The following is a 288358-nucleotide window of genomic DNA, read 5'->3' as shown; positions in this document are numbered from 1 at the left end:
GTGCTTTTATCCACCCTACATTGCCACTCACTGCCTATCCTAATTCAGGCCCTCCGATTCACACCACCTCCTTGATGTTGTTCTCACTCCTACTAGTGGAAGGCCTTTTAGAAACCCTTACAATGAGCACCAACCCGCAATGATTTTAAGAAACCTATCCTACATTGCCACTGCATGTTTCCTGACCTCCACATCCTGACCATCCTGTGGTGCTTTTCTCTATCCTACTCTGCCACTCACTGCCTATCCTGATTCAGGCCCTCCGATTCACACCACCCCGTGATGATTTTGTCACTCCTACTAGTGAATGGCCTGCTACAAACCCTTACAATGCGCACAACCCCAAAATGCTTTTCAGAAACCTATCGACATTGCCATTGCATGTTTTCTGACCTCCCCATGCTCACCAACCCATGGTGCTTTTCTCCATCCTACATTGCCACTCACTGTCTAACTTGATTCAGGCCCTCCGATTCACACCACACCATGATGTATTTCTCACTCCTACTAGTGAATGGCCTGGTAGAAACCTTTGCAATGCTCCCAACCCCGCGATGTTTTTCAGAAACCGATCCTGCAGTGCCACTGCATGTTTCCTGACCTCAACATGCTGACCACACCGTGGTGCTTTTCTCCATGTTATGTTGCCACTCACTGCCTATCCTAATTCATGCCCACCGATTCACAGCAGCACGTGATTTTTTCTCACTCCTACTAATGAATGGCCTGTTAGAAAACTTTACAATGCGCACCACCCAGAGATGTTTATCAGAAACCTATCCTACATTGCCACTGAATGTTTCCTGACCTCCTCATGCTGACCACCCCGTGGTGCTTTTCTCCATCCTTCACTGCCACTCACTGCCTATCCTGATTCAGTCCCTCCGATTCACACCTCCCCGTGATGTTTTTCTCACTCCTACTAGTTAATGGCCTCTTAGAAACGCTTACAATGCGCACCACCCCGATGTTTTTTTTCAGAAACCTATCCTACATTGCCAATGCATGTTTCCTGACCTCCCCATGCTGACCACCCCGTGGTGCTTTTCTGCATCCTACATTGCCACTCACTGCTTCTCATAATTCAGGCCATGTGATTCACACCACCCCGTGATGTTTTTCTCACTCCTACTAGTGAATGGCCTGTTAGAAACCCTTACAAAGCGCACCACCCCGTGATGTTTTTCAGAAAACTATCTTACATTGCCACTGCATGTTTCCTACCTCCCCATGCTGACCACCCTGTGGTGCTTTTCTCCATCCTACATTGCCACTCACTGCTTATCCTAATTCAGTCCCTCCGATTCACACCACCCCGTGATGTTTTTCTAACTTCTACTAGTGAATGGCCTGTTAGAAACACTTACAATGTGCAACATCCTGTTTTTTTTTTTTTTTTCGGAAACCTATCCTACATTGCCACGGCATGTTTTCTGACCTCCCCATGCTGACCACCCTGTGGTGATTTTCTCCATCCTACATTGCCACTCACTGCCTAACCTAATTCAGGCCCTCCGATTCACACAACCCCGTGATGTTTTTTTCAATCCTACTTGTGAATGGCTTGTTAGAAACCCTTACAATGCGCACCACGCCGCGATGTTTTTCAGAAACCTATCCTACATTGCCATTGCATGTTTCCTGACCTCCCCATGTTGACCACCCCATGGTGCTTTTCTCCATTGTTCATTGCCCCTCAATGAATATCCTAATTCAGGCCCTCCCATTCACACCACCCCGTGATGATTTTCTCACTCCTACTAGTGAATGGCCTGCTAAAAACACTTACAATGCGCACCACCCCGTGATGTTTTTCAGAAAACTATCCTACATTGCTACTGTATGTTTCCTGTCCTCCCCATGCTGACCACCCCGTGGTGCTTTTCTCCATTCTACATTGCCACTCACTGCCTATCATAATTCAGGCCCTCCGATTCACACCACCCTGTGATGTTTTTCTCACTCCTACTAATGAATGGCCTGTTAGAAACAGTTACAATGCGCACCAACCCATAATGTTTTTCAGAAAGCTATCCCACATTGCCACTGCATGTTTCCTGATCTCCCCATGCTGACCACCCCGTGGTGCTTTTCTAAATCCTACATTGCCACTCACTGCCTATCATAATTCAGGCCCTCCGATTCACACCACCCCGTGATGTTTTTCTCACTCCTACTAGTGAATGGCCTTACAATTCGCAACAACACGTAATGTTTTACAGAAAGCTATACCACATTGCCACTGCATGTTTCCTGATCTCCCCATGCTGACCACACCGTGGTGCTTTTCTCCATCATACATTGCCACTCACTGCCTAACCTAAATCAGGCCCTACCATTCACAAAACCCCGTGATGTTTTTCTCACTCCAACTAGTAAATGGCCTGTTAGAAACCCTTACAATGCGCACCACTCCGATGTTTTTTTTCAGAAACCTATCCTACATTGCCACTGCTTGTTTCCTGACCTCACCATGCAGACCACCCCGTGGTGCTTTTCTCCATACTACATTGCCACTCACTGCTTATCATAATTCAGGCCCTCTGATTCACACCACCCCATGATGTTTTTCTCAGTCCTACTAGTGAATGGCCTGTTAGAAAGCCTTACAATTTTCACCACCCGCGATGTTTTTCAGAAACCAATCCTACATTGCCACTGCATGTGTCCTGACCTCCCCATGATGACCACCCTGTGGTGCTTTTCTCCATCCTACATTGCCACTCACTGCTTATCCTAATTCAGGCCCTCCGATTCACACCACCCTGTGATGTTTTTCTAACTTCTACTAGTGAATGGCCTGTTAGAAACACTTACAATGTGCAACATCCTGTTTTTTTTTTTTTTTTTTCGGAAACCTATCCTACATTGCCACGGCATGTTTTCTGACCTCCCCATGCTGACCACCCTGTGGTGATTTTCTCCATCCTACATTGCCACTCACTGCCTAACCTAATTCAGGCCCTCCGATTCACACAACCCCGTGATGTTTTTTTCAATCCTACTTGTGAATGGCTTGTTAGAAACCCTTACAATGCGCACCACGCCGCGATGTTTTTTAGAAACCTATCCTACATTGCCATTGCATGTTTCCTGACCTCCCCATGTTGACCACCCCATGGTGCTTTTCTCCATTGTTCATTGCCCCTCAATGAATATCCTAATTCAGGCCCTCCCATTCACACCACCCCGTGATGATTTTCTCACTCCTACTAGTGAATGGCCTGCTAAAAACACTTACAATGCGCACCACCCCGTGATGTTTTTCAGAAAACTATCCTACATTGCTACTGTATGTTTCCTGTCCTCCACATGCTGACCACCCCGTGGTGCTTTTCTCCATTCTACATTGCCACTCACTGCCTATCATAATTCAGGCCCTCCGATTCACACCACCCCGTGATGTTTTTCTCACTCCTACTAATGAATGGCCTGTTAGAAACACTTACAATGCGCACCAACCCATAATGTTTTTCAGAAAGCTATCCCACATTGCCACTGCATGTTTCCTGATCTCCCCATGCTGACCACCCCGTGGTGCTTTTCTAAATCCTACATTGCCACTCACTGCCTATCATAATTCAGGCCCTCCGATTCACACCACCCCGTGATGTTTTTCTCACTCCTACTAGTGAATGGCCTTACAATTCGCAACAACACGTAATGTTTTTCAGAAAGCTATCCCACATTGCCACTGCATGTTTCCTGATCTCCCCATGCTGACCACACCGTGGTGCTTTTCTCCATCCTACATTGCCACTCACTGCCTAACCTAAATCAGGCCCTACCATTCACAAAACCCCGTGATGTTTTTCTCACTCCAACTAGTAAATGGCCTGTTAGAAACCCTTACAATGCGCACCACTCCGATGTTTTTTTTCAGAAACCTATCCTACATTGCCACTGCTTGTTTCCTGACCTCCCCATGCAGACCACCCCGTGGTGCTTTTCTCCATACTACATTGCCACTCACTGCTTATCATAATTCAGGCCCTCTGATTCACACCACCCCATGATGTTTTTCTCAGTCCTACTAGTGAATGGCCTGTTAGAAAGCCTTACAATTTTCACCACCCGCGATGTTTTTCAGAAACCAATCCTACATTGCCACTGCATGTGTCCTGACATCCCCATGATGACCACCCTTTGGTGCTTTTCTCCATCCTACATTGCCACTCAATGCCTATCCTGATTCAGGCCCTCCAATTCATACCACGCCGTGATGTATTTCTCGCTCCTACTAGTGAATGGCCTGTAAAAAACACTTACAATGCGCACCACCCCGCGATGTTTTTCAGAAAGCTATCCCACATTGCCACTGCATGTTTCCTGACTTCCCCATCCTGACGTTGCCGTGGTGCTTTTCTTCATCCTACATTGCCACTCACTGCCTATCCTAATTCAGGCCTTCCGATTAACACCCTCCCGTGATGTATTTCTCACGCCTACCAGGGAATGGTCAGTTAGAAACCCTTACAATGCGCACCATCCCGTGATGTTTTTCAGAAACCTATCCTATATTGCCAATCCATGTTTCCTGACCTCCCCATTCTGACCACACCGTGGTGCTTTTCTCCATTTTATATTGCCCCTCACTGCATATCCTCATTCAGGCCCTCCGATTCACACCACCCGTGATGTTTTTCTCACTCCTACTAGTGAATGGCCTGTTAGAAAGCCTTATAATGCGCACCACCAGCGATGTTTTACAGAAACCTATCCTACATTGCCAATGCATGTTTACCGACCTCCCCATGCTGACCACACCGTGGTCCTGTTCTCCAGCCTACATTGCCACTCACTGTATATCCTAATTCAGAACATCTGATTCAAACCACCCCGTGATGTTTTTCTCAATCCTACTAGTGAATGGCCTGCTACAAATCCTTACAATGCGCACAACCCCGCGATGTTTTTCAGAAACCTATCCTACATTGCCATTGTAGGATTCCTGACCTCCCCGTGCTCACCAAACCATGGTGCTTTTCTCCATCCTACATTGGCACTCACTGTCTAAGTTGATTGAGGACCTCCGATTCACAACACCCCGTGATGTTTTTCTCACTCCTACTAGTGAATGGCCTGTTAGAAAGCCATACAATGGGCACCACCCCGTGATGGTTTTCAGAAAACTATCCTACTTTGCCACTGCATGTTTCCTGACCTCCTCATGCTGACCACCCCGTGGTGCTTTCCTCCATCCTACATTGCCACTCACTGCCTATCCTAAATCAGGCCCTCCAATTCACACCACCCCGTGATGTTTTTCTCACTCCTACTAGTTAATGGCCTGTTAGAAACACTTACAATGCGCACCACCCCAAAGTTTTTTTCAGAAACCTATCCTAAATTGCCTCTGCATGTTTCCTGACCTCCCCATGCTGACCACTCCGTGGTGCTTTTCTCCATCGTACATTGCCACTCACTGCTTATCATAATTCAGGCCCTCTGATTCACACTACCCCGTGATGTTTTTCTCAGTCCTAGTACTGAATGGCCTGTTAGATAGCCTTACAATACTCACCACTCGCGATTTTTTTCAGAAACCTATCCTACATTGCCACTGCATTTGTCCAGACCTCCCCATGATGACCACCCTTTCGTGCTTTTCTCCATCGTACATTGCCACTCACTGCCTATCCTGATTCAGGCCCTCCAATTCACACCATGCCATGATGTTTTTCTGACTCCTACTAGTGAATGGCCTGTTAGAAAACCTTACAATTCGCAACAACACGTAATGTTTTTCAGAAAGCTATCCCACATTGCCACTGCATGTTTCCTGATCTCCCCATGCTGACCACACCGTGGTGCTTTTCTCCATCCTACATTGCCACTCACTGCCTATCCTAAATCAGGCCCTACCATTCACAAAACCCCGTGATGTTTTTCTCACTCCAACTAGTAAATGGCCTGTTAGAAACCCTTACAATGCGCACCACTCCGATGTTTTTTTTTCAGAAACCTATCCTACATTGCCACTGCTTGTTTCCTGACCTCCCCATGCAGACCACCCCTTGGTGCTTTTCTCCATACTACATTGCCACTCACTGCTTTTCATAATTCAGGCCCTCTGATTCACACCACCCCATGATGTTTTTCTCAGTCCTACTAGTGAATGGCCTGTTAGAAAGCCTTACAATTTTCACCACCCGCGATGTTTTTCAGAAACCAATCCTACATTGCCACTGCATGTGCCCTGACATCCCGATGATGACCACCCTTTGGTGCTTTTCTCCATCCTACATTGCCACTCAATGCCTATCCTGATTCAGGCCCTCCAATTCATACCACGCCGTGATGTTTTTCTCGCTCCTACTAGTGAATGGCCTGTAAAAAACACTTACAATGCGCACCACCCCGCGAGGTTTTTCAGAAAGCTATCCCACATTGCCACTGCATGTTTCCTGACTTCCCCATCCTGACGTTGCCGTGGTGCTTTTCTTCATCCTACATTGCCACTCACTGCCTATCCTAATTCAGGCCTTCCGATTAACACCCTCCCGTGATGTATTTCTCACGCCTACCAGGGAATGGTCAGTTAGAAACCCTTACAATGCGCACCATCCCGTGATGTTTTTCAGAAACCTATCCTATATTGCCAATCCATGTTTCCTGACCTCCCCATTCTGACCACACCGTGGTGCTTTTCTCCATTTTATATTGCCCCTCACTGCATATCCTCATTCAGGCCCTCCGATTCACACCACCCGTGATGTTTTTCTCACTCCTACTAGTGAATGGCCTGTTAGAAAGCCTTACAATGCGCACCACCAGCGATGTTTTACAGAAACCTATCCTACATTGCCAATGCATGTTTACCGACCTCCCCATGCTGACCACCCCGTGGTCCTGTTCTCCAGCCTACATTGCCACTCACTGTATATCCTAATTCACAACATCTGATTCAAACCACCCCGTGATGTTTTTCTCAATCCTACTAGTGAATGGCCTGCTACAAATCCTTACAATGCGCACAACCCCGCGATGTTTTTCAGAAACCTATCCTACATTGCCATTGTAGGATTCCTGACCTCCCCGTGCTCACCAAACCATGGTGCTTTTCTCCATCCTACATTGGCACTCACTGTCTAAGTTGATTGAGGACCTCCGATTCACAACACCCCGTGATGTTTTTCTCACTCCTACTAGTGAATGGCCTGTTAGAAAGCCATACAATGGGCACCACCCCGTGATGGTTTTCAGAAAACTATCCTACTTTGCCACTGCATGTTTCCTGACCTCCTCATGCTGACCACCCCGTGGTGCTTTCCTCCATCCTACATTGCCACTCACTGCCTATCCTAAATCAGGCCCTCCAATTCACACCACCCCGTGATGTTTTTCTCACTCCTACTAGTTAATGGCCTGTTAGAAACACTTACAATGCGCACCACCCCAAAGTTTTTTTCAGAAACCTATCCTAAATTGCCTCTGCATGTTTCCTGACCTCCCCATGCTGACCACTCCGTGGTGCTTTTCTCCATCGTACATTGCCACTCACTGCTTATCATAATTCAGGCCCTCTGATTCACACTACCCCGTGATGTTTTTCTCAGTCCTACTACTGAATGGCCTGTTAGATAGCCTTACAATACTCACCACTCGCGATGTTTTTCAGAAACCTATCCTACATTGCCACTGCATTTGTCCAGACCTCCCCATGATGACCACCCTTTCGTGCTTTTCTCCATCGTACATTGCCACTCACTGCCTATCCTGATTCAGGCCCTCCAATACACACCATGCCATGATGTTTTTCTGACTCCTACTAGTGAATGGCCTGTTAGAAAAACTTACAATTCGCAACAACACGTAATGTTTTTCAGAAAGCTATCCCACATTGCCACTGCATGTTTCCTGATCTCCCCATGCTGACCACACCGTGGTGCTTTTCTCCATCCTACATTGCCACTCACTGCTTTTCATAATTCAGGCCCTCTGATTCACACCACCCCATGATGTTTTTCTCAGTCCTACTAGTGAATGGCCTGTTAGAAAGCCTTACAATTTTCACCACCCGCGATGTTTTTCAGAAACCAATCCTACATTGCCACTGCATGTGTCCTGACCTCCCCATGATGACCCCCCTTTGGTGTTTTTCTCCATCCTACATTGCCACTCACTGCCTATCCAAATTCAGGCCTTCCGATTCACACCCTCCCGTGATGTATTTCTCTCGCCTACCAGGGAATGGTCAGTTAGAAACCCTTACAATGCGCACCATCCCGTGATGTTTTTCAGAAACCTATCCTATATTGCCAATCCATGTTTCCTGACCTCCCCATTCTGACCACACCGTGGTGCTTTTCTCCATTTTATATTGCCCCTCACTGCCTATCCTCATTCAGGCCCTCCGATTCACACCACCCGTGATGTTTTTCTCACTCCTACTAGTGAATGGCCTTTTAGAAACCCTTATAATGCGCACCACCCCGTGATGTTTTTCAGAAAAGTATCCTACATTGCCAATGCATGTTTCCTGACCTCCCCGTGCTGACCACCCTGTGGTGCTTTTATCCACCCTACATTGCCACTCACTGCCTATCCTAATTCAGGCCCTCCGATTCACACCACCTCCTTGATGTTGTTCTCACTCCTACTAGTGGAAGGCCTTTTAGAAACCCTTACAATGAGCACCAACCCGCAATGATTTTAAGAAACATATCCTACATTGCCACTGCATGTTTCCTGACCTCCACATCCTGACCACCCTGTGGTGCTTTTCTCTATCCTACTCTGCCACTCACTGCCTATCCTGATTCAGGCCCTCCGATTCACACCACCCCGTGATGATTTTGTCACTCCTACTAGTGAATGGCCTGCTACAAACCCTTACAATGCGCACAACCCCAAAATGCTTTTCAGAAACCTATCGACATTGCCATTGCATGTTTTCTGACCTCCCCATGCTCACCAACCCATGGTGCTTTTCTCCATCCTACATTGCTACTCACTGTCTAACTTGATTCAGGCCCTCCGATTCACACCACACCATGATGTATTTCTCACTCCTACTAGTGAATGGCCTGGTAGAAACCTTTGCAATGCTCCCAACCCCGCGATGTTTTTCAGAAACCGATCCTGCAGTGCCACTGCATGTTTCCTGACCTCAACATGCTGACCACACCGTGGTGCTTTTCTCCATGTTATGTTGCCACTCACTGCCTATCCTAATTCATGCCCACCGATTCACAGCAGCACGTGATGATTTTGTCACTCCTACTAATGAATGGCCTGTTAGAAACCTTTACAATGCGCACCACCCAGAGATGTTTATCAGAAACCTATCCTACATTGCCACTGAATGTTTCCTGACCTCCTAATGCTGACCACCCCGTGGTGCTTTTCTCCATCCTTCACTGCCACTCACTGCCTATCCTGATTCAGTCCCTCCGATTCACACCCCCCCGTGATGTTTTTCTCACTCCTACTAGTTAATGGCCTCTTAGAAACGCTTACAATGCGCACCACCCCGATGTTTTTTTTCAGAAACCTATCCTACATTGCCAATGCATGTTTCCTGACCTCCCCATGCTGACCACCCCGTGGTGCTTTTCTGCATCCTACATTGCCACTCACTGCTTCTCATAATTCAGGCCATGTGATTCACACCACCCCGTGATGTTTTTCTCACTCCTACTAGTGAATGGCCTGTTAGAAACCCTTACAAAGCGCACCACCCCGTGATGTTTTTCAGAAAACTATCTTACATTGCCACTGCATGTTTCCTACCTCCCCATGCTGACCACCCTGTGGTGCTTTTCTCCATCCTACATTGCCACTCACTGCTTATCCTAATTCAGGCCCTCCGATTCACACCACCCCGTGATGTTTTTCTAACTTCTACTAGTGAATGGCCTGTTAGAAACACTTACAATGTGCAACATCCTGTTTTTTTTTTTTTTTTTTTTTTTTTTTTTTTTTTTTTTTCGGAAACCTATCCTACATTGCCACGGCATGTTTTCTGACCTCCCCATGCTGACCACCCTGTGGTGATTTTCTCCATCCTACATTGCCACTCACTGCCTAACCCAATTCAGGCCCTCCGATTCACACAACCCCGTGATGTTTTTTTCAATCCTACTTGTGAATGGCTTGTTAGAAACCCTTACAATGCGCACCACGCCGCGATGTTTTTCAGAAACCTATCCTACATTGCCATTGCATGTTTCCTGACCTCCCCATGTTGACCACCCCATGGTGCTTTTCTCCATTGTTCATTGCCCCTCAATGAATATCCTAATTCAGGCCCTCCCATTCACACCACCCGGTGATGATTTTCTCACTCCTACTAGTGAATGGCCTGCTAAAAACACTTACAATGCGCAGCACCCCGTGATGTTTTTCAGAAAACTATCCTACATTGCTACTGTATGTTTCCTGTCCTCCCCATGCTGACCACCCCGTGGTGCTTTTCTCCATTCTACATTGCCACTCACTGCCTATCATAATTCAGGCCCTCCGATTCACACCACCCCGTGATGTTTTTCTCAGTCCTACTACTGAATGGCCTGTTAGATAGCCTTACAATTCTCACCACTCGCGATGTTTTTCAGAAACCTATCCTACATTGCCACTGCATTTGTCCTGACCTCCCCATGATGACCACCCTTTCATGCTTTTCTCCATCCTACATTGCCACTCACTGCCTATCCTGATTCAGGCCCTCCAATTCACACCATGCCGTGATGTTTTTCTGACTCCTACTAGTGAATGGCCTGTTAGAAAACCTTACAATTCGCAACAACACGTAATGTTTTTCAGAAAGCTATCCCACATTGCCACTGCATGTTTCCTGATCTCCCCATGCTGACCACACCGTGGTGCTTTTCTCCATCCTACATTGCCACTCACTGCCTATCCTAAATCATGCCCTACCATTCACAAAACCCCGTGATGTTTTTCTCACTCCAACTAGTAAATGGCCTGTTAGAAACCCTTACAATGCGCACCACTCCGATGTTTTTTTTTCAGAAACCTAACCTACATTGCCACTGCTTGTTTCCTGACCTCCCCATGCAGACCACCCCGTGGTTCTTTTCTCCATACTACATTGCCACTCACTGCTTATCATAATTCAGGCCCTCTGATTCACACCACCCCATGATGTTTTTCTCAGTCCTACTAGTGAATGGCCTGTTAGAAAGCCTTACAATTTTCACCACCCGCGATGTTTTTCAGAAAGCAATCCTACATTGCCACTGCATGTGTCCTGACCTCCCCATGATGACCCCCCTTTGGTGTTTTTCTCCATCCTACATTGCCACTCACTGCCTATCCTGATTCAGGCCCTCCAATTCATACCACGCCGTGATGTTTTTCTCACTCCTACTAGTGAATGGCCTGTTAAAAACACTTACAATGTGCACCACCCCGCGATGTTTTTCAGAAAGCTATCCCACATGGCCACTGCATGTATCCTCACTTCCCCATCCTGACGTTGCCGTGGTGCTTTTCTTCATCCTACATTGCCACTCACTGCCTATCATAATTCAGGCCCTCCGATTCACACCACCCCGTGATGTTTTTCTCACTCCTACTAGTGAATGGCCTTACAATTCGCAACAACACGTAATGTTTTTTAGAAAGCTATCCCACATTGCCACTGCATGTTTCCTGATCTCCCCATGCTGACCACACCGTGGTGCTTTTCTCCATCCTACATTGCCACTCACTGCCTAACCTAAATCAGGCCCTACCATTCACAAAACCCCGTGATGTTTTTCTCACTCCAACTAGAAAATGGCCTGTTAGGAACCCTTACAATGCGCACCACTCCGATGTTTTTTTTCAGAAACCTATCCTACATTGCCACTGCTTGTTTCCTGACCTCCCCATGCAGACCACCCCGTGGTGCTTTTCTCCATACTACATTGCCACTCACTGCTTATCATAATTCAGGCCCTCTGATTCACACCACCCCATGATGTTTTTCTCAGTCCTACTAGTGAATGGCCTGTTAGAAAGCCTTACAATTTTCACCACCCGCGATGTTTTTCAGAAACCAATCCTACATTGCCACTGCATGTGTCCTGACCTCCCCATGATGACCACCCTTTGGTGCTTTTCTCCATCCTACATTGCCACTCACTGCCTATCCTGATTCAGGCCCTCCAATTCACACCATGCCGTGATGTTTTTCTGACTCCTACTAGTGAATGGCCTGTTAGAAAACCTTACAATTCGCAACAACACGTAATGTTTTTCAGAAAGCTATCCCACATTGCCACTGCATGTTTCCTGATCTCCCCATGCTGACCACACCGTGGTGCTTTTCTCCATCCTACATTGCCACTCACTGCCTATCCTAAATCATGCCCTACCATTCACAAAACCCCGTGATGTTTTTCTCACTCCAACTAGTAAATGGCCTGTTAGAAACCCTTACAATGCGCACCACTCCGATGTTTTTTTTTCAGAAACCTAACCTACATTGCCAATGCTTGTTTCCTGACCTCCCCATGCAGACCACCCCGTGGTTCTTTTCTCCATACTACATTGCCACTCACTGCTTATCATAATTCAGGCCCTCTGATTCACACCACCCCATGATGTTTTTCTCAGTCCTACTAGTGAATGGCCTGTTAGAAAGCCTTACAATTTTCACCACCCGCGATGTTTTTCAGAAAGCAATCCTACATTGCCACTGCATGTGTCCTGACCTCCCCATGATGACCCCCCTTTGGTGTTTTTCTCCATCCTACATTGCCACTCACTGCCTATCCTGATTCAGGCCCTCCAATTCATACCACGCCGTGATGTTTTTCTCACTCCTACTAGTGAATGGCCTGTTAAAAACACTTACAATGTGCACCACCCCGCGATGTTTTTCAGAAAGCTATCCCACATGGCCACTGCATGTTTCCTCACTTCCCCATCCTGACGTTGCCGTGGTGCTTTTCTTCATCCTACATTGCCACTCACTGCCTATCATAATTCAGGCCCTCCGATTCACACCACCCCGTGATGTTTTTCTCACTCCTACTAGTGAATGGCCTTACAATTCGCAACAACACGTAATGTTTTTTAGAAAGCTATCCCACATTGCCACTGCATGTTTCCTGATCTCCCCATGCTGACCACACCGTGGTGCTTTTCTCCATCCTACATTGCCACTCACTGCCTAACCTAAATCAGGCCCTACCATTCACAAAACCCCGTGATGTTTTTCTCACTCCAACTAGAAAATGGCCTGTTAGAAACCCTTACAATGCGCACCACTCCGATGTTTTTTTTCAGAAACCTATCCTACATTGCCACTGCTTGTTTCCTGACCTCCCCATGCAGACCACCCCGTGGTGCTTTTCTCCATACTACATTGCCACTCACTGCTTATCATAATTCAGGCCCTCTGATTCACACCACCCCATGATGTTTTTCTCAGTCCTACTAGTGAATGGCCTGTTAGAAAGCCTTACAATTTTCACCACCCGCGATGTTTTTCAGAAACCAATCCTACATTGCCACTGCATGTGTCCTGACCTCCCCATGATGACCACCCTTTGGTGCTTTTCTCCATCCTACATTGCCACTCAATGCCTATCCTTATTCAGGCCCTCCAATTCATACCACGCCGTGATGTTTTTCTCGCTCCTACTAGTGAATGGCCTGTTAAAAACACTTACAATGCGCACCACCACGCGATGTTTTTCAGAAAGCTATCCCACAATGCCACTGCATGTTTCCTGACTTCCCCATCCTGACGTTGCCGTGGTGCTTTTCTTCATCCTACATTGCCACTCACTGCCTATCCTAATTCAGGCCTTCAGATTAACACCCTCCCGTGATGTATTTCTCACGCCTACCAGGGAATGGTCAGTTAGAAACCCTTACAATGCGCACCATCCCGTGATGTTTTTCAGAAACCTATCCTATATTGCCAATGCATGCTGACCTCCCCATTCTGACCACACCGTGGTGCTTTTCTCCATTTTATATTGCCCCTCACTGCCTATCCTCATTCAGGCCCTCCGATTCACACCACCCGTGATGTTTTTCTCACTCCTACTAGTGAATGGCCTGTTAGAAAGCCTTACAATGCGCACCACCAGCGATGTTTTACAGAAACCTATCCTACATTGCCAATGCATGTTTACCGACCTCCCCATGCTGACCACCCCGTGGTCCTTTTCTCCAGCCTACATTGCCACTCACTGTATATCCTAATTCAGAACATCTGATTCAAACCACCCCGTGATGTTTTTCTCAATCCTACTAGTGAATGGCCTGCTACAAATCCTTACAATGCGCACAACCCCGCGATGTTTTTCAGAAACCTATCCTACATTGCCATTGTATGATTCCTGACCTCCCCGTGCTCACCAAACCATGGTGCTTTTCTCCATCCTACATTGGCACTCACTGTCTAAGTTGATTGAGGACCTCCGATTCACAACACCCCGTGATGTTTTTCTCACTCCTACTAGTGAATGGCCTGTTAGAAAGCCATACAATGGGCACCACCCCGTGATGGTTTTCAGAAAACTATCCTACTTTGCCACTGCATGTTTCCTGACCTCCTCATGCTGACCACCCCGTGGTGCTTTTCTCCATCCTACATTGCCACTCACTGCCAATCCTAATTCAAAACATCTGATTCACACCACCCCGTGATGTTTTTCTCACTCCTACTAGTGAATGGCCTGTTAGAAACCCTTACATACGCACCACCCCATGATGTTTATCAGAAAACTATTCTACATTGCCACTGCATGTTTCATGTCCTCCCATTGCTGAGCACCCCATGGTTCTTTTCTCCATCCTACATTGCCACTCACTTCCTATCCTAAATCAGGTCCTCGGATTCAAACCACCCCGTGATGTTTTTCTCACTCCTCCTAGTGAATGGCCTGTTAGAAATCATTACAATCCTCAGCACCCGCGATGTTTTTTAGAAACCTATCCTACATTGCCACTGCATGTGTCCTGACCTCCCCAAGATGACCACCTCGTGGTGCTTTTCTCCATCCTACATTGCCACTCACTGCCTATCCTGATTCAGGCCGTCCGATTCACACCACGCCGTGATGTTTTTCTCACTCCTACTAATGAATGGCCTTTTAGAAACCCTTACAATGCGCACCACCCAGTGATTTTTTTCAGAGAACTATCCTACATTGCCACTGCATGTTTCCTGAACTCCCCATGCTGACCACCCTGTGGTGCTTTTTTGTATCCTATATTGCCACTCACTGCCTATCCTAATTCACTCCCTCCGATTCACACCACCCCGTGATGTTTTTCTCAATCCTACTAGTGAATGGCCTGTTAGATACCCTTACAATGCGCACCAACCCGCATTTTTTTTTTCAGAAACCTATCGTACATTACCAGTGCATGTTTCCTGACCTCCGCACGCTGACCACCCCGTGGTGCTTTTCTCCATCCTACATTGCACTTACTGCCTATCATAATTCAGAACATCTGATTCACAAGACCCCGTTATGTTTTTCTCACTCTTACTAGTGAATGGCCTGTTAGAAACCCTTAAAATCCGCACCACCCCGTGATGTTTTTCAAAAAATATCCTACATTGCCATTGCATGTTTCCTGACCTCCCCAGGATGACCACCCCGTGGTGCTTTTCTCCATCGTACATTGCCACTCACTGCTTATCCTAATTCAAGCCCTCCGATTCACACCACCCCGTGATGTTTTCCTCACTCCTACTAGTGAATGGCCTGTTAGCAACCCTTACAATGCGAACCAACCCACTTTTTTTTTCAGAAACCTATCCTACATTGCCACTGCATGTTTCCTCACCTCCCCATGCTGACTACCCTGATTTGCTTTTCTCCATCCAACATTGCCACTCAATGCTTAACTTAATTCAGGCCCTCCTATTCACACAACCCCATGATGTTTTTCTCACTCCTGCTAGTGAATGGCCTGTTAGAAACCCTTACAATGTGCACCACCCGGCGATGTTTTTCAGAAACCTATCCTTCATTGCCAATGCATGTTTCCTGACCTCCCCATACTGACCACCCCGTGGTGCTTTTCTCCATCATACATTGCCACTCACTGCCTATCGTAATTCAGGAACTCCCATTCACAACACCCCGTGATGTTTTTCTCAATCCTACTAGAGAATGGCCTGTTAGAAACCCTTACAATGCACACCACCCCGATGTTTTTTTCAGAAACCTACCCTACCTTGCCACTACATTTTTCCTGACCTCCCCATGCAGACCACCCCGTGGTGCTTTTCTCCATCCTACACTGCCACTCACTGCTTATCATAATTCAGCCCCTCTGATTCACACCACCCCGTGATGTTTTTCTCACTCCTTCTAGTGAATGGCCTGTTAGAAAGCCTTACAATTCTCACCAACCGATATGTTTTTCAGAAACCTATCCTACATTGCCACTGCATGTGTCGTGACCTCCCCATGTTGACCATCATTTGGTGCTTCTCTCCATCCTAAAGGGCCACTCACTGCCTATCTTGATTCAGGCCCTCCAATTCACACCACGCTGTGAGGTTTTTCTCACTCCTACTAGTGAATGGCCTGTTAGACACCCTTACAATGCTCACCAACCCATAATATTTTTCAGAAAGCTATCCCACATTGCCACTGCATGTTTCCTGATCTCCCCATGCTGACCACCCCGTGGTGCTTTTCTACATTCTACATTGCAACTCACTGCCTATCATAATTCAGGCCCTCCGATTCACACCACCCCGTGATGTTTTTCTCACTCCTACTAGTGAATGGCCTGTTAGAAACCCTTACAATTCGCAACAACACGTAATGTTTTTAAGAAAGCTATCCCACATTGCCACTGCATGTTTCCTGATCTCCCCATGCTGACCACACCGTGGTGCTTTTCTCCATCCTACATTGCCACTCACTGCCTATCCTAAATCAGGCCCTACCATTCACAAAACCCCGTGATGTTTTTCTCACTCCAACTAGTAAATGGCCTGTTAGAAACCCTTACAATGCGCACCACTCCGATGTTTTTTTCAGAAACCTATCCTACATTGCCACTGCTTGTTTCCTGACCTCCCCATGCAGACCACCCCGTGGTGCTTTTCTCCATCCTACATTGCCACTCACTGCTTATCATAATTCAGGCCCTCTGATTCACACCACCGCATGATGTTTTTCTCAGTCCTACTAGTGAATGGCCTGTTAGAAAGCCTTACAATTTTCACCACCCGCGATGTTTTTCACAAACCAATCCTACATTGCCACAGCATGTGTCCTGACCTCCCCATGATGACCCCCCTTTGGTGCTTTTCTCCATCCTACATTGCCACTCACTGCCTATCCTGATTCAGGCCCTCCAATTCATACCACGCCATGATGTTTTTCTCGCTCCTACTAGTGAATGGCCTGTTAGAAACACTTACAATGCGCACCACCCCGCGATGTTTTTCAGAAAGCTATCCCAAATTGCCACTGCATGTTTCCTGACTTCCCCATCCTGACGTTGCCGTGGTGCTTTTCTTCCTCCCACATTGCCACTCACTGCCTATCCTAATTCAGGCCTTCCGATTAACACCCTCCCGTGATGTATTTCTCACTCCTACCAGGGAATGGTCGGTTAGAAACCCTTACAAAGCGCACCATCCCGTGATGTTTTTCAGAAACCTATCCCACATTGCCACTGCATGTTTCCTGACCTCCCCATTCTAACCACACCGTGGTGCTTTTCTCCATTTTATATTGCCCCTCACTGCCTATTCTAATTCAGGCCCTCCGATTCACACCACCCATGATGTTTTCCTCACTCCTACTAGTGAATGGCTTGTTAGAAAGCCTTACAATTCTCACCACCTGCGATGTTTTTCAGAAACCTATCCTACATTGCCACTGCATTTGTCCTGACCTCCCCATGATGACCACCCTTTCGTGCTTTTCTCCATCCTACATTGCCACTCACTGCCTATCCTGATTCAGGCCCTCCAATTCACACCATACTGTGATGTTTTTCTGACTCCTACTAGTGAATGGCCTGTTAGAAACTTTTACAATGCACAGCAACCCATAATGTTTTTCAGAAAGCTATCCCACATTGCCACTGCATGTTTACTGACCTCCCCATGCTGACCACCCATTGGTGCTTTTCTACATCCTACATTGCCACTCACTGCCTATTCTTATTCAGGCCCTCCGATTCACACCACCCCGTTAGGTTTTTCTCACTCCTACTAGTGAATGGCCTGTTTGAAACCCTTACCATGTGCAACACCCCGCGATGTTTTTCAGAAACCTATACCACATTGCCACTGAATGTATCCTGACCTCCCCATGCTGACCATGCCGTGGTGCTTTTCTCCATCCTACATTGCCAGTCACTGCCTGTCCTTATTCAGGCCTTCCGATTCACACCCTCCCGTGATATATCTCTCACTCCTACCAGGGATTGGCTGCTTAGAAACCCTTACAATGCGCACCACCCCGTTATGTTTTTCAGAAACCTATCCTACATTGCCAATAAATGTTTCTGGACCTCCCCATGCTGACCACACCGTGGTGCTTTTCTCCATTTTATATTGCCACTCACTGCCTATCCTAATTCAGGCCCTCCGATTCACACCACCCCGTGATGTTTTTTTCACTCCTACTTGTGAATGGCTTCTTAGAAACCCTTACAATGCGCACCACCCAGCGATGTATTTCAGAAAACTATCCTACAATGCCACTGCATGTTTCTTGACTTCCCCATGCTGACCACCCTGCTGTGCTTTTCTCCATCCTACTTTGCCTCTCACTGCCTATCCTAATTCAGACCCTCCGATTCACACCACCCCGTGATGTTTTTCTCACTCCTACTAGTGAATGGCCTGTTAGAAACTATTACAATGCGCACCACCCTGCTTTTTTTTTTCAGAAACCTATCCTACATTGCCAGGGCATGTTTTCTAACCTCTCCATGCTGACCACCCTGTGGTGATTTTCTCCATCCTACATTGCCACTCACTGCCTAACCTAATTCAGGCTCTCCGATTCACACCACCACTTGATGTTTTTTTCACTCCTACTTGTGAATGGCTTGTTAGAAACCCTTGCAAGGCGCACCACCCCGTGATGTTTTTCAGAAACATATCCTGCATTGCCATTGCATGTTTCCTGACCTCCCCATGTTGACCAACCCATGGTGCTTTTCTCCATTCTTCATTGCCACTCACTGCCTATTCTTATTCAGGCACTCCTATTCACACCACCCCGTGATGATTTTCTCACTCCTACTAGTGAATGGCCTGCTACAAACACTTACAATGCGCACCACCCCGCGATGTTTTTCAGAAACATTTCCTACATTGCCACTGCATGTTTCCTGACCTCCCCATGCTGACCACAACGTGTTGATTTTCTCCATTTTATGTTGCCAGTCAATGCCTATCCTAATTCAGGCCCACCGATTCACACCACCACGTGATGTTTTTCTCACTCCTACTAGTGAATGGCATGTTAGAAAACCATACAATGCACAACACCCCAGGATGTTTTTCAGAAACCTATCCTACACTGCCACTGCATGTTTCCTGACCTCCCAATCTTGACCACCCCGTGGTGCTTTTCTCCATCCTACATTGCCACTCACGGCCTATACTGATTCAGGCCCTGCGATTCTCACCGCCTCGTGATGTTTTTCTCACTCCTACTAGTGAAAGGCCTTTTAGAAACCCTTACAATGAGCACCAACCCCCAATGTTTTTAAGAAACCTATCTTTTTGGTGCTTTTCTCCATCCTAGACTGCCACTCACTGCCTATCCTAAATCAGGCCCTACCATTCACAAAACCCCGTGATGTTTTTCTCAATCCTACAAGTGAATGGCCTGCTACAAACCCTTACAATGCTCACAACCCCAAAATGTTTTTCAGGAACCTATCCTACATTGCCATTGCATGTTTCCTGAGCTCCCCATGCTCACCAACCCATGGTGCTTTTCTCCATCCTACATTGCCACTCACTGTCTAACTTGATTCACGCCCTCCAATTCACACCACACCATGATGTATTTCTCACTCCTACTAGTGATTGGCCTGTTAGATACCTTTGCAATGCGCCCAACACCGCGATGTTTTTCAGAAACCGATCCTGCATTGCCACTGCATGTTTCCTGACCTCACCATGCTGACCACACCGTGGTGCTTTTCTCCATGTTATGTTGCCACTCACTGCAAATCCTAATTCATACCCACCGATTCACAGCACCATGAGATGTTTTTCTCACTCCTACTAATGAATGGCCTGTTAGAAACCCTTACAATCCTCACCACCCGCGATGTTTTTTAGAAACCTGTAATACATTGCCACTGCATGTGTCCTGACCTCCCCATGATGACCACCCCGTGGTGCTTTTCTCCATCCTACATTGCCACTCACTGCCTATCCTGATTCAGGCCCTCCAATTCACACCACCTCGTGAGGTTTTTCTCACTCCTACTAGTGAATGGCCTGTTAGAAACCCTTACAATGCGCACCAACCCGTAATGTTTTTCAGAGAGCTATCCCACATTGCCACTGCATGTTTCCTGATCTCCCCATGCTGACCACCCCGTGGAGCTTTTCTCCATCCTACAATGCCACTCACTGCCTATCCTTATTCAGGCCCTCTGATTCACACCACCCCGTTATATTTTTCTCACTCCTACTAGTGAATGTCCTGCTAGAAAGCCTTACAATGCGCACCACTGGGCGATGTTTTGCAGAAACCTATCCTACATTGCCAATACGTGTTTCCTGACCTCCGCATGCTGACCACCCCATGGTGCTTTTCTCCATCCTACATTGCCACTCACTGCCTATCCTAATTCAAGGCCTCCGTTTGACACCACCTCGTGATGTTTTTCTCACTCCTACGAGTGAATGGCCTGTTAGAAACCCTAACAATGAGCACCACCCCACTTTTTTTTTTCAGAAACCTATCCTACCTTACCACTGCATGTTTTCTGACCTCCCGATGCACACCACCCTGTGGTGTTTTCTACATTCTACGTTGCCACTCACTGACTATCCTAATTCAGGGCCTCCGATTCACACCACCGCCTTGATGTTGTTCTCACTCCTACTAGTGAATGGGCTTTTAGAAAATCTTACAATTCCTATCACCCAACAATGATTATCAGAAACCTATTCTACATTGCCACTGCATGTTTCCATGCCTCCCCATGCTGACAAACCAGTGGTGCTTTTCTCCATCCTACATTGCCACTAACTGCCTTTCCTAATTCAGCCCTTCTGGTTCACACCACCACGTGATGTTTTTCTCACTCCTACTTGTGAATGGCCTGCTACAAAGCCTTATAATGCGCACAACCCCGAGACGTTTTTCAGAAACCTATTGTAAATTGACAATTCATGTTTCCTGACCTCCCCATGCTCACCAACCCGTGGGGCTTTTCTCCATCCTACATTGCCACTCACTGTCTAACTTGATTCAGACCCTCCAATTCACACCACACCATGATGTATTTCTCACTCCTACTAGTAAATGTCCTGTTAGAAATCCTTACCATGCGAACTACGCTGCGATGTTTTTCACAAACCTATCCTACATTGCCACTGCATGTTTCCTGACTTCCCAATCCTGACCACCCCGTGGTGCTTTTCTCCATCCTACATTGCCACTCACGGCCTATACTGATTCAGGCCTTGCGATACACACCGCTTCGTGATCTTTTTCTCCCTCCTACTAGTGGAAGGACTTTTAGAAACCCTTACAATGAGCACCAACCTGCAATGTTTTTAAGAAACCTATCCTTTTGGTGCTATTCTCCATCCTACACTGCCACTCACTGCCTATTCTTTTTCAGGCCCTTCGATTCACACCACCCCATGATGATTTTGTCACTCCTACTAGTGAATGGCCTGCTACAAACCCTTACAATGCGCACAACCCCAAAATGTTTTTCAGAAACCTATCCTACATTGCCATTGCATGTTTCCTGACCTCCCCATGCTCACAAACACATGGTGCTTTTCTCCATCCTACATTGCCACTCACTGTCTAACTTGATTCACGCCCTCGGATTCAAACCACACCATGATGTATTTCTCACTCCTACTAGTGAATGGCCTGTTAGATACCTTTGCAATGCGCCCAACCCCGCGATGTTTTTCAGAAACCGATCGTGCAGTGCCACTGCATGTTTCCTGACCTCACCATGCTGACCACACGTGGTGCTTTTCTCCATGTTATGTTGCCACTCACTGCCTATACTAATTCATACCCACCGATTCACAGCACCACGTGATGTTTTTCTCACTCCTACTAATGAATGGCCTCTTAGAAACCCTTACAATGCGCACCACGCCGATGTTTTTTTTCAGAAACCTATCCTACATTGCCAATGCATGTTTCCTGACCTCCCCATGCTGACCACCCAGTGGTGCTTTTCTCCATCCTACATTGCCACTCACTGCTTATCATAATTCAGGCCTTCTGATTCACACCACCCCGTGATGTTTTTCTCACTCCTACTAGTGAATGGCCTGTTAGAAAGCCTTACAATTCTCACCACCCACGATGTTTTTCAGAAACCTATCCTACATTTCCACTGCATGTGTCCTGACCTCCCCGTGATGACCACCCTTTGGTGCTTTTCTCCTTCCTACATTGCCACTCACTGCCAATCCTGATTCAGGCCCTCCAATTCACACCATGCCGTGATGTTTTTCTCACTCCTACTAGTGAATGGCCTGTTAGAAACCCTTACATTGCGCACCTACCCGGAATGTATTTCAGAAAGCTATCCCACATTGCCACTGCATATTTCCTGACCTCCCCATGCTGACCACCCTGTGGTGCTTTTCTACATCCTACATTGCGACTCACTGCCTATCCTGATTCAGACCCTCCAATTCACACCACTCTGTGATGTTTTTCTCACTCCTACTAGTGAATGGCCTGGTAGACAACCTTACAATGCTCACCAACCCATAATATTTTTCAGAAAGCTATCCCACATTGCCACTGCATGTTTCCTGACCTCCCCATGCTGACCATGCCGTGGTGCTTTTCTCCATTCTACATTGCCACTCACTGCCTATCCTAATTCAGGCCTCCCGATTCACACCCTTCCGTGATGTATTTCTCACTCCTACCAGGGAATGGCCGGTTAGAATCCCTTACAATGCGCACCACCACATGATGTTTTTCAGAAACCTATCTTATATTGCCACTCCATGTTTCCTGACCTCCCCATGCTGACCACACCGTGGTGCTTTTCTGCATTTTATATTGCCACTCACTGCCTATCCTATTTCAGGCCCTCCAATTCACACCACCCCGTGATGTTTTTTTCACTCGTACTAGTGAATGACCTGTTAGAAAGCCTTACAATGCGCACCACCAGCGATGTTTTTCAGAAACCTATCCTACATTGCCAATGCATGTTTCCGGACCTCTCCATGCTGACCACCCCGTGGTCCTTTTCTCCACCCTACATTGCCACTCACTGTATATCCTAATTCAGAACATCTGATTCACACCACCAAGTGATGTTTTTATCACTCCTACTAGTTAATGGCCTGTTAGAAACCATTACAATGCGCATCACTCCAAAGTATTTTTCAGTAACCTATCCTAACTTGTCTCTGCATGTTTCCTGACCTCCACATGCTGACCACCACGTGGTGCTTTTCCCATTCTACATTGCCACGCATTGCCAATCCTAATTCAAAACATCTGATTCACACCACACCGTGATGTTTTTCTCACTCCTACTAGTGAATGGCCTGTTAGAAACCTTACATACGCACCACCCCGTGATGTTTATCAGAAAACTATTCTACATTGCCACTGCATGTTTCATGTCCTCCCATTGCTGAGCACCCCATGGTGCTTTTCTCCACCCTACATTGCCACTCACTTCCTATCCTAAATCAGGTCCTACGATTCACACCACCCCGTGATGTTTTTCTCACTCCTCCTAGTGAATGGCCTTTTAGAAACCCTTACAATCCTCACCACCCGCGATGTTTTTTAGAAACCTATCCTACATTGCCACTGCATGTGTCCTGACCTCCCCATGATGACAACCCCGTGGTGCTTTTCTCCATCCTACATTGCCACTCACTGCCTATCCTGATTCAGGCCGTCCGATTCACACCATGCCGTGATGTTTTTCTCACTCCTACTAGTGAATGGCCTGTTAGATACCCTTACAATGCGCACCACACCGCTTTTTTTTCAGAAACCTATCGTACATTACCAGTGCATGTTTCCTGACCTCCACATGATGACCACCCCATGGTGCTTTTCTCCATCCTACATTGCCACTCACTGCCTATACTAATTCAGGCCCTCCGATTCACACCACCCCGTGATGTTTTTCTCACTCCTAGTATTGAATGGCCTGTTAGAATGCCTTACAATGCACACCAGTCCGCGATGTTTTTCAGAAACCTATCCTACATTGCCACTGCATTGTCCTGAATTACATTGTCCTGACCTCCCCATAATGACCACCCCGTGGTGCATTTCTCCATCCTACATTGCCACTCACTGCCTATCCTGATTCAGGCCGTCCGATTCAAACCACGCCTTGATGTTATTCTCAGTCCTACTATTGAATGGCCTTTTAGAAACGCTTACAATGCTCACCACCCCGTTGTTTTTTTCAGAAAACTATCCTACATTGCCACTGCATGTTTCCTGACCTCCCAATGCTGACCACCCTGTGGTGCTTTTTTGCATCCTACATTGCCACTCACTGCCTATACTAATTCCATTTTATGTTGCCACTCACTGCCTATCCTGATTCAGGCTCTCCTATTCACACCACCCCGTGATGTTTTTCTCACTCCTACTAGTGAATGGCCTGTTAGAAACCCTTAAAATGCGCACCACACCGCTTTTTTTTTTCAGAAACCTATCCTACATTACCAGTGCATGTTTCCTGACCTCCCCATGCTGACCACCACGTGTTGCTTTTCTCCATCCTACATTGCACTCACTGCCTATCATAATTCAGAACATCTGATTCACATGACCCCGTGATGTTTTTCTTGCTCCTACTACTGAATTGCCTGTTAGAAACCCTTACAAGGAACACCACCCGCGATGTTTTTTAGAAACCTATCCTTCATTGCCACTGCATGTGTCCTGACCTCCCCATGATGACCACCCCGTCGTGCTTTTCTCCATTTTACATTGCCATTCACTGCCTATCCTAATTCAGCCTCTCCGATTCACACAACCACGTGATGTTTTTCTCACTCCCACTGGTGAATGGCCTTCTACAAACCCTTACAATGCGAACAACCCCGCGACGTTTTTCAGAAACCTATCGTACATTGCCAATGCATGTTTCCTGACCTCCCCATGCTGACCACCCTGTGGTGCTTTTTTGTATCCTACATTGCCACTCACTGCCTATACTAATTCCATTTTATGTTGCCACTCACTGCCTATCCTGATTCAGGCTCTCCTATTCACACCACCCCGTGATGTTTTTCTCACTCCTACTAGTGAATGGCCTGTTAGATACCCTTACAATGCGCACCACCCCGCTTTTTTTTCAGAAACCTATCGTACATTACCAGTGCATGTTTCCTGACCTCCCCATGCTGACCAGCCCGTGGTGCTATTCTCCATCCTACATTGCACTCACTGCCTATCATAATTCAGAACATCTGATTCACACGACCCCGTTATGTTTTTCTCACTCCTACTAGTGAATGGCCTGTTAGAAACCCATAAAATCCGCACCACCCCATGATGTTTTTCAAAAAATATCCTACATTGCCATTGCATGTTTCCTGACCTCCCCATGATGACCACCACATGGTGCTTTTCTCCATCCTACATTGCCACTCACTGCCTATCCTAATTCAGGCCCTCCGATTCACACACCCCGTGATGTTTTTCTCACTGCTACCAGTGAATGGCCTGTTAGGAACCCTTACAATGCGAACCACCCCACTTTTTTTTTTTAAAAACCTATGCTACATTGCCACTGCATGTTTCCTCACCTCCCCATGCTGACCACCCTGTTTTGCTTTTCTCCATCCAACATTGCCACTCAATGCTTAACCTAATTCAGGCCCTCTGATTCACACCACCCCATGATGTTTTTCTCACTCCTGCTAGTGAATGGCCTGTTAGAAACCCTTACAATGCGCACCACCCCGTGATGTTTATCAGAAAACTATCCTACATTGCCACTGCATGTTTCATGTCCTCCCCATGCTGAGCACCCCGTGGTGCTTTTCTCCATCCTACATTGCCACTCACTGCCTATCGTAATTGAGGCCCTCTGATTCACACCACCCCGTGATGTTTTTCTCATTCCTACTAGTGAATGGCCTGTTAGAATGCCTTACAATGCACACCAGTCCGCGATGTTTTTCAAAAACCTATCCTACATTGCCAATGCATGTTTCCTGACTTCCCCATGCTGACCACCCCGTGGGGCTTTTCTCCATCCTACATTTCCACTCACTGCCTATCGTAATTCAGGCCCTCCGATTCACACCACCCCGTGATGTTTTTCTCACTCCTACTAGTGAATGGCCTTTTAGAAACCATTACAATGCGCACCACCCCGTGATGTTTATCAGAAAACTATCCTACATTGCCACTGCATGTTTCATGTCCTCCCCATGCTGAGCACCCCATGGTGCTTTTCTCCATCCTACATTGCCACTCACTGCCTATACTAATTCCATTTTATGTTGCCACTCACTGCCTATCCTGATTCAGGCCCTCCTATTCACACCACCCCGTGATGTTTTTCTCACTCCTACTAGTGAATGGCCTGTTAGAAACCCTTACAATGCGCACCACCCCGCTTTTTTTTTCAGAAACCTATCCTACATTACCAGTGCATGTTTCCTGACCTCCCCATGCTGACCACCACGTGGTGCTTTTCTCCATCCTACATTGCTACTCACTGCCTATCCTGATTCAGGCCGTCCGATTCAAACCACGCCGTGATGTTATTCTCAGTCCTACTAGTGAATGGCCTTTTAGAAACCCTTACAATGCGCACCACCCGCGATGTTTTTTAGAAACCTATCCTACATTTCCACTGCATTGTCCTGAACTACATTGTCCTGACCTCCCCATGATGACCACCCCGTGGTGCATTTCTCCATCCTACATTGCACTCACTGCCTATCATAATTCAGAACATCTGATTCACACGACCCCGTGATGTTTTTCTCACTCCTACTAGTGAATGGCCTGTTAGAAACCCTTAAAATCCGCACCACCCGGCGATGTTTTTCAGAAACCTATCCTACATTGCCATTGTATGATTTCTGACCTCCGCATGCTCACCAACCCGTGGTGCTTTTCTCCATCCTACATTGCCACTCACTGCCTATCCTAAATCAGGCCCTCTGATTCACACCACCAAGTGATGTTTTTCTCACTCATACTAGTTAATGGCCTGTTAGAAACCTTTACAATGCGCATCACCCCAAAGTTTTTTTCAGTAACCTATCCTAACTTGTCTCTGCATGTTTCCTGACCTCCACATGCTGACCACCCCGTGGTGCTTTTCTCCATCCTACATTGAAACTCACTGCCTATCCTGATTCAGGCCGTCTGATTCAAACCACGCCGCGATGTTTTTCTCACTCCTACTAGTGAATGGCCTAAACCCTTACAATGCGCATCACCCCGCTTTTTTTTTCAGAAACCTATCTTACATTACCAGTGCATGTTTCCTGACCTCCCCATGCTGACCACCACGTGGTGCTATTCTCCATCCTACATTGCACTCACTGCCTATCATAATTCAGAACATCTGATTCACACGACCCCGTGATGTTTTTCTCACTCCTACTAGTGAATGGCCTGTTAGAAGCCCTTAAAATCCGCACCACCCCGTGATATTTTTCAAAAAATATCCTACATTGCCATTGCATGTTTCCTGACCTCCTCATGATGACCACCCCGTGGTGCATCTCTCCATCCTACATTGCCACTCACGGACTATCCTAATTCAGGCCCTCCGATTCACACCACCCCGTGATGTTTTTCTCACTCCTGCTAGTGAATGGCCTATTAGAAACCATTACAATGCGCACCACCCCACTTTTTTTTCAGAAACCTATCCTACATTGCCAATGCATGTTTCCTCTCCTCCCCATGCTGACCACCCTGTTTTGCTTTTCTCCATCCAACATTGCCACTCAATGCTTATCCTAATTCAGGCCCTCCGATTCACACCACCCCGTGATGTTTTTCTCACTCCTACTAGTGAATGGCCTGTTAGAAACCCTTACAATGCGTACCACCCGGCGATGTTTTTCAGAAACTTATGCTACATCGCCACTGCATGTTGCCTGTCCTCCCAATGCTGACCACCCCGTGGTTCTTTTCTCCATTCTACATTGCCACTCACTGTCTATTGTAATTCAGGCCCTACGATTCACACCACCCCGTGATGTTTTTCTCACTCCTACTAGTGAATGGCCCCTTAGATTGCCTTACAATGCACACCAGCCCGTCATGTTTTTCAGAAACCTATCCTACATTGCCAATGCATGTTTCATGACCTCCCAATCCTGACCACTCCATGGTGCTTTTCTCCATCCTACATTTCCACTCACTGCCTATCCTAATTCAGCCTCTCCGATTCACACCACCCCGTGATGTTTTTCTCACTCCTACTAGAGAATGGCTTCTTAGATTGCCTTACAATTCACACCACCCCGTGATGTTTTTCAGAAAACTATCATACATTGCCACTGCATGTTTCCTGTCCTCCCCATGATGACCACCCCGTCGTGCTTTCCTCCATTTTACATTGCCACTCACTGCCTATCCTAATTCAGCCTCTCCGATTCACACAACCACGTGATGTTTTTCTCACTCCCACTGGTGAATGGCCTTCTACAAACCCTTACAATGCGAACAACCCCGCGAGTTTTTCAGAAACCTATCGTACATTGCCAATGCATGTTTCCTGACCTCCCCATGCTCACCAACCCGTGGTGCTTTTCTCCATCCTACATTGACACTCACTGTCTAACTTGATTCAGGCCCTCCAATTCACACCACCCAGTGATGTTTTTCTCACTCCTACTAGTGAATGGCCTGTTAGAAACCCTTACAATGCGCAGCACCCCATTTTTTTCAGAAACCTATCCTACATTGCCACAGCATGTTATCTCACCTCCCCATGCTGACCACCCTGTGTTACTTTTCTCCAAACAACATTGCCACTCAATGCTTAACCTAATTCAGGCCCTGCGATTCACACCACCACATGATGTTTTTGTCACTCCTAGTAGTGAATGGCCTGATAGAAACCCTTACAATCCTCACCACCCTCGATGTTTTTCAGAAACCTATCCTACATTGCCACTGCATGTTTCCTGACCTCCCCATCCTGACCACCCCGTGGTGCTTTTCTCCATCCTACATTGCCACTCACAGCCTATCCTGATTCAGGCCCTCTGATTCACACCAGCCCATTATATTTTTCTCACTCCTACTAGTGAATGGCCTGTTAGAAACCCTTACAATGCGCACCACCCGGTGATGTTTTTCAGAAACCTATGCTACATTGCCACTGCATATTTCCTGATGTCCCAATGCTGACCACACCGTGGTGCTTTTCTACACTTTACGTTGCCACTCACTGCCTATCCTAATTCAGACACTCCTACTCACACCACCCCGTGATATTTTTCTCACTCCTACTAGTGAATGGCCTGTTAGAAAGCCTTACAATGCGCAACACCCGGTGATGTTTTTCAGAAACCTATCCTACTTTGCCAATGCATGTTTCCTGGCCTCCCCATGCTGACCACCCCATGGGCTTTTCTCCATCCTACATTGCACTCACTGCCTATCCTAATTCAGAACATCTGATTCACACGACCCCGTGATGTTTTCTCACTGCTACTAGTGAATGGCCTTTTAGAAAACCTTAACATCCGCAGCACCGCATGATGTTTTTCAAAAAATATCCTACATGGCGACTGCATGTTTCCTGACCTCTCCATCATGACCACCCCGTGGTGCTTTTCTCCATCCTACATTGCCACTCACTGCCTATCCTAATTCAGGCCCTCCGATTCACACCACCGCGTGATGTTGTTCTCACCCCTACTATTGAATGGCCTGTTAGAAACCCTTACAATGCGCACCACCCAGCGATGTTTTTCAGAAACCTATCCTACTTTGCCATTACATGTTTCCTGACCTCCCCATGATGACCACCCCATGGTGCTTTTCTACATCCTACATTACCACTCACTGCCTATCCTAATTCAGTCTGTGTGATTCACACCACCCCTTGATGTTTTTCTCACTCCTACTAGTGAATGGCCTGTTAGAAACCCTTACAATGCGCACCACCGCGTTTTTTTATCAAAAACCTATTCTACATTGCCACTGCATGTTTCCTTGCCTCCCCATGCTGACAAACCCGTGGTGCTTTTCTCCATCCTACATAGCCAATCACAGACTATCCTAATTCAGAGCCTCCAATTCACACCACCCTGTGATGTTTTTTTCACTCCTACTTGTGAATGGCTTGTTAGAAACCTTAAAATGTGCACCACCCTGTGATGTTTTTCAGAAACCTATCCTGCATTGCCATTGCATGTTTCCTGACCTCCCCATGTTGACCAACCCATGGTGCTTTTCTCCATCCTACATTGCCACACACTGCCTATCCTGATTCAGGCCCTCAAATTCACACCACGTCGTGAGGTTTGTCTCACTCCTACTAGTGAATGGCCTGTTAGAAACCCTTACAATGCGCACCAACCCGTAATGTTTTTCAGAGAGCTATCCCACATTGCCACTGCATGTTTCCTGATCTCCCCATGCTGACCACCCGGTGGTGCTTTTCTCCATCCTACATTGCCACTCACTGACTATCGTAATTGAGGCCCTCTGATTCACACCACCCCGTGGTGTTTTTCTCACTCCTACTAGTGAATGGCCTGTTAGAATGCCTTACAAAGCACACCAGTCCGCGATGTTTTTCAGAAACCTATCCTACATTGCCAATGCATGTTTCCTGACTTCCCCATGCTGACCACCCCGTGGTGCTTTTCTCCATCCTACATTTCCACTCACTGCCTATCGTAATTCAGGCCCTCCGATTCACACCACCCCGTGATGTTTTTCTCACTCCTACTAGTGAATGGCCTGTTAGAAACCCTTACAATGCGCACCACCCCGTGATGTTTATCAGAAAACTATCCTACATTGCCACTGCATGTTTCATGTCCTCCCCATGCTGAGCACCCCGTGGCGCTTTTCTCCATCCTACATTGCCACTCACTTCCTATCCTAAATCAGGCCCTCCGATTTAAACCACCCCTTGATGTTTTTCTCACTCCTAATTGTGAATGGCCTGTTAGAAACACTTACAATCCTCACCACCCATGATGTTTTTTAGAAACCTATCCTACATTGCCACTGCATTGTCCTGAATTACATTGTCCTTACCTCCCCATGATGACCACCCCGTGGTGCATTTCTCCATCCTACATTGCACTCACTACCTATCCTGATTCAGGCCATCCGATTCAAACCACGCCGTGATGTTATTCTCAGTCCTACTAGTGAATGGCCTTTTAGAAACCCTTACAATGCGCACCACCCCGTTGTTTTTTTCAGAAACCTATCCTACATTATCACTGCATGTTTCCTGACCTCCCCATGCTGACCACCCTGTGGTGCTTTTTTGCATCCTACATTGCCACTCACTGCCTATACTAATTCCATTTTATGTTGCCACTCACTGCCTATCCTGATTCAGTCCCTCCTATTCACACCACCCCGTGATGTTTTTCTCACTCCTACTAGTGAATGGCCTAAACCCTTACAATGCGCACCACCCCGCTTTTTTTTTTCAGAAACTTATCTTACATTACAATTGCATGTTTCCTGACCTCCCCATGCTGACCACCACGTGGTGCTATTCTCCATCCTACATTGCACTCACTGCCTATCATAATTCAGAACATCTGATTCACACGACCCCGTGATGTTTTTCTCACTCCTACTAGTGAATGGCCTGTTAGAAACCCTTAAAATCCGCACCACCCGGCGATGTTTTTCAGAAACCTATCCTACATTGCCATTGTATGATTCCTGACCTCCGCATTCTCACCAACCCGTGGTGCTTTTCTCCATCCTACATTGCCACTCACTGCCTATCCTAAATCAGGCCCTCTGATTCACACCACCAAGTGATGTTTTTCTCACTCATACTAGTTAATGGCCTGTTAGAAACCTTTACAATGCGCATCACCCCAAAATTTTTTTCAGTAACCTATCCTAACTTGTCTCTGCATGTTTCCTGTCCTCCACATGCTGACCACCCCGTGGTGCTTTTCTCCATCCTACATTGCCACTCACTGCCAATCCTAATTCAAAACATCTGATTCACACCACCCCGTGCTGTTTTTCTCACTCCTACTAGTGAATGGCCTGTTAGAAACCCTTACATATGCACCACCCCGTGATGTTTATCAGAAAACTATTCTACATTGCCACTGCATGTTTCATGTCCTCCCATTGCTGAGCACCCCATGGTGCTTTTCTCCATCCTACATTGCCACTCACTTCCTATACTAAATCAGGTCCTCCGATTCAAACCACCCCGTGATGTTTTTCTCACTCCTCCTAGTGAATGGCCTGTTAGAAACCCTTACAATCCTCAACACCCGCGATGCTTTTTAGAAACCTATCCTACATTGCCACTGCATGTGTCCTGACCTCCCCATGATGACCACCCCGTGGTGCTTTTCTCCATCCTACATTGCCACTCACTGCCTATCCTGATTCAGGCCGTCCAATTCACACCACGCCGTGATCTTTTTCTCACTCCTACTAGTGAATGGCCTTCTAGAAACCCTTACAATGCGCACCACCCCGTGATTTTTTTCAGAAAACTATCCTACATTGCCACTGCATGTTTCCTGACCTCCCCATGCTAACCACCCTGTGGTGCTTTTTTGTATCCTACTTTGCCACTCACTGCCTATCCTAATTCAGTCCCTCCGATTCACACCACCCTGTGATGTTTTTCTCACTCCTACTAGTGAATGACCTGTTAGATACCCTTACAATGCGCACCACCCCGCTTTTTTTTTCAGAAACCTATCGTACATTACCAGTGCATTTTTCCTGACCTCCCCATGCTGACCACCCCGTGGTGCTATTCTCCATCCTACATTGCACTTACTGCCTATCATAATTCAGAACATCTGATTCACAGGACCCCGTTATGTTTTTCTCACTCCTACTAGTGAATGGCCTGTTATAAACCCTTAAAATCCGCACCACCCCATGATGTTTTTCAAAAAATATCCTACATTGCCATTGCATGTTTCCTGACCTCCCCATGATGACCACCACATTGTGCTTTTCTCCATCCTACATTGCCACTCACTGCCTATCCTAATTCAGGCCCTCCGATTCACACACCCCGTGATGTTTTTCTCACTGCTACTAGTGAATGGCCTGTTAGGAACCCTTACAATGCGAACCACCCCACTTTTTTTTTCACAAACCTATCCTACATTGCCACTGCATGTTTCCTCACCTCCCCATGCTGACCACCCTGTTTTGCTTTTCTCCATCCAACATTGCCACTCAATGTTTAACCTAATTCAGGCCCACTGATTCACACCACCCCATGATGTTTTTCTCACTCCTGCTAGTGAATGGCCTGTTAGAAACCCTTACAATGCGCTACCACCCGTGATGTTTATCAGAAAACTATCCTACATTGCCACTGCATGTTTCATGTCCTCCCCATGCTGAGCACCCCGTGGTGCTTTTCTCCATCCTACATTGCCACTCACTGCCTATTGTAATCGAGGCCCTCTGATTCACACCACCCCGTGATGTTTTTCTCACTCCTACTAGTGAATGGCCTTTTAGAATGCCTTACAATCCACACCAGTCCGCGATATTTTGCAGAAACCTATCCTACATTGGCAATTCATGTTTCCTGACCTCCCCATGCGAACCACCCCGTGGTGCTTTTCCCCATCCTACATTGCCACTCACTGCCTATCGTAATTCAGGCCCTCCGATTCACACCACCCCGTGATGTTTTTCTCACTCCTACTAGTGAATGGACTGTTATAAACCCTTACAATGCGCACCACCCCGTGATGTTTATCAGAAAACTATCCAACATTGCCACTGCATGTTTCATGTCCTCCCCATGCTGAGCACCCAGTGGTGCTTTTCTCCATCCTACATTGCCACTCACTTCCTATCCTAAATCAGGCCCTCCGATTTAAACCACCCCGTGATGTTTTTCTCACTCCTACTAGTGAATGGCCTGTTAGAAACACTTACAATCCTCACCACCCGCGATTTTTTTTAGAAACCTATCCTACATTGCCACTGCATTGTCCTGAACTACATTGTCCTGACCTCCCCATGATGACCACCCCGTGGTGCATTTCTCCATCCTACATTGCAACTCACTGCCTATCCTGATTCAGATCGTCCGATTCAAACCACGCCGTGATGTTATTCTCAGTCCTACTAGTGAATGGCCTTTTAGAAACCCTTACAATGCGCACCACCCCGTTGTTTTTTTCAGAAAACTATCCTACATTGCCACTGCATGTTTCCTGACCTCCCCATTCTGACCACCCTGTGGTGCTTTTTTGCATCCTACATTGCCACTCACTGCCTATACTAATTCCATTTTATGTTGCCACTCACTGCCTATCCTGATTCAGACCCTCCTATTTACACCACCCCGTGATGTTTTTCTCACTCCTACTAGTGAATGGCCTAAACCCTTACAATGCGCACCACCCTGCTTTTTTTTTTCAGAAACCTATCTTACATTACCAGTGCATGTTTCCTGACCTCCACATGCTGACCACCACGTGGTGCTATTCTCCATGTTACATTGCACTCACTGCCTATCATAATTTAGAACATCTGATTCACACGACCCCGTGATGTTTTTCTCACTCCTACTAGTGAATGGCCTGTTAGAAACCCTTAAAATCCGCACCACCCCGTGATATTTTTCAAAAAATATCCTACATTGCCATTGCATGTTTCCTGACCTCCACATGCTGAACACCCCGTGGTGCTTTTCTCCATTCTACATTGCCACTCACTGCCTATTGTAATTCAGGCCCTACGATTCACACCACCCCGTGATGTTTTTCTCACTCCTACTAGTGAATGGCCTCTTAGATTGCCTTACAATGCACACCAGCCCGTCATGTTTTTCAGAAACCTATCCTACATTGCCAATGCATGTTTCATGACCTCCCCATCCTGACCACTCCGTGGTGCTTTTCTCCATCCTACATTGCCACTCACTGCCTATCCTAATTCAGAACATCTGATTCACACCACCCCATGATGTTTTTCTCACTCCTACTAGTGAATGGCCTGTTAGAAACACTTACAATTCACACCACCCCATGATGTTTTTCAGAAAACTATTCTACATTGCCACTGCACGTTTCCTGTCCTCCCCATGATGACCACCCTGTCGTGCTTTTCTCCATTTTACATTGCCACTCACTGCCTATCCTAATTCAGCCTCTCCGATTCACACAACCACGTGATGTTTTTCTCACTCCCACTGGTGAATGGCCTTCTACAAACCCTTACAATGCGAACAACCCCGCGACATTTTTCAGAAACCTATCGTACATTGCCAATGCATGTTTCCTGACCTCCCCATGCTCACCAACCCGTGGTGCTTTTCTCCATCCTACATTGACACTCACTGTCTAACTTGATTCAGGCCCTCCAATTCTCACCACCCAGTGATGTTTTTCTCACTCCTACTAGTGAATGGCATGTTAGAAACCCTTACAATGCGCACCACCCCATTTTTTTCAGAAACCTATCCTACATTGCCACAGCATGTTATCTCACCTCCCCATGCTGACCACCCTGTTTTGCTTTTCTCCAAACAACATTGCCACTCAATGCTTAACCTAATTCAGGCCCTCCGATTCACACCACCACGTGATGTTTTTGTCACTCCTAGTAGTGAATGGCCTGATAGAAACCCTTACAATCCTCACCACCCGCGATGTTTTTCAGAAACCTATCCTACATTGCCACTGCATGTTTCCTGACCTCCCCATCCTGACCACCCCGTGGTGCTTTTCTCCATCCTACATTGACACTCACTGCCTATCCTGATTCAGGCCCTCCTATTCACACCAGCCCATTATATTTTTCTCACTCCTACTAGTGAATGGCCTGTTAGAAACCCTTACAATGCGCACCACCCCGCGATGTTTTTCAGAAACCTATCCTACATTGCCACTGCATGTTTCCTGATGTCCCAATGCTGAAAACACCATGGTGCTTTTCTACACTTTACGTTGCCACTCACTGCCTATCCTAATTCAGGCACTCCTACGCACACCACCCCGTGATATTTTTCTCACTCCTACTAGTGAATGGCCTGTTAGAAAGCCTTACAATGCGCAACACCCGGTGATGTTTTTCAGAAACCTATCCTACTTTGCCAATGCATGTTTCCTGACCTCCCCATGCTGACCACCCCATGGGCTTTTCTCCATCCTACATTGCACTCACTGCCTATCATAATTCAGAACATCTGATTCACACGACCCCGTGATGTTTTCTCACTCCTACTAGTGAATGGCCTGTTAGAAAACCTTAAAATCCGCAGCACCCCGTGATGTTTTTCAAAAAATATCCTACATGGCGACTGCATGTTTCCTGACCTCCCCATCATGACCACCCCGTGGTGCTTTTCTCCATCCTACATTGCCACTCACTGCCTATCCTAATTCAGGCCCTCCGATTCACACCACCGCGTGATGTTGTTCTCACTCCTACTATTGAATGCCCTGTTAGAAACCCTTACAATGCGCACCACCCAGCGATGTTTTTCAGAAACCTATCCTACTTTGCCATTACATGTTTCCTGACCTCCCCATGATGACCACCCCGTGGTGCTTTTCTACATCCTACATTGCCACTCCCTGCCTATCCTAATTCAGTCCGTCCGATTCACACCACCCCTTGATGGTTTTCTCACTCCTACTAGTGAATGGCCTGTTGGAAACCCTTACAATGCGCACCACCGCGTTTTTTTATCAGAAACCTATTCTACCTTGCCACTGCATGTTTCCTTGCCTCCCCATGCTGACAAACCCGTGGTGCTTTTCTCCATCCTACATTGCCACTCACAGACTATCCTAATTCGGACCCTCCGATTCACACCACCCTGTGATGTTTTTTTCACTCCTACTTGTGAATGGCTTGTTAGAAACCTTAAAATGTGCACCACCCTGTGATGTTTTTCAGAAACCTATCCTGCATTGCCATTGCATGTTTCCTGACCTCCCCATGTTGACCAACCCATGGTGCTTTTCTCCATTCTTCATTGCCACTCACTGCCTATTCTTATTCAGGCACTCCCATTCACACCACCCCGTGATGATTTTCTCACTCCTACTAGTGAATGGCCTTCTACAAACACTTACAATGCGCACCACCCCGCGATGTTTTTCAGAAACATTTCCTACATTGCCACTGCATGTTTCCTGACCTCCCTATGCTGACCACACCGTGTTGATTTTCTCCATTTTATGTTGCCACTCAATGCCTATCCTAATTCAGGCCCACCGATTCACACCACCACGTGATGTTTTTCTCACTCCTACTAGTGAATGGCATGTTAGAAAACCATACAATGCACAACACCCCAGGATGTTTTTCAGAAACCTATCCTACACTGCCACTGCATGTTTCCTGACCTCCCAATCTTGACCACCCCGTGGTGCTTTTCTCCATCCTACATTGCCACTCACGGCCTATACTGATTCAGGCCCTGCGCTTCTCACCGCCTCGTGATGTTTTTCTCACTCCTACTAGTGGAAGGCCTTTTAGAAACCCTTACAATGAGCACCAACTCCCAATGTTTTTAAGAAACCTATTTTTTGGTGCTTTTCTCCATCCTTGACTGCCACTCGCTGCCTATCCTGATTCAGGCCCTCCAATTCACACCACCCCATGATGATTTTGTCACTCCTACCAGTGAAAGGCCTGCTACAAACCCTTACAATGCGCACAACCCCAAAATGTTTTTCAGGAACCTATCCTACATTGCCATTGCATGTTTCCTGACCTCCCCTGCTCACCAACCCATGGTGCTTTTCTCCATCGTACATTGCCACTCACTGTCTAACTTGATTCACGCCCTCCAATTCACACCACACCATGATGTATTTCTCACTCCTACTAGTGATTGGCCTGTTAGATACCTTTGCAATGCGCCCAACACCGCGATGGTTTTCAGAAACCGATCCCGCATTGCCACTGCATGTTTCCTGACCTCACCATGCTGACCACACCGTGGTGCTTTTCTCCATGTTATGTTGCCACTCACTGCAAATCCTAATTCATGCCCACCGATTCACAGCACCATGTGATGTTTTTCTCACTCCTACTAATGAATGGCCTGTTAGAAAGCCTTACAATTCTCAACACTCGCGATGTTTTTTAGAAACCTATACTACATTGCCACTGAATGTATCCTAACCTCCCAATGCTGACCATGCCGTGGTGCATTTCTCCATCCTACATTGCCACTCACTGCCTATCGTAATTCAGGCCCTCCGATTCACACCACCCCGTGATGTTTTTTTCCCTCCTACTTCTGAATGGCTTGTTAAAAACCCTTACAATGCGCACCACCCAGTGATGTTTTTCAGAAAACTATCCTACATTGCCACTGCATGTTTCCTGACCTCCCCATGCTTACCACCCTGTGGTGCTTTTCTCCATCCTACATTGCCACACACTGCCTATCCTAATTCAGAACATCTGATTCACACCACCCCGTGATGTTTTTCTCACTACTACTAGTGAATGGCCTGTTAGAAACCCTTACAATGCGCACCACCCCGTGATGTTTTTCAGAAAACTATCCTACATTGCCACTGCATGTTTCCTGACCTCCCCATGCTGAGCACCCCATGGTGCTTTTCTGCATCCTACATTGCCACTCACTGCCTATCATAATTCAGGCCCTCCGGTTCAAACCACGCAGTGATGTTTTTCTCACTCCTACTGGTGGATGGCCTGTTAGAAACACTTACAATCCTCAACACCCGCAATGTTTTTTATAAACCTGTAATACATTGCCACTGCATGTGTCCTGACCTCCCCATGATGACCACCCCGTGGTGCTTTTCTCCATCCTACATTGCCACTCACTGCCTATCCTGATTCAGGCCCTCCAATTCACACCAGGTCGTGAGGTTTTTCTCACTCCTACTAGTGAATGGCCTGTTAGAAACCCTTACAATGCGCACCAACCCGTAATGTTTTTCAGAGAGCTATCCCACATTGCCACTGCATGTTTCCTGATCTCCCCATGCTGACCACCCCGTGGTGCTTTTCTCCATCCTACATTGCCACTCACTGCCTATCCTTATTCAGGCCCTCAGATTCACACCACCCTGTTACATTTTTCTCACTCCTACTAGTGAATATCCTGCTAGAAAGCCTTACAATGGGCACCACCCGGCGATGTTTTGTAGAAAACTATCCTACATTGCCAATGCATGTTTCCTGACCTCCCCATGCTGACCACCCCATGGTGCTTTTCTCCATCCTACATTGCACTCACTGCCTATCACAATTCAGAACATCTGATTCACACGACCGCGTGATGTTTTCTCACTCCTACTAGTGAATGCCCTGTTAGAAACCCTAACAATGCGCATCACCCCGTTTTTTTTTTCAGAAACCTATCCTACATTATCACTGCATGTTTCCTGACCTCCCGATGCTGACCACCCTGTGGTGTTTTCTCCATCCTACATTGCCACTCACTGCCTATCCTAATTCAGGGCCTCCGATTCATACCACCGCCTTGATGTTGTTCTCACTCCTACTAGTGAATGGCCTTTTAGAAAATCTTACAATTCCTATCACCCAACAATGATTATCAGAAACCTATTCTACATTGCCACTGCATGTTTCCTTGCCTCCCCATGCTGACAAACCCGTGGTGCTTTTCTCCATCCTACATTGCCACTCACAGCCTATCCTAATTCAGACCCTCCGATTCACACCACCCTGTGATGTTTTTTTCACTACTACATGTGAATGGTTTGTTAGAAAGCCTTACAATGTGCACCACCACGCGATTTTTTTCATAACTTATCCTACATTGCCATTACATGTTTCCTGACCTCCCCAGGTTGACCACCCCATGGTGCTTTTCTCCCTTCTTCATTGCCACTAACTGCCTTTCCTAATTCAGCCCCTCCGATTCACACCACCACGTGATGTTTTTCTCACTCCTACTAGTGAATGGCCTGCTACAAACCCTTATAATGCGCACAACCCCGAGACGTTTTTCAGAAACCTATCGTAAATTGACAATGCATGTTTCCTGACCTCCCCATGCTCACCAACCCGTGGGGCTTTTCTCCATCCTACATTGCCACTCACTGTCTAACTTGATTCAGACCCTCCAATTCACACCACACCATGATGTATTTCTCACTCCTACTAGTAAATGTCCTGTTAGAAACCCTTACCATGCGAACTACGCTGCGATGTTTTTCACAAACCTATCCTACATTGCCACTGCATGTTTCCTGACTTCCCAATCCTGACCACCCCGTGGTGCTTTTCTCCATCCTACATTGCCACTCACGGCCTATACTGATTCAGGCCTTACGATACACACCGCTTCGTGATCTTTTTCTCCCTCCTACTAGTGGAAGGCCTTTTAGAAACCCTTACAATGAGCACCAACCTGCAATGTTTTTAAGAAACCTATCCTTTTGGTGCTTTTCTCCATCCTACACTGCCACTCACTGCGTATCCTGTTTCAGGCCCTTCGATTCACACCACCCCATGATGATTTTGTCACTCCTACTAGTGAATGGCCTGCTACAAACCCTTACAATGCGCACAACCCCAAAATGTTTTTCAGGAACCTATCCTACATTGCCATTGCATGTTTCCTGACCTCCCCATGCTCACAAACACATGGTGCTTTTCTCCATCCTACATTGGCACTCACTGTCTAACTTGATTCAAGCCCTCCGATTCACACCACACCATGATGTATTTCTCACTCCTACTAGTGAATGGCCTGTTAGATACCTTTGCAATGCGCCGAACCCCGCGATGTTTTTCAGAAACCGATCCTGCATTGCCATTGCATGTTTCCTGACCTCACCATGCTGACCACACGTGGTGCTTTTCTCCATGTTATGTTGCCACTCACTGCCTATACTAATTCATACCCACCGATTCACAGCACCACGTCATGTTTTTCTCACTCCTACTAATGAATGGCCTCTTAGAAACCCTTACAACGCGCACCACGCCGATGTTTTTTTTCAGAAACCTATCCTACATTGCCAATGCATGTTTCCTGACCTCCCCATGCTGACCACCCCGTGGTGCTTTTCTCCATCCTACATTGCCACTCACTGCTTATCATAATTCAGGCCTTCTGATTCACACCACCCCGTGATGTTTTTCTCACTCCTACTAGTGAATGGCCTGTTAGAAAGCCTTACAATTCTCACCACCCACGATGTTTTTCAGAAACCTATCCTACATTGCCACTGCCTGTGTCCTGACCTCCCCATGATGACCACCCTTTGGTGCTTTTCTCCATCCTACATTGCCACTCACTGCCTATCCTGATTCAGGCCCTCCAAAACACACCACGCCGTGCTGTTTTTCTCACTCCTACTAGTGAATGGCCTGTTAGAAAACCTTACATTGCGCACCTACCCGGAATGTATTTCAGAAAGCTATCCCACATTGCCACTGCATATTTCCTGACCTCCCCATGCTGACCACCCTGTGGTGCTTTTCTACATCCTACATTGCCACTCACTGCCCATCCTGATTCAGGCCCTCCAATTCACACCACGCTGTGATGTTTTTCTCACTCCTACTAGTGAATGGCCTGTTGGACAACCTTACAATGCTCACCAACCCATAATATTTTTCAGAAAGCTATCCCACATTGCCACTGCATGTTTCCTGACCTCCCCATGCTGACCATGCCGTGGTGCTTTTCTCCATTCTACATTGCCACTCACTGCCTATCCTAATTCAGGCCTCCCGATTCACACCCTCCCGTGATGTATTTCTCACTCCTACCAGGGATTGGCCGGTTAGAATCCCTTACAATGCGCACCACCACATGATGTTTTTCAGAAACCTATCTTATATTGCCACTCCATGTTTCCTGACCTCCCCATGCTGACCACACCGTGGTACTTTTCTGCATTTTATATTGCCACTCACTGCCTATCCTATTTCAGGCCCTCCGATTCACACCACCCCGTGATGTTTTTCTCACTCGTACTAGTGAATGACCTGTTAGAAAGCCTTACAATGCGCACCACCAGCGATGTTTTTCAGAAACCTATCCTACATTGCCAATGCATGTTTCCGGACCTCTCCATGCTGACCACCCCGTGGTCCTTTTCTCCATCCTACATTGCCACTCACTGTATATCCTAATTCAGAACATCTGATTCAAACCACCCCGTGATGTTTTTCTCAATCCTACAAGTGAATGGCCTGCTACAAATACTTACAATGCGCACAACCCCGCGATGTTTTTCAGAAACCTATCCTACATTGCCATTGTATGATTCCTGACCTCCCCATGCTCACCAACCCGTGGTGCTTTTCTCCATCCTACATTGCCACTCACTGCCTATCCTAAATCAGGCCCTCTGATTCACACCACCAAGTGATGTTTTTCTCACTCCTACTAGTTAATGGCCTGTTAGAAACCATTACAATGCGCATCACCCCAAAGTTTTTTTCAGTAACCTATCCTAACTTGTCTCTGCATGTTTCCTGACCTCCACATGCTGACCACCCCGTGGTGCTTTTCTCCATTCTACATTGCCACGCATTGCCAATCCTAATTCAAAACATCTGATTCACACCACCCCGTGATGTTTTTCTCACTCCTACTAGTGAATGGCCTGTTAGAAACCCTTACATATGCACCACCCCGTGATGTTTATCCGAAAACTATTCTACATTGCCACTGCATGTTTCATGTCCTCCAATTGCTGAGCACCCCATGGTGCTTTTCTCCATCCTACATTGCCATTCACTTCCTATCCTAAATCAGGTCCTCCGATTCAAACCACCCCGTGATGTTTTTCTCACTCCTCCTAGTGAATGACCTTTTAGAAACCCTTACAATCCTCACTACCGGCGATGTTTTTTAGAAACCTATCCTCCATTGCCACTGCATGTGTCCTGACCTCCCCATGATGACCACCCCTTGGTGCTTTTCTCCATCCTACATTGCCACTCACTGCCTATCCTGATTCAGGCCGTCCGATTCACACCACGCTGTGATGTTTTTCTCACTCCTACTAGTGAATGGCCTGTTAGATACCCTTACAATGCGCACCACCCCGCTTTTTTTTTTCAGAAACCTATCGTACATTACCAGTGCATGTTTCCTGACCTCCCCATGATGACCACCCCGTGGTGCTTTTCTCCAGCCTACATTGCCACTCACTGCCTATCCTAATTCAGCCCCTCCGATTCACACCACCCCGTGATGTTTTTCTCACTCCTGCTAGTGAATGGCCTGTTAGAATGCCTTACAATGCACACCAGTCCGCGATGTTTTTCAAAAACCTATCCTACATTGCCAATGCATGTTTCCTGACCTCCCCATGCTGACCACCCCGTGGTGCTTTTCTCCATCCTACATTTCCACTCACTGGCTATTGTAATTCAGGCCCTCCGATTCACACCACCCCGTGATGTTTTTCTCACTCCTACTAGTGAATGGCCTGTTAGAAACCCTTACAATGCGCACCACCCCGTGATGTTTATCAGAAAACTATCCAACATTGCCACTGCATGTTTCATGTCCTCCCCATGCTGAGCACCCCGTGGTGCCTTTCTCCATCCTACATTGCCACTCACTTCCTCTCCTAAATCAGGCCCTCCTATTTAAACCACCCCGTGATGTTTTTCTCACTCCTACTAGTGAATGGCCTGTTAGAAACACTTACAATCCTCACCACCCATGATGTTTTTTAGAAACCTATCCTACATTGCCACTGCATTGTCCTGAACTACATTGTCCTGACCTCCCCATGATGACCACCCCGTGGTGCATTTCTCCATCCTATATTGCCACTCACTGCCTATCCTGATTCAGGCCGTCCGATTCAAACCACGCCGTGATGTTATTCTCAGTCCTACTAGTGAATGGCCTTTTAGAAACCCGTACAATGCGCACCACCCCGTTGTTTTTTTCAGAAAACTATCCTACATTGCCACTGCATGTTTCCTGACCTCCCCATGCGGACCACCACGTGGTGATTTTTGCATCCTACATTGCCACTCACTGCCTATACTAATTCCATTTTATGTTGCCACTCACTGCCTATCCTGATTCAGGCCCTCCTATTCACACCACCCCGTGATGTTTTTCTCACTCCTACTAGTGAATGGCCTGTTAGAAACCCTTACAATGCGCACCACCCCGCTTTTTTTTTTCAGAAACCTATCCTACATTACCAGTGCATGTTTCCTGACCTCCCCATGCTGACCACCACGTGGTGCTTTTCTCCATCCTACATTGCACTCACTGCCTATCATAATTCAGAACATCTGATTCACACGACCCCGTGATGTTTTTCTCACTCCTACTAGTGAATGGCCTGTTAGAAACCCTTAAAATCCGCACCACCCCGTGATATTTTTCAAAAAATATCCTACATTGCCATTGTATGTTTCCTGACCTCCCCATGATGACCACCCCGTGGTGCATTTCTCCATCCTACATTGCCACTCACGGCCTATCCTAATTCAGGCCCTCCGATTCACACCACCCCGTGTTGTTTTTCTCACTCCTGCTAGTGAATGGCCTGTTAGAAACCCTTACAAGGCACACCACCCCGAGATGTTTTTCAGAAAACTATCCTACATTGCCACTGCACGTTTCCTGTCCTCCCCATGATGACCACCCCGTCGTGCTTTTCTCCATTTTACATTGCCACTCACTGCCTATCCTAATTCAGCCTCTCCGATTCACACAACCACGTGATGTTTTTCTGACTCCCACTGGTGAATGGACTTCTACAAACCCTTACAATGCGAACAACCCCGCGACGTTTTTCAGAAACCTATCGTACATTGCCAATGCATGTTTCCTGACCTCCCCATGCTCACCAACCCGTGGTGCTTTTCTCCATCCTACATTGACACTCACTGTCTAACTTGATTCAGGCCCTCCAACTCACACCACCCAGAGATGTTTTTCTCACTCCTACTAGTGAATGGCCTGTTAGAAACCCTTACAATGCGCACCACCCCATTTTTTTTCAAAAACCTATCCTACTTTGCCAGTGCATGTTATCTCACCTCCCCATGCTGACCACCCTGTTTCGCTTTTCTCCAACCAACATTGCCACTCAATGCTTATCCTAATTCAGGCCCTCCGATTCACATCACCCCGTGATGTTTTTGTCACTCCTAGTAGTGAATGGCCTGATAGAAACCCTTTCCATCCTCACCACCCGCGATGTTTTTCAGAAACCTATCCTACATTTCCACTGCATGTTTCCTGACCTCCCCATCCTGACCACCCCGTGGTGCTTTTCTCCATCCTACATTGACACTCACTGCCTATCCTGATTCAGGCCCTCCGATTCACACCAGACCATTATATTTTTCTCACTCCTACTAGTGAATGGCCTGTTAGAAACCCTTACAATGCGCACCACCCCGCGATGTTTTTCAGAAACCTATCTTACATTGCCACTGCATGCTTTCTGATGTCCCCATGCTGACCACACCGTGGTGCTTTTCTACACTTTACGTTGCCACTCACTGCCTATCCTAATTCAGGCCCTCCTACTCACACAACCCCGTGATATTTTTCTCACTCCTAATAGTGAATGGCCTGTTAGAAAGCCTTACAATGCGCAACACCCCGTGATGTTTTTCAGAAAATTATCCTACATTGCCAATGCATGTTTCCTGACCTCCCCATGCTGACCACCCCATGGTGCTTTTCTCCATCCTACATTGCACTCACTGCCTATCATAATTCAGAACATCTGATTCACACGACCGCGTGATGTTTTCTCACTCCTACTAGTGAATGCCCTGTTAGAAACCCTAACAATGCGCATCACCCCGTTTTTTTTTTCAGAAACCTATCCTACATTATCACTGCATGTTTCCTGACCTCCCGATGCTGACCACCCTGTGGTGTTTTCTCCATCCTACATTGCCACTCACTGCCTATCCTAATTCAGGGCCTCCGATTCATACCACCGCCTTGATGTTGTTCTCACTCCTACTAGTGAATGGCCTTTTAGAAAATCTTACAATTCCTATCACCCAACAATGATTATCAGAAACCTATTCTACATTGCCACTGCATGTTTCCTTGCCTCCCCATGCTGACAAACCCGTGGTGCTTTTCTCCATCCTACATTGCCACTCACAGCCTATCCTAATTCAGACCCTCTGATTCACACCACCCTGTGATGTTTTTTTCACTACTACATGTGAATGGTTTGTTAGAAAGCCTTACAATGTGCACCACCACGCGATTTTTTTCAGAACTTATCCTACATTGCCATTACATGTTTCCTGACCTCCCCAGGTTGACCACCCCATGGTGCTTTTCTCCTTCTTCATTGCCACTAACTGCCTTTCCTAATTCAGCCCCTCCGATTCACACCACCACGTGATGTTTTTCTCACTCCTACTAGTGAATGGCCTGCTACAAACCCTTATAATGCGCACAACCCCGAGACGTTTTTCACAAACCTATCGTAAATTGACAATGCATGTTTCCTGACCTCCCCATGCTCACCAACCCGTGGGGCTTTTCTCCATCCTACATTGCCACTCACTGTCTAACTTGATTCAGACCCTCCAATTCACACCACACCATGATGTATTTCTCACTCCTACTAGTAAATGTCCTGTTAGAAACCCTTACCATGCGAACTATGCTGCGATGTTTTTCACAAACCTATCCTACATTGCCACTGCATGTTTCCTGACTTCCCAATCCTGACCACCCCGTGGTGCTTTTCTCCATCCTACATTGCCACTCACGGCCTATACTGATTCAGGCCTTGCGATACACACCGCTTCGTGATCTTTTTCTCCCTCCTACTAGTGGAAGGCCTTTTAGAAACCCTTACAATGAGCACCAACCTGCAATGTTTTTAAGAAACCTATCCTTTTGGTGCTTTTCTCCATCCTACACTGCCACTCACTGCGTATCCTGTTTCAGGCCCTTCGATTCACACCACCCCATGATGATTTTGTCACTCCTACTAGTGAATGGCCTGCTACAAACCCTTACAATGCGCACAACCCCAAAATGTTTTTCAGGAACCTATCCTACATTGCCATTGCATGTTTCCTGACCTCCCCATGCTCACAAACACATGGTGCTTTTCTCCATCCTACATTGGCACTCACTGTCTAACTTGATTCAAGCCCTCCGATTCACACCACACCATGATGTATTTCTCACTCCTACTAGTGAATGGCCTGTTAGATACCTTTGCAATGCGCCCAACACCGCGATGTTTTTCAGAAATCGATCCTGCATTGCCATTGCATGTTTCCTGACCTCACCATGCTGACCACACGTGGTGCTTTTCACCATGTTATGTTGCCACTCACTGCCTATACTAATTCATACCCACCGATTCACAGCACCACGTCATGTTTTTCTCACTCCTACTAATGAATGGCCTCTTAGAAACTGTTACAACGCGCACCACGCCGATGTTTTTTTTCAGAAACCTATCCTACATTGCCAATGCATGTTTCCTGACCTCCCCATGCTGACCACCCCGTGGTGCTTTTCTCCATCCTACATTGCCACTCACTGCTTATCATAATTCAGGCCTTCTGATTCACACCACCCCGTGATGTTTTTCTCACTCCTACTAGTGAATGGTCTGTTAGATACCCTTACAATTCTCACCACCCACGATGTTTTTCAGAAACCTATCCTACATTGCCACTGCCTGTGTCCTGACCTCCCCATGATGACCACCCTTTGGTGCTTTTCTCCATCCTACATTGCCACTCACTGCCTATCCTGATTCAGGCCCTCCAAAACACACCACGCCGTGCTGTTTTTCTCACTCCTACTAGTGAATGGCCTGTTAGAAACCCTTACATTGCGCACCTACCCGGAATGTATTTCAGAAAGCTATCCCACATTGCCACTGCATATTTCCTGACCTCCCCATGCTGACCACCCTGTGGTGCTTTTCTACATCCTACATTGCCACTCACTGCCCATCCTGATTCAGGCCCTCCAATTCACACAACGCTGTGATGTTTTTCTCACTCCTACTAGTGAATGGCCTGTTGGACAACCTTACAATACTCACCAACCCATAATATTTTTCAGAAAGCTATCCCACATTGCCACTGCATGTTTCCTGACCTCCCCATGCTGACCATGCCGTGGTGCTTTTCTCCATTCTACATTGCCACTCACTGCCTATCCTAATTCAGGCCTCCCGATTCACACCCTCCCGTGATGTATTTCTCACTCCTACCAGGGATTGGCCGGTTAGAATCCCTTACAATGCGCACCACCACATGATGTTTTTCAGAAACCTATCTTATATTGCCAATGCATGTTTCCGGACCTTTCCATGCTGACCACCCCGTGGTCCTTTTCTCCATCCTACATTGCCACTCACTGTATATCCTAATTCAGAACATCTGATTCAAACCACCCCGTGATGTTTTTCTCAATCCTACAAGTGAATGGCCTGCTACAAATCCTTACAATGCGCACAACCCCGCGATGTTTTTCAGAAACCTATCCTACATTGCCATTGTATGATTCCTGACCTCCCCATGCTCACCAACCCGTGGTGCTTTTCTCCATCCTACATTGCCACTCACTGCCTATCCTAAATCAGGCCCTCTGATTCACACCACCAAGTGATGTTTTTCTCACTCCTACTAGTTAATGGCCTGTTAGAAACCATTACAATGCGCATCACCCCAAAGTTTTTTTCAGTAACCTATCCTAACTTGTCTCTGCATGTTTCCTGACCTCCACATGCTGACCAGCCCGTGGTGCTTTTCTCCATCCTACATTGCCACGCATTGCCAATCCTAATTCAAAACATCTGATTCACACCACCCCGTGATGTTTTTCTCACTCCTACTAGTGAATGGCCTGTTAGAAACCCTTACATACGCACCACCCCGTGATGTTTATCCAAAAACTATTCTACATTGCCACTGCATGTTTCATGTCCTCCAATTGCTGAGCACCCCATGGTGCTTTTCTCCATCCTACATTGCCATTCACTTCCTATCCTAAATCAGGTCCTCCGATTCAAACCACCCCGTGATGTTTTTCTCACTCCTCCTAGTGAATGACCTTTTAGAAACCCTTACAATCCTCACTACCCGCGATGTTTTTTAGAAACCTATCCTCCATTGCCTCTGCATGTGTCCTGACCTCCCCATGATGACCACCCCTTGGTGCTTTTCTCCATCCTACATTGCCACTCACTGCCTATCCTGATTCAGGCCGTCCGATTCACACCACGCTGTGATGTTTTTCTCACTCCTACTAGTGAATGGCCTGTTAGATACCCTTACAATGCGCACCACCCCGCTTTTTTTTTCAGAAACCTATCGTACATTACCAGTGCATGTTTCCTGACCTCCCCATGATGACCACCCCGTGGTGCTTTTCTCCAGCCTACATTGCCACTCACTGCCTATCCTAATTCAGCCCCTCCGATTCACACCACCCCGTGATGTTTTTCTCACTCCTACTAGTGAATGGCCTGTTAGAATGCCTTACAATGCACACCAGTCCGCGATGTTTTTCAAAAACCTATCCTACATTGCCAATGCATGTTTCCTGACCTCCCCATGCTGACCACCCCGTGGTGCTTTTCTCCATCCTACATTTCCACTCACTGCCTATCGTAATTCAGGCCCTCCGATTCACACCACCCCGTGATGTTTTTCTCACTCCTACTAGTGAATGGCCTGTTAGAAACCCTTACAATGCGCACCACCCCGTGATGTTTATCAGAAAACTATCCAACATTGCCACTGCATGTTTCATGTCCTCCCCATGCTGAGCACCCCGTGGTGCCTTTCTCCATCCTACATTGCCACTCACTTCCTATCCTAAATCAGGCCCTCCTATTTAAACCACCCCGTGATGTTTTTCTCACTCCTACTAGTGAATGGCCTGTTAGAAACACTTACAATCCTCACCACCCATGATGTTTTTTAGAAACCTATCCTACATTGCCACTGCATTGTCCTGAACTACATTGTCCTGACCTCCCCATGATGACCACCCCGTGGTGCATTTCTCCATCCTATATTGCCACTCACTGCCTATCCTGATTCAGGCCGTCCGATTCAAACCACGCCGTGATGTTATTCTCAGTCCTACTAGTGAATGGCCTTTTAGAAACCCGTACAATGCGCACCACCCCGTTGTTTTTTTCAGAAAACTATCCTACATTGCCACTGCATGTTTCCTGACCTCCCCATGCTGACCACCACGTGGTGCTTTTTTGCATCCTACATTGCGACTCACTGCCTATACTAATTCCATTTTATGTTGCCACTCACTGCCTATCCTGATTCAGGCCCTCCTATTCACACCACCCCGTGATGTTTTTTTCACTCCTACTAGTGAATGGCCTGTTAGAAACCCTTACAATGCGCACCACCCCGCTTTTTTTTTCAGAAACCTATCCTACATTACCAGTGCATGTTTCCTGACCTCACCATGCTGACCACCACGTGGTGCTTTTCTCCATCCTACATTGCACTCACTGCCTATCATAATTCAGAACATCTGATTCACACGACCCCGTGATGTTTTTCTCACTCCTACTAGTGAATGGCCTGTTAGAAACCTTTAAAATCCGCACCACCCCGTGATATTTTTCAAAAAATATCCTACATTGCCATTGCATGTTTCCTGACCTCCCCATGATGACCACCCCGTGGTGCATTTCTCCATCCTACATTGCCACTCACGGCCGATCCTAATTCAGGCCCTCCGATTCACACCACCCCGTGTTGTTTTTCTCACTCCTGCTAGTGAATGGCCTGTTAGAAACCCTTACAAGGCACACCACCCCGAGATGTTTTTCAGAAAACTATCCTACATTGCCACTGCACGTTTCCTGTCCTCCCCATGATGACCACCCCGTCGTGCTTTTCTCCATTTTACATTGCCACTCACTGCCTATCCTAATTCAGCCTCTCCGATTCACACAACCACGTGATGTTTTTCTGACTCCCACTGGTGAATGGACTTCTACAAACCCTTACAATGCGAACAACCCCGCGACGTTTTTTAGAAACCTATCGTACATTGCCAATGCATGTTTCCTGACCTCCCCATGCTCACCAACCGGTGGTGCTTTTCTCCATCCTACATTGACACTCACTGTCTAACTTGATTCAGGCCCTCCAACTCACACCACCCAGAGATGTTTTTCTCACTCCTACTAGTGAATGGCCTGTTAGAAACCCTTACAATGCGCACCACCCCATTTTTTTGTCAGAAACCTATCCTACTTTGCCAGTGCATGTTATCTCACCTCCCCATGCTGACCACCCTGTTTCGCTTTTCTCCAACCAACATTGCCACTCAATGCTTATCCTAATTCAGGCCCTCCGATTCACACCACACCGTGATGTTTTTGTCACTCCTAGCAGTGAATGGCCTGATAGAAACCCTTTCCATCCTCACCACCCGCGATGTTTTTCAGAAACCTATCCTACATTTCCACTGCATGTTTCTGACCTCCCCATCCTGACCACCCCGTGGTGCTTTTCTCCATCCTACATTGACACTCACTGCCTATCCTGATTCAGGCCCTCCGATTCACACCAGACCATTATATTTTTCTCACTCCTACTAGTGAATGGCCTGTTAGAAACCCTTACAATGCGCACCACCCCGCGATGTTTTTCAGAAACCTATCCTACATTGCCACTGCATGTTTTCTGATGTCCCCATGCTGACCACACCGTGGTGCTTTTCTATACTTTACGTTGCCACTCACTGCCTATCCTAATTCAGGCCCTCCTACTCACACAACCCCGTGATATTTTTCTCACTCCTACTAGTGAATGGCCTGTTAGAAATCCTTACAATGCGCAACACCCGGTGATGTTTTTCAGAAAAATATCCTACATTGCCAATGCATGTTTCCTGACCTCCCCATGCTGACCACCCCATGGTGCTTTTCTCCATCCTACATTGCACTCACTGCCTATCATAATTCAGAACATCTGATTCACACGACCGCGTGATGTTTTCTCACTCCTACTAGTGAATGCCCTGTTAGAAACCCTAACAATGCGCATCACCCCGTTTTTTTTTTCAGAAACCTATCCTACATTATCACTGCATGTTTCCTGACCTCCCGATGCTGACCACCCTGTGGTGTTTTCTCCATCCTACATTGCCACTCACTGCCTATCCTAATTCAGGGCCTCCGATTCATACCACCGCCTTGATGTTGTTCTCACTCCTACTAGTGAATGGCCTTTTAGAAAATCTTACAATTCCTATCACCCAACAATGATTATCAGAAACCTATTCTACATTGCCACTGCATGTTTCCTTGCCTCCCCATGCTGACAAACCCGTGGTGCTTTTCTCCATCCTACATTGCCACTCACAGCCTATCCTAATTCAGACCCTCCGATTCACACCACCCTGTGATGTTTTTTTCACTACTACATGTGAATGGTTTGTTAGAAAGCCTTACAATGTGCACCACCACGCGATTTTTTTCATAACTTATCCTACATTGCCATTACATGTTTCCTGACCTCCCCAGGTTGACCACCCCATGGTGCTTTTCTCCCTTCTTCATTGCCACTAACTGCCTTTCCTAATTCAGCCCCTCCGATTCACACCACCACGTGATGTTTTTCTCACTCCTACTAGTGAATGGCCTGCTACAAACCCTTATAATGCGCACAACCCCGAGACGTTTTTCAGAAACCTATCGTAAATTGACAATGCATGTTTCCTGACCTCCCCATGCTCACCAACCCGTGGGGCTTTTCTCCATCCTACATTGCCACTCACTGTCTAACTTGATTCAGACCCTCCAATTCACACCACACCATGATGTATTTCTCACTCCTACTAGTAAATGTCCTGTTAGAAACCCTTACCATGCGAACTACGCTGCGATGTTTTTCACAAACCTATCCTACATTGCCACTGCATGTTTCCTGACTTCCCAATCCTGACCACCCCGTGGTGCTTTTCTCCATCCTACATTGCCACTCACGGCCTATACTGATTCAGGCCTTACGATACACACCGCTTCGTGATCTTTTTCTCCCTCCTACTAGTGGAAGGCCTTTTAGAAACCCTTACAATGAGCACCAACCTGCAATGTTTTTAAGAAACCTATCCTTTTGGTGCTTTTCTCCATCCTACACTGCCACTCACTGCGTATCCTGTTTCAGGCCCTTCGATTCACACCACCCCATGATGATTTTGTCACTCCTACTAGTGAATGGCCTGCTACAAACCCTTACAATGCGCACAACCCCAAAATGTTTTTCAGGAACCTATCCTACATTGCCATTGCATGTTTCCTGACCTCCCCATGCTCACAAACACATGGTGCTTTTCTCCATCCTACATTGGCACTCACTGTCTAACTTGATTCAAGCCCTCCGATTCACACCACACCATGATGTATTTCTCACTCCTACTAGTGAATGGCCTGTTAGATACCTTTGCAATGCGCCGAACCCCGCGATGTTTTTCAGAAACCGATCCTGCATTGCCATTGCATGTTTCCTGACCTCACCATGCTGACCACACGTGGTGCTTTTCTCCATGTTATGTTGCCACTCACTGCCTATACTAATTCATACCCACCGATTCACAGCACCACGTCATGTTTTTCTCACTCCTACTAATGAATGGCCTCTTAGAAACCCTTACAACGCGCACCACGCCGATGTTTTTTTTCAGAAACCTATCCTACATTGCCAATGCATGTTTCCTGACCTCCCCATGCTGACCACCCCGTGGTGCTTTTCTCCATCCTACATTGCCACTCACTGCTTATCATAATTCAGGCCTTCTGATTCACACCACCCCGTGATGTTTTTCTCACTCCTACTAGTGAATGGCCTGTTAGAAAGCCTTACAATTCTCACCACCCACGATGTTTTTCAGAAACCTATCCTACATTGCCACTGCCTGTGTCCTGACCTCCCCATGATGACCACCCTTTGGTGCTTTTCTCCATCCTACATTGCCACTCACTGCCTATCCTGATTCAGGCCCTCCAAAACACACCACGCCGTGCTGTTTTTCTCACTCCTACTAGTGAATGGCCTGTTAGAAACCCTTACATTGCGCACCTACCCGGAATGTATTTCAGAAAGCTATCCCACATTGCCACTGCATATTTCCTGACCTCCCCATGCTGACCACCCTGTGGTGCTTTTCTACATCCTACATTGCCACTCACTGCCCATCCTGATTCAGGCCCTCCAATTCACACCACGCTGTGATGTTTTTCTCACTCCTACTAGTGAATGGCCTGTTGGACAACCTTACAATGCTCACCAACCCATAATATTTTTCAGAAAGCTATCCCACATTGCCACTGCATGTTTCCTGACCTCCCCATGCTGACCATGCCGTGGTGCTTTTCTCCATTCTACATTGCCACTCACTGCCTATCCTAATTCAGGCCTCCCGATTCACACCCTCCCGTGATGTATTTCTCACTCCTACCAGGGATTGGCCGGTTAGAATCCCTTACAATGCGCACCACCACATGATGTTTTTCAGAAACCTATCTTATATTGCCACTCCATGTTTCCTGACCTCCCCATGCTGACCACACCGTGGTACTTTTCTGCATTTTATATTGCCACTCACTGCCTATCCTATTTCAGGCCCTCCGATTCACACCACCCCGTGATGTTTTTCTCACTCGTACTAGTGAATGACCTGTTAGAAAGCCTTACAATGCGCACCACCAGCGATGTTTTTCAGAAACCTATCCTACATTGCCAATGCATGTTTCCGGACCTCTCCATGCTGACCACCCCGTGGTCCTTTTCTCCATCCTACATTGCCACTCACTGTATATCCTAATTCAGAACATCTGATTCAAACCACCCCGTGATGTTTTTCTCAATCCTACAAGTGAATGGCCTGCTACAAATACTTACAATGCGCACAACCCCGCGATGTTTTTCAGAAACCTATCCTACATTGCCATTGTATGATTCCTGACCTCCCCATGCTCACCAACCCGTGGTGCTTTTCTCCATCCTACATTGCCACTCACTGCCTATCCTAAATCAGGCCCTCTGATTCACACCACCAAGTGATGTTTTTCTCACTCCTACTAGTTAATGGCCTGTTAGAAACCATTACAATGCGCATCACCCCAAAGTTTTTTTCAGTAACCTATCCTAACTTGTCTCTGCATGTTTCCTGACCTCCACATGCTGACCACCCCGTGGTGCTTTTCTCCATTCTACATTGCCACGCATTGCCAATCCTAATTCAAAACATCTGATTCACACCACCCCGTGATGTTTTTCTCACTCCTACTAGTGAATGGCCTGTTAGAAACCCTTACATATGCACCACCCCGTGATGTTTATCCGAAAACTATTCTACATTGCCACTGCATGTTTCATGTCCTCCAATTGCTGAGCACCCCATGGTGCTTTTCTCCATCCTACATTGCCATTCACTTCCTATCCTAAATCAGGTCCTCCGATTCAAACCACCCCGTGATGTTTTTCTCACTCCTCCTAGTGAATGACCTTTTAGAAACCCTTACAATCCTCACTACCCGCGATGTTTTTTAGAAACCTATCCTCCATTGCCACTGCATGTGTCCTGACCTCCCCATGATGACCACCCCTTGGTGCTTTTCTCCATCCTACATTGCCACTCACTGCCTATCCTGATTCAGGCCGTCCGATTCACACCACGCTGTGATGTTTTTCTCACTCCTACTAGTGAATGGCCTGTTAGATACCCTTACAATGCGCACCACCCCGCTTTTTTTTTTCAGAAACCTATCGTACATTACCAGTGCATGTTTCCTGACCTCCCCATGATGACCACCCCGTGGTGCTTTTCTCCAGCCTACATTGCCACTCACTGCCTATCCTAATTCAGCCCCTCCGATTCACACCACCCCGTGATGTTTTTCTCACTCCTGCTAGTGAATGGCCTGTTAGAATGCCTTACAATGCACACCAGTCCGCGATGTTTTTCAAAAACCTATCCTACATTGCCAATGCATGTTTCCTGACCTCCCCATGCTGACCACCCCGTGGTGCTTTTCTCCATCCTACATTTCCACTCACTGGCTATTGTAATTCAGGCCCTCCGATTCACACCACCCCGTGATGTTTTTCTCACTCCTACTAGTGAATGGCCTGTTAGAAACCCTTACAATGCGCACCACCCCGTGATGTTTATCAGAAAACTATCCAACATTGCCACTGCATGTTTCATGTCCTCCCCATGCTGAGCACCCCGTGGTGCCTTTCTCCATCCTACATTGCCACTCACTTCCTCTCCTAAATCAGGCCCTCCTATTTAAACCACCCCGTGATGTTTTTCTCACTCCTACTAGTGAATGGCCTGTTAGAAACACTTACAATCCTCACCACCCATGATGTTTTTTAGAAACCTATCCTACATTGCCACTGCATTGTCCTGAACTACATTGTCCTGACCTCCCCATGATGACCACCCCGTGGTGCATTTCTCCATCCTATATTGCCACTCACTGCCTATCCTGATTCAGGCCGTCCGATTCAAACCACGCCGTGATGTTATTCTCAGTCCTACTAGTGAATGGCCTTTTAGAAACCCGTACAATGCGCACCACCCCGTTGTTTTTTTCAGAAAACTATCCTACATTGCCACTGCATGTTTCCTGACCTCCCCATGCGGACCACCACGTGGTGATTTTTGCATCCTACATTGCCACTCACTGCCTATACTAATTCCATTTTATGTTGCCACTCACTGCCTATCCTGATTCAGGCCCTCCTATTCACACCACCCCGTGATGTTTTTCTCACTCCTACTAGTGAATGGCCTGTTAGAAACCCTTACAATGCGCACCACCCCGCTTTTTTTTTTCAGAAACCTATCCTACATTACCAGTGCATGTTTCCTGACCTCCCCATGCTGACCACCACGTGGTGCTTTTCTCCATCCTACATTGCACTCACTGCCTATCATAATTCAGAACATCTGATTCACACGACCCCGTGATGTTTTTCTCACTCCTACTAGTGAATGGCCTGTTAGAAACCCTTAAAATCCGCACCACCCCGTGATATTTTTCAAAAAATATCCTACATTGCCATTGCATGTTTCCTGACCTCCCCATGATGACCACCCCGTGGTGCATTTCTCCATCCTACATTGCCACTCACGGCCTATCCTAATTCAGGCCCTCCGATTCACACCACCCCGTGTTGTTTTTCTCACTCCTGCTAGTGAATGGCCTGTTAGAAACCCTTACAAGGCACACCACCCCGAGATGTTTTTCAGAAAACTATCCTACATTGCCACTGCACGTTTCCTGTCCTCCCCATGATGACCACCCCGTCGTGCTTTTCTCCATTTTACATTGCCACTCACTGCCTATCCTAATTCAGCCTCTCCGATTCACACAACCACGTGATGTTTTTCTGACTCCCACTGGTGAATGGACTTCTACAAACCCTTACAATGCGAACAACCCCGCGACGTTTTTCAGAAACCTATCGTACATTGCCAATGCATGTTTCCTGACCTCCCCATGCTCACCAACCCGTGGTGCTTTTCTCCATCCTACATTGACACTCACTGTCTAACTTGATTCAGGCCCTCCAACTCACACCACCCAGAGATGTTTTTCTCACTCCTACTAGTGAATGGCCTGTTAGAAACCCTTACAATGCGCACCACCCCATTTTTTTTCAAAAACCTATCCTACTTTGCCAGTGCATGTTATCTCACCTCCCCATGCTGACCACCCTGTTTCGCTTTTCTCCAACCAACATTGCCACTCAATGCTTATCCTAATTCAGGCCCTCCGATTCACATCACCCCGTGATGTTTTTGTCACTCCTAGTAGTGAATGGCCTGATAGAAACCCTTTCCATCCTCACCACCCGCGATGTTTTTCAGAAACCTATCCTACATTTCCACTGCATGTTTCCTGACCTCCCCATCCTGACCACCCCGTGGTGCTTTTCTCCATCCTACATTGACACTCACTGCCTATCCTGATTCAGGCCCTCCGATTCACACCAGACCATTATATTTTTCTCACTCCTACTAGTGAATGGCCTGTTAGAAACCCTTACAATGCGCACCACCCCGCGATGTTTTTCAGAAACCTATCTTACATTGCCACTGCATGCTTTCTGATGTCCCCATGCTGACCACACCGTGGTGCTTTTCTACACTTTACGTTGCCACTCACTGCCTATCCTAATTCAGGCCCTCCTACTCACACAACCCCGTGATATTTTTCTCACTCCTAATAGTGAATGGCCTGTTAGAAAGCCTTACAATGCGCAACACCCCGTGATGTTTTTCAGAAAATTATCCTACATTGCCAATGCATGTTTCCTGACCTCCCCATGCTGACCACCCCATGGTGCTTTTCTCCATCCTACATTGCACTCACTGCCTATCATAATTCAGAACATCTGATTCACACGACCGCGTGATGTTTTCTCACTCCTACTAGTGAATGCCCTGTTAGAAACCCTAACAATGCGCATCACCCCGTTTTTTTTTTCAGAAACCTATCCTACATTATCACTGCATGTTTCCTGACCTCCCGATGCTGACCACCCTGTGGTGTTTTCTCCATCCTACATTGCCACTCACTGCCTATCCTAATTCAGGGCCTCCGATTCATACCACCGCCTTGATGTTGTTCTCACTCCTACTAGTGAATGGCCTTTTAGAAAATCTTACAATTCCTATCACCCAACAATGATTATCAGAAACCTATTCTACATTGCCACTGCATGTTTCCTTGCCTCCCCATGCTGACAAACCCGTGGTGCTTTTCTCCATCCTACATTGACACTCACAGCCTATCCTAATTCAGACCCTCCGATTCACACCACCCTGTGATGCTTTTTTCACTACTACATGTTAATGGTTTGTTAGAAAGCCTTACAATGTGCACGACCACGCGATTTTTTTCATAACTTATCCTACATTGCCATTACATGTTTCCTGACCTCCCCAGGTTGACCACCCCGTGGTGCTTTTCTCCCTTCTTCATTGCCACTAACTGCCTTTCCTAATTCAGCCCCTCCGATTCACACCACCACGTGATGTTTTTCTCACTCCTACTAGTGAATGGCCTGCTACAAACCCTTATAATGCGCACAACCCCGAGACGTTTTTCAGAAACCTATCGTAAATTGACAATGCATGTTTCCTGACCTCCCCATGCTCACCAACCCGTGGGGCTTTTCTCCCTCCTACATTGCCACTCACTGTCTAACTTGATTCAGACCCTCCAATTCACACCACACCATGATGTATTTCTCACTCCTACTAGTAAATGTCCTGTTAGAAACCCTTACCATGCGAACTATGCTGCGATGTTTTTCACAAACCTATCCTACATTGCCACTGCATGTTTCCTGACTTCCCAATCCTGACCACCCCGTGGTGCTTTTCTCCATCCTACATTGCCACTCACAGCCTATACTGATTCAGGCCTTGCGATACACACCGCTTCGTGATCTTTTTCTCCCTCCTACTAGTGGAAGGCCTTTTAGAAACCCTTACAATGAGCACCAACCTGCAATGTTTTTAAGAAACCTATCCTTGTGGAGCTTTTCTCCATGCTACACTGCCACTCACTGCGTATCCTGTTTCAGGCCCTTCGATTCACACCACCCCATGATGATTTTGTCACTCCTACTAGTGAATGGCCTGCTACAAACCCTTACAATGCGCACAACCCCAAAATGTTTTTCAGGAACCTATCCTACATTGCCATTGCATGTTTCCTGACCTCCCCATGCTCACAAACACATGGTGCTTTTCTCCATCCTACATTGGCACTCACTGTCTAACTTGATTCAAGCCCTCCGATTCACACCACACCATGATGTATTTCTCACTCCTACTAGTGAATGGCCTGTTAGATACCTTTGCAATGCGCCGAACCCCGCGATGTTTTTCAGAAACCGATCCTGCATTGCCATTGCATGTTTCCTGACCTCACCATGCTGACCACACGTGGTGCTTTTCTCCATGTTATGTTGCCACTCACTGCCTATACTAATTCATACCCACCGATTCACAGCACCACCTCATGTTTTTCTCACTCCTACTAATGAATGGCCTCTTAGAAACCCTTACAACGCGCACCACGCCGATGTTTTTTTTCAGAAACCTATCCTACATTGCCAATGCATGTTTCCTGACCTCCCCATGCTGACCACCCCGTGGTGCTTTTCTCCATCCTACATTGCCACTCACTGCTTATCATAATTCAGGCCTTCTGATTCACACCACCCCGTGATGTTTTTCTCACTCCTACTAGTGAATGGCCTGTTAGAAAGCCTTACAATTCTCACCACCCACGATGTTTTTCAGAAACCTATCCTACATTGCCACTGCCTGTGTCCTGACCTCCCCATGATGACCACCCTTTGGTGCTTTTCTCCATCCTACATTGCCACTCACTGCCTATCCTGATTCAGGCCCTCCAAAACACACCACGCCGTGCTGTTTTTCTCACTCCTACTAGTGAATGGCCTGTTAGAAACCCTTACATTGCGCACCTACCCGGAATGTATTTCAGAAAGCTATCCCACATTGCCACTGCATATTTCCTGACCTCCCCATGCTGACCACCCTGTGGTACTTTTCTACATCCTACATTGCCACTCACTGCCCATCCTGATTCAGGCCCTCCAATTCACACCACGCTGTGATGTTTTTCTCACTCCTACTAGTGAATGGCCTGTTGGACAACCTTACAATGCTCACCAACCCATAATATTTTTCAGAAAGCTATCCCACATTGCCACTGCATGTTTCCTGACCTCCCCATGCTGACCATGCCGTGGTGCTTTTCTCCATTCTACATTGCCACTCACTGCCTATCCTAATTCAGGCCTCCCGATTCACACCCTCCCGTGATGTATTTCTCACTCCTACCAGGGATTGGCCGGTTAGAATCCCTTACAATGCGCACCACCACATGATGTTTTTCAGAAACCTATCTTATATTGCCACTCCATGTTTCCTGACCTCCCCATGCTGACCACACCGTGGTACTTTTCTGCATTTTATATTGCCACTCACTGCCTATCCTATTTCAGGCCCTCCGATTCACACCACCCCGTGATGTTTTTCTCACTCGTACTAGTGAATGACCTGTTAGAAAGCCTTACAATGCGCACCACCAGCGATGTTTTTCAGAAACCTATCCTACATTGCCAATTCATGTTTCCGGACCTCTCCATGCTGACCACCCCGTGGTCCTTTTCTCCATCCTACATTGCCACTCACTGTATATCCTAATTCAGAACATCTGATTCAAACCACCCCGTGATGTTTTTCTCAATCCTACAAGTGAATGGCCTGCTACAAATCCTTACAATGCGCACAACCCCGCGATGTTTTTCAGAAACCTATCCTACATTGCCATTGTATGATTCCTGACCTCCCCATGCTCACCAACCCGTGGTGGTTTCTCCATCCTACATTGCCACTCACTGCCTATCCTAAATCAGGCCCTCTGATTCACACCACCAAGTGATGTTTTTCTCACTCCTACTAGTTAATGGCCTGTTAGAAACCATTACAATGCGCATCACCCCAAAGTTTTTTTCAGTAACCTATCCTAACTTGTCTCTGCATGTTTCCTGACCTCCACATGCTGACCACCCCGTGGTGCTTTTCTCCATTCTACATTGCCACGCATTGCCAATCCTAATTCAAAACATCTGATTCACACCACCCCGTGATGTTTTTCTCACTCCTACTAGTGAATGGCCTGTTAGAAACCCTTACATACGCACCACCCCGTGATGTTTATCTGAAAACTATTCTACATTGCCACTGCATGTTTCATGTCCTCCAATTGCTGAGCACCCCATGGTGCTTTTCTCCATCCTACATTGCCATTTACTTCCTATACTAAATCAGGTCCTCCGATTCAAACCACCCCGTGATGTTTTTCTCACTCCTCCTAGTGAATGACCTTTTAGAAACCCTTACAATCCTCACTACCCGCGATGTTTTTTAGAAACCTCTCCTCCATTGCCACTGCATGTGTCCTGACCTCCCCATGATGACCACCCCTTGGTGCTTTTCTCCATCCTACATTGCCACTCACTGCCTATCCTGATTCAGGCCGTCCGATTCACACCACGCTGTGATGTTTTTCTCACTCCTACTAGTGAATGGCCTGTTAGATACCCTTACAATGCGCACCACCCCGCTTTTTTTTTCAGAAACCTATCGTACATTACCAGTGCATGTTTCCTGACCTCCCCATGATGACCACCCCGTGGTGCTTTTCTCCAGCCTACATTGCCATTCACTGCCTATCCTAATTCAGCCCCTCCGATTCACACCACCCCGTGATGTTTTTCTCACTCCTACTAGTGAATGGCCTGTTAGAATGCCTTACAATGCACACCAGTCCGCGATGTTTTTCAAAAACCTATCCTACATTGCCAATGCATGTTTCCTGACCTCCCCATGCTGACCACCCCGTGGTGCTTTTCTCCATCCTACATTTCCACTCACTGCCTATTGTAATTCAGGCCCTCCGATTCACACCACCCCGTGATGTTTTTCTCACTCCTACTAGTGAATGGCCTGTTAGAAACCCTTACAATGCGCACCACCCCGTGATGTTTATCAGAAAACTATCCAACATTGCCACTGCATGTTTCATGTCCTCCCCATGCTGAGCACCCCGTGGTGCCTTTCTCCATCCTACATTGCCACTCACTTCCTATCCTAAATCAGGCCCTCCTATTTAAACCACCCCGTGATGTTTTTCTCACTCCTACTAGTGAATGGCCTGTTAGAAACACTTACAATCCTCACCACCCATGATGTTTTTTAGAAACCTATCCTACATTGCCACTGCATTGTCCTGAACTACATTGTCCTGACCTCCCCATGATGACCACCCCGTGGTGCATTTCTCCATCCTATATTGCCACTCACTGCCTATCCTGATTCAGGCCGTCCGATTCAAACCACGCCGTGATGTTATTCTCAGTCCTACTAGTGAATGGCCTTTTAGAAACCCGTACAATGCGCACCACCCCGTTGTTTTTTTCAGAAAACTATCCTACATTGCCACTGCATGTTTCCTGACCTCCCCATGCTGACCACCACGTGGTGATTTTTGCATCCTACATTGCCACTCACTGCCTATACTAATTCCATTTTATGTTGCCACTCACTGCCTATCCTGATTCAGGCCCTCCTATTCACACCACCCCGTGATGTTTTTCTCACTCCTACTAGTGAATGGCCTGTTAGAAACCCTTACAATGCGCACCACCCCGCTTTTTTTTTTCAGAAACCTATCCTACATTACCAGTGCATGTTTCCTGACCTCCCCATGCTGACCACCACGTGGTGCTTTTCTCCATCCTACATTGCACTCACTGCCTATCATAATTCAGAACATCTGATTCACACGACCCCGTGATGTTTTTCTCACTCCTACTAGTGAATGGCCTGTTAGAAACCCTTAAAATCCGCACCACCCCGTGATATTTTTCAAAAAATATCCTACATTGCCATTGCATGTTTCCTGACCTCCCCATGATGACCACCCCGTGGTGCATTTCTCCATCCTACATTGCCACTCACGGCCTATCCTAATTCAGGCCTTCCGATTCACACCACCCCGTGTTGTTTTTCTCACTCCTGCTAGTGAATGGCCTGTTAGAAACCCTTACAAGGCACACCACCCCGAGATGTTTTTCAGAAAACTATCCTACATTGCCACTGCACGTTTCCTGTCCTCCCCATGATGACCACCCCGTCGTGCTTTTCTCCATTTTACATTGCCACTCACTGCCTATCCTAATTCAGCCTCTCCGATTCACACAACCACGTGATGTTTTTCTGACTCCCACTGGTGAATGGACTTCTACAAACCCTTACAATGCGAACAACCCCGCGACGTTTTTCAGAAACCTATCGTACATTGCCAATGCATGTTTCCTGACCTCCCCATGCTCACCAACCCGTGGTGCTTTTCTCCATCCTACATTGACACTCACTGTCTAACTTGATTCAGGCCCTCCAACTCACACCACCCAGAGATGTTTTTCTCACTCCTACTAGTGAATGGCCTGTTAGAAACCCTTACAATGCGCACCACCCCATTTTTTTTTCAGAAACCTATCCTACTTTGCCAGTGCATGTTATCTCACCTCCCCATGCTGACCACCCTGTTTCGCTTTTCTCCAACCAACATTGCCACTCAATGCTTATCCTAATTCAGGCCCTCCGATTCACACCACCCCGTGATGTTTTTGTCACTCCTAGTAGTGAATGGCCTGATAGAAACCCTTTCCATCCTCACCACCCGCGATGTTTTTCAGAAACCTATCCTACATTTCCACTGCATGTTTCCTGACCTCCCCATCCTGACCACCCCGTGGTGCTTTTCTCCATCCTACATTGACACTCACTGCCTATCCTGATTCAGGCCCTCCGATTCACACCAGACCATTATATTTTTCTCACTCCTACTAGTGAATGGCCTGTTAGAAACCCTTACAATGCGCACCACCCCGCGATGTTTTTCAGAAACCTATCCTACATTGCCACTGCATGTTTTCTGATGTCCCCATGCTGACCACACCGTGGTGCTTTTCTACACTTTACGTTGCCACTCACTGCCTAACCTAATTCAGGCCCTCCTACTCACACAACCCCGTGATATTTTTCTCACTCCTACTAGTGAATGGCTTGTTAGAAAGCCTTACAATGCGCAACACCCGGTGATGTTTTTCAGAAAAATATCCTACATTGCCAATGCATGTTTCCTGACCTCCCCATGCTGACCACCCCATGGTGCTTTTCTCCATCCTACATTGCACTCACTGCCTATCATAATTCAGAACATCTGATTCACACGACCGCGTGATGTTTTCTCACTCCTACTAGTGAAGGCCCTGTTAGAAACCCTAACAATGCGCATCACCCCGTTTTTTTTTTTTTTTCAGAAACCTATCCTACATTATCACTGCATGTTTCCTGACCTCCCGATGCTGAACACCCTGTGGTGTTTTCTCCATCCTACATTGCCACTCGCTGCCTATCCTAATTCAGGGCCTCCGATTCATACCACCGCCTTGATGTTGTTCTCACTCCTACTAGTGAATGGCCTTTTAGAAAATCTTACAATTCCTATCACCCAACAATGATTATCAGAAACCTATTCTACATTGCCACTGCATGTTTCCTTGCCTCCCCATGCTGACAAACCCGTGGTGCTTTTCTCCATCCTACATTGCCACTCACAGCCTATCCTAATTCAGACCCTCCGATTCACACCACCCTGTGATGTTTTTTTCACTACTACATGTGAATGATTTGTTAGAAAGCCTTACAATGTCCACCACCACGCGATTTTTTTCAGAACTTATCCTACATTGCCATTACATGTTTCCTGACCTCCCCAGGTTGACCACCCCATGGTGCTTTTCTCCCTTCTTCATTGCCACTAACTGCCTTTCCTAATTCAGCCCCTCCGATTCACACCACCACGTGATGTTTTTCTCACTCCTACTAGTGAATGGCCTGCTACAAACCCTTATAATGCGCACAACCCCGAGACGTTTTTCAGAAACCTATCGTAAATTGACAATGCATGTTTCCTGACCTCCCCATGCTCACCAACCCGTGGGGCTTTTCTCCATCCTACATTGCCACTCACTGTCTAACTTGATTCAGACCCTCCAATTCACACCACACCATGATGTATTTCTCACTCCTACTAGTAAATGTCCTGTTAGAAACCCTTACCATGCGAACTACGCTGCGATGTTTTTCACAAACCTATCCTACATTGCCACTGCATGTTTCCTGACTTCCCAATCCTGACCACCACGTGGTGCTTTTCTCCATCCTACATTGCCACTCACGGCCTATACTGATTCAGGCCTTAAGATACACACCGCTTCGTGATCTTTTTCTCCCTCCTACTAGTGGAAGGCCTTTTAGAAACCCTTACAATGAGCACCAACCTGCAATGTTTTTAAGAAACCTATCCTTTTGGTGCTTTTCTCCATCCTACACTGCCACTCACTGCATATCCTGTTTCAGGCCCTTCGATTCACACCACCCCATGATGATTTTGTCACTCCTACTAGTGAATGGCCTGCTACAAACCCTTACAATGCGCACAACCCCAAAATGTTTTTCAGGAACCTATCCTACATTACCATTGCATGTTTCCTGACCTCCCCATGCTCACAAACACATGGTGCTTTTCTCCATCCTACATTGGCACTCACTGTCTAACTTGATTCAAGCCCTCCGATTCACACCACACCATGATGTATTTCTCACTCCTACTAGTGAATGGCCTGTTAGATACCTTTGCAATGCGCCGAACCCCGCGATGTTTTTCAGAAACCGATCCTGCATTGCCATTGCATGTTTCCTGACCTCACCATGCTGACCACACGTGGTGCTTTTCTCCATGTTATGTTGCCACTCACTGCCTATACTAATTCATACCCACCGATTCACAGCACCACGTCATGTTTTTCTCACTCCTACTAATGAATGGCCTCTTAGAAACCCTTACAACGCGCACCACGCCGATGTTTTTTTTCAGAAACCTATCCTACATTGCCAATGCATGTTTCCTGACCTCCCCATGCTGACCACCCCGTGGTGCTTTTCTCCATCCTACATTGCCACTCACTGCTTATCATAATTCAGGCCTTCTGATTCACACCACCCCGTGATGTTTTTCTCACTCCTACTAGTGAATGGCCTGTTAGAAAGCCTTACAATTCTCACCACCCACGATGTTTTTCAGAAACCTATCCTACATTGCCACTGCCTGTGTCCTGACCTCCCCATGATGACCACCCTTTGGTGCTTTTCTCCATCCTACATTGCCACTCACTGCCTATCCTGATTCAGGCCCTCCAAAACACACCACGCCGTGCTGTTTTTCTCACTCCTACTAGTGAATGGCCTGTTAGAAACCCTTACATTGCGCACCTACCCGGAATGTATTTCAGAAAGCTATCCCACATTGCCACTGCATATTTCCTGACCTCCCCATGCTGACCACCCTGTGGTGCTTTTCTACATCCTACATTGCCACTCACTGCCCATCCTGATTCAGGCCCTCCAATTCACACCACGCTGTGATGTTTTTCTCACTCCTACTAGTGAATGGCCTGTTGGACAACCTTACAATGCTCACCAACCCATAATATTTTTCAGAAAGCTATCCCACATTGCTACTGCATGTTTCCTGACCTCCCCATGCTGACCATGCCGTGGTGCTTTTCTCCATTCTCCATTGCCACTCACTGCCTATCCTAATTCAGGCCTCCCGATTCACACCCTCCCGTGATGTATTTCTCACTCCTACCAGGGATTGGCCGGTTAGAATCCCTTACAATGCGCACCACCACATGATGTTTTTCAGAAACCTATCTTATATTGCCACTCCATGTTTCCTGACCTCCCCATGCTGACCACACCGTGGTACTTTTCTGCATTTTATATTGCCACTCACTGCCTATCCTATTTCAGGCCCTCCGATTCACACCACCCCGTGATGTTTTTCTCACTCGTACTAGTGAATGACCTGTTAGAAAGCCTTACAATGCGCACCACCAGCGATGTTTTTCAGAAACCTATCCTACATTGCCAATGCATGTTTCCGGACCTCTCCATGCTGACCACCCCGTGGTCCTTTTCTCCATCCTACATTGCCACTCACTGTATATCCTAATTCAGAACATCTGATTCAAACCACCCCGTGATGTTTTTCTCAATCCTACAAGTGAATGGCCTGCTACAAATCCTTACAATGCGCACAACCCCGCGATGTTTTTCAGAAACCTATCCTACATTGCCATTGTATGATTCCTGACCTCCCCATGCTCAACAACCCGTGGTGCTTTTCTCCATCCTACATTGCCACTCACTGCCTATCCTAAATCAGGCCCTCTGATTCACACCACCAAGTGATGTTTTTCTCACTCCTACTAGTTAATGGCCTGTTAGAAACCATTACAATGCGCATCTCCCCAAAGTTTTTTTCAGTAACCTATCCTAACTTGTCTCTGCATGTTTCCTGACCTCCACATGCTGACCACCCCGTGGTGCTTTTCTCCATTCTACATTGCCACGCATTGCCAATCCTAATTCAAAACATCTGATTCACACCACCCCGTGATGTTTTTCTCACTCCTACTAGTGAATGGCCTGTTAGAAACCCTTACATGCGCACCACCCCGTGATGTTTATCCGAAAACTATTCTACATTGCCACTGCATGTTTCATGTCCTCCAATTGCTGAGCACCCCATGGTGCTTTTCTCCATCCTACATTGCCATTCACTTCCTATCCTAAATCAGGTCCTCCGATTCAAACCAGCCCGTGATGTTTTTCTCACTCCTCCTAGTGAATGACCTTTTAGAAACCCTTACAATCCTCACTACCCGCGATGTTTTTTAGAAACCTCTCCTCCATTGCCACTGCATGTGTCCTGACCTCCACATGATGACCACCCCTTGGTGCTTTTCTCCATCCTACATTGCCACTCACTGCCTATCCTGATTCAGGCCGTCCGATTCACACCACGCTGTGATGTTTTTCTCACTCCTACTAGTGAATGGCCTGTTAGATACCCTTACAATGCGCACCACCCCGCTTTTTTTTTCAGAAACCTATCGTACATTACCAGTGCATGTTTCCTGACCTCCCCATGATGACCACACCGTGGTGCTTTTCTCCAGCCTACATTTCCACTCACTGCCTATCGTAATTCAGGCCCTCCGATTCACACCACCCCGTGATGTTTTTCTCACTCCTACTAGTGAATGGCCTGTTAGAAACCCTTACAATGCGCACCACCCCGTGATGTTTATCAGAAAACTATCCAACATTGCCACTGCATGTTTCATGTCCTCCCCATGCTGAGCACCCTGTGGTGCCTTTCTCCATCCTACATTGCCACTCACTTCCTATCCTAAATCAGGCCCTCCTATTTAAACCACCCCGTGATGTTTTTCTCACTCCTACTAGTGAATGGCCTGTTAGAAACACTTACAATCCTCACCACCCATGATGTTTTTTAGAAACCTATCCTACATTGCCACTGCATTGTCCTGAACTACATTGTCCTGACCTCCCCATGATGACCACCCCGTGGTGCATTTCTCCATCCTATATTGCCACTCACTGCCTATCCTGATTCAGGCCGTCCGATTCAAACCACGCCGTGATGTTATTCTCAGTCCTACTAGTGAATGGCCTTTTAGAAACCCGTACAATGCGCACCACCCCGTTGTTTTTTTCAGAAAACTATCCTACATTGCCACTGCATGTTTCCTGACCTCCCCATGCTGACCACCACGTGGTGCTTTTTTGCATCCTACATTGCCACTCACTGCCTATACTAATTCCATTTTATGTTGCCACTCACTGCCTATCCTGATTCAGGCCCTCCTATTCACACCACCCCGTGATGTTTTTCTCACTCCTACTAGTGAATGGCCTGTTAGAAACCCTTACAATGCGCACCACCCCGCTTTTTTTTTTCAGAAACCTATCCTACATTACCAGTGCATGTTTCCTGACCTCCCCATGCTGACCACCACGTGGTGCTTTTCTCCATCCTACATTGCACTCACTGCCTATCATAATTCAGAACATCTGATTCACACGACCCCGTGATGTTTTTCTCACTCCTACTAGTGAATGGCCTGTTAGAAACCCTTAAAATCCGCACCACCCCGTGATATTTTTCAAAAAATATCCTACATTGCCATTGCATGTTTCCTGAACTCCCCATGATGACCACCCCATGGTGCATTTCTCCATCCTACATTGCCACTCACGGCCTATCCTAATTCAGGCCCTCCGATTCACACCACCCCGTGTTGTTTTTCTCACTCCTGCTAGTGAATGGCCTGTTAGAAACCCTTACAAGGCACACCACCCCGAGATGTTTTGCAGAAAACTATCCTACATTGCCACTGCACGTTTCCTGTCCTCCCCATGATGACCACCCCGTCGTGCTTTTCTCCATTTTACATTGCCACTCACTGCCTATACTAATTCAGCCTCTCCAATTCACACAACCACGTGATGTTTTTCTGACTCCCACTGGTGAATGGACTTCTACAAACCCTTACAATGCGAACAACCCCGTGACGTTTTTCAGAAACCTATCGTACATTGCCAATGCATGTTTCCTGACCTCCCCATGCTCACCAACCGGTGGTGCTTTTCTCCATCCTACATTGACACTCACTGTCTAACTTGATTCAGGCCCTCCAACTCACACCACCCAGAGTTGTTTTTCTCACTCCTACTAGTGAATGGCCTGTTAGAAACCCTTACAATGCGCACCACCCCATTTTTTTTCAGAAACCTATCCTACTTTGCCAGTGCATGTTATCTCACCTCCCCATGCTGACCACCCTGTTTCGCTTTTCTCCAACCAACATTGCCACTCAATGCTTATGCTAATTCAGGCCCTCCGATTCACACCACCCCGTGATGTTTTTGTCACTCCTAGTAGTGAATGGCCTGATAGAAACCCTTTCCATCCTCACCACCCGCGATGTTTTTCAGAAACCTATCCTACATTTCCACTGCATGTTTCCTGACCTCCCCATCCTGACCACCCCGTGGTGCTTTTCTCCATCCTACATTGACACTCACTGCCTATCCTGATTCAGGCCCTCCGATTCACACCAGACCATTATATTTTTCTCACTCCTACTAGTGAATGGCCTGTTAGAAACCCTTACGATGCGCACCACCCCGCGATGTTTTTTAGAAACCTATCCTACATTGCCACTGCATGTTTTCTGATGTCCCCATGCTGACCACACCGTGGTCCTTTTCTACACTTTACGTTGCCACTCACTGCCTATCCTAACTCAGGCCCTCCTACTCACACAACCCCGTGATATTTTTCTCACTCCTACTAGTGAATGGACTGTTAGAAAGCCTTACAATGCGCAACACCCGGTGATGTTTTTCAGAAAAATATCCTACATTGCCAATGCATGTTTCCTGACCTCCCCATGCTGACCACCCCATGGTGCTTTTCTCCATCCTACATTGCACTCACTGCCTATCATAATTCAGAACATCTGATTCACACGACCGCGTGATGTTTTCTCACTCCTACTAGTGAATGCCCTGTTAGAAACCCTAACAATGCGCATCACCCCGTTTTTTTTTTTTCAGAAACCTATCCTACATTATCACTGCATGTTTCCTGACCTCCCGATGCTGACCACCCTGTGGTGTTTTCTCCATCCTACATTGCCACTCACTGCCTATCCTAATTCAGGGCCTCCGATTCATACCACTGCCTTGATGTTGTTCTCACTCCTACTAGTGAATGGCCTTTTAGAAAATCTTACAATTCCTATCACCCAACAATGATTATCAGAAACCTATTCTACATTGCCACTGCATGTTTCCTTGCCTCCCCATGCTGACAAACCCGTGGTGCTTTTCTCCATCCTACATTGCCACTCACAGCCTATCCTAATTCAGACCCTCCGATTCACACCACCCTGTGATGTTTTTTTCACTACTACATGTGAATGGTTTGTTAGAAAGCCTTACAATGTGCACCACCACGCGATTTTTTTCAGAACTTATCCTACATTGCCATTACATGTTTCCTGACCTCCCCAGGTTGACCACCCCGTGGTGCTTTTCTCCCTTCTTCATTGCCACTAACTGCCTTTCCTAATTCAGCCCCTCCGATTCACACCACCACGTGATGTTTTTCTCACTCCTACTAGTGAATGGCCTGCTACAAACCCTTATAATGCGCACAACCCCGAGACGCTTTTCAGAAACCTATCGTAAATTGACAATGCATGTTTCCTGACCTCCCCATGCTCACCAACCCGTGGGGCTTTTCTCCATCCTACATTGCCACTCACTGTCTAACTTGATTCAGACCCTCCAATTCACACCACACCATGATGTATTTCTCACTCCTACTAGTAAATGTCCTGTTAGAAACCCTTACCATGCGAACTACGCTGCGATGTTTTTCACAAACCTATCCTACATTGCCACTGCATGTTTCCTGACTTCCCAATCCTGACCACCCCGTGGTGCTTTTCTCCATCCTACATTGCCACTCACGGCCTATACTGATTCAGGCCTTACGATACACACCGCTTCGTGATCTTTTTCTCCCTCCTACTAGTGGAAGGCCTTTTAGAAACCCTTACAATGAGCACCAACCTGCAATGTTTTTAAGAAACCTATCCTTTTGGTGCTTTTCTCCATCCTACACTGCCACTCACTGCGTATCCTGTTTCAGGCCCTTCGATTCACACCACCCCATGATGATTTTGTCACTCCTACTAGTGAATGGCCTGCTACAAACCCTTACAATGCGCACAACCCCAAAATGTTTTTCAGGAACCTATCCTACATTGCCATTGCATGTTTCCTGACCTCCCCATGCTCACAAACACATGGTGCTTTTCTCCATCCTACATTGGCACTCACTGTCTAACTTGATTCAAGCCCTCCGATTCACACCACACCATGATGTATTTCTCACTCCTACTAGTGAATGGCCTGTTAGATACCTTTGCAATGCGCCGAACCCCGCGATGTTTTTCAGAAACCGATCCTGCATTGCCATTGCATGTTTCCTGACCTCACCATGCTGACCACACGTGGTGCTTTTCTCCATGTTATGTTGCCACTCACTGCCTATACTAATTCATACCCACCGATTCACAGCACCACGTCATGTTTTTCTCACTCCTACTAATGAATGGCCTCTTAGAAACCCTTACAACGCGCACCACGCCGATGTTTTTTTTCAGAAACCTATCCTACATTGCCAATGCATGTTTCCTGACCTCCCCATGCTGACCACCCCGTGGTGCTTTTCTCCATCCTACATTGCCACTCACTGCTTATCATAATTCAGGCCTTCTGATTCACACCACCCCGTGATGTTTTTCTCACTCCTACTAGTGAATGGCCTGTTAGAAAGCCTTACAATTCTCACCACCCACGATGTTTTTCAGAAACCTATCCTACATTGCCACTGCCTGTGTCCTGACCTCCCCATGATGACCACCCTTTGGTGCTTTTCTCCATCCTACATTGCCACTCACTGCCTATCCTGATTCAGGCCCTCCAAAACACACCACGCCGTGCTGTTTTTCTCACTCCTACTAGTGAATGGCCTGTTAGAAACCCTTACATTGCGCACCTACCCGGAATGTATTTCAGAAAGCTATCCCACATTGCCACTGCATATTTCCTGACCTCCCCATGCTGACCACCCTGTGGTGCTTTTCTACATCCTACATTGCCACTCACTGCCCATCCTGATTCAGGCCCTCCAATTCACACCACGCTGTGATGTTTTTCTCACTCCTACTAGTGAATGGCCTGTTGGACAACCTTACAATGCTCACCAACCCATAATATTTTTCAGAAAGCTATCCCACATTGCCACTGCATGTTTCCTGACCTCCCCATGCTGACCATGCCGTGGTGCTTTTCTCCATTCTACATTGCCACTCACTGCCTATCCTAATTCAGGCCTCCCGATTCACACCCTCCCGTGATGTATTTCTCACTCCTACCAGGGATTGGCCGGTTAGAATCCCTTACAATGCGCACCACCACATGATGTTTTTCAGAAACCTATCTTATATTGCCACTCCATGTTTCCTGACCTCCCCATGCTGACCACACCGTGGTACTTTTCTGCATTTTATATTGCCACTCACTGCCTATCCTATTTCAGGCCCTCCGATTCACACCACCCCGTGATGTTTTTCTCACTCGTACTAGTGAATGACCTGTTAGAAAGCCTTACAATGCGCACCACCAGCGATGTTTTTCAGAAACCTATCCTACATTGCCAATGCATGTTTCCGGACCTCTCCATGCTGACCACCCCGTGGTCCTTTTCTCCATCCTACATTGCCACTCACTGTATATCCTAATTCAGAACATCTGATTCAAACCACCCCGTGATGTTTTTCTCAATCCTACAAGTGAATGGCCTGCTACAAATCCTTACAATGCGCACAACCCCGCGATGTTTTTCAGAAACCTATCCTACATTGCCATTGTATGATTCCTGACCTCCCCATGCTCACCAACCCGTGGTGCTTTTCTCCATCCTACATTGCCACTCACTGCCTATCCTAAATCAGGCCCTCTGATTCACACCACCAAGTGATGTTTTTCTCACTCCTACTAGTTAATGGCCTGTTAGAAACCATTACAATGCGCATCTCCCCAAAGTTTTTTTCAGTAACCTATCCTAACTTGTCTCTGCATGTTTCCTGACCTCCACATGCTGACCACCCCGTGGTGCTTTTCTCCATTCTACATTGCCACGCATTGCCAATCCTAATTCAAAACATCTGATTCACACCACCCCGTGATGTTTTTCTCACTCCTACTAGTGAATGGCCTGTTAGAAACCCTTACATGCGCACCACCCCGTGATGTTTATCCGAAAACTATTCTACATTGCCACTGCATGTTTCATGTCCTCCAATTGCTGAGCACCCCATGGTGCTTTTCTCCATCCTACATTGCCATTCACTTCCTATCCTAAATCAGGTCCTCCGATTCAAACCACCCCGTGATGTTTTTCTCACTCCTCCTAGTGAATGACCTTTTAGAAACCCTTACAATCCTCACTACCCGCGATGTTTTTTAGAAACCTATCCTCCATTGCCACTGCATGTGTCCTGACCTCCCCATGATGACCACCCCTTGGTGCTTTTCTCCATCCTACATTGCCACTCACTGCCTATCCTGATTCAGGCCGTCCGATTCACACCACGCTGTGATGTTTTTCTCACTCCTACTAGTGAATGGCCTGTTAGATACCCTTACAATGCGCACCACCCCGCTTTTTTTTTCAGAAACCTATCGTACATTATCAGTGCATGTTTCCTGACCTCCCCATGATGACCACCCCGTGGTGCTTTTCTCCAGCCTACATTGCCACTCACTGCCTATCCTAATTCAGCCCCTCCGATTCACACCACCCCGTGATGTTTTTCTCACTCCTACTAGTGAATGGCCTGTTAGAATGCCTTACAATGCACACCAGTCCGCGATGTTTTTCAAAAACCTATCCTACATTGCCAATGCATGTTTCCTGACCTCCCCATTCTGACCACCCCGTGGTGCTTTTCTCCATCCTACATTTCCACTCACTGCCTATCGTAATTCAGGCCCTCCGATTCACACCACCCTGTGATGTTTTTCTCACTCCTACTAGTGAATGGCCTGTTAGAAACCCTTACAATGCGCACCACCCCGTGATGTTTATCAGAAAACTATCCAACATTGCCACTGCATGTTTCATGTCCTCCCCATGCTGAGCACCCTGTGGTGCCTTTCTCCATCCTACATTGCCACTCACTTCCTATCCTAAATCAGGCCCTCCTATTTAAACCACCCCGTGATGTTTTTCTCACTCCTACTAGTGAATGGCCTGTTAGAAACACTTACAATCCTCACCACCCATGATGTTTTTTAGAAACCTATCCTACATTGCCACTGCATTGTCCTGAACTACATTGTCCTGACCTCCCCATGATGACCACCCCGTGGTGCATTTCTCCATCCTATATTGCCACTCACTGCCTATCCTGATTCAGGCCGTCCGATTCAAACCACGCCGTGATGTTATTCTCAGTCCTACTAGTGAATGGCCTTTTAGAAACCCGTACAATGCGCACCACCCCGTTGTTTTTTTCAGAAAACTATCCTACATTGCCACTGCATGTTTCCTGACCTCCCCATGCTGACCACCACGTGGTGCTTTTTTTGCATCCTACATTGCCACTCACTGCCTATACTAATTCCATTTTATGTTGCCACTCACTGCCTATCCTGATTCAGGCCCTCCTATTCACACCACCCCGTGATGTTTTTCTCACTCCTACTAGTGAATGGCCTGTTAGAAACCCTTACAATGCGCACCACCCCGCTTTTTTTTTTCAGAAACCTATCCTACATTACCAGTGCATGTTTCCTGACCTCCCCATGCTGACCACCACGTGGTGCTTTTCTCCATCCTACATTGCACTCACTGCCTAACATAATTCAGAACATCTGATTCACACGATCCCATGATGTTTTTCTCACTCCTACTAGTGAATGGCCTGTTAGAAACCCTTAAAATCCGCACCACCCCGTGATATTTTTCAAAAAATATCCTACATTGCCATTGCATGTTTCCTGACCTCCCCATGATGACCACCCCGTGGTGCATTTCTCCATCCTACATTGCCACTCACGGCCTATCCTAATTCAGGCCCTCCGATTCACACCACCCCGTGTTGTTTTTCTCACTCCTGCTAGTGAATGGCCTGTTAGAAACCCTTACAAGGCACACCACCCCGAGATGTTTTGCAGAAAACTATCCTACATTGCCACTGCACGTTTCCTGTCCTCCCCATGATGACCACCCCGTCGTGCTTTTCTCCATTTTACATTGCCACTCACTGCCTATCCTAATTCAGCCTCTCCGATTCACACAACCACGTGATGTTTTTCTGACTCCCACTGGTGAATGGACTTCTACAAACCCTTACAATGCGAACAACCCCGTGACGTTTTTCAGAAACCTATCGTACATTGCCAATGCATGTTTCCTGACCTCCCCATGCTCACCAACCGGTGGTGCTTTTCTCCATCCTACATTGACACTCACTGTCTAACTTGATTCAGGCCCTCCAACTCACACCACCCAGAGTTGTTTTTCTCACTCCTACTAGTGAATGGCCTGTTAGAAACCCTTACAATGCGCACCACCCCATTTTTTTTCAGAAACCTATCCTACTTTGCCAGTGCATGTTATCTCACCTCCCCATGCTGACCACCCTGTTTCGCTTTTCTCCAACCAACATTGCCACTCAATGCTTATGCTAATTCAGGCCCTCCGATTCACACCACCCCGTGATGTTTTTGTCACTCCTAGTAGTGAATGGCCTGATAGAAACCCTTTCCATCCTCACCACCCGCGATGTTTTTCAGAAACCTATCCTACATTTCCACTGCATGTTTCCTGACCTCCCCATCCTGACCACCCCGTGGTGCTTTTCTCCATCCTACATTGACACTCACTGCCTATCCTGATTCAGGCCCTCCGATTCACACCAGACCATTATATTTTTCTCACTCCTACTAGTGAATGGCCTGTTAGAAACCCTTACGATGCGCACCACCCCGCGATGTTTTTTAGAAACCTATCCTACATTGCCACTGCATGTTTTCTGATGTCCCCATGCTGACCACACCGTGGTCCTTTTCTACACTTTACGTTGCCACTCACTGCCTATCCTAACTCAGGCCCTCCTACTCACACAACCCCGTGATATTTTTCTCACTCCTACTAGTGAATGGACTGTTAGAAAGCCTTACAATGCGCAACACCCGGTGATGTTTTTCAGAAAAATATCCTACATTGCCAATGCATGTTTCCTGACCTCCCCATGCTGACCACCCCATGGTGCTTTTCTCCATCCTACATTGCACTCACTGCCTATCATAATTCAGAACATCTGATTCACACGACCGCGTGATGTTTTCTCACTCCTACTAGTGAATGCCCTGTTAGAAACCCTAACAATGCGCATCACCCCGTTTTTTTTTTTTCAGAAACCTATCCTACATTATCACTGCATGTTTCCTGACCTCCCGATGCTGACCACCCTGTGGTGTTTTCTCCATCCTACATTGCCACTCACTGCCTATCCTAATTCAGGGCCTCCGATTCATACCACTGCCTTGATGTTGTTCTCACTCCTACTAGTGAATGGCCTTTTAGAAAATCTTACAATTCCTATCACCCAACAATGATTATCAGAAACCTATTCTACATTGCCACTGCATGTTTCCTTGCCTCCCCATGCTGACAAACCCGTGGTGCTTTTCTCCATCCTACATTGCCACTCACAGCCTATCCTAATTCAGACCCTCCGATTCACACCACCCTGTGATGTTTTTTTCACTACTACATGTGAATGGTTTGTTAGAAAGCCTTACAATGTGCACCACCACGCGATTTTTTTCAGAACTTATCCTACATTGCCATTACATGTTTCCTGACCTCCCCAGGTTGACCACCCCGTGGTGCTTTTCTCCCTTCTTCATTGCCACTAACTGCCTTTCCTAATTCAGCCCCTCCGATTCACACCACCACGTGATGTTTTTCTCACTCCTACTAGTGAATGGCCTGCTACAAACCCTTATAATGCGCACAACCCCGAGACGCTTTTCAGAAACCTATCGTAAATTGACAATGCATGTTTCCTGACCTCCCCATGCTCACCAACCCGTGGGGCTTTTCTCCATCCTACATTGCCACTCACTGTCTAACTTGATTCAGACCCTCCAATTCACACCACACCATGATGTATTTCTCACTCCTACTAGTAAATGTCCTGTTAGAAACCCTTACCATGCGAACTACGCTGCGATGTTTTTCACAAACCTATCCTACATTGCCACTGCATGTTTCCTGACTTCCCAATCCTGACCACCCCGTGGTGCTTTTCTCCATCCTACATTGCCACTCACGGCCTATACTGATTCAGGCCTTACGATACACACCGCTTCGTGATCTTTTTCTCCCTCCTACTAGTGGAAGGCCTTTTAGAAACCCTTACAATGAGCACCAACCTGCAATGTTTTTAAGAAACCTATCCTTTTGGTGCTTTTCTCCATCCTACACTGCCACTCACTGCGTATCCTGTTTCAGGCCCTTCGATTCACACCACCCCATGATGATTTTGTCACTCCTACTAGTGAATGGCCTGCTACAAACCCTTACAATGCGCACAACCCCAAAATGTTTTTCAGGAACCTATCCTACATTGCCATTGCATGTTTCCTGACCTCCCCATGCTCACAAACACATGGTGCTTTTCTCCATCCTACATTGGCACTCACTGTCTAACTTGATTCAAGCCCTCCGATTCACACCACACCATGATGTATTTCTCAATCCTACTAGTGAATGGCCTGTTAGATACCTTTGCAATGCGCCGAACCCCGCGATGTTTTTCAGAAACCGATCCTGCATTGCCATTGCATGTTTCCTGACCTCACCATGCTGACCACACGTGGTGCTTTTCTCCGTGTTATGTTGCCACTCACTGCCTATACTAATTCATACCCACCGATTCACAGCACCACGTCATGTTTTTCTCACTCCTACTAATGAATGGCCTCTTAGAAACCCTTACAACGCGCACCACGCCGATGTTTTTTTTCAGAAACCTATCCTACATTGCCAATGCATGTTTCCTGACCTCCCCATGCTGACCACCCCGTGGTGCTTTTCTCCATCCTACATTGCCACTCACTGCTTATCATAATTCAGGCCTTCTGATTCACACCACCCCGTGATGTTTTTCTCACTCCTACTAGTGAATGGCCTGTTAGAAAGCTTTACAATTCTCACCACCCACGATGTTTTTCAGAAACCTATCCTACATTGCCACTGCCTGTGTCCTGACCTCCCCATGATGACCACCCTTTGGTGCTTTTCTCCATCCTACATTGCCACTCACTGCCTATCCTGATTCAGGCCCTCCAAAACACACCACGCCGTGCTGTTTTTCTCACTCCTACTAGTGAATGGCCTGTTAGAAACCCTTACATTGCGCACCTACCCGGAATGTATTTCAGAAAGCTATCCCACATTGCCACTGCATATTTCCTGACCTCCCCATGCTGACCACCCTGTGGTGCTTTTCTACATCCTACATTGCCACTCACTGCCCATCCTGATTCAGGCCCTCCAATTCACACCACGCTGTGATGTTTTTCTCACTCCTACTAGTGAATGGCCTGTTGGACAACCTTACAATGCTCACCAACCCATAATATTTTTCAGAAAGCTATCCCACATTGCCACTGCATGTTTCCTGACCTCCCCATGCTGACCATGCCGTGGTGCTTTTCTCCATTCTACATTGCCACTCACTGCCTATCCTAATTCAGGCCTCCCGATTCACACCCTCCTGTGATGTATTTCTCACTCCTACCAGGGATTGGCCGGTTAGAATCCCTTACAATGCGCACCACCACATGATGTTTTTCAGAAACCTATCTTATATTGCCACTCCATGTTTCCTGACCTCCCCATGCTGACCACACCGTGGTACTTTTCTGCATTTTATATTGCCACTCACTGCCTATCCTATTTCAGGCCCTCCGATTCACACCACCCCGTGATGTTTTTCTCACTCGTACTAGTGAATGACCTGTTAGAAAGCCTTACAATGCGCACCACCAGCGATGTTTTTCAGAAACCTATCCTACATTGCCAATGCATGTTTCCGGACCTCTCCATGCTGACCACCCCGTGGTCCTTTTCTCCATCCTACATTGCCACTCACTGTATATCCTAATTCAGAACATCTGATTCAAACCACCCCGTGATGTTTTTCTCAATCCTACAAGTGAATGGCCTGCTACAAATCCTTACAATGCGCACAACCCCGCGATGTTTTTCAGAAACCTATCCTACATTGCCATTGTATGATTCCTGACCTCCCCATGCTCAACAACCCGTGGTGCTTTTCTCCATCCTACATTGCCACTCACTGCCTATCCTAAATCAGGCCCTCTGATTCACACCACCAAGTGATGTTTTTCTCACTCCTACTAGTTAATGGCCTGTTAGAAACCATTACAATGCGCATCTCCCCAAAGTTTTTTTCAGTAACCTATCCTAACTTGTCTCTGCATGTTTCCTGACCTCCACATGCTGACCACCCCGTGGTGCTTTTCTCCATTCTACATTGCCACGCATTGCCAATCCTAATTCAAAACATCTGATTCACACCACCCCGTGATGTTTTTCTCACTCCTACTAGTGAATGGCCTGTTAGAAACCCTTACATGCGCACCACCCCGTGATGTTTATCCGAAAACTATTCTACATTGCCACTGCATGTTTCATGTCCTCCAATTGCTGAGCACCCCATGGTGCTTTTCTCCATCCTACATTGCCATTCACTTCCTATCCTAAATCAGGTCCTCCGATTCAAACCACCCCGTGATGTTTTTCTCACTCCTCCTAGTGAATGACCTTTTAGAAACCCTTACAATCCTCACTACCCGCGATGTTTTTTAGAAACCTATCCTCCATTGCCACTGCATGTGTCCTGACCTCCCCATGATGACCACCCCTTGGTGCTTTTCTCCATCCTACATTGCCACTCACTGCCTATCCTGATTCAGGCCGTCCGATTCACACCACGCTGTGATGTTTTTCTCACTCCTACTAGTGAATGGCCTGTTAGATACCCTTACAATGCGCACCACCCCGCTTTTTTTTTCAGAAACCTATCGTACATTACCAGTGCATGTTTCCTGACCTCCCCATGATGACCACACCGTGGTGCTTTTCTCCAGCCTACATTGCCACTCACTGCCTATCCTAATTCAGCCCCTCCGATTCACACCACCCCGTGATGTTTTTCTCACTCCTACTAGTGAATGGCCTGTTAGAATGCCTTACAATGCACACCAGTCCGCGATGTTTTTCAAAAACCTATCCTACATTGCGAATGCATGTTTCCTGACCTCCCCATTCTGACCACCCCGTGGTGCTTTTCTCCATCCTACATTTCCACTCACTGCCTATCGTAATTCAGGCCCTCCGATTCACACCACCCTGTGATGTTTTTCTCACTCCTACTAGTGAATGGCCTGTTAGAAACCCTTACAATGCGCACCACCCCGTGATGTTTATCAGAAAACTATCCAACATTGCCACTGCATGTTTCATGTCCTCCCCATGCTGAGCACCCTGTGGTGCCTTTCTCCATCCTACATTGCCACTCACTTCCTATCCTAAATCAGGCCCTCCTATTTAAACCACCCCGTGATGTTTTTCTCACTCCTACTAGTGAATGGCCTGTTAGAAACACTTACAATCCTCACCACCCATGATGTTTTTTAGAAACCTATCCTACATTGCCACTGCATTGTCCTGAACTACATTGTCCTGACCTCCCCATGATGACCACCCCGTGGTGCATTTCTCCATCCTATATTGCCACTCACTGCCTATCCTGATTCAGGCCGTCCGATTCAAACCACGCCGTGATGTTATTCTCAGTCCTACTAGTGAATGGCCTTTTAGAAACCCGTACAATGCGCACCACCCCGTTGTTTTTTTCAGAAAACTATCCTACATTGCCACTGCATGTTTCCTGACCTCCCCATGCTGACCACCACGTGGTGCTTTTTTTGCATCCTACATTGCCACTCACTGCCTATACTAATTCCATTTTATGTTGCCACTCACTGCCTATCCTGATTCAGGCCCTCCTATTCACACCACCCCGTGATGTTTTTCTCACTCCTACTAGTGAATGGCCTGTTAGAAACCCTTACAATGCGCACCACCCCGCTTTTTTTTTTTCAGAAACCTATCCTACATTACCAGTGCATGTTTCCTGACCTCCCCATGCTGACCACCACGTGGTGCTTTTCTCCATCCTACATTGCACTCACTGCCTAACATAATTCAGAACATCTGATTCACACGATCCCGTGATGTTTTTCTCACTCCTACTAGTGAATGGCCTGTTAGAAACCCTTAAAATCCGCACACCCCGTGATATTTTTCAAAAAATATCCTACATTGCCATTGCATGTTTCCTGAACTCCCCATGATGACCACCCCGTGGTGCATTTCTCCATCCTACATTGCCACTCACGGCCTATCCTAATTCAGGCCCTCCGATTCACACCACCCCGTGTTGTTTTTCTCACTCCTGCTAGTGAATGGCCTGTTAGAAACCCTTACAAGGCACACCACCCCGAGATGTTTTTCAGAAAACTATCCTACATTGCCACTGCACGTTTCCTGTCCTCCCCATGATGACCACCCCGTCGTGCTTTTCTCCATTTTACATTGCCACTCACTGCCTATCCTAATTCAGCCTCTCCGATTCACACAACCACGTGATGTTTTTCTGACTCCCACTGGTGAATGGACTTCTACAAACCCTTACAATGCGAACAACCCCGCGACGTTTTTCAGAAACCTATCGTACATTGCCAATGCATGTTTCCTGACCTCCCCATGCTCACCAACCCGTGGTGCTTTTCTCCATCCTACATTGACACTCACTGTCTAACTTGATTCAGGCCCTCCAACTCACACCACCCAGAGTTGTTTTTCTCACTCCTACTAGTGAATGGCCTGTTAGAAACCCTTACAATGCGCACCACCCCATTTTTTTTCAGAAACCTATCCTACTTTGCCAGTGCATGTTATCTCACCTCCCCATGCTGACCACCCTGTTTCGCTTTTCTCCAACCAACATTGCCACTCAATGCTTATCCTAATTCAGGCCCTCCGATTCACACCACCCCGTGATGTTTTTGTCACTCCTAGTAGTGAATGGCCTGATAGAAACCCTTTCCATCCTCACCACCCGCGATGTTTTTCAGAAACCTATCCTACATTTCCACTGCATGTTTCCTGACCTCCCCATCCTGACCACCCCGTGGTGCTTTTCTCCATCCTACATTGACACTCACTGCCTATCCTGATTCAGGCCCTCCGATTCACACCAGACCATTATATTTTTCTCACTCCTACTAGTGAATGGCCTGTTAGAAACCCTTACAATGCGCACCACCCCGCGATGTTTTTCAGAAACCTATCCTACATTGCCACTGCATGTTTTCTGATGTCCCCATGCTGACCACACCGTGGTCCTTTTCTACACTTTACGTTGCCACTCACTGCCTATCCTAATTCAGGCCCTCCTACTCACACAACCCCGTGATATTTTTCTCACTCCTACTAGTGAATGGCCTGTTAGAAAGCCTTACAATGCGCAACACCCGGTGATGTTTTTCAGAAAAATATCCTACATTGCCAATGCATGTTTCCTGACCTCCCCATGCTGACCACCCCATGGTGCTTTTCTCCATCCTACATTGCACTCACTGCCTATCATAATTCAGAACATCTGATTCACACGACCGCGTGATGTTTTCTCACTCCTACTAGTGAATGCCCTGTTAGAAACCCTAACAATGCGCATCACCCCGTTTTTTTTTTTTTCAGAAACCTATCCTACATTATCACTGCATGTTTCCTGACCTCCCGATGCTGACCACCCTGTGGTGTTTTCTCCATCCTACATTGCCACTCACTGCCTATCCTAATTCAGGGCCTCCGATTCATACCACTGCCTTGATGTTGTTCTCACTCCTACTAGTGAATGGCCTTTTAGAAAATCTTACAATTCCTATCACCCAACAATGATTATCAGAAACCTATTCTACATTGCCACTGCATGTTTCCTTGCCTCCCCATGCTGACAAACCCATGGTGCTTTTCTCCATCCTACATTGCCACTCACAGCCTATCCTAATTCAGACCCTCCGATTCACACCACCCTGTGATGTTTTTTTCACTACTACATGTGAATGGTTTGTTAGAAAGCCTTACAATGTGCACCACCACGCGATTTTTTTCAGAACTTATCCTACATTGCCATTACATGTTTCCTGATCTCCCCAGGTTGACCACCCCGTGGTGCTTTTCTCCCTTCTTCATTGCCACTAACTGCCTTTCCTAATTCAGCCCCTCCGATTCACACCACCACGTGATGTTTTTCTCACTCCTACTAGTGAATGGCCTGCTACAAACCCTTATAATGCGCACAACCCCGAGACGCTTTTCAGAAACCTATCGTAAATTGACAATGCATGTTTCCTGACCTCCCCATGCTCACCAACCCGTGGGGCTTTTCTCCATCCTACATTGCCACTCACTGTCTAACTTGATTCAGACCCTCCAATTCACACCACACCATGATGTATTTCTCACTCCTACTAGTAAATGTCCTGTTAGAAACCCTTACCATGCGAACTACGCTGCGATGTTTTTCACAAACCTATCCTACATTGCCACTGCATGTTTCCTGTCTTCCCAATCCTGACCACCCCGTGGTGCTTTTCTCCATCCTACATTGCCACTCACGGCCTATACTGATTCAGGCCTTGCGATACACACCGCTTCGTGATCTTTTTCTCCCTCCTACTATTGGAAGGCCTTTTAGAAACCCTTACAATGAGCACCAACCTGCAATGTTTTTAAGAAACCTATCCTTTTGGTGCTTTTCTCCATCCTACACTGCCACTCACTGCGTATCCTGTTTCAGGCCCTTCGATTCACACCACCCCATGATGATTTTGTCACTCCTACTAGTGAATGGCCTGCTACAAACCCTTACAATGCGCACAACCCCAAAATGTTTTTCAGGAACCTATCCTACATTGCCATTGCATGTTTCCTGACCTCCCCATGCTCACAAACACATGGTGCTTTTCTCCATCCTACATTGGCACTCACTGTCTAACTTGATTCAAGCCCTCCGATTCACACCACACCATGATGTATTTCTCACTCCTACTAGTGAATGGCCTGTTAGATACCTTTGCAATGCGCCGAACCCCGCGATGTTTTTCAGAAACCGATCCTGCATTGCCATTGCATGTTTCCTGACCTCACCATGCTGACCACACGTGGTGCTTTTCTCCATGTTATGTTGCCACTCACTGCCTATACTAATTCATACCCACCGATTCACAGCACCACGTCATGTTTTTCTCACTCCTACTAATGAATGGCCTCTTAGAAACCGTTACAACGCGCACCACGCCGATGTTTTTTTTCAGAAACCTATCCTACATTGCCAATGCATGTTTCCTGACCTCCCCATGCTGACCACCCCGTGGTGCTTTTCTCCATCCTACATTGCCACTCACTGCTTATCATAATTCAGGCCTTCTGATTCACACCACCCCGTGATGTTTTTCTCACTCCTACTAGTGAATGGCCTGTTAGAAAGCCTTACAATTCTCACCACCCACGATGTTTTTCAGAAACCTATCCTACATTGCCACTGCCTGTGTCCTGACCTCCCCATGATGACCACCCTTTGGTGCTTTTCTCCATCCTACATTGCCACTCACTGCCTATCCTGATTCAGGCCCTCCAAAACACACCACGCCGTGCTGTTTTTCTCACTCCTACTAGTGAATGGCCTGTTAGAAACCCTTACATTGCGCACCTACCCGGAATGTATTTCAGAAAGCTATCCCACATTGCCACTGCATATTTCCTGACCTCCCCATGCTGACCACCCTGTGGTGCTTTTCTACATCCTACATTGCCACTCACTGCCCATCCTGATTCAGGCCCTCCAATTCACACCACGCTGTGATGTTTTTCTCACTCCTACTAGTGAATGGCCTGTTGGACAACCTTACAATGCTCACCAACCCATAATATTTTTCAGAAAGCTATCCCACATTGCCACTGCATGTTTCCTGACCTCCCCATGCTGACCATGCCGTGGTGCTTTTCTCCATTCTACATTGCCACTCACTGCCTATCCTAATTCAGGCCTCCCGATTCACACCCTCCCGTGATGTATTTCTCACTCCTACCAGGGATTGGCCGGTTAGAATCCCTTACAATGCGCACCACCACATGATGTTTTTCAGAAACCTATCTTATATTGCCACTCCATGTTTCCTGACCTCCCCATGCTGACCACACCGTGGTACTTTTCTGCATTTTATATTGCCACTCACTGCCTATCCTATTTCAGGCCCTCCGATTCACACCACCCCGTGATGTTTTTCTCACTCGTACTAGTGAATGACCTGTTAGAAAGCCTTACAATGCGCACCACCAGCGATGTTTTTCAGAAACCTATCCTACATTGCCAATGCATGTTTCCGGACCTCTCCATGCTGACCACCCCGTGGTCCTTTTCTCCATCCTACATTGCCACTCACTGTATATCCTAATTCAGAACATCTGATTCAAACCACCCCGTGATGTTTTTCTCAATCCTACAAGTGAATGGCCTGCTACAAATCCTTACAATGCGCACAACCCCGCGATGTTTTTCAGAAACCTATCCTACATTGCCATTGTATGATTCCTGACCTCCCCATGCTCAACAACCCGTGGTGCTTTTCTCCATCCTACATTGCCACTCACTGCCTATCCTAAATCAGGCCCTCTGATTCACACCACCAAGTGATGTTTTTCTCACTCCTACTAGTTAATGGCCTGTTAGAAACCATTACAATGCGCATCTCCCCAAAGTTTTTTTCAGTAACCTATCCTAACTTGTCTCTGCATGTTTCCTGACCTCCACATGCTGACCACCCCGTGGTGCTTTTCTCCATTCTACATTGCCACGCATTGCCAATCCTAATTCAAAACATCAGATTCACACCACCCCGTGATGTTTTTCTCACTCCTACTAGTGAATGGCCTGTTAGAAACCCTTACATGCGCACCACCCCGTGATGTTTATCCGAAAACTATTCTACATTGCCACTGCATGTTTCATGTCCTCCAATTGCTGAGCACCCCATGGTGCTTTTCTCCATCCTACATTGCCATTCACTTCCTATCCTAAATCAGGTCCTCCGATTCAAACCAGCCCGTGATGTTTTTCTCACTCCTCCTAGTGAATGACCTTTTAGAAACCCTTACAATCCTCACTACCCGCGATGTTTTTTAGAAACCTATCCTCCATTGCCACTGCATGTGTCCTGACCTCCCCATGATGACCACCCCTTGGTGCTTTTCTCCATCCTACATTGCCACTCACTGCCTATCCTGATTCAGGCCGTCCGATTCACACCACGCTGTGATGTTTTTCTCACTCCTACTAGTGAATGGCCTGTTAGATACCCTTACAATGCGCACCACCCCGCTTTTTTTTTCAGAAACCTATCGTACATTACCAGTGCATGTTTCCTGACCTCCCCATGATGACCACACCGTGGTGCTTTTCTCCAGCCTACATTGCCACTCACTGCCTATCCTAATTCAGCCCCTCCGATTCACACCACCCCGTGATGTTTTTCTCACTCCTACTAGTGAATGGCCTGTTAGAATGCCTTACAATGCACACCAGTCCGCGATGTTTTTCAAAAACCTATCCTACATTGCGAATGCATGTTTCCTGACCTCCCCATGCTGAACACCCCGTGGTGCTTTTCTCCATCCTACATTTCCACTCACTGCCTATCGTAATTCAGGCCCTCCGAATCACACCACCCCGTGATGTTTTTCTCACTCCTACTAGTGAATGGCCTGTTAGAAATCCTTACAATGCGCACCACCCCGTGATGTTTATCAGAAAACTATCCAACATTGCCACTGCATGTTTCATGTCCTCCCCATGCTGAGCACCCCGTGGTGCCTTTCTCCATCCTACATTGCCACTCACTTCCTATCCTAAATCAGGCCCTCCTATTTAAACCACCCCGTGATGTTTTTCTCACTCCTACTAGTGAATGGCCTGTTAGAAACACTTACAATCCTCACCACCCATTATGTTTTTTAGAAACCTATCCTACATTGCCACTGCATTGTCCTGAACTACATTGTCCTGACCTCCCCATGATGACCACCCCGTGGTGCATTTCTCCATCCTATATTGCCACTCACTGCCTATCCTGATTCAGGCCGTCCGATTCAAACCACGCCGTGATGTTATTCTCAGTCCTACTAGTGAATGGCCTTTTAGAAACCCGTACAATGCGCACCACCCCGTTGTTTTTTTCAGAAAACTATCCTACATTGCCACTGCATGTTTCCTGACCTCCCCATGCTGACCACCACGTGGTGCTTTTTTGCATCCTACATTGCCACTCACTGCCTATACTAATTCCATTTTATGTTGCCACTCACTGCCTATCCTGATTCAGGCCCTCCTATTCACACCACCCCGTGATGTTTTTCTCACTCCTACTAGTGAATGGCCTGTTAGAAACCCTTACAATGCGCACCACCCCGCTTTTTTTTTTCAGAAACCTATCCTACATTACCAGTGCATGTTTCCTGACCTCCCCATGCTGACCACCACGTGGTGCTTTTCTCCATCCTACATTGCACTCACTGCCTATCATAATTCAGAACATCTGATTCACACGACCCCGTGATGTTTTTCTCACTCCTACTAGTGAATGGCCTGTTAGAAACCCTTAAAATCCGCACCACCCCGTGATATTTTTCAAAAAATATCCTACATTGCCATTGCATGTTTCCTGAACTCCCCATGATGACCACCCCGTGGTGCATTTCTCCATCCTACATTGCCACTCACGGCCTATCCTAATTCAGGCCCTCCGATTCACACCACCCCGTGTTGTTTTTCTCACTCCTGCTAGTGAATGGCCTGTTAGAAACCCTTACAAGGCACACCACCCCGAGATGTTTTTCAGAAAACTATCCTACATTGCCACTGCACGTTTCCTGTCCTCCCCATGATGACCACCCCGTCGTGCTTTTCTCCATTTTACATTGCCACTCACTGCCTATCCTAATTCAGCCTCTCCGATTCACACAACCACGTGATGTTTTTCTGACTCCCACTGGTGAATGGACTTCTACAAACCCTTACAATGCGAACAACCCCGTGACGTTTTTCAGAAACCTATCGTACATTGCCAATGCATGTTTCCTGACCTCCCCATGCTCACCAACCCGTGGTGCTTTTCTCCATCCTACATTGACACTCACTGTCTAACTTGATTCAGGCCCTCCAACTCACACCACCCAGAGTTGTTTTTCTCACTCCTACTAGTGAATGGCCTGTTAGAAACCCTTACAATGCGCACCACCCCATTTTTTTTCAGAAACCTATCCTACTTTGCCAGTGCATGTTATCTCACCTCCCCATGCTGACCACCCTGTTTCGCTTTTCTCCAACCAACATTGCCACTCAATGCTTATGCTAATTCAGGCCCTCCGATTCACACCACCCCGTGATGTTTTTGTCACTCCTAGTAGTGAATGGCCTGATAGAAACCCTTTCCATCCTCACCACCCGCGATGTTTTTCAGAAACCTATCCTACATTTCCACTGCATGTTTCCTGACCTCCCCATCCTGACCACCCTGTGGTGCTTTTCTCCATCCTACATTGACACTCACTGCCTATCCTGATTCAGGCCCTCCGATTCACACCAGACCATTATATTTTTCTCACTCCTACTAGTGAATGGCCTGTTAGAAACCCTTACAATGCGCACCACCCCGCGATGTTTTTTAGAAACCTATCCTACATTGCCACTGCATGTTTTCTGATGTCCCCATGCTGACCACACCGTGGTCCTTTTCTACACTTTACGTTGCCACTCACTGCCTATCCTAACTCAGGCCCTCCTACTCACACAACCCCGTGATATTTTTCTCACTCCTACTAGTGAATGGACTGTTAGAAAGCCTTACAATGCGCAACACCCGGTGATGTTTTTCAGAAAAATATCCTACATTGCCAATGCATGTTTCCTGACCTCCCCATGCTGACCACCCCATGGTGCTTTTCTCCATCCTACATTGCACTCACTGCCTATCATAATTCAGAACATCTGATTCACACGACCGCGTGATGTTTTCTCACTCCTACTAGTGAATGCCCTGTTAGAAACCCTAACAATGCGCATCACCCCGTTTTTTTTTTTCAGAAACCTATCCTACATTATCACTGCATGTTTCCTGACCTCCCGATGCTGACCACCCTGTGGTTTTTTCTCCATCCTACATTGCCACTCACTGCCTATCCTAATTCAGGGCCTCCGATTCATACCACTGCCTTGATGTTGTTCTCACTCCTACTAGTGAATGGCCTTTTAGAAAATCTTACAATTCCTATCACCCAACAATGATTATCAGAAACCTATTCTACATTGCCACTGCATGTTTCCTTGCCTCCCCATGCTGACAAACCCATGGTGCTTTTCTCCATCCTACATTGCCACTCACAGCCTATCCTAATTCAGACCCTCCGATTCACACCACCCTGTGATGTTTTTTTCACTACTACATGTGAATGGTTTGTTAGAAAGCCTTACAATGTGCACCACCACGCGATTTTTTTCAGAACTTATCCTACATTGCCATTACATGTTTCCTGATCTCCCCAGGTTGACCACCCCGTGGTGCTTTTCTCCCTTCTTCATTGCCACTAACTGCCTTTCCTAATTCAGCCCCTCCGATTCACACCACCACGTGATGTTTTTCTCACTCCTACTAGTGAATGGCCTGCTACAAACCCTTATAATGCGCACAACCCCGAGACGCTTTTCAGAAACCTATCGTAAATTGACAATGCATGTTTCCTGACCTCCCCATGCTCACCAACCCGTGGGGCTTTTCTCCATCCTACATTGCCACTCACTGTCTAACTTGATTCAGACCCTCCAATTCACACCACACCATGATGTATTTCTCACTCCTACTAGTAAATGTCCTGTTAGAAACCCTTACCATGCGAACTACGCTGCGATGTTTTTCACAAACCTATCCTACATTGCCACTGCATGTTTCCTGTCTTCCCAATCCTGACCACCCCGTGGTGCTTTTCTCCATCCTACATTGCCACTCACGGCCTATACTGATTCAGGCCTTGCGATACACACCGCTTCGTGATCTTTTTCTCCCTCCTACTATTGGAAGGCCTTTTAGAAACCCTTACAATGAGCACCAACCTGCAATGTTTTTAAGAAACCTATCCTTTTGGTGCTTTTCTCCATCCTACACTGCCACTCACTGCGTATCCTGTTTCAGGCCCTTCGATTCACACCACCCCATGATGATTTTGTCACTCCTACTAGTGAATGGCCTGCTACAAACCCTTACAATGCGCACAACCCCAAAATGTTTTTCAGGAACCTATCCTACATTGCCATTGCATGTTTCCTGACCTCCCCATGCTCACAAACACATGGTGCTTTTCTCCATCCTACATTGGCACTCACTGTCTAACTTGATTCAAGCCCTCCGATTCACACCACACCATGATGTATTTCTCACTCCTACTAGTGAATGGCCTGTTAGATACCTTTGCAATGCGCCGAACCCCGCGATGTTTTTCAGAAACCGATCCTGCATTGCCATTGCATGTTTCCTGACCTCCCCATGCTGACCACCCCGTGGTGCTTTTCTCCATCCTACATTGCCACTCACTGCTTATCATAATTCAGGCCTTCTGATTCACACCACCCCGTGATGTTTTTCTCACTCCTACTAGTGAATGGCCTGTTAGAAAGCCTTACAATTCTCACCACCCACGATGTTTTTCAGAAACCTATCCTACATTGCCACTGCCTGTGTCCTGACCTCCCCATGATGACCACCCTTTGGTGCTTTTCTCCATCCTACATTGCCACTCACTGCCTATCCTGATTCAGGCCCTCCAAAACACACCACGCCGTGCTGTTTTTCTCACTCCTACTAGTGAATGGCCTGTTAGAAACCCTTACATTGCGCACCTACCCGGAATGTATTTCAGAAAGCTATCCCACATTGCCACTGCATATTTCCTGACCTCCCCATGCTGACCACCCTGTGGTGCTTTTCTACATCCTACATTGCCACTCACTGCCCATCCTGATTCAGGCCCTCCAATTCACACCACGCTGTGATGTTTTTCTCACTCCTACTAGTGAATGGCCTGTTGGACAACCTTACAATGCTCACCAACCCATAATATTTTTCAGAAAGCTATCCCACATTGCCACTGCATGTTTCCTGACCTCCCCATGCTGACCATGCCGTGGTGCTTTTCTCCATTCTACATTGCCACTCACTGCCTATCCTAATTCAGGCCTCCCGATTCACACCCTCCCGTGATGTATTTCTCACTCCTACCAGGGATTGGCCGGTTAGAATCCCTTACAATGCGCACCACCACATGATGTTTTTCAGAAACCTATCTTATATTGCCACTCCATGTTTCCTGACCTCCCCATGCTGACCACACCGTGGTACTTTTCTGCATTTTATATTGCCACTCACTGCCTATCCTATTTCAGGCCCTCCGATTCACACCACCCCGTGATGTTTTTCTCACTCGTACTAGTGAATGACCTGTTAGAAAGCCTTACAATGCGCACCACCAGCGATGTTTTTCAGAAACCTATCCTACATTGCCAATGCATGTTTCCGGACCTCTCCATGCTGACCACCCCGTGGTCCTTTTCTCCATCCTACATTGCCACTCACTGTATATCCTAATTCAGAACATCTGATTCAAACCACCCCGTGATGTTTTTCTCAATCCTACAAGTGAATGGCCTGCTACAAATCCTTACAATGCGCACAACCCCGCGATGTTTTTCAGAAACCTATCCTACATTGCCATTGTATGATTCCTGACCTCCCCATGCTCAACAACCCGTGGTGCTTTTCTCCATCCTACATTGCCACTCACTGCCTATCCTAAATCAGGCCCTCTGATTCACACCACCAAGTGATGTTTTTCTCACTCCTACTAGTTAATGGCCTGTTAGAAACCATTACAATGCGCATCTCCCCAAAGTTTTTTTCAGTAACCTATCCTAACTTGTCTCTGCATGTTTCCTGACCTCCACATGCTGACCACCCCGTGGTGCTTTTCTCCATTCTACATTGCCACGCATTGCCAATCCTAATTCAAAACATCAGATTCACACCACCCCGTGATGTTTTTCTCACTCCTACTAGTGAATGGCCTGTTAGAAACCCTTACATGCGCACCACCCCGTGATGTTTATCCGAAAACTATTCTACATTGCCACTGCATGTTTCATGTCCTCCAATTGCTGAGCACCCCATGGTGCTTTTCTCCATCCTACATTGCCATTCACTTCCTATCCTAAATCAGGTCCTCCGATTCAAACCAGCCCGTGATGTTTTTCTCACTCCTCCTAGTGAATGACCTTTTAGAAACCCTTACAATCCTCACTACCCGCGATGTTTTTTAGAAACCTATCCTCCATTGCCACTGCATGTGTCCTGACCTCCCCATGATGACCACCCCTTGGTGCTTTTCTCCATCCTACATTGCCACTCACTGCCTATCCTGATTCAGGCCGTCCGATTCACACCACGCTGTGATGTTTTTCTCACTCCTACTAGTGAATGGCCTGTTAGATACCCTTACAATGCGCACCACCCCGCTTTTTTTTTCAGAAACCTATCGTACATTACCAGTGCATGTTTCCTGACCTCCCCATGATGACCACACCGTGGTGCTTTTCTCCAGCCTACATTGCCACTCACTGCCTATCCTAATTCAGCCCCTCCGATTCACACCACCCCGTGATGTTTTTCTCACTCCTACTAGTGAATGGCCTGTTAGAATGCCTTACAATGCACACCAGTCCGCGATGTTTTTCAAAAACCTATCCTACATTGCGAATGCATGTTTCCTGACCTCCCCATGCTGAACACCCCGTGGTGCTTTTCTCCATCCTACATTTCCACTCACTGCCTATCGTAATTCAGGCCCTCCGATTCACACCACCCCGTGATGTTTTTCTCACTCCTACTAGTGAATGGCCTGTTAGAAACCCTTACAATGCGCACCACCCCGTGATGTTTATCAGAAAACTATCCAACATTGCCACTGCATGTTTCATGTCCTCCCCATGCTGAGCACCCCGTGGTGCCTTTCTCCATCCTACATTGCCACTCACTTCCTATCCTAAATCAGGCCCTCCTATTTAAACCACCCCGTGATGTTTTTCTCACTCCTACTAGTGAATGGCCTGTTAGAAACACTTACAATCCTCACCACCCATTATGTTTTTTAGAAACCTATCCTACATTGCCACTGCATTGTCCTGAACTACATTGTCCTGACCTCCCCATGATGACCACCCCGTGGTGCATTTCTCCATCCTATATTGCCACTCACTGCCTATCCTGATTCAGGCCGTCCGATTCAAACCACGCCGTGATGTTATTCTCAGTCCTACTAGTGAATGGCCTTTTAGAAACCCGTACAATGCGCACCACCCCGTTGTTTTTTTCAGAAAACTATCCTACATTGCCACTGCATGTTTCCTGACCTCCCCATGCTGACCACCACGTGGTGCTTTTTTGCATCCTACATTGCCACTCACTGCCTATACTAATTCCATTTTATGTTGCCACTCACTGCCTATCCTGATTCAGGCCCTCCTATTCACACCACCCCGTGATGTTTTTCTCACTCCTACTAGTGAATGGCCTGTTAGAAACCCTTACAATGCGCACCACCCCGCTTTTTTTTTTTCAGAAACCTATCCTACATTACCAGTGCATGTTTCCTGACCTCCCCATGCTGACCACCACGTGGTGCTTTTCTCCATCCTACATTGCACTCACTGCCTATCATAATTCAGAACATCTGATTCACACGACCCCGTGATGTTTTTCTCACTCCTACTAGTGAATGGCCTGTTAGAAACCCTTAAAATCCGCACCACCCCGTGATATTTTTCAAAAAATATCCTACATTGCCATTGCATGTTTCCTGAACTCCCCATGATGACCACCCCGTGGTGCATTTCTCCATCCTACATTGCCACTCACGGCCTATCCTAATTCAGGCCCTCCGATTCACACCACCCCGTGTTGTTTTTCTCACTCCTGCTAGTGAATGGCCTGTTAGAAACCCTTACAAGGCACACCACCCCGAGATGTTTTTCAGAAAACTATCCTACATTGCCACTGCACGTTTCCTGTCCTCCCCATGATGACCACCCCGTCGTGCTTTTCTCCATTTTACATTGCCACTCACTGCCTATCCTAATTCAGCCTCTCCGATTCACACAACCACGTGATGTTTTTCTGACTCCCACTGGTGAATGGACTTCTACAAACCCTTACAATGCGAACAACCCCGTGACGTTTTTCAGAAACCTATCGTACATTGCCAATGCATGTTTCCTGACCTCCCCATGCTCACCAACCCGTGGTGCTTTTCTCCATCCTACATTGACACTCACTGTCTAACTTGATTCAGGCCCTCCAACTCACACCACCCAGAGTTGTTTTTCTCACTCCTACTAGTGAATGGCCTGTTAGAAACCCTTACAATGCGCACCACCCCATTTTTTTTCAGAAACCTATCCTACTTTGCCAGTGCATGTTATCTCACCTCCCCATGCTGACCACCCTGTTTCGCTTTTCTCCAACCAACATTGCCACTCAATGCTTATGCTAATTCAGGCCCTCCGATTCACACCACCCCGTGATGTTTTTGTCACTCCTAGTAGTGAATGGCCTGATAGAAACCCTTTCCATCCTCACCACCCGCGATGTTTTTCAGAAACCTATCCTACATTTCCACTGCATGTTTCCTGACCTCCCCATCCTGACCACCCTGTGGTGCTTTTCTCCATCCTACATTGACACTCACTGCCTATCCTGATTCAGGCCCTCCGATTCACACCAGACCATTATATTTTTCTCACTCCTACTAGTGAATGGCCTGTTAGAAACCCTTACAATGCGCACCACCCCGCGATGTTTTTTAGAAACCTATCCTACATTGCCACTGCATGTTTTCTGATGTCCCCATGCTGACCACACCGTGGTCCTTTTCTACACTTTACGTTGCCACTCACTGCCTATCCTAACTCAGGCCCTCCTACTCACACAACCCCGTGATATTTTTCTCACTCCTACTAGTGAATGGACTGTTAGAAAGCCTTACAATGCGCAACACCCGGTGATGTTTTTCAGAAAAATATCCTACATTGCCAATGCATGTTTCCTGACCTCCCCATGCTGACCACCCCATGGTGCTTTTCTCCATCCTACATTGCACTCACTGCCTATCATAATTCAGAACATCTGATTCACACGACCGCGTGATGTTTTCTCACTCCTACTAGTGAATGCCCTGTTAGAAACCCTAACAATGCGCATCACCCCGTTTTTTTTTTTCAGAAACCTATCCTACATTATCACTGCATGTTTCCTGACCTCCCGATGCTGACCACCCTGTGGTTTTTTCTCCATCCTACATTGCCACTCACTGCCTATCCTAATTCAGGGCCTCCGATTCATACCACTGCCTTGATGTTGTTCTCACTCCTACTAGTGAATGGCCTTTTAGAAAATCTTACAATTCCTATCACCCAACAATGATTATCAGAAACCTATTCTACATTGCCACTGCATGTTTCCTTGCCTCCCCATGCTGACAAACCCATGGTGCTTTTCTCCATCCTACATTGCCACTCACAGCCTATCCTAATTCAGACCCTCCGATTCACACCACCCTGTGATGTTTTTTTCACTACTACATGTGAATGGTTTGTTAGAAAGCCTTACAATGTGCACCACCACGCGATTTTTTTCAGAACTTATCCTACATTGCCATTACATGTTTCCTGATCTCCCCAGGTTGACCACCCCGTGGTGCTTTTCTCCCTTCTTCATTGCCACTAACTGCCTTTCCTAATTCAGCCCCTCCGATTCACACCACCACGTGATGTTTTTCTCACTCCTACTAGTGAATGGCCTGCTACAAACCCTTATAATGCGCACAACCCCGAGACGCTTTTCAGAAACCTATCGTAAATTGACAATGCATGTTTCCTGACCTCCCCATGCTCACCAACCCGTGGGGCTTTTCTCCATCCTACATTGCCACTCACTGTCTAACTTGATTCAGACCCTCCAATTCACACCACACCATGATGTATTTCTCACTCCTACTAGTAAATGTCCTGTTAGAAACCCTTACCATGCGAACTACGCTGCGATGTTTTTCACAAACCTATCCTACATTGCCACTGCATGTTTCCTGTCTTCCCAATCCTGACCACCCCGTGGTGCTTTTCTCCATCCTACATTGCCACTCACGGCCTATACTGATTCAGGCCTTGCGATACACACCGCTTCGTGATCTTTTTCTCCCTCCTACTATTGGAAGGCCTTTTAGAAACCCTTACAATGAGCACCAACCTGCAATGTTTTTAAGAAACCTATCCTTTTGGTGCTTTTCTCCATCCTACACTGCCACTCACTGCGTATCCTGTTTCAGGCCCTTCGATTCACACCACCCCATGATGATTTTGTTACTCCTACTAGTGAATGGCCTGCTACAAACCCTTACAATGCGCACAACCCCAAAATGTTTTTCAGGAACCTATCCTACATTGCCATTGCATGTTTCCTGACCTCCCCATGCTCACAAACACATGGTGCTTTTCTCCATCCTACATTGGCACTCACTGTCTAACTTGATTCAAGCCCTCCGATTCACACCACACCATGATGTATTTCTCACTCCTACTAGTGAATGGCCTGTTAGATACCTTTGCAATGCGCCGAACCCCGCGATGTTTTTCAGAAACCGATCCTGCATTGCCATTGCATGTTTCCTGACCTCACCATGCTGACCACACGTGGTGCTTTTCTCCATGTTATGTTGCCACTCACTGCCTATACTAATTCATACCCACCGATTCACAGCACCACGTCATGTTTTTCTCACTCCTACTAATGAATGGCCTCTTAGAAACCGTTACAACGCGCACCACGCCGATGTTTTTTTTCAGAAACCTATCCTACATTGCCAATGCATGTTTCCTGACCTCCCCATGCTGACCACCCCGTGGTGCTTTTCTCCATCCTACATTGCCACTCACTGCTTATCATAATTCAGGCCTTCTGATTCACACCACCCCGTGATGTTTTTCTCACTCCTACTAGTGAATGGCCTGTTAGAAAGCCTTACAATTCTCACCACCCACGATGTTTTTCAGAAACCTATCCTACATTGCCACTGCCTGTGTCCTGACCTCCCCATGATGACCACCCTTTGGTGCTTTTCTCCATCCTACATTGCCACTCACTGCCTATCCTGATTCAGGCCCTCCAAAACACACCACGCCGTGCTGTTTTTCTCACTCCTACTAGTGAATGGCCTGTTAGAAACCCTTACATTGCGCACCTACCCGGAATGTATTTCAGAAAGCTATCCCACATTGCCACTGCATATTTCCTGACCTCCCCATGCTGACCACCCTGTGGTGCTTTTCTACATCCTACATTGCCACTCACTGCCCATCCTGATTCAGGCCCTCCAATTCACACCACGCTGTGATGTTTTTCTCACTCCTACTAGTGAATGGCCTGTTGGACAACCTTACAATGCTCACCAACCCATAATATTTTTCAGAAAGCTATCCCACATTGCCACTGCATGTTTCCTGACCTCCCCATGCTGACCATGCCGTGGTGCTTTTCTCCATTCTACATTGCCACTCACTGCCTATCCTAATTCAGGCCTCCCGATTCACACCCTCCCGTGATGTATTTCTCACTCCTACCAGGGATTGGCCGGTTAGAATCCCTTACAATGCGCACCACCACATGATGTTTTTCAGAAACCTATCTTATATTGCCACTCCATGTTTCCTGACCTCCCCATGCTGACCACACCGTGGTACTTTTCTGCATTTTATATTGCCACTCACTGCCTATCCTATTTCAGGCCCTCCGATTCACACCACCCCGTGATGTTTTTCTCACTCGTACTAGTGAATGACCTGTTAGAAAGCCTTACAATGCGCACCACCAGCGATGTTTTTCAGAAACCTATCCTACATTGCCAATGCATGTTTCCGGACCTCTCCATGCTGACCACCCCGTGGTCCTTTTCTCCATCCTACATTGCCACTCACTGTATATCCTAATTCAGAACATCTGATTCAAACCACCCCGTGATGTTTTTCTCAATCCTACAAGTGAATGGCCTGCTACAAATCCTTACAATGCGCACAACCCCGCGATGTTTTTCAGAAACCTATCCTACATTGCCATTGTATGATTCCTGACCTCCCCATGCTCAACAACCCGTGGTGCTTTTCTCCATCCTACATTGCCACTCACTGCCTATCCTAAATCAGGCCCTCTGATTCACACCACCAAGTGATGTTTTTCTCACTCCTACTAGTTAATGGCCTGTTAGAAACCATTACAATGCGCATCTCCCCAAAGTTTTTTTCAGTAACCTATCCTAACTTGTCTCTGCATGTTTCCTGACCTCCACATGCTGACCACCCCGTGGTGCTTTTCTCCATTCTACATTGCCACGCATTGCCAATCCTAATTCAAAACATCAGATTCACACCACCCCGTGATGTTTTTCTCACTCCTACTAGTGAATGGCCTGTTAGAAACCCTTACATGCGCACCACCCCGTGATGTTTATCCGAAAACTATTCTACATTGCCACTGCATGTTTCATGTCCTCCAATTGCTGAGCACCCCATGGTGCTTTTCTCCATCCTACATTGCCATTCACTTCCTATCCTAAATCAGGTCCTCCGATTCAAACCAGCCCGTGATGTTTTTCTCACTCCTCCTAGTGAATGACCTTTTAGAAACCCTTACAATCCTCACTACCCGCGATGTTTTTTAGAAACCTATCCTCCATTGCCACTGCATGTGTCCTGACCTCCCCATGATGACCACCCCTTGGTGCTTTTCTCCATCCTACATTGCCACTCACTGCCTATCCTGATTCAGGCCGTCCGATTCACACCACGCTGTGATGTTTTTCTCACTCCTACTAGTGAATGGCCTGTTAGATACCCTTACAATGCGCACCACCCCGCTTTTTTTTTCAGAAACCTATCGTACATTACCAGTGCATGTTTCCTGACCTCCCCATGATGACCACACCGTGGTGCTTTTCTCCAGCCTACATTGCCACTCACTGCCTATCCTAATTCAGCCCCTCCGATTCACACCACCCCGTGATGTTTTTCTCACTCCTACTAGTGAATGGCCTGTTAGAATGCCTTACAATGCACACCAGTCCGCGATGTTTTTCAAAAACCTATCCTACATTGCGAATGCATGTTTCCTGACCTCCCCATGCTGAACACCCCGTGGTGCTTTTCTCCATCCTACATTTCCACTCACTGCCTATCGTAATTCAGGCCCTCCGATTCACACCACCCCGTGATGTTTTTCTCACTCCTACTAGTGAATGGCCTGTTAGAAACCCTTACAATGCGCACCACCCCGTGATGTTTATCAGAAAACTGTCCAACATTGCCACTGCATGTTTCATGTCCTCCCCATGCTGAGCACCCCGTGGTGCCTTTCTCCATCCTACATTGCCACTCACTTCCTATCCTAAATCAGGCCCTCCTATTTAAACCACCCCGTGATGTTTTTCTCACTCCTACTAGTGAATGGCCTGTTAGAAACACTTACAATCCTCACCACCCATTATGTTTTTTAGAAACCTATCCTACATTGCCACTGCATTGTCCTGAACTACATTGTCCTGACCTCCCCATGATGACCACCCCGTGGTGCATTTCTCCATCCTATATTGCCACTCACTGCCTATCCTGATTCAGGCCGTCCGATTCAAACCACGCCGTGATGTTATTCTCAGTCCTACTAGTGAATGGCCTTTTAGAAACCCGTACAATGCGCACCACCCCGTTGTTTTTTTCAGAAAACTATCCTACATTGCCACTGCATGTTTCCTGACCTCCCCATGCTGACCACCACGTGGTGCTTTTTTGCATCCTACATTGCCACTCACTGCCTATACTAATTCCATTTTATGTTGCCACTCACTGCCTATCCTGATTCAGGCCCTCCTATTCACACCACCCCGTGATGTTTTTCTCACTCCTACTAGTGAATGGCCTGTTAGAAACCCTTACAATGCGCACCACCCCGCTTTTTTTTTTTCAGAAACCTATCCTACATTACCAGTGCATGTTTCCTGACCTCCCCATGCTGACCACCACGTGGTGCTTTTCTCCATCCTACATTGCACTCACTGCCTATCATAATTCAGAACATCTGATTCACACGACCCCGTGATGTTTTTCTCACTCCTACTAGTGAATGGCCTGTTAGAAACCCTTAAAATCCGCACCACCCCGTGATATTTTTCAAAAAATATCCTACATTGCCATTGCATGTTTCCTGAACTCCCCATGATGACCACCCCGTGGTGCATTTCTCCATCCTACATTGCCACTCACGGCCTATCCTAATTCAGGCCCTCCGATTCACACCACCCCGTGTTGTTTTTCTCACTCCTGCTAGTGAATGGCCTGTTAGAAACCCTTACAAGGCACACCACCCCGAGATGTTTTTCAGAAAACTATCCTACATTGCCACTGCACGTTTCCTGTCCTCCCCATGATGACCACCCCGTCGTGCTTTTCTCCATTTTACATTGCCACTCACTGCCTATCCTAATTCAGCCTCTCCGATTCACACAACCACGTGATGTTTTTCTGACTCCCACTGGTGAATGGACTTCTACAAACCCTTACAATGCGAACAACCCCGTGACGTTTTTCAGAAACCTATCGTACATTGCCAATGCATGTTTCCTGACCTCCCCATGCTCACCAACCCGTGGTGCTTTTCTCCATCCTACATTGACACTCACTGTCTAACTTGATTCAGGCCCTCCAACTCACACCACCCAGAGTTGTTTTTCTCACTCCTACTAGTGAATGGCCTGTTAGAAACCCTTACAATGCGCACCACCCCATTTTTTTTCAGAAACCTATCCTACTTTGCCAGTGCATGTTATCTCACCTCCCCATGCTGACCACCCTGTTTCGCTTTTCTCCAACCAACATTGCCACTCAATGCTTATGCTAATTCAGGCCCTCCGATTCACACCACCCCGTGATGTTTTTGTCACTCCTAGTAGTGAATGGCCTGATAGAAACCCTTTCCATCCTCACCACCCGCGATGTTTTTCAGAAACCTATCCTACATTTCCACTGCATGTTTCCTGACCTCCCCATCCTGACCACCCTGTGGTGCTTTTCTCCATCCTACATTGACACTCACTGCCTATCCTGATTCAGGCCCTCCGATTCACACCAGACCATTATATTTTTCTCACTCCTACTAGTGAATGGCCTGTTAGAAACCCTTACAATGCGCACCACCCCGCGATGTTTTTTAGAAACCTATCCTACATTGCCACTGCATGTTTTCTGATGTCCCCATGCTGACCACACCGTGGTCCTTTTCTACACTTTACGTTGCCACTCACTGCCTATCCTAACTCAGGCCCTCCTACTCACACAACCCCGTGATATTTTTCTCACTCCTACTAGTGAATGGACTGTTAGAAAGCCTTACAATGCGCAACACCCGGTGATGTTTTTCAGAAAAATATCCTACATTGCCAATGCATGTTTCCTGACCTCCCCATGCTGACCACCCCATGGTGCTTTTCTCCATCCTACATTGCACTCACTGCCTATCATAATTCAGAACATCTGATTCACACGACCGCGTGATGTTTTCTCACTCCTACTAGTGAATGCCCTGTTAGAAACCCTAACAATGCGCATCACCCCGTTTTTTTTTTTCAGAAACCTATCCTACATTATCACTGCATGTTTCCTGACCTCCCGATGCTGACCACCCTGTGGTTTTTTCTCCATCCTACATTGCCACTCACTGCCTATCCTAATTCAGGGCCTCCGATTCATACCACTGCCTTGATGTTGTTCTCACTCCTACTAGTGAATGGCCTTTTAGAAAATCTTACAATTCCTATCACCCAACAATGATTATCAGAAACCTATTCTACATTGCCACTGCATGTTTCCTTGCCTCCCCATGCTGACAAACCCGTGGTGCTTTTCTCCATCCTACATTGCCACTCACAGCCTATCCTAATTCAGACCCTCCGATTCACACCACCCTGTGATGTTTTTTTCACTACTACATGTGAATGGTTTGTTAGAAAGCCTTACAATGTGCACCACCACGCAATTTTTTTCAGAACTTATCCTACATTGCCATTACATGTTTCCTGACCTCCCCAGGTTGACCACCCCGTGGTGCTTTTCTCCCTTCTTCATTGCCACTAACTGCCTTTCCTAATTCAGCCCCTCCGATTCACACCACCACGTGATGTTTTTCTCACTCCTACTAGTGAATGGCCTGCTACAAACCCTTATAATGCGCACAACCCCGAGACGCTTTTCAGAAACCTATCGTAAATTGACAATGCATGTTTCCTGACCTCCCCATGCTCACCAACCCGTGGGGCTTTTCTCCATCCTACATTGCCACTCACTGTCTAACTTGATTCAGACCCTCCAATTCACACCACACCATGATGTATTTCTCACTCCTACTAGTAAATGTCCTGTTAGAAACCCTTACCATGCGAACTACGCTGCGATGTTTTTCACAAACCTATCCTACATTGCCACTGCATGTTTCCTGACTTCCCAATCCTGACCACCCCATGGTGCTTTTCTCCATCCTACATTGCCACTCACGGCCTATACTGATTCAGGCCTTACGATACACACCGCTTCGTGATCTTTTTCTCCCTCCTACTAGTGGAAGGCCTTTTAGAAACCCTTACAATGAGCACCAACCTGCAATGTTTTTAAGAAACCTATCCTTTTGGTGCTTTTCTCCATCCTACACTGCCACTCACTGCGTATCCTGTTTCAGGCCCTTCGATTCACACCACCCCATGATGATTTTGTCACTCCTACTAGTGAATGGCCTGCTACAAACCCTTACAATGCGCACAACCCCAAAATGTTTTTCAGGAACCTATCCTACATTGCCATTGCATGTTTCCTGACCTCCCCATGCTCACAAACACATGGTGCTTTTCTCCATCCTACATTGGCACTCACTGTCTAACTTGATTCAAGCCCTCCGATTCACACCACACCATGATGTATTTCTCACTCCTACTAGTGAATGGCCTGTTAGATACCTTTGCAATGCGCCGAACCCCGCGATGTTTTTCAGAAACCGATCCTGCATTGCCATTGCATGTTTCCTGACCTCACCATGCTGACCACACGTGGTGCTTTTCTCCATGTTATGTTGCCACTCACTGCCTATACTAATTCATACCCACCGATTCACAGCACCACGTCATGTTTTTCTCACTCCTACTAATGAATGGCCTCTTAGAAACCCTTACAACGCGCACCACGCCGATGTTTTTTTTCAGAAACCTATCCTACATTGCCAATGCATGTTTCCTGACCTCCCCATGCTGACCACCCCGTGGTGCTTTTCTCCATCCTACATTGCCACTCACTGCTTATCATAATTCAGGCCTTCTGATTCACACCACCCCGTGATGTTTTTCTCACTCCTACTAGTGAATGGCCTGTTAGAAAGCCTTACAATTCTCACCACCCACGATGTTTTTCAGAAACCTATCCTACATTGCCACTGCCTGTGTCCTGACCTCCCCATGATGACCACCCTTTGGTGCTTTTCTCCATCCTACATTGCCACTCACTGCCTATCCTGATTCAGGCCCTCCAAAACACACCACGCCGTGCTGTTTTTCTCACTCCTACTAGTGAATGGCCTGTTAGAAACCCTTACATTGCGCACCTACCCGGAATGTATTTCAGAAAGCTATCCCACATTGCCACTGCATATTTCCTGACCTCCCCATGCTGACCACCCTGTGGTGCTTTTCTACATCCTACATTGCCACTCACTGCCCATCCTGATTCAGGCCCTCCAATTCACACCACGCTGTGATGTTTTTCTCACTCCTACTAGTGAATGGCCTGTTGGACAACCTTACAATGCTCACCAACCCATAATATTTTTCAGAAAGCTATCCCACATTGCCACTGCATGTTTCCTGACCTCCCCATGCTGACCATGCCGTGGTGCTTTTCTCCATTCTACATTGCCACTCACTGCCTATCCTAATTCAGGCCTCCCGATTCACACCCTCCCGTGATGTATTTCTCACTCCTACCAGGGATTGGCCGGTTAGAATCCCTTACAATGCGCACCACCACATGATGTTTTTCAGAAACCTATCTTATATTGCCACTCCATGTTTCCTGACCTCCCCATGCTGACCACACCGTGGTACTTTTCTGCATTTTATATTGCCACTCACTGCCTATCCTATTTCAGGCCCTCCGATTCACACCACCCCGTGATGTTTTTCTCACTCGTACTAGTGAATGACCTGTTAGAAAGCCTTACAATGCGCACCACCAGCGATGTTTTTCAGAAACCTATCCTACATTGCCAATGCATGTTTCCGGACCTCTCCATGCTGACCACCCCGTGGTCCTTTTCTCCATCCTACATTGCCACTCACTGTATATCCTAATTCAGAACATCTGATTCAAACCACCCCGTGATGTTTTTCTCAATCCTACAAGTGAATGGCCTGCTACAAATCCTTACAATGCGCACAACCCCGCGATGTTTTTCAGAAACCTATCCTACATTGCCATTGTATGTTTCCTGACCTCCCCATGCTCAACAACCCGTGGTGCTTTTCTCCATCCTACATTGCCACTCACTGCCTATCCTAAATCAGGCCCTCTGATTCACACCACCAAGTGATGTTTTTCTCACTCCTACTAGTTAATGGCCTGTTAGAAACCATTACAATGCGCATCTCCCCAAAGTTTTTTTCAGTAACCTATCCTAACTTGTCTCTGCATGTTTCCTGACCTCCACATGCTGACCACCCCGTGGTGCTTTTCTCCATTCTACATTGCCACGCATTGCCAATCCTAATTCAAAACATCTGATTCACACCACCCCGTGATGTTTTTCTCACTCCTACTAGTGAATGGCCTGTTAGAAACCCTTACATACGCACCACCCCGTGATGTTTATCCGAAAACTATTCTACATTGCCACTGCATGTTTCATGTCCTCCAATTGCTGAGCACCCCATGGTGCTTTTCTCCATCCTACATTGCCATTCACTTCCTATCCTAAATCAGGTCCTCCGATTCAAACCAGCCCGTGATGTTTTTCTCACTCCTCCTAGTGAATGACCTTTTAGAAACCCTTACAATCCTCACTACCCGCGATGTTTTTTAGAAACCTATCCTCCATTGCCACTGCATGTGTCCTGACCTCCCCATGATGACCACCCCTTGGTGCTTTTCTCCATCCTACATTGCCACTCACTGCCTATCCTGATTCAGGCCGTCCGATTCACACCACGCTGTGATGTTTTTCTCACTCCTACTAGTGAATGGCCTGTTAGATACCCTTACAATGCGCACCACCCCGCTTTTTTTTCAGAAACCTATCGTACATTATCAGTGCATGTTTCCTGACCTCCCCATGATGACCACCCCGTGGTGCTTTTCTCCAGCCTACATTGCCACTCACTGCCTATCCTAATTCAGCCCCTCCGATTCACACCACCCCGTGATGTTTTTCTCACTCCTACTAGTGAATGGCCTGTTAGAATGCCTTACAATGCACACCAGTCCGCGATGTTTTTCAAAAACTTATCCTACATTGCCAATGCATGTTTCCTGACCTCCCCATTCTGACCACCCCGTGGTGCTTTTCTCCATCCTACATTTCCACTCACTGCCTATCGTAATTCAGGCCCTCCGATTCACACCACCCCGTGATGTTTTTCTCACTCCTACTAGTGAATGGCCTGTTAGAAACCCTTACAATGCGCACCACCCCGTGATGTTTATCAGAAAACTATCCAACATTGCCACTGCATGTTTCATGTCCTCCCCATGCTGAGCACCCTGTGGTGCCTTTCTCCATCCTACATTGCCACTCACTTCCTATCCTAAATCAGGCCCTCCTATTTAAACCACCCCGTGATGTTTTTCTCACTCCTACTAGTGAATGGCCTGTTAGAAACACTTACAATCCTCACCACCCATGATGTTTTTTATAAACCTATCCTACATTGCCACTGCATTGTCCTGAACTACATTGTCCTGACCTCCCCATGATGACCACCCCGTGGTGCATTTCTCCATCCTATATTGCCACTCACTGCCTATCCTGATTCAGGCCGTCCGATTCAAACCACGCCGTGATGTTATTCTCAGTCCTACTAGTGAATGGCCTTTTAGAAACCCGTACAATGCGCACCACCCCGTTGTTTTTTTCAGAAAACTATCCTACATTGCCACTGCATGTTTCCTGACCTCCCCATGCTGACCACCACGTGGTGCTTTTTTGCATCCTACATTGCCACTCACTGCCTATACTAATTCCATTTTATGTTGCCACTCACTGCCTATCCTGATTCAGGCCCTCCTATTCACACCACCCCGTGATGTTTTTCTCACTCCTACTAGTGAATGGCCTGTTAGAAACCCTTACAATGCGCACCACCCCGCTTTTTTTTTTCAGAAACCTATCCTACATTACCAGTGCATGTTTCCTGACCTCCCCATGCTGACCACCACGTGGTGCTTTTCTCCATCCTACATTGCACTCACTGCCTATCATAATTCAGAACATCTGATTCACACGACCCCGTGATGTTTTTCTCACTCCTACTAGTGAATGGCCTGTTAGAAACCCTTAAAATCCGCACCACCCCGTGATATTTTTCAAAAAATATCCTACATTGCCATTGCATGTTTCCTGACCTCCCCATGATGACCACCCCGTGGTGCATTTCTCCATCCTACATTGCCACTCACGGCCTATCCTAATTCAGGCCCTCCGATTCACACCACCCCGTGTTGTTTTTCTCACTCCTGCTAGTGAATGGCCTGTTAGAAACCCTTACAAGGCACACCACCCCGAGATGTTTTTCAGAAAACTATCCTACATTGCCACTGCACGTTTCCTGTCCTCCCCATGATGACCACCCCGTCGTGCTTTTCTCCATTTTACATTGCCACTCACTGCCTATCCTAATTCAGCCTCTCCGATTCACACAACCACGTGATGTTTTTCTGACTCCCACTGGTGAATGGACTTCTACAAACCCTTACAATGCGAACAACCCCGCGACGTTTTTCAGAAACCTATCGTACATTGCCAATGCATGTTTCCTGACCTCCCCATGCTCACCAACCCGTGGTGCTTTTCTCCATCCTACATTGACACTCACTGTCTAACTTGATTCAGTCCCTCCAACTCACACCACCCAGAGATGTTTTTCTCACTCCTACTAGTGAATGGCCTGTTAGAAACCCTTACAATGCGCACCACCCCATTTTTTTTCAGAAACCTATCCTACTTTGCCAGTGCATGTTATCTCACCTCCCCATGCTGACCACCCTGTTTCGCTTTTCTCCAACCAACATTGCCACTCAATGCTTATCCTAATTCAGGCCCTCCGATTCACACCACCCCGTGATGTTTTTGTCACTCCTAGTAGTGAATGGCCTGATAGAAACCCTTTCCATCCTCACCACCCGCGATGATTTTCAGAAACCTATCCTACATTTCCACTGCATGTTTCCTGACCTCCCCATCCTGACCACCCCGTGGTGCTTTTCTCCATCCTATATTGACACTCACTGCCTATCCTGATTCAGGCCCTCCGATTCACACCAGACCATTATATTTTTCTCACTCCTACTAGTGAATGGCCTGTTAGAAACCCTTACGATGCGCACCACCCCGCGATGTTTTTCAGAAACCTATCCTACATTGCCACTGCATGTTTTCTGATGTCCCCATGCTGACCACACCGTGGTCCTTTTCTACACTTTACGTTGCCACTCACTGCCTATCCTAATTCAGGCCCTCCTACTCACACAACCCCGTGATATTTTTCTCACTCCTACTAGTGAATGGCCTGTTAGAAAGCCTTACAATGCGCAACACCCGGTGATGTTTTTCAGAAAAATATCCTACATTGCCAATGCATGTTTCCTGACCTCCCCATGCTGACCACCCCATGGTGCTTTTCGCAATCCTACATTGCACTCACTGCCTATCATAATTCAGAACATCTGATTCACACGACCGCGTGATGTTTTCTCACTCCTACTAGTGAATGCCCTGTTAGAAACCCTAACAATGCGCATCACCCCGTTTTTTTTTTTTTCAGAAACCTATCCTACATTATCACTGCATGTTTCCTGACCTCCCGATGCTGACCACCCTGTGGTGTTTTCTCCATCCTACATTGCCACTCACTGCCTATCCTAATTCAGGGCCTCCGATTCATACCACTGCCTTGATGTTGTTCTCACTCCTACTAGTGAATGGCCTTTTAGAAAATCTTACAATTCCTATCACCCAACAATGATTATCAGAAACCTATTCTACATTGCCACTGCATGTTTCCTTGCCTCCCCATGCTGACAAACCCATGGTGATTTTCTCCATCCTACATTGCCACTCACAGCCTATCCTAATTCAGACCCTCCGATTCACACCACCCTGTGATGTTTTTTTCACTACTACATGTGAATGGTTTGTTAGAAAGCCTTACAATGTGCACCACCACGCGATTTTTTTCAGAACTTATCCTACATTGCCATTACATGTTTCCTGATCTCCCCAGGTTGACCACCCCGTGGTGCTTTTCTCCCTTCTTCATTGCCACTAACTGCCTTTCCTAATTCAGCCCCTCCAATTCACACCACCACGTGATGTTTTTCTCACTCCTACTAGTGAATGGCCTGCTACAAACCCTTATAATGCGCACAACCCCGAGACGCTTTTCAGAAACCTATCGTAAATTGACAATGCATGTTTCCTGACCTCCCCATGCTCACCAACCCGTGGGGCTTTTCTCCATCCTACATTGCCACTCACTGTCTAACTTGATTCAGACCCTCCAATTCACACCACACCATGATGTATTTCTCACTCCTACTAGTAAATGTCCTGTTAGAAACCCTTACCATGCGAACTACGCTGCGATGTTTTTCACAAACCTATCCTACATTGCCACTGCATGTTTCCTGTCTTCCCAATCCTGACCACCCCGTGGTGCTTTTCTCCATCCTACATTGCCACTCACGGCCTATACTGATTCAGGCCTTGCGATACACACCGCTTCGTGATCTTTTTCTCCCTCCTACTATTGGAAGGCCTTTTAGAAACCCTTACAATGAGCACCAACCTGCAATGTTTTTAAGAAACCTATCCTTTTGGTGCTTTTCTCCATCCTACACTGCCACTCACTGCGTATCCTGTTTCAGGCCCTTCGATTCACACCACCCCATGATGATTTTGTCACTCCTACTAGTGAATGGCCTGCTACAAACCCTTACAATGCGCACAACCCCAAAATGTTTTTCAGGAACCTATCCTACATTGCCATTGCATGTTTCCTGACCTCCCCATGCTCACAAACACATGGTGCTTTTCTCCATCCTACATTGGCACTCACTGTCTAACTTGATTCAAGCCCTCCGATTCACACCACACCATGATGTATTTCTCACTCCTACTAGTGAATGGCCTGTTAGATACCTTTGCAATGCGCCGAACCCCGCGATGTTTTTCAGAAACCGATCCTGCATTGCCATTGCATGTTTCCTGACCTCACCATGCTGACCACACGTGGTGCTTTTCTCCATGTTATGTTGCCACTCACTGCCTATACTAATTCATACCCACCGATTCACAGCACCACGTCATGTTTTTCTCACTCCTACTAATGAATGGCCTCTTAGAAACCCTTACAACGCGCACCACGCCGATGTTTTTTTTCAGAAACCTATCCTACATTGCCAATGCATGTTTCCTGACCTCCCCATGCTGACCACCCCGTGGTGCTTTTCTCCATCCTACATTGCCACTCACTGCTTATCATAATTCAGGCCTTCTGATTCACACCACCCCGTGATGTTTTTCTCACTCCTACTAGTGAATGGCCTGTTAGAAAGCCTTACAATTCTCACCACCCACGATGTTTTTCAGAAACCTATCCTACATTGCCACTGCCTGTGTCCTGACCTCCCCATGATGACCACCCTTTGGTGCTTTTCTCCATCCTACATTGCCACTCACTGCCTATCCTGATTCAGGCCCTCCAAAACACACCACGCCGTGCTGTTTTTCTCACTCCTACTAGTGAATGGCCTGTTAGAAACCCTTACATTGCGCACCTACCCGGAATGTATTTCAGAAAGCTATCCCACATTGCCACTGCATATTTCCTGACCTCCCCATGCTGACCACCCTGTGGTGCTTTTCTACATCCTACATTGCCACTCACTGCCCATCCTGATTCAGGCCCTCCAATTCACACCACGCTGTGATGTTTTTCTCACTCCTACTAGTGAATGGCCTGTTGGACAACCTTACAATGCTCACCAACCCATAATATTTTTCAAAAAGCTATCCCACATTGCCACTGCATGTTTCCTGACCTCCCCATGCTGACCATGCCGTGGTACTTTTCTCCATTCTACATTGCCACTCACTGCCTATCCTAATTCAGGCCTCCCGATTCACACCCTCCCGTGATGTATTTCTCACTCCTACCAGGGATTGGCCGGTTAGAATCCCTTACAATGCGCACCACCACATGATGTTTTTCAGAAACCTATCTTATATTGCCACTCCATGTTTCCTGACCTCCCCATGCTGACCACACCGTGGTACTTTTCTGCATTTTATATTGCCACTCACTGCCTATCCTATTTCAGGCCCTCCGATTCACACCACCCCGTGATGTTTTTCTCACTCGTACTAGTGAATGACCTGTTAGAAAGCCTTACAATGCGCACCACCAGCGATGTTTTTCAGAAACCTATCCTACATTGCCAATGCATGTTTCCGGACCTCTCCATGCTGACCACCCCGTGGTCCTTTTCTCCATCCTACATTGCCACTCACTGTATATCCTAATTCAGAACATCTGATTCAAACCACCCCGTGATGTTTTTCTCAATCCTACAAGTGAATGGCCTGCTACAAATCCTTACAATGCACACAACCCCGCGATGTTTTTCAGAAACCTATCCTACATTGCCATTGTATGATTCCTGACCTCCCCATGCTCACCAACCCGTGGTGCTTTTCTCCATCCTACATTGCCACTCACTGCCTATCCTAAATCAGGCCCTCTGATTCACACCACCAAGTGATGTTTTTCTCACTCCTACTAGTTAATGGCCTGTTAGAAACCATTACAATGCGCATCTCCCCAAAGTTTTTTTCAGTAACCTATCCTAACTTGTCTCTGCATGTTTCCTGACCTCCACATGCTGACCACCCCGTGGTGCTTTTCTCCATTCTCCATTGCCACGCATTGCCAATCCTAATTCAAAACATCTGATTCACACCACCCTGTGATGTTTTTCTCACTCCTACTAGTGAATGGCCTGTTAGAAACCCTTACATACGCACCACCCCGTGATGTTTATCCGAAAACTATTCTACATTGCCACTGCATGTTTCATGTCCTCCAATTGCTGAGCACCCCATGGTGCTTTTCTCCATCCTACATTGCCATTCACTTCCTATCCTAAATCAGGTCCTCCGATTCAAACCACCCCGTGATGTTTTTCTCACTCCTCCTAGTGAATGACCTTTTAGAAACCCTTACAATCCTCACTACCCGCGATGTTTTTTAGAAACCTATCCTCCATTGCCACTGCATGTGTCCTGACCTCCCCATGATGACCACCCCTTGGTGCTTTTCTCCATCCTACATTGCCACTCACTGCCTATCCTGATTCAGGCCGTCCGATTCACACCACGCTGTGATGTTTTTCTCACTCCTACTAGTGAATGGCCTGTTAGATACCCTTACAATGCGCACCACCCCGCTTTTTTTTTCAGAAACCTATCGTACATTACCAGTGCATGTTTCCTGACCTCCCCATGATGACCACCCCGTGGTGCATTTCTCCAGCCTACATTGCCACTCACTGCCTATCCTAATTCAGCCCCTCCGATTCACACCACCCCGTGATGTTTTTCTCACTCCTACTAGTGAATGGCCTGTTAGAATGCCTTACAATGCACACCAGTCCGCGATGTTTTTCAAAAACCTATCCTACATTGCCAATGCATGTTTCCTGACCTCCCCATGCTGACCACCCCGTGGTGCTTTTCTCCATCCTACATTTCCACTCACTGCCTATCGTAATTCAGGCCATCCGATTCACACCACCCCGTGATGTTTTTCTCACTCCTACTAGTGAATGGCCTGTTAGAAACCCTTACAATGCGCACCACCCCGTGATGTTTATCAGAAAACTATCCAACATTGCCACTGCATGTTTCATGTCCTCCCCATGCTGAGCACCCCGTGGTGCCTTTCTCCATCCTACATTGCCACTCACTTCCTATCCTAAATCAGGCCCTCCTATTTAAACCACCACGTGATGTTTTTCTCACTCCTACTAGTGAATGGCCTGCTACAAACCCTTATAATGCGCACAACCCCGAGATGCTTTTCAGAAACCTATCGTAAATTGACAATGCATGTTTCCTGACCTCCCCATGCTCACCAACCCGTGGGGCTTTTCTCCATCCTACATTGCCACTCACTGTCTAACTTGATTCAGACCCTCCAATTCACACCACACCATGATGTATTTCTCACTCCTACTAGTAAATGTCCTGTTAGAAACCCTTACCATGCGAACTACGCTGCGATGTTTTTCACAAACCTATCCTACATTGCCACTGCATGTTTCCTGTCTTCCCAATCCTGACCACCCCGTGGTGCTTTTCTCCATCCTACATTGCCACTCACGGCCTATACTGATTCAGGCCTTGCGATACACACCGCTTCGTGATCTTTTTCTCCCTCCTACTATTGGAAGGCCTTTTAGAAACCCTTACAATGAGCACCAACCTGCAATGTTTTTAAGAAACCTATCCTTTTGGTGCTTTTCTCCATCCTACACTGCCACTCACTGCGTATCCTGTTTCAGGCCCTTCGATTCACACCACCCCATGATGATTTTGTCACTCCTACTAGTGAATGGCCTGCTACAAACCCTTACAATGCGCACAACCCCAAAATGTTTTTCAGGAACCTATCCTACATTGCCATTGCATGTTTCCTGACCTCCCCATGCTCACAAACACATGGTGCTTTTCTCCATCCTACATTGGCACTCACTGTCTAACTTGATTCAAGCCCTCCGATTCACACCACACCATGATGTATTTCTCACTCCTACTAGTGAATGGCCTGTTAGATACCTTTGCAATGCGCCGAACCCCGCGATGTTTTTCAGAAACCGATCCTGCATTGCCATTGCATGTTTCCTGACCTCACCATGCTGACCACACGTGGTGCTTTTCTCCATGTTATGTTGCAACTCACTGCCTATACTAATTCATACCCACAGATTCACAGCACCACGTCATGTTTTTCTCACTCCTACTAATGAATGGCCTCTTAGAAACCGTTACAACGCGCACCACGCCGATGTTTTTTTTCAGAAACCTATCCTACATTGCCAATGCATGTTTCCTGACCTCCCCATGCTGACCACCCCGTGGTGCTTTTCTCCATCCTACATTGCCACTCACTGCTTATCATAATTCAGGCCTTCTGATTCACACCACCCCGTGATGTTTTTCTCACTCCTACTAGTGAATGGCCTGTTAGAAAGCCTTACAATTCTCACCACCCACGATGTTTTTCAGAAACCTATCCTACATTGCCACTGCCTGTGTCCTGACCTCCCCATGATGACCACCCTTTGGTGCTTTTCTCCATCCTACATTGCCACTCACTGCCTATCCTGATTCAGGCCCTCCAAAACACACCACGCCGTGCTGTTTTTCTCACTCCTACTAGTGAATGGCCTGTTAGAAACCCTTACATTGCGCACCTACCCGGAATGTATTTCAGAAAGCTATCCCACATTGCCACTGCATATTTCCTGACCTCCCCATGCTGACCACCCTGTGGTGCTTTTCTACATCCTACATTGCCACTCACTGCCCATCCTGATTCAGGCCCTCCAATTCACACCACGCTGTGATGTTTTTCTCACTCCTACTAGTGAATGGCCTGTTGGACAACCTTACAATGATCACCAACCCATAATATTTTTCAGAAAGCTATCCCACATTGCCACTGCATGTTTCCTGACCTCCCCATGCTGACCATGCCGTGGTGCTTTTCTCCATTCTACATTGCCACTCACTGCCTATCCTAATTCAGGCCTCCCGATTCACACCCTCCCGTGATGTATTTCTCACTCCTACCAGGGATTGGCCGGTTAGAATCCCTTACAATGAGCACCACCACATGATGTTTTTCAGAAACCTATCTTATATTGCCACTCCATGTTTCCTGACCTCCCCATGCTGACCACACCGTGGTACTTTTCTGCATTTTATATTGCCACTCACTGCCTATCCTGATTCAGGCCCTCCAATTCACACCACGCTGTGATGTTTTTCTCACTCCTACTAGTGAATGGCCTGTTAGACAACCTTACAATGCTCACCAACCCATAATATTTTTCAAAAAGCTATCCCACATTGCCACTGCATGTTTCCTGACCTCCCCATGCTGACCATGCCGTGGTGCTTTTCTCCATTCTACATTGCCACTCACTGCCTATCCTAATTCAGGCCTCCCGATTCACACCCTCCCGTGATGTATTTCTCACTCCTACCTGGGATTGGCCGGTTAGAATCCCTTACAATGCGCACCACCACATGATGTTTTTCAGAAACCTATCTTATATTGCCACTCCATGTTTCCTGACCTCCCCATGCTGACCACACCGTGGTACTTTTCTGCATTTTATATTGCCACTCACTGCCTATCCTATTTCAGGCCCTCCGATTCACACCACCCCGTGATGTTTTTCTCACTCGTACTAGTGAATGACCTGTTAGAAAGCCTTACAATGCGCACCACCAGCGATGTTTTTCAGAAACCTATCCTACATTGCCAATGCATGTTTCCGGACCTCTCCATGCTGACCACCCCGTGGTCCTTTTCTCCATCCTACATTGCCACTCACTGTATATCCTAATTCAGAACATCTGATTCAAACCACCCCGTGATGTTTTTCTCAATCCTACAAGTGAATGGCCTGCTACAAATCCTTACAATGCACACAACCCCGCGATGTTTTTCAGAAACCTATCCTACATTGCCATTGTATGATTCCTGACCTCCCCATGCTCACCAACCCGTGGTGCTTTTCTCCATCCTACATTGCCACTCACTGCCTATCCTAAATCAGGCCCTCTGATTCACACCACCAAGTGATGTTTTTCTCACTCCTACTAGTTAATGGCCTGTTAGAAACCATTACAATGCGCATCTCCCCAAAGTTTTTTTCAGTAACCTATCCTAACTTGTCTCTGCATGTTTCCTGACCTCCACATGCTGACCACCCCGTGGTGCTTTTCTCCATTCTACATTGCCACGCATTGCCAATCCTAATTCAAAACATCTGATTCACACCACCCTGTGATGTTTTTCTCACTCCTACTAGTGAATGGCCTGTTAGAAACCCTTACATACGCACCACCCCGTGATGTTTATCCGAAAACTATTCTACATTGCCACTGCATGTTTCATGTCCTCCAATTGCTGAGCACCCCATGGTGCTTTTCTCCATCCTACATTGCCATTCACTTCCTATCCTAAATCAGGTCCTCCGATTCAAACCACCCCGTGATGTTTTTCTCACTCCTCCTAGTGAATGACCTTTTAGAAACCCTTACAATCCTCACTACCCGCGATGTTTTTTAGAAACCTATCCTCCATTGCCACTGCATGTGTCCTGACCTCCCCATGATGACCACCCCTTGGTGCTTTTCTCCATCCTACATTGCCACTCACTGCCTATCCTGATTCAGGCCGTCCGATTCACACCACCCCGTGATGTTTTTCTCACTCCTACTAGTGAATGGCCTGTTAGAATGCCTTACAATGCACACCAGTCCGCGATGTTTTTCAAAAACCTATCCTACATTGCCAATGCATGTTTCCTGACCTCCCCATGCTGACCACCCCGTGGTGCTTTTCTCCATCCTACATTTCCACTCACTGCCTATCGTAATTCAGGCCATCCGATTCACACCACCCCGTGATGTTTTTCTCACTCCTACTAGTGAATGGCCTGTTAGAAACCCTTACAATGCGCACCACCCCGTGATGTTTATCAGAAAACTATCCAACATTGCCACTGCATGTTTCATGTCCTCCCCATGCTGAGCACCCCGTGGTGCCTTTCTCCATCCTACATTGCCACTCACTTCCTATCCTAAATCAGGCCCTCCTATTTAAACCACCCCGTGATGTTTTTCTCACTCCTCCTAGTGAATGGCCTGTTAGAAACACTTACAATCCTCACCACCCATGATGTTTTTTAGAAACCTATCCTACATTGCCACTGCATTGTCCTGAACTACATTGTCCTGACCTCCCCATGATGACCACCCCGTGGTGCATTTCTCCATCCTATATTGCCACTCACTGCCTATCCTGATTCAGGCCGTCCGATTCAAACCACGCCGTGATGTTATTCTCAGTCGTACTAGTGAATGGCCTTTTAGAAACCCGTACAATGCGCACCACCCCGTTGTTTTTTTTCAGAAAACTATCCTACATTGCCACTGCATGTTTCCTGACCTCCCCATGCTGACCACCACGTGGTGCTTTTTTGCATCCTACATTGCCACTCACTGCCTATACTAATTCCATTTTATGTTGCCACTCACTGCCTATCCTGATTCAGGCCCTCCTATTCACACCACCCCGTGATGTTTTTCTCACTCCTACTAGTGAATGGCCTGTTAGAAACCCTTAAAATCCGCAAAACCCCGTGATATTTTTCAAAAAATATCCTACATTACCAGTGCATGTTTCCTGACCTCCCCATGCTGACCACCACGGGGTGCTTTTCTCCATCCTACATTGCACTCACTGCCTATCATAATTCAGAACATCTGATTCACACGACCCCGTGATGTTTTTCTCACTCCTACTAGTGAATGGCCTGTTAGAAACCCTTAAAATCCGCACCACCCCGTGATATTTTTCAAAAAATATCCTACATTGCCATTGCATGTTTCCTGACCTCCCCATGATGACCACCCCGTGGTGCATTTCTCCATCCTACATTGCCACTCACAGCCTATCCTAATTCAGGCCCTCCGATTCACACCACCCCGTGTTGTTTTTCTCACTCCTGCTAGTGAATGGCCTGTTAGAAACCCTTACAAGGCACACCACCCCGTGATGTTTTTCAGAAAACTATCCTACATTGCCACTGCACGTTTCCTGTCCTCCCCATGATGACCACACCGTCGTGCTTTTCTCCATTTTACATTGCCACTCACTGCCTATCCTAATTCAGCCTCTCCGATTCACACAACCACGTGATGTTTTTCTGACTCCCACTGGTGAATGGACTTCTACAAACCCTTACAATGCGAACAACCCCGCGACGTTTTTCAGAAACCTATCGTACATTGCCAATGCATGTTTCCTGACCTCCCCATGCTCACCAACCCGTGGTGCTTTTCTCCATCCTACATTGACACTCACTGTCTAACTTGATTCAGGCCCTCCAACTCACACCACCCAGAGATGTTTTTCTCACTCCTACTAGTGAATGGCCTGTTAGAAACCCTTACAATGCGCACCACCCCATTTTTTTTCAGAAACCTATCCTACTTTGCCAGTGCATGTTATCTCACCTCCCCATGCTGACCACCCTGTTTCGCTTTTCTCCAACCAACATTGCCACTCAATGCTTATCCTAATTCAGGCCCTCCGATTCACACCACCCCGTGATGTTTTTGTCACTCCTAGTAGTGAATGGCCTGATAGAAACCCTTTCCATCCTCACCACCCGCGATGTTTTTCAGAAACCTATCCTACATTTCCACTGCATGTTTCCTGACCTCCCCATCCTGACCACCCCGTGGTGCTTTTCTCCATCCTACATTGACACTCACTGCCTATCCTGATTCAGGCCCTCCGATTCACACCAGACCATTATATTTTTCTCACTCCTACTAGTGAATGGCCTGTTAGAAACCCTTACAATGCGCACCACCCCGCGATGTTTTTCAGAAACCTATCCTACATTGCCACTGCATGTTTTCTGATGTCCCCATGCTGACCACACCGTGGTGCTTTTCTACACTTTACGTTGCCACTCACTGCCTATCCTAATTCAGGCCCTCCTACTCACACAACCCCGTGATATTTTTCTCACTCCTACTAGTGAATGGCCTGTTAGAAAGCCTTACAATGCGCAACACCCGGTGATGTTTTTCAGAAAAATATCCTACATTGCCAATGCATGTTTCCTGACCTCCCCATGCTGACCACCCCATGGTGCTTTTCTCCATCCTACATTGCCATTCACTTCCTATCCTAAATCAGGTCCTCCGATTCAAACCACCCCGTGATGTTTTTCTCACTCCTCCTAGTGAATGGCCTTTTAGAAACCCTTACAATCCTCACTACCCGCGATGTTTTTTAGAAATCTATCCTCCATTGCCACTGCATGTGTCCTGACCTCCCCATGATGACCACCCCTTGGTGCTTTTCTCCATCCTACATTGCCACTCACTGCCTATCCTGATTCAGGCCGTCCGATTCACACCACGCTGTGATGTTTTTCTCACTCCTACTAGTGAATGGCCTGTTAGATACCCTTATAATGCGCACCACCCCGCTTTTTTTTTCAGAAACCTATCGTACATTACCAGTGCATGTTTCCTGACATCCCCATGATGACCACCCCGTGGTGCTTTTCTCCAGCCTACATTGCCACTCACTGCCTATCCTAATTCAGCCCCTCCGATTCACACCACCCCGTGATGTTTTTCTCACTCCTACTAGTGAATGGCCTGTTAGAATGCCTTACAATGCACACCAGTCCGCGATGTTTTTCAAAAACCTATCCTACATTGCCAATGCATGTTTCCTGACCTCCCCATGCTGAACAACCCGTGGTGCTTTTCTCCATCCTACATTTCCACTCACTGCCTATCGTAATTCAGGCCCTCCGATTCACACCACCCCGTGATGTTTTTCTCACTCCTACTAGTGAATGGCCTGCTAGAAACCCTTACAATGCGCACCACCCCGTGATGTTTATCAGAAAACTATCCAACTTTGCCACTGCATGTTTCATGTCCTCCCCATGCTGAGCACCCCGTGGTGCCTTTCTCCATCCTACATTGCCACTCACTTCCTATCCTAAATCAGGCCCTCCTATTTAAACCACCCCGTGATGTTTTTCTCACTCCTCCTAGTGAATGGCCTGTTAGAAACACTTACAATCCTCACCACCCATGATGTTTTTTAGAAACCTATCCTACATTGCCACTGCATTGTCCTGAACTACATTGTCCTGACCTCCCCATGATGACCACCCCGTGGTGCATTTCTCCATCCTATATTGCCACTCACTGCCTATCCTGATTCAGGCCGTCTGATTCAAACCACGCCGGGATGTTATTCTCAGTCCTACTAGTGAATGGCCTTTTAGAAACCCGTACAATGCGCACCACCCCGTTGTTTTTTTCAGAAAACTATCCTACATTGCCACTGCATGTTTCCTGACCTCCCCATGCTGACCACCCTGTGGTGCTTTTTTGCATCCTACATTGCCACTTACTGCCTATACTAATTCCATTTTATGTTGCCACTCACTGCCTATCCTGATTCAGGCCCTCCTATTCACACCACCTCGTGATGTTTTTCTCACTCCTACTAGTGAATGGCCTGTTAGAAACCCTTACAATGCGCACCACCCCGCTTTTTTTTTTTTCAGAAACCTATCCTACATTACCAGTGCATGTTTCCTGACCTCCCCATGCTGACCACCACGTGGTGCTTTTCTCCATCCTACATTGCACTCACTGCCTATCATAATTCAGAACATCTGATTCACACGACCCCGTGATGTTTTTCTCACTCCTACTAGTGAATGGCCTGTTAGAAACCCTTAAAATCCGCACCACCCCATGATATTTTTCAAAAAATATCCTACATTGCCATTGCATGTTTCCTGACCTCCCCATGATGACCACCCCATGGTGCATTTCTCCATCCTACATTGCCACTCACGGCCTATCATAATTCAGGCCCTCCGATTCACACCACCCCGTGATGTTTTTCTCACTCCTGCTAGTGAATGGCCTGTTAGAAACCCTTACAAGGCACACCACCCCGTGACGTTTTTCAGAAAACTATCCTACATTGCCACTGCACGTTTCCTGTCCTCCCCATGATGACCACCCCGTCGTGCTTTTCTCCATTTTACATTGCCACTCACTGCCTATCCTAATTCAGCCTCTCCGATTCACACAACCACGTGATGTTTTTCTGACTCCCACTGGTGAATGGACTTCTACAAACCCTTACAATGCGAACAACCCCGCGACGTTTTTCAGAAACCTATCGTACATTGCCAATGCATGTTTCCTGACCTCCCCATGCTCACCAACCCGTGGTGCTTTTCTCCATCCTACATTGACACTCACTGTCTAACTTGATTCAGGCCCTCCAACTCACACCACCCAGTGATGTTTTTCTCACTCCTACTAGTGAATGGCCTGTTAGAAACACTTACAATGCGCACCACCCCATTTTTTTTCAGAAACCTATCCTACATTGCCAGTGCATGTTATCTCACCTCCCAATGCTGACCACCCTGTTTCGCTTTTCTCCAACCAACATTGCCACTAAATGCTTATCCTAATTCAGGCCCTCCGATTCACACCACCCTTTGATGTTTCTGTCACTCCTAGTAGTGAATGGCCTGATAGAAACCCTTTCAATCCTCACCACCCGCGATGTTTTTCAGAAACCTATCCTACATTTCCACTGCATGTTTCCTGACCTCCCCATCCTGACCACCCCGTGGTGCTTTTCTCCATCCTACATTGCCACTCACTGCCTATCCTGATTCAGGCCCTCCGATTCACACCAGCCCATTATATTTTTCTCACTCCTACTAGTGAATGGCCTGTTAGAAACCCTTCCAATGCGCACCACCCCGCGATGTTTTTCAGAAACCTATCCTACATTGCCACTGCATGTTTTCTGATGTCCCCATGCTGACCACACCGTGGTGCTTTTCTACACTTTACGTTGCCACTCACTGCCTATCCTAATTCAGGCCCTCCTACTCACACCACCCCGTGATATTTTTCTCACTCCTACTAGTGAATGGCCTGTTAGAAAGCCTTACAATGCGCAACACCCGGTGATGTTTTTCAGAAAAATATCCTACATTGCCAATGCATGTTTCCTGACCTCCCCATGCTGACCACCCCATGGTGCTTTTCTCCATCCTACATTGCACTCACTGCCTATCATAATTCAGAACATCTGATTCACACGACCGCGTGATGTTTTCTCACTCCTACTAGTGAATGGCCTGTTAGAAAACCTTAAAATCCGCAGCACCCCGTGATGTTTTTTAAAAAATATCCTACATGGCGACTGCATGTTTCCTGACCTCCCCATGATGACCACCCCGTGGTCCTTTTATCCATCCTTCATTGCCACTCACTGCCTATCCTGATTCAGGCCCTCCAATTCACACCACCCTGTTATATTTTTCTCACTCCTACTAGCGAATGACCTGTTAGAAACCCTTACAATGCACACCACCCTGTGATGTTTTTCAGAGACCTATCCTACATTGCCACTGCATGTTTCCTGACCTCCCCATGCTGACCACACCGTGATGCTTTTCTCCATATTACGTTTCCACTCACTGCCTATCGTAATTCAGGCCCTCCAATTCACACCACCCTGTGAAGTTTTTCTCACTCCTACTAGTGAATGGCCTGTTAGAAAGACTTACAATGCGAACAACCCGGCGATGTTTTTCAGAAACCTATCCTACATTGCCATTGTATGATTCCTGACCTCCCCATGCTCACCAACCCTTGGTGCTTTTCTCCATCCTACATTGCCACTCACTGCCTATCCTAAATCAGGCCCTCTGATTCACACCACCAAGTGATGTTTTTCTCACTCATACTAGTTAATGGCCTGTTAGAAACCTTTACAATGCGCATCACACCAAGTTTTTTTCAGTAACCTATCCTAACTTGTCTCTGCATGTTTCCTGACCTCCACATGCTGACCACCCCGTGGTGCTTTTCTCCATCCTACATTGCCACTCACTGTCAATCCTAATTCAAAACATCTGATTCAAACCACCCCGTGCTGTTTTTCTCACTCCTACTAGTGAATGGCCTGTTAGAAACCCTTACATACGCACCACCCCATGATGTTTATCAGAAAACTATTGTACATTGCCACTGCATGTTTCATGTCCTCCCATTGCTGAGCACCCCATGGTGCTTTTCTCCATCCTACATTGCCACTCACTTCCTATCCTAAATCAGGTCCTCCGATTCAAACCACCCCAAGTTGTTTTTCTCACTCCTTCTAGTGAATTGCCTGTTAGAAACCCTCACAATCCTCACCACCCGCGATGTTTTTTAGAAACCTATCATACATTGCCACTGCATGTGTCCTGACCTCCACATGATGACCACCCCTTGGTGCTATTCTACATCCTACATTGCACTTACTGCCTATCATAATTCAGAACATCTGACTCACACGACCCCGTTATGTTTTTCTCACTCCTACTAGTGAATGGCCTGTTAGAAACCCTTAAAATCCGCACCACGCCGTGATGTTTTTCAAAAAATATCCTACATTGCCATTGCATGTTTCCTGACCTCCCCATGATGACCACCACGTGGTGCTTTTCTCCATCCTACATTGCCACTCACTGCCTATCCTAATTCAGGCCCTCCGATTCACACACCCCGTGATGTTTTTCTCACTGCTACTAGTCAATGGCCTGTTAGGAACCCTTACAATGCGAACCACCCCACTTTTTTTTTCACAAACCTATCCTTCATTGCCATTGCATGTTTCCTCACCTCCCCATGCTGACCACCCTGTTTTGCTTTTCTCCATTCAACATTGCCACTCAATGCTTAACCTAATTCAGGCCCTCTGATTCACACCACCCCATGATGTTTTTCTCACTCCTGCTAGTGAATGGCCTGTTAGAAACCCTTACAATGCGCACCACCCCGTGATGTTTATCAGAAAACTATCCTACATTGCCACTGCATGTTTCATGTCCTCCCCATGCTGAGCACCCCGTGGTGCTTTTCTCCATCCTACATTGCCACTCACTGCCTATCGTAATTCAGGCCCTCTGATTCACACCACCCCGTGATGTTTTTCTCACTCCTAGTAGTGAATGGCCTGTTAGAATGCCTTACAATGCACACCAGTCCGCGATGTTTTTCAGAAACCTATCCTACATTGCCAATGCATGTTTCCTGACCTCCCCATGCTGACCACCCCGTGGTGTTTTCTCCATCCTACATTTCCACTCACTGCCTATCGTAATTCAGGCCCTCCGATTCATACCACCCCGTGATGTTTTTCTCACTCCTACTAGTGAATGGCCTGTTAGAAACCCTTACAATGCACACCACCCCGTTGTTTTTTTCAGAAAACTATCCTACATTGCCACTGCATGTTTCCTGACCTCCCCATGCTGACCACCCTGTGGTGCTTTTTTGCATCCTACATTGCCACGCACTTCCTATTCTAAATCAGGCCCTCCGATTTAAACCACCCCGTGATGTTTTTCTCACTCCTACTAGTGAATGGCCTGTTAGAAACACTTACAATCCTCACCACCCATGATGTTTTTTAGAAACCTATCCTACATTGCTACTGCATTGTCCTGAACTACATTGTCCTGACCTCCCCATGATGACCAACCCGAGGTGCATTTCTCCATCCTACATTGCCACTCACTGCCTATCCTGATTCAGGCCGTCCGATTCAAACCACGCCGTGATGTTATTCTCAGTCCTACTAGTGAATGGCCTTTTAGAAACCCTTACAATGCGCACCACCCCGTTGTTTTTTTCAGAAAACTATCCTACTTTGCCACTGCATGTTTCCTGACCTCCCCATGCTGACCACCCTGTGGTGCTTTTTTGCATCCTACATTGCCACTCAATGCTTATCCTAATTCAGGCCCTCCGATTCACACCACCCCGTGATGTTTTTCTCACTCCTACTAGTGAATGGCCTGTTAGAAACCCTTACAATGCGTACCACCCGGCGATGTTTTTCAGAAACCTATCCTACATTGCCACTGCATGTTGCCTGACCTCCCCATGCTGACCACCCCGTGGTGCTTTTCTCCATTCTACATTGCCACTCACTGCCTATTGTAATTCAGGCCCTCCAATTCACACCACCCCGTGATGTTTTTCTCACTCCTACTAGTGAATGGTCTGTTAGAAACCCTTACAATGCGTACCACCCGGCGATGTTTTTCAGAAACCTATCCTACATTGCCACTGCATGTTGCCTGACCTCCCCATGCTGACCACCCCGTGGTGCTTTTCTCCATTCTACATTGCCACTCACTGCCTATTGTAATTCAGGCCCTACGATTCACACCACCCCATGATGTTTTTCTCACTCCTACTAGTGAATGGCCTGTTAGATTGCCTTACAATGCACACCACCCCGTGATGTTTTTCAGAAAACTATCCTACATTGCCACTGCACGTTTCCTGTCCTCCCCATGATGACCACCCCGTCGTGCTTTTCTCCATTTTACATTGCCACTCACTGCCTATCCTAATTCAGCCTCTCGAATTCACACAACCAAGTGATGTTTTTCTCACTCCCACTGGTGAATGGCCTTCTACAAACCCTTACAATGCGAAAAACCCCGCGACGTTTTTCAGAAACCTATCGTACATTGCCAATGCATGTTTCCTGACCTCCCCATGCTCACCAACCCGTGGTGCTTTTCTCCATCCTACATTGACACTCACTGTCTAACTTGATTCAGGCCCTCCAATTCACACCACCCAGTGATGTTTTTCTCACTCCTACTAATGAATGGCCTGTTAGAAACCCTTACAATGCGAACTACCCCATTTTTTTCAGAAACCTATCCTACATTGCCACAGCATGTTATCTCACCTCCCCATGCTGACCACCCTGTTTTGCTTTTCTCCAAACAACATTGCCACTCAATGCTTATCCTAATTCAGGCCCTCCGATTCACACCACCACGTGACGTTTTTGGCACTCCTAGTAGTGTATGGCCTGATAGAAACCCTTACAATCCGCACCACCCGCGATGTTTTTCAGAAACGTATCCTACATTGCCACTGCATGTTTCCTGACCTCCCCATCCTGACCACCCCGTGGTGCTTTTCTCCATCCTACATTGCCACTCACTGCCTATCCTGATTCAGGCCCTCCGATTCACACCAGCCCATTATATTTTTCTCACTCCTACTAGTGAATGGCCTGTTAGAAACCCTTACAATGCGCACCACACGGCGATGTTTTTCAGAAACCTATCCTACATTGCCACTGCATGTTTCCTGATGTCCCCATGCTGACCACACCGTGGTACTTTTCTACACTTTACGTTGCCACTCACTGCCTATCCTAATTCAGGCACTCCTACTCACACCACCCCGTGATATTTTTCTCACTCCTACTAGTGAATGGCCTGTTAGAATGCCTTACAATGCGCAACATCCGGTGATGTTTTTCAGAAACCTATCCTACATTGCCATTACATGTTTCCTGACCTCCCCATGTTGACCACCCCGTGGTGCTTTTCTCCATTCTTCATTGCCACTCACTGCCTATCCTAATTCAACCCCTCCGATTCACACCACCACGTGATGTTTTTCTCACTCCTACTAGTGAATGGCCTTCTTCAAACCCTTACAATGCGAACAACACCGTGACGTTTTACAGAAACCTATCGTGCATTGCCAATGCATGTTTCCTGACTCCCCATGCTCACCTACCTGTGGTTCTTTTCTCCATCCTACATTGACACTCACTGTCTAACGTGATTCAGGCCTTCCAATTCGCACCACACCATGATGTATTTCTCACTCCTACTAGTGAATGGCCTGTTAGAAACCCTTACAATGCGCACCACCCCGGGATGTTTTTCAGAAACTTATCCTACATTGCCACTGCATGTTTCCTGACCTCCCAATCCTGACCACCATGTGGTGCTTTTCTCCATCCTACATTGCCACTCACGGCCTATACTGATTCAGGCCCTGCGATTCACACCACCTCGTGATGTTTTTCTCACTCCTACTAGTGAAAGGCCTTTTAGAATCCCTAATAATGAGCAAGACCCCACAATGTTTTTTAGCAACCTATCCTACATTGCCACTGCATGTTTCCTGACCTCCCCATCCTGACCACCCTGTGGTGCTTTTCTCCATTTTATGTTGCCACTCACTGCCTATCCTGATTCAGGCCTTAAAATTCACACCAGCCCATTATATTTCTCTTACTCCTACTAGTGAATGGCCAGTTAGAAACCCTTACAATGCGCACAACCCGGCGATGTTTTTCAGAAACCTATCCTACATTGCCACTGCATGTTTCCTGACCTCCCCATGCTGACCACCCTGTGGTGCTTTTCTCCATCCTACATTGCCACTCACTGCCTATCCAGATTCAGGCCCTCCAATTCACACCACCCCGTTATATTTTTCTCACTCCTACTAGCGAATGGCCTGTTGAAACCCTTACAAAGCACACCACCCTGTGATGTTTTTCAGAGACCTATCCTACATTGCCACTGCATGTTTCCTGACCTCCCCATGCTGACCACACCGTGATGCTTTTCTCCATATTACGTTTCCACTCACTGCCTTCCTGATTCAGGCCCTCCGATTCACACCACCCCGTGAAGTTTTTCTCACTCCTACTAGTGAATGGCCTGTTAGAAAGCCTTACAATGCACACAACCCCGCGATGTTTTGCAGAAACCTATCCTATATTGCCAAGGCATGTTTCCTGACTTCTGCATGCTGACCACCCCGTGGTGCTTTTCTCCATCCTACATTGCCACTCACTGCCTATCCTAATTCAGGGCCTCCTATTCACACCACCGCGTGATTTTTTTCTCACTCCTACTAGTGAATGGCATGTTAGAAACCCTAACAATGTGCACCACCCAGCAATGCTTATCAGAAACATATTCTACATTGCCACTGCATGTTTCCTTGCCTCCCCATTCTGACAAACCCATGGTGCTTTTCTCTATCCTACATTGCCACTTACAGCCTATCCTAATTCAGACCCTCTGACTCACACCATCCTGTGATGTTTTCTTCACTCCTACTTGTGAATGGCTTGTAGAAAGCCTTAAAATATGTACCACCCCGCGATGTTTTTCAGAAACCTATCCTACATTGCCATTACATGTTTCCTGCCCACCCCATGTTGACCACCCCGTGGTGCTTTTCTCCATTCTTCATTGCCACTAACTGCCTATCCTAATTCAGCCCCTCCGATTTACACAACCACGTGATGTTTTTCTTACTCCTACTAGTGAATGGCTGTCTACAAACCCTTGCAATGCGAACAACCCCGCGACGTTTTACAGAAACCTACCGTGCATTGCCAATGCATGTTTCCTGACTTCACCATGCTCACCAACCCGTGGTGATTTCTCCATCCTACATTGACACTCACTGTCTAACTTGATTCTGGCCCTCCAATTCACATCACACCATGATGTATTTCTCACTCCTACTACTAAATGGCCTGTTAGAAACCCTTACCATGCGCACTACGCCGAGATGTTTTTCAGAAACCTATCCTACATTGCCACTGCATGTTTCCTGACCTCCCAATCCTGACAACCCCGTGGTGCTTTTCTCCATCAAACATAGCCACTCACGGCCTAAACTGATTCAGGCACTGCGATTCACACCACCTCGTGATGTTTTTCTCACTCCTACAAGTGAAAGGCCTTTTAGAAACCCTTATACTGAGCACCACCCCGCAATGTTTTTAAGAAACCTATTCTACATTGCCACTGCATGTTTCCTGACCTCCCCATCCTGACCACGCCGTGGTGCTATTCTCCATTTTATGTTGCCACTCACTGCCTATACTGATTCAGGCCTTCCTATTAACAACACCCCGTGATGTTTTTCTCACTCCTACTAGTGAATGGCCTGTTAGAAAGCCTTACAATGCGCAATTCCCGGCGATGTTTTTCAGAAACCTAACCTACTTTGCGAATGCATGTTTCCTGACCTCCCCATGCTGACCACCCCGTGGTGCTTTTCTCCATCCTACGTTGCACTCACTGCCTATCATAATTCAGAACATCTGATTCACACGACCCCGTGATGTTTTTCTCATTCCTACTAGTGAATGGCCTGTTAGTAACCCTTAAAATCCGCACCACCCCGAGATGTTTTTCAAAAAATATCCTACATTGCCACTGCATGTTTCCTCACTTCCCCATGCTGACCACCCTGTTTTGCTTTGCTCCATCCTACATTGCCACTCACTGCCTATCCTGATTCAGGCCCTCCAATTCACACCACCCCGTAATATTTTTCTCACTCCTACTAGTGAATGGCATGTTAGAAACCGTTACAATGCGCACCACCCCGTGATGTTTTTCAGAAAACTATCCTACATTGCCACTGCATGTTTCCTGTCTTCCCCATGCTGAGCACCCCGTGGTGCTTTTCTGCATCCTACATTGCCACTCACTGCCTATCATAATTTAGGCCCTCGGGTTCACACAATGCCGTGATGTTTTTCTCACTCCTACTAGTGAATGGCATGTTAGAAACCCTTACAATCCTCACCACCCGCGATGTTTTTTAGAAACCTATAGTACATTGCCACTGCATGTTGCCTGACCTCCCCATGATGACCACCCCGTGGTGCTTTTCTCCATCCTACATTGCCACTCACTGCCTATCCTGATTCACTCCCTCTGATTCACACCACGACGTGTGGTTTTTCTCACTCCTACTAGTGAATAGCCTGTTAGAAACCCTTACAATGCGTACCACCCCGTGATGTTTATCAGAAAACTATCCTACATTGCCACTGCATGTTTCATGTCCTCCCCATGCTGAGCACCCCGTGGTGCCTTTCTCCATCCTACATTGCCACTCACTGCCTATCCTGATTCAGGCCCTCCGATTCACACCAGCCCATTATATTTTTCTCACTCCTACTAGTGAATGGCCTGTTAGAAACCCATACAATGCGCACCACCCCGCGAAGTTTTTCCGAAACCTATCCTACATTGCCACTGCATGTTTACTGATGTCCCCATGCTGACCACACCGTGGTACTTTTCTACACTTTATGTTGCCACTCACTGCCTATCCTAATTCAGGCACTCCTACTCACACCACCCCGTGATATTTTTCTCACTCCCACTAGTGAATGGCCTGTTAGAATGCCTTACAATGCGCAACACCCGGTGTTGTTTTTCAGAAACCTATCCTACATTGCCATTACATGTTTCCTGACCTCCCCATGTTGACCACCCCGTGGTGCTTTTCTCCATTCCTCATTGCCACTCACTGCCTATCCTAATTCAACCCCTTCAATTCACACCACCACGTGATGTTTTTCTCACTCCTACTAGTGAATGGCCTTCTTCAAACCCTTACAATGCGAACAACACCGCGACGTTTTACAGAAACCTATCGTTCATTGCCAATGCATGTTTCCTGACTCCCCATGCTCACCAACCTGTGGTGCTTTTCTCCATCCTACATTGACACTCACTGTCTAACGTGATTCAGGCCTTCCAAATCACACCACACCATGGTGTATTTCTCACTACTACAAGTGAATGGCCTGTTAGAAACCCTTACAATGCTCACCACCCCGGGATGTTTTTCAGAAACCTATCCTACATTGCCACTGCATGTTTCCTGACCTCCCAATCCTGACCAACACGTGGTGCTTTTCTCCATCCTACATTGCCAATCACGGCCTATACTGATTCAGGCCCTGCGATTCACACCACCTCGTGATGTTTTTCTCACTCCTACTAGTGAAAGGCCTTTTAGAAACCCTAATAATGAGCAAGACCCCACAAGGTTTTTAAGAAACCTATCCTACATTGCCACTGCATGTTTCCTGACCTCCCCATCCTGACCACCCTGTGGTGCTTTTCTCCATTTTATGTTGCCACTCACTGCCTATCCTGATTCAGGCCTTAAAATTCACACCAGCCCATTATATTTCTCTTACTCCTACTAGTGAATGGCCAGTTAGAAACCCTTACAATGCGCACAACACGGCGATGTTTTTCAGAAACCTATCCTACATTGCCACTGCATGTTTCCTGACCTCCCCATGCTGACCACCCCGTGGTGCTTTTCTCCATCCTACATTGCCACTCACTGCCTATCCTGATTCAGGCCCTCCAATTCACACCACCCCGTTATATTTTTCTCACTCCTACTAGCGAATGGCCTGTTGAAACCCTTACAAAGCACACCGCCCTGTGATGTTTTTCCGAGACCTATCCTACATTGCCACTGCATGTTTCCTGACCTCCCCATGCTGACCACACCGTGATGCTTTTCTCCATATTCCGTTTCCACTCACTGCCTTCCTGATTCAGGCCCTCCGATTCACACCACCCCGTGAAGTTTTTCTCACTCCTACTAGTGAATGGCCTGTTAGAAAGCCTTACAATGCACACCACCCCGCGATGTTTTTCAGAAACCTATCCTACATTGCCAATGCATGTTTCCTGACCTACCAATGCTGACCACCGCTTGGTGCTTTTCTCCTTCCTACATTGCCACTCACTGCCTATCCTGATTCAGGCCCTCCAATTCACACCACCCTGTTATATTTTTCTCAGTCCTACTAGCGAATGGCTTGTTAGAAACCCTGAAAATGCACACCACCCTGTGATGTTTTTCAGAGACCTATCCTACATTGCCACTGCATGTTTCCTGACCTCCCCATGCTGACCACACCGTGATGCTTTTCTAAATTTTACGTTTCCACTCACTGCCTATCGTATTTCAGGCTCTCCGATTCACACCACCCCGTGAAGTTTTTCTGACTCCTACTAGTGAATGGCCTGTTAGAAAACCTTACAATGCACACCACCCCGCGATGTTTTTCCGAAAACTATCCTACATTGCCACTGCATGTTTCCTGTCCTCCCCATGGTGACCACCCTGTGGTGCTTTTCTCCATCCTACATTGCCACTCACTGCCTATCCTAAATCAGGCCATCCGATTCACACCACCTCGTGATGTTTTTCTGACTCGTACTAGTGAATGGCCTGTTAGAAACCCTTACAATCATCACCACCCGCGTTGTTTTTCAGAAACCTATCCTACATTGCCACTGCATGTGTCGTGACCTCCCCATGATGACCACCCCGTGGTGCTTTTCTCCATCCTACATTGCCACACACAGCCTATCCTGATTCAGGCCGTACGATTCACACCACGCCGTGATGTTTTTCTCACTCCTACTAGTAAATGGCCTGTTAGAAACCCTTGCAATGCGCACCAACCCGTAATGTTTTTCAGAAAGCTATCCCACTTTACCACTGCATGTTTCCTGACCTCCCCATGCTGACCACCCCGTGGTGCTTTTCTACATCCTACATTGCCACTCACTGCCTATCATTATTCAGGCCCTCCGATTCACACCACCCTGATATGTTTTTCTCACTGCTACTAGTGAATGGCCTGCTAGATGGCCTTACAATGCGCACCACCCAGCGATGTTTTGCAGAAACCTATCCTATATTGCCAAGGCATGTTTCCTGACTTCCACATGCTGACCACCCCATGGTGCTTTTCTCCATCCTACATTGCCACTCACTGCCTATCCTAATTCAGGGCCTCCTATTCACACCACTGCGTGATTTTTTTCTCACTCCTACTAGTGAATGGCATGTTAGAAACCCTAACAATGTGCACCACCCAGCAATGCTTATCAGAAACATATTCTACATTGCCACTGCATGTTTCCTTGCCTCCCCATTCTGACAAACCCATGGTGCTTTTCTCCATCCTACATTGCCACTTACAGCCTATCCTAATTCAGACCCTCTGACTAACACCATCCTGTGATGTTTTTTTCACTCCTACTTGTGAATGGCTTGTAGAAAGCCTTAAAATGTGTACCACCCCGTGATGTTTTTCAGAAACCTATCCTACATTGCCATTACATGTTTCCTGCCCTCCCCATGTTGACCACCCCGTGGTGCTTTTCTCCATTCTTCATTGCCACTCACTGCCTATCCTAATTCAGCCCCTCCGATTTACACAACCACGTGATGTTTTTCTTACTCCTACTAGTGAATGGCTGTCTACAAACCCTTGCAATGGGAACAACCCCGCGACGTTTTACAGAAACCTACCGTGCATTGCCAATGCATGTTTCCTGACCTCACCATGCTCACCAACCCGTGGTGATTTCTCCATCCTACATTGACACTCACTGTCTAACTTGATTCTGGCCCTCCAATTCACATCACACCATGATGTATTTCTCACTCCTACTAGTAAATGGCCTGTTAGAAACCCTTACCATGCGCACTACGCCGAGATATTTTTCAGAAACCTATCCTACATTGCCACTGCATGTTTCCTGACCTCCCACTCCTGACAACCCCGTGGTGCTTTTCTCCATCACACATAGCCACTCACGGCCTAAACTGATTCAGGCACTGCGATTCACACCACCTCGTGATGTTTTTCTCACTCCTACAAGTGAAAGGCCTTTTAGAAACCCTTATACTGAGCACCACCCCGCAATGTTTTTAAGAAACCTATTCTACGTTGCCACTGCATGTTTCCTGACCTCCCCATCCTGACCACGCCGTGGTGCTATTCTCCATTTTATGTTGCCACTCACTGCCTATACTGATTCAGGCCCTCCTATTAACACCACCCCGTGATGTTTTTCTCACTCCTACTAGTGAATGGCCTGTTAGAAAGCCTTACAATGCGCAATTCCCGCCTTGTTTTTCAGAAACCTAACCTACTTTGCGAATGCATGTTTCCTGACCTCCCCATGCTGACCACCCCGTGGTGCTTTTCTCCATCCTACGTTGCACTCAATGCCTATCATAATGGTGAATGGCCTGTTAGTAACCCTTAAAATCCGCACCACCCCGAGATGTTTTTCAAAAAATATCCTACATTGCCACTGCATGTTTCCTCACTTCCCCATGCTGACCACCCTGTTTTGCTTTGCTCCATCCTACATTGCCACTCACTGCCTATCCTGATTCAGGCCCTCCAATTCACACCACCCCGTAATATTTTTCTCACTCCTACTAGTGAATGGCATGTTAGAAACCGTTACAATGCGCACCACCCCGTGATGTTTTTCAGAAAACTATCCTACATTGCCACTGCATGTTTCCTGTCCTCCCCATGCTGAGCACCCCGTGGTGCTTTTCTGCATCCTACATTGCCACTCACTGCCTATCATAATTCAGGCCCTCGGGTTCACACAATGCCGTGATGTTTTTCTCACTCCTACTAGTGAATGGCCTGTTAGAAACCCTTACAATCCTCACCACCCGCGATGTTTTTTAGAAACCTATAATACATTGCCACTGCATGTGTCCTGACCTCCCCATGATGACCACCCCGTGGTGCTTTTCTCCATCCTACATTGCCACTCACTGCCTATTCTGATTCACGCCCTCCGATTCACACCACGTCGTGAGGTTTTTCTCACTCCTACTAGTGAATGGCCTGTTAGAAACCCTTACAATGCGCACCAACCCATAATGTTTTTCAGAAAGCTATCCCACATTGCCACTGCATGTTTCCAGATCTCCCCATGCTGACCACCCCGTGGTGGTTTTCTCCATCCTACATTGCCACTCACTGCCTATCCTTATTCAAGTCCTCTGATTCACACCACCCCATTATATTTTTCTCACTCCTACTAGTGAATGGCCTGCTAGAAAGCCTTACAATGCGCTCCACCCGGCGATGTTTTGCAGAAACCTATCCTACATTGCCAATACATGTTTCCTGACCTCCGCATGCTGACCACCCCGTGGTGCTTTTCTCCATCCTACATTGCCACTCACTGCCTATCCTAATTAAGGCCCTCCGATTGACACAACCTCGTGATGTTTTTCTCACTCCTACTAGTGAATGGCCTGTTAGAAACCCTAACAATGCGCACCACCCCGCTTTTTTTTTTCAGAAACCTATCCTACATTACCACTGCATGTTTCCTAACCTCCCGATGCTTACCACCCCGTGGTGATTTTCTCCCTTCTTCATTGCCACTAACTGCCTATCCTAATTCAGCCCCTCCGATTCACACCACCACGTGATGTTTTTCTCACTCCTACTAGTGAATGGCCTGCTACAAACCCTTATAATGCGCACAACCCCGCGACATTTTTCAGAAACCTATCGTAAATTGACAATGCATGTTTCCTGACCTCCCCATGCTCACCAACCCGTGGGGCTTTTCTCCATCCTACATTGCCACTCACTGTCTAACTTGATTCAGAGCCTCCAATTCACACCACACCATGATGTATTTCTCACTCCTACTAGTAAATGTCCTGTTAGAAACCCTTACCATGCGAACTACGCTGCGATGTTTTTCAGAAACCTATGCTACATTGCCACGGCATGTTTCCTGACTTCCCAATCCTGACCACCCCGTGGTGCTTTTCTCCATCCTACATTGCCACTCACGGCCTATACTGATTCAGGCCCTGCGATTCACACCGCCTCGTGATGTTTTTCTCCCTCCTACTAGTGGAAGGCCTTTTAGAAACCCTTAAAATGAGCACCAACCTGCAATGTTTTTAAGAAACCTATCCTTTTGGTGCTTTTCTCCATCCTACACTGCCACTCACTGCCTATCCTGATTCAGGCCCTCCGATTCACACCACCCCATGATGATTTTGTCACTCCTTCTAGTGAATGGCCTGCTACAAACCCTTACAATGCGCACAACCCCAAAATGTTTTTCAGGAACCTAACCTACATTGCCATTGCATGTTTCCTGACCTCCCCATGCTCACCAACCCATGGTGCTTTTCTCCATCCTACATTGCCCCTCACTGTCTAACTTGATTCACGCCCTCCGATTCACACCACACCACGATGTATTTCTCACTACTACTAGTGAATGGCCTGTTAGATACCTTTGCAATGCGCCCAACCCCGCGATGTTTTTCAGAAACCGATCCTGCATTGCCACTGCATGTTTCCTGACCTCACCATGCTGACAACACGTGGTGCTTTTCTCCATGTTATGTTGCCACTCACTGCCTATACTAATTCATTCCCACTGATTCACAGCACCACGTGATGTTTTTCTCACTCCTACTAATGAATGGCCTGTTAGCAACCCTTACAATGCGCACCACCCAGAGATGTTTATCAGAAATATATCCTACATTGCCACTGAATGTTTCCTGACCTCCCCATGCTGACCACCCCGTGGTGCTTTTCTCCATCCTACATTGCCACTCACTGCCTATCCTAAATCAGGCCCTCCAATTCACACCACCCCATGATGTTTTTCTCACTCCTAATACTTAATGGCCTCATAGAAACCCTTACAATGCGCACCACGCCGATGTTTTTTTTCAGAAACCTATCCTACATTGCCACTGCATGTTTCCTGACCTCCCCATGCAGACCAACCTGTGGTGCTTTTCTCCATCCTACATTGCCACTCACTGCCTATCCTTATTCAGGCCCTCCGATTCACACCACCCCGTTATGTTTTTTTCACTCCAACTTGTGAATGGCCTGTTAGAAACGCTTACAATTCACACCACCCCGCAATGTTTTTCAGAAAACTATAATACATTGCCTCGGCATGTTTCCTGACCTGTCCATGCTGACCACCCCGTGGTGCTCTTCTCCTTCCTACATTGCCACTCACTGCCTCTCCTAATTCAGGCCCTCCGTTTCACACAACACCGTGATGTTTTTCTATTCCTGAAAGGAATAGAAAGGCCTATTAGAAACCCTTACAATGCGCACCACAGCTCGATGTTTCACAGAAACCTATGCTACATTGCCACAGCATGTTTCTTGACCTCCCCATCCTGACCACCCCATGGTGCTTTTCTCCATCATACATTGCCACTCACTGCCTATTCTAATTCAGGCCCTCCAATTTGCACCACCCCGTGATGTTTTTCTCACTCCTACTAGTGAATTGTCTTTTAGAAACCCTTACAATGCGCACCACCCCGCTATGTTTTTCAGAAAACTTTCCTACATTGCCACTGCTGTTTCCAGACCTCCTCATGCTGACCACCCCATGGTGCTTTTCTCCATCCTACATTGCCACTCACTGCCTATCCTAATTCAGGCCCTCCAATTAACATCACCCCATGATGTTTTTCTCACTCCTACTAGTGAATGGCCTGTTAGAAACCCTTACAATGCGCACCACTGGGCGATGTTTTTCGGAAACCTATCCTACATTGCCACTGCAAGTTTTCTGACCTCCGCATGTTGACCGCCCATTTTGCTTTTCTCCATCCTACATTGCCACTCACTGCCTATCCTAACTCAGGCCCTTTGATTCACACAACAACGTGATGTTTTTCTCACTCCTACTAGTGAATGGCCTGTAAGAAACCCTTATAATGCGCACCAACCCGATATTTTTTCTGAAACCTATCCTAAATTGCCACTGCACGTTTGCTGACCTCTCCATGCCGACCACCCCGTGGTTTTTTCTACATTCTACATTGCCACTCACTGCCTATCCTGATTCAGGCACTCCGGTTAACACCACACTGTGATGTTTTTCTCAATCGTACTAGTGAATGGCCAGTTACAAACACTTAAAATGCGCATCACCCCGCGATGTTTTTCCGAATCCTATGCTACTTTGCCACTGCATGTCTCCTGACCTCCCCATGCTGACCACCTAGTGGTGCTTTTCTCAATCCTACATTACCACTCACTGCCTATCCTAATTCAGGACCTCCGATTCACACCACCCCGTGATGTGTTTCTCACTACTACTAGTGAATGGCCTTTTAGGAAAATTTACAATTCGCACCACCCTGCGATGTTTTTCAGAAACATATCCTACATTGCCACTGCATGTTTCCTGACATCTCCATGCTGACCACCCCATGGTGCTTTTCCCCATCCTACATTACCACTCACTGCCTATCCTAATTCAGCCCCTCAAATTCACACCACCCCATGATGTTTTTTCACTCCTACTAGTGAATGGTCTGTTAGAAACCCTTTCAATTGGCACCACCACGCAATTTTTTTCAGAAACCTATCTTACATTGGCCCTGCATGTTTCCTGACTTCCACATCCTAATCACCCCGTGGTGCTTTTCTACCTCCTACATTGCACTCACCGCCTATCCTGATTCAGGCCGTCCGATTCACACCACCCCGTGATGTTTTTCTCACTTCTACTAGTGAATGGCCTGTTAGAAACCCTTAAAATGCGCACCACCCTGCAATGTTTTTCAGAAACCTTTCCTACATTGCCACTGCATGTATCCTGACCTCCCGATCCTGACCACCCCATGGTGCTTTTCTCCATCCTACATTGCCACTCAATGCATATCATAATTCAGGCCCTCCGATTCACACCACCCCGTGATGTTTTTCTCACTCCTACTTGAATGGCCTGTTAGAAACGCTTACAATTCGCACCACCCCGCCATGTTTTTCAAAAAACTATCCTACATTGCCACTGCATGTTTTCTGATCTGTCCATGCTCACCACCCCGTGGTGCTTTTCTCCTTCCTACATTGCCACTCACTGAATATCCTAATTCAGGCCCTCCGAATCACACCACACCGTGATGTTTTTCTACTCCTACGAGTGAATGGCCTATTAGAAACCTTTACAATGCGCACCACACAGCGATTTTTCACAGAAACCTATCCTACATTGCCACTGCATGTTTCCAGACCTCCCCATCCTGACCACACTGTGGTGCTTTTCTCCATACTACATTGCCACTCAATGCCTATCCTGATTCAGGCTTTTCAATTCACACCATCCTGTGATACATTTCTCACTCCTACTAGGGAATGGCCTGTTAGAAAGCCTTACAATGCGCACCACCCGGCGATGATTTTCAGAAACCAACCTACATTGCCAATGCGTGTTTCCTGACCTCCCTATGCTGACCACCCTGTGTTGCTTTTCTCCTTACTACATTGCCATTCATTGCCTATCCTAATTCAGAACATCAAATTCACATCACCCCGTGATATTTTTCTCACTCCTACTAGTGAATGGCCTGTTAGAAACCCTTACAATTCGCACCACCCAGCGATGTTTTTCAGTAACCTATCCTACATTGCCACTGCATGTTTCCTAACCTCCCCATGCTGACCACACCGTGGTGCTTTTCTCCACTTTACATTGCCACTCACTGCCTATCCTAATTCAGGCCCTCCAATTCACACCACCCCGTGATGTTTTTCTCACTCCTACTAGTGAATGGCCTGTTAGAAAGCTTTACAATGCACAACACCCCGCAATGTTTTTCAGAAACCTATCATACATTGGCAATTCATGTTTCCTGACTTCCCCATGCGGACCACCCCGTGGTGCTTTTCCCCATCCTACATTGCCACTCACTGCCTATCCTAATTCAGAACATCTGATTCACACCACCCCTTGATGTTTTTCTCACTCCTACTAGTGAATGGCCTGTCAGAAACCCTTACAATGCGCACCACCCTGTGATGTTTTTCAGAAAACTATGCTACATTGCGACTGAATGTTTCGTGACATCCCCATGCTGACCACCCTGTGGTGTTTTTCTCCATCCTACATTGCCAATCACTGCCTATCCTGATTCAGGCCCTCCGATTCACACCACCCCATGATATTTTTCTCACTTCTACTAGTGAATTGTCTGTTAGAAACCCTTACAATGCGCACCACCCCCCGATGTTTTTCAGGAACCTATCCTTCATTACAACTGCATGTTTCCTGACCTCCTCATGCTGACCACCCCATGGTGCTTTTCTCCATCCTACATTGTCAATCACTGCCTATCCTAATTCAGGCCCTCCGATTAACAACCTCGTGATGTTTTTCTCACTCCTACTACTGAATGGCCTGTTAGAAAACCTTACAATGCGCACCACCCTGCGATGCTTTTCCGAAATATATCCTACATTCCAACTGCATGTTTCCTGACATCTCCATGCTGACGACCGCATGGTGCTTTTTCCATCCTACATTGCCACTCACTGTCTATCCTGATTCAGGCCCTCCGATTCACACCTCACCATGATGTATTTCTCACTCCTACTAGTGAATGGCATGTTCGAAACCCTAACAATGCGCATCACCCCGCGATGCTTTTCAGAAACCTACCCTACATTGTCACAGCATGTTTCCTCACCTCCCCATGCTGACCACCCCTGGAGCTTTTCTCCATCCTACATTGCCACTCACTGCCTATACTGATTCAGGCCCTCCGATTCACACCACACCGTGATGTTTTTCTTACTCCTACTAGTGAATGGCCTGTTAGAAACTCTTACAATGCGCACCATCCCACAATGTTTTTCAGAAACCTATCCTACATTGCCACTGTATGATTCCTGACCTCCCCATGCTGACCACCGGTGGTGCTTTTCTCCATCCTACATTGCGAACTCACTGCCTATTCAGATTCAGGCCCTCCGATTCACACACCCCGTGATGTTTTCTCACTCCTACTAGTGAATGGCCTTTTAGAAACCATTACAATGCGCAACACCCCGCGATATTTTTCAGAAAACTATCCTATTTGCCAGTGCATGTTTCTTGACCTCCACATTCTGACCACCACTGGCGCTTTTCTCCATCCTACATTGCCACTCACGGCCTATCCTGATTCAGGCCCTCAGATTCACACCACCCCGTGATGTTTTTCACACTTCTACTAGTGAATGGCCTGTTAGAAACCCTTACAATGCGCACCACCCTGCGATGTTTTTCAGAAACCTATCCTAACTTGCCACTGCATGTATCCTGACCTCCCGATCCTGACCACCCCATGGTGCTTTTTTCCATCCTACATTGCCACTCAATGCCTATCATAATTCAGGCCATCCGATTCACACCACCCCGTGATGTTTTTTTCACTCCTACTAGTAAATGGCCTGTTAGAAACCCTTACAATGCGCACCACCACGCGATGTTTTTCAGAAAACTATCCTACATTGCCACTGCATGTTTCCTCAACTCCCCATCCTGACCACCCCGTGTTGCTTTTCTCCATACTACATTGCCACTCACTGTCTTTCCTGATGCAGGCCCTCCAATTCAGACCACACTATGATGTATTTCTCACTCTTACTAGTGAATGCCCTGGTAGAAACCCTTACAATGCCCACCACACAGTGATGCTTTTCAGAAAACTATCCTACATTGCCACTGCATGTTTCCTGACCTCCCCATGCTGAACACACCGTGGTGCTTTTCTCCACTTTACATTGCCACTCACTGCCTATTTTGATTCAGGCCCTCTGATTCACAGCACCCCGTGATGTTGTGCTCACTCCTACTAGTGAATGGCTTGTTAGAAACCCTTACAATGCGCCCCACCCCGAAATGTTTTTCAGAAACCTATCCTACATTACCACTGCATGATTCCTGACCTCCACATGCTGACCACCCCTTGGTGCTTTTTCCATCCTACATTGCCACTCACTGCCTATACTGATTCAGGCCTTCCTGTTAACAACACACTGTGATGTTTTTCTCACTCGTACTAGTTAATGGCCTGTTGCAAACACTTAAAATGAGCATCATCCCGCGATGTTTTTCCAAAACCTATGCTACTTTGCCACTGCATGTCTCCTGACTTCCCCATGCTCACCATGCGGTGGTGCTTTTCTCCATCCTATGTTGCCACTCACTGCCTATCCTGATTCAGGCCTTCCAATTCACACCACCCCATGATGTATTTCTCTCTCCTACTAGTGAATGGCCTGTTAGAAACCCTTACAATGCGCACCACCCCGTGATGTTTTTCAGACACCTATACTACATTGCCACTGCATGTGTCCTGACCTCCCCATGCTCACCATGACGTGGTGCTTTTCTCCATTCTACAATGCCACTCAATGCCTATCCTGATTCAGGCCTTCCAATTCACACCACACCGTGATATATTTCTCACTCCTACTAGTGAATGTCTTGTCAGAAAGCCTTACAATCTCGCACCACCCGGCGATGTTATTCAGAAACCAACCTACATTGCCAATGCGTGTTTCCTGACCTCCCCATGCTGACCACCCCGTGTTGCTTTTCTCCTTCCTAAATTGCCATTCACTGCCTATCCTAATTCAGAACATCCAATTCACACCACCCCGTGATATTTTTCTCACTCCTACTAGTGAATGCTCTGTTAGAAACCCTTACAATTCGCACCACCCCGCGATGTTTATCAGAAACCTATCCTGCAATGCCACTGCATGTTTCCTGACATCTCCATGCTGACAACCCCGTGGTGATTTTCTCCATTATATATTGCCACTCACTGCCTCTCCTAAATCAGACCTTCCGATTCACAACACCCCGTGATGTTTTTCTCACTCCTATTATTGAATGGTCTGCTAGAAACACTTACAATGCGCACCACCCCGCGATGATTTTCAAAACCTATCCTACATTGCCACTGCAGGGTTCTTGACCTCCCCATGCTCACCACCCCATGGTTCTATTCTTCATCCTACATTGCCACTAATTGCCTATGCTAATTCAGGCCCTCCGATTCACACCACCCCATGGTGTTTTTCTCACTCTTACTAGTTAATGGCCTGTTAGAAACCCTTACAATGCGCACCACCCCGCGATGTTTTTCAGAAACCTATCCTACATTGCCAATGCATTTTTCCTGACCTCCCCATCAAGACCACCCCATGTTGCTTTTCTCCATACTACATTGCCACTCACTGCCTATCCTAATTCAGGCCCTCCGATTCACACCACCCCGTTATGTTTTTCTCACTCCTACTAGTGAATGGCCTGTTACAAAGCCTTACAATGCACAACACCCCGCAATGTTTTTCAGAAACCTATCCAACATTGGCAATGCATGTTTCCTGACCTCCCCATGTGGACCACCCCGTGGTGCTTTTCCCCATCCTACATTGGCACTCACTGCCTATCCTAATTCAGAACATCTGATTCACACCACCCCTTGATGTTTTTCTCACTCCTACTAGTGAATGGCCTGTCTGAAACTCTTACAATGCGCACCACCCCATGATGCTTTTCAGAAAACTATCCTACATTGCCACTGCATGTTTCCTGACCTCCCCATGCTGAATACCCCGTGCTGTTTTTCTCCATCCTACATTGCCACTCACTGCCTATCCTGATTGAGGGCCTCTGATTTACACTACTCCGTGAGGTTTTTCTCTCTCCTACTAAGGAATGGCCTGTTAGAAACCCTGACAATGCGCACAACCCCGCGATGTTTTTCAGAAACCTATCCTACATTGCCACTGCATGTTTCCTGACCTCCCGATCCTGACCAACTGTGGTGCTTTTCTCCATCCTACATTGTCACTCACTGCCTATCATAATTCAGGCCCTCCGATACACACCACCCCATGATGTTTTTCTCACTCCTAGTGGTGAATGGCCTGTTAGAAACCCTTACAATTCTCACCACCGCGATGTTTTCCAGAAACCTATCCTACATTGCCACTGCATGTGTCCTGACCTCTCCATGCTGTCCACCCCTTCGTGCTTTTCTCCATCCTACATTGCCACTCACTGCCGATCCTGATTCAGGCCATCCGATTCACACAATGCCGTGATGTTTTTCTCACTCGTACTAGTGAATGGCCTGTTAGAAAACCTTACAAGGCGCACCAACCCGCGATGTTTTTCAGAAAGCTATCCCACATTGCCACTGCATGTTTCCTGACCTCCACATGCTGACCACCCCGTGGTTTTTTCTACATCCTACATTGCCACTCACTGCCTTCCTTACTCAGGCCCTCCGATTCACACCACCCCATTATGTTTTTCTCACTCCTACTTGTGAATGGACTGTTAGAAACCCTTACAATGTGCACCATTCCGTGATGTTTTTCAGAAACCTATACTACATTGCCGCTACATGTTTCCTGACCTCCCCATGCTCACCATGACGTGGTGCTTTTCTCCATTCTACAATGCCACTCAATGCCTATCCTGATTCAGGCCTTCCAATTCACACCACACCGTGATATATTTCTCACTCCTACTAGTGAATGGCCTGTTAGAAAGCCTTACAATCTCGCACCACCCGGCGATGTTATTCAGAAACCAACCTACATTGCCAATGCGTGTTTCCTGACCTCCCCATGCGTACCACCCCGTGTTGCTTTTCTCCTTCCTAAATTGCCATTCACTGCCTATCCTAATTCAGAACATCCAATTCACACCACCCCGTGATATTTTTCTCACTCCTACTAGTGAATGCCCTGTTAGAAACCCTTACAATTCGCACCACCCCGCGATGTTTATCAGAAACCTATCCTGCAATGCCACTGCATGTTTCCTGACATCTCCATGCTGACAACCCTGTGGTGATTTTCTCCATCCTATATTGCCACTCACTGCCTCTCCTAAATCAGACCTTCTGATTCACAACACCCCGTGATGTTTTTTTCACTCCTATTATTGAATGTTCTGCTAGAAACACTTACAATGCGCACCACCCCGCGATGATTTTCAAAACCTATCCTACATTGCCACTGCAGGGTTCTTGACCTCCCCATGCTCACCACCCCTTGGTTCTATTCTTCATCCTACATTGCCACTAATTGCCTATGCTAATTCAGGCCCTCCGATTCACACCACCCCATGGTGTTTTTTTTCACTCCTACTAGTTAATGGCCTGTTAGAAACCCTTACAATGCGCACCACCCCGCGATTTTTTTCAGAATCCTATCCTACATTGCCAATGCATTTTTCCTGACCTCCCCATCAAGACCACCCCATGTTGCTTTTCTCCATACTACATTGCCACTCACTGCCTATCCTAATTCAGGCCCTCCGATTCACACCACCCCGTTATGTTTTTCTCACTCCTACTAGTGAATGGCCTGTTACAAAGCCTTACAATGCACAACACCCCGCAATGTTTTTCAGAAACCTATCCAACATTGGCAATGCATGTTTCCTGACCTCCCCATGTGGACCACCCCGTGGTGCTTTTCCCCATTCTACATTGGCACTCACTGCCTATCCTAATTCAGAACATCTGATTCACACCAGCCCTTGATGTTTTTCTCACTCCTACTAGTGAATGGCCTGTCTGAAACCCTTACAATGCGCACCATCCCCATGATGCTTTTCAGAAAACTATCCTACATTGCCACTGCATGTTTCCTGACGTCCCCATGTTGAATACCCCGTGCTGTTTTTCTCCATCCTACATTGCCACTCACTGCCTATCCTGACTGAGGGCCTCTGATTTACACTACTCCGTGAGGTTTTTCTCACTCCTACTAGGGAATGGCCTGTTAGAAACCCTGACAATCACACAACCCCGCGATGTTTTTCAGAAACCTATCCTACATTGCCACTGCATGTTTCCTGACCTCCCGATCCTGACCAACTGTGGTGCTTTTCTCCATCCTACATTGTCACTCACTGCCTATCATAATTCAGGCCCTCCGATACACACCACCCCGTGATGTTTTTCTCACTCCTACTGGTGAATGGCCTGTTAGAAACCCTTACAATTCTCACAACCGTGATGTTTTCCAGAAACCTATCCTATATTGCCACTGCATGTGTCCTGACCTCTCCATGCTGTCCACCCCTTCGTGCTTTTCTCCATCCTACATTGCCACTCACTGCCGATCCTGATTCAGGCCATCCGATTCACACCACGCCGTGATGTTTTTCTCACTCGTACTAGTGAATGGCCTGTTAGAAAACCTTACAAGGCGCACCAACCCGCGATGTTTTTCAGAAAGCTATCCCACATTGCCACTGCATGTTTCCTGACCTCCACATGCTGACCACCCCGTGGTTTTTTCTACATCCTACATTGCCACTCACTGCCTTCCTTACTCAGGCCCTCCGATTCACACCACCCCATTATATTTTTCTCACTCCAACTTGTGAATGGACTGTTAGAAACCCTTACAATGCACACCATCCCGTGATGTTTTTCAGAAACCTATACTACATTGCCGCTACATGTTTCCTGACATCCCCATGCTCACCATGACGTGGTGCTTTTCTCAATTCTACAATGCCACTCAATGCCTATCCTGATTCAGGCCTTCCAATTCACACCACACCGTGATATATTTCTCACTCCTACTAGTGAATGGCCTGTTAGAAAGCCTTACAATCTCGCACCACCCGGCGATGTTATTCAGAAACCAACCTACATTGCCAATGCGTGTTTCCTGACCTCCCCATGCGTACCACCCCGTGTTGCTTTTCTCCTTCCTAAATTGCCATTCACTGCCTATCCTAATTCAGAACATCCAATTCACACCACCCCGTGATATTTTTCTCACTCCTACTAGTGAATGCCCTGTTAGAAACCCTTACAATTCGCACCACCCCGCGATGTTTATCAGAAACCTATCCTGCAATGCCACTGCATGTTTCCTGACATCTCCATGCTGACAACCCCGTGGTGATTTTCTCCATCCTATATTGCCACTCACTGCCTCTCCTAAATCAGACCTTCCGATTCACAACACCCCGTGATGTTTTTCTCACTCCTATTATTGAATGGTCTGCTAGAAACAATTACAATGCGCACCACCCCGCGATGATATTCAAAAGCTATCCTACATTGCCACTGCAGGGTTCTTGACCTCCCCATGCTCACCACCCCATGGTTCTATTCTTCATCCTACATTGCCACTAATTGCCTATCCTAATTCAGGCCCTCCGATTCACACCACCCCATGTTGTTTTTCTCACTCCTACTAGTTAATGGCCTCTTAGAAACCCTTACAATGCGCACCACCCCGTGATGTTTTTCAGAAACCTATCCTATATTGCCAATGCATTTTTCCTGACCTCCCCATCAAGACCACCCCATGTTGCTTTTCTCCATACTACATTGCCACTCTCTGCCTATCCTAATTCAGGCCCTCTGATTCTCACCACCCCGTTATGTTTTTCTCACTCCTACTAGTGAATGGCCTGTTACAAAACCTTACAATGCACAACACCCCGCAATGTTTTTCAGAAACCTATCCAACATTGGCAATGCATGTTTCCTGACCTCCCCATGTGGACCACCCCGTGGTGCTTTTCCCCATCCTACATTGGCATTCACTGCCTATACTAATTCAGAACATCTGATTCACACCAGCCCTTGATGTTTTTCTCACTCCTACTAGTGAATGGCCTGTCTGAAACCCTTACAATGCGCACCACCCCATGATGCTTTTCAGAAAACTATCCTACATTGCCACTGCATGTTTCCTGACCTCCCCATTCTGAATACCCCGTGCTGTTTTTCTCCATTCTACATTGCCACTCACTGCCTATCCTGATTGAGGGCCTCTGATTTACACTACCCCGTGAAGTTTTTCTCACTCCTACTAGGGAATGGCCTGTTGGAAACCCTGACAATGCGCACAACCCCGCGATGTTTTTCAGAAACCTATCCTACATTGCCACTGCATGCTTCCTGACCTCCCGATCCTGACCAACTGTGGTGCTTTTCTCCATCCTACATTGTCACTCACTGCCTATCATAATTCAGGCCCTCCGATTCACACCACCCTGTGATGTTTTTCTCACTCCTACTAGTGAATGGCCTGTTAGAAAACCTTACAAGGTGCACCAACCCGCGATGTTTTTCAGAAAGCTATCCCACATTGCCACTGCATGTTTTCTGACCTCCACATGCTGACCACCCCGTGGTTTTTTCTACATCCTACATTGCCACTCACTGATTTCCTTATTCAGGCCATATGATTCACACCACCCCATTATGTTTTTCTCACTCCTACTTGTGAATGGACTATTAGAAACCCTTACAATGCGCACCATCCCGTGATGTTTTTCAGAAACCTATACTACATTGCCGCTACATGTTTCCTGACCTCCCCATGCTCACCGTGCCATGGTGCTTTTCTCCATCCTACATTGCCACTCACTGCCTATTCTGATTCAGGCCGTCTGATTCACAGCACCCCGTGATGTTTTTCTCACTCCTACTTGTGAATGGCCTGTTAGAAACGCTTACAATTCACACCACCCCGCGATGTTTTTCAGAAAACTATAATACATTGCCTAGGCATGTTTCCTGACCTGTCCATGCTGACCACCCCGTGGTGCTCTTCTCCTTCCTACATTGCCACTCACTGCCTATTCTAATTCAGGTCCTCCATTTCACACAACACCGTGATGTTTTTCTATTCCTGAAAGGAATAGAAAGGCCTATTAGAAACCCTTACAATGCGCACCACAACTCGATGTTTCACAGAAACCTATGAAACATTGCCACAGCATGTTTCTTGACCTCCCCATCCTGACCACCCCATGGTGCTTTTCTCCATCATACATTGCCACTCACTGCGTATTTTAATTCAGGCCCTTCAATTTGCACCACCCCATGATGTTTTTCTCACTGCTACTAGTGAATTGTCTTTTAGAAACCCTTACCATGCGCACCACCCCGCGATGTTTTTCAGGAACCTTTCCTACATTGCCACTGCGTGTTTCCAGACCTCCTCATTCTGACCACCCCATGGTGCTTTTCTCCATCCTACATTGTCACTCACTGCCTATCCTAATTCAGGCCCTCCAATTAACAAAACCCTATGATGTTTTTCTCACTCCTACTAGTGAATGGCCTGTTAGAAAACCTTACAATGCGCAACACCCCGCAATGTTTTTCAGAAACCTATCCGACATTGCCTCTGCATATTTCCTGACCTCCACATGCTGAGCACCCCATGGTGCTTTTCTCCATCCTACATTGTCATTCACTGCCTATCCTAATTCAAGCCCTCTGATTCACACAACCCCTGATGTTTTTCTCACTCCTACTACTGAATGGCCTGTTAGAAACCCTTACAATGTGCAATACCCGCGATGTTTTTCAGAAACCTATCCTTCATTGCCCCTGCATGTTTCCTCACCTCCCCATGTTAACCACCCTGTGGTGTTTTTCTCCATCCTACATTGCCACTCAGTGCCTATCCTAATTCAGGCCCTCCGATTCACACCACCACGTGATGTTTTTCTCGCTCCTACTGGTGAAGGGCCTTTAAAAAACCTTACAATGCGCACCAACCCACGATGTTTTTCAGAAACCTATCCTACATTGCCACTGCAGGTTTCCTGCCCTCCCCATGCTGACCACCGTTGGTGATTTTCTGCATCCTACATTACCACTTCCTTCCTATCCTGATTCAGCCCCTCCGATTCACACCACCCCGTGATGTTTTTCTCACTCCTACTAGTGAATGGCCTGTTAGAATTACAATTCTCACCAGCGCGATGTTTTTCAGAAACCTATCCTACATTGCCACTGTATGTTTCCTGACCTATCCATGCTCACCATGCCGTGGTGCTTTTCTCCTTCCTATGTTGCCACTCACTGCCTAACCTGATTCAGGCCTTCCAATTCACACCACCCCGTGATGTATTTCTCTCTCCTACTAGTGAATGGCCTGTTAGAAACCCTTACAATGCGAACCACCCCGCGATGTTTTTCAGACATCTATACTACATTGCCACTGCAAGTTTCCTGACCTCCCCATGCTCACCATAATGTGGTGCTTTTCTCCATACTACATTGCCACTCAATGCCTATCCTGATTCAGGCTTTCCAATTCACACCATCCTGTGATACATTTCTCACTCCTTCTAGGGAATGGCCTGTTAGAAAGCCTTACAATGCGCACCACCTGGCGATGTTTTTCAGAAACCAACCTACATTGCCAATGCGTGTTTCCTGACCTCCCTATGCTGACCACCCCGTGTTGCTTTTCTCCTTACTACATTGCCATTCATTGCCTATCCTAATTCAGAACATCAAATTCACATCACCCCGTGATATTTTTCTCACTCCTACTAGTGAATGTCCTGTTAGAAACCCTTACAATTCGCACCACCCAGCGATGTTTTTCAGAAACCTATCCTACATTGCCACTGCATGTTTCCTAACCTCCCCATGCTGACCACCCCGTGGTGCTTTTCCCCATCCTACATTGCCACTCACTGCCTATCCTAATTCAGAACATCTGATTCACACCACCCCTTGATGTTTTTCTCACTCCTACTAGTGAATGGCCTGTCAGAAACCCTTACAATGCGCACCACCCCGTGATGTTTTTCAGAAAACTATCCTACATTGCGACTGAATGTTTCGTGACATCCCCATGCTGACCACCCTGTGGTGTTTTTCTCCATCCTACATTGCCAATCACTGCCTATCCTGATTCAGGCCCTCCGATTCACACCACCCCGTGATATTTTTCTCAATTCTACTAGTGAATTGTCTGTTAGAAACCCTTACAATGCGCACCACCCCCCGATGTTTTTCAGGAACCTATCCTTCATTACAACTGCATGTTTCCTGACCTCCTCATGCTGACCACCCCATGGTGCTTTTCTCCATCCTACATTGTCAATCACTGCCTATCTTAATTCAGGCCCTCCGATTCATAACCTCGTGATGTTTTTCTCACTCCTACTACTGAATGGCCTGTTGAAAACCTTACAATGCGCACCACCCTGCGATGTTTTTCCGAAATATATCCTACATTCCAACTGCATGTTTCCTGACATCTCCATGCTGACGACCGCATGGTGCTTTTTCCATCCTACATTACCACTCACTGTCTATTCTGATTCAGGCCCTCCGATTCACACCACACCATGATGTATTTCTCATTCCTACTTGTGAATGGCATGTTCGAAACCCTAACAATGCGCATCACCCCGCGATGCTTTTCACAAACCTACCCTACATTGTCACAGCATGTTTCCTCACCTCCCCATGCTGACCACCCCTGGAGCTTTTCTCCATCCTACATTGCCACTCACTGCCTATACTGATTCAGGCCCTCCGATTCACACCACACCGTGATGTTTTTCTTACTCCTACTAGTGAATAGCCTGTTAGAAACCCTTACAATGCGCACCATCCCGCAATGTTTTTCAGAAATCTATCCTACATTGCCACTGTATGATTCCTGACCTCCCCATGCTGACCACCGGTGGTGCTTTTCTCCATCCTACATTGCGAACTCACTGCCTATTCAGATTCAGGCCCTCCGATTCACACACCCCGTGATGTTTTCTCACTCCTAATAGTGAATGGCCTTTTAGAAACCATTACAATGCGCAACACCCCGCGATGTTTTTCAGAAAACTATCCTATTTGCCACTGCATGTTTCTTGACCTCCACATTCTGACCACCACTGGCGCTTTTCTCCATCCTACATTGCCACTCACGGCCTATCCTGATTCAGGCGCTCAGATTCACACCACCCCGTGATGTTTTTCACACTTCTACTAGTGAATGGCCTGTTAGAAACCCTTACAATGCGCACCACCCTGCGATGTTTTTCAGAAACCTATCCTACCTTGCCACTGCATGTGTCCTGACCTCTCCATGCTGTCCACCCCTTCGTGCTTTTCTCCATCCTACATTGCCACTCACTGCCGATCCTGATTCAGGTCATCCGATTCACACCACGCCGTGATGTTTTTCTCACTCGTACTAGTGAATGGCCTGTTAGAAAACCTTACAAAGCGCACCAACCCGCGATGTTTTTCAGAAAGCTATCCCACATTGCCACTGCATGTTTCCTGACCTCCACATGCTGACCACCCCGTGGTTTTTTCTACATCCTACATTGCCACTCACTGCCTTCCTTACTCAGGCCCTCCGATTCACACCACCCCATTATGTTTTTCTCACTCCAACTTGTGAATGGACTGTTAGAAACCCTTACAATGCACACCATCCCGTGATGTTTTTCAGAAACCTATACTACATTGCCGCTACATGTTTCCTGACCTCCCCATGCTCACCGTGCCATGGTGCTTTTCTCCATCCTACATTGCCACTCACTGCCTATTCTGATTCAGGCCGTCTGATTCACAGCACCCCGTGATGTTTTTCTCACTCCTACTTGTGAATGGCCTGTTAGAAACGCTTACAATTCACACCACCCCGCGATGTTTTTCAGAAAACTATAATATATTGCCTCGGCATGTTTCCTGACCTGTCCATGCTGACCACCCCGTGGTGCTCTTCTCCTTCCTACATTGCCACTCACTGCCTATTCTAATTCAGGCCCTCCGTTTCACACAACACCGTGAAGTTTTTCTATTCCTGAAAGGAATAGAAAGGCCTATTAGAAACCCTTACAATGCGCACCACAACTCGATGTTTCACAGAAACCTATGCTACATTGCCACAGCATGTTTCTTGACCTCCCCATCCTGACCACCCCATGGTGCTTTTCTCCATCTTACATTGCCACTCACTGCCTATTCTAATTCAGGCCCTTGAATTTGCACCACCCCATGATGTTTTTCTCACTCCTACTAGTGAATTGTCTTTTAGAAACCCTTACCATGCGCACGACCCCGCGATGTTTTTCAGGAACCTTTCCTACATTGCCACTGCGTGTTTCCAGACCTCCTCATGCTGACCACCCCATGGTGCTTTTCTCCATCCTACATTGTCACTCACTGCCTATCCTAATTCAGGCCCTCCAATTAACAAAACCCTATCATGTTTTTCTCACTCCTACTAGTGAATGGCCTGTTAGAAAACCTTACAATGCTCAACACCCCGCAATGTTTTTGAGAAACCTATCCGACCTTGCCTCTGCATATTTCCTGACCTCCACATGCTGAGCACCACATGGTGCTTTTCTCCATCCTACATTGTCATTCACTGCCTATCCTAATTCAGGCCCTCTGCTTCACACAACCCCTGATGTTTTTCTCACTCCTACTACTGAATGGCCTGTTAGAAACCCTTACAATGTGCAACACCCGCGATGTTTTTCAGAAACCTATCCTTCATTGCCCCTGCATGTTTCCTCACCTCCCCATGTTAACCACCCTGTGGTGTTTTTCTCCATCCTACATTGCCACTCAGTGCCTATCCTAATTCAGGCCCTCCGATTCACACCACCACGTGATGTTTTTCTCGCTCCTACTGGTGAAGGGCCTTTAAAAAACCTTACAATGCGCACCAACCCACGATGTTTTTCAGAAACGTATCCTACATTGCCACTACAGGTTTCCTGCCCTCCCCATGCTGACCACCGTTGGTGATTTTCTGCATCCTACATTACCACTTCCTTCCTATCCTGATTCAGCCCCTCCGATTCACACCACACTGTGATGTTTTTCTCGCCCCTACTGCTGAATGGCCTGTTAGAAACCCTTACAGTGCGCACCACTCCGCGATGTTTTTCAGAAACCTATCCTAAATTGGCACTGCATTTTTCCAGACCTCCCCATGCTGAACCAAACCGTGATACTTTTCTCCTTGCTACATTGCCTCTCTCTGCCTATCCTAATTCAGGCCCTTCAATTCACACCACCACGTGATGTTTTTCTCACTACTACTAGTGAATTGTCTGTTAGAAACCCATACAATGCGCACCACCCCGCGATGTTTTTCCGAAACCTATCCTACATTGCCACTGCATGTTTCCTAACATCTCCATGCTGACCACCCCGTGGTGCTTTTCTCCATCCTACATTCCCACTCACTGCCTCTCCTAATTCAGCCACTCCGATTCACACCACCCCATGATGTTTTTCTCATTCCGACTAGTGAATGGCCTGTTAGAAAACCTTACAATGCGCAACACCCCGCAATGTTTTTCAGAATCCTATCCTACATTGCCACTGCATGATTCCTGACTTCCTCATGCTGACCACCCCGTTGTGCTTTTCTCCATTCTACATTGCCACTCACTGCCTATCCTGATTCAGGCCCTCCGGTTAAAACCACAATGAGATGTTTTTCTTACTCGTACTAGTGAATGGCCTGTTACAAACACTTAAAATGCGCATCACCCCGCGACATTTTACCGAAACCTATCCTACTTTGCCACTGCATGTCTCCTGACCTCCCCATGCTGACCACCCCTTGGTGATTTTCTCCATCCTACATTGCCACTCACTGCCTATCCTAATTCAGGACCTCGGATTCACACCACCCCGTGATGTGTTTCTCACTCCTACTAGTGAATGGCCTGTTAGAAACCCTTACCATGCGCACCACCCCGCGATGTTTTTCAGAAACCTAACCTACATCGCCACTGCATGTTTCCTGACCTCCCCAAGCTGAGCCACCCCGTGGTACTTTTCTCCATGCTACATTGCCACTCACTGCCTATCCTAATTCAGGCCCTTTGATTCACACCACAACGTGATGTTTTTCTCACTCCTACTCGTGAATGGCCTGTAAGAAAGCCTTATAATGCGCACCAACCCGCTGTTTTTTTCAGAAATCTAACCTACATTGCCACTGCATTTTTCCTGACCTCTCCATGCCTACCACCCCGTGGTGCTTTTCTATATCCTACGTTGCACTCACTGCCTATCCTGATTCAGGCCGTCCGATTCACACCACCCCGTGATGTTTTTCTCACTCCTACTTGTGAATGGCCTGTTAGAAACGCTTACAATTTGCCCCACTCCGCCATGTTTTTCAGAAAACTATCCTACATTGCCACTGCATATTTCCTGACCTGTCCATGCTGACCACCCCGTGGGGCTTTTCTCCTTCCTACATTGCCACTCACTGCCCATCCTAATTCAGGCCCTCCTATTCAACCACACCGTGATGTTTTTCTACTCCTACTAGTGAATGGACTATTAGAAACCATTACAATGCGCACCACACAGCGATGTTTCACAGAAACGTATCCTACATTGCCACTGAATGTTTCCAGTCCTCCCCATTCTGACCACCCCGTGGTGCTTTTCTCCATCATACATTGCCACTCACGGCCTATTCTAATTCAAGACCTCCGATTCGCACAACCCCGTGATGTTTTTCTCACTCCTAATAGTGAATTGTCTGTTAGAAACCCTTACAATGCGTACCACCCCGCGATGTTTTTCAGGAACCTATCCTACATTGCCACTGCATGTTTCCTGACATCTCCATGCCGACCACCGCATGGTGCTTTTCTCCATCCTACATTGCCACTCACTGTCTATCCTGATTTAGGCCCTCTGATTCACACCACACCATGATGTATTTCTCACTCCTACTAGTGAATGGCCTGATCGAAACACTAACAATGTGCATCACACCGCGATACTTTTCAGAAACCTACCCTACATTGTCACAGCATGTTTCCTGACCTCCCCATCCTGACCTCCCCGTGGTGCTTTTCTCCATCCTACATTGCCACTCAATGCCTATCATCATTCAGGCCCTCTGATTCACACCACCCCGTGATGTTTTTCTCACTCCTACTAGTGAATGGCCTGTTAGAATTACAATTCTCACCAGTGCATTGTTTTTCAGAAACCTATCCTACATTGCCAATGTATGTCTCCTGACCTATCCATGCTCACCATGCCGTGGTGCTTTTCTCCTTCCTATGTTGCCACTCACTGCCTAACCTGATTCAGGCCTTCCAATTCACACCACCCCGTGATGTATTTCTCTCTCCTACTAGTGAATGGCCTGTTAGAAACCCTTACAATGCGCACCACCCCGCGATGTTTTTCAGACACCTATACTACATTGCCACTGCATGTTTCCTGACCTCCCCATGCTCAGCATAATGTGGTGCTTTTCTCCATACTACATTGCCACTCAATGCCTATCCTGATTCAGGCCTTCCAATTCACACCACACCATAATATATTTCTCACTCCTACTAGTGAATGGCCTGTTAGAAAGCCTTTCAATCTCGCACCACCCGGCGATGTTTTTCAGAAACCAACCTACATTGCCAATGCGTGTTTCCTGACCTCCCTATGCTGACCACCCCTTGTTGCTTTTCTCCTTACTACATTGCCATTCATTGCCTATCCTAATTGAGAACATCAAATTCACATCACCCCGTGATATTTTTGTCACTCCTAATAGTGAATGGCCTCTTAGAAACCCTTACAATTCGCACCGCCCCGTGATGTTTTTCAGAAACCTATCCTACATTGCCACTGCATGTTTCCTAACCTCCCCATGCTGACCACACCGTGGTGCTTTTCTCCACTTTACATTGCTACTCACTGCCTATCCTAATTCAGGCCCTCCAATTCACACCACCCCGTGATGTTTTTCTCACTCCTACTAGTGAATGGCCTGTTAGAAAGCTTTACAATGCACAACACCCCGCAATGTTTTTCAGAAACCTATCCTACATTGGCAATGCATGTTTCCTGACCTCCCCATGCGGACCACCCCGTGGTGCTTTTCCCCATCCTACATTGCCACTCACTGCCTATCCTAATTCAGAACATCTGATTCACACCACCCCTTGATGTTTTCTCACTCGTACTAGTGAATGGCCTGTCAGAAACCCTTACAATGCGCACCACCGCGTGATGTTTTTCAGAAAACTATCCTACATTGCGACTGAATGTTTCGTGACATCCCCATGCTGACCACCCTGTGGTGTTTTTCTCCATCCTACATTGCCAGTCACTGCCTATCCTGATTCAGGCCCTCCGATTGACACCACCCCGTGATATTTTTCTCACTTCTACTAGTGAATGGCCTGTTAGAAACGCTTACAATTCGCACCACCCCGCCATGTTTTTCAAAAAACTATCCTACATTGCCACTGCATGTTTCCTGACCTGTCCATGCTGACCACCCCGTGGTGCTTTTCTCCTTCCTACATTGCCACTCACTGCCTATCCTAATTCAGGCCCTCTGATTCACACCACACCGTGATGTTTTTCTACTCCTACTGGTGAATGGCCTATTAGAAACCTTTACAATGCGCACCACACAGCGATGTTTCACAGAAACCTATCCTACTTTGCCACTGCATGTTTCCAGACCTCCCCATCCTGACCACACCGTGGTGCTTTTCTCCATCATACATTGCCACTCTCTGCCTATCCTAATTCAGGCCCTCCAATTAACATCACCCCATGATGTTTTTCTCACTCCTACTAGTGAATGGCCTGTTAGAAACCCTTACAATGCGCACCACCCCGCGATGTTTTTCAGAAACCTATACTACATTGCCACTGAATGTATCCTAACCTCCCCATGCTGACCATGCCGTGGTGCATTTCTCCATCCTACATTGCCACTCACTGCCTATCGTAATTCAGGCCCTCCGATTCACACCACCCCGTGATGTTTTTTTCCCTCCTACTTCTGAATGGCTTGTTAAAAACCCTTACAATGCGCACCACCCCGCGATGTTTTTCACAAAACTATAATACATTGCGTCGGCATGTTTCCTGACCTGTCCATGCTGACCACCCAGTGGTGCTCTTCTCCTTCCTACATTGTAACTCACTGCCTATCCTAATTCAGGCCCTCCGTTTCACACAACACCATGATGTTTTTCTATTCCTGAAAGGAATAGAATGGCCTATTAGAAACACTTACAATGCGCACCACAACTCGATGTTTCACAGAAACCTATGCTACATTGCCACAGCATGTTTCTTGACGTCCCCATCCTGACCACCCCATGGTGCTTTTCTCCATCCTACATTGCCACTCACTGCCTATCCTAATTCAGGCCCTCCCATTATCCTCACCCCATGATGTTTTTCTCACTCCTACTAGTGAATTGTCTTTCAGAAACCCTTACAATGCGCACTACCCCGCGATGTTTTTCAGAAAACTTTCCTACATTGCCACTGCATGTTTCCTGACCTCCCCATGCTAACCACCCCGTGGTGTTTTTCTCCATCCTACATTGCCACTCTCTGCCTATCCTAATTCAGGCCCTCCAATTAACATCACCCCATGATGTTTTTCTCACTCCTACTAGTGAATGGCCTGTTAGAAACCCTTACAATGCGCACCACTGGGCGATGTTTTTCAGAAGCCTATCCTACATTGCCACTTCAAGTTTTCTGACCTCCGCATGTTGACCGCCCATTGTGCTTTTCTCCATCCTACATTGCCACTCAATGTCTATCCTAACTCAGGCCCTTTGATTCACACAACAACATGATGTTTTTCTGACTCCTACTAGTGAATGGCATGTAAGAAACCCTTATAATGCGCACCAATCCGCTATTTTTTTCAGAAACCTATCCTAAATTGCCACTGCATGTTTGCTGACCTCTCCATGCCGACCACCCCGTGGTTTTTTCTACATTCTACATTGCCACTCACTGCCTATCCTGATTCAGGCCCTCCGATTAACACCACACTGTGATGTTTTTCTCACTCGTACTAGTGAATGGCCTGTTACAAACACTTAAAATGAGCATCACCCCGCGATGTTTTTCCGAATCCTATGCTACTTTGCCACTGCATGTCTCCTGACCTCCACAGGCTGACCACCCAGTGGTGCTTTTCTCAATCCTACATTACCACTCACTGCCTATCCTAATTCAGGACCTCCGATTCACACCACCCCGTGATGTGTTTCTCACTGCTACTAGTGAATGGCCTGTTAGAAAACCTTACAATGCGCACCACCCCGCGATGTTTTTCAGAAAGCTATCCTCCATTGCCACTGCATGTTTCCTGACCTCCCCATGCTCACTAACCCGTGGTGCTTTTCTCCATCCTACATTGCCACTCACTGCCTATCCTAATTCAGGCCCTCCTATTCACACCACCCTGTGATGTTTTTTCACTCCTACTAGTGAATGGTCTGTTAGAAACCCTTGCAATGCGCACCACCCCGCGATGTTTTTCAGAAACCTATCCTACATTGCCACTGCATGTTTCCTGACCTCCCATGCTGACCACTCCTGGTGCTTTTCTCCATCCTACATTGCCACTCACGGCCTATACTGATTCAGGCCCTCCGATTCACACCACACTGTGATGTTTTTCTCACTCCTACTAGTCAATGGCCTGTTACAAACCCTTACAATGCGCACCATCCCGCAATGTTTTTCAGAAACCTATCCTACATTGCCACTGTATGATTCCTGACCTCCCCATGCTTACCACACGGTGGTGCTTTTCTCCATCCTGAATTGCGAACTAACTGTCTATTCAGATTCAGGTCCTCTGATTCACACCAGCCCGTGATGTTTTCTCGCTCCTACTAGTGAATGGCCGTTTAGGAAACCTTACAATTCGCACCACCCCGCGATGTTTTTCAGAAACATATCCTACATTGCCACTGCATGTTTCCTGACATATACATGCTGACCACCCCATGGTGCTTTTCTCGATCCTACATTGCCACTCACTGCCTATCCTAATTCAGCCCCTCAAATTCACACCACCCCATGATGTTTTTCTCACTCCTACTAGTGAATGGTCTGTTAGAAACCCTTTCAATGGGCACCACCACGCAATTTTTTTCAGAAACCTATCTTACATTGGTCCTGCATGTTTCCGGACTTCCACATCCTAATCACCCCGTGGTGCTTTTCTACCTCCTACATTGCACTCACCGCCTATCCTGATTCAGGCCGTCCGATTCACACCACCCCGTGATGTTTTTCTCACTCCTACTTGTGAACGGCCTGTTAGAAACGCTTACAATTCGCACCACCCCGCCATGTTTTTCAAAAAACTATCCTACATTGCCTCTCCATGTTTCCTGACCTGTCCATGCTCACCACACCGTGGTGCTTTTCTCCTTCCTACATTGCCACTCACTGCCTATCCTAATTCAGGCCCTCCGATTCACACCACACCGTGACGTATTTCTACTCCTACTGGTGAATGGCCTTTAGAAACCTTTGCAATGCACACCACACAGCGATGTTTCACAGAAACCTATCCTACATTGCCACTGCATGTTTCCAGACCTCCCCATCCTGACCACACTGTGGTGCTTTTCTCCATCATACATTGACACTCACTGCCTATTCTAATTCAAGCCCTCCGATTCGTACAACCTCGTGATGTTTTTCTCACTCCTACTAGTGAATTGTCTGTTAGAAACACTTACAATGCGCACCACCCCGCGATGTTTTTCAGGAAACTATCCTTCATTACAACTGCATGTTTACTGACCTCCTCATGCTGACCACCCCATGGTGCTTTTCTCCATCCTACATTGTCAATCACTGCCTATCCTAATTCAGGCCCTCCGATTCACAACCTCGTGATGTTTTTCTCACTCCTACTACTGAATTGCCTGTTAGAAAACCTTACAATGCGCACCATCCCGCAATGTTTTTCAGAAACCTATCCTACATTGCCACTGTATGATTCCTGACCTCCCCATGCTGACCACCGGTGGTGCTTTTCTCCATCCTACATTGGGAACTCACTGCCTATTCAGATTCAGGCCCTCCGATTCACACCACACCGTGATGTTTTCTCACTCCTACTAGTGAATGGCCGTTTAGAAACCATTACAATGCGCAACACCCCGCGATGTTTTTCAGAAACCTATCCTATTTTCCACTGCATGATTCTTGACCTCCACATTCTGACCACCACTGGCGCTTTTCTCCATCCTACATTGTCATTCACTGCCTATCCTGATTCAGGCACTCTGATTCACACCACCCCTTGATGCTTTTCTGATTCCTACTAGTGAATGGCCTTTTAGAAACCCTTACAATGCGCATCACCCCGCGATGTTTTTCAGAAACCTATCCTATTGCCACTGCATGTTTCCTGACCTCCACATGCTGACCACCGCCTGGTGATTTTTCCATCCTGCATTGCCACTCACTGTCTATGCTGATACAGGCCCTCCGATTCACACCACACCATGATGTATTTCTCACTCCTACTAGTGAATGGCCTGTTAGAAACCCTTACAATTCTCACCACCCCGCGATGTTTTTCAGAAACCTATCCTACATTGCCAATGCATGTTTCCTGACCTCCCAATGCTGACGACCCGTGGTGCTTTTCTCCATCCTACATTGCCACTCACTGCCTATCCTTATTCATGCTTTCTGATTCTCACCACCCCGTGATGTTTTTCTCACTCTTGTAGTGAATGGCATGTTAGAAACCCTTACAATGCGCACCACCCCGTATTTTTTTTCAGAAACCTGTCCTATATTGCCACTGCATGTTTCATGACCTCCCCATGCTGACCACCCGGTGGTGCTTTTCTCCATCCTACATTGCCACTCAATGCCTATCCTAATTCAGGCCCTCCGATTCACATAACCCCGTGATGTTGTTCTCACTACTACTAATGAATGGCCTGTTAGAAAACCTTGCAATGCGCACCACCCTGCGTTGTTTATCAGAAACCTACTCTACATTTCCACTGCATGTTTTCTTGCCTCCCCATGCTGACAAACCTGTGGTGCTTTTCTCCATCCTACATTGCCACTCACAGCCTATTCTAAATCAGGCCGTCTGATTCACACCACCCCGTGATGTTTTTTTCACTCATACTTCTGAATGGCTTGTTAAAAAGCCTTACAATGCGCACCACCCCCCAATGTTTTTCCGAAACCTATCCTACATTGCCATTGCATGTTTCCTGACCTCCCCATGTTGACCACACCGTGGTGCTTTTCTCCATCCTACATTGCCACTCACGACCTATCCTGATTCAGGCCCTCAGATTCACACCACCCCGTGAAGTTTTTCACACTTCTACTAGTGAATGGCCTGTTAGAAACCCTTACAATGCGCACCACCACGCGATGTTTTTCAGAAACCTATCCTACATTGCCACTGCATGTTTCCTGACCTCCCCATCCTGACCACCCCGTGTTGCTTTTTTCCATACTACATTACCACTCACTGTCTTTCCTGATTCAGGCACTCCGATTCACACCACACCATGATGTATTTCTCACTCTTACTAGTGAATGCCCTGGTAGAAACCCATACAATGCCCACCACACAGTGATGCTTTTCAGAAAACTATCCTACATTGCCACTGCATGTTTCCTGACCTCTCCATGCTGAACACACCGTGGTGCTTTTCTCCACTTTACATTGCCACTCACTGCCTATTTTGATTCAGGCCCTCTGATTCACAGCACCCCGTGATGTTGTTCTCACTCCTACTAGTGAATGGCTTGTTAGAAACCCTTACAATGCGCACCACCCCGAAATATTTTTCAGAAACCTATCCTACATTGCCACTGCATGATTCCTGACCTCCCCATGCGGACCACCCCATGGTGCTTTTCCCAATCCTACATTGCCACTCACTGCCTATCCTAATTCAGAACATCTGATTCACACCACCCCTTGATGTTTTTCTCACTCCTACTAGTGAATGGCCTGTTAGAAACCCTTACAATGCGCACCACCCCGTGATGTTTTTCAGAAACCTATTCTACATTGCCACTGCATGTTCCCTGACCTCACCATGCTGACCACCCCGTGCTGTTTTTCTCCATCCTACATTCCCACTCACTGCCTATACTGATTGAGGGACTCTGATTCACACTACCCCGTTATGTTTTTCTCACTCCTACTAGTGAATGGCCTGTTAGAAACCCTGACAATGCGCACCACCCTGCGATGTTTTTGAGAAACCTATCCTACATTGCCACTGATGTTTCGTGACATCCCCATGCTGACCACCCTGTGGTGCTTTTCTCCATCCTACATTGCCACTCACTGCCTATGCTGATTCAGGCCCTCCGATTAACACCACACTGTGATGTTTTTCTCACTCGTACTAGTGAATGGCCTGTTACAAACACTTAAAATGAGCATCACCCCGCGATGTTTTTCCGAATCCTATGCTACTTTGCCACTGCATGTCTCCTGACCTCCACAGGCTGACCACCCAGTGGTGCTTTTCTCAATCCTACATTACCACTCACTGCCTATCCTAATTCAGGACCTCCGATTCACACCACCCCGTGATGTGTTTCTCACTGCTACTAGTGAATGGCCTGTTAGAAAACCTTACAATGCGCACCACCCCGCGATGTTTTTCAGAAAGCTATCCTCCATTGCCACTGCATGTTTCCTGACCTCCCCATGCTCACTAACCCGTGGTGCTTTTCTCCATCCTACATTGCCACTCACTGTCTATCCTAATTCAGGCCCTCCTATTCACACCACCCTGTGATGTTTTTTCACTCCTACTAGTGAATGGTCTGTTAGAAACCCTTGCAATGCGCACCACCCCGCGATGTTTTTCAGAAACCTATCCTACATTGCCACTGCATGTTTCCTGACCTCCCATGCTGACCACTCCTGGTGCTTTTCTCCATCCTACATTGCCACTCACGGCCTATACTGATTCAGGCCCTCCGATTCACACCACACTGTGATGATTTTCTCACTCCTACTAGTCAATGGCCTGTTACAAACCCTTACAATGCGCACCATCCCGCAATGTTTTTCAGAAACCTATCCTACATTACCACTGTATGATTCCTGACCTCCCCATGCTTACCACACGGTGGTGCTTTTCTCCATCCTGAATTGCGAACTAACTGTCTATTCAGATTCAGGTCCTCTGATTCACACCAGCCCGTGATGTTTTCTCGCTCCTACTAGTGAATGGCCGTTTAGGAAACCTTACAATTCGCACCACCCCGCGATGTTTTTCAGAAACATATCCTACATTGCCACTGCATGTTTCCTGACATATCCATGCTGACCACCCCATGGTGCTTTTCTCGATCCTACATTGCCACTCACTGCCTATCCTAATTCAGCCCCTCAAATTCACACCACCCCATGATGTTTTTCTCACTCCTACTAGTGAATGGTCTGTTAGAAACCCTTTCAATGGGCACCACCACGCAATTTTTTTCAGAAACCTATCTTACATTGGTCCTGCATGTTTCCGGACTTCCACATCCTAATCACCCCGTGGTGCTTTTCTACCTCCTACATTGCACTCACCGCCTATCCTGATTCAGGCCGTCCGATTCACACCACCCCGTGATGTTTTTCTCACTCCTACTTGTGAACGGCCTGTTAGAAACGCATACAATTCGCACCACCCCGCCATGTTTTTCAAAAAACTATCCTACATTGCCTCTCCATGTTTCCTGACCTGTCCATGCTCACCACACCGTGGTGCTTTTCTCCTTCCTACATTGCCACTCACTGCCTATCCTAATTCAGGCCCTCCGATTCACACCACACCGTGACGTATTTCTACTCCTACTGGTGAATGGCCTTTAGAAACCTTTGCAATGCACACCACACAGCGATGTTTCACAGAAACCTATCCTACATTGCCACTGCATGTTTCCAGACCTCCCCATCCTGACCACACTGTGGTGCTTTTCTCCATCATACATTGACACTCACTGCCTATTCTAATTCAAGCCCTCCGATTCGTACAACCTCGTGATGTTTTTCTCACTCCTACTAGTGAATTGTCTGTTAGAAACACTTACAATGCGCACCACCCCGCGATGTTTTTCAGGAAACTATCCTTCATTACAACTGCATGTTTACTGACCTCCTCATGCTGACCACCCCATGGTGCTTTTCTCCATCCTACATTGTCAATCACTGCCTATCCTAATTCAGGCCCTCCGATTCACAACCTCGTGATGTTTTTCTCACTCCTACTACTGAATTGCCTGTTAGAAAACCTTACAATGCGCACCATCCCGCAATGTTTTTCAGAAACCTATCCTACATTGCCACTGTATGATTCCTGACCTCCCCATGCTGACCACCGGTGGTGCTTTTCTCCATCCTACATTGGGAACTCACTGCCTATTCAGATTCAGGCCCTCCGATTCACACCACCTCGTGATGTTTTCTCACTCCTACTAGTGAATGGCCGTTTAGAAACCATTACAATGCGCAACACCCCGCGATGTTTTTCAGAAACCTATCCTATTTTCCACTGCATGATTCTTGACCTCCACATTCTGACCACCACTGGCGCTTTTCTCCATCCTACATTGTCATTCACTGCCTATCCTGATTCAGGCACTCTGATTCACACCACCCCTTGATGCTTTTCTGATTCCTACTAGTGAATGGCCTTTTAGAAACCCTTACAATGCGCATCACCCCGCGATGTTTTTCAGAAACCTATCCTATTGCCACTGCATGTTTCCTGACCTCCACATGCTGACCACCGCCTGGTGATTTTTCCATCCTGCATTGCCACTCACTGTCTATGCTGATACAGGCCCTCCGATTCACACCACACCATGATGTATTTCTCACTCCTACTAGTGAATGGCCTGTTAGAAACCCTTACAATTCTCACCACCCCGCGATGTTTTTCAGAAACCTATCCTACATTGCCAATGCATGTTTCCTGACCTCCCAATGCTGACGACCCGTGGTGCTTTTCTCCATCCTACATTGCCACTCACTGCCTATCCTTATTCATGCTTTCTGATTCTCACCACCCCGTGATGTTTTTCTCACTCTTGTAGTGAATGGCATGTTAGAAACCCTTACAATGCGCACCACCCCGTATTTTTTTTCAGAAACCTGTCCTATATTGCCACTGCATGTTTCATGACCTCCCCATGCTGACCACCCGGTGGTGCTTTTCTCCATCCTACATTGCCACTCAATGCCTATCCTAATTCAGGCCCTCCGATTCACATAACCCCGTGATGTTGTTCTCACTACTACTAATGAATGGCCTGTTAGAAACCCTTGCAATGCGCACCACCCTGCGTTGTTTATCAGAAACCTATTCTACATTTCCACTGCATGTTTTCTTGCCTCCCCATGCTGACAAACCTGTGGTGCTTTTCTCCATCCTACATTGCCACTCACAGCCTATTCTAAATCAGGCCGTCTGATTCACACCACCCCGTGATGTTTTTTTCACTCATACTTCTGAATGGCTTGTTAAAAAGCCTTACAATGCGCACCACCCCCCAATGTTTTTCCGAAACCTATCCTACATTGCCATTGCATGTTTCCTGACCTCCCCATGTTGACCACACCGTGGTGCTTTTCTCCATCCTACATTGCCACTCACGACCTATCCTGATTCAGGCCCTCAGATTCACACCACCCCGTGAAGTTTTTCACACTTCTACTAGTGAATGGCCTGTTAGAAACCCTTACAATGCGCACCACCACGCGATGTTTTTCAGAAACCTATCCTACATTGCCACTGCATGTTTCCTGACCTCCCCATCCTGACCACCCCGTGTTGCTTTTTTCCATACTACATTGCCACTCACTGTCTTTCCTGATTCAGGCACTCCGATTCACACCACACCATGATGTATTTCTCACTCTTACTAGTGAATGCCCTGGTAGAAACCCATACAATGCCCACCACACAGTGATGCTTTTCAGAAAACTATCCTACATTGCCACTGCATGTTTCCTGACCTCCCCATGCTGAACACACCGTGGTGCTTTTCTCCACTTTACATTGCCATTCACTGCCTATTTTGATTCAGGCCCTCTGATTCACAGCACCCCGTGATGTTGTTCTCACTCCTACTAGTGAATGGCTTGTTAGAAACCCTTACAATGCGCACCACCCCGAAATATTTTTCAGAAACCTATCCTACATTGCCACTGCATGATTCCTGACCTCCCCATGCGGACCACCCCATGGTGCTTTTCCCAATCCTACATTGCCACTCACTGCCTATCCTAATTCAGAACATCTGATTCACACCACCCCTTGATGTTTTTCTCACTCCTACTAGTGAATGGCCTGTAAGAAACCCTTACAATGCGCACCACCCCGTGATGTTTTTCAGAAACCTATTCTACATTGCCACTGCATGTTCCCTGACCTCAACATGCTGACCACCCGGTGCTGTTTTTCTCCATCCTACATTCCCACTCACTGCCTATACTGATTGAGGGACTCTGATTCACACTACCCCGTTATGTTTTTCTCACTCCTACTAGTGAATGGCCTGTTAGAAACCCTGACAATGCGCACCACCCTGCGATGTTTTTGAGAAACCTATCCTACATTGCCACTGATGTTTCGTGACATCCCCATGCTGACCACCCTGTGGTGCTTTTCTCCATCCTACATTGCCACTCACTGCCTATGCTGATTCAGGCCCTACGATTCACACCACCCCGTGATGTTTTTCTCACTTCTACTAGTGAATGGCCTGTTAGATACCCTTACAATGCGCACCACCCTGCGATGTTTTTCAGAAACCTATCCTACATTGCCACTGCATGTTTCCTGACCTCCCGATCCTGACCAACCATGGTGCTTTTCTCCATTCTACATTGCCACTCACTGCCTATCATAATTCAGGCCGTCCGATAGACACCACCCCGTGATGTTTTTCTCACTTCTACTAGTGTATGGCCTGTTAGAAACCCTTACAATTCTCACCACCGCGATGTTTTTCAGAAACCTATCCAACATTGCCACTGCATGTGTCCTGACCTCTCCATGCTGTCCACCCCTTGGTGCTTTTCTCCATCCTAAATTGCCACTCACTGCCGATCCTCATTCAGGCCTTCCGATTCACACCACACCGTGATGTTTTTCTCACTCGTACTAGTGAATGGCCTGTTAGAAACCCATACAATACGCACCAACCCGCGATGTTTTTCAGAAAGGTATCCCATATTGCCATTGCATGTTTCCTGACCTCCCCATGCTGACAACCCCGTAGTTTTTTCTACATCCTACATTGCCACTCACTGCCTTCCTGACTCAGGCCGTCCGATTCACACCACCCCTTTATGTTTTTCTCACTCCTACATGGGAATGGCCTATTAGAAACCCTTACAATGCGCACCACACCTCGATGTTTCACAGAAACCTATCCTACATTGCCACTGCATGTTTCCTGACCTCCCCATCTTGACCACCCCGTGGTGCTTTTCTCCATCATACAATGCCACTCACTGCCTATTCTAATTCACGCCTTCCGATTTGCACCACCCCGTGATGTTTTTCTCACTCCTACCAGTGAATTGTCTGTTAGAAACCCTTACAATGCCCACCACCCCGCGATGTTTTTCAGAAACCTTTCCTACATTGCCACTGCATGTTTCCTGACCTCCTCATGCTGACCACCCCATTGTGATTTTCTCCATCCTACATTGTCACTCACTGCGTATCCTAATTCAGGCCCTCCGATTCACACCACCCCTGATGTTTTTCTCACTACTACTACTGAATGGCCTGTTCGAAACCCTTACAATGTGCACCACCCCGCTATGTTTTTCAGAAACCAATCCTACATTGCCACTGCATGTTTCCTGACCTCCCCATGCTAACCATCCCGTGTTGTTTTTCTCTATCCTACATTGCCACTCTCTGCCTATCCTAATTCAGGCCCTCCGATTAACATCACACCATGAAGTTTTTCTCAAGCCTACTAGTGAATGGCCTGTTAGAAACCATTACAATGCGCACCACCGGGCAATGTTTTTCAGAAACCTATCCTACATTGCCACTGCAAGTTTCCTGCCCTCCGCATGTTGACTACCCATGGTGCTTTTCTCCATCCTACATTGCCACTCACTGCCTATCCTAACTCAGACCCTTTGATTCACACCACAATGTGATGTTTTTCTCACTCCTACTAATGAATGGCCTGTAAGAAACCCTTATAATGCGCCCCAACCCGCTATTTTTTTCAGAAACCTACCCTAAATTGCCACTGCACGTTTGCTTACCTCTCCATGCCGACCACCCGGTGGTGCTTTTCTGCATCCTACATTGCCACTCACTGCCTATTTTGATTCAGGCCCTCTGATTCACAGCACCCCGTGATGTTTTCCTCTCTGCTACTAGTGAATGGCTTGTTAGAAACCCTTACAATGCGCACCACCCCGAAATGTTTTTCAGAAACCTATCCTACATTGCCACTGCATGATTCCTGACCTCCACATGCTGAACACCCCGTTGTGCTTATCTCCATTCTACATTGCCACTCACTGCCTATCCTGATTCAGGCCTTCTGGTTAACACCACACTGTGATGTTTTTCTCACTCGTATTAGTGAATGGCCTGTTACAAAAACTTAAAATGAGCATCACCCCGTGATGTTTTTCCGAAACCTATCCTACTTTGCCACTGCATGTCTCCTGACCTCCCCATGCTGAGCACACCGTGGTGCTTTTCTCCATCCTACATTACCACTCACTGCCTATCCTAATTCAGGACCTCCGATTCACACCACCCCGTGATGTGTTTCTCACTACTACTCGTGAATGGACTGTTAGAAAACCTTACAATGCGCACCACCCCACGATGTTTTTCAGAAACCTATCCTACATTGCCATTGCATGTTTCCTGACCTCCCCATTCTTACCAACCCGTGGTGCTTTTCTCCATCCTACATTGCCACTCACTGCCTATCCTAATTCAGGCCCTCCGATTCACACCACCTTGTGATGTTTTTCTACTCCTACTAGTGTATGTTCTGTTAGAAACCCTTGAAATGCGCACCACCCCGTGATGTTTTTCAGATACCTATCCTACATTGACACTGCATGTTTCCTGACCTCCCATGCTGACCACCCCTGGTGCTTTTCTCCATCCTACATTGATACTCACTGCATATACTGATCCAGGCCCTTCTATTCACACCACACCGTGATGTTTTTCTTACTCCTACTAGTGAATTGCCTGTTAGAAACCCTTACAATGCGCACCATCCTGCAATGTGTTTCAGAAACCGATCCTACATTGCCACTGTATGATTCCTGACCTCCCCATGCTGACCACCCGGTGGTGCTTTTCTTCATCCTACATTGCGAACTCACTGCCTATTCAGATTCAGGCCCTGCAATTCACACCACCCCGTGATGTTTTCTCACTCCTACTAGTGAATGGCCTTTTAATAACCATTACAATGCGCAACACCCCGCGATGTTTTTCAGAAACCTAACCTATTTGCCACTGCATGTTTCTTGACCTCCACATGCTGACCAACCCTGGAGCTTTTCTCCATCCTCCATTGCCACTCACTGCCTATACTGATTCAGGCCCTCCAATTCACACAACCCCGTGATGTTTTTCTCACTCCTACTGCTGAATGGCCTGTTAGAAAACCTTACAATGCGCACCACCCTGCGATGTTTTTCAGAAACCTATCCTACATTGCCACTGCATGTTTCCTGACCTCCACATGCTGACCAACCCTGGAGATTTTCTCCATCCTCCATTGCCACTCACTGCCTATACTGATTCAGGAACTCCGATTCACACCACACCGTGAAGTTTTTCTCACTCCTACTAGTGAATGGCTTGTTAGAAACCCTTACTTTGTGCACAACACTGCGATGTTTTTCTGAAACCTATCCTAAATTGCCACTGCATGATTCCTGACCTCCCCATGCTGACCACGCCGTGGTGCTTTTCTCCATCCTACATTGCCACTCAATGTCTATCCTGATTCAAGCCCTCCGATTCACACCACCGCGTGATGTTTTTCTCACTCCTACTAGTGAATGGGCCTGTTAGAAACCTTTACAATGCTCACCACCCCGCGATGTTTTTCAGAAACCTGTCCTACATTACCACTGCATGTTTCCTGACCTCCCATGCTGACCACCCCTGGTGCTTTTCTCCATCCTCCATTGCCACTCACTGCCTATACTGATTCAGTTCCTCTGATTCACACCACACGCTATCTTTTTATCACTCTCTCTAGTGAATTGCCTGTTAGAAACCCTTACAATGTGCACCACCCCGCAATGTTTTTCAGAAACCTATCCTACATTGCCACTGCATGATTCCTGACCTCCCCATGCTGATCAGCCCCTGGTGCTTTTCTCCATCCTACATTGCGAACTCACTGCCTATTCAGATTCAGGCCCTCCGATTCACACCACCCAGTGACGTTTTCTCACTCCTACTAGTGAATGGCCTTTTAGAAACCATTACAATGCGCATCACCCCGCGATGTTTTTCAGAAACCTATGCTATTTGCCACTGCATGTTTTTTGACCTCCACATGCTGAACATCACTGGCACTTTTCTCCATCCTACATTGCCACTCACTGCCTATACTGATTCAGGCCCTCCGATTAACACAACCCCGTGATGTTTTTCTCACTCTTACTAGTCAGTGGCCTGTTAGAAACCCTTACAACGTGCACCACCCCGCGATGTTTTTCCTACTTTGCGACTGCATGTTTCTGACCTCCTCATGCTGACCACGCCTTGGTGCTTTTCTCCATTCTACATTGCCACTCCCTGCCTATCCTAATTAAGGCCCTCCGATTCACACCACCCCGTGATGTCTTTCTCACTCCTACTAGTGAATGGCCTTTTAAAAACCCTTACAATTCGCACCACCCGGGGATGTTTTTCAGAAACAGATCCTACATTGCCATTGCATGTTTCCTGACCTCCCCATGCTGACCATGCTGCGGGGCTTTCTCCATGCTGCATTGTCACTCAGTGCCTATCCTAATTCAGGCCCTCCGATTCACACCATCCCATGATGTTTTTCTCACTCCTTCTAATGAATTGCCTGTTAGAAACCCTTACAAAGTGCACCACCCCGCGATGTTTTTCAGAAACTTATCCTACATTGCCACTGCCTGTTTCATGACTTCGCGATGTTGACCACCCGGTGGTGTTACTCCATCCTTCATTGCCACTTACTGTCTATCCTAATTCAGGCCCTCCGATTCACACCACCCCTAATGTTTTTCTCACTCCTTCTAGTGAATGGCCTGTTAGAAACCCTTACAATGTGCACCACCCCGTGATGTTTTTCAGAAACCTATCCTACATTGCCACTGCATGTTTCCTGCCCTCCCCAGGCTGACCACACCTGGTGCTTTTCTCCATCCTACATTGCCACTTACTGCCTATCATTATTCCGCACCTCCGATTCACACCACACCGTGATGTTTTTCTTGCCCCTACTAGTGAATGGCCTGTTAGAAACCCTCACAATGCAAACGACCCCGCGATGTTTTTCAGAAACGTATCCTACAGGGCCACTGCATGATTCCTGACCTCCCCATGCTGACCACCCCGTGGTGATTTTCTCGATCCTACATTGCCAATACCTGCCTATCCTGATTCAGGCCTCCCGATTCACACCAAACCGTGATGTTTTTCTCACTCCTAGTAGTGAATGGTCTTTTAGAACCCCTTAAAATTCGCATAAACCCGTGCTGGTTTTCAGAAACCTATCCTTTTTGCCACTGCATTTTTCCTGAACTCCCGATGCTGACCACCCCTGGAGCTTTTCTCCATCCTACATTTCCACTCACTGCCTATCTTAATTCAGGCCCCGATTCATACCACTCCGTGATGTTTTTAACACTCCTACTAGAGAATGGCATGTTAGAAACCCTTACAATGCGCACCACCACGCGATGGTTTTCAGAAACCTATCCTACATTGCCACTGCATGTTTCCTGACATCCCCATGTTGACCACCCGGTGGTGCTTTTCTCCATCCTTCATTGCCACTCAGTACCTATCCTAATTCAGGCCCTCCGATTCACACCACCCCTGATGTTTTTCTCATTCCTCCTAGTGAATGGCATGTTAAAAACCCTTACAATGCGCATCACCCCGCGATGTTTTTCAGAAACCTATCCTACATTGCCACTGCATGATTCCTGACCTTCCCATCCTGACCACGCCGTGGTGCTTTTCTCCATCCTACATTGCCACTCAATGCCTATCCTGATTCAAGCCCTCCGATTAACACCACCCCGTGATGTTTTTCTCACTCTTACTAGTCAGCGGCCTGTTAGAAACCCTTACAATGCGCACCAGCCTGCGATGTTTTTCAGAAACCTGTCCTACATTGCCACTGTATGTTTCCTGACCTGCCAATGCTGACCACCCCGTAGTGATTTCCTCCATCCTACATTGCCACTCACTGTATATACTGATTCAGGCCCTCCGATTCCCACCACACCGTGAAGTTTTTCTCACACCTACTAGTGAATGGCTGTTAGAAACCCTTACAATGCACACCACCCCGCGATATTTTTCAGAAACCTATCCTTCATTCCCAATGCATGTTTCCTGACCTCCCCATGCTGAGCACCCCTTGGTGCTTTTGTCCATCTTACATTGCCACTCACTGCCTATCCTGATTCAGTTCCTGCGATTTACACCACCCCGTGATGTTTTCCTCACTCCTACAAGTGAATGGCCTGTTTGAATCCCTTACAATGCGCACCACCACGGAATGTTTTTGAGAAACCTATCCTACATTGCCACTGCATGTTTCCTGACCTCCCCATGCTGACCACGCCATGGTGCTTTTCTCCATCCTACATTGCCACTCACTGCCTATACTGATTCAGCCCCTCCGATTCAAACCACCCTGTGATGGTTTTCTCACTCCTACTGCTGAATTGCCTATTAGAAACCCTTACAATGCGCACCACCCCGTGATGTTTTTCTCACTGCTACTAGTGAATGTAATGTAACACACAACCATACACTGCGCACCACCCCGCGATGTTTTTCAGAAACCTATCTACATTGCCGCTGTATGTTTCCTGACCTCCCCATGCTGACCAACCAGTGGTACTTTTTCATATATTGCCACAAACTGCCTATCTAAATTCTGGCCCCTGATCACACCACCCCGTGATGTTTTTCACACTCCTACTAGAGAATGGCCTGTTAGAAACCCATACAATGCGCACCACCCCGCGATATTTTTCAGAAACCTAACCTACATTGCCACTGCATGTTTCCTGACCTCCCATTCTGACCACCCCTTGGGCTTTTCTCCATCCTACATTGCCACTCACTGCCTATACTGATTCAGGCCCTCCGATTCACACCACACCATGAAGATTTTCTCACTCCTACAAGTGAATGGCCTGTTAGAATCCCTTACTTTCGACAACCCTGCGATGTTTTTCAGAAACCTATCCTACTTTGCCACTGCATGATTCCTGACCTCCCCATGCTGACCAATCCATGGTGCTTTTCTCAATCCTACATTGCCACTCAATGGCTATCCTGATTCAAGCCCTCCGATTAACACCACCCCGTGATGTTTTTCTCACTCTGACTAGTCAGTGGCCTGTTAGAAACCCTTACAAGGTGCACCACCCCGCGTTGTTTTTCAGAAACCTGTCCTACATTGCCACTGCATGTTTCCTGACCTCCCCATGCCGACCACCCCGTGGTACTTTTCTCCATCCTACATTGCCACTCACAGCCTATCTTAATTCAGGCCCCCGATTTACACCACTCCGTGCTGTTTTTAACACTCCTACTATAGAATGGCCTGTTAGAAACCCTTACAATGCGCACGTCCAGGCGATGTCATTCATAAACCTATCCTAAATTGCCAATGCATGTTTCCTGACCTCCCCAGGCTGACCAACCCGTGGTGCTTTTCTCCATCCTACATTGCCACTCACTGCCTATCCTAATTCAGCCCATCCGATTCACACCATCCCGTTATGTTATTCGCACTCCTACTAGTGAATGGCCTGTTAGAAACCCTTACAAATCTAACCACCCCGAGATGTTTTTCAGAAACCTATCCTACATTGCCACTGCATGTTTCCTGACCTCCCCATGCTGACCAAGCCGTGGTGCTATTCTCCTCCCTACATTGCCCCTCACTGCCAATCCTGATTCAGGCCCTGCGATTCACACAACCCCGTGTTTTTTTTCTCACTCCTTCTAGTGAATGGCCTGTTAGAAACCCTTACAATGCGCACCACCCAGCAATGTTTTTCAGAAACCTATACTACATTGCCACTGCATGATTCCTGACCTCCCCATGCTGACCAACCAGTGGTGCTTTTCTCCATCCTACATTGCAAACTCACTGCCTATTCAGATTCAGGCCCTCCGATTCACACCGCCCCGTGACGTTTTATCACTCCTTCTTGTGAATGGCCTTTTAGAAACCATTACAATGTGCATCACCCCGCGATGTTTTTCAGAAACCTATGCTATTTGCCACTGCATGTTTCTTGACCTCCACATGCTGAACACCACTGTCACTTTTCTCCATCCTACATTGCCACTCACTGCCTATAATGATGCAGCCTGTCCGATTCACACAAGACCGTGAAGTTTTTCTCACTCCTACTAGTGAATGGCCTGTTAGAAACCCTTACTTTGCGACAACCCCGCGGTGTTTTTCAGAAACCTGTCCTACATTGCCACTGCATGTTTCCTGACCTCCCCATGCCGACCACCCCGTGGTACTTTTCTCCATCCTACATTGCCACTCCCTGCCTATCCTAATTCAGGCCCTCCGATTCACACCATCCCATGATGTTTTTCTCACTCATACTAGTGTATGGCCTGTTAGATACCCTTCCAATGCGCACCACCCCGCGATGTTTTTCAGAAACCTATCCTACATTGCCACTGCATGTTTCCTGACCTCCCCATGCTGACCACCCCGTGGTGCTTTTTTCCATCATACATTGCCACTCACTGTCTATCCTAATTCAGGTGCTCCGATCCGCAAAACCTCGTGATGTTTTTCTCACTCCTACTAGTGAATTGCCTGTTGGAAACCCTTACAAAGCGCACCACCCTGCGATGTTTTTCAGAAACCTATCCTACATTTCCAATGCATGTTTCCTGACCTCCCCATACTGACCAACCCGTGGTGATTTTCTACATCATATATGGCCACTCACTGCCTAACTTAATTCAGGCCCCTGATTCACACCACCCCGTGATGTTTTTCACACTCCTACTAGAGAATGGCCTGTTAGAAACCCATACAATGCGCACCACGCCGCGATGTTTTTCAGAAACCTAACCTACATTGCCACTGCATGTTTCCTGACGTACCTATGTTGACCACCCGGTGGTGTTATTCCATCCTTCATTGCCACTCACTGTCTATCCTAATTCAGGTGCTCCGATCCGCCAAACCTCGTGATGTTTTCTCACTCCTACTAGTGAATTGCCTGTAGGAAACCCTTACAAAGCGCACCACCCTGCGATGTTTATCAGAAACCTATCCTAAAATTCCAATGCATGTTTCTTGCCCTCCCCATGCTGACCACCCCTGGTGCTTTTCTCCATCCTACATTGCCACTTACTGCCTATCCTGATTCCGCCCCTCCGATTCACAACACACCGTGATGTTTTTCTCACACCTATTAGTGAATGGCCTTTTAGAAACCCTTAAAATTCGCATCACACCGCGATGTTTTCAGAAACCGATCCTATTTGCCACTGCATTTTTCCTGACCTCCCGATGCTGACCACCCCTGGAGCTTTTCTCCATCCTACATTTCCACTCACTGCCTATCTTAATTCAGGCCCCAGATTCACACCACTCTGTTATGTTTTTAACACTCCTACTAGAGAATGGCCTGTTAGAAACCCTTACAACGCGCACCACCACGCGATGTTTTTCAGAAACCTATCCTACATTGCCACTGCATGTTTCCTGACGTCCCCATGTTGACCACCCGGTGGTGCTTTTCTCCATCCTCCATTGCCACTCAGTACCTATCCTAATTCAGGCCCTCCGATTCACACCAACCCTGATGTTGTTCTCACTCCTCCTAGTGAATGGCGTGTTAAAAACCCTTACAATGCGCACCACCCCGCGATGTTTTTCAGAAACCTATCCTACATTGCCACTGCATGTTTCCTGATGTCCCCATGCTGACGGCCTATGGTTCTTTTCTCCATCCTACATTGCAACTCACTGCCTATCCTAATTCAGGCCCTCCGATTCACACCACCGCTGATGTTTTTCTTGCTCCTACTAGTGAAGGGCTTTTAAGAAACCCTTACAATGCCTACCACACCACGATGATTTTCAGAAACCTATCCTACATTGCCACTGCATGTTTCCTCACCTCCACATAATGACCAACCCTGGAGCTTTTCTCGATCCTCCATTGCGACTCACTGCCTATACTGATTCAGGCCCTCCAATTCACACCACTCCGTGTTGTTTTTAACACTCCTACTAGTGAATGGCTTGTTAGAAACCCTTACAACGCGCACCACCCCGTGATGTTTTTCAGAAACCTATCCTACATTGCCACTGCATGTTTCCTAACCTCCCCATGCTGATCAACCCGTGGTACTTGTCTAAATCATATATTGCCACTCACTGCCTATCTTAATTCTGGCCCCTGATCACACCACCCCGTGATGTTTTACGCACTCTTACTAGGGAATGGCCTTTTAGAAACCCATACAATGCGCACCACCCCGCCATATTTTTCAGAAACCTAACCTACATTGCCACTGCATGTTTCCTGACGTCCCCATGTTGACCACACGGTGGTTTTTCTCCATCCTTCATTGCCATTCACTGCCTATCCTAATTCAGGCCCTCCAATTCACACCACACCTAATAATTTTTTTTCACTCCTACTAGTGAATGGCCTGTTAGAAATCCTTACAATGCACACCACCTCGCGATTTTTTTCTGAAACCTATCCTACATTGCCACTGCATGTTTCATGCCCTCCCCATGCTGACCACCCCTGGTGCTTTTCTCCATCCTACATTGCCACTTACTGCCTATCCTGATTCCGCCCCTCCGATTACCACACCATGATGTTTTTCTCGCCCCTACTAGTGAATGGCATGTTAGAAACCCTTACAATGCGCACCACCCCACGATGTTTTTCAGTAACCTATCCTGCCTTGCCACTGCATGTTTCTTGACCTCCCCATGCTGACCACGACGTGGTGCTGTTCTCCATCCTATGTTGCCACTCTCTGCCTATACTAATTAAGGCCCTCTGATTCACACCACCCCGTGATGTTTTTCTCAATCCTACTAGTGAATGGCCTGTTAGAAACCCTTGCAATGCGACCCACCCCACCTTGTTTTTCAGAAACCTATCCAACATTGCCACTGCATGATTCCTGACCTCCACATGCTGACCACCCTGTGTTGCTTTTCTCCATTCTACATTGCCACTCAATGCCTATCCTGATTCAGGCCCGCCGATTAACACATCACTGTGATGTTTTTCTCACTCGTACTAGTGAATGGCCTGTTACAAAAAGTCACAATGCGAATCACCCCGCGATGTTTTTCTGAAACATATCCTACTTTGCCACTGCATGTCTCCTCACCTCCCCATGCTGACCACCCCGTGGTGCTTTTCTACATCCTACATTGCCACTCACTACCTATCCTGAGCCAGACCCTCCGATTCACACCACCTCGTGACATTTTTCTCAATCCTAATACTGAATGGCCTTTTAGTAACGCTTACAATGCGAATCACCCCGCGATGTTTTTCAGAAACCTATCCTATTTGCCACTGCATGTTTTCTGACCTCCCCATGCGGACAACCCCTGGAGATTTTCTCCATCCTTCATTGCCACTCAGTGCCTATCCTAATTCAGGCCCTCTGATTCACACCACCCCTGATATTTTTCTCACTCCTACTAGTGGATGGCATGTTAGAAACCCTTGAAATACGCACCACCCCCCAATGTTTTTCAGAAATCTATTGTACATTGCCACTGCATGTTTCCTGATCTCCCCATGCTGAACAACCCGTGGTGCTTTTCCCCATCCTACATTGCCACTCAATACCTATCCTAATTCAGGCGCTCTGATTAACACCACCCCTGATGTTTTTCTCACTCCTACTAGTGAAGGGCCTTTAAGAAACCCTTACAATGCGCACAACCCCACGATGTTGTTCAGAAACCTATCCTACGTTGCCACTGCATGTTTCCTGACCTCCCCATGCTGACCAACCCGTGGTGCTATTCTCCCCCCTACATTGCCACTCACTGCCTATCCTGATTCAGGTCCTGCGATTCACACAACGCCGTGTTGTTTTTCACTCCTACTAGTGAATGGCCTGTGAGAAACCCTTACAATGCGCACCACCCAGCGATGTTTTCCAGAAACCTATCATACATTGCCACTGCATGTTTCCTGACCTCCCCTTGCTGACCACCCCGTGGTGCTTTTCTCCATCCTACTTTGCCACTCACTGTCTATCCTAATTTGGGCCCTCTGATTCACACCACCGCTGATGTTTTTCTCACTTCTACTAGTGAATGGCCTGTTAGAAAACCTTACAATGTGCACCACCCCGCGATGTTTTTCAGAAACCTATCCTACATTGCCAGTGCATGTTTCCTGACCTCCCCATGCTGACCACCCCGTGGTGCTTTTTTCCATCATACATTGCCACTCACTGTCTATCCTAATTCAGGCGCTCTGATCCGCAAAACCCCGTGATGTTTTCCTCACTCCTACTAGTGAATTGCCTGTTAGAAACCTTTACAAAGTGCACCACCCCGCGATTCTTTTCAGAAACATATCCTACATTTCCAGTGCATGTTTCCTGACCTCCCCATGCTGACCAACCCGTGGTGCTTTTCTGCATCACATAATGCCACTCCCTGCCTATCTTAATTCAGGCCCCTTATTCACACCACCCCGTGATTTTTTTCACACTCCTACTAGAGAATGGCCTGTTAGAAACCCATACAATGCGCACCACCCCGCGATGTTTTTCAGAAACCTAACCTACATTGCCACTGCATGTTTCCTGACGTCCCTATGTTGAAAACCCGGTGGTGTTACTCCATTCTTCATTGCCACTCACTGTCTATCCTAATTCAGGCCCTCCGATTCACACCACCCCTAATGTTTTTCTCACTCCTAGTAGTGAATGGCCTGTTAGAAACCCTTACAATTCTCACAACCCCACGATGTTTTTCAGAAACCTATCCTACATTGCCAGTGCATGTTTCCTGCCCTCCCCATGCTGACCACCCCTGGTGCTTTTCTCCATCCTACATTGCCACTTACTGCCTATCCTGATTCCGCCCCTCGGATTCACACCACACCCTGATGTTTTTCTTGCCCCTACTAGTGAAGGGAATTGAAGAAACACTTACAATGCGCAACACCCCACGATGTTTTTCAGAAACCTATCCTACATTGCCACTGCATGTTTCTTGCCCTCCCCATGCTGACCAGCCCTGGTGCTTTGCTCCATCCTACATTGCCACTCACTGCCTATCCTGATTCAGCCCCTCCGATTCCCACCACACCGTGATGTTTTTCTCGCTCCTACTAGTGAATGGCCTGTTAGAAAACCTTACAATGCACACCATCCGGGGATGTTTTTCAGAAACCTATCCTACATTGCCACTGCATGTTTCCTGACCTCCCCATACTGACCACCCTGTGGTGCTTTTCTTCATTTTACATTGCTACTCACTGCCTTTCCTAATACAGGCCCTCCGATTCACACCACCCCGTGATGTTTTTATCACCCCTACCAGTGAATGGCCTGTTAGAAACCCTTACAATGCACACCATCCGGCGATGTTTTTCAGAAACATATCCTACATTGTCACTGCATGTTTCCTGACGTCTCCATGCTGACCACCCCTGGTTCTTTTCTCCATCCTACATTGCCACTCACTGCCTATCCTAATTCAGGCCCTCCAATTCACACCACACCGTGATGTTTTTCTCACTCCTACTAGGGAATGGCCTGTAAGAAACCCTTAAAATTCACACGAACCCGCTATTTTTTTCAGAAACCTATCCTACATTGCCAATGCATGTTTCCTGACCTCCCCATGCCGATCACCCGTGGTGCTTTTCTCCTTCCTCCATTGACACTCTGCCTATTTTGATTCAGGCCCTCTGTTTCACAGCATCCTGTGATGTTGTTCTCACTCCTTCTAGTGAATGGCCTGTTAGAAACCCTTACAATGCTCACCACCCCGCGATGTTTTTTCAGAAACCTATCCGAAATTGCCACTGCATGTTTTCTTATCTCCCCATGCACCAACCCGTCGTGCTTTTTCCATCCAAATTGTCACTCACAGCCTATCCTAATTCAGGCCCTCCAATTCACACAACCCCTGATGTTTTTCTCACTCCTACTAGTGAAGGGCCTTTAAGAAACTTTTACAATGCACACCACCCCACCATATTTTTCAGAAACCTATCCTACGTTGCCACTGCATGTTTCCTGACCTCCACATGCTGACCAACCCTGGAGCTTTTCTCCACCCTCCATTGCCACTCACTGCCTGTACTGATTCAGGCCCTCCGATTCACACCCACCGTGAAGTTTTTCTCACTCCTACTAGTGAATGGCCTATTAGAAACCCTTACTTTGCGCACAACGCCGCGATGTTTTTCAGAAAAATATCCTACATTGCCACTGCATGATTCCTGACCTCCCCATGCTGACCACGCCGTGGTGCTTTTCTCCATCCTACTTTGCCACTCAATGCCTATCCTGATTGAAGCCCTCCGATTAACACCACCCCGTGATGTTTTTCTCACTCTTACTAGTCAGTGGCCTGTTAGAAACACTTACAATGCGCACCACCCCGCGATGTTTTTCAGAAACCTTTCCTACATTGCCACTGCAAGTTTCCGTACCTCCCCATGCTGACAACCCCTGGTGCTTTTCTCCATCGTACATTGCCACTCACTGTATATACTGATTCAGGCCCTCCGATTCCCATCACACCGTGAAGTTTTTCTCACACCTACTAGTGAGTAGCCTGTTAGAAACCCTTACAATGTGCACCACCCCGCGATGTTTTTTAGAAACCTATCCTACATTGCCACTGAATATTTCCTGACTTCCCCATGCTGACCTACACGTGGGGCTTTTCTCCATCCTACATTGTCATTCACTGCTTATCCTAATTCAGGCACTCCAATTCACACCACCCCTGATGTTTTTCTCACTCCTTCTAGTGAAGAGCCTTTAAGAAACCCTTACAATGCGCAACACTCCACGATGTTTTTCAGAAACCTATCGTACATTGCCACTGCATGTTTCCTGCCCTCTCCATGCTGACCACCCCTTGGTGCTTTTCTCCATCATACATTGCCACTTACTGCCTATCCTGATTCAGCCACTGCGATTCACACCACACCGTGATGTTTTTCTCGCTCCTACATGTGAATGGCCTGTTAGAAACCCTTACAATGCGCACCAGCCCGCGATGTTTTTCAGAAACCTATCCTACATTGCCAATGCATGTTTCCTGACCTCACCATGCTGACCAACCCGTGGTGCTTTTTTCCATGCTACATTGGCAATCACTGCCTATCCTAATTAGGCCCTGTGATTCACACCACCCCATAATGTTTTCTCACCCCTACTAGTGAATGGCCTGTTAGAAACCCTTACAATGCACACCATCCGGCGATGTTTTTCAGAAACCTATGTTACAATTGCACCGCATGTTTCCTGCCCTCCCCATGCTGACCACCCCTGGTGCTTTTCTCCATCCTACATTGCCACTTACTGCCTATCCTGATTTTGCCCCTCCGATTCACACCACACCGTGATGTTTTTCTCCCCCCTACTAGGGAATATTTGTTAGAAACCCATACAATTTGCACCACCCCACAATGTTTTTCAAAAAACTATCTAACATTGCCACTGCATGTTTCCTGACCTCCCCATGCTGACCACCCCGTGGTGCTTTTCTCCATCCTACATTGCCACTCCCTACCTATCCTAATTTAGGCCGTCCTATTCAAACCACAACTGATGTTTTTCTCACTGCTACTAGTGAATGGCCTGTAAGAAACCCTTAAAATTCGCACCAACCCGCTATTTTTTTCAGAAACCTATCCTACATTGCCACTGCCTGATTCCTGACCTCCACATGCTGACCACCCCGGGGTGCTTTTCTCCATTCTACACTGCCACTCACTGCCTATCCTGATTCAGGCCCTCAGATTAACACCACCACGTGCTGTTTTTCTCCCTCCTACTAGTGAATGGCCTTTTAGAAACCCTTACAATGCGCATCACCCCGCGATGCTTTTCAGAAACGTATCTTATTTACCACTGCATGTTTCTTAACCTCCCCATGCTGACCACCCCTGGAGCTTTTCTCCATCCTTGATTGCCACTCAGTGCCTATCCTAATTCAGGCCCTCCGATTCACACCACCCCTGAAGTTTTTCTCACTCCTACTAGCAAATGGCGTGTTAGAAACACTTACAATGCGCACCACTCCACGATGTTTTTCAGAAACCTATCCTACATTGCCACTGCATGTTTCCTGACGTCCCCATGCTGACCATCCCTGGTTCTGTTCTCCATCCTACATTGCCACTCACTGCCTATCCTAATTCAGGCCCTCCAATTCACACCACACTGTGATGTTTTTCTCACTCCTACTAGGGAATGGCCTGTAAGAAACCCTTAAAATTCACACGAACCCGCTATTTTTTTCAGAAACCTATCCTACATTGCCAATGCATGTTTCCTGACCTCCCCATGCCGACCACCCCGTGGTGCTTTTCTCCTTCCTCTATTGACACTCAGTGCCTATTTTGATTCAGGCCCTCTGTTTCACAGCATCCCGTGATGTTGTTCTCACTCCTTCTAGTGAATGGCCTGTTAGAAACCCCTACAATGCTCACCACCCCGCGATGTTTATCAGAAACCTATCCTACATTGCCACTGCATGTTTTCTTATCTCCCCATGCACCAAACCGTGGTGCTTTTTCCATCCAAATTGTCACTCACTGCCTATCCTAAGTCAGGCCATCCAATTCACACAACCCCTGATGTTTTTCTCACTCCTACTAGTGAAGGGCCTTTAAGAAACTTTTACAATGCACACCACCCCACCATATTTTTCAGAAACCTATCCTAGGTTGCCACTGCATGTTTCCTGACCTCCACATGCTGACCAACCGTGGAGCTTTTCTACATCCTCCATTGCCACTCACTCCCTATATTGATTCAGGCCCTCCGATTCACACCCACCGTGAAGTTTTTCTCACTCCTACTAGTGAATGGCCTATTAGAAACCCTTACTTTGCGCACAACGCCGCGATGTTTTTCAGAAAAATATCCTACATTGCCACTGCATGATTCCTGACCTCCCCATGCTGACCAACCCGTGGTGCTTTTTTCCATGCTACATTGGCAATTACTGCCTATCCTAATTAGGCCCTCCGATTCACACCACCCCATAATGTTTTTCTCAACCCTACTAGTGAATATCCTGTTAGAAACCCTAACAATGCACACCATCCCGTGATGTTTTTCAGAAACCTATCCTACATTGCCACTGCATGTTTCCTGACCTCCCCATGCTGACCAACCCATGGTGCTTTTCTACATCCTAAATTGCCACTCACTGCCTATCCTAATTCAGGCCCTCCGATTCACAGCACCCCTGATGTTTTGTTCACTCCTATTAGTCAATGGCCTGTTAGAAACCCTTACAATGCGCACCACCCGCGATTATTTACAGAAACCTATCCTACATTGCCACTGCATGTTTCTTGCCATCCCCATGCTGACCACCCCTGGAGCTTTTCTCCATCCTATATTGCCACTCACTGTACATACTGATTCAGGCCCTCCGATTCCCATCACACCGTGAAGTTTTTCCTCACACCTACTAGTGAATGGCCTGTTAGAAACCCTTACATTGCACACCACCCCGCGATATTTTTCAGAACCCTATCCTTCATTGCCAATGCATGTTTCCTGACCTCCCCATGCTGACCACCCCGTGGTGCTTTTGTCCATCTTACATTGCCACTCACTGCCTATCCTGATTCAGTCCCTGCGATTTACACCACCCCGTGATGTTTTTCTCACTCCTACAATTGAATGGCCTGTTAGAAACCCTTACAATGCGCACCACCCCGGAATGTTTTTCAGAAACCTATCTTACATTGCCACTGCATGTTTCCTGACTTCCCCATGCTGACCACCCCTGGTGCTTTTCTCCATCCTACATTGCCACTCACTGCCTATACTGATTCAGCCACTCCGAGTCAAACCAACCTGTGATGGTTTTCTCAGTCCTACTACTGAATTGCCTATTAGAAACCCTTACAAGGCGCACCACACCGCGATGTTTTTCAGAAACCTATCTACATTGCCACTGCATGTTTCCTGACCTCCCCATCCTGACCACTCTGTGGGGCTTTCTCCTTGCTGCATTGTCACTCAGTGGCTATCCTAATTCAGGCCCTCTGATTCACACCATCCCATGATGTTTTCCTCACTCCTACTAGTGTATGGCGTGTTAGATACCCTTACAATGCGCACCACCCCGCGATGTTTTTCAGAAACCTATCCTACATTGCCACTGCATGTTTCCTGCCCTTCCCAGGCTGACCACCCATGGTGCTTTTCTCCATCCTACATTGCCACTTACTGTCTATCCTGATTTCGCCCCTTCGATTCACACCACACCGTGATGTTTTTCTCGCCCCTACTAGGGAATGGCCTGTTAGAAACCCTTACAATTTGCACCACCGCGCCATGTTTTTCAAAAAACTATCCTACATGGCCACTGCATGTTTCCTGACCTCCCCATGCTTACCACCCCGTGGTGCTTTTCTCCATCCTACATTGCCACTGCTTGCCTATTCTAATTCACCCCTCTGATTCACACTACACCGTGATGATTTTCTCACTCCTACTAGTGAATGGCATGTAAGAAACACTTAAAATTCGCACTAACCCGCTATTTTTTTCAGAAACTTATCCTACATTGCCACTGCATGTTTCCTGAACTCCCCATGCCGAGCACCCTATGGTGTTTTTCTCCTTCCTATATTTACACTCAGGGCCTATTTTGATTCAGGCCCTCTGATTCACAGCACCCTGTGATGTTGTTCTCACTCCTACTAGTGAATGGCCTGTTAGAGACCCTTACAATGCGCACCACCCCACGATGTTTTTCAGAAACCTATCCTACATTGCCACTGCATGTTTCCTGACTTCCACATGCTGACCTACCCGTGGGGCTTTTCTCCACCCTACATTGTCATTCACTGCCTATCCTAATTCAGACCCTCTGATTCATACCACCCCATGATGTTTCTCTCACTCCTACTAGAGAATGTAATATTACACACCCATACAATGCGCACCACCCCGTGATGTTTTTCTCACTCCTACTGGTGAAGGGCCTTTAAGAAACCCTTACAATTCTCACCACCCCACGATGTTTTTCAGAAACCTATCCTACATTGCCACTGCGTGTTTCCTGCCCTCCACATGCTGACCACCCCTGGTGCTTTGCTCCATCCTACATTGCCACTTACTGCCTATCCTGATTGAACCCCTCCGATTCACACCACACCGTCATGTTTTCTTGCTCCTACTAGTGAATGGCCTGTTAGAAACCCTTACAAAGCGCACCACCCCACAATGTTTTTGAGAAACATATCCTACATTGCCATTGCATAATACCTGTCCTCAACATGCTGACCACCCCGTGGTGCTTTTCTCAATCCTACAGTGCCACTCACTGCCTATCCTGATTCGGGCCATCCGATTCACACCACCCCGTGATGTTTTTCACACTCCTACTAGTGAATGGCCTGTTAGAAACCCTTACAAATCGCACCAACCCGCGATGTTTTTCACAAACCTATCCTACATTGCCACTGCATGTTTCCTGACCTCCCCATGCTGACCACCCCGTGGTGCTTTTGTCCATCTTACATTGCCACTCACTGCGTATCCTGATTCAGTCCCTGCAATTTACACCACCCCGTGATGTTTTTCTCACTCCTACAATTGAATGGCCTGTTAGAAACCTTTACAATGCGCACCACCCCGGAATGTTTTTCAGAAACCTATCCTACATTGCCACTGCATGTTTCCTCACCTCCCCATGCTGACCACCCCTGGTGATTTTCTCCATCCTACTTTGCCACTCACTGCCTATACTGATTCAGCCACTCCGAGTCAAACCACCCTGTGATGGTTTTCTCACTCCTACTACTGAATTGCCTATTAGAAACCCTTACAATGCGCACCACACCGCGATGTTTTTCAGAAACCTATCTACATTGCCACTGCATGTTTCCCGACCTCCCAATGCTGACCACGATGTGGGTCTTCTCCATGCTTCATTGAAACTCAGTGGCTATCCTAATTCAGGCCCTCCGATTCACACCATCCCATGATGTTTTTCTCACTCATACTAGTGTATGGCGTTTTAGATACCCTTACAATGCGCAACACGCCGCGATGTTTTTCAGAAACCTATCCTACATTGCCACTGCATGTTTCCTGCCCTCCCCATGCTGACTACCCCTGGTGCTTTTCTCCATCCTACATTGCCACTTACTGTCTATCCTGATTTCGCCCCTCCGATTCACACCACACCGTGATGTTTTTCTCGCCCCTACTAGGGAATGGCCTCTTAGAAACCCTTACAATGCACACGATCCCGTGATGTTTTTCAGAAACCTATCCTACAATGCCACTGCATGTTTCCTGCCCTCACCATGCTGACCACCCCTGGTGCTTTACTCCATCCTACATTGCCACTCACTGTATATACTTTTTCAGGCCCTCCGATTCACACCACACGGTGATGGTTTTCTCGCCCCTACTAGGGAATGGCCTGTTAGAAACCCTTACAATGGGCACCACCCCTCGATGTTTTTTAGAAACCTATCCTACATTGCCACTGCATGTTTCATGACTTCCCCATGCTGACCACCCCGTGGTGCTTTTCTCCATCATACATTGGCACTTACTGCCTATCCTTATTCAGCCCCTGCGATTCACACCACACCGTGATGTTTTTCTCGCTCCTACTTGTGAATGGCCTGTTAGAAACCCTTATAATGCGCACCGGCCCGCGATGTTTTTCAGAAATCTATCCTACATTGCCAATGCATGTTTCCTGACCTCCCCATGCTGACCAACCAATAGTGCTTTTTTCCATGCTACATTGGCAATCACTGCCTATCCTAATTAGGCCCTCCGATTCACACCACCCCATAATGTTTTTCTCACTCCTACTAGTGAATGGCCTGTTAGAAACCCTTACAATGCACACCATACCGCGATGTTTTTCAGAAACCTATCCTACATTGCCACTGCATGTTTCCTGACCTCCCCATGCTGACCAACCCGTGGTGCTTTTCTACATCCTAAATTGCCACTCACTGCCTATCCTAATTCAGGCCCTCCGATTCACAGCAACCCTGATGTTTTTCTCACTCTTATTAGTGAATGGCCTGTTAGAAACCCTTACAATGCATACCACCCCGCGATGTTTTTCAGAAACCTATCCTACATTGCCACTGTATGTTTCCTGCCCTCCCCATGCTGACCACCCCTGGTGTTTTTCTCCATCCTAAATTGCCACTCACTGTAAATACTGATTCAGGCCCTCCGATTCCCATCACACCGTGAAGTTTTTCCTCAAACCTACTAGTGAATGGCCTGTTAGAAACCCTTACAATGCACACCACCCCGCGATGTTTTTCAGAAACCTATCCTACATTGCCACTGCATGTTTCCTGACCTCCCCATGCTGACCACCACGTGGTGCTTTTGTCCATCTTACATTGCCACTCACTGCCTATCATGATTCAGCCCCTGCGATTTACACCACCCCGTGATGTTTTTCTCACTCCTACAATTGAATGGCTTGTTAGAAACCCTTACAATGCGCACCACCCCGGAATGTTTTTCAGAAACCTATCCCACATTGCCACTGCATGTTGACTGACCTCCACATGCTGACCACGCTGTGGGGCTTTCTCCATGCTGCATTGTCACTCAGTGGCTATCGTAATTCAGGCCCTCCGATTCACACCATCCCATGATGTTTTCCTCACTCCTACTAGTGTTTGGCGTGTTAGATACCCTTACAATGCGCACCACCCAGCGATGTTTTTCAGAAACCTATCCTACATTGCCACTGCATGTTTCCTGCCCTCCCCATGCTGACCACCCCTGGTGCTTTTCTCCATCCTTCATTGCCACTTACTGTCTATCATGATTTCGCCCCTCCGATTCACACCACACCATGATGTTTTTCTCGCCCCTACTAGGGAATGGCCTGTTAGAAACCCTTACAATTTGCACCACCCCGCGATGTTTTTCAGAAAAAGTATCCTACATTGCCACTGCATGTTTCCTGACCTCCCCATGCTGACCACCCCATGGTGCTTTTCTCCATGCTACATTGCCACTGCTTGCCTATTCTAATTCAGCCCCTCCAATTCACACTACACCGTGATGATTTTCTCACTCCTACTAGTGAATGGCCTGTAAGAAACGCTTAAAATTCGCACCAACCCGCTATTTTTTTCAGAAACCTATCCTACATTGCCACAGCATGTTTCCTGAACTCCCCATGCCGAGCACCCTATGGTGCTTTTCTCCTTCCTACATTTACACTCAGGGCATATTTTGATTCAGGCCCTCTGATTCACAGCACCCCGTGATTTGTTCTCACTCCTACAAGTGAATGGCCTGTTAGAAACACTTACAATGCGCACCACCCTCGATGTTTTTCAGAAACCTACCCTACATTGCCACTGCATGTTTCCTGACTTCCCCATGCTGACCTACCCGTGGGGCTTTTCTCCATCCTACATTGTCATTCACTGCCTATCCTAATTCAGACCCTCAGATTCACACCACCCCGTGATGTTTCTCTCACTCCTACTAGTGAACGTAATGTTACACACCCATACAATGCGCACCACCCCATGATGTTTTTCTCACTCCTACTGGTGAAGGGCCTTTAAGAAACCCTTACAATGCTCACCACCCCACGATGTTTTTCAGAAACCTATCCTACTTTGCCACTGCGTGTTTCCTGCCCTCCCCATGCTGACCACCCCTGGTGCTTTGCTCCATCCTACATTGCCACTTACTGACTCTCCTGATGGAGCCCATCCGATTCACACCACACCCTCATGTTTTTCTCACCCCTACTAGTGATTGGCCTGTTAGAAACCCTTACAATGCACACGATCCCGTGATGTTTTTCAGAAACCTATCATACAATGCCAATGCGTGTTTCCTGCCCTCCCCATGCTGACCACCCCTGGTGCTTTGCTCCATCCTACATTGCCACTCACTGTATATACTGATTCAGGCCCTCCGATTCACACCACACGGTGATGGTTTTCTCGCCCATACTAGGGAATGGCCTGTTAGAAACAAATACAATGCACACCACCCCGCGATGTTTTTCAAAAAACTCTCCTACATTGCCACTGCAAATTTCCTGACGTCCCCATGCTGACCACCACGTGGTGCTTTTATCAATCCTACATTGCCACTCCCTGCCTATTCTAATTCTGGCCATCCGATTCACATCAAAACTGATGTTTTTCTCACTCCTACTAGTGAATGGCCTGTCAGAAGCCTTAAAATGCGCACCAACACGCTATGTTTTTTCAGAAACTTATCCTACATTACCACTGCATATATCCTGACCTCCATATGCCGACCACCCTGTGGTGCTATTCTCTTTCCTAAATTGACAATCAGGGCCTCTTTTGATTCAGGCCCTACGATTCACAGCACCCCGTGATGTTGTTCTCATTCCTACTAGTGAATGGCCTGTTAGAAACCCTTACAATGCACACGATCCCGTGATGTTTTTCAGAAACCTATCCTACATTGCCACTGCTTGTTTTCTGCCCTCCCCATCCTGACCACCCCTGGTGCTTTTCTCCATCCTACATTACCACTTACTGTCTATCCTTATTTCGCCCCTCCGATTCACACCACACCGTGATGTTTTTCTCGCTCCTACTAGGGAATGGCCTGTTAGAAACCCTTACAATTTGCACCACTGCGCGATGTTTTTCAAAAAACTATCCTACATTGCCACTGCATGTTTCCTGACCTCCCCATGCTGAACTTCCCTGGTGCTTTTCTCCATCCTACATTGCCACTGCTTGCCTATTCTAATTCAGGCCGTCCGATTCACACCACAACTGATGATTTTCTCACTCCTACAAGTGAATGTCCTGTAAGAAACACTTAAAATTCGCACCAACCCGCTATTTTTTTCTGAAACCTATCCTACATTGCCACAGCATGTTTCCTGAACTCGCCATGCCGAGCACCCTATGGTGCTTTTCTCCTTCCTACATTTACACTCAGGGCCTATTTTGATTCAGGCCCTCTGATTCACAGCACCCCGTGATGTTGTTCTCACTCCTACTGGTGAAGGGCCTTTAAGAAACCCTTACAATGCTCACCACCCCACGATGCTTTTCAGAAACCTATCCTACATTGCCACTGCGTGTTTCCTGCCCTCCCCATGCTGACAACCCCTGGTGCTTTGCTCCATCCTACATTGCCACTTACTGCCTAACCTGATTGAGCCCTTTAGATTCACACCACACCGTCATGTTTTTCTCGCACCTACTAGTGAATGGCCTGTTAGAAACCCTTACAATGGGCACCACCCTCGATGTTTTTTAGAAACGTATCCTACATTGCCAGTGCATGTTTCATGACCTCCCCATGCTGACCACCTCTGGTGCTTTTCTCCATCCTACATTGCCACTCAGTGCCTATACTGATTCAGGCCCTTCAATTCACATCACACCGTGATGTTTTTCTCACTCCTACTAGTGAATTGCCTGTTAGAAACCCTTACAATGCGCACCATCCCGCGATGTTTTTTAGAAACCTATCCTACATTGCCACTGTATGTTTCCTGACTTCCCCATGCTGACCTACCCTTGGGGCTTTTCTCCATCCTACATTGTCATTCACTGCCTATCGTAATTCAGGCACTCCAATTCACACCACCCCTGATGTTTTTCTCACTCCTACTAGTGAAGGGCCTTTAAGAAACCCTTACAATGCGCAACACTCCAGGATGTTTCTCAGAAACCTATCCTACATTGCCACTGCATGTTTCCTGCTCTCTCCATGCTGACCACCCCGTGGTGCTTTTCTCCATCATACATTGCCACTTACTGCCTATCATGATTCAGCCCCTGCGATTCACACCACACCGTGATGTTTTTCTCGCTCCTACTTGTGAATGGCCTGTTAGAAACCCTTACAATGCGCACCACCCCACGATGTTTTTCAGAAACCTATCCTATATTGCCAATGCATGTTTCCTGACCTCCCCATGCTGACCAACCCGTGGTGCTTTTTTCAATGCTACATTGGCAATCACTGCCTATCCTAATTAGGCCCTCCGATTCACACCACCCCATAATGTTTTTCTCACCCCTTCCAGTGAATGGCCTGTTAGAAACCCTTACAATGCACACCATCCCGCGATGTTTTTCAGAAACATATCCTACATTGCCACTGCATGTTTCCTGACCTCCCCATACTGACCAACCCGTGGTGCTTTTCTACATCCTAAATTGCCACTAACTGCCTATCCTAATTCAGGCCCTCCGATTCACAGCACCCCTGATGTTTTTCTCACTCCTATTAGTGAATGGCCTGTTAGAAAACCTTACAATGCGCACCACCCCGCGATGTATATCAGAAACCTATCCTACATTGCCACTGCATGTTTCCTGCCCCCCCCATGCTGACCACCCCTGGTGCTTTTCTCCATCCTACATTGCCACTCACTGTACATACTGATTCAGGCCCTCCGATTCCCATTACACCGTGAAGTTTTTCCTCACACCTACTAATAAATGGCCTGTTAGAAACCCTTACATTGCACACCACCCCGCGATATTTTTCAGAACCCTATCCTTCATTGCCAATGCATGTTTCCTGACCTCCCCATGCTGACCACCCCGTGGTGCTTTTTTCCATCTTACATTGCCTCTCACTGCCTATCCTGATTCAGTCCCTGCGATTTACACCACCCCGTGATGTTTTTCTCACTCCTACAATTGAATGGCCTGTTAGAAACCCTTACAATGCGCACCATCCCGGAATGTTTTTCAGAAACCTATGCTACATTGCCACTGCATGTTTCCTGACCTCCCCATGCTGACCACCCCTGGTGCTTTTCTCCATCCTACATTGCCACTCACTGCCTATTCTGATTCAGCCACTCCGAGTAAAACCACCCTGTGATGGTTTTCTCACTCCTACTACTGAATTGCCTATTAGAAACCCTTACCATGCGCACCACACCACGATGTTTTTCAGAAACCTATCTACATTGCCACTGCATGTTTCCTGACCTCACCATGCTGACCACGCTGTGGGGCTTTCTCCATGCTGCATTGTCACTCAGTGGCTATTCTAATTCAGGCCCTCTGATTCACACCATCCCATGATGTTTTCCTCACTCCTACTAGTGTATGGCGTGTTAGATACCCTTACAATGCGCACCACCCCGCGATGTTTTTCAGAAACCTATCCTACATTGCCACTGCATGTTTCCTGCCCTCCCCATGCTGACCACCCCTGGTGCTTTTCTCCATCCTACATTTCCACTTACTGTCTATCCTGATTTCGCCCCTCCGATTCACACCACACCGTGATGTTTTTCTCGCCCCTACTAGGGAATGGCCTGTTGGAAACCCATACAATTTGCACCACCACGCGATGTTTTTCAAAAAACTATCCTACATTGCCACTGCATGTTTCCTGACCTCCCCATGCTGACCACCCCATGGTGCCTTTCTCCATCCTACATTGCCACTGCTTGCCTATTCTAATTCAGCCCCTCACATTCACACTACACTGTGATGTTTTTCTCACTCCTACTAGTGTATGGCCTGTAAGAAACACTTAAAATTCGCACCAACCCGCTATTTTTTTCTGAAACCTATCCTACATTGCCACTGCATGTTTCCTGAACTCCCCATGCAGAGCACCCTATGGTGCTTTTCTCCTTCCTACATTTACACTCAGGGCCTATTTTGATTCAGGCCCTCTGAATCACAGCACCCGGTGATGTTGTTCTCACTCCTACTAGTGAATGGCCTGTTAGAAACCCTTACAATGCGCACCACCTCGCGATGTTTTTCAGAAACCTATCCTACATTGCCACTGCGTGTTTCCTGCCCTCCCCATGCTGACCACCACTGGTGCTTTGCTCCATCCTACATTGCCAATTTTGCCTATCCTGATTGAGCCCCTCCGATTCACACCACACCGTCATGTTTTTCTCGCTCCTACTAGTGTTTGGCGTGTTAGATACCTTTACAATGCGCACCAACCCGCGATGTTTTTCAGAAACCTATCCTACATTGCCACTGCATGTTTCCTGCCCTCCCCATGCTGACCACCCCTGGTGCTTTTCTCCATCCTACATTTCCACTTACTGTCTATCCTGATTTCGCCCCTCCGATTCACACCACACCGTGATGTTTTTCTCGCCCCTACTAGGGAATGGCCTGTTGGAAACCCATACAATTTGCACCACCACGCGATGTTTTTCAAAAAACTATCCTACATTGCCACTGCATGTTTCCTGACCTCCCCATGCTGACCACCCCATGGTGCCTTTCTCCATCCTACATTGCCACTGCTTGCCTATTCTAATTCAGCCCCTCACATTCACACTACACTGTGATGTTTTTCTCACTCCTACTAGTGAATGGCCTGTAAGAGACACTTAAAATTCGCACCAACCCGCTATTTTTTTCTGAAACCTATCCTACATTGCCACTGCATGTTTCCTGAAATCCCCATGCAGAGCACCCTATGGTGCTTTTCTCCTTCCTACATTTACACTCAGGGCCTATTTTGATTCAGGCCCTCTGAATCACAGCACCCGGTGATGTTGTTCTCACTCCTACTAGTGAATGGCCTGTTAGAAACCCTTACAATGCACACCACCCCGCGATATTTTTCAGAACCCTATCCTTCATTGCCAATTCATGTTTCCTGACCTCCCCATGCTGACCACCACGTGGTGCTTTTGTCCATCTTACATTGCCACTCACTGCCTATCCTGATTCAGCCCCTGCGATTTACACCACCCCGTGATGTTTTTCTCACTCCTACAATTGAATGGCTTGTTAGAAACCCTTACAATGCGCACCACCCCGGAATGTTTTTCAGAAACCTATCCTACATTGCCACTGCATGTTTCCTGACCTCCACATGCTGACCACCCTGTGGGGCTTTCTCCATGCTGCATTGTCACTCAGTGGCTATCCTAATTCAGGCCCACCGATTCACACCATCCCATGATGTTTTCCTCACTCCTACTAGTGTTTGGCGTGTTAGATACCCTTACAATGCGCACCACCCCGCGATGTTTTTCAGAAACCTATCCTACATTGCCACTGCATGCTTCCTGCCCTCCCCATGCTGACCACCCCTGGTGCTTTTCTCCATCCTTCATTGCCACTTACTGTCTATCATGATTTCGCCCCTCCGATTCACACTACACCGTGATGATTTTCTCACTCCTACTAGTGAATGGCCTGTAAGAAACGCTTAAAATTCGCACCAACCCGCTATTTTTTCAGAAACCTATCCTACATTGCCACAGCATGTTTCCTGAACTCCCCATGCCGAGCACCCTATGGTGCTTTTCTCCTTCCTACATTTACACTCAGGGCCTATTTTGATTCATGCCCTCTGATTCACAGCACCCCGTGATTTGTTCTCACTCCTACAAGTGAATGGCCTGTTAGAAACCTTTACAATGCGCACCACCCTCGATGTTTTTCAGAAACCTACCCTACATTGCCACTGCATGTTTCCTGACTTCCCCATGCTGACCTACCCGTGGGGCTTTTCTCCATCCTACATTGTCATTCACTGCCTATCCTAATTCAGACCCTCAGATTCACACCACCCCGTGATGTTTCTCTCACTCCTACTAGTGAACGTAATGTTACACACCCATACAATGCGCACCACCCCATGATGTTTTTCTCACTCCTACTGGTGAAGGGCCTTTAAGAAACCCTTACAATGCTCACCACCCCACGATGTTTTTCAGAAACCTATCCTACTTTGCCACTGCGTGTTTCCTGCCCTCCCCATGCTGACCACCCCTGGTGCTTTGCTCCATCCTACATTGCCACTTACTGACTCTCCTGATGGAGCCCATCCGATTCACACCACACCCTCATGTTTTTCTCACCCCTACTAGTGATTGGCCTGTTAGAAACCCTTACAATGCACACGATCCCGTGATGTTTTTCAGAAACATATCCTACATTGCCACTGCCTGATTCCTGACCTCACCATGCTGACCACGCTGTGGGGCTTTCTCCATGCTGCATTGTCACTCAGTGCCTATCCTAATTCAAGCCCTCCGATTCACACCATCCCATGGTGTTTTCCTCACTCCTACTAGTGTATGGCCTGTTAGATACCCTTACAATGCAAACCACCACGCTATGTTTTTCAGAAACCTATCCTACATTGCCACTGCTTGTTTTCTGCCCTCCCCATGCTGACCACCCCTGGTGCTTTTCTCCATCCTACATTACCACTTACTGTCTATCCTGATTTCGCCCCTCCGATTCACACCACACCGTGAGGTTTTTCTCGCTCCTACTAGGGAATGGCCTGTTAGAAACCCTTACAATTTGCACCACTGCGCGATGTTTTTCAAGAAACTATCCTACATTGCCACTGCATGTTTCCTGACCTCCCCATGCTGACCTTCCCTGGTGCTTTTCTCCATCCTACATTGCCACTGCTTGCCTATTCTAATTCAAGCCGTCCGATTCACACCACAACTGATGATTTTCTCACTCCTACAAGTGAATGTCCTGTAAGAAACACTTAAAATTCGCACCAAACCGCTATTTTTTTCTGAAACCTATCCTACATTGCCACAGCATGTTTCCTGAACTCGCCATGCCGAGCACCCTATGGTGCTTTTCTCCTTCCTACATTTACACTCAGGGCCAATTTTGATTCAGGCCCTCTGATTCACAGCACCCCGTGATGTTGTTCTCACTCCTACTGGTGAAGGGCCTTTAAGAAACCCTTACAATGCTCACCACCCCACGATGCTTTTCAGAAACCTATCCTACATTGCCACTGCGTGTTTCCTGCCCTCCCCATGCTGACAACCCCTGGTGCTTTGCTCCATCCTACATTGCCACTTACTGCCTAACCTGATTGAGCCCTTTAGATTCACACCACACCGTCATGTTTTTCTCGCACCTACTAGTGAATGGCCTGTTAGAAACCCTTACAATGGGCACCACCCTCGATGTTTTTTAGAAACCTATCCTACATTGCCACTGCATGTTTCATGACCTCCCCATGCTGACCACCCCTGGTGTTTTTCTCCATCCTACATTGCCACTCACTGTAAATACTGATTCAGGCCCTCCGATTTCCATCACACCGTGAAGTTTTTCCTCAAACCTACTAGTGAATGGCCTGTTAGAAACCCTTACAATGCACACCACCCCGCGATATTTTTCAGAACCCTATCCTTCATTGCCAAGGCATGTTTCCTGACCTCCCCATGCTGACCACCACGTGGTGCTTTTGTCCATCTTACATTGCCACTCACTGCCTATCCTGATTCAGCCCCTGCGATTTACACCACCCCGTGATGTTTTTCTCACTCCTACAATTGAATGGCTTGTTAGAAACCCTTACAATGCGCACCACCCCGGAATGTTTTTCAGAAACCTATCCTACATTGCCACTGCATGTTTCCTGACCTCCACATGCTGACCACGCTGTGGGGCTTTCTCCATGCTGCATTGTCACTCAGTGGCTATCCTAATTCAGGCCCTCCGATTCACACCATCCCATGATGTTTTCCTCACTCCTACTAGTGTTTGGCGTTTTAGATACCCTTACAATGCGCACCACCCCGCGATGTTTTTCAGAAACCTATCCTACATTGCCACTGCATGTTTCCTGCCCTCCCCATGCTGACCACCCCTGGTGCTTTTCTCCATCCTTCATTGCCACTTACTGTCTATCATGATTTCGCCCCTCCGATTCACACCACACCGTTATGTTTTTCTCGCCCCTACTAGGGAATGGCCTGTTAGAAACCCTTACAATTTGCACCACCCCGCGATGTTTTTCAAAAAAAGTATCCTACATTGCCACTGCATGTTTCCTGACCTCCCCATGCTGACCATCCCATGGTGCTTTTCTCCATCCTACATTGCCACTGCTTGCCTATTCTAATTCAGCCCCTCCGATTCACACTACACCGCGATGATTTTCTCACTCCTACTAGTGAATGGCCTGTAAGAAACCCTTAAAATTCGCACCAACCCGCTATTTTTTTCAGAAACCTATCCTACATTGCCACAGCATGTTTCCTGAACTCCCCATGCCGAGCACCCTATGGTGCTTTTCTCCTTCCTACATTTACACTCAGGGCCTATTTTGATTCAGGCCCTCTGATTCACAGCACCCCGTGATTTGTTCTCACTCCTACAAGTGAATGGCCTGTTAGAAACACTTACAATGCGCACCACCCTCGATGTTTTTCAGAAACCTACCCTACATTGCCACTGCATGTTTCCTGACTTCCCCATGCTGACCTACCCGTGGGGCTTTTCTCCATCCTACATTGTCATTCACTGCCTATCCTAATTCAGACCCTCCGATTCACACCACCCCGTGATGTTTCTCTCACTCCTACTAGTGAACGTAATGTTACACACCCATACAATGCGCACCACCCCATGATGTTTTTCTCACTCCTACTGGTGAAGGGCCTTTAAGAAACCCTTACAATGCTCACCACCCCACGATGTTTTTCAGAAACCTATCCTACATTGCCATTGCATGATTCCTGACCTCCACATCCTGACCACCCCATGGTGCTTTTCTCAATCCTACATTGCCACTCACTGCCTATCCTGATTCGTGCCATCCGATTCACACCAGCCCGTGATGTTTTTCACACTCCTACTAGTGAATGGCCTGTTAGAAACCCTTTCAATGCGCACCATCCCGCAATGTTTTTTAGAATCCTATCCTACATTGCCACTGTATGTTTCCTGACTTCCCCATGCTGACCTACCCTTGGGGCTTTTCTCCATCCTACATTGTCATTCACTGCCTATCGTAATTCAGGCACTCCAATTCACACCACCCCTGATGTTTTTCTCACTCCTACTAGTGAAGGGCCTTTAAGAAACCCTTACAATGCGCAAAACTCCAGGATGTTTCTCAGAAACCTATCCTACATTGCCACTGCATGTTTCCTGCCCTCTCCATGCTGACCACCCCGTGGTGCTTTTCTCCATCATACATTGCCACTTACTGCCTATCCTGATTCAGCCCCTGCGATTCACACCACACCGTGATGTTTTTCTCGCTCCTACTTGTGAATGGCCTGTTAGAAACCCTTACAATGCGCACCACCCCACGATGTTTTTCAGAAACCTATCCTACATTGCCAATGCATGTTTCCTGACCTCCCCATGCTGACCAACCCGTGGTGCTTTTTTCCATGCTACATTGGCAATCACTGCCTATCCTAATTAGGCCCTCCGATTCACACCACCCCATAATGTTTTTCTCACCCCTACCAGTGAATGGCCTGTTAGAAACCCTTACAATGCACACCATCCCGCGATGTTTTTCAGAAACCTATCTTACATTGCCACTGCATGTTTCCTGACCTCCCCATGCTGACCAACCCGTGGTGCTTTTCTACATCCTAAATTGCCACTCACTGCCTATCCTAATTCAGGCCCTCCGATTCACAGCACCCCTGATGTTTTTCTCACTCCTATTAGTGAATGGCCTGTTAGAAAACCTTACAATGCGCACCACCCCGCGATGTATATCAGAAACCTATCCTACATTGCCACTGCATGTTTCCTGCCCTCCCCATGCTGACCACACCTGGTGGTTTTCTCCATCCTACATTGCCACTCACTGTACATACTGATTCAGGCCCTCCGATTCCCATTACACCGTGAAGTTTTTCCTCACACCTACTAATGAATGGCCTGTTAGAAACCCTTACAATGCACACCACCCCGCGATATTTTTCAGAACCCTATCCTTCATTGCCAATGCATGTTTCCTGACCTCCCCATGCTGACCACCACGTGGTGCTTTTGTCCATCTTACATTGCCACTCACTGCCTATCCTGATTCAGTCCCTGCGATTTACACCACCCCGTGATGTTTTTCTCACTCCTACAATTGAATGGCCTGTTAGAAACCCTTACAATGAGCACCACCCCGGAATGTTTTTCAGAAACCTATGCTACATTGCCACTGCATGTTTCCTGACCTCCCCATGCTGACCACCCCTGGTGCTTTTCTCCATCCTACATTGCCACTCACTGCCTATACTGATTCAGCCACTCCGAGTCAAGCCACCCTGTGATGGTTTTCTCACTCCTACTACTGAATTGCCTATTAGAAACCCTTACCATGCGCACCACACCACGATGTTTTTCAGAAACCTATCTACATTGCCACTGCATGTTTCCTGACCTCCCAATGCTGACCACGCTGTGGGGCTTTCTCCATGCTGCATTGTCACTCAGTGGCTATTCTAATTCAGGCCCTCCAATTCACACCATCCCATGATGTTTTCCTCACTCCTACTAGTGTATGGCCTGTTAGATACCCTTACAATGCGCACCACCCCGCGATGTTTTTCAGAAACCTATCCTACATTGCTACTGAATGTTTCCTGCCCTCCCCTTGCTGACCACCCCTGGTGCTTTTCTCCATCCTACATTTCCACTTACTGTCTATCCTGATTTCGCCCCTCCGATTCACACCGCACCGTGATGTTTTTCTCTCCCCTACTAGGGAATGGCCTGTTAGAAACCCTTACAATTTGCACCACCACGCGATGTTTTTCAAAAAACTATCCTACATTGCCACTGCATGTTTCCTGACCTCCCCATGCTGACCATCCCATGGTGCCTTTCTCCATCCTACATTGCCACTGTTTGCCTATTCTAATTCACCCTCTCACATTCACACTACACTGTGATGTTTTTCTCACTCCTACTAGTGAATGGCCTGTAAGAAACACCTAAAATTCGCACCAACCCGCTATTTTTTTCTGAAACCTATCCTACATTGCCACTGCATGTTTCCTGAACTCCTCATGCAGAGCACCCTATGGTGCTTTTCTCCTTCCTACATTTACACTCAGGGCCTATTTTGATTCAGGCCCTCTGAATCACAGCACCCGGTGATGTTGTTCTCACTCCTACTAGTGAATGGCCTGTTAGAAACCCTTACAATGCGCACCACCTCGCGATGTTTTTCAGAAACCTATCCTACATTGCCACTGCGTGTTTCCTGCCCTCCCCATGCTGACCACCACTGGTGCTTTTCTCCATCCTACATTGCCAATTTTGCCTATCCTGATTGAGCCCCTCCGATTCACACCACACCGTCATGTTTTTCTCGCTCCTACTAGTGAATGGCCTGTTAGAAACCCTTACAAAGCGCACTACCCCGCAATGTTTTTGAGAAACATATCCTACATTGCCATTGCATGATTCCTGACCTCAACATGCTGACCACTCCGTGGTGCTTTTCTCAATCCTACAGTGCCACTCACTGCCTATCCTGATTCGTGCCATCCGATTCACACCACCCCGTGATGTTTTTCACACTCCTACTAGTGAATGGCCTGTTAGAAACCCTTACAAAGCGCACCACCCCGCGATGTATTTCAGAAACCTATCCTACATTGCCACTGCATGTTTACTGACTTCCCCATGCAGATCTACACGTGGGGCTTTTCTCCATCCTACATTGTCATTCACTGCCTATCCTAATTCAGGCCCTCCAATTGCCACCACCCCTGATGTTTTTCTCAATCCTACAAGTGAAGGGCCTTTAGGAAACCCTTACAATGCGCAACACCCCACGATGATTTTCAGAAACCTATCCTACATTGCCACTGCATATTTCCTGCCCTCACCATGCGGACCACCCCGTGGTGCTATTCTCCTCCCTACATTGCCACTCACTGCCTATCCTGATTCAGGCCCTGCGACTCACACAACGCCGTGTTGTTTTTCACTCCTACTAGTGAATGGCCTGTTAGAAACCCTTACAATGCGCACCACCCGAGATGATTTTCAGAATCCTATCCTACATTGCTAATGCATGTTTCCAGACCTCCCCATGCTGACCAACCCGTGATGCTTTTTTCCATCCTACATTGCCAATCACTGCCTATCCTAATTAGGCCCTCTGATTCACACAACACCGTGATGGTTTTCTCTCCCCTACTAGGGAATGGCCTGTTAGAAACCCATAAAATTTGCACCACCCTGCGATGTTTTTCAAAAAACTCTCCTACATTGCCACTGAAAATTTCCTGACGTCCCCATGCTGACCACCCCGTGGTGCTTTTCTCAATCCTACATTGCCACTCCCTGCCTATCCTAATTCAGGCCGTCCGATTCACACCACAACTGATGTTTTTCTCACTCCTACTAGTGAATGGCCTGTAAGAAACCTTAAAATTTGCACCAACCCGCTATGTTTTTTCAGAAACTTATCCTGCATTGCCACTGCATGTATCCTGACCTCCATATGCCGACCACCCTGTGGTGCTATTCTCCTTCCTACATTGACACTCAGGGCCTCTTTTGATTCAGGCCATCTGATTCACAGCACCCCGTGATGTTGTTCTCATTCCTAGTAGTGAATGGCCTGTTAGAAAAGCTTACAATGCGCACAACCCCGCTATGTTTTTCAGAAACCTATCCTACATTGCCACTGCCTGATTCCTGATCTCCACATGCTGACCACCCCATGGTGCTTTTCTCCATTCTACATTACCACTCACTGCCTATCCTGATTCAGGCCCTCAGATTAACAGCACCCCGTGCTGTTTTTCTCACTCCTACAAGTTAATGGCCTTTTAGAAACCCTTACAATGCGCCTCACACCCCGATGATTTTCAGAAACGTATCTTAATTGCCACTGCATGTTTCTTGACCTCCCCATGCTGAATACCCCTGGAGCTTTTCTCCAACCTTGATTGCCACTCAGTGCCTATCCTAATTCAGGTCCTCCAATTCACACCACACCGTGATGTTTTTCTCACTCCTACTAGTGAATGGCCTGTAAGAAACCCTTAAAATTCGCACGAACCCGCTATTTTTTTCAGAAACTTATCCTACATTGCCACTGCATGTTTCCTGACCTCCCCATGCAGATCACCCCGTGGTGCTTTTCTCCTTCCTACATTGACACTCAGTACCTATTTTGATTCAGGCCCTCTGTTTCACAGCACCCAGTGATGTTGTTCTCACTCCTACTACTGAATGGCCTGTTAGAAACCCTTACAATGTGCACCACCCAGCGATGTTTTCAGAAACCTATCCTACATTGCCACTGCATGTTTTCTTATCTCCCCATGCACCAACCCGTGGTGCTTTTCTCCAACCAAATTATCACTCACTGCCTATCCTAATTCAGGCCCTCCAATTCACACAACACCTGATGTTTTTCTCACTCCTACTAGTGAACGGCCTTTGAGTGACCTTTACAATGCGCACCACCCCACGATGTTTTTCAGAAACCTATCCTACATTGCCACTGCATGTTTCCTGACCTCCATACTACATTGCCACTCACTGCCTATTCTAATTAAGGCCCTCCAATTCACACCACCCCGTGATGTTTTTCTCAATCCTACTAGTGAATGGACCGTTAGAAACCCTTACAATGCGCACCACCCTGCAATGTTTTTCAGAAACCTATCCTACATTGCCACTGTAAGTTTCCGAACCTCCCCATGTTGACCGCCCCATGTGGTTTTCTCCATCCTACATTGCCACTCACTGCCTATCCTAATTCAGGCCATGCAATTCACACCACACCGTGATGTTTTTCTCACTCCTACTAGTGAAGGGCCTGTAAGAAACACTTACAATGCGCACCAAACTGCTATTTTTTTCAGAAACCTATCCTGCATTGGCACTGCATGGTTCTTGACCTCCCAATGCCGACCAACCCTTGGTGCTTTTCTCCTTCCTACATTGTCATTCAGTGCCTATTTTGACTCACGCCCTCTGATTCACAGCACCCCGTGATGTTGTTCTCACTCCTACTAGTGAATGGCCTGTTAGAAACCCTTACAATGCGCAGCATCCCGCGATGTTTTTCAGAAACCTATCCTACATTGCCACTGCATGTTTCCTGACCTCCCCATGCTGACCAACCCGTGGTACTTTTCTACATAACATATTGCCACTCACTGCCTATCTTAATGCTGGCCTCTAATCACACCACCCCGTGATGTTTTTCACACTTCTACTAGAGAATGGCCTGTTAGAAACCCATACAATGCGCACCACCCCGCGATGTTTATCAGAAAGCTAACCTACATTGCCACTGCATGTTTCCTGACGTCCCCATGTTGACCACACTGTGGTGTTACTCCATGCTTCATTGCCATTCCCTGCCTCTCCTAATTCAGGCCCTCCGATTCACACCACCCCTAATATTTTTTTCACTCCTACTAGTGAATGGCCTGTTAGAAACCCTTACGATGCGCACCACTTCGCGATTTTTACAGAAACCTACCCTACATTGCCACTGCAGGTTTCCTGCCCTCTCCATGCTGACCACCCCTGGTGCTTTTCTCCATCCTACGTTGTCACTTACTGCCTATCCTGATTCCGCCCCTCTGATAATCACCACACCATGATGTTTTTCTCGCCCCTACTAGTGAATGGATTGTTAGAAACCCTTACAATGCGCACCACCCCACGATGTTTTCAGAAACCTTTCCTGCCTTGCCACTGCATGTTTCTTGACCTCCCCAAGCTGACCAACCCGTGGTGCTGTTCTCCATACTACATTGCCACTCACTGCCTATTCTAATTAAGGCCCTCCAATTCACACCACCCCGTGATGTTTTTCTCAATCCTACTAGTGAATGGACCGTTAGAAACCCTTACTATGCGCACCACCCTGCAATGTTTTTCAGAAACCTATCCTACATTGCCACTGTAAGTTTCCGAACCTCCCCATGTTGACCGCCCCATGTGGTTTTCTCCATCCTACATTGCCACTCACTGCCTATCCTAATTCAGGCCATGCAATTCACACCACACCGTGATGTTTTTCTCACTCCTACTAGTGAAGGGCCTGTAAGAAACCCTTACAATGCGCACCAAACTGCTATTTTTTTCAGAAACCTATCCTGCATTGCCACTGCATGGTTCTTGACCTCCACATGCTGACCAACCCTGGAGTTTTTCTCCATCCTCCATTGCCACACACTGCCTATACTGATTCAGACCCTCCGATTCACACCACTCCGTGATGTTTTTAACACTACTACTAGTGAATGGCTTGTTAGAAACCCTTACAACGCGCACCACCCCGCGATGTTTTTCAGAAACCTCTCCTACATTGCCACTGCATGTTTCCTGACCTCCCCATGCTGACCAACCCGTGGTACTTTTCTACATAATATATTGCCACTCACTGCCTGTCTTAATGCTGGCCCCTAATCACACCACCCCGTGATGTTTTTCACACTTCTACTAGAGAATGACCTGTTAGAAACCCATACAATGCGCACCACCCCGCGATGTTTTTCAGAAACCTAACCTACATTGCCACTGCATGTTTCCTGACGTCCCCATGTTGACCACCCGGTGGTGTTACTCCATGCTTCATTGCCATTCACTGCCTCTCCTAATTCAGGCCCTCCGATTCACACCACCCCTAATATTTTTTTCACTCCTACTAGTGAATGGCCTGTTAGAAACCCTTACGATGCGCACCACTTCGCAATTTTTACAGAAACCTACCCTACATTGCCACTGCAGATTTCGTGCCCTCTCCATGCTGACCACCCCTGGTACTTTTCTCCATCCTACGTTGTCACTTACTGCCTATCCTGATTCCGCCCTTCTGATAATCACAACACCATGATGTTTTTCTCGCCCCTACTAGTGAATGGCTTGTTAGAAACCCTTACAATGCGCACCACCCCACGATGTTTTTCAGAAACCTATCCTGCCTTGCCACTGCATGTTTCTTGACCTCCCCAAGCTGACCAACCAGTGGTGCTGTTCTCCATACTACATTGCCACTCACTGCCTATTCTAATTAAGGCCCTCCAATTCACACCACCCCGTGATGTTTTTCTCAATCCTACTAGTGAATGGACCGTTAGAAACCCTTACAATGCGCACCACCCTGCAATGTTTTTCAGAAACCTATCCTACATTGCCACTGTAAGTTTCCGAACCTCCCCATGTTGACCGCCCCATGTGGTTTTCTCCATCCTACATTGCCACTCACTGCCTATCCTAATTCAGGCCATGCAATTCACACCACACCGTGATGTTTTTCTCACTCCTACTAGTGAAGGGCCTGTAAGAAACACTTACAATGCGCACCAAAGTGCTATTTTTTTCAGAAACCTATCCTGCATTGCCACTGCATGGTTCTTGACCTCCCAATGCCGACCAACCCGTGGTGCTTTTCTCCTTCCTACATTGTCATTCAGTGCTTATTTTGACTCACGCCCTCTGATTTGCAGCACCCCGTGATGTTGTTCTCACTCCTACTAGTGAATGGCCTGTTAGAAACCCTTACAATGCGCAGCATCCCGCGATGTTTTTCAGAAACCTATCCTACATTGCCACTGCATGTTTCCTGACCTCCCCATGCTGACCAACCCGTGGTACTTTTCTACATAACATATTGCCACTCACTGCCTATCTTAATGCTGGCCTCTAATCACACCACCCCGTGATGTTTTTCACACTTCTACTAGAGAATGGCCTGTTAGAAACCCATACAATGCGCACCACCCCGCGATGTTTATCAGAAACCTAACCTACATTGCCACTGCATGTTTCCTGACGTCCCCATGTTGACCACACTGTGGTGTTACTCCATGCTTCATTGCCATTCCCTGCCTCTCCTAATTCAGGCCCTCCGATTCACACCACCCCTAATATTTTTTTCACTCCTACTAGTGAATGGCCTGTTAGAAACCCTTACGATGCGCACCACTTCGCGATTTTTACAGAAACCTACCCTACATTGCCACTGCAGGTTTCCTGCCCTCTCCATGCTGACCACCCCTGGTGCTTTTCTCCATCCTACGTTGTCACTTACTGCCTATCCTGATTCCGCCCCTCTGATAATCACCACACCATGATGTTTTTCTCGCCCCTACTAGTGAATGGATTGTTAGAAACCCTTACAATGCGCACCACCCCACGATGTTTTTCAGAAACCTATCCTGCCTTGCCACTGCATGTTTCTTGACCTCCCCAAGCTGACCAACCCGTGGTGCTGTTCTCCATACTACATTGCCACTAACTGCCTATTCTAATTAAGGCCCTCCAATTCACACCACCCCGTGATGTTTTTCTCAATCCTACTAGTGAATGGACCGTTAGAAACCCTTACAATGCGCACCACCCTGCAATGTTTTTCAGAAACCTATCCTACATTGCCACTGTAAGTTTCCGAACCTCCCCATGTTGACCGCCCCATGTGGTTTTCTCCATCCTACATTGCCACTCACTGCCTATCCTAATTCAGGCCATGCAATTCACACCACACCGTGATGTTTTTCTCACTCCTACTAGTGAAGGGCCTGTAAGAAACCCTTACAATGCGCACCAAATTGCTATTTTTTTCAGAAACCTATCCTGCATTGCCACTGCATGGTTCTTGACCTCCCAATGCCGACCAACCCGTGGTGCTTTTCTCCTTCCTACATTGTCATTCAGTGCCTATTTTGACTCACGCCCTCTGATTCACAGCACCCCGTGATGTTGTTTTCACTCCTACTAGTGAATGGCCTGTTAGAAACCCTTACAATGCGCAGCATCCCGCGATGTTTTTCAAAAACCTATCCTACATTGCCACTGCATGTTCCCTGACCTCCCCATGCTGACCACCCCGCGGTGCTTTTCTCCATCCTACATTGCCACCTACTGCCTATCCTAATTCAGTCCCTCCGATTCACACCACCGCGTGATGTTTTTCTCACTCCTACTAGTGAATGTAATGTAACACAAACCCATACAATGCGCACCACCCCGTGATGTTTTTCTCACTCCTATTAGTGAATGTAATGTAACACACACCCATACAATGCGCACCACCCCGTGATGTTTTTCTCACTCCTACTAGTGAATGTAATGTAACACACACCCATAGAATGCGCACCACCCCGCGATGTTTTTCAGAAACCTATCCTACATTGCCACTGCATGTTCCCTGACCTCCCCATGCTGACCACCCCGCGGTGCTTTTCTCCATCCTACATTGCCACTCACTGCCTATCCTAAATCAGACACTCCAATTCCCACCACCCCGTGCTGTTTTTCTCACTCGTACTAGTGAATGGCCTGTTACAAAACCTTACAATGTGCATCACCCCGCAATGATTTTCCGAAACCCATCCTACTTTGCCACTGCATGTCTCCTGACTTCCCCATGCTGACCACTCCGTGGTGCTTTTCTCCATCCTTCATTGCCACTCACTTCCTATTCAGATTCAGGCCCACCGATTCACACCACCCTGTGATGTTTTTCTCACTTCTACTAGTGAATGGCCTTTTAGAAACCCTTACAATGCGCATCACCCCGCGATGTTTTTCAGAAACCTATCCTATTTGACACTGCATGTTTCCTGACATCTCCATGCTGAACACCCCATGGTGCTTTTCTCCATCCTACATTGCCACTCACTGCCTATTCTAATTCAGCCCCTCAAATTCACACCACCCCATGATGTTTTTCTCACTCCTACTAGTGAATGGGCAGTTAGAAAACCTTCCAATGGGCACCACCTAGCAATTTTTTTAAAAACCTATCTTACATTGGCCCTGCATGTTTCCTGACTTTCACATCCTAATCACCCCGTGGATTTCTACCTCCTACATTGCACTCACCGCCTATCCTGATTTAGGCCGTCCAATTCACACCACCCAGTGATGTTTTTCTCACTCCTACTTGTGAACGGCCTGTTAGAAACGCTTACAATTCGCACCACCCCGCCATGTTTTTCAAAAAAACTAGACTACATTGCCACTGCATGTTTCCTGACCTGTCCATGCTCACCACACCGTGGTGCTTTTCTACTTCCTACATTGCCATTCACTGCCTATCCTAATTCAGGCCCTCCGATTCACACCACACCGTGATGTATTTCTACTCCTACTAGTGAATGGCCTTTAGAAACCTTTGCAATGCACACCACACAGCGATGTTTCACAGAAACCTATCCTACATTGCCACTGCATGTTTCCAGACCTCCCCATCCTGAACAAACTGTGGTGCTTTTCTCCATCATACATTGACACTCACTGCCTATTCTAATTCAAGCCCTCTGATTCGCACAACCTCGTGATGTTTTTCTCACTCCTACTAGTGAATTGTCTGTTAGAAACACTTACAATGCGCACCACCCCGCGATGTTTTTCAGGAAACTATCCTTCATTACAACTGCATGTTTACTGACCTCCTCATGCTGACCACCCCATGGTGCTTTTCTCCATCCTACATTGCCACTCACTGTCTATCCTGATTCAGGCCCTCCGATTTACACCACACCATGATGTATTTCTCACTCCTACTAGTGAATGGCCTGTTAGAAACCCTTACAATTCTCACCACCCCGCGATGTTTTTCAGTAACCTATCCTACATTGCCACTGCATGTTTCCTGACCTCCCAATGCTGACGACCCCTGGTGCTTTTCTCCATCCTACATTGCCACTCACTGCCTATCCTTATTAATGCTTTCTGATTCTCACCACCCCGTGATGTTTTTCTCACTCTTGTAGTGAATGGCATGTTAGAAACCCTTACAATGCGCACCACCCCGTATTTTTTTTCAGAAACCTGTCCTATATTGCCACTGCATGTTTCATGACCTCCTCATGCTGACCACCCTGTGGTGCTTTTCTCCATCGTACATTGCCACTCAATGCCTATCCTAATTCAGGCCCTCCGATTCACACAACCCCGTGATGTTGTTCTCACTACTACTAATGAATGGCCTGTTAGAAACCCTTACAATTCTCACCACCCCGCGATGTTTTTCAGAAACCTATCCTACATTGCCACTGTATGATTCCTGACATCCCCATGCTGACCACCGGTGGTGCTTTTCTCCATCCTACATTGCGAACTCACTGCCTATTCAGATTCAGGCCCTCCGATTCACACCACCCCGTGATGTTTTCTCACTCCAACTAGTGAATGGCCTTTTAGAAACCATTACAATGCGCAACACCCCGCGATGTTTTTCAGAAACCTATCCTATTTGCCACTGCATGTTTCTTGACCTCCACATTCTGACCACCACTGGCGCTTTTCTCCATCCTACATTGTCACTCACTGCCTATCCTGATTCAGGCACTCCGATTCACACCACACCTTGATGCTTTTCTGATTCCCACTAGTGAATGGCCTTTTAGAAACCCTTAGAACGCGCATCACCCCGCGATGTTTTTCAGAATCCTATCCTATTTGCTACTGCATGTTTCCTGACCTCCCCATTCTGACCTCCCCGTGGTGCTTTTCTCCATCCTACATTGTCACTCACTGCCTATCCTGATTCAGGCCCTCCAATTCACATCACCCCGTTATGTTTTTCTCACTCCTACTATTGAATGACCTGTTAGAAACCCTTACAATGTGCACCACCCGCGTTGTTTTTCAGAAACCTCTCCTACATTGCCACTGCATGTTTCCTGACTTCCCCATGCTGATCACCCCTGGTGCTTTTCTCCATCCTACATTGCCATTCACTGCCTATCCTAATTCAGGCCCTCTGATTCACACCACACCATGATGTATTTCTCACTCCTGCCAGTGAATGGCCTTTTAGAGACCCTTACAATTCTCATCACCCTGCGATATTTTTCAGAAACCTATCCTACATTGCCACTGCATGTTTCCTGACCTCCCCATTCTGACCTCCCCGTGGTGCTTTTCTCCATCCTACATTGCCACTCACTGCCTATCCTTATTCAGGCCCTCTGATTCTCACCACCCCGTGATGTTTTTCTCACTCTTGTAGTGAATGGCATGTTAGAAACCCTTACAATGCGCACCACCCCGTATTTTATTTTTTTCAGAAACATGTCCTATATTGCCACTTCATGTTTCATGACCTCCCCATGCTGACCACCCTGTGGTGCTTTTCTCCATCCTACATTGCCACTCAATGCCTATCCTAATTCAGGCCGTCCGATTCACACAACCCCGTGATGTTGTTCTCACTACTACTAATGAATGGCCTGTTAGAAACCCTTGCAATGCGCACCACCCTGCGTTCTTTATCAGAAACCTATTCTACATTTCCACTGCATGTTTTCTTGCCTCCCCATGCTGACAAACCTGTGGTGCTTTTCTCCATCCTACATTGCCACTCACAGCCTATTCTAAATAAGGCCGTCTGATTCACACCACCCCGTGATGTTTTTTTCACTCATACTTCTGAATGGCTTGTTAAAAAGCCTTACAATGCGCACCACCCCCCAATGTTTTTCCGAAACCTATCCTACATTGCCATTGCATGTTTCCTGACCTCCCCATGTTGACCACACCGTGGTGCTTTTCTCCATCCTACATTGCCACTCACGACCTATCCTGATTCAGGCCCTCAGATTCACACCACCCCGTGAAGTTTTTCACACTTCTACTTGTGAATGGCCTGTTAGAAACCCTTACAATGAGCACCACCCTGCGATGTTTTTCAGAAACCTATTATACCTTGCCACTGCATGTATCCTGACCTCCCGATCCTGACCACCCCATGGTGCTTTTCTCCATCCTATATTGCCACTCAATGCCTATCATAATTCAGGACATTCAATTCACACCACCCCGTGATGTTTTTCTCACTCCTACTAGTGAATGGCCTGTTAGAAACCCTTACAATGCGCACCACCACGCGATGTTTTTCAGAAACCTATCCTACATTGCCACTGCATGTTTCCTGACCTCCCCATCCTGGCCACCCCGTGTTGCTTTTTTCCATACTACATTGCCACTCACTGTCTTTCCTGATTCAGGCACTCCGATTCACACCACACCATGATGTATTTCTCACTCTTACTAGTGAATGCCCTGGTAGAAACCCATACAATGACCACCACACAGTGATGCTTTTCAGAAAACAATCCTACATTGCCACTGCATGTTTCCTGACCTCCCCATGCTGAACACATCATGGTGCTTTTCTCCACTTTACATTGCCACTCACTGCCTATTTTGATTCAGGCCCTCTGATTCACAGCACCCCGTGATGTTGATCTCACTCCTACTAGTGAATGGCTTGTTAGAAACCCTTACAATGCACACCACCCCGAAATATTTTTCAGAAACCTATCCTACATTGCCACTGCATGATTTCTGACCTGCCCAAGCGGACCACCCCATGGTGCTTTTCCCAATCCTACATTGCCACTCACTGCCTATCCTAATTCAGAACATCTGATTCACACCACCCCTTGATGTTTTTCTCACTCCTACTAGTGAATGGCCTGTTAGAAACCCTTACAATGCGCACCACCCCGTAATGTTTTTCAGAAACCTGTTCTACATTGCTAGTGCATGTTCCCTGAACTCACCATGCTGACCACCGGTTGCTGTTTTTCTCCATCCTACATTCCCACCCACTGCCTATACTGATTGACGGACTCTGATTCACACTACCCCGTTATGTTTTTCTCACTCCTACTAGTGAATGGCCTGTTAGAAACACTGACAATGCGCACCACCCTGCGATGTTTTTCAGAAACCTATCCTACATTGCCACTGATGTTTCGTGACATCCTCATGCTGACCACCCTGTGGTGCTTTTCTCCATCCTACATTGCCACTCACTGCCTATGCTGATTCAGGCCCTACGATTCACACCACACCGTGATGTTTTTCTAGCTCCTACTTGTGAATGGCTTGTTAGAAATTCTTATAATGCGCACCACCACACGATGTTTTTCAGAAACCTATCCTACATTGCCACTGCATATTTCCTGACCTCCCGATCCTGACCAACCATGGTGCTTTTCTCCATTCTACATTGCCACTCACTGCCTATCATAATTCAGGCCATCCGATACACACCATCCCGTGATGTTTTTCTCACTTCTACTAGTGAATGGCCTGTTAGAAACCCTTACAATTCTCACCACCGTGATGTTTTTCAGAAACCTATCCAACATTGCCACTGCATGTGTCCTGACCTCTCCATGCTGTCCACCCCTTGGTGCTTTTCTCCATCCTACATTGCCACTCACTGCCGATCCTGATTCAGGCCCTCCGATTCACACCACGCCGTGATGTTTTTCTCACTCGTACTAGTGAATGGCCTGTTAGAAACCCATACAATACGCACCAACCCGCGCTGTTTTTCAGAAAGGTATCCCATATTGCCATTGCATGTTTCCTGACCTCCCCATGCTGACCACCCCGTAGTTTTTTCTACATCCTACATTTCCACTCACTGCCTTCCTGACTCAGGCCCTCCGATTCACACCACCCCTTTCTGTTTTTCTCACTCCTACTAGGGAATGGCCTATTAAAAACCCTTACACTGCGCACCATACCTCGATATTTCACAGAAACCTATCCTACATTGCCACTGCATGTTTCCTGACCTCCCCAATTGACCACCCCGTGGTGCTTTTCTCCATCATACAATGCCACTCACTGCCTATTCTAATTCACGCCTTCCGATTTGCACCACCCCGTGATGTTTTTCTCACTCCTACCAGTGAATTGTCTGTTAGAAACCCCTACAATGCCCACCACCCCGCGAAGTTTTTCAGAAACCTTTCCTACATTGCCACTGCATGTTTCCTGACCTCCTCATGCTGACCACCCCATGGTGATTTTCTCCATCCTACATTGTCACTCACTGCGTATCCTAATTCAGGCCCTCCGATTCACACCACCCCTAATGTTTTTCTCACTACTACTACTGAATGGCCTGTTCGAAACCCTTACAATGTGCACCACCCCGCTATGTTTTTCAGAAACCAATCCTACATTGCCAATGCATGTTTCCTGACCTCCCCATGCTAACCATCCCGTGGTGTTTTTCTCTATCCTACATTGCCACTCTCTGCCTATCCTAATTCAGGCCCTCCGATTAACATCACACCATGATGTTTTTCTCAAGCCTACTAGTGAATGGCCTGTTAGAAACCCTTACAATGCGAACCACCGGGCGATGTTTTTCAGAAACCTATCCTACATTGCCACTGCAAGTTTCCTGACCTCCGCATGTTGACCACCCATGGTGCTTTTCTCCATCCTACATTGCCACTCACTGCCTATCCTAACTCAGACCCTTTGATTCACACCACAATGTGATGTTTTTCTCACTCCTACTAATGAATGGCCTGTAAGAAACCCTTATAATGCGCCCCAACCTGCTATTTTTTTCAGAAACCTATCCTAAATTGCCACTGCATGTTTGCTTACCTCTCCATGCCGACCACCCGGTGGTGCTTTTCTGCATCCTACATTGCCACTCACTGCCTATTTTGATTCAGGCCCTCTGATTCACAGCACCCCGTGATGTTTTTCTCACTCCTACTAGTGAATGGCTTGTTAGAAACCCTTACAATGCGCACCACCCCGAAATGTTTTTCAGAAACCTATCCTACATTGCCACTGCATGATTCCTGACCTCCACATGCTGACCACCCCGTTGTGCTTTTCTCCATTCTACATTTCCACTCACTGCCTATCCTGATTCAGGCCTTCTGGTTAACACCACACTGTGATGTTTTTCTCACTCGTATTAGTGAATGGCATGTTACAAAAACTTAAAATGAGCATCACCCCGCGATGTTTTTCCGAAACATATCCTACTTTGCCACTGCATGTCTCCTGATCTCCCCATGCTGAGCACCCCGTGGTGCTTTTCTCCATCCTACATTACCACTCACTGCCTATCCTAATTCAGGACCTCCGATTCACACCACCCCGTGATGTGTTTCTCACTACTACTCGTGAATGGACTGTTAGAAAACCTTACAATGCGCACCACCCCACGATGTTTTTCAGAAACCTATCCTACATTGCCATTGCATGTTTCCTGACCTCCCCATTCTTACCAACCCGTGGTGCTTTTCTCCATCCTACATTGCCACTCACTGCCTATCCTAATTCAGGCCCTCCGATTCACACCACCTTGTGATGTTTTTCCACTCCTACTAGTGTATGGTCTGTTAGAAACCCTTGCAATGCGCACCACCCCGTGATGTTTTTCAGATACCTATCCTACATTGACACTGCATGTTTCCTGACCTCCCATGCTGACCACCCCTGGTGCTTTTCTCCATCCTACATTGCCACTCACTGCCTATACTGATCCAGGCCCTCCGATTCACACTACACCGTGATGTTTTTCTTACTCCTACTAGTGAATTGCCTGTTAGAAACCCTTACAATGCGCACCATCCCGCAATGTGTTTCAGAAACCGATCCTACATTGCCACTGTATGATTCCTGACCTCCCCATGCTGACCACCCGGTGGTGCTTTTCTCCATCCTACATTGCGAACTCACTGCCTATTCATATTCAGGCCCTGCGATTCACACCACCCCGTGATGTTTTCTCACTCCTACTAGTGAAGGACCTTTTAATAACCATTACAATGCGCAACACCCCGCGATGTTTTTCAGAAACCTATCCTATTTGCCACTGCATGTTTCTTGACCTCCACATTCTGACCACCACTGGCGCTTTTCTCCATCCTATATTGTCACTCACTGCCTATCCTGATTCAGGCACTCCGATTCACACCACACCTTGATGATTTTATGACGCCTACTAGTGAATGGCCTTTTAGAAACCCTTACAACGCGCATCACTCTGCGATGTTTTTCAGAAACCTATCCTATTTGCCACTGCATGTTTCCTGACCTCCACATGCTGACCAACCCTGGAGCTTTTCTCCATCCTCCATTGCCACTCACTGCCTATACTGATTCAGGCCCTCCAATTCACACAACCCCGTGATGTTTTTCTCACTCCTACTACTGAATGGCCTGTTAGAAAACCTTACAATGCGCACCACCCCGCGATGTTTTTCAGAAACCTATCCTACATTGCCACTGCATGTTTCCTGACCTCCACATACTGACCAACCCTGGAGATTTTCTCCATCCTCCATTGCCACTCACTGCCTATACTGATTCAGGAACTCCGATTCACACCACACCGTGAAGTTTTTCTCACTCCTACTAGTGAATGGCCTGTTAGAAACCCTTACTTTGTGCACAACCCTGCCATGTTTTTCTGAAACCTATCCTAAATTGCCACTGCATGATTCCTGACCTCCCCATGCTGCCCACGCCGTGGTGCTTTTCTCCATCCTACATTGCCACTCAATGTCTATCCTGATTCAAGCCCTCCGATTCACACCACCGCGTGATGTTTTTCTCACTCCTACTAGTGAATGGGCCTGTTAGAAACCTTTACGATGCTCACCACCCCGCGATGTTTTTCAGAAACCTATCCTACATTACCACTGCATGTTTCCTGACCTCCCATGCTGACCACCCCTGGTGCTTTTCTCCATCCTCCATTGCCACTCACTGCCTATACTGATTCAGGCCCTCCGATTCACACCACACCGTGAAGTTTTTCTCACTCCTACTAGAGAATGGCCTGTTAGAAACCCTTACTTTGCGACAACCCCGCGATGTTTTTCATAGACCTATCCTACTTTGCCACTGCATGATTCCTGACCTCCCCATGCTGACCACGCCGTGGTGCTTTTCTCCATCCTACATTGCCACTCAATGGCTATCCTGATTCAAGCCCTCCGATTAACACAACCCCGTGATGTTTTTCTAACTCTTACAAGTCAGTGGCCTGTTAGAAACCCTTACAATGTTCACCACCCCGCGATGTTTTTCTGAAACCTGTCCTACTTTGCGACTGCATGTTTCTGACCTCCTCATGCTGACCACGCCTTGGTGCTTTTCTCCATTCTACATTGCCACTCCCTGCCTATCCTAATTAAGGCCCTCCGATTCACACCACCCCGTGATGTCTTTCTCACTCCTACTAGTGAATGGCCTTTTAAAAACCCTTACAATGCGCACCACCCGGGGATGTTTTTCAGAAACAGATCGTACATTGCCATTGCATGTTTCCTGACCTCCCCATGCTGACCACGCTGCGGGGCTTTCTCCATGCTCCATTGTCACTCAGTGCCTATCCTAATTCAGGCCCTCCGATTCACACCATCCCATGATGTTTTTCTCACTCCTACTAATGAATTGCCTGTTAGAAACCCTTACAAAGTGCACCACCCCGCGATGTTTTTCAGAAACCTATCCTACATTGCCACTGCCTGTTTCCTGACCTCGCTATGTTGACCACCTGGTGGTGTTACTCCATCCTTCATTGCCACTTACTGTCTATCCTAATTCATGCCCTCCGATTCACACCACCCCTAATGTTTTTCTCACTCCTTCTAGTGAATGGCCTGTTAGAAACCCTTACAATGTGCACCACCCCGTGATGTTTTTCAGAAACCTATCCTACATTGCCACTGCATGTTTCCTGCCCTCCCCATGCTGACCACACCTGGTGCTTTTCTCCATCCTACATTGCCACTTACTGCCTATCATTATTCCGCCCCTCCGATTCACACCACACCGTGATGTTTTTCTTGCCCCTACTAGTGAATGGCCTGTTAGAAACCCTCACAATGCAAACGACCCCGCGATGTTTTTCAGAAACCTATCCTACAGTGCCACTGCATGATTCCTGACCTCCCCATGCTGACCAAACCGTGGTGATTTTCTCGATCCTACATTGCCAATACCTGCCTATCCTGATTCAGGCCTTCCGATTCACACCAAACCGTGATGTTTTTCTCACTCCTAGTAGTGAATGGTCTTTTAGAAACCCTTAAAATTCGCATAAACCCGCGCTGTTTTTCAGAAACCTATCCTATTTGCCACTGCATTTTTCCTGAACTCCCGATGCTGACCACCCCTGGAGCTTTTCTCCATCCTACATTTCCACTCACTGCCTATCTTGATTCAGGCCCCGATTCATACCACTCCGTGATGTTTTTAACACTCCTACTAGAGAATGGCATGTTAGAAACCCTTACAATGCGCACCACCACGCGATGGTTTTCAGAAACCTATCCTACATTGCCACTGCATGTTTCGTGACATCCCCATGTTGACCACCCGGTGGTGCTTTTCTCCATCCTTCATTGCCACTCAGTACCTATCCTAATTCAGGCCCTCCGATTCACACCACCCCTGATGTTTTTCTCATTCCTCCTAGTGAATGGCATGTTAAAAACCCTTACAATGCGCATCACCCCGCGATGTTTTTCAGAAACCTATCCTACATTGCCACTGCATGTTTCCTGATGTCCCCTTGCTGACCGCCTATGGTTCTTTTCTCCATTCTACATTGCCACTCACTGCCTATCCTAATTGAGGCCCTCCGATTTACACCACCTCTGATGTTTTTCTGGCTCCTACTAGTGAAGGGCCTTTAAGAACCCCTTACAATGCCTACCACCCCACGATGTTTTTCAGAAACATATCCTACATTGCCACTGCATGTTTCCTGACCTCCACATGCTGACCAACCCTGGAGCTTTTCTCCATCCTCCATTGCCACTTACTGCCTATACTGATTCAGGCCCTCCGATTCACACCACACCGTGGAGTTTTTCTCACTCCTACTAGTGAATGGCCTGTTAGAAATCCTTACTTTGCAACAACCCCGCGATGTTTTTCAGAAACCTATCCTACATTGCCACTGCATAATTCCTTACCTCCCCATCCTGACCAGGCCGTGGTGCTTTTCTCCATCCTACATTGCCACTCAATGCCTATCCTGATTCAAGCCCTCCGATTAACACCACCCCGTGATGTTTTTCTCACTCTTACTAGTCAGCAGCCTGTTAGAAACCATTACAATGCGCACCAGCCTGCGATGTTTTTCAGAAACCTGTCCTACATTGCCACTGCATGTTTCCTGACCTGCCCATGCTGGCCACCCCGTGGTGATTTCCTCCATCCTACATTGCCACTCACTGTATATACTGATTCAGGCCCTCCGATTCCCACCACACCGTGAAGTTTTTCTCACACCTACTAGTGAATGGCTGTTAGAAACACTTACAATGCACACCACCCCGCGATATTTTTCAGAAACCTATCCTTCATTCCCAATGCATGTTTCCTGACCTCCCATGCTGACCACCCCTTGGGCTTTTCTCCATCCTACATTGCCACTCACTGCCTATACTGATTCAGGCCCTCCGATTCACACCACACCATGAAGTTTTTCTCACTCCTACAAGTGAATGGCCTGTTAGAATCCCTTACTTTCGACAACCCTGCGAAGTTTTTCAGAAACCTATCCTACTTTGCCACTGCATGATTCCTGACCTCCCCATGCTGACCAATCGGTGGTGCTTTTCTCAATCCTACATTGCCACTCAATGGCTATCCTGATTCAAGCCCTCCGATTAACACCACCCCGTGATGTTTTTCTCACTTTGACTAGTCAGTGGCCTGTTAGAAACCCTTACAATGAGCAACACCCCGCGTTGTTTTTCAGAAACCTGTCCTACATTGCCACTGCATGTTTCCTGACCTCCCCATGCCGACCACCCCGTGGTACTTTTCTCCATCCTACATTGCCACTCACAGCCTATCTTAATTCAGGCCCCCGATTCACACCACTCCGTGCTGTTTTTAACACTCCTACTAGAGAATGGCCTGTTAGAAACCCTTACAATGCGCACGTCCAGGCGATGTCATTCATAAACCTATCCTACATTGCCAATGCATGTTTCCTGACCTCCCCAGGCTGATCAACCCGTGGTGCTTTTCTCCATCCTACATTGCCACTCACTGCCTATCCTAATTCAGGCCATCCGATTCACACCATAACGTTATGTTATTCGCACTCCTACTAGTGAATGGCCTGTTAGAAACCCTTACAATTCTCACCACACCGAGATGTTTTTCAGAAACCTATCCTACATTGCCACTGCATGTTTCCTGACCTCCCCATGCTGACCAAACCGTGGTGCTATTCTCCTCCCTACATTGCCCCTCACTGCCAATCCTGATTCAGGCCCTGCGATTCACACAACCCCGTGTTTTTTTTCTCACTCCTTCTAGTGAATGGCCTGTTAGAAACACTTACAATGCACACCACCCAGCAATGTTTTTCAGAAACCTATACTACATTGCCACTGCATGATTCCTGACCTCCCCATGCTGACCAAACCGTGGTACTTTTCTCCATCCTACATTGCAAACTCACTGCCTATTCAGATTCAGGCCCTCCGATTCACACCGCCCCGTGACGTTTTATCACTCCTTCTTGTGAATGGTCTTTTAGAAACCATTACAATGTGCATCACCCCGCGATGTTTTTCAGAAACATATCCTATTTGCCACTGCATGTTTCTTGACCTCCACATGCTGAACACCACTGTCACTTTTCTCCATCCTACATTGCCACTCACTGCCTATAATGATGCAGCCTGTCCGATTCACACCACACCGTGAAGTTTTTCTCACTCCTACCAGTGAATGGCCTGTTAGAAACCCTTACTTTGTGACAACCCCGCGATGTTTTTCAGAAACCTGTCCTACATTGCCACTGCATGTTTCCTGACCTCCCCATGCTGACCACCCCGTGGTACTTTTCTCCATCCTACATTGCCACTCCCTGCCTATCCTAATTCAGGCCCTCCGATTCACACCATCCCATGATGTTTTTCTCACTCATACTAGTGTATGGCCTGTTAGATACCCTTCCAATGCGCACCACCCCGCGATGTTTTTCAGAAACCTATCCTACATTGCCACTGCATGTTTCCTGACCTCCCCATGCTGACCACCCCGTGGTGCTTTTATCCATCATACATTGCCACTCACTGTCTATCCTAATTCAGGTGCTCCGATCCGCAAAACCTCGTGATGTTTTTCTCACTCCTACTAGTGAATTGCCTGTTGGAAAACCTTACAAAGCGCACCACCCTGCGATGTTTTTCAGAAACCTATCCTACATTTCCAATGCATGTTTCCTGACCTCCCCATACTGACCAACCCGTGGTGCTTTTCTACATCATATATGGCCACTCACTGCCTAACTTAATTCAGGCCCCTGATTCACACCACCCCGTGATGTTTTTCACACTCCTACTAGAGAATGGCCTGTTAGAAACCCATACAATGCGCACCACGCCGCGATGTTTTTCAGAAACCTAACCTACATTGCCACTGCATGTTTCCTGACGTACCTATGTTGACCACCCGGTGGTGTTATTCCATCCTTCATTGCCACTCACTGTCTATCCTAATTAAGGTGCTCCGATCCGCAAAACCTCGTGATGTTTTTCTCACTCCTACTAGTGAATTGCCTGTAGGAAACCCTTACAAAGCGCACCACCCTACGATGTTTTTCAGAAACCTATCCTACAATTCCAATGCATGTTTCTTGCCCTCCCCATGCTGACCACCCCTGGTGCTTTTCTCCATCCTACATTGCCACTTACTGCCTATCCTGATTCCGCCCCTCGGATTGACACCACACCCTGATGTTTTTCTTGCCCCTACTAGTGAAGGGAATTGAAGAAACACTTACAATGCGCAACACCCCACGATGTTTTTCAGAAACCTATCCTACATTGCCACTGCATGTTTCTTGCCCTCCCCATGCTGACCAGCCCTGGTGTTTTGCTCCATCCTACATTGCCACTCACTGCCTATCCTGATTCCGCCACTCCGATTCACAACACACCATGATGTTTTTCTCACACCTATTAGTGAATGGCCTTTTAGAAACCCTTAAAATTCGCATCACACCGCGATGTTTTTCAGAAACTGATCCTATTTGCCACTGCATTTTTCCTGACCTCCCGATGCTGACCACCCCTGGAGCTTTTCTCCATCCTACATTTCCACTCACTGCCTATCTAAATTCAGGCCCCAGATTCACACCACTCTGTTATGTTTTTAACACTCCTACTAGAGAATGGCCTGTTAGAAACACTTACAAAGCGCACCACCACGTGATGTTTTTCAGAAACCTATCCTACATTGCCACTGCATGTTTCCTGATGTCCCCATGCTGACGGCCTATGGTTCTTTTCTCCATCCTACATTGCCACTCACAGCCTATCCTAATTCAGGCACTCCGATTCACACCACCGCTGATGTTTTTCTCGCTCCTACTAGTGAAGGGCTTATAAGAAACCCTTACAATGCCTACCACACCACGATGATTTTCAGAAACCTATCCTACATTGCCACTGCATGTTTCCTCACCTCCACATAATGACCAACCCTTGAGCTTTTCTCGATCCTCCATTGCGACTCACTGCCTATACTGATTCAGGCCCTCCAATTCACACCACTCCGTGTTGTTTTTAACACTCCTACTAGTGAATGGCTTGTTAGAAACCCTTACAACGCGCACCACCCCGTGATGTTTTTCAGAAACCTATCCTACATTGCCACTGCATGTTTCCTAACCTCCCCATGCTGATCAACCCGTGGTACTTTTCTAAATCATATATTGCCACTCACTGCCTATCTTAATTCTGGCCCCTGATCACACCACCCCGTGATGTTTTACGCACTGTTACTAGGGAATGGCCTTTTAGAAACCCATACAATGCGCACCACCCCGCGATATTTTTCAGAAACCTAACCTACATTGCCACTGCATGTTTCCTGACGTCCCCATGTTGACCACACGGTGGTTTTTCTCCATCCTTCATTGCCATTCACGGCCTATCCTAATTCAGGCCCTCCAATTCACACCACCCCTAATAATTTTTTTTCACTCCTACTAGTGAATGGCCTGTTAGAAATCCTTACAATGCACACCACCTCGCGATTTTTTTCTGAAACCTATCTTACATTGCCACTGCATGTTTCATGCCCTCCCCATGCTGACCACCCCTGGTGCTTTTCTCCATCCTACATTGCCACTTACTGCCTATCCTGATTCCGCACCTCCGATTACCACACCATGATGTTTTTCTCGCCCCTACTAGTGAATGGCATGTTAGAAACCCTTACAATGCGCACCACCCCACGATGTTTTTCAGAAACCTATCCTGCCTTGCCACTGCATGTTTCTTGACCTCCCCATGCTGACCACGACGTGGTGCTGTTCTCCATCCTACGTTGCCACTCTCTGCCTATACTAATTAAGGCCCTCTGATTCACACCACCACGTGATGTTTTTCTCAGTCCTACTAGTGAATGGCCTGTTAGAAACCCTTGCAATGCGACCCACCCCGCCTTGTTTTTCAGAAACCTATCCAACATTGCCACTGCATGATTCCTGACCTCCACATGCTGACCACCCCGTGTTGCTTTTCTCCATTCTACATTGCCACTCAATGCCTATCCTGATTCAGGCCCACCGATTAACACATCACTGTGATGTTTTTCTCACTCGTACTAGTGAATGGCCTGTTACAAAAAGTCACAATGCGAATCACCCCGCGATGTTTTTCTGAAACATATCCTACTTTGCCACTGCATGTCTCCTCACCTCCCCATGCTGACCACCCCGTGGTGCTTTTCTACATCCTACATTGCCACTCACTACCTATCCTGAGCCAGACCCTCCGATTCACACCACCTCGTGACATTTTTCTCAATCCTACTACTGAATGGCCTTTTAGAAACGTTTACAATGCGAATCACCCCGCGATGTTTTTCAGAAACCTATCCTATTTGCCACTGCATGTTTTCTGACCTCCACATGCGGACAACCCCTGGAGATTTTCTCCATCCTTCATTGCCACTCAGTGCCTATCCTAATTCAGGCCCTCTGATTCACACCACCCCTGATATTTTTCTCACTCCTACTAGTGGATGGCATGTTAGAAACCCTTGAAATACGCACCACCCCCCAATGTTTTTCAGAAATCTATTGTACATTGCCACTGCATGTTTCCTGATCTCCCCATGCTGAACAACCCGTGGTGCTTTTCCCCATCCTACATTGCCACTCAATACCTATCCTAATTCAGGCGCTCTGATTAACACCACCCCTGATGTTTTTCTCACTCCTACTAGTGAAGGGCCTTTAAGAAACCCTTACAATGCGCACCACCCCACGATGTTGTTCAGAAACCTATCCTACGTTGCCACTGCATGTTTCCTGACCTCCCCATGCTGACCAACCCGTGGTGCTATTCTCCTCCCTACATTGCCACTCACTGCCTATCCTGATTCAGGTCCTGGGATTCACACAACGCCGTGTTGTTTTTCACTCCTACTAGTGAATGGCCTGTGAGAAACCCTTACAATGCACACCACCCAGCAATGTTTTCCAGAAACCTATCATACATTGCCACTGCATGTTTCCTGACCTCCCCTTGCTGACCACCCCGTGGTGCTTTTCTCCATCCTACTTTGCCACTCACTGTCTATCCTAATTCGGGCCCTCCGATTCACACCACCGCTGATGTTTTTCTCACTTCTACTAGTGAATGGCCTGTTAGAAAACCTTACAATGTGCACCACCCCACGATGTTTTTCAGAAACCTATCCTACATTGCCACTGCATGTTTCCTGACCTCCCCATGCTGACCACCCCGTGGTGCTTTTTTCCATCATACATTGCCACTCACTGTCTATCCTAATTCAGGCGCTCCGATCCGCAAAACCCCGTGATGTTTTCCTCACTCCTACTATTGAATTGCCTGTTAGAAACCTTTACAAAGCGCACCACCCCGCGATTCTTTTCAGAAACCTATCCTACATTTCCAGTGCATGTTTCCTGACCTCCCCATGCTGACCAACCCGTGGTGCTTTTTTGCATCACATAATGCCACTCCCTGCCTACCTTAATTCAGGCCCCTTATTCACACCACCCCGTGATTTTTTTCACACTCCTACTAGAGAATGGCCTGTTAGAAACCCATACAATGCGCACCACCCCGCGATGTTTTTCAGAAACCTAACCTACATTGCCACTGCATGTTTCCTGACGTCCCTATATTGACCACCTGGTGGTGTTACTCCATCCTTTATTGCCACTCACTGTCTATCCTAATTCAGGCCCTCTGATTCACACCACCCCTAATGTTTTTCTCACTCCTAGTAGTGAATGGCCTGTTAGAAACCCTTACAATTCTCACAACCCAACGATGTTTTTCAGAAACCTATCCTACATTGCCACTGCATGTTTCCTGCCCTCCCCATGCTGACCACCCCTGGTGCTTTTCTCCATCCTACATTGCCACTTACTGCCTATCCTGATTCCGCCCCTCGGATTGACACCACACCCTGATGTTTTTCTTGCCCCTACTAGTGAAGGGAATTGAAGAAACACTTACAATGCGCAACACCCCACAATGTCTTTCAGAAACCTATCCTACATTGCCACTGCATGTTTCTTGCCCTCCCCATGCTGACCAGCCCTGGTGTTTTGCTCCATCCTACATTGCCACTCACTGCCTATCCTGATTCAGCCCCTCCGATTCCCACCACACCATGATGTTTTTCTCGCTCCTACTAGTGAATGGCCTGTTAGAAAACCTTACAATGCACACCATCCGGCGATGTTTTTCAGAAACCTATGCTACAATTGCACTGCATGTTTCCTGCCCTCCCCATGCTGACCACCCCTGGTGCTTTTCTCCATCCTACATTGCCACTTACTGCCTATCCTGATTTTGCCCCTCCGATTCACACCACACCGTGATGTTTTTCTCCCCCCTACTAGGGAATACTTGTTAGAAACCCATACAATTTGCACCACCCCGCAATGTTTTTCAAAAAACTATCTAACATTGCCACTGCATGTTTCCTGACCTCCCCATGCTGACCACCCCGTGGTGCTTTTCTCCATCCTACATTGCCACTCCCTACCTATCCTAATTTAGGCCGTCCTATTCAAACCACAACTGATGTTTTTCTCACTGCTACTAGTGAATGGCCTGTAAGAAACCTTTAAAATTCGCACCAACCCGCTATTTTTTTCAGAAACCTATCCTACATTGCCACTGCCTGATTCCTGACCTCCACATGCTGACCACCCCGGGATGCTTTTCTCCATTCTACACTGCCACTCACTGCCTATCCTGATTCAGGCCCTCAGATTAACACCACCACGTGCTGTTTTACTCCCTCCTACTAGTGAATGGCCTTTTAGAAACCCTTACAATGCGCATCACCCCGCGATGCTTTTCAGAAACGTATCTTATTTACCACTGCATGTTTCTTAACCTCCCCATGCTGACCACCCCTGGAGCTTTTCTCCATCCTTGATTGCCACTCAGTGCCTATCCTAATTCAGGCCCTCCGATTCACACCACCCCTGAAGTTTTTCTCACTCCTACTAGCAAATGGCGTGTTAGAAACACTTACAATGCGCACCACTCCACGATGTTTTTCAGAAACCTATCCTACATTGCCACTGCATGTTTCCTGACGTCCCCATGCTGACCATCCCTGGTTCTGTTCTCCATCCTACATTGCCACTCACTGCCTATCCTAATTCAGGCCCTCCAATTCACACCACACTGTGATGTTTTTCTCACTCCTACTAGGGAATGGCCTGTAAGAAACCCTTAAAATTCACACGAACCCGCTATTTTTTTCAGAAACCTATCCTACATTGCCAATGCATGTTTCCTGACCTCCCCATGCCGACCACCCCGTGGTGCTTTTCTCCTTCCTCTATTGACACTCAGTGCCTATTTTGATTCAGGCCCTCTGTTTCACAGCATCCCGTGATGTTTTTCTCACTCCTTCTAGTGAATGGCCTGTTAGAAACCCCTACAATGCTCACCACCCCGCGATGTTTATCAGAAACCTATCCTACATTGCCACTGCATGTTTTCTTATCTCCCCATGCACCAAACCGTGGTGCTTTTTCCATGCAAATTGTCACTCACTGCCTATCCTAAGTCAGGCCATCCAATTCACACAACCCCTGATGTTTTTCTCACTCCTACTAGTGAAGGGCCTTTAAGAAACTTTTACAATGCACACCACCCCACCATATTTTTCAGAAACCTATCCTAGGTTGCCACTGCATGTTTCCTGACCTCCACATGCTGACCAACCCTGGAGCTTTTCTACATTCTCCATTGCCACTCACTCCCTATATTGATTCAGGCACTCCGATTCACACCCACCGTGAAGTTTTTCTCACTCCTACTAGTGAATGGCCTATTAGAAACCCTTACTTTGCGCACAACGCCGCGATGTTTTTCAGAAAAAATATCCTACATTGCCACTACATGATTCCTGACCTCCCCATGCTGACCAACCCGTGGTGCTTTTTTCCATGCTACATTGGCAATTACTGCCTATCCTAATTAGGCCCTCCGATTCACACCACCCCATAATGTTTTTCTCAACCCTACTAGTGAATATCCTGTTAGAAACCTTTACAATGCACACCATCCCGTGATGTTTTTCAGAAACCTATCCTACATTGCCACTGCATGTTTCCTGACCTCCCCATGCTGACCAACCCGTGGTGCTTTTCTACATCCAAAATTGCCACTCACTGCCTATCCTAATTCAGGCCCTCCGATTCACAGCACCCCTGATGTTTTGTTCACTCCTATTAGTGAATGGCCTGTTAGAAACCCTTACAATGCGCACCACCCGCGATTATTTACAGAAACCTATCCTACATTGCCACTGCATGTTTCTTCCATCCCCATGCTGACCACCCCTGGTGCTTTTCTCCATCCTATATTGCCACTCACTGTAGATACTGATTCAGGCCCTGCGATTCCCATCACACCGTGAAGTTTTTCCTCACACCTACTAGTGAATGGCCTGTTAGAAACCCTTACAATGCACACCAACCTGCGATATTTTTCAGAACCTATCCTTCATTGCCAATGCATGTTTCCTGACCTCCCCATGCTGACCACCCCGTGGTGCTTTTGTCCATCTTACATTGCCACTCACTGCCTATCCTGATTCAGTCCCTGCGATTTACACCACGCCGTGATGTTTTTCTCACTCCTACAATTGAATGGCCTGTTAGAAACCCTTACAATGCGCACCACCCCGGAATGTTTTTTCAGAAACTTATCCTACATTGCCACAGCATGTATCCTGACCTCCATATGCCGACCACACTGTGGCGCTATTCTCCTACCTGCATTGATACTCTGGGCCTCTTTTGATTCAGGCCCTCCGATTCACAGCACCCCGTGATGTTGTTCTCATTCCTACTAGTGAATGGCCTGTTAGAAACACTTACAATGCACACGATCCCGTGATGTTTTTCAGAAACCTATCCTACATTGCCACTGCCTGATTCCTGACCTCCCCATGCTGACCACGCTGTGGGGCTTTCTCCATGCTGCATTGTCACTCAGTGCCTATCCTAATTCAGGCCCTCCGATTCACACCATCCCATGATGTTTTCCTCACTTCTACTAGTGTATGGCCTGTTAGATACCCTTACAATGCACACCACCACGCGATGTTTTTCAGAAACCTATCCTACATTGCCACTGCATGTTTCCTGCCCTCCCCATGCTGACCACCCCTGGTGCTTTTCTCCATCCTACATTGCCACTTACTGTCTATCCTGATTTCGCCACTCCGATTCACACAACACCGTGAGGTTTTTCTCGCCCCTACTAGTGAATGGCCTGTTAGAAACCCTTACAATGGGCACCACACCTCGATGTTTTTTAGAAACCTATCCTACATTGCCACTGCATGTTTCATGACTTCCCCATGCTGACCACCCCGTGGTGCTTTTCTCCATCATACATTTGCACTTACTGCCTATCCTGATTCAGCCCCTGCGATTCACACCACACCGTGATGTTTTTCTCGCTCCTACTTGTGAATGGCCTGTTAAAAACCCTTACAATGCGCACCAGCCCGCGATATTTTTCAGAAATCTATCCTGCATTGCCAATGCATGTTTCCTGACCTCCCCATGCTGACCAAACCATAGTGCTTTTTTCCATGCTACACTGGCAATCACTGCCTATCCTAATTAGGCCCTCCGATTCACACCACCCAATAATGTTTTTCTCACTCCTACTAGTGAATGGCCTGTTAGAAACCCTTACAATGCACACCATCCCACGATGTTTTTCAGAAACTTATCCTACATTGCCACTGCATGTTTCCTGACCTCCCCATGCTGACCAACCCGTGGTGCTTTTCTACATCCTAAATTGCCACTCACTGCCTATCCTAATTCAGCCCCTCTGATTCACAGCAACCCTGATGTTTTTCTCACTCCTATTAGTGAGTGGGCTGTTAGAAACCCTTACAATGCACACCACCCCGCGATGTTTTTCAGAAACCTATCCTACATTGCCACTGCATGTTTCCTGCCCTCCCTATGCTGACCACCCCTGGTGATTTTCTCCATCCTACATTGCCACTCACTGTAAATACTGATTCAGGCCCTCCGATTCCCATCACACCGTGAAGTTTTTCATCAAACGTACTAGTGAATGGCCTGTTAGAAACCCTTACAATGCACACCACCCCGCGATATTTTTCAGAACCCTATCCTTCATTGCCAATGCATGTTTCCTGACCTCCCCATGCTGACCACCCCATGGTGCTTTTCTCCATCCTACATTGCCACTGCTTGCCTATTCTAATTCAGCCCCTCCGATTCACACTACACCGTGATGATTTTCTCACTCCTACTAGTGAATGGCCTGTCAGAAACGCTTAAAATTCGCACCAACCCGCTATTTTTTTCAGAAACCTATCCTACATTGCCACAGCATGTTTCCTGAACTCCCCATGCCGAGCACCCTATGGTGCTTTTCTCCTTCCTACATTTACACTCAGGGCCTATTTTGATTCAGGCCCTCTGATTCACAGCACCCCGTGATTTGTTCTCACTCCTACAAGTGAATGGCCTGTTAGAAACCCTTACAATGCGCACCACCCTCGATGTTTTTCAGAAACCTACCCTACATTGCCATTGCATGTTTCCTGACTTCCCCATGCTGACCTACCCGTGGGGCTTTTCTCCATCCTACATTGTCATTCACTGCCTATCCTAATTCAGACCCTCAGATTCACACCACCCCGTGATGTTTCTCTCACTCCTACTAGTGAACGTAATGTTACACACCCATACAATGCGCACCACCCCATGATGTATTTCTCACTCCTACTGGTGAAGGGCCTTTAAGAAACCCTTACAATGCTCACCACCCCACGATGTTTTTCAGAAACCTATCCTACTTTGCCACTGCGTGTTTCCTGCCCTCCCCATGCTGACCACCCCTGGTGCTTTGCTCCATCCTACATTGCCACTTACTGACTCTCCTGATGGAGCCCCTCCGATTCACACCACACCGTCATGTTTTTCTCACCCCTACTAGTGATTGGCCTGTTAGAAACCCTTACAATGCACACGATCCCGTGATGTTTTTCAGAAACCTATCCTACAATGCCACTTCATGTTTCCTGCCCTCCCCATGCTGACCACCCCTGGTGCTTTGCTCCATCCTACATTGCCACTCACTGTATATACTGATTCAGGCCCTCAGATTCACACCACACGGTGATGGTTTTCTCGCCCATACTAGGCAATGGCCTGTTAGAAACCCATACAATGCACACCACCCCGCGATGTTTTTCAAAAAACTCTCCTACATTGCCACTGCAAATTTCCTGACGTCCCCATGCTGACCACCCCGTGGTGCTTTTATCAATCCTACATTGCCACTCCCTGCCTATTCTAATTCTGGCCGTCCGATTCACACCAAAACTGATGTTTTTCTCACTCCTACTAGTGAATGGCCTGTCAGAAACCTTAAAATGCGCACCAACCCGCTATGTTTTTTCAGAAACTTATCCTACATTGCCACTGCATATATCCTGACCTCCATATGCCGACCACCCTGTGGTGCTATTCTCCTTCCTACATTGACACTCAGGGCCTCTCTTGATTCAGGCCCTACGATTCACAGCACCCCGTGATGTTGTTCTCATTCCTACTAGTGAATGGCCTGTTAGAAACCCTTACAATGCACACGATCCCGTGATGTTTTTCAGAAACCTATCCTACATTGTAACTGCCTGATTCCTGACCTCACCATGCTGACCACGCTGTGGGGCTTTCTCCAAGCTGCATTGTCACTCAGTGCCTATCCTAATTCAAGCCCTCCGATTCACACCATCCCATGAAGTTTTCCTCACTCCTACTAGTGTATGGCCTGTTAGATACCCTTACAATGCGAACCACCACGCTATGTTTTTCAGAAACCTATCCTACATTGCCACTGCTTGTTTTCTGCCCTCCCCATGCTGACCACCCATGGTGCTTTTCTCCATCCTACATTACCACTTACTGTCTATCCTGATTTCGCCCCTCTGATTCACACCACACCGTGAGGTTTTTCTCGCTCCTACTAGGGAATGGCCTGTTAGAAACCCTTACAATTTGCACCACTGCGTGATGTTTTTCAAAAAACTATCCTACATTGCCACTGCATGTTTCCTGACCTCCCCATGCTGACCTTCCCTGGTGCTTTTCTCCATCCTACATTGCCACTGCTTGCCTATTCTAATTCAGGCCCTCCGATTCACACCACAACTGATGATTTTCTTACTCCTACAAGTGAATGTCCTGTAAGAAACACTTAAAATTCGCACCAACCTGCTATTTTTTTCTGAAACCTATCCTACATTGCCACAGCATGTTTCCTGAACTCCCCATGCCGAGCACCCTATGGTGCTTTTCTCCTTCCTACATTTACACTCAGGGCCTATTTTGATTGAGGCCCTCTGATTCACAGCACCCCGTGATATTGTTCTCACTCCTACTGGTGAAGGGCCTTTAAGAAACCCTTACAATGCTCACCACCCCACGATGCTTTTCAGAAACCTATCCTACATTGCCACTGCGTGTTTCCTGCCCTCCCCATGCTGACAACCCCTGGTGCTTTGCTCCATCCTACATTGCCACTCAGTGCCTATACTGATTCAGGCCCTTCAATTCACATCACACCGTGATGTTTTGCTCACTCCTATTAGTGAACTGCCTGTTAGAAACCCTTAAAATGCGCACCATCCCGCGATGTTTTTTAGAAACCTATCCTACATTGCCACTGTATGTTTCCTGACTTCCCCATGCTGACCTACCCTTGGGGCTTTTCTCCATCCTACATTGTCATTCACTGCCTATCCTAATTCAGGCACTCCAATTCACACCACCCCTGATGATTTCTCACTCCTACTAGTGAAGGGCCTTTAAGAAACCTTACAATGCGCAACACTCCAGGATGTTTCTCAGAAACCTATCCTACATTGCCACTGCATGTTTCCTGCCCTCTCCATTCTGACCACCCCGTGGTGCTTTTCTCCATCATACATTGCCACTTACTGCCTATCATGATTCAGCCCCTGTGATTCACACCACACCGTGATGTTTTTCTAGCTCCTACTTGTTAATGGCCTGTTAGAAACCCTTACAATGCGCACCACCCCACGATGTTTTTCAGAAAAATATCTTAAATTGCCAATGCATGTTTCCTGACCTCCCCATGCTGACCAACCCGTGGTGCTTTTTTCCATGCTACATTGGCAATCACTGCCTATCCTAATTAGGCCCTCTGATTCACACCACCCCATAATGTTTTTCTCACCCCTACCAGTGAATGGCCTGTTAGAAACCCTTACAATGCGCACCACCCCGGAATGTTTTTCAGAAACCTATGCTACATTGCCACTGCATGTTTCCTGACCTCCCCATGCTGACCACCCCTGGTGCTTTTCTCCATCCTACATTGCCACTCACTGCCTATTCTGATTCAGCCACTCCGAGTCAAACCACCCTGTGATGGTTTTCTCACTCCTACTACTGAATTGCCTATTAGAAACCCTTACCATGCGCACCACACCACGATGTTTTTCAGAAACCTATTTACATTGCCACTGCATGTTTCCTGACCTCCCCATGCTGACCACGCTGTGGGGCTTTCTCCATGCTGCATTGTCACTCAGTGGCTATTCTAATTCAGGCCCTCCGATTCACAACATCCCATGATGTTTTCCTCACTCCTACTAGTGTATGGCGTGTTAGTACCCTTACAATGCGCACCACCCCGCGATGTTTTTCAGAAACCTATCCTACATTGCCACTGCATGTTTCCTGCCCTCCCCATGCTGACCACCCCTTGTGCTTTTCTCCATCCTACATTGCCACTTACTGTCTATCCTGATTTCGCCCCTCCGATTCACACCACACCGTGATGTTTTTCTCGCCCCTACTAGCGAATGGCCTGTTAGAAACCCTTACAATTTGCACCACCACGCGATGTTTTTCAAAAAACTATCCTACATTGCCACTGCATGTTTCCTGACCTCCCCATGCTGACCACCCCATGGTGCCTTTCTCCATCCTACATTGCCAATGCTTGCCTATTCTAATTCAGCCCCTCACATTCACACTACACAGTGATGTTTTTCTCACTCCTACTAGTGAATGGCCTGTAAGAAACACTTAAAATTCGCACCAACCCTCTATTTTTTTCTGAAACCTATCCTACATTGCCATTGCATGATTCCTGACCTCAACATGCTGACCACTCCGTGGTGCTTTTCTCAATCCTACAGTGCCACTCACTGCCTATCCTGATTCGTGCCATCCGATTCACACCACCCCGTGATGTTTTTCACACTCCTACTAGTGAATGGCCTGTTAGAAACCCTTACAAAGCGCACCACCCCGCGATGTATTTCAGAAACCTATCCTACATTGCCACTGCATGTTTACTGACTTCCCCATGCAGACCTACACGTGGGGCTTTTCTCCATCCTACATTGTAATTCACTGCCTATCCTAATTCAGGCCCTCCAATTCACACCACCCCTGATGTTTTTCTCACTCCTACTAGTGAAGGGCCTTTAGGAAACCCTTACAATGCGCAACACCCCACGATGTTTTTCAGAAACCTATCCTACATTGCCACTGCATATTTCCTGCCCTCACCATGCGGACCACCCCGTGGTGCTATTCTCCTCCCTGCATTGGCACTCACTGCCTATCCTGATTCAGGCCCTGCGACTCACACAACGCCGTGTTGTTTTTCACTCCTACTAGTGAATGGCCTGTTAGAAACCCTTACAATGCGCACCACCCGAGATGATTTTCAGAATCCTATCCTACATTGCTAATGCATGTTTCCTGACCTCCCCATGCTGACCAACCCGTGATGCTTTTTTCCATCCTACATTGCCAATCACTGCCTATCCTAATTAGGCCCTCCGATTCACACAACACCGTGATGGTTTTCTCGTTCCTAGTAGGGAATGGCCTCTTAGAAACCCATAAAATTTGCACCACCCTGCGATGTTTTTCAAAAAACTCTCCTACATTGCCACTGAAAATTTCCTGACGTCCCCATGCTGACCACCCCGTGGTGCTTTTCTCAATCCTACATTGCCACTCCCTGCCTATCCTAATTCAGGCCGTCCGATTCACACCACAACTGATGTTTTTCTCACTCCTACTAGTGAATGGCCTGTAAGAAACCTTAAAATTTGCACCAACCCGCTATGTTTTTTCAGAAACTTATCCTGCATTGCCACTGCATGTATCCTGACCTCCATATGCCGACCACCCTGTGGTGCTATTCTCCTTCCTACATTGACACTCAGGGCCTCTTTTGATTCAGGCCCTCTGATTCACAGCACCCCGTGATGTTGTTCTCATTCCTACTAGTGAATGGCCTGTTAGAAACCCTTACAATGCGCACCACCCCGCGATGTTTTTCAGAAACCTATCCTACATTGCCACTGCCTGATTCCTGACCTCCACATGCTGACCACCCCGTGGTGCTTTTCTCCATTCTACATTGCCACTCACTGCCTATCCTGATTCAGGCCCTCAGATTAACAGCACCCCGTGCTGTTTTTCTCACTCCTACAAGTGAATGGCCTTTTAGAATCCCTTACAATGCGCCTCACACCGCGATGATTTTCAGAAACGTATCTTAATTGCCACTGCATGTTTCTTGACCTCCCCATGCTGAATACCCCTGGAGCTTTTCTCCATCCTTGATTGCCACTCAATGCCTATCCTAATTCAGGTCCTCCAATTCACACCACACCGTGATGTTTTTCTCACTCCTACTAGTAAATGGCCTGTAAGAAACCCTTAAAATTCGCACGAACACGCTATTTTTTTCAGAAACCTATCCTACATTGCCACTGCATGTTTCCTGACCTCCCCATGCAGATCACCCCGTGGTGCTTTTCTCCTTCCTACATTGACACTCAGTACCTATTTTGATTCAGGCCCTCTGTTTCACAGCACCCAGTGATGTTGTTCTCACTCCTACTAGTGAATGGCCTGTTAGAAACCCTTACAATGTGCACCACCCAGCGATGTTTTCAGACACCTATCCTACATTGCCACTGCATGTTTTCTTATCTCCCCATGCACCAACCCGTGGTGCTTTTCTCCAACCAAATTATCACTCACTGCCTATCCTAATTCAGGCCCTCCAATTCAAACAACCCCTGATGTTTTTTTCACTCCTACTAGTGAACGGCCTTTAAGTGACCTTTACAATGCGCACCACCCCACGATGTTTTTCAGAAACCTATCCTACATTGCCACTGCATGTTTCCTGACCTCCACATGCTGACCAACCCTGGAGTTTTTCTCCATCCTCCATTGCCACACACTGCCTATACTGATTCAGGCCCTCCGATTCACACCACTTCGTGATGTTTTTAACACTACTACTAGTGAATGGCTTGTTAGAAACCCTTACAACGCGCACCACCCCGCGATGTTTTTCAGAAACCTATCCTACATTGCCACTGCATGTTTCCTGACCTCCCCATGCTGACCAACCCGTGGTACTTTTCTACATAATATATTGCCACTCACTGCCTATCTTAATGCTGGGCCCTAATCAAACCACCCCGTGATGTTTTTCACACTTCTACTAGAGAATGGCCTGTTAGAAACCCATACAATGCGCACCACCCCGCGATGTTTTTCAGAAACCTAACCTACATTGCCACTGCATGTTTCCTGACGTCCCCATGTTGACCACACTGTGGTGTTACTCCATGCTTCATTGCCATTCACTGCCTCTCCTAATTCAGGCCCTCCGATTCACACCACCCCTAATATTTTTTTCACTCCTACTAGTGAATGGCCTGTTAGAAACCCTTACGATGCGCACCACTTCGCGAATTTTAGAGAAACCTACCCTACATTGCCACTGCAGGTTTCCTGCCCTCTCCATGCTGACCACCCCTGGTGCTTTTCTCCATCCTACGTTGTCACTTACTGCCTATCCTGATTCCGCCCCTCTGATAATCACCACACCATGATGTTTTTCTCGCCCCTACTAGTGAATGGATTGTTAGAAACCCTTACAATGCACACCACCCCACGATGTTTTTCAGAAACCTATCCTGCCTTGCCACTGCATGTTTCTTGACCTCCCCAAGCTGACCAACCCGTGGTGCTGTTCTCCATACTACATTGCCACTCACTGCCTATTCTAATTAAGGCCCTCCAATTCACACCACCCCGTGATGTTTTTCTCAATCCTACTAGTGAATGGACCGTTAGAAACCCTTACAATGCGCACCACCCTGCAATGTTTTTCAGAAACCTATCCTACATTGCCACTGTAAGTTTCCGAACCTCCCCATGTTGACCAACCCATGTGGTTTTCTCCATCCTACATTGCCACTCACTGCCTATCCTAATTCAGGCCATGCAATTCACACCACACCGTGATGTTTTTCTCACTCCTACTAGTGAAGGACCTGTAAGAAACCCTTACAATGCGCACCAAACTGCTATTTTTTTCAGAAACCTATCCTGCATTGCCACTGCATGGTTCTTGACCTCCCAATGCCGACCAACCCGTGGTGCTTTTCTCCTTCCTACATTGTCATTCAGTGCCTATTTTGACTCACGCCCTCTGATTCACAGCACCCCGTGATGTTGTTCTCACTCCTACTAGTAAATGGCCTGTTAGAAACCCTTACAATGCGCAGCATCCCGCGATGTTTTTCAGAAACCTATCCTACATTGCCACTGCATGATTCCTGATTTCCACATGCTGACCACCCCGTGGTGCTTTTCCCCATTCTACATTGCCACTCACTGCCTATCCTGATTCAGGCCCTCCGATTAACACCACACTGTGATGTTTTTCTCACTCGTACTAGTGAATGGCCTGTTACAAAACCTTACAATGTGCATCACCCCGCAATGATTTTCCGAAACACATCCTACTTTGCCACTGCATGTCTCCTGACCTCCCCATGCTGACCAATCCGTGGTGCTTTTCTCCATCCTTCATTGCCACTCACTTCCTATTCAGATTCAGGCCCACCGATTCACACCACCCTGTGATGTTTTTCTCACTTCTACCAGTGAATGGCCTTTTAGAAACCCTTACAATGCGCATCACCCCGCGATGTTTTTCAGAAACCTATCCTATTTGACACTGCATGTTTCCTGACCTCCCCATGCTGACCACCCCTGGAGCTTTTCTCCTTCCTTCATTGCCACTCAGTGCCTTTCCTAATTCAGGCCCTCCGATTCACACCACCCCTGATGATTTTCTCACTCCTACTAGTGAATGGCGTGTTAGAAACCCTAATAATGCACACCACCCCTCAATGTTTTTCAGAAACCTATCCTACATTGCCACTGCATGATTCCTGACCTCCACATGCTGACCAGCCCGTGGTGCTTTTCTCCATCCTACATTGCCACTCACTGCCTGTCCTTATTCATGCCCTCGAATTCTCACCACCCCTTGATGTTTTTCTGACTCCTACTAGTGAATGGCCTTTTAGAATCCCTTACAATGCGCAACACCCCGCAATGTTTTTCGGAAATCTATCCTACATTGCCACTGCATGATTCCTGACCTCCTCATGCTGACCAGCCCGTGGTGCTTTTCTCCATCCTACATTGCCACTCACTGCCTTTCCTGATTCAGGCCCTCCGATTCACACCACCCCTTGATGTTTTTCTGACTCATACTAGTAAATTTCCTTTTAGAAACCCTTACAATGCGCATAACCCAGTGATATTTTTCAGAAACTTATCCTATTTTCCACTGCATATTTCCTGACCTCCCCATGATGACCACTCCTGGAGCTTTTCTCAATCCTACATTGCCACTCACTGCCTAAACTGATTCAGGACCTCCGATTCACACCACACCGTGAGGTTTTTCTCACTCCTACTAGTGAATGGCCTGTTAGAAACCCTTACAATGCGCACCACTCCGCGATGTTTTACAGAAACCTATCCTACAGTGCCACTGCAAGATTCATGACCTCCCCATGCTGACCACCCCGTGGTGATTGTCTCCAACCTACATTGCCACTCACAGCCTATCCTGAGCCAGACCATCCGATTCACACCACCTCGTGACATTTTTCTCAATCCTACTACTGAATGGCCTTTTAGAAACCCTTACAATGCGCATCACCCCGCGATGTTTTTCAGAAACCTAACCTATTTGACACTGCATGTTTCCTGACCTCCCCATGCTGACCACCCCTGGAGCTTTTCTCCTTCCTTCATTGCCACTCAGTGCCTTTCCTAATTCAGGCCCTCCGATTCACACCACCCCTGATGATTTTCTCACTCCTACTAGTGAATGGTGTGTTAGAAACCCTAATAATGCACACCACCCCTCAATGTTTTTCAGAAACCCATCCTACATTGCCACTGCATGATTCCTGACCTCCCCATGCTGACCACTCCTGGAGCTTTTCTCCATCCTACATTGCCACTCACTGCCTAAACTGATTCAGGCCCTCCGATTCACACCACACCGTGAGGTTTTTCTCACTCCTACTACTGAATGGCCTGTTAGAAACCCTTACAATGCGCACCACCCCGCGATGTTTAACAGAAACCTATCCTACAGTGCCACTGCATGATTCATGACCTCCCCATGCTGACCACCCCGTGGTGATTGTCTCCAACCTACATTGCCACTCACAGCCTATCCTGAGCCAGACCATCCGATTCACACCACCTCGTGACAATTTTCTCAATCCTACTACTGAATGGCCTTTTAGAAACCCTTACAATGCGCATCACCCTGCGATGTTTTTCAGAAACCTATCCTATTTGACACCGCTTGTTTCCTGACCTCCCCATGCTGACCACCCCTGGAGCTTTTCTCCTTCCTTCATTGCCACTCAGTGCCTTTCCTAATTCAGGCCCTCCGATTCACACCACCCCTGATGATTTTCTCACTCCTACTAGTGAATGGCGTGTTAGAAACCCTAATAATGCACACCACCCCTCAATGTTTTTCAGAAACCTATCCTACATTGCCACTGCATGATTCCTGACCTCCCCATGCTGACCAGCCCATGGTGCTTTTCTCCATCCTACATTGCCACTCACTGCCTATCCTTATTCATGCCCTCGAATTCTAACCACCCCTTGATGTTTTTCTGACTCCTACTAGTGAATGGCCTTTTAGAATCCCTTACAATGCGCAACACCCAGCAATGTTTTTCGGAAACCTATCCTACATTGCCACTGCATTATTCCTGACCTCCTCATGCTGACCAGCCCATGGTGCTTTTCTCCATCCTACATTGCCACTCACTGCCTTTCCTGATTAAGGCCCTCCGATTCACACCACCCCTTGATGTTTTTCTGACTCATACTAGTAAATGGCCTTTTAGAAACCCTTACAATGTGCATCACCCAGTGATATTTTTCAGAAACTTATCCTATTTTCCACTGCATATTTCCTGACCTCCCCATGCTGACCACTCCTGGAGCTTTTCTCAATCCTACATTGCCACTCACTGCCTAAACTGATTCAGGCCCTCCGATTCACACCACACCGTGAGGTTTTTCTCACTCCTACTAGTGAATGGCCTGTTAGAAACCCTTACAATGCGCACCACCCCGCGATGTTTTACAGAAACCTATCCTATAGTGCCACTGCATGATTCATGACCTCCCCATGCTGACCACCCCGTGGTGATTGTCTCCAACCTACATTGCCACTCACAGCCTATCCTGAGCCAGACCATCCGATTCACACCACCTCGTGACATTTTTCTCAATCATACTACTGAATGGCCTTTTAGAAACCCTTACAATGCGCATCACCCCGCGATAGTTTTCAGAAACATATCCTATTTGCCACTGCATGTTTTCTGACCTCCCCATGCTGACAACCCCTGGAGATTTTCTCCATCCTTCATTGCCACTCAGTGCCTATCCTAATTCAGGCCCTCCGATTCACACCACCCCTGATGTTTTTCTCACTCCTACTAGTGGATGGCATGTTAGAACCCCTTGAAATGCACACCACCCGCGAATGTTTTTCAGAAATCTATCGTACATTGCCACTGTATGTTTCCTGATCTCCCCATGCTGAACAACCCGTGGTACTTTTCCCCATCCTACATTGCCACACACTGCCTATCCTTACTCAGGCCCTCCGATTAACACCACCACTGATGTTTTTCTCACTCCTACTAGTGAAGGGCCTTTGAGAAACCCTTACAATGCGCACCACCCCACGAAGTTTTTCAGAAACTATCCTACGTTGCCACTGCATCTTTCCTGACCTCCACATGCTGACCAACCCGTGGTGCTATTCTCCTCCCTACATTGCCACTCACTGCCTATCCTGATTCAGGCCCTGCGACTCACACAACGCCCTGTTGTTTTTCACTCCTACTAGTGAATGGCCGGTTAGAAACCCTTACAATGCGCACCACCCAGCGATGTTTTCCAGAAACCTATCATACATTGCCACTGCATCTTTCCTGACCTCCCCTTGCTGACCACCCCGTGGTGCTTTTCTCCATCCTACTTTGCCACTCACTGCCTATCCTAATTCAGGCCCTCCGATTCACAGCACCCCTGATGTTTTTCTCACTCCTATCACTGAACGGCCTGTTAGAAACCCTTACAATGCGCACCACCCCGTCATGTTTTTCAGAAACCTATCCTACTTTGCCACTGCATGTTTCCTGCCCTCCCCATGCTGACCACTCGTGATGCTTTTCTCAATCCTATATTCCCACTTACTGTCTATCCTGATTTCGCCCCTCTGATTCACACCACACCGTGATGTTTTTCTCGCCCCTACTAGTGAATGGCCTGTTAGAAACCCTTACAAAGCACACCATCCCGCGATGTTTTTCAGAAACCTTTACTACACTGCCAATGCATGTTTCCTGACCTCCCCATGCTGAACACCCCGCGGTGCTTTTCTCCATCCTACATTGCCACTCACTGCCTTTCCTGATTCAGGCCCTCCGATTCACACCACCCCTTGATGTTTTTCTGACTCATACTAGTAAATTTCCTTTTAGAAACCCTTACAATGCGCATCACCCAGTGATATTTTTCAGAAACTTATCCTATTTTCCACTGCATATTTCCTGACCTCCCCATGATGACCACTCCTGGAGCTTTTCTCAATCCTACATTGCCACTCACTGCCTAAACTGATTCAGGACCTCCGATTCACACCACACCGTGAGGTTTTTCTCACTCCTACTAGTGAATGGCCTGTTAGAAACCCTTACAATGCGCACCACTCCGCGATGTTTTACAGAAACCTATCCTACAGTGCCACTGCATGATTCATGACCTCCCCATGCTGACCACCCCGTGGTGATTGTCTCCAACCTACATTGCCACTCACAGCCTATCCTGAGCCAGACCATCCGATTCACACCACCTCGTGACATTTTTCTCAATCCTACTACTGAATGGCCTTTTAGAAACCCTTACAATGCGCATCACCCCGCGATGTTTTTCAGAAACCTAACCTATTTGACACTGCATGTTTCCTGACCTCCCCATGCTGACCACCCCTGGAGCTTTTCTCCTTCCTTCATTGCCACTCAGTGCCTTTCCTAATTCAGGCCCTCCGATTCACACCACCCCTGATGATTTTCTCACTCCTACTAGTGAATGGTGTGTTAGAAACCCTAATAATGCACACCACCCCTCAATGTTTTTCAGAAACCCATCCTACATTGCCACTGCATGATTCCTGACCTCCCCATGCTGACCACTCCTGGAGCTTTTCTCCATCCTACATTGCCACTCACTGCCTAAACTGATTCAGGCCCTCTGATTCACACCACACCGTGAGGTTTTTCTCACTCCTACTACTGAATGGCCTGTTAGAAACCCTTACAATGCGCACCACCCCGCGATGTTTAACAGAAACCTATCCTACAGTGCCACTGCATGATTCATGACCTCCCCATGCTGACCACCCCGTGGTGATTGTCTCCAACCTACATTGCCACTCACAGCCTATCCTGAGCCAGACCATCCGATTCACACCACCTCGTGACAATTTTCTCAATCCTACTACTGAATGGCCTTTTAGAAACCCTTACAATGCGCATCACCCTGCGATGTTTTTCAGAAACCTATGCTATTTGACACCGCTTGTTTCCTGACCTCCCCATGCTGACCACCCCTGGAGCTTTTCTCCTTCCTTCATTGCCACTCAGTGCCTTTCCTAATTCAGGCCCTCCGATTCACACCACCCCTGATGATTTTCTCACTCCTACTAGTGAATGGCGTGTTAGAAACCCTAATAATGCACACCACCCCTCAATGTTTTTCAGAAACCTATCCTACATTGCCACTGCATGATTCCTGACCTCCCCATGCTGACCAGCCCATGGTGCTTTTCTCCATCCTACATTGCCACTCACTGCCTATCCTTATTCATGCCCTCGAATTCTAACCACCCCTTGATGTTTTTCTGACTCCTACTAGTGAATGGCCTTTTAGAATCCCTTACAATGCGCAACACCCAGCAATGTTTTTCGGAAACCTATCCTACATTGCCACTGCATTATTCCTGACCTCTTCATGCTGACCAGCCCATGGTGCTTTTCTCCATCCTACATTGCCACTCACTGCCTTTCCTGATTAAGGCCCTCCGATTCACACCACCCCTTGATGTTTTTCTGACTCATACTAGTAAATGGCCTTTTAGAAACCCTTACAATGTGCATCACCCAGTGATATTTTTCAGAAACTTATCCTATTTTCCACTGCATATTTCCTGACCTCCCCATGCTGACCACTCCTGGAGCTTTTCTCAATCCTACATTGCCACTCACTGCCTAAACTGATTCAGGCCCTCCGATTCACACCACACCGTGAGGTTTTTCTCACTCCTACTAGTGAATGGCCTGTTAGAAACCCTTACAATGCGCACCACCCCGCGATGTTTTACAGAAACCTATCCTATAGTGCCACTGCATGATTCATGACCTCCCCATGCTGACCACCCCGTGGTGATTGTCTCCAACCTACATTGCCACTCACAGCCTATCCTGAGCCAGACCATCCGATTCACACCACCTCGTGACATTTTTCTCAATCATACTACTGAATGGCCTTTTAGAAACCCTTACAATGCGCATCACCCCGCGATAGTTTTCAGAAACATATCCTATTTGCCACTGCATGTTTTCTGACCTCCCCATGCTGACAACCCCTGGAGATTTTCTCCATCCTTCATTGCCACTCAGTGCCTATCCTAATTCAGGCCCTCCGATTCACACCACCCCTGATGTTTTTCTCACTCCTACTAGTGGATGGCATGTTAGAACCCCTTGAAATGCACACCACCCGCGAATGTTTTTCAGAAATCTATCGTACATTGCCACTGTATGTTTCCTGATCTCCCCATGCTGAACAACCCGTGGTACTTTTCCCCATCCTACATTGCCACACACTGCCTATCCTTACTCAGGCCCTCCGATTAACACCACCACTGATGTTTTTCTCACTCCTACTAGTGAAGGGCCTTTGAGAAACCCTTACAATGCGCACCACCCCACGAAGTTTTTCAGAAACTATCCTACGTTGCCACTGCATCTTTCCTGACCTCCACATGCTGACCAACCCGTGGTGCTATTCTCCTCCCTACATTGCCACTCACTGCCTATCCTGATTCAGGCCCTGCGACTCACACAACGCCCTGTTGTTTTTCACTCCTACTAGTGAATGGCCGGTTAGAAACCCTTACAATGCGCACCACCCAGCGATGTTTTCCAGAAACCTATCATACATTGCCACTGCATCTTTCCTGACCTCCCCTTGCTGACCACCCCGTGGTGCTTTTCTCCATCCTACTTTGCCACTCACTGCCTATCCTAATTCAGGCCCTCCGATTCACAGCACCCCTGATGTTTTTCTCACTCCTATCACTGAACGGCCTGTTAGAAACCCTTACAATGCGCACCACCCCGTCATGTTTTTCAGAAACCTATCCTACTTTGCCACTGCATGTTTCCTGCCCTCCCCATGCTGACCACTCGTGATGCTTTTCTCAATCCTATATTCCCACTTACTGTCTATCCTGATTTCGCCCCTCTGATTCACACCACACCGTGATGTTTTTCTCGCCCCTACTAGTGAATGGCCTGTTAGAAACCCTTACAAAGCACACCATCCCGCGATGTTTTTCAGAAACCTTTACTACACTGCCAATGCATGTTTCCTGACCTCCCCATGCTGACCAACCCCTGGTGCTTTTTTCCATCCTACATTGCATATCACTGCCTATCCTAATTCAGGCCCTCCGATTCACACCACCCCGTGATGTTTTTCTCAACCCTACTAGTGAATGGCCTGTTAGAAACCCTTACAATGCACACCATCCCCCGAAGTTTTTCAGAAACTTATCCTACAGTGCCAATGCATTTTTCCTGACCTCCCCAATCTGACCAACCCGTGGTGCTTTTCTACATCCTAAATTGCCCCTCACTGCCTATCCTAATTCAGGCCCTCCGATTCACAGAACCCCTGATATTTTTCTCACTGCTATCACTGAATGGCCTGTTAGAAAACTTTAAAATGCGCACCACCCCGTGATGTTTTTCAGAAACGTATCCTACATTGCCACTGCATGTTTCCTGCCCTCCCCATGCTGACCACCCCTGGTGTTTTTCTCCATCCTTCATTGCCACTTACTCTCTATCCTGATTTCGCCCCTCTGATTCACACCTCACCGTGATGTTTTTCTCGCCCCTACTAGTGAATGGCCAGTTAGAAACCCTTACAATTTGCACCACCCCGCGATATTTTTGAAAGAATTTTCCTATATTGCCACTGCATCTTTCCTGACCTCCCCATGTTGACCACCCCGTGGTGCTTTTCTCCATCCTACATTGCCACTGCCTGCCTATTCTAATTCAGGCCCTCCGATTCACACCACACCGTGATGTTTTTCTCACTCCTACTAGTGAATGGCCTGTAAGAAACGCTTAAAATTCGCACCAACCCGCTATTTTTTTCAGAAACCTATCCTACATTGCCACTGCATGTTTCCTGACCTCCTCAGGCAGACCACCCTATGGTGATTTTCTCCTTCCTACATTGACACTCAGGGCCTATTTTGATTCAGGCCCTCTGATTCACAGCACCCCGTGATGTTGTTCTCACTCCTACTAGTGAATGCTCTGTTAGAAACCATTACAATGCGCACCACCCCGCGATGTTTTTCAAAAACCTATCCTACATTGACACTAGATGTGTCCTGACTTCCCCATGCTGACCTACCCATGGGGCTTTTCTCATTCCTACATTGTCATTCACTGCCTATCCGAATTCAGGCCCTTCGATTCACACCACCCTGATGTTTTACTCACTCCTACTAGTGAAGGGCCTTTAAGAGAGCCTTACAATGCACACCACCCCATGTTGTTTTTCAGAAACCTATCCTACATTTCCACTGCATGATTCTGGCCCTCCCCATGCTGACCAACCCTGGTGCTTTACTCCAACCTACATTGCCACTTACTGGCTATCCTGATTCAGCCCCTCCGATTCACACCACCCCGTCATGTTTTTCTCGCTCCTACTAGTGAATGGCCTTTTAGAAACCCTTACAATGGGCACAACCCCGCGATGTTTTTTAGAAACCTATCCTACATTGCCACTGCATGTTTCATGACCTCCCCATGCTGACCACCCCTGGTGCTTTTTCCATCCTACATTGCCACTCAGTGCCTATATTGATTCAGGCCCTCCAATTCACACCACACCATGATGTTTTTCTCACTCCTACTAGTGAATGGCCTGTTAGAAACCCTTACAATGTGCACCACCCTGCAATGTTTTTGAGGAACCTATCCTACATTGCCATTGCATGATTCCTGACCTCCACAGGCTGACCACCCCGTTCGGCTTTTCTCAATCCTAAATTGCCACTCACTTCCTATCCTGATTCAGGCCCTCCTATTCACACCACCCCGTGATGTTTTTCACACTTGTACTAGTGAATGGCCTGTTAGAAACCCTTACAATGCGCACCACCCCGCGATCTTTTTCAGAAACCTATCCTACATTGCCAATGCATGTTTCCTGACCTCCCCATGCTGACCAACCCGTGGAGCTTTTTAGCATCCTACATTGCCAATCACTGATTATCCTAATTAAGGCCCTCCGATTCACACCATCCCGCGATGTTTTTCAGAAACCTGTCCTACATTGCCAATGCATGTTTCCTGACCTCCCCATGCTGACCAACCCGTGTTTCTTTTTTCCATCCTACATTGCATATCACTGCCTATCATAATTCAGGCCCTCCGATTCACAACACACCGTGATGTTTTTCTCACTCCTACTAGTGAATGGCCTGTAAGAAACGCTTAAAATTCGCACCAACCCGCTATTTTTTTCAGAAACCTATCCTACATTGCCACTGCATGTTTCCTGACCTCCGCAGGCCGACCAACCTATGGTGATTTTCTCCTTCCTACATTAACACTCAGGGCCTATTTTGATTCAGGCCCTCTGATTCACAGCACCCCGTGATGTTGTTCTCACTCCTACTAGTGAATGGCCTGTTAGAAACCATTACAATGCGCACCACCCCGTGATGTTTTTCAAAAACTTATCCTACATTGCCACTGCTTGTGTCCTGACTTCCCCATGCTGACCTACCCATGTGGCTTTTCTCATTCCTACATTGTCATTCACTGCCTATCCGAATTCAGACCCTTCGATTCACACCACCCTGATGTTTTACTCACTCCTACTAGTGAAGGGCCTTTAAGAAACCCTTACAATGCACACCACACCATGATGTTTTACAGAAACCTATCCTACATTGCCACTGCATGATTCCTGCACTCCCCATGCTGACCAACCCTGGTGCTTTACTCCATCCTACATTGCCACTTACTGGCTATACTGATTCAGCCCCTTCGATTCACAACACACCGTCATGTTTTTCTCGCTCCTACTAGTGAATGGCCTTTTAGAAACCCTTACAATGGGCACAACCCCGCGATGTTTTTTAGAAACCTATCCTACATTGCCACTGCATGTTTCATGACCTCCACATGCTGACCACCCCTGGTGCTTTTTTCCATCCTACATTGCCACTCAGTGGCTATACTGATTCAGGCCCTCCAATTCACACCACACCATGATGTTTTTCTCACTCCTACTAGTGAATGGCCTGTTAGAAACCCTTACAATGTGCACCACCCTGCAATGTTTTTGAGGAACCTATCCTACATTGCCATTGCATGATTCCTGACCTCCACAGGCTGACCACCCCGTTCGGCTTTTCTCAATCCTAAATTGCCACTCACTTCCTATCCTGATTCAGGCCCTCCTATTCACACCACCCCGTGATGTTTTTCACACTCGTACTAGTGAATGGCCTGTTAGAAACCCTTACAATGCGGACCACCCCGCGATCTTTTTCAGAAACCTATCCTACATTGCCACTGCATGTTTCCTGACTTCCCCATGCTGACATACACGTGGGGCTTTTATACATCCTACATTGTCATTCACTGCCTATCCTAATTCAGGCCCTCCGATTCACGCCACCGCTGATGTTTTTCTCACTCCTAATAGTGAAGGGCCTTTAGGAAACCCTTACAATGCGCACCACCCCACGATGTTTTTCAGAAACCTATCCTACATTGCCACTGCATGTTTCCTGCCCTCCACATGATGACCTCCCCTGGTGCTTTGCTCCATCCTACATTGCCACTTACTGCCTATCCTGATTCAGCCCCTCCGATTCACACCACACACTCATGTTTTTCTCGCTCCTACTAGTGAATGGCCTGTTAGAAACCCTTACAATGCGCACCACCCCGCGATGTTTTTCAGAAACCTATCCTACATTGCCAATGCATGTTTCCTGACCTCCTCATGCTGACCAACCCGTGGTGCTTTTTTCCATCCTACATTGCATATCACTGCCTATCCTAATTGAGTCCCTCCGATTCACACCACCCCGTGATGTTTTTCTCACCCCTACTAGTGAATGGCCTGTTAGAAACCCTTACAATGCACACCATCCCCCGATGTTTTTCAGAAACCTATCCTACATTGCCACTGCATTTTTCCTGACCTCCCCAATCTGACCAACCCGTGGTGCTTTTCTACATCCTACATTGCCCCTTACTGCCTATCCTAATTCAGGCCCTCCGATTCACAGCACCTCTAATGTTTTTCTCACTGCTATCACTCAATGGCCTGTTAGAAAACCTTAAAATGCGCACCACACCGTGATGTTTTTCAGAAACGTATCCTACATTGCCACTGCATGTTTCCTACCCTCCCCATGCTGACCACCCCTGGTGTTTTTCGCCATCCTTCATTGCCACTTACTCTCTATTCTGATTTCGCCCCTCTGATTCACACTACACCGTGATGTTTTTCTCGCCCCTACTAGTGAATGGCCTGTTAGAAACCCTTACAATTTGCACCACCCCGTGATTTTTTTTCACACTCCTACTAAAGAATGGCCTCTTAGAAACCCATACAATGCACACCACACCGCGATGTTTTCCGGAAACCTATCCTACATTGCCACTGCAATTTTCCTGAGCTCCCCATGCTGACAACCCCGTGGTGCTTTTCTAAATCCTACATTGCCACTCACTGCCTATCCTAATTCAGGCCCTGCGATTCACACCACCCCGTGATGTTTTTCTTATCCTACTAGTGAATGGCCTGTTAGAAAGCCTTACAATGCGCACCACGCCGCGATGTTTTTCAGAAACCTATCCTACATTGCCACTGCATGTTTCCTAACCTCCCGTTGCTGACCACCCCGTGGTGCTTTTTTCCATCCTACATTGCCACTCACTGTCTATCCTAATTCAGGCCCTCTGATTCCGACCACCCCGTGATTTTTTTCTCATTCCTACTAGTGAATGGCCTGTTAGAAACCCTTACAATGCGCACCACCACACGATATTTTTCAGAAACCTATCCTACATTGCCACTGCATGTTTCTTGACCTCAAATGCTGACCACCCCGTCGTTTTTTTCTCCATCCTACATTGCCACTCACTGCCTATCCTGATTCAGGCCCTCCGATTCTCACCACCCCTTGATGTTTTTCTGACTCCTACTAATGAATGGCCTTTAGAAACCCTTACAATGCGCATCACCCCGCAATGTTTTTCAGAAACCTATCCTATTTGCCACTGCATGTTTCCTGACCTCCCCATGCTGACCACCCCTGGAGCTTTCCTTCATCCTACATTGCCACTCACTGCCTATCCTGATTCAGGCCCTCTGATTCACACCACACCGTGAAGATTTTCTCACTCTTACTAGTGAATGGCTTATTGGAAACGCTTACATTTTGCGCCAAACTGCGCTGTTTTTCAGAAACCTATCCTACATTGCCATTGCATGATTCCTGACCTCCCCATGCTGACCACCCTGTGTTGATTTTCTCCATCCTACTTTGCCACTCATTGCCTATCCTAATTCAGGCACCCTGATTCAAACCACCCCGTGATGTTTTTCACACTCCTACTGGAGAATGGCCTGTTAGAAACCCTTACAAAGCGCACCACCACGCGATGTTTTTCAGAAACCTATGCTACATTGCCACTGCATGTTTCCTGACGTCCCCATGCTGAGCACCCCTGCTGCTTTTCTCCAACTTACTTTGCCACTCACTGCCTATCCTAATTCAGGCCCTTCGATTCACACCACCCCGTGATGTTTTTCACACCCCTACTAGTGAATGGCCTCTTAGAAACCCTTACAATGCACACCACCCCTCAATGTTTTTCAGAAACCTATCCTACATTGCCACTGCATGTTTCCTGACCTCCCCAAGCTGACCAACCTGTGGTGCTTTTCTCCATCCTACATTGCCACTCACTGCCTATCTTAATTCTTAATTCTTTGCCTTACGATTCACACCACTCCGTGATGTATTTTTCACACCTAGTAGTGAATGGCCTGTTAGAAACACTTACAATGCGCACCACCCTGCGATGTTTTTCAGAAACCTATCCTACATTGACACTGCATGTTTCCTGATCTCACTATGCTGACCACCCCGTGGTGCTTTTCTCCATTCTACATTGTCACTCACTGCCTATCCTAATTCAGGCCCTCCGATTCGCACACCCCCTGATGTTTTTCTCACTCATACTAGTGAAGGGCCTTTAAGAAACCCTTACAATGCGCACCAACCCATGACGTTTTTCAGAAATCTATCCTACATTGCCACTGCATGTTTCCTGCAATCCCCATGCAGACCATCCCTGGTGCTTTTCTCCATCCTACATTGCCCCTTACTGCCTATCGTGATTCATCCCCTCCGATTCACACCACACCGTGATGTTGTTCTCGCTCCTACTAGTCAATGGCCTGTTAGAAACCCTTACAACTCTCACCACCCCACGATGTTTTACATAAACCTATCCTACATTGCCACTGCACGTTTCCTGACCTCCCCATGCGGACCAAACCGTGGTGTTATTTTCCTCGCTACATTGCCACTCACTGCCTATCCTGATTAAGTCCCTGTGATTCACACAACCCCGTGATGTTTTTCTCACTTCTACTAGTGAATGGCCTGTTAGAAACCCTTACAATGCGCACCACCCTGCGATGTTTTTCAGAAAGCTATCCTATTTGCCACTGCATGTTTGCTGACCTCCCCATGCTGACCACCCGTGGAGCTTTTCTCCATCCTTCATTGCCACTCAGTGCCTATCCTGTTTCCGGCCCTCTTATTCACACCACCCCTGACGTTTTTCTCACTCCTACTATTGAATGGCGTGTTAGAAACCCTTACAATGCGCACCCCCCGAGATGTTTTTCAGAAAGCTATCCTACATTTCCACTGCATGTTTTCTGACATCCTCATGCTGACCACCCCTGGTTCTTTTATCCATCCTACATTGCCACTCACTGCCTATCGTAATTCAGGCCCTCAGATTCACACCTCCCCGTGATGTTTTTCACACTCCTACTAGTGAATGGCCTGTTAGAAACCCTTACAATGCGCACCACAATGCGATGTTTTTCATAAACCTATCCTACATTGACAATGCATGTTTCCTGACCTACCCTTGCTGACCACCCGTGGTGCTTTTCTCCATCCTATATTGCCACTCACTGCCTATACTTATTCAGGCCCTCCGATTCACACCACACCTTGAAGATTTTCTCACTCCTACTAGTGAATGGCTTGTTGGAAACCCTTACATTTCGCACCACCCCGCAATGTTTTTCAGAAACCTATCCTACATTGCCACTGCATGATTTCTGACCTCCTCATGCTGACCACGCCGTGGTGCTTTTCTCCACTTTACATTTCCACTCAATGCCTATCCTGATTCAAACACTCCGATTCACAACACCCCGTGATGTTTTTCTCACTCTTACTAGTCAGTGACCTGTTAGAACCCATTACAATGTGCACCACCCCGCGATGTTTTTCAGAAACCTATCGTACAGTGCCACTGCATGATTCCTGACCTCCCCATGCTGACAACCCATGGTGATTTTCTGCATCCTACATTGCCACTCACTGGCTATACTTATTCAGGCCCTCCGATTCACACCATCCCTTGATGTTTTTCTCACTCCTATTAGTGAATGGCCTTTTAAAAACCCTTAAAATTCGCATCACCCCGCGATGTTTTTCAGAAACCTATCCTATTTGCCACTGTATGATTCCTGACCTCCCGATACTGACCACCCCTAGAGCTTTTCTCCATCCCAAATTGCCACTCATTGCCTATCTTAATTCAGGTCCCCGATTCACACCACTCCGTTATGTTTTTCACACTCCAACTAGAGAATGGCCTGTTATAAACCCTTACAACGCGCACCACCACGCGATGTTTTTCAGAAACCTATCCTACATTGCCACTGCATGTTTCCTGACGTCCCCATGTTGACCACCCGGTGGTGCTATTCTCCATTCTTCATTGCCACTCAGTGCCTATCCTAATTCAGGCCCTCCGATTCACACCACACCTGATGTTTTTCTCACTCCTCCAAGTGAATGGCGTGTTAGAAACCCTTACAATGCGCACCACTCCGCGATGTTTTTCTGAAAGCTATCCTACATTGCCACTGCATGTTTCCTGACGTCCCCATGCTGACAGCCTATGGTGCCTTTCTCGAACCTACATTGCCAATCACTGCCTATCCTAATTCAGGTCCCCCGATTCACACCACCCCGTGATGTTTTTCACACTCCTACTAGAGAATGGCCTGTAAGAAACCCTTACAAAGCTCACCACCACACAATGTTTTTAAGAAACATATCCTACCTTGCCACTGCATGTTTCCTGACCTCTACATGCTCACCAACCCGTGGTGCTTCACTACATCATATAATGCCACTCACTGCCTATCTTAATTCATGCCCTCTATTCACACTACCCCGTGATGTTTTTCACACCCCTACTAGAGAATGGCCTCTTAGAAACTCATACAATATGCACCACCCTGCGATGTTTTTCAGAAACTTATCCCACATTGCCAATGCATGTTTCCTGACCTCCCCATGGTGACCAACCCGTGGTGCTTTTCTCCATCCTACATTGCCAATCACTGCCTATCCTAATTCAGGCCCTCCAATTCACACCACACCATGATGTTTTTCTTGCCCCTACTAGTGAATGGCCTGTTAGAAACCCTTACAATGTGCACCACCCCGTGATGTTTTTCAGAAACCTATCCTACATTGCCACTGCAAGTTTCCTGACCTCCCCATGTTGACCGCCCCATGGTGCTTTTCTCCATCCTACATTGCCACTCACTGCCTATCCTGGTTAAGGCCCTCCGATTAACACCACACTGTGATGATTTTCTCACTCGTACTAGTGAATGTCCTGTTACAAAATCTTACCATGCGCATCACCCCGCGATGTTTTCCAGAAACCTATCCTATTTGCCACTACATGTTTCCTGACCTCCCCATGCTGACCATCCGTGGAGCTTTTCTCCATCCTTCATTGCCACTCAGTGCCTATCCTAATTCAGGCCCTCTGATTCACACCACCCCTGACATTTTTCTCACTCCTACTAGTGAATTGCATGTTAGAAACCCTTACAATGAGCACCACCCCGCGATGTTTTTCAGAAACCTATCCTACATTGCCACTGCATGTTTCCTGACGTCCCCATGCTGACCACCCCTGGTTGTTTTATCCATCCTACATTGCCACTCACTGCCTATCCTAATTCAGGCGCTGCGATTCACACCACCCCGTGATGTTTTTCACACTCCTACTAGTGAATTGCCTATTAGAAAGCCTTACAATGCGCACCACCCAGGCATGTTTTTCAGAAACCTATCCTACATTGCCACTGCATGATTCCTGACGTCAAATGCTGACCACCCCGTGGTTCTTTTCTCCATCTTACATTGCCAATCACTGCCTATCCTGATTCAGGCCCTCTGATTCACACCACCCCTCGATGTTTTTCTGACTCCTACTAGTGAATGGCCTTTTAGAAACCATTACACTGCGCATCACCCCGCGATGTTTTTCAGAAACCTATCCTACATTGCCACTGCATGATTCCTGACCTCCCCATGCTCACCACCCCTGGAGCTTTTCTATGTCCTACATTGCCTCTCACTGCCTATCCTGATTCAGGCCCTCCGATTCACACCACACCGTGAAGATTTTCTCACTCCTACTAGTGAATGGCTTGTTGGAAACCCTTACATTTCGCGCTTCCCCGCGATGTTTTTCAGAAACCTATCCTACATTGCCACTGCATGATTCCTGACCTCCCCATGCTGACCACCCCGTGGTGCTTTTCTCCACCTTACATTGCCACTCAATGCCTATCCTGATTCAAGCCCTCCGATTCACAACACCCGGTGATGTTTTTGTCACTCTTACTAGTCAGTTGCCTGTTAGAAACCCTTACAATGTGCACCACCCCGCAATGTTTTTCAGAAACCTATCCTAAAGTGCCACTGCATGATTCCTGACCTCCCAATGCTGACCACCCCGTGGTGATTTTCTCCATTCTACATTGCCACTCACTGCCTATACTTATTCAGGCCCTCCGATTCACTCCACCCCGTGATGTTTTTCTCACTCCTATTAGTGAATTGCCTTTAGAAACAATTAAAATTCGCATCACCCCGCGATGTTTTTCAGAAACCTATCCTATTTGCCACTGCATGATTCATTACATCCAGATTCTGACCACCCCTGGAGCTTTTCTCCATCCTACATTTCCACTCACTGCCTATCTTAATTCAGGCCCCCGATTCACACCACTCCGTGATGTTTTTAACACTCCTACTAGAGAATGGCCTGTTAGAAACCCTTACAAAGCGCACCACCACGCTATATATTTCAGAAACCTATCCTACAATGCCACTGCATGTTTCCTGACGTCCCCATGTTGACCACCCAGTGGTGCTTTTCTCCATCCTTCATTGCCACTCACTGCCTATCCTAATACAGGCCCTTCGATTCACACCACACCTGATGTTTTTCTAACTCCTCCTAGTGAATGGCGTGTTAGAAACCCTTAAAATGCGCTCCACTCCACGATGTTTTTCAGAAAGCTATCCTACATTGCCACTGCATGTTTCCTGACGTCCCATGCTGAGAGACTATGGTGTTTTCTCCATCCTACATTGCCACTTATTGCCTATCCTAATTCAGGCCCCCCGATTCAAACCACCCCGTGATGTTTTTCACACTCCAACTAGAGAATGGCCTGTTAGAAACCCTTAAAAAGCGCACCACCACGCAATGTTTTACAGAAACCTATGCTACATTGCCACTGCATGTTTCCTGACCTCTCCATGCTGACCAACCCGTGGTGCTTTACTAAATCATATATTGCCACTCACTGCCTATCTTAATTCAGGCCCCCTATTCACACCACCCCGTGATGTTTTTCACACTCCTACTAAAGAATGGCCTCTTAGAAACCCATACAATGCACACCACACCGCGATGTTTTCCAGAAACCTATCCTATATTGCCACTGCAATTTTCCTGAGCTCCCCATGCTGACAACCCCGTGGTGCTTTTCTAAATCCTACATTGCCACTCACTGCCTATCCTAATTCAGGCCCTGCGATTCACACCACCCCGTGATGTTTTTCTTATCCTACTAGTGAATGGCCTGTTAGAAAGCCTTACAATGCGCACCACGCCGCGATGTTTTTCAGAAACCTATCCTACATTGCCACTGCATGTTTCCTAACTTCCCGTTGCTGACCACCCCGTGGTGCTTTTTTCCATCCTACATTGCCACTCACTGTCTATCCTAATTCCGGCCCTCTGATTCCGACCACCCCGTGATTTTTTTCTCATTCCTACTAGTCAATGGCCTGTTAGAAACCCTTACAATGCGCACCACCACACGATATTTTTCAGAAACCTATCCTACATTGCCACTGCATGTTTCTTGACCTCAAATGCTGACCACCCCGTCGTTTTATTCTCCATCCTACATTGCCACTCACTGCCTATCCTGATTCAAGCCCTCCGATTCTCACCACCCCTTGATGTTTTTCTGACTCCTACTAATGAATGGCCTTTAGAAACCCTTACAATGCGCATCACCCCGCGATGTTTTTCAGAAACCTATCCTATTTGCCACTGCATGTTTCCTGACCTCCCCATGCTGACCACCCCTGGAGCTTTCCTTCATCCTACATTGCCACTCACTGCCTATCCTGATTCAGGCCCTCTGATTCACACCACACCGTGAAGATTTTCTCACTCTTACTAGTGAATGGCTTATTGGAAACCCTTACATTTTGCGCCAAACTGCGCTGTTTTTCAGAAACCTATCCTACATTGCCATTGCATGATTCCTGACCTCCCCATGCTGACCACCCTGTGTTGATTTTCTCCATCCTACTTTGCCACTCATTGCCTATCCTAATTCAGGCCCCCTGATTCAAACCACCCCATGATGTTTTTCACACTCCTACTGGAGAATGGCCTGTTAGAAACCCTTACAAAGCGCACCACCACGCGATGTTTTTCAGAAACCTATGCTACATTGCCACTGCATGTTTCCTGACGTCCACATGCTGACCACCCCTGCTGCTTTTCTCCAACTTACATTGCCACTCACTGCCTATCCTAATTCAGGCCCTTCGATTCACACCACCCCGTGATGTTTTTCACACTCCTACTAGTGAATGGCCTGTTAGAAACCCTTACAATGCACACCACCCCGCAATGTTTTTCAGAAACCTATCCTACATTGCCACTGCATGTTTCCTGACCTCCCCAAGCTGACCAACCTGTGGTGCTTTTCTCCATCCTACATTGCCCCTCACTGCCTATCTTAATTCTTAATTCATTGCCCTACGATTCACACCACTCCATGATGTATTTTTAACACCTAGTAGTGAATGGCCTGTTAGTAACACTTACAATGCGCACCACCCTGCGATGTTTTTCAGAAACCTATCCTACATTGACACTGCATGTTTCCTGATCCCACTATGCTGACCACCCCGTGGTGCTTTTCTCCATTCTACATTGTCACTCACTGCCTATCCTAATTCAGGCCCTCCGATTCGCACCCCCCCTGATGTTTTTCTCACTCATACTAGTGAAGGGCCTTTAAGAAACCCTTACAATGCGCACCAACCCACGACGTTTTTCAGAAACCTATCCTACATTGCCACTGCATGTTTCCTGCAATCCCCATGCTGACCATCCCTGGTGCTTTTTTCCATCCTACTTTGCCCCTTACTGCCTATCGTGATTCATCCCCTCCGATTCACACCACACCGTGATGTTGTTCTCGCTCCTACTAGTCAATGGCCTGTTAGAAACCCTTATAACTCTCACCACCCCACGATGTTTTACATAAACCTATCCTACATTGCCACTGCACGTTTCCTGACCTCCCCATGCTGACCAAACCGTGGTGTTATTTTCCTCGCTACATTGCCACTCACTGCCTATCCTGATTAAGTCCCTGTGATTCACACAACCCCGTGATGTTTTTCTCACTTCTACTAGTGAATGGCCTGTTAGAAACCCTTACAATGCGCACCATCCTGCGATGTTTTTCATAAACCTATCCTACATTGACACTGCATGTTTCCTGATCTCACCATGCTGACCAACCCGTGATGCTTTTTCCATCCTGCATTGTCACTCACTGCCTATCCTAATTCAGGCCCTCCGATTCGCACCACACCTGATGTTTTGCTCACTACTACTAGTGAAGGGCCTTTAAGAAACCCTTACAATGCGTACCACCCCACGATGTTTTTCAGAAACCTATCCTTCATTGCGAGTGCATGTTTCCTGCCCTCCCCATGCTAACCACCCTTGGTGCTTTTCTGCATCCTACATTGCCACTAACTGCCTATCCTGATTCAGCCCCTCTGATTCACACCACACCGTGATGTTTTTCTCGCTCCTCCTGGTCAATGGCCTGTTAGAAATCCTTACAATGCGCACCACCCCGCGATGTTTTTCAGAAACCTATCCTACATTGCCAATGCATGTTTCCTGACCTCAGCAGGCTGACCAACCCGTGGTGCTTTTCTCCATCCACATTGCCACTCACTGACTATCCTTATTCAGCCACTCCGATTCACACCACCCTGTGATGTTTTTCTCACTCCTACTAGTGAATTGCCTTTTAGAAAATCTTACAATTCTCACAACCCCACGATGTTTTTCAGAAACGTATCCTACATTGCCACTGCGTTTTTCCTGACATCCCCATGCTGACAACACCGTGGTGCTTTTCTCCATCCTACATTGCCTCTCAATGTCTATCCTAATTCAGGCCCTCTGATTCACACCAACCCGTGATGTTTTTCTCACTCCTACTAGTGAAGGGCCTGTTTGAAACCGTTACAATGCGCACCAACACGCTATGATTTTCAAAAACCTGTCCTACATTGCCAATGCATGTTTCATGACCTCCCCATGCTGACCACCCCTGGTGATTTTCTCCATCCTACATTGCCACTCACTGCCTATACTGATTCAGGCCCTCCGATTCACAACACACCGTGATGTTTTTCTCACTCCTACTAGTGAATGGCCTGTTAGAAAACCTTACAATGCGCACCACCACGCAATTTTTTTCAGAAACCTATCCTACATTGCCACGGCATGTTTCCTGACGTCCCCATGTTGACCACCCAGTGGTGCTTTTCTCCATCCTACATTTCCACTCACTGCCTATCCTAATTCAGGCCCTTCGATTCACACCACACCTGATGTTTTTCTCACTCCTCCTAGTGAATGGCGTGTTAGAAACCCTTACAATGCGCTGCACTCCGCAATGTTTTACAGAAAGCTATCCTATATTGCCACTGCATGTTTTCTAACGTCCCATGCTGAGAGACTATGGTGTTTTCTCCATCCTACATTGCCACTTATTGCCTATCCTAATTCAGGCCCTCCGATTCAAACCACCCCGTGATGTTTTTCACACTCCAACTAGAGAATGGCCTGTTAGAAACCCTTACAAAGCGCACCACCACGCGATGATTTTCAGAAACCTATGCTACATTGCCACTGCATGTTTCCTGACCTCTCCATGCTGACCAACCCGTGGTGCTTTACTACATCATATATTGCCACTCACTGCCTATCTTAATTCAGGCCCCCTATTCACACCACCCCGTGATGTTTTTCACACTCCTACTAAAGAATGGCCTCTTAGAAACCCATACAATGCACACCACCCCGCGACGTTTTCCAGAAACCTATCCTACATTGCCACTGCAATTTTCCTGAGCTCCCCATGCTGACAACCCCGTGGTGCTTTTCTAAATCCTACAATGCTACTCACTGTCTATACTAATTCAGGCACTGCGATTCACACCACCCTGTGATGTTTTTCTTATTCTACTAGTGAATGGCCTGTTAGATAGCCTTACAATGCGCACCACGCCGCGATGTTTATCAGAAACATATCCTACATTGCCACTGCATGTTTCCTAACCTCCCGTTGCTGACCACCCCGTGGTGCTTTTTTCCATCCTATATTGCCACCACGTTCTATCCTAATTCAGGCCCTCCGATTCCGAACACCCCGTGATTTTTTTCTCATTCCTACTAGTGTATGGCCTGTTAGAAACCCTTACAATGCGCACAACCCAACTATGTTTTTCAGAAACCTATCCTACATTACCACTGCATGTTTCCTGACCTCAAATGCTGACCACCCCGTCGTTCTTTTCTCCATCCTACATTGCCACTCACTGCCTATCCTGATTCAGGCCCTCCGATTCTCACCACCCCTTGATGTTTTTCTGACTCCTACTAATGAATGGCCTTTAGAAACCCTTACAATGCGCATCACCCCGCGATGTTTTTCAGAAACCTATCCTATTTACCACTGCATGTTTCCTGACCTCCCCATGCTGATCACCCCTGGAGCTTTATTTCATCCTACATTGCCACTCACTGCCTATCCTGATTCAGGCCCTCCGATTCACACCACACCATGAAGTTTTTCTCACTCTTACTAGTGAATGGTTTGTTGGAAACACTTACATTTTGGGCCACCCCGTGCTGTTTTTCAGAAACCTCTCCTACATTGCCATTGCATGATTCCTGACTTCCCCATGCTGACCACCCTGTGGTGCTTTTCTCCATCCTACTTTGCCACTCATTGCCTATCCTAATTCAGGCCCCCCGATTCAAACCACCCCGTGATGTTTTTCACACTCCTACTGGAGAATGGCCTGTTAGAAACCCTTACAAAGCGCACCACCACGCGATGTTTTTCAGAAACCTATCCTACATTGCCACTGCATGTTTCCTGACGTCCCCATGCTGAACACCCCTGGTGCTTTTCTCCAACTTACATTGCCACTCCCTGCCTATCCTAATTCAGGCCCTTCGATTCACACCACCCCGTGATGTTTTTCACACCCCTACTAGTGAATGGCCTCTTAGAAACCCTTACAATGCCCACCACCCCGCAATGTTTTTCAGAAACCTATCCTACATTGCCACTGCATGTTTCCTGACCTCCCCAAGCTGACCAACCTGTGGTGCTTTTCTCCATCCTACATTGCCACTCACTGCCTATCTTAATTCATTGCCCTACGATTCACACCACTCCGTGATGTATTTTTCACACCTAGTAGTGAATGGCCTGTTAGTAACACTTACAATGCGCACCACCCTGCGATGTTTTTCAGAAACCTATCCTACATTGACACTGCATGTTTCCTGATCTCACTATGCTGACCACTCCGTGGTGCTTTTCTCCATTCTACATTGTCACTCACTGCCTATCCTAATTCAGGCCCTCCGATTCGCACCCCCCCCTGATGTTTTTCTCACTCATACTAGTGAAGGGCCTTTAAGAAACCCTTACAATGCGCACCAACCCACGACGTTTTTCAGAAACCTATCCTACATTGCCACTGCATGTTTCCTCTAATCCCCATGCTGACCATCCCTGGTGCTTTTCGGCATCCTACATTGCCACTTACTGCCTATGGTGATTCATTCCCTCCGATTCACACCACACCGTGATGTTGTTCTCGCTCTTACTAGTCAATGGCCTGTTAGAAACCCTTACAACTCTCACCACACCACGATGTTTTACATAAACCTAACCTACATTGCCACTGCACGTTTCCTGAGCTCCCCATGCTGACCAAACCGTGGTGTTATTTTCCTCGCTACATTGCCACTCACTGCCTATCCTGATTAAGTCCCTGTGATTCACACAACCCCGTGATGTTTTTCTCACTTCTACTAGTGAATGGCCTGTTAGAAACCCTTACAATGCGCACCACCCTGCGATGTTTTTCATAAACTTATCCTACATTGACACTGCATGTTTCCTGATTTCACCATGCTGACCAACCCGTGATGCTTTTCTCCATCCTGCATTGTCACTCACTGCCTATCCTAATTCAGGCCCTCCGATTCGCACCACCCCTGATGTTTTGCTCACTCCTAGTAGTGAAGGGCCTTTAAGAAACCCTAACAATGCGTACCACCCCACGATGTTTTTCAGAAACCTATCCTACATTGCCAGTGCATGTTTCCTGCCCTCCCCATGCTAACCACCCCTGGTGCTTTTCTGCATCTGACATTGCCACTAACTGCCTATCCTGATTCAGCCCCTCTGATTCACACCACACCGTGATGTTTTTCTCGCTCCTCCTGGTCAATGGCCTGTTAGAAATGCTTACAATGCGCACCACCCCGCGATGTTTTTCAGAAACCTATCCTACATTGCCAATGCATGTTTCCTGACCTCAGCAGGCTGACCAACCTGTGGTGCTTTTCTCCATCCACATTGCCACTCACTGACTATACTAATTCAGCCACTCCGATTCACACCACCCCGTGATGTTTTTCTCACTCCTACTAGTGAATTGCCTGTTAGAAAGCCTTACAATTCTCACAACCCCAAGATGTTTTTCAGAAACGTATCCTACATTGCCACTGCATGTTTCCTGACCTCCCCATGCTGACAACACCGTGGTGCTTTTCTCCATCCTACATTGCCTCTCACTGTCTATCCTAATTCAGGCCCTCTGATTCACACCAACCCGTGATGTTTTTCTCACTCCTACTAGTGAAGGGCCTGTTTGAAACCGTTACAATGCGCACCAACACGCTATGATTTTCAAAAATCTGTCCTACATTGCCAATGCATGTTTCATGACCTCCCCATGCTGACCACCCCTAGTGATTTTCTCCATCCTACATTGCCACTCACTGCCTATACTGATTCAGGCCCTCTGATTCACAACACACCGTGATGTTTTTCTCACTCCTACTAGTGAATGGCCTGTTAGAAAACCTTACAATGCGCACCACCCCGCAATGTTTTTCAGAAACCTATCCTACATTGCCACGGAATGATTCCTGACGTCCCCATGCTGACCACCCCGTGGGGCTTCTCTCCATTCTACATTGCCACTCACTGCCTATCCTGATTCAGGCCCTCTGATGGACACCACACCATGAAGTATTTCTCACTCCTACTAGTGAATGGCCTGTTAGAAACCCTTACATTTCGCACGACCCCACGATGTTTTTCAGAAACCTATCCTACATTGCCACTGCATGTTTCCTGACCTCCCCATGCTGACCACCCCGTGGTGCTTTTCTCCACCTTACATTGCCACTCAATGCCTATCCTTATTCAAACCCTCCGATTCACAACATCCCGTGATGTTTTTTTCACAGTTACTAGTCAGTGACCTGTCAGAAACCCTGACAATGCAAACCACCCCGCGATGATTTTCAGAAACCTATCCTACAGCGCCACTGCATGATTCCTGACCTCCCATGCTGACCACCCCGTGGTGATTTTATCCATCCTACACTGCCACTCACTGCCTATCTTAATTCAGGCCCCCGATTTACACCACTCCGTGATGTTTTTAACACTCCTACTAGAGAATGGCCTGTTAGAAACCCTTACAAAGTGCACCACCACGCGATGTTTTTCAGAAACCTATTCTACATTGCCACTGCATGTTTCCTGACGTCCCCATGCTGACCACCCCGTGGTGCTTTTCTCCACCTTACATTGCCACTCAACGCCTATCCTGATTCAAGCCGTCCGATTCACACCACCCCGTGATGTTTTTCTTGCTCTTACTATTCAGTGGCCTGATAGAAACCCTTACAATTCGCACCACACCGCGATGTTTTTCAGAAATCTATCCTACAGTGCAAATGCATGATTCCAAACCTCCCCATGCCGACCACCCCTGGTGATTTTCTCCATCCTACATTGCCACTCACTGCCTATCCAGATTCAGGCCCTCCGATTCACACCACCCCGTCATGTTTTTCTCACTCCTATTGATGAATGGCCTTTTAGAAACCCTTAAAATTCGCATCACCCCCGATGTTTTTCAGAAACGTATCCTATTTGCAACTGCATGTTTCCTGACCTCACGATGCTGTCCACCCTGGAGCTTTTCTCCATCCTACATTGCCACTCACAGCCTAACTTAATTCACGCCCCCGATTCACACCACCCCGTGATGTTTTTAAAACTCCTACTAGAGAATGGCCTGTTAGAAACCCTTACAATGCGCACCGCCCCACCATGTTTTTCAGAAAGCTATCCTACATTGCCACTGCAGGTTTCCTGATGTCCCCATGCTGACAGCCTATGGTGCTTTTCTCCATCCTACATTGCCAGTCACTGCCTATCCTAATTCAGGCCCTCCGATTCCCACCACACCGTGATGTTTTTCACACTCCTAGTAGTGAATGGCCTGTTAGAAACCCTTACAATGCGCACCACCCCGCGATGTTTTTCAGTAACCTATCCTACATTGCCACAGCGTGTTTCCTGACCTCCCCATGCTGACCAACCTGTGGTGCTTTTCTACATCATATATTGCCACTCACTGCCTATCTTAATTCAGGCCCCCGATTCACACCACCCCGTGATGTTTTTCACACTCGTACTAGAAAATGGGCTGTTAGAAACCCATACAATGCGCACCACCCCGCGATGTTATACAGAAATATAACTTACATTGCCACTGCATGTTTCCTGGCATCCCCATGTTGACCACCCGGTGGTGCTTACTCCATCCTTCATTGCCACTCACTGCCTATCCTAATTCAGGCCCTACGATTCATACCACCCCTGATGTTTTTCTCACTCCTACTAGTGAATGGCCTGTTACAAACCCTTACAATGCGCACCACCCCGCGATGTTTTTCTGAATCCTATCTTACATTGCCACTGCATGTTTCCTGACATCCCCATGTTGACCACCCCTGGTGCTTTTCTCCAACCTACATTGCCACTCACTGCCTATATTGATTCAGGCACTCTGATTCACACCACCCCTGATGTTTTTGTCACTTCTACTAGTGAAGGGGTTTTAAGAAACCCTTACAATTCGCACCACCCCACGATGTTTTTCAGAAACCTATTCTACATTGCCACTGCATGTTTCCTGACCACCCCATGCTGACCACCCCTGATGCTTTTCTCCATTTTACATAGCCACTCACTGCCTATATTAATTCAGGCCTTACGATTCACACCACCCCTTGATGTTTTTCTCACTCCTACAATTGAATTGCCTGTTAGAAACACTTACAATGTGCACCACCCCATGATGTTTTTCAGAGCCCTGCCCTACATTGCCTCTGTATGTTTCCTGACCTCCCCATGCTGACCACGCCATGGTGCTTTTCTCCATGCTACATTGCTACTCACTGTCTATCTTAATTCAGTGCCCTCCGATTCAAACCACTCCGTGATGTTTTTCTCACTCCTACTAGTCAATGGCGTGTTAGACACCCTTACAAAGCGCACCACCCTGGGTTGTTTTTCAGGAACATATCCTACATTGGGGCTGCATGTTTCCTGACCTCCACATGCTGACCACCCCATGGTGCTTTTCTCCATCGTACATTGTAACTCACTGCCTATCCTAATTCAGGCCCTCCGATTAATATCACCCCTGACGTTTTTCTCACTCCTACTAGTGAAGGGCCTGTTAGAAACCCTTACAATGCGCACCACCCCACGATGTTTTTCAGAAATTATCCTACATTGCCACTACATGTTTCCTGATCTCCCCATGCTGACCAACCCATGGTGCTTTTCTCCATTTTATATTACCACTCACTGCCTGTCCTGATTCAGGCCCTCCGACTCACACCACACCATGATGTATTTCTCACTCCTATTAGTTAATGGCCGGTAAGAAACCCTTACAATGCGAACCGCCCCGCGATGTTTTTCAGAAACCTATCCTACATTGCCACTGTATGTTTCCTGAACTCCCCATCCTGACCACCCTGTGGTGCTTTTCCCCATCCTTTATTGCCACTTACTGCCTATCCTGATCCAGGCCCTCCGATTCACACCACCCCGTGATGTTTTTCTCACTCGTACTAGTGAATGGCCTGTTAGAAACCCTTACAATGTGCACCACCCCGTGATGTTTTTCAGAAACCTATCCTACATTGCCACTGCAAGTTTCCTGACCTCCCCATGTTGACCGCCCCATGGTGCTTTTCTCCATCCTACATTGCCACTCACTGCCTATTCTGATTAAGACCCTCCGATTAACACCACACTGTGAAGATTTTCTCACTCGTACTAGTGAATGTCCTGTTACAAAATCTTACCATGCGCATCACCCCGCGATGTTTTTCTGAAACCTATTATACTTTGCCAATGCATGTAACCTGACCTCCCCATGCTGACCACTCCGTGGTGCTTTTCTCCACCCTACATGGCCATTCACTGCCTATTCAGATTCAGGCCCTCTGATTCACAGGACCCCGTGAAGTTTTTCTCACTTCTACAACTGAATGGCCTTTTAGAAACCCTTACAATGCGCATCACCCCGCGATGTTTTCCAGAAACCTATCCTATTTGCCACTACATGTTTTCTGACCTCCCCATGCTGACCATCCATGGAGCTTTTCTCCATCCTTCATTGCCACTCAGTGCCAATCCTAATTCAGGCACTCTGATTCACACCACCCCTGACGTTTTTCTCACTCCTCCTAGTGAATTGCATGTTAGAAACCCTTATAATGCCCACCACCCCGCGATGTTTTTCAGAAACCTATCCTACATTGCCACTTCAAGTTTCCTGACCTCCCCATGTTGACCGCCCCATGGTTCTTTTCTCCATCCTACATTGCCACTCACTGCCTATCCTGATTCAGGCCCTCTGATTCACACCACCCCTTGATGTTTTTCTGACTCCTACTAGTGAATGGCCTTTTAGAAACCATTACATTGCGCACCACCCCACGATGTTTTTCAGAAACCTATCCTATTTGCCACTGCATGTTTCCTGACCTCCCCATGCTGACCACCCCTGGAGCTTTTCTATATCCTACATTGCCTCTCACTGCCTATCCTGATTCAGGCCCTCCGATTCACACCACACCGGGAAGTTTTTCTCACTCCTACTAGTGAATGGCTTGTTGGAAACCCTTAGATTTCGCGCTACCACGCGATGTTTTTCAGAAACCTATCCTACATTGCCACTGCATGATTCCTGACCTCCCCATGCTGACCACCCCGTGGTGCTTTTCTCCACCTTACATTGCCACTCAATGCCTATCCTGATTCAAGCCCTCCGATTCACAACACCCGGTGATGTTTTTGTCACTCTTACTAGTCAGTTGCCTGTTAGAAACCCTTACAATGCGTACCACCCCGCAATGTTTTTCAGAAACCTATCCTAAAGTGCCACTGCATGATTCCTGACCTCCCAATGCTGACCACCCCGTGGTGATTTTCTCCATTCTACATTGCCACTCACTGCCTATACTTATTCAGGCCCTCCGATTCACTCCACCCCGTGATGTTTTTCTCACTCCTATTAGTGAATTGCCTTTAGAAACAATTAAAATTCGCATCACCCCGCGATGTTTTTCAGAAACCTATCCTATTTGCCACTGCATGATTCATTACATCCAGATTCTGACCACCCCTGGAGCTTTTCTCCATCCTACATTTCCACTCACTGCCTATCTTAATTCAGGCCCCCGATTCACACCACTCCGTGATGTTTTTAACACTCCTACTAGAGAATGGCCTGTTAGAAACCCTTACAAAGCGCACCACCACGCTATGTATTTCAGAAACCTATCCTACATTGCCACTGCATGTTTCCTGACGTCCCCATGTTGACCACCCAGTGGTGCTTTTCTCCATCCTTCATTGCCACTCACTGCCTATCCTAATTCAGGCCCTTCGATTCACACCACACCTGATGTTTTTCTAACTCCTCCTAGTGAATGGCGTGTTAGAAACCCTTAAAATGCGCTCCACTCCACGATGTTTTTCAGAAAGCTATCCTACATTGCCACTGCATGTTTCCTGACGTCCCATGCTGAGAGACTATGGTGTTTTCTCCATCCTACATTGCCACTTATTGCCTATCCTAATTCAGGCCCCCCGATTCAAACCACCCCGTGATGTTTTTCACACTCCAACTAGAGAATGGCCTGTTAGAATCCCTTACAAAGCGCACCACCACGCGATGTTTTTCAGAAACCTATGCTACATTGCCACTGCATGTTTCCTGACCTCTCCATGCTGACCAACCCGTGGTGCTTTACTAAATCATATATTGCCACTCACTGCCTATCTTAATTCAGGCCCCCTATTCACACCACCCCGTGATGTTTTTCACACTCCTACTAAAGAATGGCCTCTTAGAAACCCATACAATGCAAACCACACCGCGATGTTTTCCAGAAACTTATCCTACGTTGCCACTGCAATTTTCCTGAGCTCCGCATGCTGACAACCTCGTGGTGCTTTTCTAAATCCTACATTGCCACTCACTGCCTATCCTAATTCAGGCCCTGCGATTCACACCACCCCGTGATGTTTTTCTTATCCTACTAGTGAATGGCCTGTTAGAAAGCCTTACAATGCGCACCACGCCGCGATGTTTTTCAGAAACCTATCCTACATTGCCACTGCATGTTTCCAAACCTCCCGTTGCTGACCACCCCGTGGTGCTTTTTTCCATCCTACATTGCCACTCACTGTCTATCCTAATTCAGGCCCTCTGATTCCGACCACCCCGTGAATTTTTTCTCATTCCTACTAGTGAATGGCCTGTTAGAAACCCTTACAATGCGCACCACCACACGATATTTTTCAGAAACCTATCCTACATTGCCACTGCATGTTTCTTGACCTCAAATGCTGACCACCCCGTCGTTTTTTTCTCCATCCTACATTGCCACTCACTGCCTATCCTGATTCAGGCCCTCCGATTCTCACCAACCCTTGATGTTTTTCTGACTCCTACTAATGAATGGCCTTTAGAAACCCATACAATGCAAACCACACCGCGATGTTTTCCAGAAACTTATCATACGTTGCCACTGCAATTTTCCTGAGCTCCGCATGCTGACAACCTCGTGGTGCTTTTCTAAATCCTACATTGCCACTCACTGCCTATCCTAATTCAGGCCCTGCGATTCACACCACCCCGTGATGTTTTTCTTATCCTACTAGTGAATGGCCTGTTAGAAAGCCTTACAATGCGCACCACGCCGCGATGTTTTTCAGAAACCTATCCTACATTGCCACTGCATGTTTCCAAACCTCCCGTTGCTGACCACCCCGTGGTGCTTTTTTCCATCCTACATTGCCACTCACTGTCTATCCTAATTCACGCCCTCTGATTCCGACCACCCCATGATTTTTTTCTCATTCCTACTAGTGAATGGCCTGTTAGAAACCCTTACAATGCGCACCACCACACGATATTTTTCAGAAACCTATCCTACATTGCCACTGCATGTTTCTTGACCTCAAATGCTGACCACCCCGTCGTTTTTTTCTCCATCCTACATTGCCACTCACTGCCTATCCTGATTCAGGCCCTCCGATTCTCACCAACCCTTGATGTTTTTCTGACTCCTACTAATGAATGGCCTTTAGAAACCCTTACAATGTGCATCACCCCGCGATGTTTTTCAGAAACCTATCCTATTTGCCACTGCATGTTTCCTGACCTCCCCATGCTGACCACCCCTGGAGCTTTCCTTCATCCTACATTGCCACTCACTGCCTATCCTGATTCAGGCCCTCTGATTCACTCCACACCGTGAAGATTTTTCTCACTCTTACTAGTGAATGGCTTATTGGAAACCCTTACATTTTGCGCCAAACCGCGCTGTTTTTCAGAAACCTATCCTACATTGCCATTGCATGATTCCTGACCTCCCCATGCTGACCACCCTGTGTTGCTTTTCTCCATCCTACTTTGCCACTCATTGCCTATCCTAATTCAGGCCCCCTGATTCAAACCACCCCGTGATGTTTTTCACACTCCTACTGGAGAATGGCCTGTTAGAAACCCTTACAAAGCGCCCCACCACGCGATGTTTTTCAGAAACCTATGCTACATTGCCACTGCATGTTTCCTGACGTCCACATGCTGACCACCCCTGCTGCTTTTCTCCAACTTACATTGCCACTCACTGCCTATCCTAATTCAGCCCCTTCGAATCACACCACCCCGTGATGTTTTTCACACCCCTACTAGTGAATGGCCTCTTAGAAACCCTTACAATGCACACCACCTCGCAATGTTTTTCAGAAACCTATCCTACATTGCCACTGCATGTTTCCTGACCTCCCCAAGCTGACCAACCTGTGGTGCTTTTCTCCATCCTACATTGCCACTCACTGCCTATCTTAATTCTTAATTCATTGCCCTACGATTCACACCACTACGTGATGTGTTTTTCACACCTAGTAGTGAAAGGCCTGTTAGAAACACTTACAATGCGCACCACCCTGCGATGTTTTTCAGAAACCTATCCTACATTGACAGTGCATGTTTCCTGATCCCACTATGCTGACCACCCCGTGGTCCTTTTCTCCATTCTACATTGTCACTCACTGCCTATCCTAATTCAGGCCCTCCGATTCGCACCGCCCGCTGATGTTTTTCTCACTCATACTAGTGAAGGGCCTTTAAGAAACCCTTACAATGCGCACCAACCCACGACGTTTTTCAGAAACCTATCCTACATTGCCACTGCATGTTTCCTGCAATCCCCATGCTGACCATCCCTGGTGCTTTTCTCCATCCTACATTGCCCCTTACTGCCTATCGTGATTCATCCCCTCCGATTCACACCACACCGTGATGTTGTTCTCGCTCCTACTAGTCAACGGCCTGTTAGAAAACCTTACAACTCTCACCACCCCACGATGTTTTACATAAACCTATCCTACATTGCCACTGCACGTTTCCTGACCTCCCCATGCTGACCAAACCGTGGTGTTATTTTCCTCGCTACATTGCCACTCCCTGCCTATCCTGATTAAGTCCCTGTGATTCACACAACCCCGTGATGTTTTTCTCACTTCTACTAGTGAATGGCCTGTTAGAAACCCTTACAATGTGCACCATCCTGCGATGTTTTTCATAAACCTATCCTACATTGACACTGCATGTTTCCTGATCTCACCATGCTGACCAACCCGTGATGCTTTTTCCATCCTGAATTGTCACTTACTGCCTATCCTAATTCAGGCCCTCCGATTCGCACCACCCCTGATGTTTTGCTCACTACTACTAGTGAAGGGCCTTTAAGAAACCCTTACAATGCGTACCACCCCACGATGTTTTTCAGAAACCTATCCTTCATTGCGAGTGCATGTTTCCTGCCCTCCCCATGCTAACCACCCCTGGTGCTTTTCTGCATCCTACATTGCCACTAACTGCCTATCCTGATTCAGCCCCTCTGATTCACACCACACCGTGATGTTTTTCTCGCTCCTACTAGTGAATTGCCTTTTAGAAAATCTTACAATTCTCACAACCCCACGATGTTTTTCAGAAACGTATCCTACATTGCCACTGCGTTTTTCCTGACCTCCCCATGCTGACAACACCGTGGTGCTTTTCTCCATCCTACATTGCCTCTCACTGTCTATCCTAATTCAGGCCCTCTGATTCACACGAACCCGTGATGTTTTTCTCACTCCTACTAGTGAAGGGCCTGTTTGAAAACGTTATAATGCGCACCAACACGCTATGATTTTCAAAAACCTGTCCTACATTGCCAATGCATGTTTCGTGACCTCCCCATGCTGACCACCCCTGGTGATTTTCTCCATCCTACATTGCCACTCACTGCCTATACTGATTCAGGCCCTCCGATTCACAACACACCGTGATGTTTTTCTCACTCCTACTAGTGAATGGCCTGTTAGAAAACCTTACAATGCGCACCACCCCGCAATTTTTTTCAGAAACCTATCCTACATTGCCATCGCATGATTCCTGACCTCCCCATGCTGACCACCCCGTGGGGCTTTTCTCCATTCTACATTGCCACTCACTGCCTATCCTGATTCAGGCCCTCTGATTCACACCACACCGTGAAGTATTTCTCACTCCTACTAGGGAATGGCCTGTTAGAAACCCTTACATTTCGCACGACCCCGCGATGTTTTTCAGAAACCTATCCTACATTGCCACTGCATGTTTCCTCACCTCCCCATGCTGACCACCACGTGGTACTTTTCTCCACCTTACATTGCCACTCAATGCCTATCCTTATTCAAACCCTCCGATTCACAACATCCCGTGATGTTTTTTTCACAGTTACTAGTCAGTGACCTGTTAGAAACCCTGACAATGCAAACCACCCCGCGATGATTTTCAGAAACCTATCCTACAGTGCCACTGCATGATCCCTGACCTCCCATGCTGACCACCCCGTGGTGATTTTATCCATCCTACACTGCCACTCACTGCCTATCTTAATTCAGGCCCCCGATTTACACCACTCCGTGATGATTTTAACACTCCTACTAGAGAATGGCCTGTTAGAAACCCTTACAAAGTGCACCACCACGCGATGTTTTTCAGAAACCTATCCTACATTGCCACTGCATGTTTCCTGACGTCCCCATGCTGACCACCCCGTGGTGCTTTTCTCCACCTTACCTTGCCACTCAATGCCTATCCTGATTCAAGCCGTCCGATTCACAAAACCCCGTGATGTTTTTCTTGCTCTTACTATTCAGTGGCCTGATAGAAACCCTTACAATGCGCACCACACCGCGATGTTTTTCAGAAATCTATCCTACAGTGCCAATGCATGATTCCAAACCTCCCCATGCCGACCACCCCTGGTGATTTTCTCCATCCTACATTGCCACTCACTGCCTATCCAGATTCAGGCCCTCCGATTCACACCACCCCGTCATGTTTTTCTCACTCCTATTAGTGAATGGCCTGTTACAAACCCTTACAATGCGCACCACCCCGCGATGTTTTTCTGAAACTTATCTTATATTGCCACTGCATGTTTCCTGACATCCCCATGTTGACCACCCCTTGTGCTTTTCTCCAACCTACATTGCCACTCACTGCCTATATTAATTCAGGCACTCTGATTCACACCACCCCTGATGTTTTTCTCCCTCCTACTAGTGAAGGGGCTTTAAGAAACCCTTACAATTCGCACCACCCCACGATGTTTTTCAGAAACCTATTCTACATTGCCACTGCATGTTTCCTGACCTCCCCATGCTGACCACCCCTGATGCTTTTCTCCATTCTACATAGCCACTCACTGCCTATATTAATTCAGGCCTTACGATTCACTCCACCCCGTGATGTTTTTTTCACTCCTACTTGTGAATGCCTTGTTAGAAACACTTACAATGTGCACCACCTTGCGATGTTTTTCAGAAACCTATCCTACATTGGCACTGTATGTTTCCTGACCTCCCCATGCTGACCAACCCGTGGTTTTTTTTTCTCCATCCTACATTGTCATTCACTGCCTATCCTAATTCAGGCCCTCCAATTCACACAACCCCTGATGTTTTTCTCACTCCTACTAGTGAATGGCCTTTAAGAATCCCTTACAATGCGCACCACCCCACGATTATTTTCAGACACCTATCCTACATTGCCACTGCATGTTTACTGCCCTCCCCATGCTCACCACCCCTGGTGCTTTTCACCATCCTACATTGCCACTTACTGCCTATCCTGTTTCAGCCCCCCAATTCCCACCGCACCGTGATGTTTTTCTCGCTCCTACCAGTGAATGGCCTTTAAGAAACCCTTACAATGTGCACCACCCCACGAGGTTTTTCAGAAACCTATCCTACGTTGCCAATGCGCGTGTCCTGACCTCCCATGCCTACCAACCCGTGGTGCTCTTCTCCATCCTACATTGCCACTCACTGCCTATCCTAATTCAGGCCCTCTGATTCACACCACCCCGTGATGTTTTTCTCACTCCTACAATTGAATAGCCTGTTAGAAACACTTACAATGTGCACCACCCCGCGATGTTTTTCAGAGCCCTACCCTACATTGCCTCTGTATGTTTCCTGACCTCCCCATGCTGACCACGCCGTGGTGCTTATCTCCATGCTACATTGCTATTCACTGTCTATCTTAATTCAGTGCCCTCCAATTCAAACCACTCCGTGATGTTTTTCTCACTCCTACTAGGCAATGGCGTGTTAGAAACCCTTACAAAGCGCACCACCCTGGGTTGTTTTCCAGGAACATATCCTACATTGGGGCTGCATGTTTCCTGACCTCCACATGCTGACCAACCCGTGGTGCATTTCTCCATCGTACATTGTAACTCACTGCCTATCCTAATTCAGGCCCTCCGATTAACATCACCCCTGACGTTTTTCTCACTCCTACTAGTCACGGGACTGTTAGAAACCCTTACAATGCGCACCACCCCACGATGTTTTTCAGAAATTATCCTACATTGCCACTGCATGTTTCCTGATCTCCCCATGCTGACCAACCCATGGTGCTTTTCTCCATTTTACATTACCACTCACTGCCTGTCCTGATTCAGGCCCTCCGACTCACACCACACCATGATGTATTTCTCACTCCTACTAGTTAATGGCCTGTAAGAAACCCTTACAATGCGAACCACCCGGCGATGTTTTTCAGAAACCTATCCTACATTGCCACTGTATGTTTCCTGACCTCCCCATCCTGACCACCCTGTAGTGCTTTTCTCCATCCTATATTGCCACTCACTGCCTATCCTGATGCAGGCCCTCCGATTCACACCACCCAGTGATGCTTTTCTCACTCCTACTAGTGAATGGCCTGTTAGAAACCCTTACAATGTGCACCACCCCGTGATGTTTTTCAGAAACCTATCCTACATTGCCACTGCAAGTTTCTTGACCTCCCCATTTTGACCGCCCCATGGTGCTTTTCTCCATCCTACTTTGCCACTCACTGCCTATTCTGATTAAGACCCTCCGATTAACACCACACTGTGATGATTTTCTCACTCGTACTAGTGAATGTCCTGTTACAAAATCTTACCATGCGCATCACCCCGCGATGTTTTTCTGAAACCTATCCTACTTTGCCAATGCATGTAACCTGACCTCCCCATGCTGACCACCCCGTGGTGCTTTTCTCCATCCTACATTGCCACTCACTGCCTATTCAGATTCAGGCCTTCTGATTCACATGACCCCGTGATGTTTTTCTCACTCCTACTACTGAATGGCCTTTTAGAAACCCTTACAATGCGCATCACCCCGCGATGTTTTCCAGAAACCTATCCTATTTGCCACTACATGTTTCCTGACCTCCCCATGCTGACCAACCGTGGAGCTTTTCTCCATCCTTCATTGCCACTCAGTGCCTATCCTAATTCAGGCGCTCTGATTCACACCACCCCTGACGTTTTTCTCACTCCTACTAGTGAATTGCATGTTAGAAACCCTTACAATGCGCACCACCCCGCGATGTTTTTCAGAAACCTATCCTACATTGCCACTGCATGTTTCCTGACGTCCCCATGCTGACCACCCCTGGTTGTTTTATCCATCCTACATTGCCACTCACTGCCTATCCTAATTCAGGCCCTGCGATTCACACCACACCGTGATGTTTTTCACACTCCTACTAGTGAATGGCCTATTAGAAAGCCTTACAATGCGCACCACACCGCGATGTTTTTCAGAAACATATCCTACATTGCCACTATGATTCCTGACGTCCACATGCTGACCACCCCTGCTGCTTTTCACCAACTTACATTGCCACTCATTGCCTATCCTAATTCAGGTCCTTCGATTCACACCACCCCGTGATGTTTTTCACACCCCTACTAGTGAATGGCCTCTTAGAAACCCTTACAATGCGCACCACCCCGCAGTGTTTTTCAGAAACCTATCCTACATTGCCACTGCATGTTTCCTGACCTCCCCAAGCTGACCAACCTGTGGTGCTTTTCTCCATCCTACATTGCCACTCACTGCCTATCTTAATTCATTGCCCTACGATTCACACCACTCCGTGATGTATTTTTCACACCTAGTAGTGAATGGCCTGTTAGAAACACTTACAATGCGCACCACCCTGCGATGTTTTTCAGAAACCTATCCTACATTGACACTGCATGTTTCCTGATCTCACTATGCTGACCACCCCGTGGTGCTTTTCTCCATTCTACATTGTCACTCACTGCCTATCCTAATTCAGGCCCTCCGATTCGCACCCCCCCCCTGATGTTTTTCTCACTCATACTAGTGAAGGGCCTTTAAGAAACCCTTACAATGCGCACCACCCCGCGATGTTTTTCAGAAACCTATCCTACATTGCCACTGCATGTTTCCTGCAATCCCCATGCTGACCATCCCTGGTGCTTTTCTCCATCCTACATTGCCGCTTACTGCCTATCGTGATTCATCCCCTCCGATTCACACCACACCGTGATGTTTTTCTCGCTCCTACTAGTCAATGGCCTGTTAGAAACCCTTACAACTCTCACCACCCCACGATGTTTTACATAAATCTATCCTACATTGCCACTGCACGTTTCCTGACCTCCCCATGCTGACCAAACCGTGGTGTTATTTTCCTCGCTACATTGCCACTCACTGCCTATCCTGATTAAGTCCCTGTGATTCACACAACCCCGTGATGTTTTTCTCACTTCTACTAGTGAATGGCCTGTTAGAAACCCTTACAATGCGCACCATCCTGCGATGTTTTTCATAAACCTATCCTACATTGACACTGCATGTTTCCTGATCTCACCATGCTGACCAACCCGTGATGCTTTTTCCATCCTGCATTGTCACTCACTGACTATCCTAATTCAGCCACTCCAATTCACACCACCCTGTGATGTTTTTCTCACTCCTACTAGTGAATTGCCTGTTAGAAACCCTTACAATTCTCACAACCCCACGATGTTTTTCAGAAACGTATCCTACATTGCCACTGCGTTTTTCCTGAACTCCCCATGCTGACCACCCCGTGGTGCTTTTCTCCATCCTACATTGCCACTCACTGCCTATTCAGATTCAGGCCCTCTGATTCACACGACCCCGTGATGTTTTTCTCAGTCGTACTACTGAATGGCCTTTTAGAAACCCTTACAATGCACATCACCCCGCGATGATTTCCAGAAAGTTATCCTATTTGCCACTACATGTTTCCTGACCTCCCCATGCTGACCATCCGTGGAGCTTTTCTCCATCCTTCTTTGCCACTCAGTTCCTACCCTAATTCAGGCGCTCTGATTCACACCACCCCTGACGTTTTTCTCACTCCTACTAGTGAATTGCATGTTACAAACCCTTACAATGCGCACCACCCCGCGATGTTTTTCAGAAACCTATCCTACATTGCCACTGCATGTTTCCTGACGTCCCCATGCTGACCACCCCTGGTTGTTTTATCCATCCTACATTGCCACTCACTGCCTATCCTAATTCAGGCCCTGCGATTCACACCACCCCGTGATGTTTTTCACACTCCTACTAGTGAATGGCCTATTAGAAAGCCTTACAATGCGCACCACCCCGCGATGTTTTTCAGAAACCTATCCTACATTGCCACTGCATGTTTCCTGACTTCCCCTTGCTGTCCAGCCCGTGGTGCTTTTTTCCATCCTACATTGCCACTCACTGTCTATCCTAATTCAGGCCCTCCGATTCCGAGCACCAAGTGATTTTTTTCTCATTCCTACTAGTGAATGGCCTGTTAGAAACCCTTACAATGCGCACCACCCAGCCATGTTTTTCAGAAACCTATCCTACATTGCTACTGCATGATTCCTGACCTCAAATGCTGACAACCCCGTGGTTCTTTTCTCCATCCTACATTGCCACTCACTGCCTATCCTGATTCAGGCCCTCTGATTCACACCACCCCTTGATGTTTTTCTGACTCCTACTAGTGAATGGCCTTTTAGAATCCATTACAATGCGCATCACCCTGCGATGTTTTTCAGAAACCTATCCTATTTGCCACTGCATGATTCCTGACCTCCCCATGCTCACCACCCCTGGAGCTTTTCTATATCCTACATTGCCTCTCACTGCCTATCCTGATTCAGGCCCTCCGATTCACACCACACCGGGAAGTTTTTCTCACTCCTACTAGTGAATGGCTTGTTGGAAACCCTTAGATTTCGCGCTAAACCGCGATGTTTTTCAGAAACCTATCCTACATTGCCACTGCATGATTCCTGACCTCCCCATGCTGACCACCCCGTGGTGCTTTTCTCCACCTTACATTGCCACTCAATGCCTATCCTGATTCAAGCCCTCCGATTCACAACACCCGGTGATGTTTTTGTCACTCTTACCAGTCAGTTGCCTGTTAGAAACCCTTACAATGCGCATCACCCCGCAATGTTTTTCAGAAACCTATCCTAAAGTGCCACTGCATGATTCCTGACCTCCCAATGCTGACCACCCCGCGGTGATTTTCTCCATTCTACATTGCCACTCACTGCCTATACTTATTCAGGCCCTCCGATTCACTCCACCCCGTGATGTTTTTCTCACTCCTATTAGTGAATTGCCTTTAGAAACAATTAAAATTCGCATCACCCCGCGATGTTTTTCAGAAACCTATCCTATTTGCCACTGCATGATTCATGACATCCAGATTCTGACCACCCCTGGAGCTTTTCTCCATCCTACATTTCCACTCACTGCCTATCTTAATTCAGGCCCCCGATTCACACCACTCCGTGATTTTTTAACACTCCTACTAGAGAATGGCCTGTTAGAAACCCTTACAAAGCGCACCACCACGCTATGTATTTCAGAAACCTATCCTACATTGCCACTGCATGTTTCCTGACGTCCCCATGTTGACCACCCAGTGGTGCTTTTCTCCATCCTTCATTGCCACTCACTGCCTATCCTAATTCAGGCCCTTCGATTCACACCACACCTGATGTTTTTCTAACTCCTCCTAGTGAATGGCGTGTTAGAAACCCATAAAATGTGCTCCACTCCGCGATGTTTTTCAGAAAGCTATCCTACATTGCCACTGCATGTTTCCTGACGTCCCATGCTAAGAGACTACGGTGTTTTCTCCATCCTACATTGCCACTTATTGCCTATCCTAATTCAGGCCCCCGATTCAAACCACCCCGTGATGTTTTTCACACTCCAACTAGAGAATGGCCTGTTAGAAACCCTTACAAAGCGCACCACCACGCGATGTTTTTCAGAAACCTATGCTAAATTGCCACTGCATGTTTCCTGACTTGTCCATCCTGACCAACCCGTGGTGCTTTACTAAATCATATATTGCCACTCACTGCCTATCTTAATTCAGGGCCCCTATTCACACCACCCCGTGATGTTTTTCTTATCCTACTAGTGAATGGCCTGTTAGAAAGCCTTACAATGTGCACCACGCCGCTATGTTTTTCAGAAACCTATCCTACATTGCCACTGCATGTTTCTTGACCTCAAATGCTGACCACCTTGTCGTTCTTTTCTCCATCCTACATTGCCACTCACTGCCTATCCTGATTCAGGCCCTCCGATTCTCACCACCCCTTGATGTTTTTCTGACTCCTACTAATAAATGGCCTTTAGAAACCCTTACAATGCGCATCACCCCGCGATGTTTTTCAGAAACCTATCCTATTTGCCACTGCATGTTTCCTGGCCTCCCCATGCTGACCACCCCTGGAGCTTTCCTTCATCCTACATTGCCACTCACTGCCTATCCTGATTCAGGCCTTCTGATTCACACCACACCGTGAAGATTTTCTCACTCTTACTAGTGAATGGCTTATTGGAAACCCTTACATTTTGCGCCACCCCGCACTTTTTTTCAGAAACCTATCCTACATTGCCATTGCATGATTTCTGACCTCCCCATTCTGACCACCCTGTGGTGCTTTTCTCCATCCTACTTTGCCACTCATTGCCTATCCTAATTCAGGCCCCCTGATTCAAACCACCCCGTGATGTTTTTCACACTCCTACTGGAGAATGGCCTGTTAGAAACCCTTACAAAGTGCACCACCACGCGATGTTTTTCAGAAACCTATGCTACATTGCCACTGCATGTTTCCTGACGTCCCCATGCTGACCACCCCTGCTGGTTTTCTCCAACTTACATTGCCACTCACTGCCTATCCTAATTCAGGCCCTTCGATTCACAACACCCCGTGATGTTTTTCACACGCCTACTAGTGAATGGCCTCTTAGAAACCCTTACAATGCGCACCACCCCGCAATGTTTTTCAGAAACCTATCCTACATTGCCACTGCATGTTTCCTGACCTCCCCAAGCTGACCAACCTGTGGTGCTTTTCTCCATCCTACATTGCCACTCACTGCCTATCTTAATTCATTGCCCTACGATTCACACCACTCCGTGATGTATTTTTCACACCTAGTAGTGAATGGCCTGTTAGAAACACTTACAATGCGCACCACCCTGGGATGTTTTTCAGAAACCTATCCAACATTGACACTGCATGTTTCCGGATCTCACTATGCTGACCACCCCGTGGTGCTTTTCTCCATTCTACATTGTCACTCACTGCCTATCCTAATTCAGGCCCTCCGATTCGCACCCCCCCTGATGTTTTTCTCACTCATACTAGTGAAGGGCCTTTAAGAAACCCTTACAATGCGCACCAACCCACGACGTTTTTCAGAAACCTATCCTACATTGCCACTGCATGTTTCCTGCAATCCCCATGCTGACCATCCCTGGTGCTTTTCTCCATCTTACATTGCCACTTACTGCCTATCGTGATTCATCCCCTCCGATTCACACCACACCGTGATGTTGTTCTCGCTCCTACTAGTCAATGGCCTGTTAGAAACCCTTACAACTCGCACCACCCCACGATGTTTTACATAAACCTATCCTACATTGCCACTGCACGTTTCCTGACCTCCCCATGCTGACCAAACCGTGGTGTTATTTTCCTCGCTACATTGCCACTCACTGCCTATCCTGATTAAGTCCCTGTGTTTCACACAACCCCGTGATGTTTTTCTCACTTCTACTAGTGAATGGCCTGTTAGAAACCCTTACAATGCGCACCATCCTGCGATGTTTTTCATAAACCTATCCTACATTGACACTGCATGTTTCCTGATCTCACCATGCTGACCAACCTGTGATGCTTTTTCCATTCTGCATTGTCACTCACTGCCTATCCTAATTCAGGCCCTCCGATTCGCACCAACCCTGATGTTTTGCTCACTCCTACTAGTGAAGGGCCTTTAAGAAACCCTTACAATGCGTACCACCCCACGATGTTTTTCAGAAACCTATCCTTCATTGCGAGTGCATGTTTCCTGCCCTCCCCATGCGAACCACCCCTGGTACTTTTCTGCATCCTACATTGCCACTAACTGCCTATCCTGATTCAGCCCCTCTGATTCACACCACACCGTGATGTTTTTCTCGCTCCTCTTGGTCAATGGCCTGTTAGAAATCCTTACAATGCGCACCACCCCACGATGTTTTTCAGAAACCTATCCTACATTGCCAATGCATGTTTCCTGACCTCAGCAGGCTGACCAACCCGTGGTGCTTTTCTCCATCCACATTGCCACTCACTGACTATCCTAATTCAGCCACTCCGATTCACACCACCCTGTGATGTTTTTCTCACTCCTACTAGTGAATTGCCTGTTAGAAACCCTTACAATTCTCACAACCCCACGATGTTTTTCAGAAACGTATCCTACATTGCCACTGCGTTTTTCCTGACCTCCCCATGCTGACAACACCGTGGTGCTTTTTTCCATCCTACATTGCCTCTCACTGTCTATCCTAATTCAGGCCCTCTGATTCACACCAACCCGTGATGTTTTTCTCACTTCTACTAGTGAAGGGCCTGTTTGAAAGCGTTACAATGCGCACCAACACGCTATGATTTTCAAAAACCTGTCCTACATTGCCAATGCATGTTTCATGACCTCCCCATGCTGACCAACCCTGGTGATTTTCTCCATCCTACATTGCCACTCACTGCCTATACTGATTCAGGCCCTCTGATTCACAACATCCAGTGATGTTTTTTTCACAGTTACTAGTCAGTGACCTGTTAGAAACACTGACAATGCCCACCACCCCGCGATGTTTTTCAGAAACCTCTCCTACAGTGCCACTGCATGATTCCTGACCTCCCATGCTGACCACCCCGTGGTGATTTTATCCATCTTACACTGCCACTCACTGCCTATCTAAATTCAGTCCCCGATTTACACCACTCCGTGATGTTTTTAACACTCCTACTAGAGAATGGCCTGTTAGAAACCCTTACAAATTGCACCACCACGCGATGTTTTTCAGAAACCTATCCTACATTGCCACTGCATGTTTCCTGACGTCCCCATGCTGACCACCCCGTGGTGCTTTTCTCCACCTTACATTGCCACTCAATGCATACGCTGATTCAAGCCCTCCGATTCACACCACCCCGTGATGTTTTTCTTGCTCTTACTATTCAGTTGCCTGATAGAAATCCTTACAATGCGCACCACACCGCAATGTTTTTCAGAAGTCTATCATACAGTGCCAATGCATGATTCCAAACCTCCCCATGCCGACCACCCCTGGTGATTTTCTCCATACTACATTGCCACTCACTGCCTATCCAGATTCAGGCCCTCCGATTCACACCACCCCGTGATGTTTTTCTCACTCCTATTAGTGAAAGGCCTTTTAGAAACCCTTAAAATTCGTATCACGCCGCGATGTTTTTCAGAAACATATCCTATTTGCCACTGCATGTTTCCTGACCTCCCGATGCTGTCCACCCTGGAGCTTTTCTCCATCCTACATTGCCACTCACAGCCTAACTTAATTCAGGCCCCCGATTCACACCACCCCGTGATGTTTTTAACACTCCTACTAGAGAATTAACTGTTACAAACACTTACAATGCGCACCGCCCCACCATGTTTTTCAGAAACCTATCCTACATTGCCACTGCACGTTTCCTGATGTCCCCATGCTGACAGCCTATGGTGCTTTTCTCCATCCTACATTGCCAGTCACTGCCTATCCTAATTCAGGCCCTCCGATTCCCACCAAACTGTGATGTTTTTCACACTCCTACTAGTGAATGGCCTGTTAGAAACCCTTACAATGCGCACCACCCCGCGATGTTTTTCAGTAACCTATCCTACATTGCCACTGCATGTTTCCTGACCTCCCCATGCTGACCAACCCGTGGTGCTTTTCTACATCATATATTGCCACTCACTGCCTATCTTAATTCAGGCCCCCGATTCACACCACCCCGTGATGTTTTTCACACTCGTACTAGAAAATGGCCTTTTAGAACCCCATACAATGCACACCACCCCGCGATGTTATTCAGAAATATAACTTACATTCCCACTGCATGTTTCCTGGTGTCCCCATGTTGACCACCCGGTGGTGCTTACTCCATCCTTCATTGCCACTCACTGCGTAACCTAATTCAGGCCCTCCGATTCATACCACCCCCGATGTTTTTCTCACTCCTACTAGTGAATGGCCTGTTACAAACCCTTACAATGCGCACCACCACGCGATGTTTTTCTGAAACCTATCTCACATTGCCACTGCATGTTTCCTGACATCCCCATGCCGACCACCCTTGGTGCTTTTCTCCAATCTACATTGCCACTCACTGCGTATCCTAATTCAGGCACTCTGATTCACACCACCCCGGATGTTTTTCTCACTCCTACTAGTGAAGGGGCTTAAAAAACCCTTACAATTCGCACCACCACATGATGTTTTTCAGAAACCTATTCTACATTGCCACTGCAGGTTTCCTGATGTCCCCATGCTGACAGCCTATGGTGCTTTTCTCCATCCTACATAGCCACTCACTGCCTATATAAATTCAGGCCTTACGATTCACACCACGCTGTGATGTTTTTTTCACTCCTACTTGTGAATGCCTTGTTAGAAACCCTTACAATGCACACCACCTTGCGATGTTTTTCAGAAACCTATCCTACATTGGCACTGTATGTTTCCTGTCCTCCCCATGCTGACCAACCCGTGATCTTTTTTCTCCATCCTACATTGTCATTCACTGCCTATCCTAATTCAGGTCCTCCAATTCACACCGCCCCTGATGTTTTTCTCGCTCCTACCAGTGAATGGACTTTAAGAAACCCTTACAATGCGCACCACCACACTATGTTTTTCAGAAACCTCTCCTTCATTGCCAATGCACGTTTCCTGACCTCCCATGCCTACCAACCCGTGGTGTTCTTCACCATCCTACATTGCCACTCACTGCCTATCCTAATTCAGGCCCTCCGATTCACACCACCCCGTGATGTTTTTCTCACTCCTACAATTGAATTGCCTGTTAGAAACACTTACAATGTGCACCACCCCGCAATGTTTTTCAGAGACCTACCCTACATTGCCTCTGTATGTTTCCTGACCTCCCCATGCTGACCACGCCGTGGTGCTTTTCTCCATGCTACATTGCTATTCACTGTCTATCTTAATTCAGTGCCCTCCGATTCAAACCACTCCGTGATGTTTTTTTCACTCCTACTAGTCAATGGCGTGTTAGAAACCCTTACAAAGCGCACCACCCTGGGTTGTTTTTCAGGAACATATCCTACATTGGGGCTGCATGTTTCCTGACATCCACATGCTGACCAACCCGTGGTGCTTTTCTCCATCGTACATTGTAACTCACTGCCTATCCTAATTCAGGCCCTCCGATTAACATCACCCCTGACGTTTTTCTCACTCCTACTAGTGAAGGGCCTGTTAGAAACCCTTACAATGCGCACCACCCCACGATGTTTGTCAGAAATTAACCTACATTGCCACTGCATGTTTCCTGATCTCCCTATGCTGACCAACCCATGGTGCTTTTCTCCATTTTACATTACCACTCACTGCCTGTCCTGATTCAGGCCCTCAGACTCACACCACACCATGATGTATTTCTCACTCCTACTAGTTAATGGCCTGTGAGAAACCCTTACAATGCGATCCACCCCGCGATGTTTTTCAGGAACCTATCCTACATTGCCACTGTATGTTTCCTGACCTCCCCATCCTGACCACCCTGTGGTGCTTTTCGCCATCCTATATTGCCACTCACTGCCTATCCTGATCCAGGCCCTCCGATTCACACCACCCCGTGATGTTTTTCTCACTCGTACTAGTGAATGGCCTGTTAGAAACCCTTACAATGTGCACCACCCCGTGATGTTTTTCAGAAACCTATCCTACATTGCCACTGCAAGTTTCCTGACCTCCCCATGTTGACCGCCCCATGGTGCTTTTCTCCATCCTACATTGCCACTCACTGCCTATCCTGATTAAGGCCCTCCGATTAACACCACACTGTGATGATTTTCTCACTCGTACTAGTGAATGTCCTGTTACAAAATCTTACCATGCGCATCACCCCGCGATGTTTTTCTGAAACATTTCCTACTTTGCCAATGCATGTAACCTGACCTCCCCATGCTGATCACCCCGTCGTGCTTTTCTCCATCCTACATTGACACTCACTGTCTATCCTAATTCAGGCCCTCCGATTCCGACCACCAAGTGATTTTTTTCTCATTCCTACTACTGAATGGCCTGTTAGAAACCCTTACAATGCGCACCACCCAGCCATGTTTTTCAGAAACCTATCCTACATTGCCACTGCATGATTCCTGACCTCAAATGCTGACCACCCCATGGTTCTTTTCTCCATCCTACATTGCCACTCACTGCCTATCCTGATGCAGGCCTTCCAATTCACACCCCCCCGTGATATATTTCTCACTCCTAGTAGTGAATGGCCTCTTAGAAAGCCTTACAATGCAGAGCACCCAGCGATGTTTTTCAGAAACCTATCCTACTTTGCCAATGCGTGTTTCCTGACCTCCCCATGCTGACCAACCCGTGGTGCTTTTCTACGTCTTTTATTGCCACTCACTGCCTATCTTAATTCAGGCCCCCGATTCACACCACCCCGTGATGTTTTTCACACTCGTACTAGAAAATGGCCTGTTAGAAACCCATACAATGCGCACCACACCGCAATGTTATTCAGAAATATAACTTACATTGCCACTGCATGTTTACTGGCGTCCCCATGTTGACCATCCGGTGGTGCTTACTCCATCCTTCATTGCCACTCACTGCCTATATAAATTCAGGCCTTACGATTCACACTACGCCGTGATGTTTTTTTCACTCTTACTTGTGAATGCCTTGTTAGAAACCCTTACAATGTGCACCACCTCGCGATGTTTTTCAGAAACCTATCCTACATTGGCACTGTATGTTTCCTGACTTCCCCATGCTGAACAACCCGTGATCTTTTTTCTCCATCCTACATTGTCATTCACTGCCTATCCTAATTCAGGCCCTCCAATTCACACCACCCCTGATGTTTTTTCTCACTCCTAGTAGTGAATGGCCTTTAAGAAACCCTTACAATGCGCACCACCCCACGATGTTTTTCAGAAACCTCTCCTACATTGCCACTGCATGTTTCCTGTCCTCCCCATGCTGACCACCCCTGGTGCTTTTCACCATCCTACATTGCAACTTACTGCCTATCCTGTTTCAGCCCCCCAATCCCACCGCACCGTGATGTTTTTCTCGCTCCTACCAGTGAATGGCCTTTAAGAAACCCTTACAATGCGCACCACCACACGATATTTTTCAGAAACCTATCCTACATTGCCAATGCACGTTTCCTGACCTCCCATGCCTACCAACCCGTGGTGTTCTTCTCCATCCTACATTGCCACTCACTGCCTATCCTAATTCAGGCCCTCTGATTCACACCACCCCGTGATGTTTTTCTCACTCCTACAATTGAATTGCCTGTTAGAAACACTTACAATGTGCACCACCCAGCAATGTTTTTCAGAGACCTACCCTACATTGCCTCTGTATGTTTCCTGACCTCCCCATGCTGACCACGCCGTGGTGCTTTTCTCCATGCTACATTGCTACTCACTGTCTATCTTAATTCAGTGCCCTCCGATTCAAACCACTCCGTGATATTTTTCTAACTCCTACTAGTCAATGGCGTGTTAGAAACCCTTACAAAGCGCACCACACTGGGTTGTTTTTCAGGAACATATCCTACATTGGGGCTGCATGTTTCCTGACCTCCACATGCTGACCAACCCGTGGTGCTTTTCTCCATCGTACATTGTAACTCACTGCCTATCCTAATTCAGGCCCTCCGATTAACATCACCCCTGACGTTTTTCTCACTCCTACTAGTGAAGGGCCTGTTAGAAACCCTTACAATGCGCACCACCCCACGATGTTTTTCAGAAATTAACCTACATTGCCACTGCATGTTTCCTGATCTCCCCATGCTGACCAACCCATGGTGCTTTTCTCCATTTTACATTACCACTCACTGCCTGTCCTGATTCAGGCCCTCCGACTCACACCACACCATGATGTATTTCTCACTCCTACTAGTTAATGGCCTGTGAGAAACCTTACAATGCGAACCACCCCGCGATGTTTTTCAGAAACCTATCCTACATTGAAACTGCAAGTTTCCTGACCTCCCCATGTTGACCGCCCCATGGTGCTTTTCTCCATCCTACATTGCCACTCACTGCCTATCCTGATTAAGACCATCCGATTAACACCACACTGTGATGATTTTCTAACTCGTACTAGTGAGTGTCCTGTTACAAAATCTTACCATGCGCATCACCACGCGATGTTTTTCTGAAACTTATCCTACTATGCCAATGCATGTAACCTGACCTCCCCATGCTGACCACCCCGTGGTGCTTTTCTCCATCCTACATTGCCACTCACTGCCTATTCAGATTCAGGCCCTCTGATTCACACGACACCGTGATGATTTTCTCACTCCTACTACTGAATGGCCTTTTAGAAACACTTACAATGCGCATCACCCCGCAATGTATTCCAGAAACCTATCCTATTTGCCACTACATGTTTCCTGACCTCACCATGCTGACCATCCGTGGAGCTTTTCTCCATCCTTCATTGCCACTCAGTGCCTATCCTAAATCAGGCCCTCTGATTCACACAACCCCTGACGTTTTTCTCACTCCTACTAGTGAATTGCATGTTAGAAAGCCTTACAATGCGCACCACCCCGCGATGTTTTTCAGAAACCTATCCTACATTGCCACTGCATGTTTCCTGACTTCCCCTTGCTGACCAGCCCGTGGTGCTTTTTTCCATCCTACATTGCCACTCACTGTCTATCCTAATTCAGGCCCTCCGATTCCGACCACCAAGTGATTTTTTTCTCATTCCTACTACTGAATGGCCTGTTAGAAACCCTTACAATGCGCACCACGCAGCCATGTTTTTCAGAAACCTATCCTACATTGCCACTGCATGATTCCTGACCTCAAATGCTGACCACCCCGTGGTGCTTTTCTCCATCCTACATTGCCACTCACTGCCTATCCTGATTCAGGCCTTCCAATTCACACCCCCCCCATGATATATTTCTCACTCCTAGTTGTGAATGGCCTCTTAGAAAGCCTTACAATGCAGAGCACCCAGCGATGTTTTTCAGAAACCTATCCTACTTTGCCAGTGCGTGTTTCCTGACCTCCCCATGCTGACCACCCGGTCGTGCTTGTCTCATTCCTACGTGGCCATTCACTGCCTATCCTAATTCAGAACATCCAATTCACACCACCCCATGATATTTTTCTTTCTACTACTAGAGAATGGCCTGTTAGAAACCCTTACAATTCGCACCACCCCGCGATGTTTTTCAGAAACCTATCCTACATAACCACTGCATGTTTCCTGAGCTTCCCATTTGACCATCCCGTGGTGCTTCTCTCCATCTTACATTGCCACTCACTGCCTATCCTGATTCAGGCCTTCCAATTCACACCCCCCCGTGATATATTTCTCACTCCTATTAGTGAATGGCCTGTTAGAAAGCCTTACAATGCACACCACCCAGCGATGTTTTTCAGAAACCTTTCCTACATTGCCAATGCGTGTTTCCTGACCTCCCCATGCTGACCACCCCGTGGTGCTTGTCTCCTTGCTACGTTGCCATTCACTGCCTATCCTAATTCAGAACATCCAATTCACACCACCCCGTGATATTTTTCTCACTCCTACTAGTGAATGGCCTGTTACAAACCCTTACAATGCGCACCACCCCGCGATGTTTTTCAGAAACCGATCCTACATTGCCACTGCATGTTTCATGACCTCCCCATCCTGACCACCCCATGTTGCT

The sequence above is a fragment of the Cavia porcellus genome, unplaced genomic scaffold (assembly GCF_034190915.1).
Source record: "Cavia porcellus strain 051 isolate PalLab524CR breed Dunkin Hartley unplaced genomic scaffold, mCavPor4.1 scaffold_18, whole genome shotgun sequence".
NCBI lineage: Eukaryota > Metazoa > Chordata > Mammalia > Rodentia > Caviidae > Cavia > Cavia porcellus.
The sequence above is the reverse complement of the archived record's forward strand: the minus strand, read 5'-3'. Positions refer to the sequence as shown.